This window comes from Plecotus auritus (genome assembly GCF_963455305.1).
Source record: "Plecotus auritus genome assembly, chromosome: 6".
Classification (NCBI taxonomy): domain Eukaryota; kingdom Metazoa; phylum Chordata; class Mammalia; order Chiroptera; family Vespertilionidae; genus Plecotus; species Plecotus auritus.
Genome location: NC_137773.1, coordinates 81,571,786 through 81,829,031, shown reverse-complemented (window position 1 = coordinate 81,829,031; position 257,246 = coordinate 81,571,786). Strand labels below are relative to the sequence as shown.

The following is a 257,246-nucleotide window of genomic DNA, read 5'->3' as shown; positions in this document are numbered from 1 at the left end:
CCATTCTAACACATAAGCAAAGAGAATATAAAAAACAATAAAACTACAGTTTTCTCCTGACATAGTTAAATATATCAATCACTTTATTATTTTCCAGCTGTATCTAGGAAGATACTTCCTATCCTAAAGGTTTATTAAAAAACTCTACTAAATATTCAAGCATCAGGGAATCCCTGTATTATAACTTCCTTAACACACACACAAAAGCCATTAAAAACCAAAATATTTGATGTGATTACCTTAAATTACTAATGAGCTGATATCAATGCAAATCATAATTAGGCAAGATGAATCTGTAGAGTGACAAATATTAAAATTTTAGTAATTTAGAAAGGTAATTTATTGCATTAACTAACGAATATAAAAACTATTTTTTCAATCTCATTAAATGCCAGGAAAACATTTGAGGAAATGTATTGCAGCATTATTCACAAGAGCCAAGAGTTGGAAACAACCTAAATGTATGTTGATAGATGAAAGGATAAGGAAATGTGATATGTATATATTATTCAGCCTTAAAAAGGAAGGGAATCCTGAAATTTGTTGCAATAGGCATGTACCTTGAGAATATTATGCTAAGTGAAATCTGCCAGCCACAAAAGGACAAATATTGCATGATTCTACTTAGATGAGGTGTCAAAGTAGTCAAACTCATAAAAACAAAGTAGAATGGTGGTTTCCAAGGGCTGGGGGCACAGGAGGTGGGGAGCTGTTCAATGTGTGTAGAGTTTTAGTCTTGCAGGATGCAGCATAGTTCTGAGAATCTGTTGCATAACAATGTGCATGTGTTGACAGTATTGTAATGCACACTTGGGAATTGTTGCCAGGGTGAATTTATATATATATATTTATTGATTTCAGAGAGGAAGGGAGAGGAAGAGAGAGGTAGAAACATCAATGATGAGAGGGAATCATTGATTGGCTGCCTCCCGCACATTGGACCGAGCCCACACCCAGGCATGTGCCCTTGACCAAAATCGAACCTGGGACCCTTCCATCCGCAGGCCAATGCTCTATCCACTAAGCCAAACCAGAGGGCGGCAGGGTGAATTTTGTGTGTTTTATTTTTCCACAGTAAAATAATAATAATAATAATAATAATTAAATAACGATATCCATTCCTAATATATAATTCACAGAATGAAAAGACATTTTTTTAATTTGGAAAATATTAGAAGGGCCTTAAAACCTGAATTAGTTTGCTAGGGCTGTTATAACAAAGGACCACAGGCTGGTGGCTTAAACAATAGAAACGGACAAATTCCTAGAAACATAACCTACTAAAACGAAATCATGAAGAAACTGGAAATCTGACTCCTATAACTAGCAATAGGATCGAATCAGCATGAAAAACTTTCCAACAAAGGAAAGGGCTGGACCACATGACTTCATTGTTGAATTCTATCAAATATATAAAAAATGGTGAGCACCAATCCTTCTCAAGTGTTTCCAAAAAGTGAAGAGGAAACACTTTCTAGTCTATGAAGCTAGTATTACCCTAATACCAAAGTCCAACAAAGACAATACAAGAAAAGAAAGCTATTAGACCAATATCCTTTATGAATATTCATTAATATTTATCATTCACAAAAAAGCTAGCAAACCAAATTCAGTAGCCTACTAAAATGATCACACACCATAACCAAATGGGATTGATTGTTGGAATCCAGGGATGGGCCAACATACGAAAATCAGTGTAACACACCACATTAACAAAATGATGGGGGTGGGGGAGAACACGCTCATCTCCATTGATACAGAAAAAGCATCTGAAGAAAATTCACCCTTTTATGATAAAAACACTCAACAAAGTAGGAATACAAGCAAATTTCCTCAACATAATAAAAACCATGTATGGAAACCCAACAGCTATGTTCACATTCAATGCCAAAAGTCTGAAAACTTTCCGCTTAAGGTCAGGAACAAGAGAAGGATGTCTGCTTTTGTCACTTGCAGTCAGCATAGTATTGGAAATCCTAGCCAAAACAATTAGGTAAAAAGAAGAAATAAAAAGGCATCTAAATTGGAAAGGAGGTCCTGGCCAGTGTGACTTAGTTGGTTGGGCGCCATCTTGTGCACCTAAAGGTTGACGGTTTGATTCTCAGTCAGGGCACATGCCCAGGTTGCGGGCTGGGTCCACGATAGGGAGCGTGCAGGAGGCAGCTGATTGATATTTCACTCACACATTGATGTTTCTCCCTCTCTCTTCATCTCTCTCTAAAAATAAATAAATAAATAAATAAACAAATAAATAAATAAATAAATTAGAAAGGAGGAAGTGCACTTATTTTTGTTCTCAGATGACATAATCTTATATGTAGAAACTCCTAAAGATTATACACACAAACAGATGTACACGCACAACACAGCTAACAAACGAATTGAACACAGTTGCAGGATATAAAATAAAAATGCAAAAACTGTGTTTCTATACACTAACAACAGATCAAAAAAGAAATTAAGGAAATAATTCCATTTACAGTAGCATAAAAAAGTATACAATTTTTAGGAGTAAACTTAACCACTGAGGCAAAAGAATTGTACACTGAAAACTACAAAATAATGTTGGAAGAAATTAAAGGAGACATAAATAAATGGAAAAACATTTCATGTCATAGTTTTGTAGACAATACTGTAATAATGAAAATACCACATACAGTGATCTACAGATTCAATGCATTATGTATTAAAATTCAGTAACCTTTTTACAGAAATAAAAAATTTATCCTAAAACTCATATTGAGTCTCAAGGCACTCCGCATACATAAAACAATCTTAAAAAAAGAAGACCAAAGTTGAAGATAACACACTTCTTAATTTCAAAACTTACTACAAAGTTACAATAATTAAAACAGTGTGGTACTACCTGAAACTAATATAAAATAATATTGAATATCAACTGCAATTGAAAAATAAAAAAATAAATTACATAATTCTTTTTAAATTTTTATCTTTTTTTGTTTTTGTTTTGTTAATCCTCACCTGAGGATATTTTTCCATTGATTTTTAGGGAGAGAGGAAGAGGCAGGGAAAAACAGAGAGATACATCGATGTGAGAGAAACACATTGATTGGTTGCCTACTGCATGAGCCCTGACTAGGGCCCACGGAGGTACGTGTGGCCCTGACCAGAATCGAATCTGGGACCCTTGGGTCCGCAGGCTGATGCTCTATCCACTGAGCCAAACCAGCTCGGACTAAAATTTATCTTTATTGTTGAAAGTATTACAGATATCCCCCCTTTCTTCCCCATTGACACCCTTCCATCCCGCTCCTGCCCCCTCCCCAGCCCTTCACAGCATTATGGGTTATGCATATATGCATGTAAGGTCTTTGGTTAATCTCTTCCTGCCCCACCCCTTCTCTCTGAAATACATCAGTCTGTTGCATGCTTCTGGGTCTATTTTGTTTGTCAGTTTATTTTGTTCCTTAGATTCCGTGGCCAGCTTCCTGTGTATGATTTTGAAGGCAGCAGTGACACTGAGCTTTGGCAGATTTGAATTTGCAGGAAGAGACCATAAACTTGAGCTGTAGTGCCACCTTCAGGAAAACAAAAGAGCAGCTGTCAGCACATTGCAGGATCCAGAGAAAGCATGCAAACTGAAGAATCCTACCAATAGAAGGAGCGCATAGTGTGGAGCTGAATATTCACAGAATACCTGAGAAAGGCTTAGCATCTCTAGCAAGGCTGACATTATTACTTCATATGTGATGACAGCAATGCAAAAATTTAAGAAACATAAAAATAAGCAAGGAAAAATGACACCACTAAAGCATCACAATAATATTAGGAACCAATGACAAAGACATGGAGATCTATAATTTACCTGACAAAGAATTAATGATAGCTTTTTAAAGAACATGCAATGAGATACAAAAAAAAAAAATACACAGAAAGACAATTCAGCAAAATCAGGAACACAATACACGAACAAATTGTGAAGTTTAACAAAGAGATGGATATCATAAAAAAACATATTCTGAAGCTTACGTATTCAATGAATAAAATATAAAATGCATGAAAGAGTATTGACAGCAGAATGGTTCAAGCAGAAGACAGAATCTGTGAGATACAAAAGGCAGGAACTTTGTATCTTTGTATATATTTTTAAAAAATATACTCTAATACTGTAATAAGGTGGTGTGTAAACTATTTAAACTGGAGTATAAATGACAAAAGACAAGAGTATCAAAGATAACTATAGTTACAATAATTTTTTAAATATATTTTTATTGATTTCAGAGAGGAAGGAAGAGGGAGAGAGAGATATAAACATCAAAGATGAGAGAGAATCATTGATCGGCTGCTTCCTGCATACCCCCCACTGGGGATCGAGCCTGCAACCGGGCATGTGCCCTTAACCGGAATCGAACCTGGGACCCCCAGTCTGCAGGCCGACGCTCTGTCCACCGAGCCAAACCGAGTAGGGCTATAGTTACAATAATTTGTTAATGAAAACACAATGTAAAAAGAGGTAAATTGTGTCATCAAAAATATAAACATGGGCATATAAAGAGTGCAGTTTTTAAAAGAAAAACAAAGGAAAGAAGTAATAAAAGTCAGAGTAGAAATAAACAAAATAGAGTCTGAAAAAACAATACAAAAGAACAATGAAGCAAGAGCTAGTTCTTTGAAAAGAAAGAGATTGATAAACCTTTAACTAAACTCATCAAGAAAAAAGAGAGAACCCAAATAAATATCAGAAATGAAAGAGAAGTAACAACTGACACCACAGAAATTCAAAGGGTAAAAAAGTCCAAACAACTAAATGCCAACAAATTGGACAACCTGGAAGAAATGGATAAATTTCTAAAAACATACAATCTCTTAAAACTGAATTAAAAAACAACAACAACAACAACAACAGAAAATCTAAACAGACCGATTACGACTAATGAAATTGAAGCAGTAGGCGTCACAGGTGAATTTTACCAAACATTCAAAGAACTAACACCTATCCTTCCCAAATTATTCCAAAAAATTCAAGAGGAGAAAAGACTCATTGGGGAAAGCTCATTTTACAAAGCCAACATTATCCTAATTTCAAAACTAGGTAAAAACACCACAAAGAAAGAAAATTATAGGCCAATATCCCTGATGAACATAGATGCTAAAATCCTCAACGAAATATTAGCAAACTAAATCCAGCAATACATTAAAAAGCTCACACACCATGATAAAGTGGGTTGGTACAACATCCACAAATCAATTAATGTGATACCCCACATAAACAAAATAAAGGATAAAAATTATACCATAATATGAATAGATGCTACAAAAGCATTTGACAAAACCCAGCACCTATTTATGATAAAAAGTCTCAGCAAAGTAGGAACAGAGAGAACATACCTCAACATAATAAAGGCCACATCTGACAAACTCACAACTAATTTCATACACAACAGGCAAAAACTAAGATCAGGGACAGGATAAGGTGCCTACTCTCACCACTCCTATTGAACATAGTACTGGATGTCTTAGCCAGAGAAATTAGGCAAGAGAAAGAAATAAATGGTGTCCAAATTTTAAAGAAAGAAGTAAAATCTCTTTTTGCAGATGATATGATTTTTATGTGAGGAAATTCTAGAGACTATAAAAAATGGTTAGAACTAATTAACCAATTCATTAAAGTTGCAGGATGAAAAATCAATATGCAAAAATTAGTTGCATTTCTATATATAACAATGAACAATCTGAAGAAGAAATAAAATAATCCTATTGACAGTAGTATCAAAAACAATAATTATAAAATAAATTGTACTAACAAATCCATAGAAAATTCATATATTGAAAGTTTTCTTATGAGTATTTTGTAGACACCAGCAGTTGCAGCTCCTGCCTGGCCAAGGAACGACCCTGGCCATAATAACTGGGCAAGTGTCAGCGATTCATATCGGAACCAGTAGAAACACTGCCTGCATGCCCTGTTCCCAGACATCAGCGGTACAACTGCAGATAGAGCAATGAAACAATGCACACAGGAGAAAACATGGAAACCACCCAAGAGCAGAGCTGAGAAACTGCACATCGTCAGAAATCCCTTAGTTCCCTCTTCCCTTGTTTCTCCTGTATAACCCAACCAGGATGCCTGAGATGCTGAGATGGTTCTGAAGGCATGAGCCAGCTATCTCCTCAGGTTATTGACTCCTGCATAAGCCTCTTCTCTTCTCAATCAGAACCTGTCTCACAAGTTTGGCTTTTGTGGCAGCAGGCAGCTGGACCTGCAAGCCCTTTTCCTGGTTTTAGTCTAGTTCCATTTTTTGGAGGAAAACCAAGATGGCGGCATAGGTAAGCACCTAAACTGCTGCCTCGCACAACAATTTCAAAACTACAACTAAAAGACAGAACGAACACCATCCAGAACCACAGGAAAGCTGGCTGAGTGAAAATTCTACAACTAGAAGGAAAGAGAAAAGCTCACAGAGAATTGGAGGTACGGCAAAGGGTCTTTGTGCGCGCAAAGAGGAAGGGCGGCTGAGAGCCTGGCTGACTTTCTCTGGCGGAAGGGGGAAGGAAGCCCCCGACCACACTGAACCCCAGTTCTGACTGCACTGAACCCCAGTTCCGGGCGAGCCCCTGGGGACCCACGCTCTTACGGGGGGGAGTCTGGACTCTCGGGCGGAGACTCGGGAGCCAGGGAAGGCAGAGGTCTGAAGGAGCACGCGTGCCAGTGCGCACAAAGGCTGCAGAGGTTGCCACAGGCTTTCCCTAGTGGGAGTCAGAGGCTCCTGAATGCACTGAGCCCCAGTTCTGACTGCACTGAACCCCAGTTCTGGGCGAGCCCCTGGGGACCCATGCTCTTGTGGGGGGAGTCTGGACTCTCGGGCGGAGACTCGGGAGCTGGGAAGGCGGAGGACTGAAAGCGTGCGCGCACGCCAGTGCGCACAAAGGCTGCGGAGGTTGCCACAGGCTTTCCCTAGTGGAAGGGAGTCGGAGGTTCCTGACTCCACTGAACCCCGGTTCCAGGCGAGCCCCTGGGGACCCACGCTCTTGTGGGGGGAGTCTGGACTCTCGGGCAGAGACTCAGGAGCCAGGGAGGGTGGAGGTCTGAAGGTGCGCACGTGCGCGCAAGGGTAAGGCTGACAGGAAGCCAAGACTGAGACTCCACCCCATCCAAGCTGAGCACAGAGGCTATTGCAATTTGGCAAGTCTAATCCTATAAGGCTGTCTCCAGCACCGAACTTCTCCCAGCATAGACACAGCTGATCCTTACAGCCAACTGGCCTGGAGGTCAATTCTTCCCAGTGATACCAACAACAATCAAGACTTAATTACAACAAGGCTGTACACACAGTCCACAAAGGGGTGCACCAAGAGTGTCCACCTCAGGTTAACTGGAGAGGCAGACCCACTGGGCCATATTGGAAACCTAGCACACAAATCTACCTTACCAACTCAGGGAAGCAGTGAAAATGCGGCGTCAAAGAATCAGATCACAAACGAAAGAAATGGAGGAAAACAAACGACTGGATATATAATTCAAAACCACGGTTATAAGGCTTTTTAAGAATATCCTAGAAAAGGCCGATAAATATAATGAGACCCTCGAAGATATGAAAAAGGACCAACTAGAAATTAAACATACACTGACTGAAATAAAAAATATTATACAGAGACCCAAAAACAGACAAGAGGAACACAAAAATCAAGTCAAAGAATTGAAACACAAAGAAGCAAAAAACACTCAACCGAAAAAGCAAAAAGCAAAAAAAAAAAAATCCAAAAAGTTGAAGATAGTGTAAGAAGACTCTGGGACAACTTCAAGCATACCAACATCAGAATTATGGGGGTGCCAGAAGAAGAGAGAGAGCAAGATACTGAAAACCTATTTGAAGAAATAATGACTGAAAACTTCCCCCACCTGGTGAAAGAAATAGACTTACAAGTCCAGGAAGCGCATAGAACCCCAAACAAAAGGAATCCAAAGAGGACCACACCAAGACACATTATAATTAAAATGCCAAGAGCAAAAGACAAAGAGAGAATATTAAAAGCAGCAAGAGAAAAACAGTTAGTTACCTACAAGGGAGCACCCATACGATTGTCAGCTGATTTCTCAACAGAAACTATGCAGGCCAGACGGGAGTGGCAAGAAATTTTCAATGTGATGAATAGCAAGAACCTACAACCAAGATTACTCTACCCAGCAAAGCTATCATTCAGAATTGAAGGGCAGATAAAGAGCTTCACAGATAAGAAAAAGCTAAAGGAGTTCATCACCACCAAACCAGTATTATATGAAATGCTGAAAGGTATTCTTAAAGAAGAGGAAGAAGAAAAAAGTAAAGAGAAAAATTATGAACAACAAATACATATCTATCAACAAGTGAACCTAAAAATCAAGTGAATTAAAAACCTGAGGAACAGAATAATCTGGTGAATATAATAGAATCAGGGGCATAGAAAGGGAGTGGACTGATAATTCTCAGGGGGAAAGGGGTGTGGGGGGGTTCATGAAGAGACTGGACAAAAATCATACACCTATGGATGAGGACAGTGCGGGGGAGGTAAGGGCAGAAGGTGGGGTGGGAACTGGGTGGAGGGGAGCTATGGGGGGAAAAAGGAGAAATAATTGTAATAATCTGAATAAAGATTTATTTATTTAGTTCAATTTTTTGGCACGTATCTGTCCAATATTCCCAACACCATTTATTGAGTAGACTATCTTTACCCCATTGTATGTTTGGCCTCCTTTGTCAAACATTATTTGATCATCTAGGCATGGGTTGATTTCTGGGCTCTCTATTCTGTTCCATTGAGCTATACTAGGATGTCTGTTTTTATGCCAGTACCCTGCTGTTTTGAATACTATGGCTTGGTAGTATATTTTGATATCAGGTAGTGTGATTCCTCCAACTCTGTTCTTTTTTTCTTTAGATTGCTGTCGCTATTTGAAGTCTTTTATGGTTCCATATACATTTTTGGAATATTTGTTCTAGTTCTGTGAAATATGCCATTGGTATCATGATAGGAATTGCATTGAATCTATAGATTGCTTTGGGTAGTATGAGCATATTAATTATGTTAATTCCTCCTATCCATGAATACAGTATATGCTTCCACTTATTTGTATCTTCTTCAATTTCTTTCTTGTGTCTTTATGATTTCCTGAGCACAGGTCTTTTACATCATTGATTAAATTTATTATCTAGGTATTTTATTCTTTTCGAAGCAATTGTGAATGGGATTGTTTTCTTGGTTTACCTTTCTGATAGTTCATTACTGGTGTATAAAAATGTGACTGATTCCTGGATATTTATTTTGTATCTCAATCCTTCATTGAATTCACTTATCAGTTTTAGTAGTTTTTTGGTGGAATCTTTAGGGTTCTCTATATACATTATCATGTCATCTGCAAATAATGACAGTTTTACTTTTTCATTTCCAATTTGGGTGCCTTTTATTTCTTTTTGTTGTCTGTTGCTGTGGCTAGAACTTCCAGTAGTATGTTGAATCAGAGTGGTGAAAGCAACCATCCCTGTCTTGGTCCCCATCTTAAGGGAAATACTTTTAGTTTATTCCAGTTAAGTATGACGTTGGCTGTGGGTTTGTCATATAAGACTTTCATAATGTACAGATATAGTCCCTCTATTCTCACTTTGTTGAGAGGTTTTATAATAAACTAGAGGCCCAGTGCATGAAATTCGTGCACGAGTAGGGTCCCTAGCTGCTGGCTGGGGCCTCCCTTCCCCCGGCTGCCTGCTGCCGACGGCTGGGGTGGGGCCACCCAGGTGGAGGGGCTGCAGGCGGTTGGCCAGCCAGCCCTGCCCCCTGGTCAAACTCCTGGTCAAGGAGACAATTTGCATATTAGGCTTTTATTATATAGAATGGGTGCTGGATTTTATCAAATGCTTGTTCTGCATCTATTGATATGATCATGTGGTTTTCATCCTTCAATTTCTTTGTTTTGTTAATCATCACCTGAGGACTCTTTTCCATTGGTTTTTAGAGAGAGTGGGAGTGGAAGGGAGGGGGAGAGACAGAAAACATCAATATGAGAGAAACACATCAATTGGTTGCCTTCTGCATGTGCCCTGACCAGGGCCAGGAATCAACCTGCAACCAAGGTATGTGACCTTGACCCTAATTGAACCTGGGACCCTTCAATCATCAGGCTGATGTTCTATCCATTGAGCAAAATTGGTTAGAGTTCTTTCATTTTGTTTATGTGGTGTATCATGTTTATTGATTTGGTGAATATTGTATCAACCTTGCATCCCTTGAATAAATTTCTCTTGATCATGCTGTATGATCTTTTTAATGTATTGCTGGATCAGGTTTGCTAATATTCTGTTGAGGATTTTAGCATCTATGTTCATCAGGGATATTGGCCTATAATTTTCTTTCTTTGTAGTGTCTTTATCTGGTTTTGGAATTAGGATAATGCTGGCCTTGTAAAATGAACTTGGGAGTTTCCCCTCCTCTTGAATTTTTTGGAATAGTTTGAAAGGATAGATATTAGTTCTTTGAATGTTTGGTAAAATTCACCTGTGAAGCCATTAAGTCCAGGACTTTTGATTGTTCGGAGTTTTTTTGATCACTGCTTCAATTTCACTGGTTGTGATCTGTCTATGCAGATTCTCTGATTCTTCCTGATTCAGTTTTGGAAAATTGTATGTTTCTAGGAATGTATCCATTTCATTCAGACTACTCTATCCATTTCATCAGATTATCCAATTTGTTGGCATATAATATTCAATATATTGATCTTAAAACATTGAACAAAGGCAATAAAATGGAGAATAAATGGTAAGTAGAGGCAAAAGTGCTTTAATCCTTGTCACTTTCACGAGAATGTGGCCATAATTTAATGCTAAGTTACAAATGACATCACTATTGCTATTGCCTATGTCTTGGTGTTGGATACATTTCCCCACTGAAACTATAATTAGTGTTTATAAATAATAATTACAGTCAGAAGTATCCACGGATAGATAACTTAATTAAAATATTTCTTAGGAGCCCATAAATAACAATTAACATTTATGAAGCCTTCATTATGCACTAAGCCTTTGCTGAGCCCGTGCCACAGAAGAGAACTCAACACCTGTTGGGGAGACCTACATAAACATATTAAATTATAATTGAACCCATTCTTTTAAAAATATTTTTATTGATTGCAGAGAGGAAGAGAGAGGGAGAGAGAGATAGAAACATCAACGATGAGTTGATCGGCTGCCTCCTGCACATCCCACACTGGGGATCAAGCCCACAACCCCAGGCATGTGCCCTTGACCGGAATCGAACCTGGGACCCTTCAATCCGCAGGCCGAAGCTCTATCCGCTGAGCAAAACCAGCTAGGGCTAACCCATTCTGAATAGCATATTCATCAATATCTTAGGAACAAAATGAGAATAGGTTCCCTAAATGTTAATGAATATTCTACTAAAATGGGTTCAATTGCCATATGACATTTTGGAAATAAAACAGGACTTTGCATAAATTTTATTTTTTTTATTTTTATTTTTTTATTTAATTTTTTTATTTTAATAAATCTTTATTCAGATTATTACAATTGTTTCTCCTTTTTCCCCCCGTAGCTCCCCTCCACCCAGTTCCCACCCCACCTTCTGCCCTTACCTCCCCCCCCACTGTCCTCATCCATAGGTGTATGATTTTTGTCCAGTCTCTTCATGAACCCCCTATACCCCTTTCCCCTGAGAATTATCAGTCCACTCCCTTTCTATGCCCCTGATTCTATTATATTCACCAGATTATTCTGTTCCTCAGGTTTTTAATTCACTTGATTTTTAGGTTCACTTGTTGATAGATATGTATTTGTTGTTCATAATTTTTCTCTTTACTTTTTTCTTCTTCCTCTTCTTTAAGAATACCTTTCAGCATTTCATATAATACTGGTTTGGTGGTGATGAACTCCTTTAGCTTTTTCTTATCTGTGAAGCTCTTTATCTGCCCTTCAATTCTGAATGATAGCTTTGCTGGGTAGAGTAATCTTGGTTGTAGGTTCTTGCTATTCATCACATTGAAAATTTCTTGCCACTCCCGTCTGGCCTGCATAGTTTCTGTTGAGAAATCAGCTGACAGTCGTATGGGTGCTCCCTTGTAGGTAACTAACTGTTTTTCTCTTGCTGCTTTTAATATTCTCTCTTTGTCTTTTGCTCTTGGCATTTTAATTATGATGTGTCTTGGTGTGGTCCTCTTTGGATTCCTTTTGTTTGGGGTTCTGTGTGCTTCCTAGACTTGTAAGTCTATTTCTTTCACCAGGTGGGGGAAGTTTTCAGTCATTATTTCTTCAAATAGGTTTTCAGTATCTTGCTCTCTCTCTTCTTCTGGCACCCCCATAATTCTGATGTTGGTACGCTTGAAGTTTTCCCAGAGTCTTCTTACACTATCTTCAACTTTTTGGATTTTTTTTTTTGCTTTTTGCTTTTTCGGTTGAGTGTTTTTTGCTTCTTTGTATTTCAATTCTTTGACTTGATTCTTGTGTTCCTCTTGTCTGTTTTTGGGTCTCTGTATGATATTTTTTATTTCAGTCAGTGTATGTTTAATTTCTAGTTGGTCCTTTTTCATATCTTCGAGGGTCTCGTTATATTTATCTGCCTTTTCTAGGATATTCTTAAAAAGCCTTATAACCGTGGTTTTGAATTCTATATCCAGTCGTTTGTTTTCCTCCATTTCTTTCGTTTGTGATCTGTTTCTTTGACGCCGCATTTTCATTGCTTCCCTGAGTTGGTAGGGTAAATTTGTGTGCTAGGTTTCCTATATGGCCCAGTGGGTCGGCCTCCCCAGTTAACCTGAGGTGGACACTCTTGGTGCACCCCTTTGTGGACTGTGTGTACAGCCTTGTAGTTAAGTCTTGATTGTTGTTGGTATCACTGGGAGGAATTGACCTCCAGGCCAGTTGGCTGTAAGTATCAGCTGCGTCTATGCTGGGAGAAGTTCGGTGCTGGAGACAGCCTTATAGGATTAGACTTGCCAAATTGCAATAGCCTCTGTGCTCGGCTTGGATGGGGTGGGGTCTCAGGGTGGAGCAGACAGTCTTGGCTTCCCGGCAGCCTTGCCCTTGTGCGCACGCGCAGACCTCTGCCTTCCCCGGCTCCCAAGTCTCCGCCCGAGAGTCCAGACTCCCCCCACAACAGCGTGGGTCCCCAGGGGCTCGCCTGGAACCGGGGTTCAGTGCAGTCAGAACTGGGGCCCAGTGTGGTCAGGAGCCTCCGACTCCCTTCCACTAGGGAAAGCCTGTGGCAACCTCTGCAGCCTTTGTGCGCACTGGCACGAGCGCGCCTTCAGACTTCTGCCTTCCCCAGCTCCTGAGTCTCCGCCCGAGAGTCCAGACTCCCCCCATAAGAGCGTGGGTCCCCAGGGGCTCGCCCGGAACTGGGGTTCAGTGCAGTCAGAACTGGGGTTCAGTGTGGTCGGGGGCTTCCTTCCCCCTTCCGCCAGAGAAAGTCAGCCAGGCTCTCAGCCGCCCTTCCTCTTTGCGCGCACAAAGACCCTTTGCCGTACCTCCAATTCTCTGTGAGCTTTTCTCTTTCCTTCTAGTTGTAGAATTTTCACTCAGCCAGCTTTCCTGTGGTTCTGGATGGTGTCCATTCTGTCTTTTGGTTGTAGTTTTGAAATTGTTGTGCGAGGCAGCAGTTTAGGTGCTTACCTATGCCGCCATCTTGGTTTCTCCTGCATAGATTTTAATATACTGGTCTGTATTGTAAATCTCTGAGAGTAGCATGCTGTCTTTCCCAAACCTGTTAGACCAGGATATCTTTCTTCATGGAGTATTTTAATTAAAAACACACTGAGAAATTCTGGCGATGGGGAGAAAGCATATATGGAAAATGTCTAAACTCCAGTGTGGAATAAGCTAAACATGTTAAAAGAGTACATTCTGTCATCTTGGCAGTCCGAGTACAGCCCATAAACCATGGAAGAACACAGGAAGCATAGCGAACGCAGTTTACACCATCTCAGGGAATTTTCAGACTTTGCTGTGCCAGCCATTATCACCAAAGGAAGCCATCCGATGGTTTATAGGCATTGGCTCTTACAAAAGCATAAACATCCCCAATCACTATAACAACCCTCTCCCTAATCACTAATTGTGGGAGCTCTGGCTTAGCAACCTCTGTTTTTGCAGAACTATTGCTCAAGCCCCCAGAGTGAAAACATCAAGAGCCAAGAGCACCACCTGGTGGCTAATCCTCTGTCCAGCATGCTCCAGGCGGGTCTGAGATGCAGCTCCAGGAGGGTTTGAGATGCAACGCCAGGCAATTAGAATGGCAAGACCTGCCCAGTGCAAGCATCCTGCTGATTTCTGGAAAGAAAAGCATCCTGATCACACACAGTTTGCACAGTAATAAACTCCCATTCATTTTTTAAAATATATATATTTTTATTGATTGCAGAGAGAAGGGGAGAGGGAGAGAGAGATAGAGACATCCATGATGAGAATCATGGATCGGCTGCCTCCTGCAGGCCCCCTACTGGGGATCAAGCCTGAAACCCTTGCATGTGCTCTTGACTGGAATCAAACCCGGGACCCTTCAGTCCACAGGCTGACACTCTATCCACTGAGCCAAACCAGCTAGCACATAAACTCCCATTCTTACCTAAATGGGAAAAAGTCCCAGACCCAGTGGGACTTAGTGATGAATTCTATGTTGAATTCTCAAAACATCATAGGAAGACTAGACAGAAAAGTAGAAACTAGAATGTGGAAATCGAATCACATTTGGTCTTTAAATAAATGTATAGGAAGCAAGTCTCCCCAGACTCTTTTCTGAGTCTGCATTCAATACTGTCAATGAGAAATGAGTAAATAAGTAAATAAATGTCCTCTGTAAAATGAATGTGTAGCCAAAAAAATAAAATAAAATAAAATAAAATGAATGTGTAGCCTGGCCGGTATGGCTCAGTGATTGAGCATCGACCTATGAGCCATGAGGTCACGGTTCGATTCCTGGTCAGGGTACATGCCCAGGTTGTGGGCTCAATCCCCAGTAGGGGGCATGTAGGAGGCAGCCGATCAATGATTCTCTCTCATCATTGATGTTTCTATCTCTCTCTCCCTCTCCCTTCTTCTCTGAAGTAAATAAAAATTTATTCAAAAAATAAATAAAACTGCCAATAAGAAAACAATGCACGCATGCTGTATTTCCTTCCCATGAGAAAGGTATTAACCAGTGTGCCTCATTTTAAGGTTCCCAGAAGCATCTCCTCGGGAATTCAAAGTGTAACTTAGGAGAGTGATGTCGGCACCGTGGCAGAGTGGCAGAGTGTAACTTAGTTCACCTCTTGAAGGCTGCACAACATGCCCGAGTTCTCTCAGCTTGTGAAAGACATAGCCAGAATGTTCTTGGTGTTGTGGAATATACAGCTTCTGTAGTCAAGCTGATTAGAATCCAAATCCCGGTTCTGCCACTGAGAAGAAACCTGGGCGCTACCCTCAGTCTCTGAGACCCTCAGCTCCTCTGTAAAAGGGGTGCATGATGCCGACCTCAGGGTTACAATGATGAGCAAACCAAGTCAGTTAATGCGGGCAAAGCGCCAGCCACATTATCGGCACATTGCAGGCGCTTCATGTCTTTTCTCTTCTCCTGAAATAGTTTTAAGATTATGAAATGCCCCTTGGGTATTACTAAAGAAAAGAAATCTGAAATTAATCAGTATCAGATATAATATTTCTAGAAAATCAATCAAAAGGATATTTAACATCTAGTACCATTGACCTGCAGAGAGGCCTCAAAAATAGACAAAGGAATAAAGTGTGAGGATGTCGTTACAAATAAATTTAGAGACAGTTTCCTCTTTCCCTAGGCAGTAAATGTCCCATGGTCTTAATTAAACTTCAAAATCCATCTTGATTCTTCCTCCCATTCCTTCAAAATCTTTTCTGATGCAAGTCTTCAGGCTTTCTTCTCTCCCGTAATTACCAGAATGCACACATATACATTCTCTCTGTCTCTCTGTTCCTCTCTCTCTCTCTCCCTTCCCACTTCCCTCCTTTCCTTCCCCCAACCCCCCTCTTGCCCCCCAAATTGTTTGAGTCCTTTGGGAAAAAATTACAATGACACCGTATTTCTATAGGGAGTCCCTTCACAATTTTGTTGGCCAAAGAGTAATGTTCTGAATTTGGCCAGACAATGGTCGGTCATTGTCTGGCTGACCATGGGTAGACTTCTAATCTTTGCAGATCATTGGGTGGTTCTTAATTGCCTGTAGATTAAGTCCAAATTCCTTAGTTTGATCATTGAAGCCCTTTCCAATGGCCCAATCATTCCAGGCTCCTCTTCTGCCACTCCCATTCACATTGTGTTCTGGTTACTCTGGATAACAGACTGTTCCCTAAACACACTAGCCTTCCAGAGAACACTGCCTAGAGTTGTACACACCATTGCCTTTGCCCATGTCCCGTGATCCTTGGAATGCCCTCTCCCCACACCCCTGCCATACCTGGCAATAGCCTCCTTATGTTGAGGATTCATAAATGTCACTCTCACTCAGCCTGGGCTAATGACTCCCTCTTCCATGCCCCCAGCAAATAACAAGAATGGAACCTATCACCTGTTGTTTAATTGGTGAGTGTGATTCATCCCACATAGAACCCAAGTTTCATGGTCCTTTTATCTAGATCCATTGTTCCAGTGCCTTTGGTGCATTATTTTAATTTCGGGATATGGGTAGGACAAACATTTTATATAAATTTTACTGTTGAAAACAGAAATTAAATCCAATATGATTAGATTCCATTGTGACTGATAGACAAAAAAAAAAAAAAAAATTCTCAAAAACAGGATTTATTTCTCTTTTAAGCACCTGAAGTATGTTTGGTGCCCATAGTGTGAAGGATGCAGGCTTCTGCCATTCTGTTATGCCCCAGGCATATTTCTTTTCTTATCTGCAGGATCAAAATTGGTTGCCACACCTCCATCCATCACACCCACATTCAATCCAGCAAGAGATAGGAAAGGGAAGAAAAAGGGCACATTCCTTTCAGTTCAAAACACTTCCCAGAAGCCATTATGTATGTACTCTTTCCATGTCCTGGCCAGAAATTAGTAAACTGACAACACCTAGCAATAGGGGAGGTTGGGAAGTGCAGTGTCTTCATCTAAAGTTTCACGATGCAAACAAAGCAGGTACTCATGAAACAGACTCCCTGCAGCTGCGATGACATGATAATTTCAACTTGTGCTCAAGGCAGATTAATTAATGCAACACACTCAGCATTAATTATCGTGATTCAAGCATATATTTTCGTATGCATTATAGCTAGGACTTAGGTTTAACTCAAGCATGTGTTAGTATGTTATTGCGATCACTGCCTCTGAGATTGCCTCTACTTTTAGCAGGATTGCTCTGCCCAGCTTGGGTGATTAGACACAGAGCCCCATTACTCTTCAATGGTGTTACTGAAAAGCAGTTCCTAAGCAAGTTATGTGACTTAAGTGTCGTCAAGAAATGATCTCAGTTATATTATTTAAAGAAGTCACATCTTGAGAAGAGGCGGTTAGGCTTTTTGTCGCAAGCCACGGTGGGTGCTGGGTGGGGAGGGCGGGGACGGGGCGGCAGCTCCTGGGCATCCTTTGCACCCGGCCACCCCGTCCCTCTTCCCCGAGGGCTTTTGCAGATGACGCAGGGCAGGCCGCTTCACACGGGGTGGCAAGGGCCCAATAAAGGGCTGCTGAAGCGGAGCGGGATGGTCCCAGCGCGGCGGAGCTGGCCGTGAGCGCGCCCCGGGCAGCGTCTGGAGCAACTTCCAGGTCTTACTCCGGGAGTCGGCGCGCGGCTTCCCCACCCAGCGCGGGGCCGCGTGAAGACCATGGATAAGCAGCGGCTGTTGGACGCCAGGTCCGGAGCGCGGTCTTACATGGGATCTCTGTGGCAGAATGGAGCTAGCTGGATTTCTGTGTCGCGACCTGAGCTGGACTGGCCATCCATTGAGAACAATCACTACTGCCACTCTCAGAAGGGTCCTGGCAGTCACTGTGACCCCAAGAAGGAGCAGGCCCGGTGCCAGCTCTATGTGGCCTCTGCCATCTGCGTGGTGTTCATGATTGGGGAAGTCGTTGGTGGGTACCTAGCACATAGCTTGGCAATCATGACTGATGCAGCCCATCTGCTCACTGACTCTGCCAGCATGCTCATCAGCCTCTTCTCTCTCTGGATGTCCTCCCGGCCAGCCACCAAGACCATGAACTTCGGCTGGCAGCGAGCTGAGATCCTGGGAGCCCTGCTCTCTGTGCTGTCCATCTGGGTGGTGACTGGGGTGCTGTTGTACCTGGCGACTGAGCGGCTAATCTCTGGGAACTATGAGATCGAAGGGAAGACTATGCTGATAACAGCGGGCTGCACCGTGGCTGTGAACATCATAATGGGATTGACTCTTCACCAGTCTAGCCACGGACACAGCCACGGCCAAGGTCAAGGGCACAGCCAAGACACCATCCAGCAGCAGGAGAACCCCAGTGTCCGAGCTGCCTTTATCCATGTGATCGGAGACTTGCTGCAGAGTTTGGGCGTCCTGGTGGCAGCCTATATTTTATACTTCAAGCCAGAGTACAAGTACGTAGACCCCATCTGCACCTTCATCTTCTCCATCCTGGTCCTGGGGACAACCTTGACCATCCTGAGAGACGTGGTCCTGGTGCTAATGGAAGGTACCCCCAAGGGCGTGGACTTCACAGCTGTTCGGGACCTGCTGCTGTCGGTGGAGGGGGTAGAAGCCTTGCACAGCCTGCATATCTGGGCACTGACTGTGACCCAGCCTGTGCTGTCTGTCCACATCGCCATTGCTCAGAACACAGATGCCCAGGCTGTGCTGAAGGCAGCCAGTGCCCGCCTACAGGGGAAGTTCAACTTCTACACCATGACCATCCAGATCGAGGACTACTCTGAGGACATGAAGGACTGTCAGGCGTGCCAGGGCCCCTTGGACTGACTGCCTGGCCAGGCACCAACTGGAGCATGGACAGGACCTGCAGATGGTGGGGCCCCGTGCCCCCCAGGCCCAGCCAGGACTCTGTTTACCCTGGCTGTGTCATAAACCAGATCCCTCTTCTGACTTTAGGTTTATGTTCAGGGTGGAGGAGCCTTGCCCACTCCAGGAATGGGGTGCTGCCTCCCCAGGATGCAACCCCAGGATGGGGACTCGGCAGGTATAATCCCACTCCTCCTGCTCCTGGGTCAGTTCCTGGTGGGGCTGGGTTTTGGCCGACTCCTCCGCCAGTGCTGTCTTACCACCAGCCTCAGGGAAAGGCAGTGAGGGATGCTGGAGGGGGCCCTGGCCACAGCATCCCCTGCTTCTTGCCTCCTTTCCCATCTTCTTGGCTTTAGAAATCTGTAAAGAAATATTGGGACTGAGCCCCCTCCCTCTGCCTCTAACACGATCTGATTTAAGGAGGCCACAGAGGTTAGGGAGTTGTGAGACAAACTAGTAAGCCAGGACAAGTGGAATAGGGAAACCGAGACAGATAAATAGATGGCCAAGCAGGTTCCAGCCAGCCATCTAGTAAATCACAAAATCCCACCTCCCCTAGCCAAGGACACTTAAGAGTAAGTGGTTTGCTCTTCTCCCCAACCAGAGGATAAGTAAGTAGCTAAAATCTCAGGAAGACAGATAACAAAACCAATGACTGCCATTTATACCAACCACATCAAAGAACAGATGAAGTTAGGGGAATAAATCTCATTTTGGTGCATCAGCATAAAGCTGATTGATATTCTATTGAGAGCCTCCCCTAAACTCCCTCAAGAGGACTTTGGAGCCTTTCCCTTCTCCCTCGCCCCCACCCCCACCCCACCCCATGCATTACCTCTGCCTTTTTCCTAAGCTCCAAGGGCCCTTCTGTAAGTTTCTAAATAAACTTTCTCTTAAAATTTGACAAAAAAATAAAATAAATAAATAAAGAAGTCACATCTTAAATTTAATGACCCACACTGAATCCTTCCCTAGGGAAATGTCCCCTCCTTCCATATTCTCATCTGCACTGCCATCTTCCCACCTGTTCATCCAGGAACCTGGACATCTCTGTATTTAGTCACCAAATTCTGTTGATTCTTCCTGTTTCAGTTCTTCCCTCTACCCCCTCCTCCTGGCCTTGGGTATTCCCCTGGAAAGATAGATTCTCTGATGGGGTAAATTTGTGGGACTAGACCAGGGGTGGGCAAACTTTTTGACTCGAGGGCCACAGTGGGTTCTTAAACTGGACCGGAGGGCCGGAACAAAAGCATGGATGGAGTGTTTGTGTGAACTAATATAAATTCAAAGTAAAGGAGCGGAGGGGAGAGCAAGAGAACCCTCCGCTCTTTCGGCTCCGCGGGCAGGATAGAACAGCCGAACGGGCCGGATTCGGCCCGCGGGCCGTAGTTTGCCCACGGCTGGACTAGACCCTTGAGGGCATTCGTATCTCCTTTTACTCAGACGCAGACAGTTCTTGGTGACATTGCCACAGCTTCTCACTTTCTTAAGCACAGCGGCTTCCTGAAGCCCTTGGGGCTGTAGCTCTGGTCTCCAAGTTCATTCTAGGGCATTGACTTTCAAGGGGTTTTGATTGCAACCCCCCTGTAAGAAATACATTTTATGCTGTGACCTAGAACATAAAGACACAAATATAAAATGGAAACATAATTTCCACAAAACAATACTTTCCCTGTTACCTGGAATCACTTTGATATTTTGTTTTCTACTCTATTCCACTTTAAAAAAAATTAAAGTTGGGTGGCACCCACTAAGTTGATTTCACAATGCAATGAGTCACAACTCATAGTTTGAGGAACCTTTTCCTAGGACTCACATCCTAGTTTGGAAGTGTCAAGACCCAGCACAGTGCAGTGACTAAGAACTCACACTCTGGGACACACTGCCAGAATTAAAGTTCTTGTTCTAAGTGTGGCCTTGAGCAAGTTACCTAACCTTTCTATACCTCCATTTCCTTGTCTTCAAAATGGGAGAATAACAGAACCTATGTTGTAGGTATGTTGTGAAGATTGAGACATCCTATATAATAAAAGCCTAATATGCAAATCAACCAAACAGCAGAACGACCTGTCCCTATGACACACACTGACCACCAGGGGGCAGATACTCAATGCAGGAGCTGCCTCCTGGTGGGCAGTGTGCTCCCAAAGGGGGAGCGCCACTCAGCCAGAAGCTGGGCTCATGGCTGGCCAGCACAGCAGCAGTGGCGGGAGCCTCTCCTGCCTATGCTGCAGGTGGGTGGTAAGGAGTGAGGGATCCAGGACTGCAAGAGAGATGTCCGACTGCCAGCTTTGGCCAGGGAATGGGCCTAAGCCGGCAGGCAGACATCATCCAAGGGGTCCCGGACTGCAGGGAACCCCCACACAGTGCACAAAATTTCGTGCACTAGGTCTCTAGTATATATATATCTATCCTATATAATAAAAGGCTAATATGCAAATCAACCAAACAGTGGAACGATGGGTTTCTATGACATGCACTCACCACCAGGGGGCAGACGCTCAATGCAGGAGCTGCCCCTGGTGGTCAGTGTGCTCTCACAGGGGGAGCGCTGCTCAGCCAGAAGTTGGGCTCACAGCTGGCAAGTGCAGCGATGGTGGCAGGAGCCTCTCCTGCCTCTACAGCAGCACTAAGGATGTCTGACTGCTGGCTTGGGAGTGGGCCTAAGCCATCAGTCGGACATCCCCTGAGGGCTCCTGGACTGTGAGAGGGTGCAGGCTGGGCTGAGGGTTCCCCCCAAGTGCACAAATTTCATGCACTAGGCCTCTAGTGTGCATATATACACACACACACACACTGAGTGGTCAGATTATTATGATCTCTGAACTCATAATAATCTGGCCACTCAGTGTATATCCTATATAATAAAAGGCTAATATACAAATTGTCCCCTCAACCAGGAGTTCGACCAGCAGGCAGGCCGGCCAACTGCCAATGTCCCCCCCACTGGCCAGGCTGGCTGGACCCCACCCACGCACGAATTCATGTACTGGGCCTCTAATATATATTTACACTGAATGGCCAGATTATTATGTGTTCAGAGGTCATAATAATCTGGCCACTCAGTGTATGTATATATATATATATATGTGTGTGTGTGTATGTATATATATATATATATATATATATATATATATATATATATATATATGTAATTTACAGACAATTGCCAGGCATCTAGTAAGTACTTCCTAAGTGTCATCTGCCATTATTATTATTACATTACCATCATCATTTTCAAAATCATCTTTGATCTCTCTTGTTATCCCATTCTATAATGAAGCTAAGTTGCAGTACCACTGGTGGGGGCACAAAAAGTACCAAACAGTTTATTTACAAAGCTGTACAAAACTACACAGTGTGCGGGGCAAGGTGGGGAGATGCCCTGGGACCCTATCCCACAGGCTGCACCCCGGCTCTTTTTTGCAGGAGAGAAGAGGAGGGAACGCCTTTACCCACCACGGCTGGTGTTCTGACTGCTGGGTCTGCAATGAGTCTCTCTGCTTTTCACTAACAAACATTTTATTTCCTCACTTGCTTTTTGTGATCACCTAGAATCCCACACCCCCTAAGTGAGGAGGACTTAGTGTGCATCTTGGAGACCATATTAGAATGTCAGTCCATAGAAAGGAAGATTGGATCTCTTTTCTCATCAATTCTGTGCACCACATCCAATAAGGGACCCACCCACAAAAAGGAGGAGGAGGAGGGAGAGAGGGTAAGGAGGAAGAGAAGCAACAAACTTTTCAGTTATGCCAAAGGCTGGCATGTTTCCACCCACCTCAGCATCTCAGATGCTCTGATGGTCAAACTGAGGGACCAAAGGGGCGTCTGCCACCTGGAGGGTGGGAATCAAATTCAAGAACTTTCTATCAATCACCCAGAGGACTGATTCAAGAAATAAAGAACGGGAGACTTGGAATAAATGTTTCATTGGTCATGATAATCAAAAGATGATGGTTAACACACACACACTCAGACCTTATCCCACTTGTTGCAGGGCTGAAGCAACACCTCCGGGGCCCCCCACCCGCTCGCTGGGCACCGTGGCCACACCCTGCAGCCGCTGCCCCACTCAGGACTCTGCCCTTCCCTCAGACTTCTCTGTTTTCAATTTCTCAACATGGTGCCTGGACGCTCACGGTTAAGAAAAGCCAAGGACTTGACCTGAGTCTGCGGTGGGCAGGGTTGCAATGTCCATGAATCCTTCTCCATCTCCCTTTCCCACCTCTCTCCTCTCCCCTCTCCCACCCCATCATTGTTCCCCAGAAACAAATAGGATGGCTTCACTGGTCAATTCTTTACATGTACAAACACCAAAAGCAGAGGGAACACCCCTGGCCGCCCCCCCTCCCCCCAAACCCCAGTGCTGCGAGAGCAGCCAGCGGCGGGCGAGGCTGTCTCGGGAACGCGGAGCTGCTGGAGCTGTCCGGCTGTTCTGGAAACTTCTTTGGCCTCTGGGCTTTACCTGGAGGCCTCTTCCTTCAGCTCCTTGTTTTTCCGCACCTCTTCTGCGTGCTTGTCCTGGGAGGGAAGGGAAAGGAAAGGGCAGGTTACACGCAAGGGGAGAAAGGGAGGGACAAGAGAACCCAAAGAATGGCCACCACGGGAAGTGAAGAGCAGGGTCTCAAGGAGTCCTGAGAAGGGACAGAAGGTGGCAGGTGAGACTGGCAGGAGGCAGGTGAGTGAGTCTGCTGGTGTGGCCCCAGGTAGTTCACTGACTGGGGCCAACCTCCCTGAGGACCCACCTCACGATGACCCCAGTGCCCACCAGCCTCTTCCTCCCTCATCTGGCCATCCTGGGGTTTGCACTGGGGATGCTACTTGACTTAATAGAAGCAGCCGCCCAGTGTAGCTGCTAAAGGAATGGGCAGAGCAGACGGGCCTCATTGCAGGTGTCCCCTACACGCACCTTGACTGCCACTTTTATTTCTTGTCTGTCTCCTTATGAGAGTTGTCTAACCCCATGGGTGAAAGAGGAGGGCTCTTCAAGTATAAATGGACTGAAGAATTCTTGGAAGTGCTGTCCAACTCCAGAAGGTGAGCTTTCTTACAGGTGTATTACAAGAGCCCTCTTTTGTTTCACAGCATGATGAAGCCACAAGATGGGCTCTGACTTCAGAGGCCTGTGAGCTGTGTGACCGTGACCAACTCACTTCACTGGGCAGGCCTCAGTTCTCTGGTCTTTAAAGAGAGGGACACACACGGGAAGCTCCTTTACTGCTAGAATTCTGCAATTTTAGTGTTTACCTATAGGGCTTACCATTACAAATCATTCATTGTGCACAGATCCAGGTCCTCTACTGGGGGACTTCCTTGTGGGCAGGGGGCATGCCTTGTTGGTTTTTGTATTTTCCATCCCTCCTGTGGCACCTTGCTCATGGGAGGTGCTCAATAAATATTGCCACTGCCAGACCCTGGCATCCATCCAGATATAATCACATCCAGATATCAAGAATCAGCCTAGAACACGCACACTGAGATTCCTAGGATATATCTTAAACTACCAATCTGTCCCTGCAGAGGCCTTAGAATTTTCCATGATCCTGGGGAAAGTATTGGGAGTGGTGCGTCTAAGGCAGTGGTTCTCAACCTTGCTATGTGTACCAGCATGACCTAGAAAGAATGTTGAACTGCAGGTCCTCAGGCACCATCCCTAGAGAACCAGCATGAGTAGATCTGAGATATGATCCACGTACCTGTAGTGTTAAACTTGACACCAGGTGAGTCTGGTGCAGGTGGTCAATGACCCCACACAAATACTGACAGAGACATTGTTGAAGGTGCCCCTGGCCTGAGCCAGGGCAGAAACCACACACCCATCTCTTTCCTTCATTAGTGGACCAGGTTGAATAGAGGTCAAGATCCCAGAGAAGTGAGGCCCACTCGAATGTCTGCTCCAACATCTTGCTTCTTTGAGTCTTACCTGACCTCCAAAGCTATTACCCCAGAGTCTGGGTCTTCCCAATCTCTCAAAATCTACCTCCATGTCCAGGTGAGCTCCCTGGGAAGAACCCTAGGTTTCTGGACTCCATTTCCTTGGCCTCCAGTGACCCCCTGTCTCTGACAAAAGGCCAGCAGGACAACTGGGTGCTGGTTTCCCTGAAATAAGCATTGAAGGAGCCACCTGGATGCAAAGCCAAAGAACTGGGTTCCAGTCCCAGCCTAGTGGTTGTGTGCCACTGGGCAAGTCATTTGACCTTCTCTGACACGGTTTCCTCATTGGCAAAACAAGGATAACATCTGTCCTGCTTACCTCATGGATTGGTTGTGAAAATAGGGGTATGATGAAATAAGAAGTGTTGGGCAGTCTTTCAAATACCATGTCGTGCTCTAAGCCTCCATCATTTCTTCTGGGTTTGGTCCGAGAGCCATGCCTCATCCTATCCCAGTCCCAGGTTTTTTTTTTTTCCTGCAAGAGTTTGCTCCTAACCATCCTTCAACAACTGAGGAAGTTTGAAATTAGACAAGATCACTTCCCTCCTATCTAGTACTTGATGGAGGCCTTGCTGCCCCCAGAAGTATAAGAGCAGATGGGCTGCCACATGCTGGCCAACTGCAGGGCCTATGGAACATTCAGATCCCCTGTAAAGAAACTAGAACTTTCTAGTAGCTGTTGTGAGGGACCTGAGACTCTAGGTGGATAGGCAGGAAGGAGTGGGGACCACGCTGCTCACCATGGGACGAGGCCACCGATCGGGTCCCGGGAGTCACCGCGCAGCAGGCGGCTCCTGGAAATAAAACACAGAGCTGGAGCTCTCCCAGGAGCTGCAGGAGAAACTGGGGCAGCCTTGAGACTCAGGAAACGAGGCCAACGTGTTCTTAGCAGAACGGGCTGTTATGCTGCTGACACGGAGACCAACCTCAGCTTCTCACGTTTCTCATATTTAGGTGACACCATTTGGTTTATTGACAAAAGCCAGCATATTGGAAAGACTCATGACTCCCTCAGTCCATATCAATAGAGTTGGAAAGAATCATATTTCCTGCTTAATGGGCAGCTCAGGTCATCATGCCCCTGGCTTAGAGCCAAGAGCTCAAGTCAGCATATTTCATTGAGTTGAATTGGTCCATTCAAGGATAAAGCCAGGAGTGTACAGCTGCTTGTTTATTCCTCCTCCCTTGGGTTCTCTAGGTGATAAGAGCTTGAATCTCCCAGAGACAATGAGAAATTTCAACTGTGTAGCTGTGCAGCACATCCTCCAAGGAATTCCAAAGCTCCATTTATGTTTCTTGCCTATAACTTCCCAAACCATCCCTTGGAACTCGTTAAGGACCCAGCCTAGCAGAAATATCCTCATTCCTGCCTGAGGCTGCCTGCTCCCTGAAGTGACAAATAGGTCTATGCTACTTGCCATGGAAGGAAGAGCGTGTCCTAGGAGTCTCCTCTCTGATTCAAGATCACTTACCTTCTCTTGCAGCCGTTCCAACATGGCAGCAAGGTGGGCCTCTCGGTTCTCCTTATTGGATTCCATCTTCTGGGCCAGTTTTTCTTTAGCCATCTTGATGAAGTTATTGTTTTCCTCAATGGCTTTTTGGATCACCTCCCGCTCATGTTCCCGTTTCTCCGCAAGGTGCTTCAGGAGCTCAGCTTCCTGGTACTAGGGATGCACAGAGGGAGAAAGAGACTCTTGAAGGTGAGCACACAGGGTAAATTTTTATCATCTGACTTAAAAGCTCCACACCCAGAACACATGCCTCCCTGAACCTGGTCCCCAGCCTACTTCCTAGATTCTCCACCATACCCCCAATTCTCTTTTCCTCATGACCATCATTCAGTCGTTCATTCATTCATACATTCACAAATACTAAATGACCATATACTACTAGAGGCCTGGTGCACAAAATTCGTGCACTGGGGGGGGGTTGTCCCTCAGCCCAGCCTGCACCCTCTCCAATCTGGAACCCCTCGGGGGATGTCCAACTGCTGGTTTAGGCTACAATCTCAGGTAACCCAAACACCCCCATCTCTCATTTTCAGACCAAACCTATCCTTTCTTTTTAACCCCCAGGAAATTAAGAGGTGACTTGTGCTCTGACCACCCCCAATCAGGATGTGTGCATTCAGTGCTCCCTGCCAGCATCCAGGGACACCTGTGGGATTGGGCCTAAACCGGCAGTCAGATATGCCTCTCACAATCTGGGACTGCTGGCTCCCAACCGCTCGCCTGCCTGCCTGCCTGATTGCCCCTAACCGCTTCTGCCTGCCAGCCTGATCACTCCCTAACCACTCCCCTGCCAGCCTGATTGACACCTAACTGCTCCCTGCCAGCCCGATTGCCCCCCACTGCCCTCCCCTGCCAGCCCGGTTGCCCCCAACTGCCCTCCCCTGCTGGCCTGATTGCCCACAACTGCCCTCCCCTGCCGGCCATCTTGTGACCACATGGGGGTGGCCATCTTGTGCAAGGGCATGATGGTCAATTTGCATATTACCTCTTTATTATATAGGATATGCCAGGCACTCGTCTAACAACTTGGGAAAGAACAAAGTCTAATAGAGATAACATACATAAATAACTCAAACCAAACTAGCATGTGACATATGCCTTAAGAGGCAGAGAGGAAGTGCTATAGGAATCCAAGGGAGGAAAATATTATTTTCTGTTTGCAAGATGAAGAAAAACGTATACAAAAATTGGCATCAGAGGTGGGCCATAAGAATCAATAGGAAACAGCAGACCCACCAAGGAGCCTTCTTCTCCCTCCCCAGTTAAGGAGCCCCCTTTTTACTTGTCTAGTCTTTTCCTAAATCCTTATTGTTTGTCAGTGTCTTACTCTTGTTGCTATGCATATAAGGCCACCGCTTGGAGGTAGGTAATGCAGTGCCTTAGCCCCCTAACCAAATTGTAAGCTCCTAGAGACCAGGGATGTTTACTTCTTTGTTTCTCTCCATGATGCCCCATTTTCTGCCCTGGGGATGGGAAGTGCTGCCTAAATATTTGTAGGTGGATGGTGACCTGACCCCAGCTCAGAGCCACCACCTGTTTTCTCCAGCTCCTTCCCCCTCCTGCTGAGATGGCGGGAAGAAAGGATAGCACTTACTTTCCTTCGCTCTTCAGCCGCTTCTAGTTTCTTCTGTATCTCTTCCAGCGATGGGTCTCTCCGCCTGGGTAGGGAGGCATTGAACTCGGGCACCCCATCAAAGGAGGGCGGCTTCAGGATGACTTCAAAGGACTGGCCTGAGGTGCATTTGTTCAGCTCAATGACTTCCATGTCAGAGATTACACACCAGTTCAGGTCCACCGTGTCAGCTGCAGAGAGAAAAAAAAGGGGCTGCTCATCCCCTGAAGACTGCATGGGTACCCATAAAGCATACACACATCCGTGGGAGACCTGGGTGCCCAAGACAAACCAATGGCCAAAGTTCTGGGTCTGTCCTCAACGTAGCACCTAAGTTCCATGGGCTCTGAGGGGGCTGAAGGAGTGGGTAGCCACAATGAGGGCTCAGGCTCCAAGTTTAAGGCCCCAAGATACGTGATTTCTGATATTGGCTGTAGCAACTGCTTTTGCTTCTGCCACAAGGCTCCTCCCATAGTTGAGCTCTTGCTCAGATTGTCATCTATGGTGGCCAACCGTGTGCACTTACCCACCACCCACCACCCATCCACTCCTTCACTCCTTCTCCCACTACCAGTCTGATGGCTCAGCCTGTTGATGCCTCTCCCCCTCTCCCTCCTACCCTGCTCTCTTCTTTCTCTCCAGTCAGCACTGTCTTTCCGCTGGCTTTGATCTTTTCTCCTACACTGTCTCCCACACCAGCCTAAACAATGGAAAAAAACAATCTCAGGTAACCCAAACACCCCCATCTATCATTTTCAGACCGAACCCATCCCTTCTTTTTAACCCCCAGGAAATTAAGAGGTGACTTGTGCTCTGACAACCCCCAATCAGGATGTGGCCATTCAGTGCTCCCTGCCAGCATCCAGGGACACCTGTTCTGGGACCTGTCAGCATGGCTATCACAGAGCCTCCTTGGGCAAAAGTCCTCTTCCCACCTCTGGGCTCTCTCCCGGAATTCTCTACCCTTCCCAGAGGAAGCTTGGTAACTATGGAATCTAAGGATGTGCACCTGTCTCGCCTCCTCTTCCAGGCTAGGTGTTCCCCAAGAGCATAATCTCTGCTTCACCCCTGCACCCTCCACAGCATCATTTGTTAAGCGAATGAACAAAAGCTGAGATCAAGAGCACTCTGCACAGGGTCTGAGTCAGACCTTCGCCTGCTGCCTACTCCCCAGACCCAGCCCCCACGCCTGCCTTTACATGGTGCTTAGACCCTCGGAGTCCGCTGTGGTGATTTTATTGGTTCTGGGAAAGCAATGGTGACGTGGGGAGGAGGAGAGGTTCAGGAAACTGGGGTGGGGGTGCTGTACTTATGGCTATGAGCCACAGGAACCCTCCCCCCATTCCTTTCCTAACCGTGGCCCTCACTTACCTTCGTATTTGTAGGATGACTTGTTCAGGGGATCGGCCAGGAAACAGGAGCAGAATAGGGACACCAGCGGGAGCTCCTTCATCTTCTCCTTGTAGGCTGTGGGAACACCGGCAGGTGAAGACGGTCGCCCTCCCCTTGTCTCAGAGCCAGCATCTGTGGGAGTCTGGATGCCCCAGCAGCCGGGGGTACCAGGCTCTGCAGAGGCACCCAGACCCATCCCTTGGCTGGGGACCCAGCCCCCTTTGCCCCAAGCGGCCCTGCTTAGGACTCCTGTGTGTGATTTGGACCCAGTTCTGTCCACCTACTAGAACAGGAGCCTTCCAGAGCACGCGGATGACACCATCTTTCCCCTAGCTAGCACATCGTCCCCCTTCCCAGTGCCGAATGGAAAGTGCTCTCAGGGAAAGATCCCACGCACCAGCCCCACCCAGCCAGGCATCCTGGACCAAGCTCTCTAGTTCCCCACAGCTGCCCAGGATTCTCCATTTCTTATGCTCCAGGCAGTGTTTTCCTGGAAACACTGGAGCTAAAGAAGTAGGGAAAAAAGCTCACCCCCACCCCTCTGCTCTTGCCTCACTGGGTGGCAAGGCCAGGCTGTGGGCGCCTTCCCTGGCCTTCCCAGTACAGAGGGGCTGATGTCCATGAGAGCTCAAGTGGTACCCCTACCACTGTCTAGTCTTTCCGTGTCTGGGAGGTTTTGAAAACCAGGAGGTCACAAGTCATAGCCCACCCCCACCCCACCCCCACCCCTGGCATGTGTTCCTGGCATGGCCCCCAACCCCACCGCCTTGTTTTAAGCTCAGGTACGTGCCGGCTTTCTCGGCTCTCAGCTAATGCCCAGCGCGGTGCCTGGGCATGCTCCTCCTCATTTCCATTTACAAATTGAAAACATAATTGACTTAAAAAATAATATACATGGCCCTAGATGGTTTGGCTCAGTGGATAGAACATCGGCCTGCGGACCGAAGGGTCCCAAGGTTGATTCCAGTCAAGAGCACAATCCCCAGTAGGGCGTGCAGGAGGCAGCCAATCAATGATTTTCTCTCATCATTGATGTTTCTATCTCTCTCTCCTTCTCCCTTCCTCTCTGAAATCAATGAAAATATATTAAAAAATAATACATGTGCATGGCAATTCCTTTTTAAGGCACACACAGAGAAGAGCAAAAGGAAAAAGAGCTCAGCTGTGATCCCACCCACCATCTAGTTAGAACCTCTTGCAACCCTGGGTATAATTCTTTTCTCTTTTCCTGTGCATATGTAGGTACATATATGCGTGCACAGAATTAACCTGTGCTGGTGCCCCATCACTTAAATAGGTTTGTACCTACCAGCGAGGGTCATGTTTTCTGGGATGGGAGAGCTGAATCCACTGAGAGTCACAGAGTAGGTCTGTCACCAGCTCAGGATGCTGTTACAAACCTGAGGAAAAGAGAATATTTTACCACTGACAGGTTATTTGCACAAGGAAGCAGGGAGGGAACCCCAGGAGGTGCCTCATCGGCTCCCACCTCCAGGCTCTCTCCACACACCAACCTTTCCCATACACCAGCCACCGCTCCTGCACAACCCCAATCAAGTTCAGTTTCGAGGCACCTGTGATGATTTCGGAATTGGTTTCCCAGTCTCAAGCCTCCTGAGTATGCAGACATGTGTTCCCAAAACTGTATGGATCAAAGGTTGGTTGTCTGTCTCCCTGCGCAGCTCTCTGGCCTGGCCCAAAGCAAGGGTTAGGGTGAGAGACAAATCCTAAATCAGAATTACCTTGGAGATGTTGGCAAAATAATGGTGGTGCTTCCCTATGACCCATTCTCATATAGGTGAGAAGGAGTTGGACAGAAGATGTCAAAATACCTCTCCAGGTGCCTTCTCACTCCCTCCCCCCAGGAACCACTGTCCTAAGCACTCCTCACCTCCACTTAAGACAACCCCAGACTATGAGAAGAACAAACATTATTAAGGAATAATGACATCAAAATGTAGTGCAGAGCCCTAAGGTTTGGCTCAGTGGTCAGAGCATCAGCCTGTGGACCGAAGGGTGTTTGGTTCGATTCCTGGTCGAGGGCATGTACCTCGGTTGTAGGCTCAATCCTGGGCCCTGGTCAGGGTGTGTGCGGGAGGCAATCAATTAATTGATCTCTCGCTCACATTGATGTTTGTCTCTCCCTCCCCCTCCCTCCCTTTCTTTCTTTCTTTTTAAAAATATTTTTATTGATTTCAGAGAGGAAGGGAGAGGGAGAGAGAGAAACATCAATGATGAGAGAGAATCATTGATTGACTGCCTCCTGCACGCCCCCCACTGGGGATCAAGCCCGAAACCCTGGCATGTGCCCTAACCAGGAATCAAACCATGATATCATGGTTTGTAGGTCAACACTCAACTACTGAGTCATGCCGGCCGGGCCGCCCTCCCTTTCACTCTCTCTAAATATCAATGGAAAAAATGTCCTCCGGTGAGGATTTAAAAAAATAAAAGTAGTACAGAGATAGTAAGCGGTGTGCAGGACTACTGTGGGAGTACAGAGACGAGACTGTATACTCCGCACCAGGCCTGGAGAGCCAGATAAGGTTCTCTGGTGTTAGCAGCACACAACAGAGTCTTAAGTGGTAAGTCAGAATTGGCCAGGTAATGGCAGGGGGGCATTCTGCCAACGAACGGCATATAAAGGGTGGAGGTAAGAAAACTTGGTCTCAAGTGATCTCAAGCTGGCTGATGCTGGACCAGGAAGTGTGAAGGAGGAAGAGGTGGAGAAACAGGAGAGGTGGGGAGGGAGCAGACTGGGGAGTGTCTGGGGACAGTAGGTGACAGGGCTCCACTGAAGGCTACTGTTGGGTGGAGTGAGAAATAGGCAACAGTGAGTGGCCATCATGGGGACCACTCGTTCCTTGGCTACGGTGATGGTTAACTTTTGTGTCAACTTGACTGGGCTAACGGATGCCCACAGAGCTGGTAAACATTTTTTCTGGACATGGCTGTGAGGATGTCTCTGAAAGAAATTAGCATTTGAATCAATAGACTGAGTAAAGATAGCTCTCATCAATGAAGGTGGGCCTCATGCAACCCATTGAGGGCCAGATAGAACATAAAGGTGGAGAAAGGGCGAATTTGCTCTCTGCTTGAGTTGGGACTTCCATGTTCTCCTGCCCTCGGACTTGGGAGCTCCTGGTTCTCAGGTCTTCTGACTGGCCTGAATCACACCAGCAGCTTTCCTGGGCCTCCAGCTTATAGACGGCTGATTGTGGGCCTTCTTGGCCTCTGTAATTGCATGAGCCAATCTTTCTTAATAAATCTCTTTCTATGTATCTATATATACCTTATTGGTTCCGTTTCTCTGGAGAACCCTGACTGATGCAGACACCCTCAGTGGTCACTGTGCCAGCAGAGGGTGGCAGGAGCCAACAGCTTCCCTGCCAGCATCCTCACAAGACAAAGGACCCTGAGACTCACTTAGAACCGCTTTCCTTCCTTAATGAAGTGTTTTCCCTCTGGGGGCCAGGGTCTGTACTGGCTGGAGATGGGCAAGGAAGCCACGGGAAGCATTGGGCTCAGCTCCAGTTTTAGGGCTCAACCAGTGAGGAGTCAAACACAGACTTCAGCTCTCTTACTAGCTGTCACCAGTCAAGTCACATGTCTAACTTTGCTTTCCCCATCTTAATGCTGCAGAGTTTTACAAATTAGATGAGAAAAGCATAAGTACAGCATCCAGCAAAACTGAGGTGCTTCATAAATGTTAGTTTCCATTCCTTGGCCTTTTCATCAGAGTGGTTACCGGGTACCACACGCCGGCTTCAGAGTCATTGCCTCTGGTTCCCACTGGCCCTGCAAACACTGTCATCCCCATTTGCAGATGAGGAGATGGAGGCTCAGGGGGTTCATGTGGCTAGAAAGTAAAAGGATGGAGCTTTGAAGCCAGGTCAGTTGGCCTTGAAGTGCTCTATTCCTGCAGCGTCTCCTTATGCTTTAGAGTCAGAGGCCCTGCCACGCCCTTCCCGATGCAGCACAATGGGCCTCTCTCCTCAAGTCAAGCTGATCCTGACAGTACCAGTAAGCCTCTGAACAGGGAGCAGGCCTTCGAGCCTGGATGTGACATCCGGAGTCATGAGCCTCCATTCTACACCATCTCTGCTCATGACTCGGCTGATTGTGCAACTGGTAGAGCGAGTGAGCCCTTGCCAAGAGAGGGAGCGGCCTCCGACTTTACCCTGAGAAAGCAAGGAGACTGAGCTGAGTTTTTCCTAGAGGAGCAGGTGCCTGGAGTCAGGGACCATGCTCCTCAGTGTGAGCTGGGAATGATAATTAAGACCCCACATTTATGGAGCACTTCGCAGGTTACAGTTTCTGTCACCCACATTGTCCCAGTTGATCTTTGCATGAGGTTGGGCTAGGCCAGTGGTCGGCAAACTCATTAGTCAACAGAGCCAAATATCAACAGCACAACGATTGAAATTTCTTTTGAGAGCCGAAAACCGACTTCTGCGCATGGGCCACGAAGTTTCAATCACACTGTACGTGCGCGCCCACACGTAGTATTTTGTGGAAGAGCCACACTCAAGGGGCCAAAGAGCCGCATGTGGCTCGCGAGCCGCAGTTTGCCAACCACTGGGCTAGGCTGACAAGAGAGGCGTCATCAACTTCATTTTCAGATGAAGAATCTGGGGCTCAGAGAAGTTAAGACTTTTGGTGAAGGTCACACAGCCAGTTGGAGGTAGAGATGGTTCTATGATCCAGGTCGTCTGATTTGTCTATTCTTCCTTATGGGCAGTGGAAGGACTAGATGTTAACTGCTCATTCTTCCATGGTGCTGAGGACTCGGGAAAAGCCAGTCTGGCCTGAAGATATGATTTAATTAAAATCTGTAATAAGTGCTTCCTACACTTCTATGGAAGATACTGTGCTCAGAGTTTTAAGGCAGGAAGAACCAGGTAGAGAACACAGGTCCGCGGGGCAGAGAAGGAAGATCAGGGCAGGGCACAGGAATCACCCTAGATACAGATGGGCAGAGGTATGCGTGGCTAAGGGCTTTGTAGCTGAGAGCACTGAGTCTCACAGGGTTGGAATCTGCATAATTAAAAATATGTATTTATAGAGCATCTGCTATGTGATAAATGCTTTCACTTTAATTTTCATAATACCCTGTGACATAGGAATTGCTATCCCTGTCTTATAGATGTGGGAATTGAGGCTCAGAGAGGCTGTGACTTTCTAAGATCACTCAGTGTCCTGGGTTGAATGGTGTCCTCCAATAAGGTATATCCAAGTCCTAACCCCTGCACGTTATAAATGTGGCTTTATTTGGAAAGGGTCTTTACAGATTTAATTAAGTGAAGGATCTCAAGATGAGATCATTCTATATTAACTGGGTGGCACCTAAATCTGATGATGTGTCCTTAAAGAGACGTACAAAGGAGAGACACACCGAGAAGAAGAGCATGGAAAGGTGGAGGCAGAGGTTGGAGTGATGCTGCCATAAGCCAGGGAATGGCCCAAAGCCACAGAAGCCACTGGAGACTTTGGAGGGAGTATGTCCCTGCTGACAACTTGATTTTGGACTTCTGGACACCAGACCTATGAGAGAATGAATTTCCGTTGTTTGAAGCCACTGAGTTTGTGGTCATTTGTCCCAGTAGCCATAAGAAACTAATGTACCCAGTAAGTGACAGAGCCGGGGTTCAAAACCCATCATTCGTTTACCTTACCCCACTACCAGTGTTTTTACACAGTCTGATGTTTTCCTCAAGGTAATCTGTGTACATGTGCCTATGGGTACCCGGGGATCTTTTAAATCTTTGTGGCAATAGTTACATCATTTCTATTGCACTCAAGACCCAAAAGATGTTGCTGCCCATGAGATATTCTGAGAAAGGGCATACTAGTAAGGGGTCAGTGAGGAGGGCATGACTCTGCTGAAGGGCCCAGTGATGCAAAGGGGCCTAAGCCATTGGCTGGTGGCAGCCGCAGCAGGGAGCCTGACTTTACCCCTAATTAACCTGTGGGATCAGTGTTGGGTGGGGCTGGTCACACAGCCTCCCCAGCACTCAGCCTGGCTGTGAGAACTCCAGATCATCACATGGGTTGGACCCAGATTGAAGGCACACCACTCGGAAGATCTAGTGATGTTAAACTAGGGCCCGAAGGCCCTTAAGAACAGTTCTTAGGCCTCCCATCTTAGACACTAACTGCCCAGGCCATTCTTTTGGGAAGGTCCAATCAACCCTAAGGCCCACAACCAGCCTTAGTCCTAGAGGACAGGGCCCTACAAGCTTCTCACAGTGCGGTGGGATCTGTTAAGTGGCTTGGTGGTTTGGGTCATGTTGTCATGCCTGCAGCACCTGCAATGGCGTGGGGCCAGCAGTTCTGTCCTGGCACTGTCAGAGAGGGGGCAATAAGGGTGTTATTGCCCAAGGTCAGAGAGAATGCCAGGAATTCCAGGAGGCAGGACAGAGATTGAGATCATGGAGACCAGAGCAGGCATGTGGCCATGAGGTCAGGCCTATCAGTGGGAGATTCTAGGAGGACATCATACATCAGAGCATCATAAGACAAAATCCCAGCTGAAGCAAACCTCTAGCCCTTTTCTGTTAAGGCAGAGGCCAATCCCAGGCCTTGGGTAGCCCCTAAGAAAGACCAGCAAACAGAAGGCATTCAGTGGTGGCAAAGATCAAAGGGGCCCTTTTGATCAAAGATCAAAGGTTGATGTGTCACAAAAAACTCAGGTGTAACTACAGAACCAGAGGTAGAGCTCCCAGTGCTCGCTCCCACGTACTCCTGATGGACGCAGACAAGAGGGCAGGGCCACCCTGGGCAGCCCAGTGCCTGTGCTGTCAGTTATGATCCAGCATTGCAGGTGGTGAGAGTGACTCAAGCTTCGGATGCTAAAGGTGAGAGTGTGATAGGCTTATTATGCAATTTAGTTTCTGCAATGCCTCTAATCTTGGAATGGCTTTGGAACTTGACTGTGTGATGGCTGTGCAATGGAGCTTCTTGGAGGTTAGAGGGCGCCCTCTGGGCTGCATGCAGGGGGCATTGGGACCGATTGCTGGAATAGGAAGGGGACGATCAGAGACCTCCAGACTGGGGAAAGAGTTTGTGTTTTATCTTCAGTTCAGTCGGAAGCCACTGACATCTTTTGAATAAGGGGAGAGGAAATGGTGATGCTGATAATAGTAGCAATAATAATGGCTACCATTTCTTGAGCACCTGATTTGTACCAGAAAAATCACAGACATTATCTCAGTTTATTCTCTGAGGTTCTTTTATAATGAGGAGATGGAAGCCCAGCAGAGTCAAGTTAATTGCATCACGTCCTACAGGGAGTAAGGGGCAGAGCTGGGATTTTCATTCTAAAGCCTGGCTCTACCTTTAGGTTATACTACTAGTGCAAAAAGATTCAACTAGCTCTGGCCAGTGTGGCTCAGTTGGTTGCGATCATGCACCAAAAGTTTGCTGGTTTGATTCCCAGTCAGGGCACATGCCCGGGTTGAGGGGTCAATCCCCGGTAGGGGGCATGCAGGAGGCTGTCGGTCAATGTCTCACTCTCAAATCCCCCCCTCTCTCCCTCTCTTTCTCTCTGCCCCCATTCTCCTCTCTCTAAAATAAAAAAGGTTCATCTGGCAGCATGATCTTGGGGGAAGATGCAGAGGGGAAGGCTAGAAGCTGAGACTCGGCAGAAAGTGTTGAGGACCTGCCTAGAACGAGTTAACCCCTGGACTGTTGGCAACCCACCCAGCACTGTCTTACTGTTTGCAAACCGATCCATACATTTCCCCCAGCTCCAGCATTTAAGAATCTGTATATGGAAAAGCAAGTAATCACATATTTTCTTCCTGGTGAGCTAAACCACTAGCATAATTAATTAGTGATAGCCCCACCAGGCCGTGAGCCAGGACCATCTGGAGATAAGATGCAGGCTGAGTAAGTTTTTATTTTTTGTCCTCACCTGAGGAGATGTTTATTGATGTTGAGAGAGAGAGGAAGGTAGAGAGAGAGAGAGAGAGAGAGAGAGAGAGAGAGAGAGAGAAACATAGATCAATTGCTCATAGTAATTTAAAAAAAAATAATAGTAAGTTTTGATTAGAGGTGAGGGCGGCTGAAATTGAAGGTCTAGAATCAGGCTGCTGACTGATGAGGGATCTCATGGATTCCCCAGTTTCCCCTAGAACAGTGGTTGGCAAACTGCGGCTCGCGAGCTACATGTGGCTCTTTGGCCCCTTGAGCGTGGCTCTTCCACAAAATACCATGGCCTGGGTGAGTCTATTTTGAAGAAGTGGCATTAGAAGAAGTTTAAGTTTAAAAATTTGGCTCTCAAAAGAAATTTCAATTGTTGTACTGTTGATATTTGGCTCTGTTGACTAATGAATTTGCCGACCACTGCCCTAGAACATCCAAATGTCAGAGATGGAAAGACCCAGCCATTACCTGCCAGTGGTTTTCATCAGGGGCAGCTTCACTCCCAGGAAATATGTGGGACTTTTTGTTGGTCACTAGATGGGAGTGGAGGTGGGATGGGGGTGGTACTTGGGGGTATTTAGCGGGCAGGGGCCAGGTAGGTAAAGTATCCTGCATTGCACGCAACAATCCCACACAACCAAAAATAGTCCCTTCTGAAGTGCCAATACGCTTCCCCCAGGAACCAAAGATGCTGAGATCACACTGATTTGGATCAGTTGGTGGCAGAGATAAGATCGGAGTCCAAGCCTCTGGATTCCAGTGCCAGCACACTCCCCCTCACACTGATCCCTTCTCTCTCCCCGAGACCAGGATGTGCGTGAACAGACCACATGGGGGCCACTAGAGCAGCATACCAAGATGGGAATGCATAAGGGACACCACAGCAGGCGGACTTATTCACATGACCAGAAACAGTGACCCACACTCCCAGGCTTTCTGTAATGCAGTCAATGACCAGGCGCTGACAGAGAAAAGCAACCAATTCTCAGATGCCAGATGGCCATTGATGGGGTGCACACCTGACCTCCTAAGGTGCCTCTGACTGCCCACACGGCCAGAGTGAGCAAGCATGTTATTTGTCACGGCAAGAAATGCCTGGAGAGGGCCCGCAGGATGTGTCAGTTCCCCTGAGGGCTATTTTTGAGGGAGAAGAACCTAATGCAAAGCTAAATGGTTTGAGTCGAGTGGCTCCTGGCAAGCGTGTTCAGAGGCTGTATGGGAACTCTGCACAGTCAAGGCATGGAAGCAATGAGTTCCGACCCGGGCTCTCTGGTCACAAGCAGTACAGGAAGGTGGCTCTTAGGTCCGGGCCAGTTATCAGTCTTTTTAAAAGTCCTGCTGCAGTTATGTATTTACCTGAAATAAGCTACCCAAATGTCATGGAGTCATATCATTTCTGTACAGTAACCCTGGTTATTGCATGCTCATCAGAGAGTCGGATGGGCAGGCATATTTTATTTTGGTTAAAAAATAATAATTTTTTCATGAATGTGGTTTTCATTCTTTCCACAATTACTATTGAATATTTAATTCTGTGCCAGGCACTCAGCTAGGTCCTCAAATAACCACAGGGTGTTTGCTTGTTTTTTGATGATAAAAAGTGAAACAGGTCCCCTGGTTGGGAATTTGGAGCCTCTGGGACTTTCACAGATGCTCTGCGGGCCTCGGGCATGCTCTGGCAGTCACACAGAACATGCTGTGAAGGGACAGGAGTAGGTATCAGCGCACAGGCCAAGGTGGGCTAGCGAGACATGCGGAGGGAAACCGGGCAAAGCAGAATAGCGTGCGATTGACTGGCTTTGGGGGTCTGGCGTTTGTCTAATCACCCCTTCCGGTTGGCTTCAAGAGGAAGAGAGAGTGGGAACCGTAGTTAAGATCAACTTCCAGCCAGTGGCCAACAGACTCAGAAAGGCAGCTTCAGTCGTGCTTCTAGGAAACAAGGAGGTGTCACCTATTGGCAAACACAGAGCTCTGGGGGTTGTGTTTTTACACTGGGAGGCAAGCCAGACAAGGCAAATGAAGCCTGGATCACCGACAGCCCCAAGCAGCCCAAGTGATGGCACTTGCTGGGCGATTTCTATTTTGAGTCAATATATACAGAAGGACCAATATAGTGGAAGCAAAGTTCAGGGGCACAGACCTCCATTCAGTGTCACTGGACGGAGTGCAAGGCTTTGTGACCCAGGACCGTGTGAGGTCCTGGGGTCAAAGCACTTGGAGCAATCAGCATATGGAACAAGCTTGTTTAATCTTATTGTAGTCACAACATTAGGAGTATTCTGTAGCATTTTACAGTTTACCAGGCACTTTCATAGGCATATGTATGCATATATACATTTTATATGTAATGTTTTAATTACAAACATATTGACATCATATTTCAGAACAGCTATGTGACAGAGAAAGAACAATCCCTGTCATCTTGCTACTTTTTGCTATTGGCATTTCCTTGTAGTTTTTTTTTCTTGTGCCTATTATCTGTAATCTGGGCATGTATATTTTATCATCTCATTCTCCCCAAATCCTATGAAATAGGTACTATTATACCCACTCTATGGATAGCCAGTTCAGGTAGGTGACTTGATTTGCCCAGAAGTCATAGAAGTAAAAAATAATGAAGATGGGATTTGAACCCAAGCCTTCTTATACCAAAGGCCATGTGGTTTCCGGTAGAGTCCCATGGTACTCCCTCAAATCCAAGGCCAACCATAAATGGAAGCAAGACAGATGGCTGCCTAGAGCGTGTGGTTGAAGGGTGCACAGAGGCGCAGTTGCCCCAAATCTGCCTCTCAACTGTGGGGGACCTAGGTGCTTACAACCTTCATTCCCCAACCTTTTTCAGATGAAGAGACAGAGGGTCCAAGAGAACCAGTGCCTTCCCCAAGATTAAGTAGCAGTGACAGAGGCCGTGTTCAGGCCTGCATTTAGCTACGCTAAAGGGAGACTCTTATCTTTTGCAGTAATACTCTCGCTTTCTTTGTTCTTTCATGCTTCTCCAATGCTTTGTAAGTTTTACATCTTGTGTTCATCTTGAAGTTAATATCATTTATACCTACATGTCACTACTTTGAGAATAAAACAGTACCTAAAGGTTTTCTTGGTGTGAGATGGTTTTGTCCGAGTGGCCTGGATTTTCAGTTATGAATTACCGCTATTGATTTATTTATTGAGAACCAACTATAAGCACTATGTGAGATACTAGGAAGGAATACAATGATGAATTGAACAGACGTATATCCTAGCCTCCCGATATTTGAAAGTTGCATTCAGCTTTATAAACATACTATAAGCCTGGTGCACGAATTTGTGCACCAGTGGGGTCCCTTGGCCTGGCCAGCGATCAGGGTGATCGAGGCCATTTCACCCAGTCCCGGGCTGGCCAGCTGGGGAGGGACTGAGGGAGGGCTCCAGGGCGTGTCCGGCCTGTATCACCCAGTCCACATTGGCTGTACCCTAGCAGCAAGCTAACCTACCAGTGGAAGCGTCTGCCCCCTGGTGGTCAGTGCACGTCATAGCAACTGGTCGACTGAGTGGTTGACCAATGGGTTGGATATGTAGCATATTAGGCTTTTATATATATAGATTGATTACAATTAGACAATGACTCTAATTCTAATATTTTCTTTCTTCATGACCATTATCAATATTCTTTTTGTACTAGAATTCTGTAATTTGATAAAAAATTTTTGCTAAAAAATTAGCAAGACTACTTCTGCAGTAATTTTTTTCTAGGAAGGACTCATGGAATACTTGCCGAGTCCTTACATACCTGGTTTGATGGTAGGAGCAGAAGACAGACAGACCTGTCCCAATATCAATAGTTAAATTGTGTTCGCACTGTCAGCAGACAGAGCCTCTCACCTGTTTCTACATATGCTGGTCCTCCCTTAACTGCTGGGAGAAGCTCCAAGACCCCAGTTAATGCTTGAAACTGTGGATAGCACTAACACTATGTACACTCTGTTTTTTCCATATACATGCATACCTTTCACTTTACGGAAGTGCTCTCAACCGTGGGGAACTTTACTGCTTCTTTTGACATATCTTCACTGGCAGCATCGCTACCCTTGCACTTTGGGGCCATTACTAAGTAAAGTAAGGGTTACTTGAACACAAGCACCGTGATACCATGACAGTCGACCTGATAACTGAGACAGCTACTAAGTGACTAATGGGTGGGGCACAAACAGCATGGAAACTCTGGACAAAGGGATGATCCACATTCCAGGCAGGACGGAGTGGGACAGAGTGAGATTTCATCATGCTACTCAGAATGGCACGCAAAGTAAAACTAATGAATTGCTTATTTCTGGAATTTTCCATTTAATATTTTCAAATGACTGTTGACCAAGCATAACTAAAACTGTGGAAAGCGAAACAGCAGATAAGGTGGGGGGTGGGGGGGAAGCACTACTGTACTCACTTTGAACCTTGCTTCCTACCTGGTCTGGATTTCTGGGCACTGACACCCAAATGACCCACTGGAATTCTGCACTCTGCCCCCCCTCCCCCACTGGACCTTTTACTCTAGTGTCTGAGCTCAAATCTTTTTTCTGATTCACACTCCCTGGTTTGTTCTCTGAACTCCCGGGTTGCCTGGGCCCTGTCACATGTTAGGCCAACCAGCCCAGACTCTGCCCCTTCTGATCTGTTCTGTCCTCCTGTCTCCCACCACCCACCTCTGACAGCAGGACCCTGAGGGGGTGGACACATGGCTGTCCGGTTTTTTATTTTTATTGATTTCAGAAAGGAAGGGAGAAGGAGAGAGAGATAGAAACATCAATGATGAGAGAGAATCATTGACTGGCTGCCTCCTGCATGCCCTGCACTGGGGATTGAGCCCACAACCCAGGCATGTGCCCTTGGCTGGAATCAAATCTGGGACCCTTCAGTCCATAGGCCGATGCTGTTTCCACTGAGCCAAACTGGCTAGGGCTGGCTGCCAGTTTTAATTGATGAAAAAAGCCAGTGAGCTTTGATGGGGGAGGTTGAGAGGGGTCTATGGGGCGGGGTTAATATACCCACATCTATCTTTCTAGTGGGATTAAAAATGCAAATAATAATAATAATAATAATAAATAAATAAACAACCCAAAACCCCAAAATTCTTCTTTAAACAGCAGAAGAAAAATTTTTGGTCTTTATTCCTCCCCAAAGAAAAGCAGAAAAAGTAACCTTTCCCAGACTATCACATCTCTAAATATAGCAAATTCTCACTTTATGAGCACACTGAATTGTACATGATGAATGTTTATTTCCCAAGCTGAGAGAGAGAGAGAGAGAGAGAGAGAGAGAGAGAGAGAGAGATAGTTTGGTTCTTATAAAAATTATAAAATAAAAATTACATTTTGCATATTTTATAATTTCGATCCCCCTGCAAAAAAAAGTCTCATTTCTAACCATCCGTGACTTCAAAATGTCTGGGAATCCTATGCCTCCAAATGGGAATCTCCAGGTAAGTTGATAATAATATAAAATATCTAGGGAGAACATCTTAGGGGTTCAGGAAAAATGTAAACCTTTCTTTGGTTATGAACTTTATTTTTTAAAATATCCAATTATTTAAAATCAAGAACATAAAAGATCTGAATTTTACTCTTCTTTCTATATTGTTACTATCCTCTCTCTCTCTCCCTCCCTCCCTTCCTTCCCTGTGTCCCTTGTTCCGTTCCACTGCCTTTCTCTCTGGATCTCAGTTCATCAATCTTTGTTGCTCTATTTTATTTATTTATTTTTCAAAAATATATTTTATTGATTTTTTACAGAGAGGAGGGAAGAAGGATAGAGAGTTAGAAACATCAATCAGCTGCCTCCTGCACACTCCCTACTGGGGATGTGCCCACAACCAAGGTACATGCCCTTGACCAGAATCGAACCTGGGACTCTTCAGTCTGCAGACCAACGCTCTATCCACTGAGCCAAACCGGTTTGGGCTATTGCTCTATTTTAAATCTTATCAGTCATCCCATCTCTGTCCCATAGGGTGAACGTGGTTCAAATGACCTTGTTGAATGAAAGAAGGCAGCCAATCCCACTTGGCTCTTGGATTTCTTTTCTTTAAAGTTAATATATTTTTATTGATTTCAGAGAGGAAGGGAGAGGGAAAGAGAGATAGAAACATCAACAATGAGAGAGAATCATCGATTGACTGCCTCCTGTACACTCCCTACTGAGGATCGAGCCCAAAACCTGGGCATGTGCCCTGACCGGGAATGGAACTGTGACCTCCTGGTACATAGGTCGACACTCAACCACTGAGCCACACTGACTGGGCTCTTGGATTTCTTTTATGAAACCAAATGAAATCTAGATATTAAGCAAAAATGGAAGACACTTCCATTACTCCAACGCCAATAGTATGTCTCCTCAACAGTTTGCTCAGGACACAAGATTTCTCTTTCTTTGATGGGTCCTTAGAAAAAAAATATCTCCCTAAAGAGATGGAATTTTTTCCAGTTAAAAAATACTCGGATTTAGTTGGACCTTTGGGCACTTATCACCAGTTACCTGGTAATAAGGGCACATGAATAAGACAGTTCTCCTTGCAAGGAATTCAGTCTGCAACATGCATGGACCTTGAGGACATTATGCTAAGCAAAATAAGCCAGTCACGAAAAGACAGATATTGTGTGATCCCACTTACATGACAAAATATAGAATGACAGTTGCCATGGATGGGGTTGGGGAGAGGAATAGGCAGTTATTGTTTAATGGGGACAAAGTTTTAGTTTGAAGAGATGAAAAAATTCTGAAGATGATTGGTGATGATGGCTGCACAACAATGTGAAGGTACTTAATGCTACTGAACTGTACACTTACAAATGATTAAAATGGTAAATTTCATATTATGTGTATTTTACCATGCTTAAAAATTAAAAAAGAAGTTTATGGTCTAGTAAGAGTTATCAATAGGTTTACAATCATATAGTTAGAAAAAGAAATTAGAGGTCTCTCAGCCCAATGTTTCTCAAACCTTTTTCTTACTGGAATCCATAATAAAGAATTGCATTTATATCATGATCCAGTATATATATGTCATGCTACTGATATATACATGTATATCTACCTAATAAAAGTGTAACATGCTAATTGACCGTATATTCGTGACACCCACCAGCCAATCAGGAGTGAGTATGAAAATTAACCCAACAAAGATGGAAGGTTAATTTGCATACGCAGGCGCTGAGCGGCTGGGGGCAGGGCAGGACGCTTGCGTCGTTGCCATGGCGACGACACAGGCTTTCCGCACCACCCCAGCCACTCCGGGCCTCTGGGAGGTGTGGGAAGGCGGAAAGGTGGCTCCGGGCGGGAGCGGAAAGGTGGCTCCGGCCAGAGCCAAGTTGGTGCTGGCAGACAGGGGAAGGAAGGCCCATATGTATACATGTATATATATGTATATATCAGTGCATATATATATATATATATATATATATATATAATCACTGATACATACACATACGTTTAGACAGACATACACATAGATGTATACATAACTGAAATACAAGCATAAGTATATAATTTATATTTATATTTATAAATATATATATAACTGAAAATATATTACTAGCAAATGGTACAGGAAACATTATTTACTGTACTATAGAGAATGTGTTCTGATTTGTTTTTACACAATTTTATCCCATTTTATTAAAAAAGTCAGTTATAATCCACAAATTGATTTCACAATCCAATAATGGGTCTCAATCTACAGTTTGAAAACATTAATCTAGACCAGTCTCCAACACAACGCAGAAATCTCTATAGCCACCCTGCTGGGTGGAAATCCAATTTCTGCTTGAGTGCTTTTCGTGTTGGGGAACTCACTCCCTACCATGCTCTATGGTGGGTCCATCTAGCGATGAAAGATTCTCACCCACTGCCAACCTGTCCCAGAAAGGCTGGGACCCACTGACAGTTGTGCAGGCGCTGGAGATGATGAGTGGGCTTCCAGGAGAGGTGAAGGGATAGTTCCAGAAAGCAAGGTGAGGGCTTGGGGGCAGCTGAGGAGAGGGGAGTTGGCTGGCCCAGAGTATAGGGCAGGCTCTCTGAGAGATTCAGCTGCATTGATCAGATCTCTCGCCTCTGGCTCCTCACTGCTCCGGCACTGTGATTATTTCCTCATCTGACAGATGATCTCACACCCTGACTCCCTGCCTGTGGGAGGGGTTTCCTCCCCCTCGAGGGGCCCCTCCTCAGTAGACACAGGTTCTCCTACCTTCCCTCTCAATCTCCCACCCTCCTGCAGGACTCCCACAGCCACCGCTGGCCAGCCTCCTGCTATACCCTTGGTCTTGAAACACAGGGTATCCCTGCCCCAATGTGCAGACATGGGCTGCCTGAGCCCCCACCAGGAGTTGTGGAGACCTGGTCTTTTTCAGGACAATGGGACTCCTCCACACAGGACTGTGTCTTCCCGGGAGGAATAAAACAAAAACAGCACCACCGCGTGGGGATAGCTGGCCACTGGACATCAACTCCCTGGGTCCTGCATGAGAAGAGGACCGTGCCTAAGCCACAGGCGAGGGTGGTGGGCTGAAGGAGGCGTGGACTGGCTGGGCCACAGGCAAGGAGCAGGGCGTGGCAGTTGTGGTCTCACAGTTTGCAGCTTTACAGCCAGCCACCCTCCCCAGGTAGGATCAGGTTGACCTCAGGGTGGGGCGGGGCAGGGAAGAGGAGGTGATCTCATTGCATCCTTAGAACCAAGAGAAAAAAGTAACTTGGTGCCTACAGCGGGTAAAGAACGGATGATACAAAGGGAAAGGAAGAGGAGAAACGCTGGGGCTGAGAAAAGAAATGTAGGACACAGAGCAGCCTCTAGCTTGAAAGGGTCTGGGGTCAGAGCCAGCTCCAGGGAAGCCAGACTCTGAGCAAGACCTCTCTCCCCAGCCCCAAAACATTTTTTATGCAGGAAAAAAAACTCACCATGGACATCTGACCCAGGCCATTCCCGCCCATCCTCTCTCTCCTGAGCTCTGGAATGGGAGGACCGCCGGCAGCCCACCCTCTCCCCTCTGCGGAGACCATTCTTTTCTCCTCGCCCAATTTCCTCCGGGATTTGACAAAGTTTTATTGATTGCGTGAAACCAAAAGGCAACACAATGGGTGCCATACCCCTTGCTGCTTCTCCTCTTTGAAGCTGCTGGTTTCCTTTTTCTTTTATCTGAAGAGCCTCGCATAATTTGCATTTCATTTCTACTTACCTGCAGTCCAGTTAGAAGCGAGCTGCTCCCTTCCTCACTCCCTCAATTAGTGGTACCCTGGGCTTCTCTCCACATCAGCACCACTGCTCGGCTCTCGCTATGACATCACCTCCGAGCTCTCTGATTGGCCAACAGTGGGTTGCTTGGCAATTGGACAGTTTCCTCCGGCGGCGGCGGAGCAGGGATTGCCTGAGTGAGTAACTCTTAGCAGGCCAGAGAGTGGAAGATGATGTCAGACAAATAGCCTGCTTGCCATGCCGCCTGTAGAGCGGGGGAACCAGAGGGTGAGGGTGGGGATGAAGAAAGAAAGAGGGAGTGGTACGGGAAGGTGGGGGCGAAGGCACAGCTTGCAAGCTGAGCGGTCCAGCGAGCGACAGCACCTGGAGAGGGGGGACTGATGAATGGTTTCCAGAATCGTTAGCTCTTTCAGATCTGGGGGTGGGAGAATATGGAATCTAGAGAAGTCAGAAAGCACAGATGACTCCTAAAAATAGCTTCCCCGAGGGCTTGGTGCCGGTTTCCATCTTGGTCAGAAGGCCTGGTGGGTTTGAACAGTGACTCAGAAGGCAAGGAGGGGCTGCTGGTGCCTCATACCATGGGGGTGGAAGGTGCGGTACAGGGGTCCCGGGAGAGCAGGGCTTCCCTCTCCCCACCTCGCTGTGCTGTTGGCTGCTCCTGTGCTGTGGCTGTTTGACTAGAGCGGGTGGGTCCTCACTGCCCAGCCAGCCCACGTGGGCCTTCCATGGGGTCCTCCTGATCTTCCTGGTTGGGACTGAAGCTGAGATCATCATTGTCCAGGGGACTCCTAAATGAGGCGGAACCCTGAGGGGAGGCAATGGGTCATCCAACGAGCTGCTTTAGGCCCTTCAGGGAATGGGGGCAGGGAGCCCCAGGTGTAACCTTCTCAACCTGCTCACCCTGAGCCAGGCAGCTGCAGGGGCCGGGTGAGGAGGCTGAGCGGGAGACAGCTGTGGAGCAAGCCCCCTGCTCCAGAATGCTTCTCCTTGTCACAGCTCCCTGGGCGTGTCATCCATCCCGCACTCCCACGGCAGCTAGGGCTGCTCCACCACCCAGCTTTGCCTCACCCCCTTTTGGCTGGGGGCGGGGACACACTTTTTATTGTAGTAATATATATACAACATAACATTTATTATTTTAACCATTTTAAGTGTGCAGTTCAGGGGCATTAAGTACATTCACACTGCGGTGCTACCATCACCACCGTCTATCTTAGAACTTTATCTTTCCAAATTGGAACTCTGTACCCATTAAACAGTGACTCCACATTGGCCCTTTTCACACCCCCCAAACTCTAATCTACCTTTTGTCTCAATAAATTTGCCTATTCTAGCACATTCATTACCTCATGTATTACCTCATGTGAGTGAAATCATACAAGTTTCATCCTTTAGTTTCTGGCTTATCTCATTTAGCATCATGTCTTCAAGGTTCATCCAACACTGAAGCCTGTGTCAGAATGTCATGGCCTCGCCCTCTTCAAGGACGGTTAGTTCAACCACAATTAATTTCATGGACCCCCACGCTCTACCACCATGCCCCTGCGGCCTGAGAATATGCAGAATGACAAAAGGTTACCTTGCTTTTATATTATGTTTTTAAACTACAAGAGCACCAGTGAGCATCTGCAAACTGCAGTCCATGCATGTATGAGAGTGCTGTGTGGTCACTCTGCAGGCAGCTGGGGAAGCAGTAGGTTCTCAGGCCCTGGCACTGACCCTGGCCTGCACCCCACAGCTGAGACCCACTGGTTGGGGTCTCACTGCCCAGTGCCCTGTGTAGCTCATCAGGTGGGGAGAGCACCCTGGCCAGAATAACCAATGACCCCAAAGTCTTGGGAGGCTTCAGAGCTCACCCACGCGGGGGCTTTTGCGTCATCCCCATCAGTGCTGGAAGGCCAGCAGCAGGAAACCCGTTCTTCGGTTTGAACAACACTCTTATCATGGCTGCCTCATGCCACGAACCCAGGGCCCTGGGCTGGCCCATGTCAGAGGGGATCAGGCGTGCCTCTGAATATCAGAGTGGTTTCTCAACATGGAGAGACCATAGAGGCCACACTGTACACCAGGCTGCAATGGGAATCCAGGCAAACTTGAACCTTGCAGCTGCCCTTGCAGTCAGGGGAGCCTCTCTCCCCTCCCCCGACTCTCTTTCCTCTTCCCTCCCAGCCTGGAAGTCTGGAATTCCACAAATCTGCAGGCTCTGGAAAGGGAGGAGGTGGGGGAGGAGACAGTGAGTTGCCATGGTGATGGCGGCCAATGAGAGATCCTGTGCTACTAGGCGAGGGGAGCACTCTGTCTGCATCCCGCGTCCCCCCACCCCCAACTGACTGATAGGAGGGTGTGGCTGGACAGGGTGGGGGAATGGACAGGGGAGAACATCATACCTGAGGGCAGAGACCAAGGTGGGGGCCTAAGGGTAGTGAGGAGGGCTGCCCCATTTCTAGAATTAGCTAGCTACCATCTGAGTACTAAGCTATGATGGGAGGTGGATGGATATTTGCCCCCCACAGTGTTTGCTCCCACCAGCCTGCTCAGAACTTTTCATCTTCCCAAACTAAAACTCTGTACCCATGAAACAACAGCACCCTTTTCCCTCTTCCCTGGTAATATATACAGTAATCGGCAAAGCTCACAACAGCCCTGCGAGAAAGGGCTTCCCCTGCCACCCCAGACAGAAAGGAAAGGTCCATTGCAAACAGCCTGGCTGTGGAGTAGTGAGGCTAGATTTGAACTATTGTGGGGGAGGGGAAATAGTAATGGGAAGAAGGTGGAGAGGTAGAGCCACAGCCACTGGACCCTCCTAAATGCAGTGGCTTAACATTAGTCAAAGGGACCTGGGGCCCCCAATGCACAGACCTGTGACTTTGCTCTGTTGACGCCACCTTTCACGGCGCGGGTTGCACTGTGGCAATGACACTGGGGTGGGGCAGGTGTGGTCATTCCCTGAATGCCCGTGTGCTGCCTGGCTGCACCGTGGGCTCGCCATCATTTACCTCTTCCAAGGGTGAAACATGACTAACGTGTGGGAATGGGGACTCCGCATCCTCTTGTCAATTGCCAAGTGGAAAGAAGCAGCAGCAAACAATCAGTGGATGATTGATTATCCAGAAGGCAGGCATTGACTTGACTCACAATAACTCACATGTACAGCCCCCAGGCCACAGGGGACAGTGCCCAGTCCCCCAAGGGACCTGCCCGTCACAGAGGTAGTTCTGCTGTAGGGCCAACTGCACAGTCACCTTGGGGACCCTCAGGAAATACCATCCTAGCCTCACACAGGAATTCAGAATATTTGAACACTGTGTGTGTATCAGCTTCATTCACACTGGTGTGGTTTATGAACACTACATAATGTAAATGGGCATTTATTTTCTGCTTTCATTTTAGGAGGAGAAGGAAGCTAGGAGGATTTTTTCCCCTGTAGAATGTGTTGAACTGAACATTGTCAGGGGTTTACTTAAAACAAATAAAAACGTTTGCACTATGAAATGTTTTTTTAAACTGTGAACGCTGTTTCACTTGAAGAGTGATTTTTGCACTCTTGTGACATCAGTGGCTTAGACATTTTTCAATCAACACAAAATCAGTTGGAATTTAGGCAATGGATTGCTGGAGCCATTTGTTTATGCTAATTATTTATAAACTGCATTGTAATGGCAGTTAATAATTAGAATAATACGATATAATGTTTATAAAAACAACATATATAAAGTGAGCTAAATCCTGTGAGTCACTTACATGCCTGATGCAAAGTATGTGCTCAATAAATGTTAGCTATTATTATGATTGTCAGTAAAGACAAAAGTAGAATACCCATGAGTTTGCAAGGAACAGAAGCCCATTTCAAACTTGTTAACAAAACAAGATAATTTATATTAAAACTTGACAGTAAAAACACACGCACCCCCAATTAGAAAATGGGCAAAGACATGAATGGACACATCAATGAGGATATACAGACAACAAATATACACATGAAAAAAAAAAGTTCAATAAATTGCAATTTAAAAATGCAATTTATGATGACAATGAGCCCTGGTCGGTGTGGCTCAGTTGGCTGCAGGTTCGATTCCCGGTCAGGGCACATACCCAGGATTTGGGTTCAATCTCCAGTTGGGGTGCATGCTGGAGGCAACCGATTGATGTTTCTCTCTCACATTGATATTTCTCTCTCATGCTTCCTCTCTCCCTCCCTCTCTCTCTAAAATCAATAAAAACATATCCTTGAGTGAGGGTTAAAAATAAAAGAATATTCTCAAAATGACAAAATTATAGAGACGGAAATAGATTAGAAGTTGCCATGGCTTAGGAGTGGTGAAAGGAGGGGTGACTAAACAGGGAAAGCAGTAAGAAGACCTTTATGGCATACATTGTACCGATGTCCATTTCCTGGTTTGATATTACACTATAGTTATGGAAGTTGTAACCATGTGAGAAATAGTGCAGGGTACATGGGAGCCTTCTGCAACTTCCTCTGTAGCTATAATTATTTTAAAATTAAAGGTATTTCTTTTTTTTTGGAGCTAGAGGAAGTGTCAGAGATATTTCATGGAATATAAAGCAAAAAGTGCAACCCTTCCTCCTGAGAAGCAAGAACCGGGAAGGCACTCATGAATCAGCTCCCTCACCCAACCTCAGCCTCTTTGCAAAGCTGCTTCCTTCCTCTCTGTTTGTAGACAGCATCCCTGCTGTAGACACCATCCCTGCTGTGGGCACCATCCCTGCTGTAGGCACCATTCCTGCTGCGGGCATCACCCCTGCTGCAGGCACCATCCCTACTGTAGGCACCATCCCTGCTGTGGACACCATCTCTGCTGTGGGCACCATCCCTGCTGTGGGCACCATCCCTGCTATAGACGCCATTCATGCTGTGGGCAGCATCCCTGCTGTGAGCACCATCCCTGCTGTGGGCACCATCCCTGCTATAGACACCATTCCTGCTGTGGGCAGCATCCCTGCTGTGAGCACCATCCCTGCTGTGGGCACCATCCCCGCTGTAGGCACCATCCCCGCTGTAGACACCATCCCCGCTGTGAGCACCATCCCCGCTGTAGACACCATCCCCGCTGTAGACACCATCCCCGCTGTGGGTACCATCCCTGCTGTGGGCACCATTCCCGCTGTGGGTACCATCCCTGCTGTGGGTACCATCCCTGCTGTGGGCACCATTCCCGCTGTGGGCACCATCCCCGCTGTGGGTACCATCCCTGCTGTGGGTACCATCCCCGCTGTGGGCACCATTCCCGCTGTGGGCGCCATCCCCGCTGTGGGTACAATCCCTGCTGTAGGTACCATCCCCGCTGTAGACACCATCCCCGCTGTAGACACCATCCCCGCTGTGGGTACCATCCCTGCTGTGGGCACCATTCCCGCTGTGGGCACCATCCCCGCTGTGGGTACCATCCCTGCTGTGGGTACCATCCCCGCTGTGGGCACCATTCCCGCTGTGGGCGCCATCCCCGCTGTGGGTACAATCCCTGCTGTAGGTACCATCCCCGCTGTAGGCACCATCCCCGCTGTGGGCACCATCCCCGCTGTGGGTACCATCCCTGCTGTGGGCACCATTCCTGCTGTGGGCACCATCCCTGCTGTGGGCACCATCCCTGCTATAGACACCATTCCTGCTGTGGGCACCATCCCTGCTGTGAGCACCATCCCTGCTATAGACACCATTCCCGCTGTAGACACCATCCCCGCTGTGGGCACCATCCCTGCTGTAGGCACCATCCCTGCTGTGGGCACCATCCCTGCTGTGGGTACCATCCCTGCTGTGGGCACCATCTCTGCTGTGGGCACCATCCCTGCTGTGGGCACCATCCCTGCTATAGACACTATTCCTGCTGTGGGCAGCATCCCTGCTGTGAGCACCATCCCTGCTGTGGGCACCATCCCTGCTATAGACACCATTCCTGCTGTAGACACCATCCCCGCTGTGGGCACCATCCCTGCTGTAGACACCATCCCCGCTGTGAGCACCATCCCCGCTGTAGACACCATCCCCGCTGTAGGCACCATCCCCACTGTGGGTACCATCCCTGCTGTGGGCACCATCCCTGCTGTGGGCACCATCCCTGCTGTGGACACCATCCCTGCTGTGAGCACCATTCCTGCTGTAGACACCATCCCTGCTGTGGGCACCATCCCTGCTGTGGGCACCATCCCCGCTGTAGGCACCATCCCTGCTGTGGGCACCATCCCTGCTGTGGGCACCATCCCCGCTGTAGGCACCATCCCCGCTGTGGGCTCCATCCCTGCTGTGGGTACCATCCCTGCTGTGGGCACCATCCCTGCTATGGGCACCATCCCTGCTATGGGCACCATCCCTACTGTAGGCACCATCCCCGCTGTGGGCACCATTCCCGCTGTGGGCACCATCCCCGCTGTGGGTACCATCCCTGCTGTAGTTACCATCCCCGCTGTAGGCACCATCCCCGCTGTGGGCACCATCCCCGCTGTGGGCACCATCCCCGCTGTGGGCACCATCCCTGCTGTGGGCATCATCCCTGCTGTGGGCACCATCCCTGCTGTGGGTACCATCCCTGCTGTGGGCATCATCCCTGCTATGGGCACCATCCCTACTGTAGGCACCATCCCTGCTGTAGGCACCATCTCTGGTCCTCCATGCACATAGCTGCCTCACAGCCATGAAAAACTCCTTGCTCATATGGCAGTAGTGCTGAAATCCTTTGTAGTTGAGCCACACACAGAAATCCATTCGTTCTCTTTTTGATTCAGTTCAAAATTCTCAGGAAAATAAAATCAACCAGCCCTATGCCTCGTCCCATGACAGTGGGGTCACACAGCACAGATGTGTCTGCCAACACAAACATCTTCACCATCCCCCATCGAGGCCCTGACCCCAGGCCATGTCCCTTTCTCTTCCAAGTCAGTCTCCAGCTGGTTTAGTCTATGGAGGAGTGATAAAATCTGTCACCTGTATCCCACCTGACAAAGAACACGAGGACAGAGAATGGACAATAAGCTCCCATAAAAATGAAGAAGGAAGGGACCTCCAAGACTGTAGCCCCGGGTTAGTGTCTGGGTATCTGACAAAGCTCGTGGCAGCTGCCTGGCGACTCCTGCTGGCCTCTGGAGGAGTCCTTGGTTAGCCAGTCCAGCCACTCCAGGATCTGCTCCTGGGGACATGGTCCTTGTGTGGGGTCCTCCTGGGCCACCCCTGGGAGGAGATTGGAGATGAATTGGCTGTGGAGTTAGCAGCCTCTGAGCTTGGGCCTGTGCTCGCCTGAGGGACTGGGAAGCTCCTAATGTGGATCTGTGTCACTTTAAAAACGCTGTTCTCCAGGCTTGAAGTTTTCCTGGCAGCATAAAGCCTGTAAAACCTTCATTAGCAGTCCTTTGACTTAATTTAGGACAGTGGTCAGCAAACTCATTAGTCAACAGAGCCAAATATCAACAGTACGATTGAAATTTCTTTTGAGAGCCAAATTTTTTAAACTTAAACTTCTTCTAATACCACTTCTTCAAAATAGACTTGCCCAGGCCGTGGTATTTTGTGGAAGAGCCACACTCAAGGGGCCAAAGAGCCGCATGTGGCTCGCGAGCCACGGTTTGCCGACCACAGATTTAGGAGATTCGATGTGCTGGAAGCCATTTCTAGACAGTTTGCTAAACTGCCCAGCCAGAGGCAAGCTGAATCTAAGGGGCTTCCATTTCTTAGGACGCCTGCTATATTTTTTGCTTAAAGGGTTTCACTTTAGGATGTAGAGGGGAGGGGACAGAGTCTGCCTCACCTCATTAGCCCAGTGGGGCATCCTAAGCCTGGTCCTCAAGTGTGCTGTGCAGTGGAGGCACTGCCACCTTTGTCCAGCAAGAGGACGCGGCAGACGGACTTGGCGAAAGTGTTGAAGGATCAGGGTTCCCCAACGCCCCCAGTGTGTCCCAACAGACCTCGTTGCAATGGCCAGGGCCTGACTGTTTCGTTGTTGGTGACCACATTAGTTCTCAGTGTCGGTGGCTGCACAGCGTTAGGTGCGGCAGCTCAGGAAGTCCCATGGTGGATTTTGAGAATGAATTCATAGTGTTCTCACCTCCTATACTATCAGCATAAAGAACGCCAGGGGCAGGGTTGCATAACTGACCTGTTTTCCGTTACCGACTCTAAGTCAGGCAGCGTCGGACTGCACATGTCTCCCGTGCACCTTACTGAAGTCCCAGGGAGGAGCTGGCACAGCCGGACATCCTCGAGGTGGCCTTTCAAGCCCCCTAAAGCCTCAGAATCAGCACAAAATTGTCCCAAGTTCCCAAAACAACTGACACTAATTTCACCAGCTGCTTCAGTCCGTGTTCCACAAACATTCCTCCCCATGCGGGAGAGGTGGGATCCTTGTTCCCAAGCCCGGAAATGAGCCAGTTATGTGATTGGGTGCAGCTTCATTTCCTGGTCCCAGGTTGCATCTTATTCAGAGTGTTTTGGCTGTTAATGAACAGGAAACTATTCCAAATTACCGTAAGCAAAACCAGGAAACCAACAGAATCTGGGAAAACTGCCCCCCCCCGCCACACACACACACACACTCACCCCTCACCCTGCCAGTCTTCCTCTCTTCCTCTCTCCTCCCTGTACGTGGATGTGCCTCCCGCTGCAACACCATGTGGTCACTCATGTCCACATCTGCATCTGTCCACAAGGCCATATCCGTCCAGCTCATGACAGAGACTCTGCTCTCTGAGCATTGGCCATCCCACCTTCCTTGGGGTGAAAAAGAGACAAACCAACCCTCCTTTAATCCCAATTTCAAATGTCCAAGCAAGAGAACCCATCTGGCCCAATTTCAGTGAGGCGTGCGTGTCTGATGGCAAGGATTTTGGTGGGGTGTGGGTGGGGGAGGGTTCCACAGTGCGAATCTGCATGGAGTAGGGGATACTGTTCTCAGAGTGGGCATTGGGAAGTGCTGAGCAGACATCCCACACGGGTACGCCATCAGGGTTAGTGACTAATAATAAAACAGCAACATTGTGCTCCTTGCCTTTGAACAAAAGGCAATTGCCAACAGCAGAACAATTGAATCAGGTTAGGAAAAAAGAGAGAAGCTGGCAACAGGAAGGGGGTTTGCCGTGTGCATATCCTGGCCTCTAGCACTACAGCTGTTCCTTCCCCGGTGCAAAATTCCCAGGGGCTGAAACCCCTAGAAGGGGAACTCACAAAGGATGCTGTAAACATGGGATGTTTGAAGGGCTGGGTGCTGGGAGATGAGGGAGCCGCCTGCCCCCTCGGCTAAGGTCACCGCTGGCCAGTCACTGAGTTCTGTCTGCTGTGTGCTGCGTGTGGCTTTGTGTGTGGACAGTGCTGGAACCAGGGAGCTGGGATCACCTCTGGGTCCTCCTGGCATGTTTCCTCCTTGACCCGCTCAGGAGCACAGAGAGAAAAGTGGAAAAAGAGCTGATTTGCTCTCACCTGCAGAATTTAGGTTTAAAGGGACAGTAGAGACTGGAAGGACTGTAAAGGTAGCTTTAAAAGAAGGGCAGAATAGGAAGAAACACATACAATCCTACCACAATGACAAAAAGCCACGGTTACTTTCATGTACCACGTAGGTTAGGATCTGCCTCGTTCTGCTCAACGGCTTCACAACCATGTTAGATCAATGAATAGGCCAAATTCAAGCCAAGAAATCTCGAAGATGTATTCGTCCGTGAAAAATCAATTTGTATCCCAAGATTAAAGGAAACTAGAAATACCCATAAGCATAACATCAATAACACTTTCAAATTCTAGCAAAATAAATAAGACATCAGAGGAAAATGGAAACATAAACTGAAGGAGGGGTGAGGAGGGAGGAGGCAGAGATTTTGAACTAATTGAAATATATAGTAAAAAAATTATTTACAGTATGTTTACTTTCCAGAGAGAATGAATATTGGTTTGCTTGTTAGAAGGAAACAGCTCACACTTTAAATGGATTTTCTTTAAAAAATTTTTAAAAAATTTATTGGTATGTGTGTGTGTGTGTGTGTGTGTGTGTGTGTGTGTGTGAGAGAGAGAGAGAGAGAGAGAGAGGTAGAGAGAGAGAGAGAGAGAGAGAGAGAGAGAGAGAGAGACATTTGTTGTTCTACTTATTTATGCATTCACTGGTTGATTTTTGTACGTGCCCTGACCAGAGATCTAACCTGAAACCGTGGCATTTCAGGAGGACGCTCTAACCAATGACAGAGTGGCCAACGTTAAATGCATTTTCTTATTTTCTAGGAAAATAAAAAACTGTTTTTTTCTTATCTAGAGAGATTTTTCCTGAGTAAGCTTGGGTTGTCATGCATGATTCCATTTACATGAAGCTCTGGGGAAAGACAGATCACATCTGCAGGGATAGGAAGCATGTCAGGGCTGCCTTGGCTGGTGCAGTGAGGACCACAGGGACCTCTGAGGTGATGGAAATGTTCCATATCTTGGTTGCAACAGTGGTGGCATGGGCTTATATGTTTGTCAAAACTCATTGAACTTAACATGAGTTTATTGTTGGTAAACTGTATCTCAATAAAGTTAATTTAAAAAAACAGCTATGGTGTGGGAATGGCAGAAAAAAATATAAAAGAATAGCATCTTCCCCCAAAGCTGGGGCCTTGCCCTCCTGGAATCAAAAAAAGCACCTCTCTCTCCAATGAGGGGACAGGGTTTCCCTAGGAAGGCAGGGGCGGGAAGAGCATGTCAGGCCGAGATCAGCTGTGTAAGGCTCTGAGTTTACTGAGTGGCGTATTCAGTGAACTATAAAATAGTAAAATCATCATGAAGTTAAAGAAGCAAGACCCGTGAGAGGCAACAAATTGTTCCTGGATGAAAATCCTGGCAAAGCCCATGATTTCCTGCTTACACTCTTAATTCCCAAAGCAGCCTCATCAGGAATTAGTACATCCCATCAAAATGTCCAACTTTGTTAGAACTTACCATTTTCTCCCCACCTCTCACTAGGGGTGTTTGGGGCTAGGGTCAGCTCCTTCCCCACCCCTCTGCCTTACTTTCTTCCCCTCCTGCCGCAATGGGGATGAAGGGGTGGGGGCGGGGAGTGGGGAAAGTAGGATCTTCTGAGGCTGCCTCGGTCCTGATGGTGAATTGCTGCCCTCGGGGCCGCAGGTGTTCAGAGCTGACTTTCCCGTGCAGCACTTTGGAGGGTTCCTTAGAGAGCCAGTCATGCCCCATTTCTGGCTCCTCTTATTTGCAGGCCCTTGTGGTGGGTGGGTGGGTGCCTTTCTAACGGATTGCTTTGGCTCTAGCCCTCTCTGGGCAGGAGTGGAGGGTACATGCCAGCTTATTTTTGTTGGGGTCCCTCTCCCTTCCAGGTGGCTCCTTTGGACAGAAGTTAAGACAACTCCAGGCAGGTCATCACGAGGTCATCTGATCCTCAGGAGATTCACACATCCCCTTTGTTCCAACAAAGTCTGTGGCTCAGGCTGTCTTGCGGCAGCAGCCTCTCTCTATTCTGTTATCAGAACAGGTGATCCTCCCAGCGTGATTCTTCAAGCACTAATAAGACCAGCCCACTGTGACTTCCAAGATTCACGTAGGAGGTATTCCAGGTTGTCCTGGTGAAGTTCCTTTCCTTAGTGCTGCGGTAAGTGAAAGGCATGCTCTTGATTCCCCTGTGGTCGTAGAAGTGCATGTGGGGAGCTGGGGAATTGGGGGGGAAGGTGGGACCCACAGCACCCTAATAATGCTCCTCAGAGAAATACCCCCTCTAATCCCAGCCCTGTTCATGGTGTTCAACTTCTCTTATAGGTTGGGAAAGAGGGAGGTGAGCTTGTAACAGTGGGGGATTGTAACCCACCCCATCATTCTTTTGATATTGTTTCTGTAAATGCTGACTCTGGCTAATATGTAGCTTGTAGATAAACAGCATCCTATATAATAAAAGGCTAATATGCAAATTGTCCCCTCAGGAATTCGACCAACCGGGAGTTGACTGCTCGCTATGACATGCGCTGACCACCAGGGGGCAGAGCGGAATGAAGGAAAGCCCCAGCCAGTGGCCGAAAGGCCCCCATTGGCCCCGATCACTGGCCAGGCCTAGGGACCCTATCCATGAACAAATTTCATGCACCAGGCCTCTAGTGTTTGTATAAGATTCCTAGGAATTAACTTCAGAAGATGCAGACTCTGACCTTCAGTCATCACAGTTCCAGGAGATTTGCTAACCTTCAACTGTATAACCAGGAAAACCATATCAGATGATAAAAACCAGGATGATGCACACCAGACTATCACTTGACCAGTTTTGAGATCCTTATCAGAATGGACTGTGCTGGTCTGCATGTAGAGAACTTTTCAACCCCTACCTTGATCTCTCTGTTCTGCTTTCCCTCTCCCTCCTTATAAAATCCTCTGCCTGCTCTGAGATGTTCAGATGGGCTTTGTAGCAAGAGTCTCCTATCTTCTTAGGTGGCCGACACTTGAATAAACCTCTTTCCTTTTTCACCAGTACCTATCTCAGGAGTTTGGCTTTTGTGGTGACAGGCAGCTGAACCTTGGTTTCAGTTACAAGCTGACGTTTGCAGAAACCTATATGTTAGGAATGACTATTGCCATTTTGCACATGAAGAAACTGAGTCTCAGGGAGGTTAACTGACTTGGCCAAAGTCACAGTTCTACCTACGGGAGTTCAATGATAAATCCAGCTTTTCTGGTTCTATGCTGTGCTGGACCCAGAATGAAATACTCTATGTATGTTGATATTATGGAAACAAAACTCATGAATTCAAAAGCCTTTGAGGAGTTCACAATCCTGACAGTGCAGGTGTGACCCCACTCTCCTTCCAGCCCCAACCTTCTCCTGTTCATCCTTCCTTTCTCCTATGGGACACCCCCTGCCTTTCCATCTCACTTCTCCTCTCTGGCCTCAGATTGTTGACACTAAATGCTCACAATATATTTTAATTACCTATCTCTCCCTTGGACTATGAGTTTCTTGAGAGCAAGGACTTAGCCTGTTACCTTTCGCAAGAATCTTAGCATCAGGCTGAGTCTCAAAAATTGTGGAATTAAGGCAGGTATGAAAAAGCCATGAACAGGAGACATATGTAAAACTTTAGACAATAAAAAAATCCTATATAATAAAGAGGTAATATGCAAATAGACCATCATTCCAACACACAAGATGGCTGCCCCCATGTGGTCAAAGATGGCCACCACGAGATGGCCAGCAGGGGAGGGCAGTTGGGAGGGACCAGGCCTGCAAGAAAGGGCAGATGGGGGCGATCAGGCCAGAAGGGGAGGGCAGTTGGGAGGGACCAGGCCTGCAAGGGAGGGCAGTTAGGGTGACCAGGCCTGCAGGAGAGGGCAGTTAGGGGCAATCTGGCTGGCAGGGGAGCAGTTAGGCATCAATCAGGCTGGTAGGGGAGTGATTAGGGGGTGATCAGGCTGGCAGGCAGAAGCGGTTAGGGGCAATCAGGCAGGCAGGCAGGCAAGTGGTTGGGAGCCAGCAGTCCTGGATTGTGAGAGGGATGTCCGACTGCCCCCGAGGGGTCCCAGATTGGAGAAGGTGCAGGCTGGACTGAGGGACATACCCCCCCCCCCCCCCCAATGCACAAATTTCGTGCACTGGGCCTCCAGTAAATAAATTAAAAAATAAGAAAGAAAGAAAGAGCCATGAACAAATAAATGACAGGGAATGAATTGGCCTTGCAAACCCCAATCTGCTCAAGAATTTGGACACAAAACTTCATGCCAGGCCGCCCTAGGTGTTCTCTGGGATGAAGAAAGGAAGAGAGAATTTAAGCTCCCAGCCTGTAAGATGAGCATTGAGCTGGGTCATATCCAAGGGCCTTTCCTGGGGCATCGCTGTGACTCTTAAGAGAGTCCAGAGAGAAGAAAAGGAAGACAGTTCATGGCCTCTGGTCCCTTCTTTCCTTGGGCTGGGTGTGCATTTCAACAGAAATATATGTGCAGGTGTTGGGGATTAGTTCAGCAGACTGTGAGCCCAGAGGGTACCAGAAACACCCCAAGAAGTAGGAAACAAAGAAGAGAACTTTTGGGGACAGAGGCAGCAAATGGATTCATTCCAAGGCAATAGAAACACTGTTATTACTTCACTGGTTGGGTTTCAAGTTTTGAACACCTATCCCCCAGATGGGCTGTTAGAACTTAATCTATTATAATTTAAGGTCTGCCTTCATGGACTCTGAGGAAGGCTATACAGGAAAAGGGTGCATTCCAACGGGCCAAAAGGAAAGAGTACCCATCTCAGAGGTCTTGTGTTGCTTCACCCTTTCCCTAACAGAGCTGATCTAGAAATGGAAAAAATGGAAGCCACTGTCAGCCTCATGCTTGAGGTTCAGAAAGCAACACAAGCCATCTCTGGCCCCTATCTCCACCTGCAGCTCAGCTCACCAGCCTTGTGAGAATGATCTCTGCCTGGGGAGAGGCTTACAGGTAACAGGCACAGTGAATACTGTTCCTGGGGGAAGGGGACTCAGATCACATTGAGTATGACATCATCCTGGTCCCTGAGGTTCTGAGGACTCTAATGATGCCTTCAGCTCCCCAGGGACGAGCAGGGACTGAGCAGGCCCTGCAAGGACCACAAGTGGCTGCAGTTCTTTAAGTAATGAGCATCATAGCTGTGAAATTCAGGACAAATATTGGCACCTTTTCCTCATACAGAGAATTGCAGGGAGCGGCGATAGGGTCAAGCCTCGGACTGACCTGTGGCAGAGCCACATACAAGTCCCAGCTTGGAGGGCAGAGCCCTCCTAGCACAATTAAGCTTGACCTTATAGTCCTCCCTTGTTCCTAGGTAGCTAATGGGCTGTGGGAGGTGCAGCAAGTGCTGCCAAAACAAGGCTTGAGTAATGAAATAGATTTGAAACTCCCAAGAACATTGTAAACATCTTGCCCTTGTTTTGCTTGGTGTGATCTGACTATAAAATAAAGCTTCGGCTTACAGGCTGTCACTGTTTCCTCATCCAGGCACAGTGATCCTACCTGGCCCCAACTGTATTCTCTTGTCTGTCTTCTTGAATCCTTCACCTCCCCTCCTCAGGTTCACCCCTGGCCGTGCTGGACGCGGTTCAGAGAATAACGTCACTGGGCTGGGAGCTGGGGAAGATAAAAGAAGGGGAACCTGTTCCTAATTATACCTTGATCCTCCTTTGAAACCTTCAATGGCTCCCTAGCACCTACAGGACACTGTCCAAGCCTCTCTGTGTGTCCCGGAGGCCTCCACTCCTGTGCCCCACCCCTGCCACACACACACAGACCCACCCTACACACTGAACTCCTTTTTGAGCTGCAACCAAATATAGTTGGCTCCTCAAAGAATCCGCCCCATTTCCAACTATCCACCTTTGAATACACTGTCCTTCCTCATGGCTGGGCTGACATCTCACCACCTCTGTCTGACGAGCTCCTACTCATTTTTTAAGTTCCAGCATACGTGTCACCTCCTCTGGGGGGCTTTCCCTGACTCAGGAGACAGTTGTTCTTATCCTGTGTTTCCCAAAGCACATGGTAAAGAGAATGTTTAAGAACAGCTTAATAAGAGAGCTGAACATGAATCTAACATTTTTAAAGGGAAAGTGGAATTCTTAAATCATAGGAAGGATAGAGTGAAAGTTTAGATGCTGAAGTACAAAGTGGAAAAGATTTTCAACAAGGGAGGGTTTTGCTGTAGTTCTCATTCTACATCATTGCTCAGCCACTCAGTTGCTTTGCAGATTTTTATTATAAGGCTTAGAGTTTTGTTTTCTAATTTTTAAAGCAATCCATGTTCATTGTAGCAAGTTTTAAAAATGTGGATTTACGCCCTCACTGGTTTGGCTCAGTGGATAGAGTGTCCACCTGTGGCCTGAAGGGTCCCAGGTTCGATTCTGGTCAGTCAAGGGCACATGCCTGGGTTTCAGGCTTGATCCCCAGTGTGGGGCCTGCAGAAGACAGCTGATCAATGATTCTCTCTCATCATTGGTGTTTCTATCTCTCTCCCCCTCTTCCCCGCTCTCTAAAATCAATAAAAATATATTCTTAAAAAAGTGGATTTACTGCCCTGACCGGTTTGGCTCAGTGGATAGAGAGTCGGCCTGTGGACTCAAGGGTCCCAGGTTTGATTCCGGTCAAGGGCATGTACCTTGGTTGCGGGCACATCCCCAGTAGGGGGTGTGCAGGAGGCAGCTGATTGATGTTTCTCTCTCATCAGTGTTTCTAACTCTCCCTCTCCCTTCCTCTCTGTAAAAAAAATCAATAAAAAATATTTTTAAAGAAGTGGATTTACAAAATTAGAAGATTGAGTTGTTCATAATTCCAGCTTCCAGGTACCTTCATACAAGCAGAGAGCAGTACACCACGCTGGAGAGAGGTGAGCAGCCACACCAGCCCCAGCACGTTCCTGATGGGGGCAAACCCACAAAATGCAGAGGAGCCACCAAGAACAGAACCAAAACTCCCAGTGTGCCTAACCAGGGCGCTCCGCTCTCTCTCTCCTAATCATCTCACCCCAGGCTTTTGGTTCTCTGAACTGGGAAATAATATCTATAGTGAATAAAAATGTTTATTTTCTCTCTTCATTTTGTCCTGGGATCTAGGCATAAAACTATACCAGAACCTATCTTTGCTTCTTCATATATTCTGAATTCAAATCCTTTGTTAGATTTATGTATTGCAAATATTTTCACTTCATCTGTGGCTTGGATCATTAGTTCCTTGATTTCTTTTGATGAACAGACTACATTCTTAGTTTGAATGTAGTCAAGTTCATCGATCTCTTCATTATAGTTAGGTTATATTGTGTGTTTTATTTTGCTAACCAAGGTCATGAAAATATTTACATATTTTATGTTTTAGAAGGATTATTTGCCTTTCACATTTGGATCTACAATCTACTCAATACACATACTATTTTTGTAAACCATGTGGAATTTTTTTTTTTACAAACTCAAAAATCTTAATTTATTGTAGACTCTTTTCACATTTGTGTTGTAATTCCAGTGTTCTGAACATTAATCAATATACATTTGTTTTTTTAAAAAACCCTCCAGTGTCTAATCTTTGCCATAAAGTCTTAAGTTACAAAAACAGGTTTCCATTTTTCCTGTCTTCATAAAACTGACTTTTTTTTGGGGGGGGGGGTGTAACAGTTCTGATCAAATTAAAAACTACTCCTCAGGGGCACAACCAGTTGCAGGAGAGGAAGCAGAAACAGGGAAATGGAGGTTCAGAGACTCCAACATGCGAAAACCCTTTCCGGCCGCAGTGAGTGCAGGTCCCATCGCTCTGCATCCTCAGGCTCTGCATCCTCAGGCTCTGCATCCTCAGGCCGCGCACTTCAGGCACATTCACAGTTCATTCTGCACGAGGCCTCTGGGTCCCATTTCATGTCTGAACCCTGTGCTCCCAGCCCCGCGCCCAGTCCGCGCTTCTTCACGCCATCAGTCAGCAGCAACGCTACATCCTCACCAGAAACCCCTGCGCTGGCCTTGATTTTCATCACAATCTGGTTTCTCCTGCTTGGGAGCAGCTGTGCTGATCATTTATTTGGGCACTTGATTTGGAGAACAAAGAAAACCCCGAAATAAAACGTGTCTGAAGAATTCCGGGGCGGGGGGGGGGGGCGGGGGAGGGAAGGCGGGCCTCAGTCCACAGCGCGGGACCACACTGTGCCGACCGCCCACAATGGGGCACCACAGCCGGGCCTTGGTGTGAGCTCCTCCAAAACACCGAAAGGGTGGCTGTGCTTCGTCCCTTCACACAATTGGCCATTTGAAGCAAAACGAAGTAATCGGTTAGATTGGGGCGGGGCGGGGTGGGGGTGGGGGGCTGGCCTCCCGGAGATCCCCGGAGGCTAAGAGCTAGACAACTGTCAGGAAGGAATGAGTGACATCGGGGAGGCTGCAGTCCTCTGAGTCTCAGTCGGGACGTGTGAACACAGAAATGCCACGGTGACCAGGAGCAGGTGGGCGACAGAACCCCCTGCCTGCAGAGCCAGGCCCCTTGGAGGGGGCCAGGGAGGCCCTGCAGGGCTAGAGTGGGGTCCCCCCCCAGGGCACAGCCAGGGAAGGCCCAGTGTGGCAGCCTGGGGGAGGGGGGTGACACCTGCATTCCACACTGACCTCCGAAGGCTCCTGGAGGCCAGCCCAGTCCCAGACCCAGGACCCGCTTCTCCAACGCAGGCGCAGGGCCATGTGGAGTTTTAACTGGGATTGTGTTGCAGCTATAGACCAATTAGGAAGAACATTTTAGCCATATTGAAAATTACAAACCATGAACATGGCATATCTCTCATGTTTTAAGCCTTCTTTAAATTTTTCAAAAATGTTTGATAATTTTCTGTGTAGAATCCTGTAAATATTGTTATATTTATTCCTAAATATTTAATATTATTGAAAAATGTTTTATTGAAAAGATCTTTTGTCGATTTTTATATTCTAGTTTCTTGCTAGACTTATTTATTAATAACTATTTATATGTAGATTGTTTTGATTTAGTTACACACATAATCATAACATCTGCAAATAATACTTTTATTTTTTCCTTTTCAATTATTATACCTTTTATTTATTTACTAGAGGCCCAATGCACGAAGATTCGTGTAAGAATGGGCCTTCCTTCCCCTGGCTGCCAGCACCACCTTTGCTCTGGCCGGAGCCGCCTTTCTGCCTTCCCACACTGCCCAGAGGCCCCGAGCCGCTGGGGTGGTGCAGAACGCCTGCGTCATCGCCATGGTGATGACACAAGCATCCCGCCCCACCCCCAGCCGCTCAGCACCTGCTTATGCAAATTAACCTGCCATCTTTGTTGGACCCACTCCTGATTGGCTGGTGGGCGTCCTGAAGGTACTGTCAATTAGCATCTTACTCTTTTATTAGTGTAGATTTTGCCTTAATTCATTGGCTAAGGCTTCCAAAGAGATGGTAAATAAAAGTGATGATTGAGAACATACTTGTCTCACACCTGATTTCAAGAAAAAAACCTTTCAACATTTCATCATTATATATATACTACACGGGGTGTGTGTGTGTGTGTGTGTGTGTGTGTGTGTCCCTCAGCCCAGCCTGCACCATCTCCAATCTGGGACCCCTTGAGGGATGTCCAACTGCCCATTTAGGCCCAATCCTACCAGGATTGGGCCTAAACAGGCAGTCGGACATCCCTCTCACAATCCAGGACTGCTGGCTCCCAACTGCTCGCCTGCCTGCCTTCCTGATTGCCCCTAACCGCTTCTGCCTGCCAGCCTGATCACCCCCTAACCACTCCCCTGCCAGCCTGATTGATGCCTAACTGCTCCCCTGCCAGCCTCTTTGACCCTAACTGCCCTCCCCTGCAGGCCTGGTCACCCCTAACTGCCCTCCCCTGCAGGCCTGGTCACCCCCAACTGCACTCCCCTGCAGGCCTGGTCACCCCCAACTTCCCTCCTCTGCCAGCCTGGTCACCCCTAACTGCCCTCCCCTGCAGGCTTGATTGCCCACAACTGCCCTTCCTTGCAAGCCTGGTCCCTCCCAACTGCCCTCCCCTGCAGGCCATCTTGTGGCAGCCATCTTTGACCACATGGGGGCAGTCATCTTGTGTGTTGGAGTGATGGTCAATCTGCATATTACTCTTTTATTAGATAGGATATGTGTGTGTGTGTGTGTGTGTATTTCTTTCTCTAACTTTTTTGTACATACCCATTTATCAGATTCAGAAAGTTTTCTTCTATTCCTAGCTTCCAAAGAATTTTTTAATGAATGGCTGTTAAATTTGATCAGATGATTATTCTGCATCTACTGAGATAATCATATACTTTCTTTTCTTTTAATGTGAAGAAATAGTTGATGGATTTTGAACGTTAAAAGCAAAGCCTGAAATAAATTCTTGAAATAAAACAATTATATAGCATTTTAAAATACTTTAAGATTTGGTTCACTATTTGTTTAGGACTTATTTTTTTCAGGATCTTTGGTTTTGAATAAAATTGGTCTATAGTTATCATTCTTATAATATTTCTCTCAGGTTTTTATTTGTAATGCTAATTTCATAAAATAGGAAGTGTTAGTTATGTTTTCTCATAAAACTAAAGATAATAACTATTAAGCCACAAATAATGTAAGTACTTACCAAATTTCTAGAGGAAAAAATTCAAGAAAATACACTTTACAGAGCAAAATGTGTGTGTGTGTGGTGGGGAGGAGGAATGAAACAAAGAAGTATAAAACACATAAAACAGAGTGACAGCCCAGCCGGTGTGGCTCAGTGGTTGAGTGTCAGCTCATGAACCAGGTTTGATTCCCAGTCAGGGCACATGCCCGGGTTGTGGGCTCAATCCCCAGTAGGGGGTGTGCAGGAGGTAATCAATTATATTTCTCTCTCATCAATGTTTCTATCTCTCTATCCCTCTCCCTTCCTCTCTCTAAATCAACAAAAATATATTAAAAACAGAGTGACAGTAAAAGTAAGTTTTACATTTTTCTATGAAAAACATTGTCTGAAAAATATCATCTATTTTACTACAGGCATTAAAAAAATGACACAGAAAGTTAAAACTAAAAGGATGGACCAATATATAGTAGACAAATGGACACAAAAATAATGAGAGCAGCAATATTATGTCAGATAAAATAAAATTCAAGGGGCAACACAGAATGTATTTGTCATCTATTGTTGTAAAAACATTACTTCAAAACTTAAAATGGCAAACATTTACTATCTGACAGTTTCTGATGGTCAGTACTCAGCAGTGGCTCTGGGTTTCTCACAGGGCTGTGGTCATCTGAAGGTTTGACTGGGGCTGGAGGATCTGCTTCCAAAAATGTTATTGAGACACAGCAAAGTTAGTGACTCAAGAGGGAAAGAGCAGCTGCAATGGAAGCTGCAGTCCCTTTACGTGACTTACTAGAAAGTTTCACACCATCACTTCTGCTTCATTCTATTCCTCAGAATTGAGTTGCTGAGTCCAATCCGCACTTAGGGAGAGAGGAATTAGATCCCTCTCTTTAAAGGAGGAGCAACAGAGAATTTGTGAACATGTTTTTAAACCACTACATGAAGCACAGACCACCTTAAAAAATAGTCATATACAAAACCCCAAAGGAAGCATCAACAACACAAACAGCAGAAGTTATACAAGTTTCATTCTTTGACTTCAATAAATAAAAACAGCTTAAAGTTTATGTTACAAGGATAAACAACAGACCAGAAATAAAAACCTTCCAGATTATCAGAAGCAACACATGCATACTCATGAACAGATACATAGTAAAGTAGTTAAAATTCAGAAGAAATAAAAACAGAACTCATAAAATTGAAGACATAATTAAGTCTAAGCATATTTGTCATGATAATTACTACAAGTGCACTAAGCTTCCTTAATTAAAAAAAACAGTTCACAAATTTGATAGTTATGTGTAAGGATAGTTATTGCAGCATTATTTATAATCCTATCTAATGAAGAGGTAATATGCAAATTGACCCTCATGCCCTCGCACAAGATGGCTGCCCCCATGTAGTCAAAGATGGCCACCACAAGATGGCCGGCAGGGGAGAGTAGTTGTGGGTGATCAGGCCAGCAGGGGAGGGCAGTTAGGGGCGACCAGGCTGGCAGGGGAGGGCAGTTAGGGGCGACCAGGCTGGCAGGGGAGGGCAGTTGGGGACGACCGGGCTGGCAGGGGAGGGCAGTTGGGGGCAATTGAGCCGGCATGGGAGCAGTTAGGCGTCAATCAGGCTGGCAGGGGAGTGGATAGGGGGTGATCAGGCAGGCAGGCAGGCAGGCGAGTGGTTGGGAGCCAGCAGTCCCAGATTGTCAGAGGGATGTCCAACTGCTGGTTTAGGCCCGATCCCCCAAGGGGTCCCAGATTGGAGAGGGTGCAGGTTGGGCTGAGGGACACCGGGCCTCTAGTAGTAAATATTAGAAATAACCTTAATTTTTCTCACAAATGAGGTGGCTAAGTAAATTATAAGTTCCATACAATGGGACAATACACAGCTCTTAAAATGAATGAGGTAACTGTGTATGTATTAAATAAGACAGTCTTCAAAATGTATCATTTTTAAAAAGCAAGGTAAAATATTTATAGTCTGTGATTATTTTGTGGTTTTAAAAAGAGAAAGAATGTGCTTATCTTCAGTATATCTCTGGAAAGATCCATAACAAACCAGTAAGAGTGGTTCCTTATGGGAAGAGAAGGTAGATGATTGGGGCAGAGAGGAGAGAGAAACTAACCTTGTACTGTCTTCCTTTTAAACTTTGTATTTGTACCCAAGCGTATATTACTAATTTAAACATTTTAGTAAAAATTTTAAATAAAGTTTTAATTAAAACTTTAATTATTTTAACTAAGAATAATTAAAAATTAACAATTTAATAAAGAAAAGACTAATTGAATTGACTAGTAATTATGTAAGATATTTTATTTTTTATTTATTTAGTTTTTGTTAATCCTCACCCAAGGATATTTTTCCATTAATTTTTTTTTTTTTGACAGAGAGGGAGGGAGGGAGGATGAGAGAGAGAGAAACATTGATGTGTCTTGGTTGCCTCCCACATGTGCCCTGACCAGGGCTGGAAATGGTACCTGGGTTGCAGGTTCATGCCCTGGACCAGGAATAGAACCTGGGACCCTTGGGTGCACGGGTGATGCTCTAACTACTAAGAACATGGGCCAGGGCATATGTAAGATATTTTAAAAGTGGTCAAAGGCCCTCACTGGTTTGGCTCAGTGGATGGAGCGTCGGCCTGCGGACTGAAAGGTCCCAGGTTCGATTCCGGTCAAGGGCATGTGCCTTGGTTGCAGGCACATCCCCAGTTGGAGGGTGTGCAGGAGGCAGCTGATCAGTGTTTCTCATCGATGTTTCTAACTCTCTATCCCTCTCTCCTCCTCTCTGTAAAAATTCAATAAAATATATTTTAAAAAAGTCAAAGAATTACTTCCAATAATGGTTCTGGTTCTTTAAAGCTCCCAGGAACATACTACATAAGCTATTCCACACAGAAACAGTAGGAAAGCTGTGCAGGTGCAGCACAAAAATAATGGCGCACTGAAAGAAACACCTGACAAAACTGTATGATTAAAAAACCTTGTCTGTTCGCTATGTATTTGTGAAAAAAGATTCAGGAAAATGCTGTCAGGCTGAAATTAAAGATCTTGCTAATGGATTAGAAAACAATAAACTTCTTGGTATAAAAATGGGCAGAGAAGACAGATAATTCATAAAAGATATATGAGGCACTGCATACATAAAATCGTGGTCAACATCACTAGTAATGAGGAAATGGGGGGGGGAAGATTAATGAGCTATCATTTTGTACTAGATTATCAAAGATGTAAAAGATGAAAAACACCCAAGTTTGCTTAGGCTGTGAAGAGCTGGACACTCTCATGGACTGTCTACAATGTTTCTGGGCAGCAATCTGGCAACATGTATTTTAATCTTTGCCACAAGAATTTTGCTTCTAAGAATTTATCCTAAGGAATGAATTGGTCAAGAGTCCTACAATACAATGTATGCTCAATAGTGTTCATTGCAGCAGTGACCTGGGCACTTTGAAAATAAATTATAATATATTTATATAATACCATTCCTTATAGCTAGTAAAAATGATAGTATAGGTGTATATCCTGGGAAATGATGCACTTATGAAGTGGCCATTTAGTTGAAAACTTTTGCAGTCTAATACTATGCATTTGAAGGTTAATTATTTATTTAGTCACAAATTCACAATAAGTGAATTTTTAAAAAGGCTGCAAAAATATAGTGAGTTAATTTCCATTAAAATCTCATACTTTTTAGTTTAAAAATATAGAAAGAAACTGCATGTTTCTATATTTTTAAACTAAAAAGTATGAAAAGCTTAATAGTATTAAGTTTGGGTGGTGTGATTCTTTTTACAATTTTCTGAATGAATATGCATTACTCTTATACCATAAAAATTCTATCTGTACCTATTATACAAAACCTGGCACTGTTTTCTCTAATTCAGTTTATTTCCATCGCCCCCTCCTCACTTCCTACCCTGGAAAATAGAGTAAAAAAAGATGAGGGGCACTTTTTTGCTAGTTCCTAAGGCTCAGAAAGAGTTAACTCCTAATTAACTCCTAATCTGGGAGGAGCAACTGACTTCAGATTGGATGATGGTGACATCATGCCAGTAAGCAGGGGCCAATAGTAGCAAACCTGCTTAGAAAGTTTCCTTAAGACCCGGATGCCTTAATGAGGCATCTGGACCAGCTCCCTAGACACCTCTACCTGCAGATCTGGACCTCGTCCCTGTCCTCCAGGCACGCGCCACCCTGGGGGCTTCTCCAAGCGGGTTCTGGCTCCCTCTCCCAGCCCCTCTGTCCCAGAGCTTCACCACTTTCTTTTCGGACACTCTGCCGCTAGCATCCTGCTGAAAAAACTCAAGGATTCACAATGAGTCAATGCAAATGTTTCCGTTTGTCCCCATGTCGTCACCCATCCTCTCCCTGGGGACCCAGCCCAGCGGTGACTCCCTCTCTCCCAGGTCTCTGTCCAGGCTTCCCCCTCCTAATCTCACAGTTCTGAAAACAGAAGCCTGCAGCAAAGGCACCAGTAACCGCTTAATAGCCACATCCAACACTCCTTCTCTTAATGTTACCTTTTTAAGTATAATGCTTGCTTTCTTTAGAAAACAAAAGAGGAGGAGGAGGAAAAAAACAGAAGTCACAGTGTAACCACCTCATCCAAAGATAGCCATGGTTAACAATACTGGGTATTTGTTTCTAAAATACAGTAGATTTATAAAATTGGAATTGCTCTGATTATACTTTGTTTCCTTAATTTGGCTTTTGTCAAGCATTTCATGTCTTTAAATATTCTTTTTTTAAAATATATTTTATTGATATTTTACAGAGAGGAAGGGAGAGGGATAGAGAGCTAGAAACATCAATGAGAGAGAAACATCGATCAGCTGCCTCCTGCACACCCCATACTGGGGATGTGCCCGCAACCAAGGTACATGCCCTTGACCGGAATCGAACCTGGGACCCTTCAGTCTGCAGGCCGATGCTCTATCCACTGAGCCAAACCGGTTTTGGCTAAATATTCTTTATTTATTTAGTGGCTTCATAGTATGACTGCATATGGAATAATGTATTTACTGTTCCCCTTCTCTTATATATTAGATTATTTCCAACTATTACCTCTTCTAAATAATTCTGTGATGAACATAAATTGCCCCATATATCTAAATATTTCCTCAAGTTGCAATCTGAGGAATATGATCATTTCCCCCCCCGCCCCCACACACATGCAAAGAAATTTTTGGTTTAACCCTCTTTGTTATCCCAAATGAAATTAAAATCACTTTGTCTAATTTCAAAACCAAACAGCGAGGAATTTTGATTTATGACTGCTTATTCTAGTCAATTTCTTTAATATATATATATTAAAGAAATATATATTATATATATACATGTATATATGTATATATATACACATATATGTGTATATATATACATATATACATATATATATATATATATATATATATATATATATATATATATATTATTGACTTCAGAGAGGGAGAGAAAGAACGAGAGAGAAATAGAAAAATCAATGATGAGAGAGAATCATTGATTGGCTGCCACTGGGGATCGAGCCTGCAACCCAGGCATGTGCCCTGATCAGGAATCGAACCATGACTTCCTGGTTCATAGGTTAACACTCAGCCACTGAGCCACACCGGCTGGGCGCAGATGGCCTTTTTTTTTTTTTAAAATATATTTTATTGATATTTTTACAGAGAGGAAGGGAGAGGGATAGAGAGCTAGAAACATCGATGAGAGAGAAACATCGATCAGCTGCCTCCTGCACACCCCCCACTGGGGATGTGCCCGCAACCAAGGTACATGCCCTTGACCGGAATCGAACCCGGGACCCTTCAGTCCGCAGGCCGACGCTCTATCCACTGAGCCAAACCGGTTTTGGCCAGATGGCCTTTTAAAGGGATACATGTTCCCACTGGGTCTTTGGATGATTCTTCTCCTTTGTTCTGTGGTATTTTGTCATGCCCAATGTTGTTTTTTTAACCAATGGGCTCATCCTTAAAGGAAGTGATACCTAACTAGACACATGGATTCCATCAGCCCCACACAATGTCCAATGAGGTGATGATGTGTACAACTGAGGGCAGTTCTTCAGGTGCCCAGGTGCCATCACCTCCCAGCTTTTCTCAAAAAAAAAAAAAAAAAAAAAAAAAAAAAGAGGCAAGGTCTGCGAGGGTGTTAAAGTCCAGCTCCCTGGCTTTATAATTAGAGGGCATTCCTCCTAATTTCTGCCAACAGGTTGGTCACCCATCACTTTTCATTGATGTGAGTTTTTATCTTTTCTTGTCTTCACTGATATTGGGAGAAGCTGTGCCAGGGGTTGCAATTAAATCGGAGCAGGTGAATTATTTTCCACCTTCATTTGATCAGACTTTCTGGGTCTTTTGACAATGTTGTTCATTCACTTCTACCTTCAACATGGTGTGTTTTTTTCTTTTTTTCTTTCCCACCACCTTCTCTGGTTCTGCTTCTGCTTCTCTATTCACTTCTTGAGTCTTTAACCCAGAGATCTCGGCCCACCTCTAAATGTAGCAGTGCTGCCCAAGACCTGTCCCGCTCCTTGTATTCTACACCAGCGCTCGACAACCTTTCGGACCTCACGGACCACCGTTTGGCGACCGCTGTTCTAGACAACCGCTGTTCTAGACAATGGCCATGTGAGAGCACAGACTCCAGTAGCTTCAACAAGACAGCCCCGCCAACTCCTCACTCTGTATCTCCCATCCAGATCCTGAGCTACAGAGCTGTATCTAATGCTCTTCTCTTTCACCACAATGTTCCGCCACGGAACACTACACCCGCCTGCTTCCTCCAGTCTCGTCTAACACCACGAAAGCCAGAAACCTGGTCACCATGACTCTCCTGACTTCCTTCACCGGGTCCAGTCCTCACAACACTTCCTGGCCATCTTACCTCCAGTATTTCTAGTTCCCATTTCTTTTTACCCACACTCCCCTTCCCATACAAGCTGAACTGCCACAATTATGTCACATTTATTGCTATAAAACCTAGATGTTTTGGGATTTCGGATGTCACTCCAGACCTGGGATTGAGGTCTGGCTCTGCTATGGATTACTCATGTGACCTTGGACTTGTCTCCCAGACTCTTGAGCCTATCTCACATAGTCATTAGGTGGCAGAGGAGATTAAAATGCGAGGGCACATGTGGAATGCTTTGTAAGTAAACAAGGAAATTTCACAGGGTGGTAGAGTTCATCAAGGACCGCTCTAGCCCATAGCTGACATAAAGGGGAAGGCAAGAACCTGAGCATTTGTTGAGCCCCAAGTGTGTGCCGTGCCCTGTGGGGAACGCTGTTCATCCACCGCCTTCCTTGGTCCTCAGGGCTCCATGTTGCCACCTCTCCAAAGAAAGAGGGTTGGATCCCAGACTGTCCCTGGAGGAGGGCTGAAGTGGAGCCTGACTAACCAGACCCTCCAACTCGTTTCCATGTGCTGGTATGTTCCTCCTGGGTCCACATTGTTCCCAGATTGTCTGTTCTTTGAAATACATTATGCAAATCTAAGCTAGCCCAGTATCCATAGAAACCGAAACCTCCCATCTTCCTCAGCCTGTTTGTTCCCTAGCAAAAGAAACCCACCCGAGTGACACCCACCACCAATGACAAAGAGCATCCAGAGCAGGAGGGCTTCCTTCCGCCCAAAGGCATCAGGCTGTAAGGGTCATTGAATCTTACTAGTATCTTGCCTGGTCCTCCAATCGTCGCTGGGGAAAGGAATGGGAGGCACAGGTCAGTGTAAGCCGCTGCATTTTATTTTTGAAACCTTGAAGGGAGATGCTACAACCTCCACCACAAACAGTCATCGTTTGGCCCGATCCAAATAGCTCTGCTGCCGCTGAGATCATATTCATGGTAGATGTGAGTCAGTACCTGACATCCACAGTCTGGCACATACAAGCACATGAGCCATCGCTGGGACACAACAATACAATTTTATTGTGCACGGCTGATTACTAATTTAACGAACGATTTCCCGAGACCTGCTCCTCTCTAGAAGAACCTTTTCTATACTCCAGACGTTAAGACTCCGTAGGCTTCTTTCTCTCTCAAAACTGGAGGCAAAGCTCCTGGTACCACACCCAGTCTATTGAATATAGGTCGGCGGCAGTCCCGGCTGCATGCAAGAAGCTAGGCTTTTGCTAATGACAAAATTCACAGGACTTTAGAATTGGAAAAGACCTTGAAAACAATATGCAAGAGGCCTAGTTTCCCTGCTTACAGAAGTTTATCTAAAGCAGTGGTTCTCAACCTTTCTAATGCCGCGACCCTTTAATACAGTTCCTCATGTTGTGGTGACCCCCAACCATAAAATTATTTTCGTTGCTACTTCATAACTGTAATTTTGCTACTGTTATGAATTGTAATGTAAATATCTGTGTTTTCCGATGGTCTTAGGCGACGCTGCTAGCGGTTCTCAACCTGTGGGTCGCTGTAGAGCCTAAGACCATCGGAAAACACAGATATTTACATTACAATTCATAACAGTAGCAAAATTACAGTTATGAAGTAGCAACGAAAGTAATTTTATGGTTGGGGGTCACCACAACATGAGGAACTGTATTAAAGGGTCGCGGCATTAGAAAGGTTGAGAACCACTGAAAAGTCTCACAGCTCTTTAGTAGCAGGGCCAGGTCACACAATACAGTAGTAGACTCACAACTGCCAAGTATGAACCAGACCCTATTCTAAGTGTTTCACACATTTGCCCATTTAATCTCATAACCACTGTATGAGGTAGGCTGTCCCCATGAATCTTAAGGTATCATATTATCTCCATCTTTCACGTGATGAAACTAAGGCACTGAGAGGGTAAGTAACTCTCCCAAGGTCACACAGTAGTTGAATGAGTGAACCCAGCTTGTCCAATCCCATATCCCAACCTCCTAACCACTAGCTTATTTATGTCACTCCATATGTTTGTGAGAACTGAGCTTTTTAAAATGTATATTGAGGTCTCAGGTTTAAGGTTTACCTTCTAATGTCAGGAGCAACTAGGTTCCACTTAGTTTTTCCCCATTTTAAAAACCTAGGGTGTGCCCGGCTGGCACGGCTGAGGTTGAGCGTCAACCTATGAACCAGGAGGTCACGGTTTGATTCCCAGTCAGGGCACATGCCTGGGTTGCAGGCTTGGTCATTAGGGTGGAGCATGCAGGAGGCAGCCAATCAGTGATTCTCTCTCATCATTGATGTTTCTCTCTCTCTCCATTTCCCTTCTCTCTGAAATCAATAAAAATATATTAAAAAAAAAAACCACACCCTAAGGTGAAATAGTTAAACAAGAACAAAAAGCTCAATCCACCAGTTGAACTCACTATATGAAAATACCCATGATGGCCCTAACCGGTTTGGCTCAGTGGATAGAGTGTCGGCCTGCGGACTCAAGGGTCCCAGGTTCGATTCCAGTCAAGGGCATGTACCTTGGTTGCAGGCACATTCCCAGTAGGGAGTGTGCAGGAGGCAGCTGATCGATGTTTCTAACTCTCTATCCCTCTCCCTTCCTCTCTGTAAAAAATCAATAAAATATATTTTAAAAAAAATACCCATGATGAAATTATTTTAATATCCCTTATTTTTCTCTTCTTGCTGGGTTGCTTACTAGTGGAGATACAGATCCAGAGTACCTGCTTTTAAATTACAGTGTTTTGGGAGAACCAGATATACTCATAAACAGAATATTTCCGTGCATAGAATATATCTGGAAAGATTTCTTAAATGGTGGTATGATTGTCCACAAGGAGGGGAGCTGAGTGGGAAAAAGTGGGAGACTGTTCTAGTACTTTCTGTACTTTCGGAATTTACACCATGTAAATGAATGATCTAATCCAACAGTACACAAAAATTAGAGATAAGACCCCACTTGTCTTTTTAAAAAATCTTCACCCAAGGATGTGCTTTTATTGCTTTTAGAGAGGAAGGGAAAGGGAAAGAGACAGAAACATCGATGTGTGAGAGAGAAACATCAATCATTTGCCTCCTGTACATGCCCAGAACAGGGATGGAACCCACAACCTGGGTATGTTCCCTGACTGGGAATCAAACCTGTGACCCTTCAATGCCCAGGACGATGCTCCAACCAACTGAGCCACACTGGCCAGGGCCCGCTTGTCTTTTTGTGTGTGTTGAGTGTCTGTATGCATAACTCTGAATCCTGTTTTTCTTGGTTATTACAACATAACCATTTCCCAAGTTATTGAAATTTTTCATAATCGTAAGTTTTATGTACACATCCTTGTTAAAAATCTCAAGAAATTGGGGCACTCCTAATACAGGTAACTTACATGTCTCAATTTCCTTTGGGGTTCTTATGAATGTGAATCACAACATCAACATTCAGAACCTCCCACTTTCCGAAGAATTAGCCAACACGTAAATAGTCTATACTATTTAAGAGAGCACACATGGCATTTGTACCAAAAACATTGCCTGACTTAATCCTCACAACAGCCTGAGGTGAAATCGTAATCCTCATTTTAGATGGGAGCAGAGGTTCAAAAGGTACAGGCAGCTCATGATAGTTGGTATCTGGAACCAGGAAACAGAGTTTTAGGTTCTGGGCCATGTTCTCCTTACTGAAGATGCTGCCGGTTCTGTGGGATTTTCAGGGACAGCCTCCCTGACCTCGGCTACACAATTCAGTAAGCATTTGCTTCGCCCGGCAGCGTATCTGGAACCGGCTGGAGATGAAGAGGGTGTGCTTCCTGCACTCGTTTCCATGGGGCAGCTCTGCCACCCAAGCACCCTTTCAGCAGAACGGACAACGCACAGTGGCAGCCCAGGCAGGTCTCAGAAGGCACCACTTCAAGGACAACTGAAGGCCAATTTGGGAAGGCACAGGCCCTGTCGGCAGAACTACAAGGCAGCTCCCAGGGATGTCCATGTGCCTGGGGCTCTGGGAGGCTGGGCGAGTCTGTGCAGAGAATGGTGCCAAAGGTGGGTGGGAGCTGCAGAGGAGGGCTCTGAATGTCACTTTAAGGGTAAATTCCAGGATGGCAGTCACTCCGTGCTGAAGATCCTGGTACTGCCACTTCGCAAACTACAGGCGTCATGAGAGATTCCCAGTATTCTCAACAACAGATTCTTGAGAGAAATTTCATCCACCACACACAGGAGGAAGCAAGGAAGACGCCCGCAGTACACTTAATTCTGACCCAAAACATAGCTGGTGGCCAATGTGGGCATGATGGGAAGTTGGGGGGGTGGGGTGGGGGGTCGGGGGTCAATGAGGGAAACGTACTTGATCTCCTTTGCCCGCTTCCAATGGCTGCCATTGTGAAGTGCTCACGTGGGACAGCACCATGCAGGCAGCTGCACCAGACCTTTACAAGGTGGGGGTTGCCCCGCTTTTACAGATGGGGACATGAACTCAGGAAAGTAAAGCATGTGCCCAAGGAGACACAGCACGGAAGTGGTGGAGCCAATATAACGAGAACAGAGGAACCGATGTCAGGACGTTCCAACTCAACAGCCAGCTGTATGCAGGAAGCCAGGTGGCTGGGTCTGAAGGGTCAGGAGAAGCCGGGCGGGAAGGGGGCGTGTGTGTGATGGAAGGCAGGGAAGTGTGGGTCCAAAGGCAGAGCTGGAGAAAGATGGCTGCAAACACTGCCCCGGAGAACTAACTGTACCTGGGCAGGGAGGAGTGGGGGTCCCTCAGATGACAGGTGAGACTGCGTCTTCAGTCAGAATGCAGTGATGAGCAGGAGAGTGAACCAGAGCGTGGAAGATGAGGATGGGAGAGGGTTCAAGGGAAGATAAATGGATAACTAAAATGTAGTCTATGCATACGACAGAATAGTATCCAATAATAAAAAGGAATAAAGTTGAATACATGCTACAACATGGAAGAACTTTTGCTTACAAGAACACTAAAAGGAAAATGTCAAAACAAGAGGGTTTTAGCTCAAATATTTTTATTTTCATAAAAGGGACCTAGGCTATCCAAATTAAGCTGTAAAAACACACAACTTTTCCAACATGTAAGATGGAAATAAAAACCATTTTTAAAAGTTTACTATAACTAACAAAATTTCCGGTCAAGATAATTACATGGAAATTATATTAGAAGGGCTCGATAAATACTTTGTTGTAGAGTGCGCACTGGCCTCCCGTGTTTAGTATCAAAGTGCTTTGAGCTTTTCCAAGTCTGAGTCCTCTGCAGGGGCTGCTCATGAGTGTGTCAGCATCCCCACTCCCAACCTGCTTGCCTTTACTCCGCGGTTTTTCCTACCACGTCCTTCCCGTGGCCGCTGCCAAAGTACACACTACATTTATAACCAGTTTATAGTTTTGAGTCATCATGTCTGTATAAAATATCCGTTTCTGTGAGCCGGGGCACAGGCAGGAGAAAGAATGTCAATCCTCGGTCAGGAACGTGCTCCCCCAGTAAGAACATCGCTACTATAAAATTTTTTTTTCCTTTTACAATGCTGTCCCCAGGACATGGTGATTTGACCATTAAAATTACCTGTAGGCATGCATGAGGAAAAAAAGATGGAGGTACATAACTGGCAGGCATGGCAGAGGGCGAAGAAATTGGGTTAAAAACACAAAAGGCAGCAGAATAAGAACGAGCATCTCCCTCCCTTCTCACTCCCTGTGCACCCCGACTGCACCCTCTTTCCTCCCCTTCTCCTACCTTTGTAACAGTGACGAGGGGTTTCTTCCACAGCGACTACGGAAGCACATCATCCTCCAGTCCTGCTGCCTCATTTACAGATGGGGAAACCCAGGACCAGAGAGGGAACAGGCCTAAACCATGGTTCTAAAATTGTTTTTTAAGTGCTCTGGAACCCTCTGTTCAGAGGAAATCGTCCAAGAAATATAAAGAGTTAAATCCGAGTTGATCTGATGGGCATCCTCGCCTTGGGCCTTGAGGACCCCCAGGGAGGCTCTGTGAGGCAGTGTTAAAATATTGGTTTAAGGTGACAGGTAAGCCGAGTCCTGGTCCTGCCCCAAAGCCATGGTCCTGTATTAACTATATGTATATAGTTAATATATAGTTATATAATATATATATATATATATATATATATATATATATATATATATATATAGTTAATACAGGACCAATGCACGAAATACATATTAAGAGGTCCAATGCACGAAATCCGTGCAAGAGTAGGCCTTCCTTCCCCCCGCTGTGGGCACTGGCTTCCTTCTGGCACCAGGGACCCGGGCTTCCCTTGCAGCCCGTTTCGTCTGGTCTAATTAGCATATTACACTTTTATTATTATAGATTCTTGATACTCTAAAATCTGGAGTTCACTGACTATGGGAACTGCCCCTCCCAGGGCTAAACTAACCAATCCTAAACTGTCCACCCTGTACCTGCCTCATCCGTTCTTTCCTGTGAAAACACTTCAGTCTCCCGCCTATGCATCCCCCTCACTCCCTCTGCCTCCTAGGGAGACCTGGTGCTTCCCTCTGTGTCCCCCACCCCACAGCACGGCCCCTCCTCTTAGGAACTATAAGTAACAAACTCTTCTCAATGGCAGTTAACTCTTGGTCTGTTGGCCTCATCATACCTGAATAATAAAAACTACATTAAAACATTTTAAAAACAGGTCTTACTCTAGAGGCAAACTTTGTCCCCAGAAATCCTGGAGTTAGAAGGAAGGAAATTCACATCCCGAAGATGCCAGGACTCTGGGGAGAGCCTAGCTAGTAAGCTATCTCCTGGATGACGTTCAACTGTAGGTACAGAAAAGACCAAAAATGAAGAGGGGGGCTTGGGGCCTGGAGCCACGGAAAAGGATTAGACAGTGAGTAGCAAGATCCTGGCAAGAAAGCAGGACCTAGAGGTGTCCAGGTGCGTGTGGGCTTGAGAAAGAGGGACAGAAAGAAAGCAGGACCATGGCATAACACCTGGGCAGCATCTGGCAGGCTCCCCGCTGGCCTCAGGTATCCAGCTCCTTCTTGACAGTGATGCGCAGGGGACAGATGCGCAGAGGCTCGGGGGGCCCGTTCCCCCGTGTGCCCCCCAGGTAGAAGTAGGGCCGCACCTCCCCAAAGCGGGCATGGAAGGTGTAGAGGTGGCATTGGCGCTCGGCATCGTAGAAGGACAGCTCGCCCTCCTCACATTCCAGCTCCACACGCAGGCGGCGTGGGATGGAGGGGACCAGTGGTGACGTGGCCGGGTCTGAGGTCACGCAGTGGTCGCCCTCCACTCCCTGCGTGCGGCACAGGTACCAGAAACCAGAGCGAGTGTCCTGGTAGCAGCTGTGGGAGTAGCCCTCGGGGCCAGTTTCTAGGCACATGCGCACCACACCCACCCGCCAGCTGGGCAGCCCCCCCAGGTCCACCTCCCAGGCGTGGGAGCCGTGGGAGAAGGAGCGGGAGCCCAGCAGGCAGGGCGCTGAGGAGAAGCGCTCCGGGTTCTCCACCTGCACTCGGTAGCCATGGTTGGTGACACTGGTGAGGTCCTCAGACACAGCCAGCCAGCCAGCCGCGGTGTTGGGATCAAAGCTGAAGGGCACTGAGAGCAGAGGGAAAGAGTGGGGTAAATCAGCGAACCTCACATCCTGCCCTTCTAGCCCCCCCAGACTGACCAATGGTGTCCCACCTGGCCCCAGTGCAGGGAGGGAGCTGCCCTGGGCTGAGGGACAGGGTTATGAGTTGAAACGCGCCCCACCAAAAAAGGTATGTGGAAGTCCTAACCCCTAGTACCTCAGAAGGTGACCTTATCTGTTTCAGATGTAATTAGACTGGAATATAGTGGGGCCTTAATACAATGACTGTTGTCCTTACAAAAAGAGAAGCAACACAGTGAGGGGAGAAGGTCATGTGACCACAAAGGTAGAGATAAAAGTGCTGCGGCCCTGACCCCGGATTGCCTGCAAACACCAGAAGTTAAGAAGAGACAAAGAATGATTTCCCCCCACAGGGTTGGGAGGGTGCATGGCCCTGCTGACACCTGGATTTTGGACTTCTTAGCCTCTGGCAGTGTGAGAATGAATTTCTGTCTTTTTAAGGCATCCAGTTTGCAGTCTGTGATTATGTCAGCCATAGGAAGCAATACAGGCATGATCCTGATGCTCACACAACTCCCATGCCGCCTTAGAAAAGCATGGGACAGCCCCTGGGTCACTGACATTTCTCCCTATAAAAGTCAGTCAGTTTGGGCGGCTACAACAAAAGCACCATAGACTGGGTGGCTCAAACAGCAGAACTTTATTTCTCATAGTTCTAGAGGCTGCAAGTCCGAGATCAGGGTGCTCCTATGGCCAAGTTATGGTGAGGGCCCTCTTTTTGGTTTACAGATGGCCACTTTCCTGCTGTGTTCTCACAAGATGGAATGAGAGAGAGGAAGTCAGCACTCTCATGTCTCTTCTTATGAGGGCACGGATCCCACCATAGGGTACCTCCCTCATGACCTCATCTGATCCTAATCACCCCCCAAAGGCCCTGCTTCCAAACACCATCCCATCGAAGGCTAGGGCTTCAACGTATGATTCGGGTGGGGGAGGAGGGCATATAACCATTCAGCCACAGCCCATGATCTAGTGATCGTGTGGGCTGGAATCACCTTGAAAGAGGCAATGACGAACTGAGGAAGGTTTTGCATACACAATCCAGTTCTGAATAGAGGGAAGTCAGTTTCTTTTTCTCAAGAGGTGGCCAAGTGTCAGGACCCAAAGAGGAAGGTGTCCCGCTAAGAGGCGTTTGAGCAGTGGGGCAACGAGCGGAGGAGGAGCAGGGTGCTGGGCCCTGTCTGAATGAGGCTGTAGAAAGTGAGTTTAGCGAGCTCTGTGCCTTGCATGAAGTGCCTCCCATGCCTGTACCACCTGCCCGCGCCCCCACTCACCAGTTTCAACAGACATGACCATCTTCTTCCAGACACGGTACTGCAGGGAGTCTAGGTACTTGCAAACGTTGATCAGCATGCCAGGCTGCACAGGCTCTGGCTCCATGGTGCAGAAGAGGCTGGGGAAGGAGAATTGGGTCTGGTGGGCAAGGCCGGGGTCATGCATCATGGGCCTAACTGGGTCAGCTGGATTTAACAAACAACAGGACTTCTTCCCTTGTCACAGGCCTAAATTCCCTGCCACCTCACCCAGGACAAACCCAAACTGGGCTCTGATGAGAGATGAGCCAGGAGCCATCTGGGCAGCTCATACCGCTGCAAGATTCAGTATTAGGGCTCATCCTGTTCCAGCTGAGATAAATATAGAGAGGAGGTACTCAGACATGGTTGCCTTCCTTGTGGGCAGAAATTACACTCCCACATCTGTTCAAAGGATGTCTGAGTCAAAAGGGATCATAAAGGCCCTCTAGTCCAACAGTATGAAGGTGTCACTGACCTTTGCTTAAACACCTACTAGTGACAGGGAACTCACTACTGCCCAAAGCACTCTCTTCCATCTTTGTACAGCTCTGTCTGAGACACAGTTCTTCTTTACTCATCCCTGTGTTCAACCACCAACATAAACCAGTATATGTCCAGAGGCTCTCGGAGGGAGGGTGCTGACCAAGAAACAAGCTTAAATGTTGGGACGACCTACAGAGAACTATGAGCCACGCTCAGGATGGCACTCTCTCTCCCTACCCAGTGGATAACAACACTACACCAGTGGGATGCCTTGAAAGAGGGCTCTGTATACCTGGCCAGTCCCCATCATGCCCTCCGTATTACACCTAGTTGGCTTTATTACATGCCTGGCCCTGGAGCCACTGGAGTTTGCACCCCAGGTATTTCTGCCTGCTCTTTCCCTCCTTTCCATCAACCTTGGCAACTTACCGGCGTTTTCGGCTCTTGTGTTTCTGAAAGAGAAAAAAATCAGACACAAACATAGACACAGAGAAAACATGTAAGTTTCTGACCTCAAAAGGAGCCATACATCCAATGTTCATGGATCAGAAGACTTAATAGCGTTAAGATGGCCATGATCCCCAAACTGATCTAAAGATTCAATGCAATTTCTAACAAAATTTCAGAAACTGATAAGCTGTTCTAAAATTCATATGAAAATTCAAGGGACCCAAAATAGCCAAAACAATCTTGGAAAAGAACAAAGCTGGTGGCTCACACTTCCCTACGAAAAACTTAATAAAAGCAACAGTAAACAAGTTAGTGTGGTACTAACATAAGGACAGACATATGGACCAGTGGACATTGAAAGTCTACAAATAAACCGTCACATTTACCGGCAATTGGTTATCTACAGGGTGCCAAGAACATTCAATGGGGAAAGAATGGTCTAAACAAATGGTGCTGGGACAATTGGATATCCACATGCAAAAGAATGAAGTTGGATTCCCTTACACCATATTAAAAAATTAACTCAAAATGGGTCAAAGACTTAAATGTAGAGATAAAACTAGAAAAATCATGACTTGGCTTAGGCCAGTGGTCGGCAAACTCATTAGTCAACAGAGCCAAATATCAACAGTACAACGATTGAAGTTTCTTTTGAGAGCCAAATTTTTTAAACTTAAACTTCTTCTAACGCCACTTCTTCAAAATAGATTCGCCCAGGCCATGGTATTTTGTGGAAGAGCCACACTCAAGGGGCCAAAGAGCCGCATGTGGCTCGCGAGCCGCAGTTTGCCGACCACGGGCTTAGGCTATGGTTTCTTAGATATGACACCAAAAGCACAAAGCAGCAGCAAAAGAAAACAGTTAAGCAGCACTTCATCAAAATGAAAAGTCTTTGTCCTTCAAAGGATGTCATCAAGAAAGTGAAAAAATAACTCACAGACTGGAAGAAATATTTATAAATTATAGAGCTGATAAAGGTCTAGTAGCCATAATATATAAAAAAATCTTACGATTCAACAACAAAAAGACAAACAGCCCAATTTTTAAAATGGCTAAAGGACTTGAATGTACATTTCTCCAAAGAAGATACATACAAATGGCCAACAACTACATGAAAAGATGCTCAATGTCACTTTCCATCAGGGAAATGCAAATCAAAACTGTACGGGAGCCCCAGCTGGTGTAGCTCAGTTGGTTGAACGTTGCCCCATGCACCCAAAGGTCGCTGGTTTGATTCCCAGTCAGGGCACAGTAGGGGTTATCCAAGAGGCAGCCGATCTCACATGGATGTTTCTTTCTCTCTCTCTCTCTCTCCCCTACCCCCTCTCTCTTTTACCAATAAAAACATATTGGGCTACCCGGGGCTGCTGGTCTCAGGCTCCCACTGGTTCTTGAACATCTGGTCCCTGTCACTGAGATGATGAGCTCCTCACCATGAGAAAAGAAATATCATCTTCCTTCATCTCCATCTGCAGCCGCTCAATCTCATGGGCTAGAGTCTCTGTGTCTTTCTTGAGCTGCTTCATCTTCTCCTCCACCAAATGCTGCTTCTGCCTCGCCTCCTCGGCCATGACATCCAGGATGGCCTGCTCCTCCCCTCTTAAGAACTCTCGAAGCTTTTCAAACTCCTGCCGGATTCTCCTTTCCAGCCAGGTAGCCTCCACCTGCAGCAGAGAGCGGGAAGGAGGCACAGAGGATCAGACTGTGGTGGGAACCTAAGTTGTCAGCTAGCCCAGTGACTCAGATTTTTAGCAAAGGAACTTGACTTTCAAAAGAAACCATATGCAGAACCGAAACGGATAAAATATAGATGAAGGTTTCTTAGCACAAATTTACAAGTTTAAATTTGAAAGAAGTCAAACAGCATAATGAAGTTGTTTTTGATTATTTTTTAAAAGCTGAAATTGCTGCTTATATATGACAACTGTGGTCTTGTAACTTCCTCAATATCCAATATTCTGTATCTTGTTTAAGCTGCTCAATAGCAAAATAAATCCTGAGTCACAGAAAAGAATTGATGCAAATAGCAACTATTTAAAAAAATTAATTGCCTTCCAATCTTAGGATTTCAAATTTGTTCGATCACAAAAAAGCAGCAGGAAATATTTATTTAAAAATGGAATCATTGCCCTGGCTGGGTAATTCAGTTGGTTAGAGCATCATCAGATATGCCAAGGTTGCAGGGTCAATCACCAGTCAGGGCACATAAAAGAATCAACCAATGAATGCATAAATAAGTGGAACAATAAATCAATGTTTCTCTCTCTCTCCCTCTTAAATCAACAAACAAACAAAAACTGGAATCTATATTATAAAAGGCCTATGGCCGTAACGCTGTAACGCCCAACGACCAGACGGGGAACCACGGGAACCGGGTGGGTGGCAGCGGTGACCACAGTGAAGCAGCCCAGGTCCCGGGAGCCTGGCAGCAGCCAGAGCAAAGCAGCCTGGGTCCTGGGTGCCTGGCAGAGCGTGTGTGGGTGGGCGGGGCTACACGATTTTGCACGCTGGGCTTCTAGTCATTAATAATATGCATACTTAATCATAACTACAAAAAGCTTTAAAAAAGTAATAAAGGTAAATACTAAAAAAGGTAAATACATATTTATTAAAATACACAAATTGTATATTTCATGAATACTACCAGAAAAACACCTCAAAATGTGTGCTCTAGCAATGGAAGGTCAGTAATCCACATCTTCGGATTGAAAATTCAATATATGTTTATGGCTCTGACAATCTGATGACAAAATGATTCACTAAAAAAATGAAAATGAGCAAAAACAGTGAAAATGATTTGTTGAAAAAGAAAAGATAATAGGAAAAATATTTTCCCATATATAAATCTTCTATAATAATAAAAGGTAATATGCTAATTAGACCAGATGTCTTCCGGATGTCATTCTGGATGTCCTTCCTGATGAAGCCGGGGCCGGAGGGAAGCCGGCTCGGGTCCTAGGTGCCTGCGGGCGGCCCGAGGGAAGCCAGCCTGGGTCCTGGGTGCTGGAGGGAAGCTGGTGCCGACAGCTGGGGGAAGAAAAGCCTACTCTTTTTTTAAATTTAATAAATCTTTATTGTTCAGATTATTACAATTGTTCCTCTTTTTTCCCCCCATAGCTCCCCTCCACCCGGTTCCCACCCCACCCTCTGCCCTTACCTCCCCCCCAATGTCTTCATCCATAGGTGTACAATTTTTGTCCAGTTTCTTCCCGCACCCCCCACACCCCTTTCCCCCGAGAATTGTCAGTCCACTCCCTTTCTATGCCTGATTCTATTATATTCACCAGTTTATTCTATTCATCAGATTTTTTATTCACTTGATTTTTAGATTCACTTGTTGATAGACATGTATTTGTTGTTCATAATTTTTATCTTTACTTTTTCTTCTTCTTCCTCTTCTTAAAGAATACCTTTCAGCATTTCATATAATACTGGTTTGGTGGTGATGAACTCCTTTAGCTTTTTCTTATCTGTGAAGCTCTTTATCTGCCCTTCAATTCTGAATGATAGCTTTGCTGGGTAGAGTAATCTTGGTTGTAGGTTCTTGCTATTCATCACTTTGAATATTTCTTGCCACTCCCGTCTGGCCTGCATAGTTTCTGTTGAGAAATCAGCTGACAGTCGTATGGGTGCTCCCTTGTAGGTAACTAACTGTTTTTCTCTTGCTGCTTTTAATATTCTCTCTTTGTCTTCTGCTCTTGGCATTTTAATTATGATGTGTCTTGGTGTGGTCCTCTTTGGATTCCTTTTGTTTGGGGTTCTGTGTGCTTCCTGGACTTGTAAGTCTATTTCTTTCACCAGGTGGGGGAAGTTTTCTGTCATTATTTCTTCAAATAGGTTTTCGGTATCTTGCTGTCTCTCTTCTTCTGGCACCCCCATAATTCTGATGTTGGTACGCTTGAGGTTGTCCCAGAGGCTCCTTACACTACCTTCAAATTTTTGGATTCTTATTTCTTTTTGTTTTTTCGGTTGAGTGTTTTTTGCTTCTTTGTATTTCAGATCTTTGATTTGATTCTTGTGGTCCTCTAGTCTGCTGTTAGGTCTCTGTATAATATTTTTTATTTCAGTCAGTGTATGCTTAATTTCTAGTTGGTCCTTTTTCATATCCTTGAGGGTCTCGCTAAATTTATCGGCCTTTTCTAGGAAATTCTTGAAAAACCTTATAAGCGTGGTTTTGAACTCTATATCCAGTCATTTGCTTTCCTTCATTTCTTTCATTTGTGACCTGTTTCTTTGTCTCTGCATTTTCGTTGATTCCCTGAGTTGGTAGAGTAGCTTTGTGTGGTAGGTGTCCTATAGGGCCCAGTGGCTCAGACTCCCCCCATTACCTGAGGTGGACACTCTTGGTGCACCCCTTTGTGGACTGTGTGCACAGCCTTGTTGTAGTTAAGTCTTGATTGTTGTTGGTATCACTGGGAGGAATTGACCTCCAGGCCAACTGGCTGTGAGGATCAGCTGTGTCTACGCTGGGATAACTTCTGTACTGGAGACACTCTTATGAGACAAGACTTGCAAAATTGCAAAAGCCTCTGTGCTCAGCTTGGACGGGGTGGAGTCTCAAGGCGGAGCAGACAGCCTTGGCTTCCCGTCAGCCCTGCCCTATGAGGCCCCTGGGTCTCAGTGTCCCTCGGTAATCACTGCAAGCACCTCTGAGAGAAAGCCGCCCTCGAGTTTCGCCTGCTGCTAGACAGTCCAGTTTCTCCCCAAATGAGTCTGGGTTCCCAGAAACTCGCCCGGAACTGGAGTTCAGCGCAGTCAGGAGTTTCCATCTCCCTCCCGCTTTAGAAAGCCAGCCATGCACTCAGCTGCCTGTGCACTCAGCAGTCCTCTCTGAGTGCACTCACACCTCTGGACCTCTGCCTTTCGCAGCTCCCCTGAGTTTCAGTGTGCTTTCTCTTTTCCTGACAGTCTAGTTTCTCCCCGAATGAGTCTGGGTTCCCAGAAACTCACTTGAAACTGGAGTTCAGCGCAGTCGGGAGCTTCCATCTCCCTCCTGCTTTAGAAAGCCAGCTGCACACTCAGCCGCGCGTGCATTTAGCAGTCAGTCCTCTCTGCATGCGCATGCCTCTGGACCTCTGAGGAAGGCCTACTCTTGCACGAATTTTCATGCGTCGGGCCTCTAGTGTATATGTGTGTGTGTGTGTATATATATATATATATATATATATATATATATATATATATATGAACATATTATTCTTAATATACAAAGTGCTCTTATGTGTCCACAAGGAGAAAAGATAAATATTCCAAGAAATACAAATGGCTATTATACTTGTGATAGGATGTACAAACTTACTAATAATCCAAGAAATGCAAAGGAAGAGAGATAGCACTGTTGAAATATTGAGCTAAAAAGTCTGACAATGTATAGTGGAAGGGAGAGTGAAATCTGGGATGATTCTTATCACACAGGAAGATAAAAAACAGAGCAGGCAGGAAAAAAACAGCCAGAAGACTTAGCTCATTTAAGGAACAGGAAGAAGGCCAATGTTCCTGGAACAGAGAGCACAGGCCAGCCTGAGAGGAGATGAAGTTGATGAGCAGGAAGGTGTTGGATGAGGGCCTTGGTGAGGAGTCTGGATTGTATTGTGGGTCATGGAAGCCATTGGACAATTACAAAGAGAGGATCGATATGATCGATGCATTTTCTAAAAGAGCAGTCTACTCTGCAGAGAGTGGATTGCAGAAGAAGAGTGGAAGGAAGTGCCCTAGCTGGTTTACTCTGTGGTTAGAACCTCGGCTCACAGACTGAAGGGACTTGGGTTCAATTCTGGTCAAGGGCACATACCTCAGATGCAGGCTCGATCCCTGGCCCTGGGTGGGGCATGTGCGGGAGGCAACCAATCGATCAATGATTCTCTCTCTGTTTCTCCCCCTCCCTTCCACTCTCTCTGAAAATCAGTGGAAAAAAATATACTCAGGTGAGGATTAACAGCAACAATAACAACAACATAAAAGAGTGAAGGAAGCATGGGGCTCAGGTAGGAAGGCAAGTGAGAAAAGACGGTGACCTGGACTGGGATGGTGGCAGTGGATAGAGTGCAGGATGGATGTGATCGTGATGTATTTTGGAGATAGAGGGGACAGAACTGTTGATGGAGTGGACATAGAGAGTGAGCAGGAAAGAGTAATCACTAATGAGCCCAGGTCATCACTGGCTTGAGTACTCAGGTAGATGGAGAAGTGTGCCACATGCTTAAGTTAGTCTGAAACCATAGTGCAGGTGGTTTTTAAGCCACTCCTGTGGCTACTGGCATGGCATGCACAGAAATTTAAAGAGGGCCTGGCAGTACAGCCATGATCATTGTCTGAGAGCATGGCTGTGCTAGACATCAGGGCTGGGGAAGGCCGACTCTGTGTCAACAGCCATGACCAGGGCCAGCCCACCCTCACCTACCCCCAAGATGGCCGTAGGTGGCCCCACTGTCCCATGTAGCCGGAGCACTCACTTACCTGATTGTGCTTGGCAATGGCCTCATAAGAGCGCCGCATGGCCCAGAAGGCCTTGGCTTTCTCCCGCAGCGAATGCTCCATGTTCCTGCACTTGGCCTGATGGGAGGAATGAGAGAGAGGCAAGGAGGTAGGTTAGGGGTGGAGGCCAGATTGGGAGGACGACACATTTACAACTGGAGTTCCACTGCCACAAGGGTACAGCTCAACCATATTTACTGAACCTACTCCATCCACACACTGTAGAGAACAGCAGGAAGTACAGCCCCGACCTTGAACCATGTTTACAGCATAAAGGGCCCTCAGATATCCTCTAACTCTACTGTTGCTTTATTCCTGCTACAGGTACAGAGACAGGACTGAGAAAATCAAGGGACCTATTCCCCCTCAAGCTGGTCACAGTACAGAGAGGGGATGCAACCTGCTTAGGCCTAAAGCTGGTCCAGGCTCGGCCATGAATCTGGAGCTGTGTGTTTAACTGTAAAGACAATGTGCCCACAGCCTCACTTTGTGACTTTCTAAACTGGACTGGCCTGCAGTCACTAGTCAGCAGGTCCGATTACAGGGTTCATCCAGTTATTCCCACAGGTTCTTATCTAAACTGTCTCCTACATCCCAACTTTATTCCAATATTCTAATTGTGCTTTGACCATGTGAAATACTTTAATTAGCAGACTCAAATATCTTTTTGTTTAATAGTTTTTGTTTTTTAAACTTTAACCACTACTCTGATCTCCTTGGACTCCTTGAAGCACTGGGACTAGTTTTAGGTTGAATTCTCACCCTTTGTATCCAGAGCCTAGCATTTTCTCTCTCTGTTTTTTTCTCTCTACATTCTAAGAAAGCTTTTCAAGTTTTTTTTGGTTTTATTTTGAATCCCTCACCCAAGGATATGTTTCCACAGATATGTTCCTTGCTGTTCCCAGAGAGAGAGGGAGGGAGGTGGGAAGGGAGATAAACATCGATATGAGAAACACCGATCGGTTGCCTCCCATACGCACCCCGACTGGGGATTGAACATGCAACCTTTTGGTGTATAGGATCACGTTCCAACCAACTGAGCCACCTGGCCAGGGCTCAAGTTTTTTCTTTGAAAATAATAATAAAAAATAACAATTCTAATAACATTAATTATAAATGACTACCATTTATTGAACATTTACTATTTGCCAGGGACTATGCTAATTACTTTACAAATTATGTCACTTAATCATCATATTCCTTATTAGGTAAGTATTATTATTAGCCCCATTTTAAAGATGAAAACAAGTGAAGCACAGAAAGGGAAAGTGATTAGCCCAAGGGCACACGGCTAGTATATGGCAGAATAAGAATGTAAACCTAGCCAGTGGTGGTAGGCAGCCCCTAAGATGGCCCCAGTGGTCCCTCATTCCTGTGAGATGCTTGTTGTTTTAAGCTATCAAATTTGGGGGTGATATGTTATACACCGATAGATAATAGAGAGTTGTCTTCAAAAGCCTCATCCCCACCTGGACCTGATTTGGATGATGAGATTCTGGATTTTGAGCTGATACTATAATGAGGTGAGATGTATGGGGATCTTAAGAGGGGGTGAGTGTATTCTGTATGTGGGAGGGATATGAATCAGTGGGGGGCCAGAGGACAGAATGAAGGAGGCAGCCTATAAAATGGCCCCAATGATCCCCACCTCTGGGTTTTCATGCCCTGATAAAACCCCTCCCCTGTGGTCTAGAGCTAGTGATTTGCTTCTAACCAATCAAATACGGCAAAAGTGATGGGATGTCACTTCTGAGAGGAGATGACAAAAAGGCTGTGTACACCTTCTCTCCCTCTCTTACTTGATCTGGCCTATGGAGCAACCCGGGGGCAAGGAACTGAGGTGGTCTCCAACCAACACCCCTTGAGGACCTGAAACCTGCCAGCAACCACCCAGCAAGCCTAAATGGGGGTCTCGGCCTACTTGAGCCTTCCGCTGAGACCGTAGCCTCTGCAACACCTTGATAGCAGCAGCATGAGACCCTGAGGCAGAGGCACTCAGCTAAGTCATGCTCACGTTTCTGATGCACAGAAACCATGAGATAATATTTTTTTGTTTTGTTTTAAGCCGCTATGTTTTGCAGTAATTTGTTACACAGCAACAGGTAACTACTTGCCTATCTGTCCTACTCCACAGCCCATTCTTTTAACTGCTATGCTACAGAAAACAAAATAATGACTGATTTCATTTTCTGCAGGTTTTGTTTTCTTTTCTACTCATTCTGGACATTTTTATGTTCTTCTTGGGATATTTAATAGATTTTTAAAGTACTGCTTTTTTTGTAGTATATCACCACTTAATGTCATTTGACACACTAAGGTGGTGTGTGTCCTCAATAGCAAAATAACATTAGTATGAGTGTCCCACTGAAATATCATCCTGTTTTATTTTATTATATTGTTACAAAATCATGCAATAAAGCCCAAGAGGACAATTCTATGATTGTCCAAATAAGTATGAATGATAGAAGTGAAGCAACTGCCCACACACATTACCTAGTGTTGTGCTGGCCCCCAAACACAGCTCGACCCTCTGGCCTTCAACCTTGACAGTTAGGGAGTTGTAGGACAATGAAGACAGATAAGAGGGGATGATGGTCCCTTGTCCTTCCCACACTTTTCAATCACCTGGAGATTTCTGGTTTAATGCAGTTGGTGAGATCAACCAAAAATGTTATTATTATCAGCAAGCAGTTATTATTGAGCCTGTTACATTCCTACAAGGTAGGCCCTGTATTCCTATTATGCAGAGAAAATAAGGCCCAGGGAGCCAAGTAATGTATCAAAATTACACAGATTGTAGCAGAAACAGTAATTGTACTCAGAACTGTCCAATTCTACAGGCCATATTCTTAACCACAACACTAATACCCTATTTCAGTATTGTTTCCCTCTTTTCAAACGTTATAACTTATGATTCCTGATTTACTTTATTGGCTAGGATCTCCATTACAAAATTGAATAGAATTGGTCAAAATGGGCATTCCTGTCTTTTTTTTGTAAAATCTCAATAAGAAAGCTTTCAATGTTCCACCATTAAATATGGTATTTATTATATACTTTTTGTTAGATACCCTTAATCAGCAGATTTCAATAGCATATTTAATACCCCAAGGATTATATAAAATTGTTTTACCCAAAATATCTGTTAACTCAGATGCTATAACCGAAAGTGGGACTGGTGAAGGTGCAGATAAGAGAAAGAATAACCATGATTTCCCAAGATTGTCACAGGACCCTTGCAAGTACTTATCAAAGTGCTAGGGCTATGTCTGAAGCTAGGGCTGTCAGGCCCAACTCAAGTTTTCTGTCCTCTGAGGTCCTATATACGCTTCTGACTTATCCCTACCTGTTTCACTCAACTATCACGTCGTAGCCTTGAAAACAACTCAGGCCTCTTCATTTCCTCCAGGAAGCCAGCTTGATCTCTCAGGACAGTTCAGATGTATCTCCGTGGGCTCTCACAGCTCCCAGATACACCTCTATCATCCCACTCACTACTCTGGATAATCACCTCTCTCTCTTGCAGGCTTCCTGGGGGCAAGTCCTAACACCATGTCCTCTCAACCTACCAGAGTGGCGCTCAATAAAGGTTTGCAGGAGTGAAGTCTTGCTCTGCAGGGGTAGAGCCTGTTTTGCCTACTGCATATCCCCAGGTCTTAGCACAAAGCAGATGCTCAACTAACTACTTGCCTAGTCAATCGGTGCACTGAACACCCATGTTCTCTCCACTATGACACATCACCTCCTGGACTGGAAGTTAGAAAAACTGACTTGCACCCTTGTTTTTGTCACTAATCACTGGTGAGAACTTCTCTCTCTGTGGCTGTTAGGCTCTGCAGCTTCAAGATGAAGGCATGAAAGTTTCTATGGTCTCTCAAATTTTCCCATGAAAATGATGAGTGCAGTTTCCTCTGTTTATGTTTACTGGTCCAGCACCAGGATTTCCAACCACCTGTCTCTAGTTCATGTCTTTTTTCCTATCTATTTCAAACATTTGATTTCAGGCAGATTGATGTAGTAGCTAAGAGCTCTGGCATGGCACCTGGCCACCCAGGTTCAAATCCCAGCTCCTCCACTTATTAGTGAGTGATCTTGAGCAGGTTTCTTAACTTCTCTGCGTCTCTGGCATCAAAGAATACTACCTAGCTCATAGAATGGCTGTAAGGATCCAACAAGTCAGTCCACACAAGTGCTTACAAGAGTGCCCCAGGCATGTCGTGGCTCTTATTGCTATTAAGTGCCACTTATTGCTAGGTAACTTACCTCTCTTACTGGTTATTTTCCAGGTTTCTTCATTTCTTAATTGAGATATAATTAACATATAAAATTACATTAGTTTCAGTTATACAACATAATGATTTGATTTTGAATATATTACAAAACGATCTCCACAATAAATCTAGTTAACATCCATCACCACACATAGTTATAAAATTTTCTTGTGATGAAAACTTTTAAGATTTACTCTCTTAGCAACTTCCAAATATGCAGTACAGTATTATTAATAATTGTTACCATGATGTACATTACATTCTATAACTTATTTATTTTAGAACTGGAAGTTTGTACCTTCGGGCCACCTTCACCCATTTCGCTTATCCCCCTCCAGGCTTCTTATCCTAAATGGGTAATACAAATGCATCTGAGACAACAGATCCCTTTCTTATCCAACTCCAACCTAGTCTCCCCATTCTTCCTCTCCCATGGTATTCAGCCCTAAGAAGCAGGTGTCTACTATGCACCTAGTGCTGGGGGCCCTCTACCTAGGGAGCCTTCATGAGCAGTGTTCAGTAAGACCCCATTCTGTCCGTGGGCACATGCCTCACCAGTAGGAAATGAACATCCTGCAGTGTCACTTGGGTCTGGTAGGGACTGGCCCATGAGGGTTGGAGAGGATGTAAGATGGAGGTGAATACCAGTAGTTAGTAAACAAGGGGAAAGAACTGGAAGGGTAAGACTTAAGAAGTGCTTGGCCTGGCCTGTGTGCTCAGTGGTTGAGCGTTGACCCATGAACTAAGAGGTCACAGCATTGATTCCCAGTCAGGGCACATACCCAGGTTTCAGGCTCAATCCCAGACAGGGGCATACAGGAGGTAGCCAATTGATGGTTCTCTCTCATCTATCTATCCCCCTCTCTTTAAAATCAATAAAAACATATTTTTTAAAATCTTAAAAAAAAAAAAAAAGAAGTGCCTGGAATACTCCCAGGTCAGATTGATTCTAAGAAGGCAACCCTGGAAGGGAAAGGGGCCGGGGGAGAAAAAGGCTGGAGGGTAAAGGATGGCCATCAGGTCAGTCCCATGGGATGGATATGAAAGGGGTCTTGACAAGGCAGTTCAGAGGCCTGGGACTTGGTGCAGGCTCAGGGCAGGTTTGCTTTGGAGATGCAAATCAGAGTGAAGGCTAGACTGGGGAGTCAGGAAGCCTGAGTTGTAATCCTAGGTGTTCTACATTCAATCCCTGTGACTGGCATGAGTCACTGTATTTCTTCAAGTTTCTGTTTTCTCATTAGTCAAATGTAATCATCTCCTTACAGCCCCTGTGGCTCTGAGTCTAAGTATTTGGGGGGATTTGCAAGTTTTCCATGAGTGTTTTAAATTAGTGTTTCACTTAGTGACAACCTAAAAAAAACCCCAAGATAAGCCTATTGTGAATAATTTCATAAACTGTGCTGACGCACACTTTCAGTTCCTATTAACTTCAGTGCCAGTATTTGTATTTTCTTAACAACTTCCTCGACACCAGGCTATACTCTTACAATGTCTTGGTTTAATAAAGAACAGAATTCACTTTACAGGTGAAGGATATGTTAGACCCAAACAAGGACAGTTATATCCCAGGAAAGTTTCATTCTGCAAACAGGGAAGTTTTGGTTGGTGAATCAAGTCATCATTTTGAACAGGGAAAAGGGGCTTTACAGCCACCCAGAAACAGCATTTTAGTTCCAACAAAATAAAACCCTGTAATTAATATTTTAATTAGGATTGTATTGACTTTAGTTTTATTTGTATTTAATCTATAAATTTCTTTTGGTTTTATTATTTCTATGTGATATAAGCAAGAGGAATTCACACTAGTTTTGTGCTTGTATGTAAGGAATGATAATTTAAGACATACTGTTGGAATATTTGTTCCTTTAAGAAGAACGTGTATAGCCCTAGCTGGTTTGGCTCAGTGGATAAAGCGTCAGTCTGCGGACTGAAGGGTCCCAGGTTCGATTCTGGTCAAGGGCACATGCCTGGTTTCGGGCTTGATCCCCAGTAGGGGGTGTGCAGGAGGCAGGCAATCAATGATTCTCTCTCATCATTGATGTTTGTATCTCTCTCTGGTTCCCTCTCCCTTCCTCTCTAATCAATAAAAATATATTTAAAAAAAAAGAAGGTGTACAAATACTAGAGGATTTCGTAAGGTCCTCTCAAGATCCAACACACACTTCAAAGCTCTGGTTTAAACAATGTCACATTCTGAAAGCTCATCAGTCCTTTCCTCAGAAACTTTTCCCCATGCCCATCAGATAAGAGCAGGACTCCTTGTAACAACGGCCCACACATCCTATTGTCCTGCACAGGAATGTCACAGTCTGATACTATACTTGATCTTAGCCAAAAGGCCTAAAAGAAGCGATAGGAATGTCACAGTCTGAAACCATGTAACTGTTAGCGTGATTATTCAGTCATGCTTATCAGACTCCAAGAAGACAGGGGTTAGGACTGCCTGCCCTGTCTTCTAGTGGACATACTGTGCCTGGACATAGTAGGCACTCAATCAGCCCACTGAGACTCTAAATTCCCACACACACAGTCAACTGCCTTCACAGGTCCTGGAACAGAGGACCAGAGGGGAAAGTTTTACCTTGAGACCAGAGAAGCTTCTCTGAAAGCCCATGACCAGAGTAAGGACTGAACAAAGCCCAGGAGAACTCCATAGTATCCGCTCTGTGACTTTGGACAGGCTACTTAACTTGTCTGAGACTCAGTGTCTCTGTCTCTAAAATGAGATAGTACCTACCTGTAGCAAGCTGAAGAATCGTTTCCCCAGAGTTGCCAATTTAATCCCGGAACCTGTTGAGTATGTTACCTTATATGGCAAAAAGGACTTTATAGATGTGATTAAATTACAGATTTTAAGATGGGGTGATTATCCTGGACTATCTGCGTGGGCCCCATATAATTACAAGGGTCCTTATAAGATGGAGGTAGCAGAGTTAGTTAGGAAGGTAATGGGACAAGAATCAGGAGTTGGAATGATGTGCTTTAAAGATGGAGGAGGGGCCTCTAAAAGCTGGACAAGGCAAGGAAATAAATCCTCTCCTTGCCTCCACAAGGCATGTAGTCCTGCCAACACCTTGACTTTAGCACTTCTGACCTCCAGACTTCTAAGATAATAAGTCTGTGCTGTGTTAAACACAATGTTTGTGGCAATTTATTACAGCAGCAACAGGATATTTATACACAACCTCATAGGGTAATGTGAGGATTAAAATTGTTGACAGGTAAACACTTAAGAGCACCTGGCACACAGTAAGTGCTCAAAATGTTGGCTGATATGATTTTTGCTGAATTCTTCATATGGGTGTCAAAATGATCTTTCTAAAGCACACATTTCATCACAAAATCTCTAAGTAAAAGCTTTCAGGTGCCCATAACACACAATGGAAAGACCCCCTCAGTCCCAGACCTCTCCAGCCTTCCCATACTGCTCCCTGACAACCACCATCCACCCACTTCAATCATCCAGAACTACAATTTGTCTATTTACTGTCTGTCTTCCCCCACTGCAAACAGACTCCATGGGGTAAGATCTCTGCCTTAGTCAACTCTGCAGCATCAACACCCGGAAGAGGCCCTGGAGCACTATAGGCCCTTGGTACACAGTTGTCTAAGACACAAATGAGCTCCACCTTGCATAAGGCTGAGCACACTTAGCTTGCACACTCCTCAGATCTTTCAGGACTAGACTCCCTACCCCCTCAGACAATGCCCTGGAGCCCATGGATCTGACAGCATCCTTCCTCTGCTTAAAACCCTCAGACTGCTTCCTATAGTCTTTAGGATAAATGCCAAGGCTCAGGGCCTCCTGGTTCCTTCTGTATCTCCATCCTCATTCTAATTACTCTATAATGCTTTCAGTCTTGGAAAGGAAGGCCTCCCTGCTCTGGACCCTTACACATTGCTGCTGCCCCTCCCTCACCCTCTTCACCTGGCTAACACTTCCTTATTCCTCTGGTCTCTGCTTGAAGCTCCTAGAAGATACAAATTATTTATCTTGTGTCCTGTATTGTCCCCAGGGTCTAGCAATACAAGGCATATGCTGAATAAATAGAAAGTTGTCATTAGATCATATATACTTCCTGGTGTCTGGCTCACTGATCTTGAATCTGGCTTAGTCCAGACCTGGGGGTTTTACCTTGGTACTCTTTGCCTTGACCCCTGACCCTCTTCCTGATCTGTACCTCTGCCAGCCCCACAGTGATTACTCATGACTTGATCCTCTACCTTCACCCCAGCCCCAGATTGCTCAGCACTTACTTTAGCTGTCCCAAATCAGGACCTGGCACCTATGCCCGTGGAAATGGGAAAAAGCACGGTTGTTAAACAAATAAGGTAGCAGCCAGCCACATTAGTGTTCAATGAATACTGATGACATTCCCCTTCACTTGAACTTTGTCAAAATGTGTATGAAACTTTACATATTTCAATGTTTAATAATCAACTTTTGATATTTCTTAAGGAAGTCATTAAAACCAACTAATTAAAAGTGTCTGCAAACCAGGCAGTAGGGGGTTCTTGCAGCACCTCCTTTTCAATACATTCAGCTTCCCACCACCTAACTGGTGTTCTCTCCATAACCCATGTATTATAGGTGACGAAATAAATTAGCGTTTCACACCGTGAACAATTTTTTAAATAAAACAATAAACAAGAATACAACATAAAATGCCAGCGTACAATGATCATTTTCACAGAACTTTTGTTTCAACTGATACATACGTGAGTATTCTGGGTCATAATGGAGAAACTATTTCTCCCTGTGGGCTAAGGTAAAAAAAAAATTTGAAAACTCCTGAGTTGGCTAATCCTTGTTTCTGATCATTTTTCCTTTCGACACCAAAATATTCCCCATGTTAATTTTGCCCTGTAAGTTGCTCCTGTATTTATAGCCACTGGCACTCTAGGCATTGGGATGCTGATCCAGAATAAGCCAGCTGGCCAGGGCCAGAGGCCTCCCTACAGCTACACAATAGATGGGCCAGCTGGGGAAGCAGGTGACCAATATTGAGGATCTCAAAGCTCCATATCCATGGCCAGGCCTTGGGCTCCTGCACCGCTAACCTGGAATATTTGTTCCTTTAAGGTTTCCTGAGCTTTATCCACATCTGTGCTTCTCAAAGAGGCATGGACCACACCCCGCTGGCAGAAAGGGTGCAGAGCCTAATATGTGGGTTGGGGCTGTCTTGAGAACTTCGTGTAAGCCCAGTCCACACACTTCCTGTTTGCCTCTCTTCTCCCATCTCAGGCCCCCTTGGACCGGCTTTGATGAGGGGCGGGGCGGGGCAGGGCGGGCGGGTGGGAAAGGCAGCCTGCCCTGCCGGTGTGGCTCAGTGGTTGAGCCCAGACCTAGGAACCAGGAGGTCACCGTTAGATCCCCCCTCAGGGCACAGGCCCGGGTTGTGGGCTTGATCCCCAGTAGGGGGCTTGCAGGTGGCAGCCTATCCACGATTTTCATCATTGATGTTTCTGGCTCTCCCTCACCCTTCCTCTCAGAAATCAATAAAAAAATATTTTTTAAAAATGGCGCCTCTATAGGTTACCAGAGTCATCCAGGAGTGGGTCCTGAGGCGACACCAGCAAGCTGGCTGCAGGATGAGGGGCGGGCTGGACACACTCAGCTCTGGCAGGCTGTGGTGGCGGGAGCAGCGGGGTCAGGGGTGCTGGGTTCCAGCCCTGACTGAGCCACCTCCCTCACACAGCCGCGCTTACCCGAAAGTCGTGGGCAGTGTCCTTCACTGCCTGCACGCGGTGTCCCAGGTGCCGGGGGTCGGCCTGGCACGAGCAGCACAGCAGCTCCTTGTCCTCAATGCAGAAGAGGCTGAGCTGGCCGCGGTGCGCGCGGCAGAAGCGCGGGGAGCGGTGGCCTGCATAGCGCCCGCCCTCGGAATCCTCGCGCAGCAGTTTCTCCACCAGGTTGTTGAGGGTGTGGTTGGTGCGCAGGTCGGCGGGCGCCACCCGGTCCTTGCACACTGGGCAGGTGGGCGTCGTCTGCACCTCCCAGCAGCGGGTCACGCACTCGCGGCAGAAGTTGTGGCCGCAGCGCAGCGTCACGGCATCCCGGAAGGGGTCGTAGCAGACGGCGCAAAGCAGCTCCTCCTTGATGGAGCGGGAAAGCGTGGGGGATAGCGAGGCTTCTGACTCCATGGCACCCACAGCACCTCGGGTGCCCGCAGCTTCCGCTGCCGCTCCTCAGCCCCTTCGCTGCTCCGGGGACTTCTGGTGAGCTCGGCCCAGCCCTTTCCCTCCAAGCGCTGAATGACAGCAGCGCAGGCCAATCATGAGGGACATGCTAGAGGCTCCGCCCCACTTCCGGTCAGGGCGGAAAACCATGGAGGAGTACGGTGGGGCTGATCTGCTCCAATGACGCTGCCAGTACCCCGTGAGGTACCTGGATTTAGCGAGGAGTAAACTCCCCAGCGGTGCTGTAGGTATGCCATGTCACTGGAAACCTACTTCCGATTTGAAATGGGAAATGAAGTCTATAAACCCCTTCCTTAACCAATCCCCAAAGGTCAGTCAGGCCCCTGAGGCCCGTGAGGTAGGAAAAGCCAGAGCTCCCCACTTCCTGGTTTTGAGGTAGTCTTTTTTTTTTCCCCCAGTTAATCTAAGTCCTCACACGAGTATATTTTACCCCATTGATTTAAAAAAAAAATGTTTTTATTGATTTCAGAGAGAGGAAGGGAGGGAGAGATAGAAACATCAATGATGAGAGTCTTTGATCGGCTGCCTCCCGCACGCCCCCTACTGGGGATCGAGCCCCAAACTGGCCATGTGCCCAGACCCGGAATCCAGCTGTGATCTCCTGGTTCAGGGTTCCACGCTCAATCACTGAGCTAGGAGGCCAGGCTTTTTTTTTTTTTTTTTTAAAGAGACTGTGGAAGGGAGGGGGTGAGACAAGAGAGAAACATCCATGTGTCTGTGATTGGTTGCTTCCTGCACACACCTGACCAGGGCCTGGGCATTGAGCCTGCAACCCAGGTACTTGCCCATGATGGGAATTGAACCCTTCAATTGGCAGGCAGACACTGAACCAAACCGGCTAGGTGAGTCTGGTCTTCACAGCTTGGCTAGTGTTTTCACTATTGAGGATTTATAGATCTGTGCCCACTCTTGCATTAGTTGTTTACTTAATATTACCCCCCCTGGGTAAAATCTCTCTTCTCTCCTTGAGATGTTAGGGTTAAAGTGAAATAAGTATGGAAAGTGCTCATGACATTAGGCAGGCACCCTTTAAACAAAGAGTAGGGACTTCTGCAAAGTTAGCTCTGGGAACTAGAATCCAGCCTGGTATAGCAGGCCTGAATCTCTCCACCTCCCTATTCCTGCCTCAGTTGGATCACTTCACAGCCTTCAGACACACGCGGACGAAAAGGGCCACATGCTAACCTGACTAACTCAGGGAAGGCCTGCGTGGCAGCCTTGCAAACTCAGAGACCTAAAGTAACCACAAAGGATGGTCTTGAAATTTAAAAGCAGTTTAGCCCTAACTGGTTTGGCTCAGTGGATAGAGCGTTGGCCTGAGGAATGAAGGGTCCCCGGGTTCGAAACCAGTCAAGGGCATGTACCTTGATTTCAGGCTTGATCCCCAGTAGGGGGTGTGCAGAAGGCAGCTGATCGGTGTTTCTCTGTCATCAATGTTTCTATCCCTCTCACTTCCGCTCTGTAAAAAAATCAGTAATTATATATATATGTATATTTTTTAAAAGAATCCTCCCCTTAAAAAAAAAAAAAAGCAGTTTATAGTGGGTAGGCTGGTATCTTCCCTGACAAAGATCAACTTTGATCTTAACTGAGCCTATTATCTTTTTACATCTATGATAACATACCTTTGGAATGTCAGGGTAACTAGTAGCTTCCATATTTCAGGACCCCTCAGGGCACAACCAATGTGCCAGGGGAGAGACCACAAATTCCCACATTGTTATTGTTCAAGTGTTAATTGTTGACTGTTAACTATCCTGTACCCACCTATGTAAAAGAAGCATGTGTCTACCATTTTACTTTTTATCCAATTCCAGAGGTTTCCCCACTTTGCTTCCTCCCACCTCCCTAATCTATCACCAATGGATTTCATGTAAACCCACCTATGTCTCTTTCTTTGAAGGTAATTTATAAAACTAGGTGAAAAACCTCCATTCTCTGGAGCATTATCTCAATATGTTGAGGGTCTGCTTCCTGGCAGCTGTTGACAGTTTGGCTCAAATAAACTCACAAAAATTCTTTACAGGTTAGAACGTTTCTTACTTTAACACATAGGATTCCTTTCCCTTGACACACCCATTCCTGGTTTCTGTTGGAAGACAGTTCCTACATACCTTTTTTTATTTTTATTGATTTCAGAGAGGAAGGGAGAGGGAGAGAGAGAAACAATGATGAGGGAGAATCATTGATTGGCTGCCTCCTGCACACCCTACAATGGGGATTGAGCCCGAAACCCGGGTAAGTTATAGTTCCTGGTTCAAATGCTAACCTTAATAGCAATCTCCAAAAAGGCTACAAGTTGAGGCTAACAACTCCCTGGAAAAACTTGACTTTTCTTTCATTGTGTTCTCTTATCTCTGTGTCCCAGTTGCTCTGTGAATTTGTCTGTTTTGCTATCTATGTGTTTCATTCTGTTCTTAAAGGATTTTCTTTGTTTGTCTTGTTGTTTTTCCCCCTTAAACTTTGAGTGGGTAAAGAGTAGAAATTAATTGTATCTTTTTTAAAAAAGTAGAATACAAAGGTTAATGTCAAACCAATAACATTCCCTTTCTAGGAATCCGGAAAGGACTTGGTTCTAGTCCAAGCTCTACCACTAGCTAGGGAAGCGATTTGCAACCCTTTTCATCTCATGGCACACATAAACTAATGACTAAAATTCTGTGGCACACCAGAAAATATATCATTTTTGCTGATCTGATACATAAATAGGTATAATTTTGATTTGTTCACACCGAACAGCAATTATTGTGTTGGCTGCTATAATTTTTTAATTTGATAGTCTAAGGGAAAAGAAGTCAGTGCCCTTGACTAAACAGGCAAATATTGCGTGTTTTAAAAATTCTTGCAGCATACCAGTGTGCCTCTTGCAGCATACCAATATTGAAAATTGCTGAGCTAGGGGCATGACCTGAGCATAGTATTTCACTTTTCTGACTTCCTTCAACTATAAAAGAAAAGGCTGAACTAAATGCTCCCAACTCAGACACTCCGAACTTTTTTTTACCCTCTGCATAATTTCAGTAAAGGGGCGACTAAGGCGTACCCAGAGCCTGGGAAGGAGAAATGTTGGTGACTATAACCAATTCGTCACCAACTTCTGTTTCTTCCTTCAGTAGAATGGATCTTCATCAGAGGACCCCAAAGTTCAGCTAAACTGTTGCAAAAGTCTAGTGGCAGTTTTCACTGTCTCTAATTTGCCCCACCTCATACCCCAGGCATCTTTGCTGGGCACTACCACATTTCCAACCTCCCTGTCATCATCATGTAAATTTATGTAAGGAATGACAATTATTTTTTAAATGTTGTGCCAGAAAAAAAAAATTCCTAAGTGCAGAGTCCCCCCACCCCCTTAAAGCAGTTGACTGCAAAGTGACTGCAAATAAAGGCGGAGATTGTTAGATTAGATAAAAGCCAGCCACAACTGTATGCGGTATAAAAGGAACCCACTTTAAATATAAGCACACGAGTTAAAAATAAAAGAGAGATAAGGATATACCATGCTAATAGGAATCAAAAAAAAACTGGGGTGGATGTGTTAATAACAGAGAAAGCCAACTTCATATCAAATAATCTTGTAGAGATAAGGAGGATGGCTGCTGGATGCAACTGTTGCAGAGCTGGCAGTAGCAAGAACCATTTCTAGAAATAGGCAACCACAGTGCAGACATAATTGAGTTTGTTTAGTAAGTGACTGAGGAAATCACTGGTGCTTGATGTGGGACACAGAGATGGCTTGTGCCTTCTCTGAGGCCTAAATGATGGAAATAGGAGGGTGGGGGCTCTGAGTTGGTTTGAATATTGCAGGGAGAACTTCCATAAGAAGTAGTGCTAATGCAAGAGACCAGGGAAACATGTGGGTAGTAAATAGCCCGTTGCTGGGTCGGATTTGGCAGCAGACTTACACTGAGTGGCCAGATTATTATGATCTCTGAATGCATAATAATCTGGCCACTCAGTATATATTCAGTGTGTGTGTGTGTGTGTGTGTGTGTGTGTGTGTGTGTATATATATATATATATATATATATATATATATATATATATGTATTAGAGGCCCCGTGCATGAATTTGTGCATGGGTGGGGTCTGGCCAGGGGGAGGGGACATGGGCAGTTGGCCGGCCTGCCTGCTGATTGAACTCCTGGTCGAGGGGACAATTTGCATATTAGCCTTTTATTATATAGGATATACACTGAGTGGCCAGATTATTATGCGTTCAGAGATCATAATAATCTGGCCACTCAGTGTATTTGATCCATGTACTTACCCCCACTGTGTATCACTTATGATCTTCTAAGCTGCAACTTTTTTTTTTTTTGATATGGCACAGTATACCACAAATTTAATGATCGAATGGTGAAAAATGTGCACTAAGGGCTGATGCCTGGAATAGGGGTGCGCTCACAACCTGAGGGCATAAACACAGGTACCAGGAGACAAATGTCTCTCCTGTGAGTCAGCCTGCCTGGATGATCCTGGGCCTCCTCCGGGAGGTGGATTATCAATATTGATAGCACGAGGCCACAGGACCCTGTGATGGTTGTGATTCAAATACAGTACTTGACTTCTCCGTCAAGATGATTCAGTTGAGTATGTGTGGAGGACGGATCCTGGTGCCAGAGGAGGCCCCTAAGCTGCAACTTTTAAAATGCAATTCAAAATGATTAACCAATAATGGGATGAATTGTCTCCCATAACAGAAAGTCCAACCCAATGACATTGAGACCCCAGATTCTTTCCATCCTTCTGATCTGCCTATGGCTGCCTTTTGGTTGGAAAATTATTGCAGCAATTCTAGGCATCTTAACCTGACATGAACCAATGTGAAGAAATGGAACAGGGCTGTTTCTCCCTAGTATGTCTCATTTCAGAGCCAAGAAACCTTTTTTGAAAACCTCCAGAAGACTTCCCCTCACACCTTATTGGTCAGAACTGGGTCACATGCCCACCTCTAAGTTCAGCCCTGGCAAAAGGAATGAGACCACTATGATTGACTTGAGCCAATTAGGATTTACCCAAGTCACGTGGGGCGGGGGGATGGTAACTGAGATACACTTGGGACTTGGCTATTAGGAAAGGGTGCAATCCCATTAGGTAGGCAACTACAGCTTGAGGACAGTTGCTAACATTTGCAAATTGGGAGATTTCACATAAAAAGTCTGATTTCCACCTTTGCTTTTTTTCCTTAAAAGTTTTCAATTGTGCTAAAATAAATAGATTATAAAATTTACTATTCTGAACATTTTTAAGTGTATAGTTCAGTAGTGTTAACTATATTCCCATTGTTGTGCAACCAATCCTTCGAACTTTTCATCTTGCAAAACCGAAACTCTACCCATTACACAAATCCCTTCTCCCTCCTTCCCCCATCTCCTGGCAACCATCAGTCTACTTTTTGTTTCTATGAGTCTGACCACTTTATATACTTCACATAAGTGGAATCTTACAGTATTTGCCTTTTTATGACTGGCTTATTTCACTTAACAGAATGTCTTCAAAGTTTATCCATGTAGTAGTATGTGTTAGAATTTCCTTCCCTCCTCACCGCCCCCCCCCCGACTTTTTAAAAAATCCTTACTCGAGAAGTGAGGACATTTTTTCCATTGATTTTTAGAGTGAGTGGAAGGGAATGGGGGGAGAGAGAGAAAAACACTAATGTGAGAGAGACACATCCATTGGTTGCCTCCCACACTCACCCAATCTGGGTCAGAGATTGAACCCAAGACCCTCCTAGTGTGCAGGCTGATACTCTAACCACTGAGCAATGCTGGCCAGGGCTTTCCTTCCCCTTTTAAAGCAGAATAATAAACATTTGTATGTATATACCACATTTTTGTTTATCCATTCATCTGTCAATGGGCTGCTCTCACCTCTTGGCTCTAGTGAATAACGATGCTATGAACATGGGTATACAACAATCTCTTGGAGAGCCTATTTTCAATTCTTTTGCATATATACCCAGAAGTGAACTCTTTGGTTCATATGGCAATTCTATTTTTACTTTTTTGAGGAACTACCATACTATTTTGTAGAGTAGTTGCACCATTTTACATTCCCACCCACAATGCGCAAGGGTTACAGTTTCTTCACACTGTGACCAGCACTTGTTATTCCCTACTAGTATTTCTTTTTATAGTAGTGAACTCATATGGTACTTGTCTTTCTCAGGCTGGCTTATTTCACTTAGCATAATACTCTCCAGGTCCATCCATGCTGTCGCAAAGGGTAAGATTTCCTGCCTTTTTTTTTTTTTTTTTTTTTACAGCTGAGTACTATTCCATTGTGTAAATGTACCGCACCTTTTTTGTCCACTCTACTGATGGACACTTGGGATGCTTCCAAAATCGTGGCTATTGTAAATAATGCTACAGTGAACTTGGGGTGCATATATTCTTTCGAATTAGTGTTTCAGGTTTCTTTAGATAAATTTCCAGAAGTGGAATCGCAGGGTCATATGGCATTTGCATTTTTAAGTTTTTGAGGTAACTCCATATTGCTTTTCACAGTGGCTGCACTAATTTGCATTCCCACCAACAATGCATGAGGGTTCCCCTTTCTCCACATCCTTGTCAACATTTGTTGTTCGTTGATTTATTGGTGATAGCCATTCGTGACAGGTGTAAGAGGATATCTCATTGTGGTTTTAATTTGCATTTCTCTGATGATTAGTGACATTGAGCATCTTTTCACATATCTATTGGCCATCTGTATGTCCTCTTTGGAGAAGTGTCTATTTAGGCCCTTTGCCCATTTTTTAAAAATTGGATAGGTTTCTAAATTTTTTTAAAAAACTTTTGAGAGAGAGAGAGAGAGAGAGAGAGAGAGATCTATTTGTTCTTCCACTTATTTATGCCTTCATTGGTTGGTTTCTGGCATGTGCCCTGACTGGGAATCACATCTGCAACCTCGGTGTATTGGGATGAAGCTCTAACCAAGCAAGCTACCCAGGCAGGGCTGTTTTCCAGAGTTGCATTGTGTAAGTTCTTTATAAATTTTGGATATTAACCCCCATCAGAAATCATTGGCAAATATGTTCTTCCATTCACTGGGTTGTCTTTTCATTTTGTTGATGTTTCCTTTGTTGTGCAAGAACTTTTTAGTTTGATGTAGTCCCATATGTTAATTTTTTCTTTTGTTTCCCTTGTCCCAGGAGATGTATCAGAAAAAAATATTGCTATAAGAAATGTCATGTTTTTACTGCCTTTGTTTTCTTCTTGAATTTTATGGTTTTGATAAACATATATAAGACTTTATTCCATTTTGAGTTTATTCTTGCGTATGGTGTAAGAAGGTAGTGTAGTTTCATTTTTTGGCGGGTATCCATCCAGTTTTCCCAACACTACTTATTGAATAGACTATCTTTACCTCATTGTATGTTTTTGCCTCCTTTGTCAAATATTAATTGACTATAAAGACATGGGTTGATTTCTTATCTCTCTATTCTGTTCCACTGATCTATATATTTGTTTTTATGCTGGTACCATGCTGTTTTGATTACTATGATATCAGGTTGGGTGATTCCTACAACTTTGTTGTTCTTTCTCAAAATTGCTATGGCGATTTGGGGTCTTTTGTGGTTCCATATACATTTTTGGAATATTTCTTCTAGTTCTGTGAAATACGCCACTAGTTTCTTGATAGGAATTGCATTGAACCTATAGATTGCTTTGGGTAGTATGGACATTTTATTGATGTTAATTCTTCCTATCACCAAACATGGTATATGCTTCCACTTATTTGTGTCTTCTTTTTTTTTCTTTTAATATATTTTTAATGATTTCAGGGAGGAAGGGAGAGGGAGAGAGAGAAACATCAATGATGAGAGAGAATCATCAACTGGCTGCCTTCTGCACACCCCACACTGGAGATTGAGCCTGAAACCCAGGTATGTGCTCTGACTGGGAATCGAACCATGACCTTCTGGTTCATAGGTTGATGCTCAGCCACTGAGCCACACCAGCTGGGCTGTGTCTTCTTAAATTTCTTTCTTCAGTGTCTTATAATTTACTGAGTGCAGGTTTTTACAACCTTGGTTGAACTTATTCCTAGGTATTTTATTCTCTTTGAAGCAATTGTAAATGGGATTGTTTTCTTAGTTTTCCTTTCTGATAGTTCATTATTGGTGTATAAAAATGTAACTGATTTTTAGATATTTATTTTGTATCCTACTACGTTAGTGAATTCATTTATCAGTTCTAGTAGTTTTTTGGTGGAACATTTAGGGTTCTCTATATAAAGTATCATTTGATCTGCAAATAATGACAGTTTTACTTCTTCCTTTCCAATTTGGATGACTTTTATTACTTCTTGTCATTTGATTGCTGTGGCTAGGACTTCCAGTAGTATGTTGAATAAGAGTGGTAAAAGCGGACTTCCCTGTCTTGTTCCACAACTTAAGGGAAACACTTATAGTTTATGTCCATTGAGTATGATATTGGCTCTGGATTTGTCACATATGCCTTTATTACATTGAGGTATATCCCCTCTATTCCCACTTTGCTGAGAGTTTTTGGTCATAAATGGGTGCTGGTTTTATCAAAATGCTTTTTGCATCTATTGATATGATTTATGTGGTTTTTAAAAAACTCTCACCTGACCCCTTGTTTGGATGTCCCCAGTGAAGATTACATACTGCTTTGATTCACTGCGAAGGAGTTAGAAGGGTGAAATACTCTGGTACAGACAGGTAACTTAGCAACTCGAAAAAAATGAAATCTAAGTTGATTTCCCATGTTTCTGAAATTTATCTATAAGCACCCATTTCTTTTATGGCAAACATTTGAATAAACTTTTCTGAAAGATAGTGTATGTTTTTTTTTCTCTAAAATATAAGATGAAGAACATAATTTAAACTTTTCATGATGTTCTAAATCTATAATAATAAAAGCATAATATCCTAATTAGACCAACTGTCCCAAAGCTGGGGCTGGGAGGGTCCCAGTGCCTGCTGGTGGCTGGAGGGAAGCCCACGTCCCAGGTGCCAGAGGGAAAGCCGGTGCCAGCAGCTGGGGGAAGGAAGGCCTACTGTTGCATGAATTTTGTGCATCAGGCCTCTAGTAGACAATAATTACTGAGCTGCTCTGAGTAATATAGGGTTACCTTCAGAAGGTAATGAAGTGTGGAGGGTTGTTTGTCTCCTCTAATTTGAGGGTTCTTGCATTAGCTAGGCATTTTTTTGTTTCTTACTTTTTAAGAGGTTCTTCTTGCTACTGATAATAAATCTGCCTGTGGCATTCTGCTCTCACTTCCTAGTTGATGCTTCTAGCATAGTGTGATCTGGGAGCAGATTGCCACATTCAGGAGGATTGCAGAGATCAACAATGGCAAGAAAAAGTCCATGCAGTTACTCCATTGCTTTAGAGCTTAGCTGTAGGCTGTGGTGAGCTCACTCAGAGGTGAAAGTAAGGGATTGAGAGCCAAGAAGGCCATAGTCACAAAAGTCATAGAGCTGACTCGGAGTGCCCAGGGCTGTGGAAACTGCCTGGCTTCAGTGGCACCAAGGCTCTGCCTGTTGTTCCTTAATGGAAAAATAAAAACATTCATCTGCCTTCTCCATCTGCCCTTTCTCTTGAGTACCCAACTTAATTTCTCAAAGGACTTGATACAGTTTTATTTTTCCCAAGAAAATTCTCTTTGGATTATGTCCAGGAATTATTTTTTTCTCTCTGTGGAAAGATTTTGTTTCTTGTAACTTTTTTCACTATGAACATTTTCAAGGACAATATGAGAGAGGACAGGATAATTAACTGCCATATACCTATCATTTAGCTTACATTAGTTATCAACTTTGCTATTTTTATTTCAGTTTTCCCCTCCACATGGGTGGGGGTCATGGAGTATTTTAAAACAATGATTATATTTATTTCAGGGACACATTTTTTTTACAATAAAATGACAATAAGGATATCACCTTCCATTTATCATCAGTCATGAGCCATAGCACTAGCATGGGAATTAATAAGTATTATTTTTAGTCCTCCCAATAACCCTGTAAGGTAAATTATTCCCATCTTCTATACTAATAAAAGGGTAATTGCTAATTAAACTGGGAGACCTTCCGGATGTCCTTCTGGACAAAGCCATGGTGGCGGGGCTGAGGCAGAGGTGGTTAGGGGCGATCAGGCCAGGAGGGGAGGGCAGTTGGGGGTGATCAGGCCGGCGGGGGGGGGGGGGGCGGGGAAGTTGGGGGTGATCAGGCCAGCAGGGAGGAGCAGTTGAGGGCGAGCAGGCTGGCAGGGGTGAGCAGGCCGGCGGGGGAGGGGGGGCAGTTGGGGGCGAGCAAGCTGGCAAGGGGGGGCAGTTGGGGGCGAGCTGGCTGGCAGGGAGGCTAGTTGGGGGCAATCAGGCTGGCAGGGGGGCAGTTGGGGGTGATCAGCCAGCAAGGTGGGGCAGTTGGGGATGAGAAGGCCAGCGGGGGTTTGGGGCATTTGGGGGTGAGCAGGTGGCAGGCAGAGTGGTTATGGGCGATCAGGCAGGCAGGCAGGTGAGCGGTTAGGAGCCAGCGGTCCTGGATTGCAAGAGGGATGTCTGACTGTCGGTTTAGGCCCGATCCCTGTGGCTAAACCGGCAGTTGGACATCCCCCAAGGGGTCCCAAATTGGAGAGGTTGCAGGCCAGCTGAGAGACACCTCCCTGGCACAAATTTTGTGCACCAGTCCACTAGTTTTATAAATAAAGAAATTGAGGTTCTGCCTTAATTTGTATACAAAAGAAAACAGGCTAAATGGTGATACTTTAGTTAGAATGCAGTCTAGGCTATGGTAACAGAAAAGCCCAAAATGCAATAACCTGAATAATTTAAGTGGTTTTCTCTCTCATATAAAAGTTCAGCTAGGTCTAGGCTATTTCTAGGACTAGCATGGCAGCTTGATGGCAATAGAAACCCAGGCTTTATCTCTCGTGGTGTTCAGCTATTCTTAGCACCACAGATCAAGAGGGCTGCTCCGGTAGAATGGAAAAGGAAATAGTGAAGGGCATGCCCATTCCCCTGAAGGGCCACATCCTGAAGTTGCACAGGTAACTTCTCACCAACCACTGCCCAGAACTTAATCACATGGTTACACCTGTAAGGGACACTAGGAAATGTAGTCTTTATTTTGGGTAGCCATGACCAACTAAAAATCAGGTATCCTATCTAATAAAAGAGCAATATGCAAATTGACCGTACCTCCGCTACACCCACAAGCCACACCCACCAGCCATGCCCACCAGCCAATCAGGAGGGAATATGCAAATAAACCCAACCAAGATGGCTGCAGCCACAGAGAGCAGGAAGGAGGCTTGGGTTTCCCTGGCAATGGAGGAAGCCAAGCTTTCTGCCTGCCCTTGCCGGTCCAGGCCTCCACTCAATGCTACAAAGTTTCAATTATAGAAGATAAATAAATCCAAACAGAAATGGCAGCAGCCACGGAGCTGGAGAGAGCAGGAGGCTAGGGTTGCCCGCGGCGATGGAGGAAGCCAAGCTTCTGCAGCCCTGGCCTGCTTTGGCCTCCGCTTAAGGCTACAAAGTTTCAATTATAGAAGATGCATAAATCCCAACAGAAATGGCTGCTGCCATGGAGCGAGCAGAAGGCTTGGCTCCACTCAGGCTACAAAGTTTCAATTGTAGAAGATAAATAAATCCCAGATCCCAGGGCCTCTGCTTGGGTCGCCGGGGGACGTGGCCGGCCTGCAAACCACCACAGGCCCCTCGCCCAGGCCGCCCCACACCCCAAGGGAACCCCCACCCTGATCCGGGACACCCTTCAGGGCAAACCAGCTGGCCCCCACCCATGCACCAGGCCTCTATCCTATCTAATAAAAGAGTAATATGCAGATTGACCATCACTCCAACACACAAGATGGCTGCCCCCATGTGGTCAAAGATCCTGCTCCCATGTGGACACAAGATGGCCACCACAAGATGGCCAGCAGGGGAGGGCAGTTGGGAGGAACCAGGCCTACAAGGGAGGGCAGTTGGGGGCGATCAAGCCTGCTGGGGAGGGCAGTTAGGGGTGACCCGGCCAACAGAGGAGGGAAGTTAGGGGTGACTGGGTCTGCAGGGAAGGGCAATTGGGGGGTACCAGGCCTGCAGGGGAGGGCAGTTGGGGGGTACCAGGCCTGCAGGGGAAGGCAGTTAGGGGCAAACAGGCTGGCAGGGGAGTGGTTAGGGGGTGATCAGGCTGGCAGGCAGAAGCGGTTAGGGGCAATCAGGAAGGCAAGCAGGCGAGCAGTTGGGAGCCAGCAGTCCTGGATTGTGAGAGGGATGTCCGAGATTGGAGAGGGTGCAGGCTGGGCTGAGGGACACCTCCCTCCCTCCCCCCCATGCACAAATTTTGTGCACCGGGCCTCTAGTTCTATTATAAGGGGGAAAAGGGGACAACCAGGAGTGCTTTCATGGATGGAAGAAAGGGTTCTTTTGAAGTCAAGGGCATGGTTTTGAGTTCTTCAGTTCTTTTGGCTTCAAATGTGTCCATTTAGTAAATCTAGAGACACCTGATTAAATTATAGATAGATGTTCTTTGGTGATGAAGGACTTCGGTTATTTAGCCCTGTGCCCATGAGGTTTTTGTTGTTGTTATTATTGTTCCTTTTTTTGGTTTATAACACTTATAACCATACTGTTCTTTTAAAATGAAACTTTATTTTAATAGTAAATTTACATTATGTGATTTAATCCCATTGTCCAGAATGGAAAGGCCCCAATTACTAGTATATACCATAACTGCTCTGCCAATGATGGTTTGGGATTCAGCTCTACTCTTTAACACTTGGGTGGCTGTAGACAAATTGCCTTCTTCAAACCTCCTTTTATTTTCTACAAAACAGGAAAACTATCAACCTCAGTTGTTATGAAGATTAACTAGATGATGGATGAAAGTTCAAGGTATACAGCGAACACCTGACAAATTGTATCTATGTAACAGATATAAGTGTAGTATCTCCACATAGATAATCCTACCCTATTTAATCCCTGTCATTTCTAAAATTAATAATTACAGCATTGGAAGACCTGGGGTAGAGGGATAGGGGCTGGGCAGATGGAGGGGGCGGGAATGGGGACATTTGTAACATTGTCAACAATAAATATATATATATTTAAAAATAACCATGATAATAAAAAATAATTACAGCTTTTTCATACCTATCACTTAATTTGGGCATCATAGTACCTTGTGTAATACATAGAGCACTAATACTTATGCTTCTTTTCTCCTAGATTAGGAGATACAAACTCAGAGAGAGATGAATTTGCTTGCCCAAGGTCACATTTCTCTCTTAACTGGATCATTCCCACGTGGATTTAAACCCATTCCCCTGGCTACCAGGTTAAACAAATGACAAAACAGCCCTCTTTCAACCCCCAACTCCCTCCACCCCACCCACCCCCTCTTCCAGCCAAGCTTTTCGAAAGTTATTGGCACACTCTGCCTCCGTGTCTTCACTTCCAATTTACTCATCAACCCACCCCATTTGACTTTTTGCCTCTTCACTAGATTTGCTTCTAGCAAGAGCCTGACCTTAAGGTCCCTACTCCCTCTTATGCCCGCCCCAGACAATCTCATCCATACCTGTGGTTTCAGATGCCAGAAGTTCATCAGACCACTTTTCTGAGCTCTAGTCCAACTACTCTTGGCGTGAGAGTAGAGGACAGGTTACAAGAGTTTGGTGTAAGACACAGAGACCATGAACCAGAAAGGCAATAGGACTAGAAAGAGAATGGTGAGTAGGAAAGGTGTTGGAGATGGAATGGCTATGGAGTAATGAAGGAGAAGGTAAAGTCAAAGGTGACTGTAAGATTTTAGCATTCGGTTCCTGGGATAATGTTGTTGACACACATGGGGCATACTGGAAGGGGATATATTTGGGAAGCAATATCATGCACAGTTAAATACCCGAATCTAGGGTAAGTATGGAACATCTAAATGGAAAAGTCAGTCTTTTCTCCTTACAGGTTTCTCCTCTTGCTGAACCAGCCTCACATTCTACTCTCCTCCCCCTTCCAACTATGGCCTTCACAGTAGCACTGTCTCTGCTTGAGACAATACAGAAGTAGACAGAAGGGAAATAGTTTTGCTTCTCCACTGGGGCAGGTCACTATCCCAATCCACAATGAGCCATCGATAGAAAATTTTTAGAGCATCTACATAGAATCCCAGGCTCCTGAAAGCATTTCTGACAGTTTTTATTTTTAAAACCCTCACCCCAGAAAAGAGAGAGAGAGAGAGAGAGAGAGAGAGAGAGAGAGAGAGAGAGAGAGAAGAAACATCTATCAATCTGCAACTCAGATATGTGTCCTGACCAGGAATTGAACCAGCAACTTTCAGTGTATAGGACGACACTCAACTGACTGAGCCACTCCAGCCAGGTTGTTTTTAAAGGCAGGTAACAAGCAAACATATGTGATACGAATACTTTAGCTTCTATATGGGACAAAACATAAGGAGACCTGAAGGCGGAATTGGCTATCTTCGGGAGTTTCTCAAGGTGACTTTCACAGATAAAACCTATGATTGTGTGATTCTAGGAGCTGGGTTTTGGAGCTTAAAAAAAGTCTTTGAAGATTTCCACAACCTCTGACAATTTTGAATACCTGAAAACGTTTCTTTCAGGGCCCAATGAGGTTGTAGTTCATAGATTTGGCCACACAGGGGCAGCATACACACACGTGCGCACACACACACCCCCTTTCTCAAACCCACCAGGTTCCTTGTGCATTCCGTTCCCACTGTCACCACCCTAGCACAGACCCTGAGCAATTCACGCAGGTGTCTAACCTTCACACCTCTATACCTTTATCACCTCACTTTCTGAAGCCATCTGACAATTTCCTTCCAGTGTGGTCAGTTAGCCACCTGCTTCTCCCACACTTTTCCTGCTCACCCCAGTTTACTGTCTGACTTGCCTTGTCTCCCCAAGCCCTAGCCAAGATCTCCCTGGACACCCACTTGGCTGTATCTGTATTTTATTTTTATTTTTTGTTTCTGTATTTTAAAAGCTACAGGTATTCTGATCATATTTTGAGAAACACTGACTTTCTGGCTTTGTGGCCATGGATGTGTTAACTAACTCTCCATTTTTGCAGAAAATGGGGAGAATTAAATAAATCATGTAAACTGAGAGTTTCTTTAGCACAGTGGTTGGCAATGACATGCTCACAAATGCTGCATTTCCTGTTTTGGTCCTGGGGTGGCTGCTCCACTGAGTTTGGAGATGGAGGTCAGGAAGTGTCATGGTGGCTGTGTACGCTGGACTGTCACACGTGTCTGCCATCTTTAGAGCCGACTTTGTGAAGAGCATCCTCCAGAATGTGCGAGATCCCAATCCTTCACAGGACGCAGAATGAACAAGTTTGGGGTGGGGACCCTGGAGAGGAACTTTAAGGAAGCGGGGGGCGCTAAGCACACACCAACTTTTGACCTTATGCTAAGTCCAGTTCACCTCTTTCTACTCAGGAGAAAGCCTGGCATCTTTGTAGTGATGGGGGAAAGGGTTTTAAGTGCCCTGGAGTGACTGCCTTAAATCTCACTGCCCTGATAGCCTGAGTAAAAGGGGAGGCAACTATTTGGGCAATGAAATGGGACAATGTGGAGATGGATGGGCAGGGCGGGACAAGGCTGCTTAGCTTCCAGGACTATTCTTGTGCCACCCCTTGGTCCCGCCCTGTCACAACACAGGCACCTGCCAAAGCCCCCGGTGATAGTCACCAGATTTCTGGTGCCCTGAAAAGGGGCTGGGCGCTCCAGGACGTGGAGAAATGGGGGAAGGACACCGGTACTGAGAGTTTGGGAGGCAGGTACGGTTTCCAGCTTTGAACTATCTCTGGATGGAAACAGCAACTTCTAAATGTGGCTTCCAAAAGTCTGCACGTGGAGTGGAAGAAGGGGCGGGGGGTGGTAGGAATTGGGGGGCAAATGCTCCCAGCGGGGACCTAACAGCAGAAAACCCCATCTGAGGTCCAGGGTTGGCAGTGACGCCCCCCCCACCCCCACCCCCGAGTGAGCACGTGCGGCTAGGGGATCGCAGGCGGCATCTACTTCAGAGTTTATGGTAAGAGGCAGGAGCAGGCACACAGCGCCACAGACAACACACCCCACCCTTTAAGGAAGTGGGGAGGAGAACAGCAGGGGTGTGGTTAACTAGGAGGAGGAGAGGGGAAAACACAAACCTGTCAGCCCTCTTACTCAGCGGAGGCCTCCGGAGTGGCGGCGAGTCCCCTACCTGCCACAGCCGGACTCACCTGTACCTGCTCGGCCCCCGCCGCACCTGGCCGAGCTGAGAGCCGCGCCGCCACCCGCCACCCGGAATCGTCGCTTCCGTCAGCGTGAGTCCCCTCCCGCGATCCGGGCTGAGCACCAGCCAGAAGTTGGCGGCTGGACGAGGTAGAAGGGATGGAGGGGGTGCTTCGGAGATTGTGGGAACCTGAACCGGACCGAGTTCCTGGTGAAGCAGCCTGGGACCCAGCAGGCGGAGCCGGGGTGCAGTGTCCTCCGGGCTCGCTAGCCTTCCGCAGGGCGGGAGGGAGTCTACGTGTGCAGTTAATCTGAGACTAAAGGGTGTTTCTCCCTCTTTGTCCTCTTAACTACTCAATCAGGGCAGGCGGGGGCCATGCCGAGGGGGCACAGAGGGGCCACCTGCCTCTAAAGGTCAGATCAGAGAGCAACAAGCAGGGCTTTTCAGAATCCCGCCTCTAAGCTGCTCCCTGTGCCCTGCGCTCACCCCTCGCCCCCTGCCCTTCACACCCCCACCCCGGTCAGGCTCCCAGGCACCCCCATTGTGCCTGCATCCACTTCTTGACCCCCTGAGAGACCATCTTCTGAACAAGCCCTGACTGGAAGCAAGCAGGGGTCTGCGAGGGGGAAGAGGCAGAGCTGTAGTGTGTGTGTGTGTGTGTGTGTGTGTGTGAGAGTGTGTGTGTGAGTGTGTGTGAGTGTGTGAGAGTGTGTGTGTGAGTGTGTGAGAGTGTGTGTGTGAGTGTGTGAGAGTGTGTGTGTGAGTGTGTGTGTGTGTGTGTGTGAGAGTGTGTGTGTGAGTGTGTGTGTGTGTGTGAGAGTGTGTGTGTGAGTGTGTGTGTGAGAATGTGTGTGTGTGTGTGTGTGTGTGTGCCGCGCTAGAGACTAAAGTTAACATCAACCGCCACACTGGTTCCTTGTGAAACTACCTTCCGAATGGTGCTGAAGGGTTAAATTCTGTGCTGCCTTCCCCTGTCAGGCTGTGCGTGGGCAAAGCCTTGGGTGGGTGAACAGGGAACATATGGGTGATGTTCTGAGCCCACCGAGCCCCACCACCTGCCCTAACCCTCAGCCATCTGACACTGGCATCTCCCCACACCCCAAACTTGAAGCTCAATCCACTTAGACTCCTTTCAAGGGTCGGGAGAAGGAGAGCAGGAGTGTGGACACTGAGGGGGCATTCGCAGGAGGGTTGTAATTCAGAGGAGGAAGAGCTTGCCCCTGAGCTGCTGTGGGACATGAGCCGACTGGGGTGGTTGGTACGGCATGATCAGCTGGGGTCAGGAGGAGGCCTCTCCGTGGCATGGCCGTGGCTACTCTCTCCTCACCTTAGTCCAGGCCAAGGAATTCGGTCGTGGACTTCAGCCCAGCCTTTCACAACTCCTTCAGGGGCAGGGAGAAGAGGAGGCAGAGATGGAAAAGTCAGTCAAAATGGAAGGGAGGAAGGAAATAGTCAAATACAAGAGACTCGGCTCCAGCAGGATATTCTGCATTCATTCATTCATTCATTCATTCATTTGATAAGCATTTACTGACTTCCTACCTGAGACTAGGTTGGATGTGGGGAGACAAAAGTACATATGACCCAGCCCCTGCTCCCCAGAGCAGTGTGGGGAATGGTGGGGGCCTGGATGGGATGGGGCAGGGTGCTAACTAACTCAGTGCTGGAGGGTTATGGAAGGAGGTGGTAAGGGGTGCTCCCCAGGAAGGCTTCCTGGCAGAAGTGACACTAAGTGTAGACCTCAAGGATCAATAGGAATTAGCCAGGGAGAGGAAGAGAGGGAAGAACAGGCACAGAGCACAGCAAGTGCTAAGGCCGTAGGCCAGAAGCAGCATGACGCATCCAAGGAAACTGAAAGTAGCTCAGAGTGTTCAGCGTGTGGAGAGTGCAGGGGCGAGGTGAAGCAGGAGAGGTAAGTGGAGACAGTTCCACAAAGGCTGCTCAGGCTGCCATGGCAACTCCTAGTGTTGGAGCAACACTAGGGACCTGAAGCCAGGCATGAGACTTCTCAGCATGCCTTCCGGGTGGGGTTGCCAGATTTAGCAAATAAAAATACAGGACACTCAGATTTGCATTTCAGATAAGCAACGGATATTATTCAACTATAAGTATGTCCCATGAAATATTTGGGATGTACTTATATTTAGAGATCATTGATTGTTTATCTGAAACTCAAGGTGAACTGGGTGACTGGTATTTTATTGGGCAGCTCTTCTCTAGGAGAAAGCTGAGGGTGCTACTATGTTGGGAAGTGAAGGGTGAGAATTGCCCAGGGGCCAGGGAACAGTCTCAGGACAGACTTACCTTGTAACCAGTCCTCCTGGATTCCAGTCTGGGGCTTCTCCACTGACTGACAATGTTATTTCTTAAAAATAAACAAAAAATAGTATTAATTCCTTGGTCAGTTTGTTCATCTCCACAGCTGAAGGGTGATGGTACCTCAGAAAGACATTGGGCTTTGGATTGGACCTGGGCTCAAAACCCAGCCTGGCCACTTGCCTGCTGTGAGGCCTCATAGAACCATTTAGCTTCTCTGAGCCCAGAATCTCTTTTCTGAAATGAGCACAAAAATATCTATCTGTTTGTCCGGGTTGTTGGGAGGACCCATATATAGATTGCCTAGTAAGTGCAGAAGAAAAAGTGGTAGATATTAATTTCTGTAACACCTTCTCAAGGTCACCAAAGGGACATCCTCAAAGTGTGTGGGGCTTATTTATTTCCATTTATATTTATCAAGCACTCAGAGGTCCCCAGGGGAATACGTGGTGGGGGTCCTGATTCTAGTGAGAGAGTGGGTTAGCTCCTGTGTGGACAGGGAGAGCCTGAATCACTTTTTCAGCCCTGCTATCCCTTCCCACAAGACCTGCTCCACAGGGAGGAGATATCCAGCCCTCCGGTTGAAGGGCAGTGAGGGGGGGTGGGGGGAGAGGGAGCAGCTCAAACTAGAATTAACTGAAGGGAAATGTGAATGAATGAATTGAAAGAGAGAACCGACATAAAACACCTAGGACAGTGCCTGACATGGACAAATGAGTCATAAAATTTGGCTGTCATAATTTTCACTTTTATAATGAGTACCTTATTAGAAAAATAGAGCTCAGGGGTAGATGAAGTTAGAGTCCTTTTGTGAACCACTTTTTGACATTTGTAAAAGCAAATTGGGGGCCTCCTAAAAGAGAACCCAGAAGGAGTTAAGAATTTGTTAAGAGCCCTAGCTGGTTTTGCTCAGTGGATAGAGCGTCAGCCTGTGGACTGAAGGGTCTCAGGTTCGATTCCGGTCAAGGACATATGCTCAGAAGTCAGCTGATCAATGATTCTCTCTCATCATTGATGTTTCTATCTCTCTCTCCCTCTCCCTTCCTCTCTGAAATCAATTAAAAAAACATATATATAAAGAATTTGGTAAGAGAAAAAGGAAATGGAAAGTGTGTTTCCCTTGTGGGAACCACTGAGTTAAAAATGGTCCCTCTTTCTACTAGTAATTCTCTCCACCCTCAGCCCAGTGATAAGCATTTTGTCTTTAGAGCAGCATTTGCCAAACAGTATTCAGAGAAGCTCTATGCCATGAGATTGTTATAGATGTTCCATGGGTGAAACATTCCCAGTGAGCCCTCTTGGTGATTTATCATCCATATTTGCACCATCAAGATTATGATAAGTCCTGCAGAAAAGATGCCTATATCACAGGGCTTGCTAGCATTCCTTAAATTAGACTATACAACCCTTGCAGGGGCATGGCAGGAGGGGACACCTGTTATGTCATTAAGGTCAGTATCATTCCACATCTAGTGACTGTTGATGTGGGTCCAGTTCTGGGACAAAGCAGGCCTTTCAGGGGACATGATTCATCCCAAAACTCTACCCAGGATGGACCTAGACTCAGCAGTGTCCAATTTACAGAAGATGTTCAGAGATGGAGCACTTGAGTGCCACTGTCCCAGCCTCATACATACTCCACAAACATCAACACCTACCCCTGTCAGCCTTAATCTTCCTCCTGCAGCTTATGTCCTCTCCCATTGTTCAGAAGACCCTGGGAAAAGCATGTCTCTTAGCCTGTAGTCCTCCACGGTGATGACAGCAGCTCCATGTGCCCCGAATACTGCTAAACAAGCACAGTTGATGGGGAGGCAGGGAGGAGAAAGGGCATATGTGGGTGGACCCCAAGTCACAGGTCTCCAAGCCCCTAGTTCCTCCTGCCCAGGAGTTATGGGCTCCAGAAGAATGGAGCGCTGAGGTGGTCACACAGGTGTGGCTGGAGCATAGATAACCAACTGCTGGCATGCTCAGGGCTGGGGTATGGTAATTAAGAGAAGTTGTTGGCTTGGTGATCAAGAGTCTCTTAGACTCTGCTTCAGGGCTACAGTAAAGGGGGAGGAGCAAGGAGAGTGGCCACCGTCTCTATAACAGGAACTTGGCTGGTGGTCTGGTGGTCAAGTGCCTACACTGGGTCAGTCCTCTGGGTTCCAGCTCCAGACTCATTGCATCTGAGCCCGACTTCCTCATCTGTGAGACAGAGATGCTAACAGGGCTTTGCATGAGGATGGAGTGGGATAGTCAAGTTCAAAATGTGAACAGCCACAAAAGCATGGGCAGGATCTAACGGAACTGACAGTAGCCACTGTCCTGAGTGGGATCAGTGAAAACCCCTGGGGACATCTTGGGCTGGAGGAGCCAGGAAGTCAGAGGCTGGTGTGGCAGACATGGGCCAACTCCTACAGACCATGTCAGTATTGTAACATTCTAGCTGGTCATATGCAGCAGCTTAAAAATAGCCTTGACTGTACATAAAACATTCAGTCCATATATATATATATATATATATATATATATATATATATATATATATAATTGATGTTTCTGTCTCTCTATCCCTCTCCCTTCCTTTCTCTCTCTCTCAAAAAAAAAAAATCCATACACAAATACATAATATTGTTTGTGTATGAATTTTTTTTTTTGAGAGAGAGAGAGAGAAAGGAAGGGTGAGGGATAGAGAGACAGAAACATCAATGAGAGAGAAACATCAATTGGCTGCCTCCTGTGCGCTCCCTACTGGGGATCCAGCCACAACCTGGGCGTGTGCTATGGCCGGGAATCGAACAGGTGAGCTCTTGGTCCATGGGTTGAGGCTCAATCGCTGAGCTACACCAGCCGGGCTACATTTTTATATTCATGGTCAATCTGAGCTGATGGGGAAACACCTTTTTTTTTTTCTTTTTCTTTCCTGAGGAAAAAGGCCATCTTCTGCGGGGCAGGCTTCTCATGAGTGTGTCTCATGGACACGCATCACATAGACAGCAGTATTTGTTTCTTGCCCCCTCCCCACCCCCAGCTCCCTGTGTTTGGTGAACAGCCAGGCCTAATTAACTCTTTAACCAGCAAAGAGACTTCTCAACTGCCCATCAGACCCGGGAGTCCGCATGGTCATTGAAGGTGTTGAGAGAGCTGAGCGGCAGGAGAAAATGCTGACAGGTAGGAGAAGGTGGTGGCTCCACTTTCTGGGGTTCCCAGCAGCACTCTGAGCTGAGCTGTGCAAGGGGGTGGCGGCGGGGGAGGGGCAGCCTTTTGAGTCACTGCTGTTTCCCAAGGTATGATTATTACTCACGATGGCAGTTTGATTAAGACAGCAGCCTGGAGACTGCATATTCACATGCACCTTTCACCTAGACACACGTTGGAGAGAGGATTGCAGGAGTTGTCTCCAAGGCCCCCTCAGGCCTGCTGTGGGCCGACTGTAGGAACCCTTGCTCCTGGTTTTCGGGGTCTCCCCCAGCTCTTACTTTCCCCAGCACTCAGGCTCCTGCTGCTCTTATAAGGCAGCCAGTCAGCATGGCTAGAACTAAGGCCAACAACTGCCAATACCCACGGGAGGGTGATCCTTCCCCTTTTTCATCTTGGCTGCAGTTCACTAACATTTTCCTCCTCTCCAGTCCCCTGCTTCCCTTTTATGTTCCGAAATCCACCTACACAGAATCTGACAACTTCACTCACTAGAGAGGGGGACACGGAGGAGGGAACCTTGCCCAGCGTTTAGAACTCGGGGCTGGCTTTAACTCTTGTCTCATGGACTGGCCTCCCTTTCAATCCAGGCAATTCTCCCAACAACTCGGAGGGCACCAAGACCACAGCCCCTCCCCCCTTTCTTGTGCCCCTTGTCTCTCGGAGGGTCTCCCACCTGACTCTTAGACTCTGAGACTTAGTTCTAACCAGCTGATGCGATCCCACCTGGGTCCTGGAGGATCCTCCAAGACCTGCTGGGAATTCTGCCCTGAGTTTGGGCTTTCCTCTTCTGGGGGTTTCCCTTTCCCAACTGATCCGAGCTGGTCTTTAAATTAGTGCAGTTTGCCCTCCCCCCCCCCCCCCCCCCCCCAAGCGCAAGCATGTCTCTTTGTTCCCCAGGAGCATTTGGAGTGAGAGCCTGGCTCCTCTCCCTTTGGCTCAGGTTTACACTCTCCCTACCTTCAGTTCCTGCTCCAGGCAGGTTATAGGTGATCTGATCCTCACCAGCTTTGAAGTGCTCCTACCAGCATCCAGTTACGTTCCCCACCCCAGCTTGAGGCAGGCAGGGTCCCTCACTCAGCAGTTTGTCCTCCTGGGTAAGCTATCTAGAGCCAGAAGCCATGGCTCTATTTCAGATTCGTCACTTGCTGGCTGTGTACCTTCGGGTGAGTTTCTTCACTCTTCCAAGCCTCATTTTTCTCATTTGAAAATGAAGAAATGGTACTGCGTCCCTCAAAGGGGCATTGGAAATATTTGACTTGTGTGAAAATGCCCTGTAAAATAGCTCCAGGCACTCTCCCTGGAAAGAGAAAGAGTTTGTGGTCAGAAAAAGGTGGGTTTGAGTCTCGACTCTTGTCACTTTCTACCTGTGTGACATTGCAAGTCATGTAATCCCTCTGAGCCTTAATTTTCTCATTTGTAACTTGTTCTAGGCATTTGTTTAATATTTCTTCACCTCTTCACCCCTTCTCACCCTCAGGGCATATTTTTATTTCCCTGTTTGAAGGACTGTATCTGTCCTCAACTAGTTTACAGTCTGGTAGGGGAGGTACTACATAAAGGTAAATAACTCTTAGACATGACGGGGCCTTATGGTGCCATAGAAGAGGTACAGATAAAGTGCTATGAGGTCAGAAGATGGAGTGCTTATTTCTGTCTGGGGAGTCTAGGAATGCTTCCTGGAGGAAGTGGCATTTGGAAAAGCTCTGAAAGGATGGATAGGATATGGCTGTAGAAGCTTGGGATGGTGGTTGTGATCAAAGAAGAATGTAAATAAAAGCAGGTGAGTGGGAAGGCATGGTTCCAATGACTCATTCTGGGTGGAGCCAAAGGTATCAAAGGGCAATAAAGATAAGGTACAAGGGCAGAAAGTAAGATAAAGGTTGAACATGGCAGCTAAAGATTTTGGACATTATTCTGAAGGCTGTGGGGAGCTGCTGGGTTTCATTCTGAAGGCTGTTGAGCTTTGTCTTGGGTGAAGGGACCATGACCAGGTTTGGGCAGCAGCGTGTAAAGTAGATGGGAGAGAAGAGAGCTTGCCGGAGGAGCAGCTAGGAGAGTATTGTGAATAGTTTAGGTCTTCGGAGTCTGCATACATTGTGTAATTCAGGATGATTTGGGGGTCCTGGAGAGGATCTACTAGTCACTTGGAGCTTCTACATCCTCTGAGTTGAAATCAGTCTTTAGATAAATATAAAAGATGTAGGGTTTATGAAGTATCATACACTTAGGTTATATATGTACTTTGCCTTTCTCCTTAATTCTTTCCTTCTTTTGTGTTCTTTAAAATCTTTTTTTGTTAATCATCACCTAAGGATATTGTTTTCTATTGCTTTCTTAGAGAGAGTGGAAGAAGGGAGGGAAGAGGAGAGAGAGAGAGAGAGAGAGAGAGAGAGAGGGAGAGAGAGAGAGAAACATTAATGTGAGAGACACACCAATTGGTTGCCTCCCCGTCCCCACCCCCACCCCCACCAGGTCGAGGATTGAACCTGCAACCCTTCAGTGTGCAGACTGATGCTTTAATGACTGAGTCACACCAGCCAGGGCTGCTTTTGTGTTCTTGCTTAGCAGATTAAGTCCTTTCCCTCGGACCTCATCTTGGCTAGCTAGGCAGGCACTAAATGTCAGCCTGTCTAGAAGGCTAATGGCAGCATCTGTGTGGCAGCCTCCTTTAGAATCAAAGAGGAACATGCGTTTAGATCTTGCCCCCACCCACCCTCATCAGTTAAGAGGACTCCTGGGCGCCAATTCCAGCTTTACCCTCTTCCCTTGCTTCAACCCTCCACTTGTAAGTCTGTAAGACATTGGTACGCAAGTTACGCATCTGAACACAACATACTGGAAACTAAATTCATAATTTGCTCACATTAAACCATCTCTTCCTTCTGGCATCCTTCCGTCTGTTCATGCTATTGTCATTCTCTTAGGTACTCAGTTAAAACACCTTGGAGTTATCTTCCCTTTCTCCTCTACTTTCCTCCACTCAAATCCCTCCCCCTCACTAATGAGTCCTACATTCTTTCTCTGTGCCTCTAATTCCTTCTCTATTCCCTGCCTGCCCTGCTCCAGCTGAGCCTACTACCGACTATCACCCCACATTACATGAGCCTCTCCCCTACCTAGCTCTAGCTCCCAGAAGGCCTCTAGGCAAATCCAGATCCCTTAAATTCACTTCTCAGTGCCCTCCATAATCTGACCTTTGTCTGCCCTGCACACCCAGTTTCCCCATACTCTCCTCATCGGCTCATGGTCCCCATCAACCCTTTGCTCAAGTCCTGCATCCTTCCTGGAATGCCCACCTCGTCCACCTTCCTCAGTCTGACTCCCTCTGGCTCAGTTCCTGCCCTGGGAAACCTGTGCTCTCTCCTGCAGCCTCTGGGATTGGCCTTTGGGATGTGACATTCCTACGGGGCAGGGAGATGCTTTCCCCTTGATTTTCCTTCCAAACTCCCTCAAAGAATAGGAGTTCCATTTCCCTCCTGCATTCCTGGCTCCCCCGAGCCAGCTGTGATCTTCCTCATTCCCTGTGCCGGGTGGCACAACAGCCAGTAGTTGCAACAGCACCAGGACCACATTCTCCCTAGAGGTCAGGATGCACTCCTTGCCTCTCCGGAATGTGGAGGTTTCCTGGAGCCCAGAGAGAGGGAGTCAGCGTTTAGAGCTAGAACTCGATAATCCCTCTACTAAACTCCTTCCGTGTCTCTCTAATCCATCAGATCCTTGCCTTTCCATTTCCCTCATCCTCCAGTTTATTGAGCCTGTCTAGATCAGGCTAAATGATAGAACAAAGACAGGGAGTAGGAAAAGAGGCAGGATGCCTTTGTAGAGGGTGGAGTCGCTTGAGGAATACCAGAGAGAGATTTTCAAGACAGAAGTTAGTAGTTTTAGTAACATGGACGCCCACCTATCTGTGCACAGGCACAGGGCTGGCCATGGTAATTGCACTTGGAGCTTTCTGGGTCTTGCATTCCCAAGATCTGGAAATACTTAGTCCATGTTGGCTCCTTTATCTCCAGAGGATAGCCCTCTGTTACCCCCAGAGTGCTTCTGAGCCTGTTCCCTCTTTGTTCACCTCTGTGTCGAAAAATCCTTCCTGCACCTGTGAACACTTAGCTGCCCACCTGTGTTCACTCCCAGAGAGAGGTGTGAAGGACAGAGAGGGCGCTGCCCTGGGACAGGGAGTCCTGGGGGAGCCCTGGGTCTGGTCCCTGGTGGCTCTGCCACTGCCCCTCCACATGACCTTGAGTGAGTCACCTGGGTAAGCCTGTTCCAGCCTCAGGGTTTGCATTTGTGCATATAGCAAGGGGAATGGGCAGGGACTTGTTAACGAGTGGAGAGGTTTTTTCAAAATGGATCTTAGGAGAGAGCCCAGTAAATAAACGAGGTTACAGAAGGCCCTTCAGGGTTGGTGCGGGGAGGTCTGCCACACCCTTGACCCCTTCTGCAGTGGTCTCTGAGCCAGATCATCTTGGATCTTTCCCAGGTCTCCAGTTCCTGAGGTTCTCGTTGCTTATATGTGATAGGGGCTGGGGAATGGGTCCAGATTCAAGTGAGTTCAGCAAAGAATCATCTCAGGGGGAGGAATCCAACCTGGCCCATGGTGGGTGACTGTGTTGGGGGAGGGGTGTTGGGTATATGCTGGTCCTGGGAGAAGGTGCACTGTCTTCACCTCTGAGCAAATAAAATGCACGTGTTTATGGGAGGAATGCCCAGAGCTTTCATCTGAGCTTCAAGCCACTTATGGCCTCCCAAATATTAAGAACCCCCCACAAGGTTTTGTAAGCACTTTTACAAACGTTTCATAGTAGTCACCTCAAACTTGAGTTCCATTTTAATTCAGATGAACTAGGCTGCAAGCTCCGTTGAGGTCAGAACGTGCCTGAACTTATGTGTGCCTTCCAATTAGCAGGGATGTTAAAAATAATGAATATGTAAATATTTGAGGGTATATTTAATATATCATCATGGTGACATGTTTTAAATCACATACTATATAAAATAATACATTAAACTAAAAATATGCCCCCCCCCTCAACGCTCCCTGTTTATAAAACATTGAAACACTTCACTTACATCTTTGACATCAGTGTCCTTCTCATCAGAGTACCACTCTTTGAATCAACTGTCTGTGTTCTGACCTATATCATTGTCCCTACAGTCAAAGGAGAGTTGGCTATTTCCTATTAGGCCAGAAGGTGTTTATTTATTTATTTATTTATTTATTTACTTACTTACTTATTTAAGTGTAGTTAGTATACAATCTTATATCAGTTATGTAAATTTCAGCTGTACATTCGGCATTTTTATACCTTACAATGTGATCACCCCACTCATTTTATTTTATTAATAACAGTCTTTTTGAGTTATAACTCACATACCATAAAAATTATCCTTTAAAAATGTACAGTTTGGTCTGACCAGCGTGGCTCAGTGCTTAAGCTTCAATCTATGAACCAGGAGGTCATGGTTCAAATCCTGGGCAGGGCACATGCCTGGGTTGTGGGCTCAATTTCTAGTAGGGAGCGTGCAGGAGACAGCCAATCAATGATTCTCTCTAACCATTAATGTTTCTATCCCTCTCTCGTCCTCTCTCTGAAATCAATGAAAACATAAAAAAATGTACAGTTTGGTGAATTCACAGAGTTGTGCAACAATCACTGCTGCGTCATTGCAGAACATTTTCATCACCCCCAAAAGAAACCTGTACCCTTAGCAGTCACTCCTTATTCTCCCCTCCCTCCCCACAGTTCCTGGCAATCACTAATCTACTTTAAATAGGATTTGCCTATTCTGGACATTTCATATTAATGGAATTGTGCAACATTGTAACCTTTTATGACTAGCTTCTTTCCCTTAGCATAATGTTTTCAAGGTTCATTCATGTAGCATGAATCAGTTTTTCATTCCTTTCTGTCAAATAATATTCCATTATATGGATACTAGTGGCTTGGTGCATGAAATTTGTGCATTCATCGTGGCGGGGGGGGGGGGTCCCCAGCCTGGCCTGTGCCCTATCATAGTGTGGGAGCCTCATGATCCATTGCCCCAAAGTGGTAAGGCTCACCCACCCATCTGGGGCTCCTAAATAGATTGCCCAAAAGAGGTAGGCTGGAGCCGGGAGAGGCCTGCGGACCCCCGGCACAGGCATGCGGAGAGGCCTCTCTGCCACGGCCCTGCCCCCGTCCCTGGTGCTGCACGTCCCCACCCACCCATGCCTGCTGTGCACACAGCCTGCTGATCTGTCGTTACTGTGACAGCATCCCAACCAATTTGCATATTACCCTATTATTAGTATAGATACCACATTTTGTTTATCCATTTATTTGTTGATGAAGATTTGCGTGTTTTCACTTTTTGATCATTATAAACAATGTTGCTGTGAACATTCGTGAACAAGTTTTGGTGTGGACATATGTTTTCATTTCTTTTAGTTACATACCCAGGAATGGAATTGCTTGGCCATGTGACAAATCTATGTTTAACATTTTGAGTAATGGCTGAACTGCTTTCCACAGCAGTGGCACCATCTTACATTCCCATTAGCAATGCATGATGGTTCCAATTTCTCCCTATCTTCACCAATACTTTGTTATTGTCTGCAATTTTGATTATAGCTATTCTAGTGGATTTGGAGTGGTATCTTGTTGTGGTTTTAACTTGCATTTCCCTTATGACTAATGATGGAGCATCTTTTCATGTACTTATTGGCCATTTGTATGTCTTTTTTGGAGAAATGTCTAATCAAATTGTACAGAAGGTATTTCTTTTAGATATCCACAATATATCACTTAGTATATTGCTTTTAAAAATGATCTTTTAAATGTCTTCTCACAACAAAATTCAGGGCTTGTAATTGTGAAGCTATACCCCCAAGAAAAGTTACTAAATCTACATTATAGCATCATGCTTGAAAAAACCCCAATAATTCTATCCAGTGACCTCCATAAACATCCAAGACTTGCATTGACGGAAGTGGTGTCAGGCTAATATTTTCCCCAAACAATATATTTTTGTTCAAAACAGGGTAATTGAAAAAGAATGACATAATATGAAAGATTCTGTCAGGGCTAGAATATAAACTTCCTCTTTTTTGACAGATAATTTGGGGAGGGGGAGAGCTTTACTGACACTTAAAGATGTATAATATTTAAAAACGAGTGGGTGGATGAACAGATAGACACATGACTTTAGGAACGAATGAATGGACAAAAGAAGGAATGCAAACTACTAAGCCAGTCAACCAAACAGCTACACCAATCTAATTCTCTTTATTCGCTCTGAATTCCTACCCGGAAAACCAGCACTGGTCTATATTTCATATTATACAGGATCATATAGAAAATTGTTTAAAAAGCAGATCTGCAGTTATACGTTGGAAACAGGACAACATATTTTCTGTTGTCTGGAATATCTTTATCATCTTCCTTTAAAATGGGACAACCTGAGTCTGCTCAGTTTCCTGGAGGTGATTGAGAAACCCAAAGACCAAGTATAGGATTTGATTCAGGGTGATGGTTGCTGGAGAGGGACCTTTGCGTGTGTGAGATGATACAGGATTCTCTTAGGGTTTGCCTTGTTCTGGCCCTGAGTCCACTGCTGCCTTTCCACCAGCGTGAGGACAGGGATGCTGGTGCCTCATGCACGGCCTGGTGCTCGGCGCCTTCCCCTTCTCCCCTCTGCGGTGAGACAGCCACATCCATCTTGCAAACCACACTCACTAGTGATTTGCCAGCAAATTCCACACAGAGACGGCCCCTCCCAGTCTTCCCCTCTGGTCTTCTCTTAAGAAGACACATGTGAACTGGAGAATAGGGTTCTGGATATTGGGGTAGAGTGAGGAAAGGAAAGAGAAAGAATGGCAGGCAGAGGAACAAAAATGGAAGCTGTGGCCAGACCCATGAAGTGACAGAGACATGGTGAAGGCTGTAGAGGTGGCTTTTAAGGCACAGCCCCTGGAGAGGGAACAGTGACAGACGATGCTGCCCTTTAGAAAGACCTTCATGGCAGCCCTAGGACAGGCTCCTGTGACATTTACTCTAGAGTGTGTGTGGCTGGGGTTGAGGGGAGGGAGGAAGGAACAGAGGAGGGACATGTGGACAAGGCCTGACTCCCTCTGTCACCCATGGTGGTCGGTAAAGAAAGTTAGGGCTTCAGGTCTGTGTGTATCAGGCAAGTGTATGGTCCCTTCCATAGCATTTTAGTCCATTTCTAAATGGGATCCCAGTGACTGCTGTCTTTCCTTCTGTGCCATGGCCGCACGGAGTCTAAACTGTCCCCCAGGTGGGTGTTTCCCTTGGTTTTTAAACCTCTGAGAGGAAGGACAGCTTACAGTCTTCTTCCTCGAAGTCCTGCTCCTTATTCTGAGGATATGGGATCAGTGGCTCTGATGTGGTGAACCCAGCTCTGCCTTATGTAGCACCTACTACGGGCCAGGTGCTGTGCTAGGCTCTGGGGTACAAATGTGAACAAGAGACCATCCCTGAGGTGACAGAGCAGGCCGAGCAGTCACAATAAAACCAGATGTGTTGCAAGAGGATGGTCAAATGCCCGAGGCACGGAGGCCAGAGCTACCAACCTTACCAAGGGGCGGCCAAAAAGGCTTCACCAATGAGGTGATTCTAGGAAGGGTTTTGAAGAACGGATGGGCGTGCGCCAGGCTGAGAAAGGGTGGGAGATGCTCTTCCAGGCGGAGAGCGTAGCCTATTGAAAGGTAAGAAGGCACCGAAGAGGAGAGCCTGTTTGGGAAGCTGTGAACAGCTCAGGACGGCTGAACCCGGCAGGACCGAGGTATCGCCCTTTGTCATGGTCTCTTGGCATTGGGCGTTATTCTCTAACAACAGGAAGCTATAGGATACATAAGATGAGCATACGTATAGGAGATATTGCTACAGGACTTTTTAAGCAGGGAAGAGAGTCAGATTTTTGTTATGGAAAAGAGGACTCTGGACCTGGGTCAGAGCAGCTCTTGTGCCAAACACAGATCAGGCTTTGGATCAGAGACCCCCAGACAGGTATTTCTGGGGCTTGGGCAAAGGCCTCCAGCAGGGCCATGCCTATGGGCTGGAACGTGGGTGTCTCGGCGATCCACACTGCTGGCTGGCAAAAAGGTGGTGGCAAGGGCTGACCTGGAGGAAGAGCCCACTTCCTGCTGTCTGTCCCTGCACATCTGTGTGCAGAGGGTAATGGCACAGAGAGACCAGAGGGGGCTTGTCCCGATGAGCAAGAACCGACCTGCCTCCAGCGGGGAAGTGCAGAGGGTGAGATGGTGCTTCGGGTACAGGAATCAGGAATCCATGAAGAAGACACCCACCTGGAAAGCAAGGGGCCAGACAGGCATCTATTTTCGCCCCCACAGTAGGAATAGGGTATCCGGGCCTGGAAGACTCTGGTGGAGGCAAAGGGACCGGACATGGGATGGAAGCTCACATTCCACCTTCCCGGTACCCCTCCTCCCAGACCTCTTGGCCGCACCAGCCGTTTCTGCCAGGCACATGTTATCTTGAGATAAAATTATTTTTCACAAGTACGTGCCTTGCTGAACAGGATGGTGGAAGGCGGGGGCCTTGTCTCGTGCCCCTTTGCCTCCCAATCATTTTCTCGCAAAAGTCAGGATGTGAACTTTGCACTCAGCCAACATTCGATCAGAGCTGGGGTTTCAGGGAAAGGATCTGAGGAAAAAGTACTAATTTAGACATGGTCTCTGACACCTGTGGAAATGAGGCGCACCAGAAGGGTTTACATGAAAACAAGATACACAACATTTGATCTGCTGCTGAAAGAGACCCATGGGCAGAGGCCTTCCTGATCCCAGGGGGGGCACACACTTTGGAGAACATTCTGAGTGGAAGCAGCCTGGACCCTCCATGTAGTTCCTCGAAGGCCAGGGCCATCAGCACACAGATTACCGGCTCTGGCTCCAAAGTTACTGCTGCGCCCCTCCAGGGAGCAGCCTGAGAGTCTGCATTTCGGACGGTTTTGCAGGTGATGTGGATTCTGCTGGCACAGGAGCCACATTTGAGAACCACTGCTGCAGAGCTGGTTCTGTTATTGGGGCGCGTCTGCAGTCAGACCCAGGCAGCCACGTTGTCCTTTTTTGGTTTTGCTTTGTTTTGTTCCTAACCTTCCACACATGGCTTTGGTGCCCACCCTGGTTGAAACATCTACCATGTCTCCATGGGCTCTGCCATGACCCCACCTTTCATCTGCCCAAGGCCCCCCGAGGGCCTGGCGGACTTTCCCATGGTCTTCCCTCCATCAGGACTGCCTCTCCCCGGCTTCCTACCTCCCTACCTCTCAGACCCCTCTAGGCTGAACCCTAATGCCAGCTCCGCCTGCCCTTCCCTCAGCACCCTCAGTCTGCTTCCACCTCCCATCCTGTCCGCTCCTTCAACCCTCTTCCTGACTCTGGCAGGACTTCCCTTCTACCTTATTTTACTGTTGGTTATGGTGCCCTCTGTCTTAGCACTGCCACCATAACAAAATACCATGGAGCGTGCGGAAGAAACAGCAGACTTATTTTCTCGCAGTTCTGGAAGCTGGAAGTCTGAGATCAGGGTCAGCATGTCAGTTTCTGGTGAGGGCTGTCTGCATGGCTTGTGGACCTTGGCCTCGTCTGCATGCCGTGTCCTCTAATGGCCTTTCCTTGGGGTGTGTGCACAAGACAGAGGAGGGGAGGGGGATGCTCTTGTCATTCTTCCTTTTCTTATAAGGACACTAAATCTATCAGATCAGGGTCCCCCCTGATGACCTCATTTAACCTTAATTGCTTCCATAAAGGCCCCATCTCTAGATATAGTCACAGTGGTTAGGGCTTTAACATTCGGATTTTGGAGGGAAACCAACATTCAGTCCATAACATTGTCTTTTCCAGTTAGACTATCCACTTGCAAGTCCCAGTCATGGTGCCTGTGTCTGCCCTCAATGGCTATGGTGGGAGGTGTTCCATCACTATCTACCTAATCACCGTGAAGGTTTGAAAAACAAACCAAAACAAGCCAAGACCTATTTGTTTACTTTGGCCCTTACTGGCCCCTAGTCCTTGAAATGTGCCCACAAAGGCCAAGGAGGTGGAGAATAGAAGGTGTTGGCTGAACCCCGTCCATGAGATGGCGTGGCTGGGTGCCAGAGTTGTCAGTGGGTTCATCAGCCTTGGAAATAATGTGGTTTCTAATCTGTAATCACTCAGGGAACTTCCACCCCCAGAGCCAAATTAAGAATGTTTTCCTCAGGCAAAAAAACCTGTGCTGCCTTTGGCATCCATGTCCGCCTCAGGAATCTCATTACGTGATGGATCCTTCTCTTTTTTTGCTCATTCCCGCACTTCCTCCAGATCTGCACCTTCCGGTTCTCAGATGACAAATAGCCAAGCCCTCCTTCTGCCCTCTTCAACACTTGAGTAACTTCCAAACATGGTTCTTCTCCCCAAGACTTGTCTTTTAGTTCTTGCTGTTTTACCTCATTCCTTTCAAATGAAGCCGCTGGTGTCCCCTGGCCTGAGGACCCACACGCATCACAGAAGCCCGAGTGACCCAGATACATTTCTGGGGACTACTGCCCTTTGCTGTCTATTTACAACTGCTTAATGCCAAGGTCACAGGGTGGGGTGTGGGGGGGTGGGGGCGGGGGAGGACCCACAGAATGTGCTTATCTTCTCCATCAACCTCTACCTTATTCATGAAACTTGTCCCCTGACTTTGGGGCATTTTCCTATTTTTTTCTTTTCTTCCATGTTCCTCTGAGTCTCCTGGTTAAAGAAAGAAAAAGAGAAACATGCCCTAAGTTTGGAAAAAGGATTCCTAGACTCAGTTCTTGAGCCCATCTTTCACTTTTTAGGAAAATGGCAAGCCTGTAAGCTCATTTCTTTGTGTACCATCGCCCTACTCCATCCCTTCCCCTCTCCCAGCCCTTCCCCTCTCAGCACAAGCTTGGACCTGCTATTATTGCTCCTTTAAATATGGAGCAATCCAGTCTCCCAGTGGAGGCAAGGGAACATCCGCCTTCACACAAACAACTCACGAAGCATCAGCAGGCAATGCTCATAATGGTTAGGAGCAAGCCCTCAGACTCAAGGTGTGGCTCCTTATTTCCTGGAGATGTGGCCTCAAGCACATTCTTAACCCCTACAGTCCTTGGCTTCCCTGCGTGCCTAATGGTGATAACGGTGGCGCTTTCCTTAAAGAGATAGTGCAAAGATTAAAAATTGATAACATATTTATGTGTATAAAGCACTTAGCATTGGTGTGTTGCACATCAGTACTCAATACATTTAACAATTATTTTTATCAATGGCGCACACTATTAGAACACAGAAATATGTGTGTAACTGAAATGCCCCCTGAGCCCCTGACCCCTTGTCTATCACACTTGGCAGACACTCCAGCTCCATAGACTATGGCAACCCAAGGTCCTGCCCCAGGATCTCTGTCAGTTCTAGACACTTCCTTGTGCTTCCGGCCACCTCTATGCTGTCAGATCTTGTTCAGTCTTATCACCCCAGGGCATTAGAGCTCAGCCCATTCACCATTTACCCCAAGAAGCCCAAACACAGAACGTTTGATTTTGTGGTTTTACTGAAGAATTGGAGGGAGGAGGAAGAGGGTTATGGAGAGGGTCAGGTCCTGCAGCATTTGCCTCTTTTTCTGCTCTCCTTCCCCTCCTCCTTTCTTTCCTTTTCCAGAGCAAATGACACCAGCCCAGGCTCCCTGAGCCTCATTTAACTGCATGGATTTGGTGGAGAATTACCTTAGTCTGTTTGGGCTGCTGTAACAAAATACCATGGACTGGGTGGCTTATAAACAACATTCATTTCTCACAGTTCTGTAGGCTGGAAGTTCAAGATCAAGTCCCTGATAGATTCATTGTCTGGTGGGGACCTGCTTCCTGGTTCATAGACAGCTTTTCCCTGTGTCCTCACATGGTGGAAGGGGCCAGGGGTCTCTTTGGGGTCTCTTTTATAAGGATACAAATCCTATCATTTGGGAGGAATACAACTATTCAATAAATAGCAGGGATATTTCTAAACAGGGATATTTCTAAACAAATACAGTTTTCTTCCTGGAGGAATTCTGTTACCCTCTCCTAAGGGAACAGAAACCTCATCACCTTTACTCATGTTTAAACAAAAATGCTACATCCTCAGGGCAGGACTGCCCATGGTGACATCCGCGTGAGCCTGAGTGGTGAGTGGCATGGTGGCGGTGGGAGCTGCTGCTCTGCCTGAGGGCTTTAGGGGCTTGGAGAAGGGTCTGTGGGAACAGACGCCCATTCCGGAGCCAAGGCAAACTGAGCCAGGGCTGGGTTTCACTGCTTGCGAAGGGAAGCGGTCGCTTTCCCCAGACTGCAGATCTGACTTTCTGGCAATGGGACTTTGTGACCTATCAACAATTTTGAGAAGTAGACAAATTACACATGGTTGATTCAGGCATGCAAAATAAACAAAACCTGTGACAGGGTTGACACACGGGAAGATGAGTCAGGTAATGTACATACCTCAACCATGAAGGAGACCAGGAGCTCATCGCTCTGGAGGTCACCGGCAGGGCTCTGGGCTGTCCTGGGAACTGTGAGAAGCAGGAGAGGCTCAGACCTCTGGCTGCAAAGTGACTGGCCTTTTGACACGCGGTCCCAAAGGTGTGCACACTCCTCATTCCCCAAAGTGGTATTCATGTCTCATATCTTTGCCAGAAGAGCTGTTTCTTCTACCCAAATGCTCCGCATTGCCTAATACTTCCTCTTTCCTTTTATTCACCCTTGGAAATCCTCCTCAGCTTTTTCTGCACCACCTCTGTGGGGCCTTCCTGATCTCCTCTTACCTGTAGTCAGAATAGCTGGCCCTGTTCTCACTGCGCTCCCCCCACATGGCCTTGGTGACAATGGGCACTTCCTCCTTCGGACTCTCAGTGAGTCCTGTAAGACCATCTTGCCTAATTTTTTTTGGTTAATTCTCACCACCTGAGGACTTTTTTCCCCACTGCTCTTTAGAGAGAGTGGAGGAAGGAAGTGTGAGAGAGAGATAGACAGATAGACATTGATTGTTTGCCTCTGGCATGCACCCTGACTGGGGGCCGGGGATGAAACCTGCAACTCAGGTACAAACCCTTGACTGAGAATCAAACCCAGGACCCTTCGGTGCACAGGCCGATCTTCTAACCACTGAGCAACACTGGCTAGGGCCATCTTACCCATTTTTAAATCCACTCTCAGCCCTATCTGGTGGCTTAGGCAGTGTCTGGCCTACAGTAAATCTCCACATATCTTTAAAAACCCATTCACTGTGATTGTGAAGCTATGGAGAACCTCATTCAGCTACCAGTCTGGTCACTTATGACCATGGTGTTTATTACAGGCATTTTGCCCTCTTGGAGTTTCCATTTCCCATTTATGGTTGAGGAAGAAAGAGCTCAAGAAAGGGATTCTGTGAATTCTAATTTTTACTCTGTTCTCATAGAACTACTTGCTTTCTGCTTGCATGTTGCTGTGAGTAACGGGGAAAGTGATGGAGAGTGTTCTTTGATCACAGAAAAGTGGAGAATCTTAATGGACCAGAAATGCCCCCATTGAACAAGAATCATTTGGGGGAAGGAGTGGTAGACTGCAAAGTCACTAGTCTAATCATCTCTTGGAGAAAGGTCTTTTCCTTGAGTACCTGTGGAGAATGTCTCTCCAGACAACTCATCATTGTTGGAAGATTCTTATTGCTAGAAGGTTCTTACTTTCACAGAACTGAACTCTGTAAAACACACCTGCTGGGGCTGCCCCCAGCCACAGCCCAGAATAATGACTATTTCTCAATATGACAGCACTCAAAGATAGGGACCACCTACCCATTATTCCCTGACCCAGACTTAACATGCAGAGTTGTCTCCCACCCCTTCCTTGCATGACATGGTTTTCAGATGCCTGCCTTGCTGGCTCTCCAATTCTGCATAAAGGATTTTGTCACTATCTTAAAATGTCACGACCAGCAGTCCACATAACTCCATAAGAAACAAGACCTCTTAGCTGATGGTTCCCAGACTTTGTCACCGTGGGCTCCTATCTTCTCCCTCTCCAAATGCGCCATTTGTTTGGAAATTTTCTGTTCATTAAACTTACTGAGTAAAAGTCCATCTGCAACTCCTTTTATGTTTGAATTCCTCAGCCTGGCTTTCATGGTCCCAGGACTCCTCTGCAGTTCGCGTCTGGTCTGCTCTCCCAGCCTTACTTCTTCTGACTACTAATCATTCTTGCATTAGCCAGCCCAGGCTGCATGACGAATACCATCGGCTGGGTGGCTTAAACAAAAGACATCTATTTCCTCACAATTCTGGAGGCTGGGAGGCCAAGATTAAAGTGTCAACAAAGTTGGTTTCTTCTGAGGCCTCTCTCCTTGGTTTGTAGACGCCTGTCTTCTTCCTGTGCTCTCACAGGACCTTCCCTCTGTTTATGTCCTTGTCCTAATTTTCTCATCTTATAGGGACATCAGTCATATTGGATTAGGGCCCAGCCCAATGGCCTTATTTTACCTTCATTAACTCACTAATGTCCCTATCTCCAAACAGTCACATTCTACGGTACTGGGGGTCAAGACTTCCACACAGGAGTTTGGGGAGGCACGATTCTGCTCATAACATCCTACCTTACCTTTGTCCAGTTAAGCTGGTTTTACCTTGTCTTCTTAGAACATATCCTTTATTTTTACTTCTGATGCCTTTGTTCCTCTGCCTTTTGCCCTGCCTCCCCTACTTCTCCTTCTAGGCCAGTCTTCCAAGAAGCTCACATGACAACTGGTTGTCCAGTCTATTTAGACTCACAAAGATGGAGAGTTCCCTTCCTCCTGAACCAGCCCATTCTGCTGCTTCCACAGCATCCCACTCCAGCAACCTGGACCTAGAAAGACCTCAAGTTTCACATGCCAAAGGTGCTTTTCCTTCTACTCTGAGATACTATTCTTGGGGGGCAGTTTACATAGAATGTGGTCCTCTTTCTATGCTGTGAACACTCAAACATTTCTTAATTGGTTCCCCACAATTCAGAAGCATTGCCATCCATGTTCCCTCTGCAAGACAGGGCTCTCCTAAACTTCACCTGCCAAGATCCCTCAGTCAAAGCAAAATCAACAGAGCCCACTTTTCTTTCCATTCCGCCCTGCAGTTCCTCCCCAGCATGCACACACTCCAACACACACACACCTCCCAGCGCCTCAGCCTTGTAAATCATCTTAATGCAGTTGCTTAGCAACCAGTAAGGGAAGTGTGATAGCACCTCCTAGCACTGTCCCTGGAACACAGCAGACAATACAAACAGTTCCCTGGCTCCTCTCTGCAACCAGAGGAAGGTAACTGTCAGAGGTGGCCAGCATTATGCTCCAGAGATATTGGCTCATCCTCCATGGGCCCAAATTGGTTGTTGCTTTGCTTTTACTTGGCATTGGGTAATGTCTTTGTGGGGGCGGCTGGGTAGGTGGTTCTTGAAGGGCCGGATCTCTCTGCTTGCACTTGTTCTCAGGATGCCTGTGATGCAAAAGGGCCGCTTGCAGAATCCTCTCTGCTCCCACGCAGCCCTGCCCTGCACCAAGCCAACATCCCCCCAGCCCCACCCCCAGCCACCCCGTTTCCTGCAGTCTTTTCCATTTGGAGGTTGTTCCGCAATGATCTGGCACTGCCCTGCCCCACTCCTTATTGCAGCCCTCTGTGCTTCCAGTCCCTGATTCCTCTGCCTTTCAGATGCTTCTCCATGCTGCTGGACAGCCACTAGCTGCTCAGATCATCCATGTCTCTCCCCTGTCTCTGTCCCTTACATTCCTTACATCCCAGTCTCAGACCCCTGGGCCGAATGCCACACACGTGGCATCTGAAGCCCACCTCCTGTTCTCTGTTGGTGTCCTGATTAGAAACTGGATCGTTGTGACTTGGAATTCCCGGGTGTGTCTAGCATGCAACAGTAGAGAAGGCGAGAGAGTCTGGAGTCTGAAAACATATATTTTAATTCCAGATGCTCTTTTTTGTTGTCTTGACGATGTGACTAAGGTCAAGTTTCTCTAACTTCTCTAAGTCTTTGTTTTACAAGGGGATTGGACTATTGACTCACTAGGCTATTATGACAAACATATAAACTAACAAATAGAAGGGACCCAACAAAATACACAGCATACAGTTGGAAAACTCCAGTCCCGTTTTCTTCTTCCATCTCTACCTCTTTATTCTTCCTTTGGCACCTGCTCTTCCTCAAGCAAAAACTAGACTTCCGGTTGGATTCTCGGAGGCAGTGCATGTCATGACTGGGCAGGGAGGCAGAGGGGGAGCTTGAGGTCTACCACTCAGTACCTCTGACCTTGGGTCCTGCACGCACCAGCCCTGAGGTTCCTTTTGTGCACCTGTGAAGTGAAGCTAAGAACACCTGACTTGTCTAATGCACAGAGTTGCTGTCAAGCTCAAAGGAGATAATAATGTGTGTCAATATCCTTTACACACATCAAGGTGTTTTACAAATTTAGAGATACAAGTTTTCTTGGACAAACTGGGCCCCATTCCCTCCACCTTGTAAAATGAAGGTATTAGATTCCAGCATGTCTCAAGCCCCCTCAAGTTCTAACGTAGCACACTGAGAGATGACAGTTGCCCTCCGAAGGCCTCAATGGACAGACGGAGACCTTCTTCACACACGGTGTTTGTCTGTGAGAATAATTTGCATCAATATTTCCACTGTCTAATCCCTGGGGTCCCATGACCAAGATGGCTGGTTAGCACCTCATCAAAACCTTACCCAGAACTATTTTAGAGGCTCCTTCTAGTTCTGGCTTAGGAATGCATAGAGCTCAGTCCTTTCAATAAGGAAAACAAATGAGTTAGAACATGCCCTCAGGGTGGTAGAGGTACCAGGGAAGCAGTCACTGGTGTAGGTGTGTGAAGTTCATGTCACGAGTACTTCCTTGGTGGTTATGTGTTTAGTAGTGGCCTGAAAAAGAGCTGAATTTGCAAATGGAGGATACTTGAGACAAGAGATATCAAAGTATGTGATATCAGTAATTTACATAAAAACAGTGACCAACAAATAGAATTTGGATGTTATTGAAATCTTGAAGATTGGGAGTCTGGCCAAGGACGAACAAACATTCCAAGACATTTGCATTCTCTTTGGTGAGATTTCCCCCCAGGCAATTATAGAGTCTCTTTTTATAAAGAGGATCCCAACAGGAAAGATGGGTGCTGCCAGCAGCTCGCAAAGCTCTGGCTTGGCTTAGAAGGAGGGTGCAACTTCACTCAGGGACTTTACTGCCAACTTCCCTCTAATCCCACGGCTTCAGGGGAAAGATGAATAGAGCCTTCTGTTAAAAAGTTGGGAGCTCCTGCTTTATACTAAAGTTGCGAAAGGTCAGGAACAAGTGTCAATGGTTAACCACAGAACCACTGAAAATACAGTTATTTGGTGGGGGAGCAGTGGGAGGCAGATGTGATTTACATTGGACCCATGGAATAATTATAAAATCAGAGAATGTTAAATGTTGGCAATCACCCAGTACAACCCTTTTACTAACAAATAAGAAAATAGTCTCCAACATGTTAACAGTGGTCAGTTGGGGATTGCGGAAATGTGGGTAATTGTTAGTTTCTAGGTTGTTTCTTTTACGTTTCAAATACAAATACAAAAACAAAACCAAAAAGAACAAAACAAAAAGAAAAACAGGAAAATGACTTGCCTAAGGTCCTGTAGCAACCTGGAGGCAGAGCTTGCCTCGCCCCCAAATCTGTTGACTTTCATTCCTCTGCTTGTCTCAAGGGTGTGGGCGGAGGGGTAGAGGGTCTATCTGAGACTAGAACTGGGCTTATAATTTCCAGGATAATTTGATAAACATTTTCCTCTGAATAAAACATAGGCTTTTTCTACGGGGAAATGTTAAAAATTAAATGTCCGTTGAAAGCAAATCTCTCAACACACACCTGGTTCGACAGGGTTAAAACAGCCCGAAGATAGATGATGGGAAAATGGAACCTGTGTCTGGTTTTCTTAACCCACATCCCACGTAGCCCATCACTTTAGGGAAGAGGAACACAGCTAATGGGGTGGTAAGAGCACTGTGAATGCCATCCCCCGCACAGGCTCCTGGCTACAGCTTTTGTTCCATGGTCTCTTCAGTAAATATGACTCAGTCTGCTGTTTGGGCTCCACTTCCCCTACGCTCTGCAGTGCCCGTCATGCCTGACTCAGGGGGCGCGCTCAGGGGCCTCGCAGGTCCCTCTGCCTCTCATCTCCCCAGCTGAGCAAGCTCCCTTCTGCTCATCTGAGCACCGAGATCCTCCACCCTTCCCAGCTTTCAAAACATCAATTAATGCGGATGGTGTCTCCCCACCTCCCCATTAAAAAAAAAAAGTGCTGTACACTTACCTTGACAAACTGCCAAGTGCTTTTTTCACCCACCTACTCATCTATAAAATTTGTAGTCTCCAGCATATGGGTGATACCCAAAAGGCCAAGTAAAGGTCAAAATGTGTTCCTGTGAGCAATGAAAACAAAAGACAGGAAAACCTCCCAATCACCTCTCCTCTGGTAAATGCTTGTTAGAGCAAGAACATTATATTCTTAATGTGCATGGAGGCTGGTCATCTGGGCCAGCCCACACTTGTGAACTTGTTTTGGCTGGAAGAGTCAAGATAGGAGCTTCAGTTTATTTGGAGGCACTTTATTTTGAACTCAAGGCAACAGTAAAGTGTCCCATTTTTCTAACAAAATAACCAACAGCATTAAATAAGAAGCATGGGGTCTCCTTCCCCTAAACTACCGAAGCCACAGTCACCTCAAGGAGATAGATGAAGGCATGGGGCTGCTGATCCAGGCTCAGGAGTAAAGGGGATTTAATGCCAAAACTATTTCAGTAGCACCCACCATGCAAGAGGCCCAGAGATCTATCACACAAATTTGCCATGAGCTATGCATCAGTGGGGCTGTTACTGTTGGAGGCTGCATCCTGTCAGATGCGCAAGATAAAGGCAGTGGGGCTACCACATCAAGTCAGTGAGTCACCTTTAGTTTGGGGGATGCCATGCCCTGCCTAAGAAGGTAGTGTTGTTTGCCAGGACATTTGGGCTAGGAAGGGCCCATCTTGGCCTAATTGTACATGTTAACTTTTGAGTATGAGGAAGCAAAGTCCCTAATGCATTTGTTCACATTTGAATTTTCTCTCTCTCTCTCTCTCTCTCTCTCTCTCTCTCTCTCTCTCTCTCTCTCTCTCTCTCTCATTCTCTCTGTCTCTCTCATACACATACACACACACTCTCTTTGGTCACCACAATACATCCCCATTCTACCTGTAATGGTAGATCAGACTAAGACCAGTCCTGAAACCAATGAGACACTTCAGTGGTTGGGTTGTTCTAAGGGGATGCTGCTTTCAGGGTGTGATTTCCCATGGTCTAGCTGCTTGAGGAGGAATAGCCTGGGAGTGCCAGCCCATTTAGCCCTGTCAGTCACTGAGACCTGACCAAGGGCTTTGGAAGTCATTTCCCAAGAGCAGGAGAAACGCAGCGCCAGTAGACACAAGCCAACCACTGAGGATGAAGTGAGAAAAGGAAGGCGCCACACCCCTGTCCATGTCCTGGTCAGTACTCTTATAGTTGCAGATGACAGGCACCCCAGAAAGGGGATATGATGGCTACAAACCCAAACTAGGGGAAGATTTGGGAAGCAGCTGAACTCAGGGATGACTGCCTTTAGGACCTCAGACAGGACCAGGTGTCTCTGTGTCTACCTCTCTGCCTCTCTCTGCATGTCGGCTTCTTTCAGGACAACTTCTGTAAAAGGCAGGGGATAAAGCTGCTAATGGCATCCAAGCTCTCATTCTTAGCCTTCTCAACCACAAGGCAAAGCTTCTTTCCCTAAGCTGAAGTTTTAAAAATGCCAAAGAAGAACTCTGATTGGTTTAGCTAAGATCATGTGTCCAGTTCTGGACCAGTGACCCAGCCAGGACGGTGGGGAGCCATGTTTGCCCCAGTTTGAGTAATGCATCACCTCCCATGGTCCAGACCACGAGGAGGAGGTAGCAGAGGTGGTCTCACAATGGCAGCTTCCACTAGAACTAGCCAGTTGCCATGGGAGGAGGAAAACTTCTCGGCAAAGACTGAGAGTGAAATTTCTCTGAAGGGGGAGGAGATATTGCAAGCACACAAGACAACTGTGGTCCCCTGCAATAAATGTGTAAGCTTTGATCATGTAGCAGTTTGTGATCTGTGGCTAGCAGGTAGGTATATCTGTTGAGAGGGCTGTTAAATGTGAGAAATGAAGAGAAATGGTGATATCTAAAGTGCTTGGGAATTGGCAATGTATAATTATGTTACCGCTAAGAACTATATAAAACTTTGCAGAAATAACAGGTAGCAAGGTCATGAATCATACATCAATAAATCATTTGTATATTGCTAGGTTGTTTGACAATCTTATATAATAGAAGTCTAATATGCAAATCGACCGCAGGGCGGAAGGACTGGTCGCTATGATGTGCACTGACCACCAGGGGCCAGATGATCAATGCAGCGGCAGTGGCGGGAGCCTCTCCTGCCTCCACGGTAGCGTTAAGCCTTCAGTCAGACATCGTCTGAGGGCTCCCAGACTGCAAAGGGTGCAGGCTGGGCTGAGGCCCCCCTCCCCCATCCCCCAGTGCACGATTTTCGTGACCCGGGCCCCTAGTAGTTATTATAGAAAAGAGATAACTGAGCTTGAGTTCCTGGTTATGTTGACCTGCTTATAAGATTGAAAAGACCAAGCCACATGTTTACAGGGTGTTCTGTCTTTCCTGAGCTTGAACGCTATGTCAATATTAGTGACAGTCTTTCCACAGAATTATCCCTGATTTGTAATTGTACTGCATCTGTCTGGAATTGGAAAACAACCTTGCTCTTCCATCTTGAGTGAATGGTGTTTTTTTTTGTTTTGTTTTGTTTTTAATCTTCACCCAAGGATATTTTTTCCATTGATTTCTAGAGAGTGGTACGTTGGGAGGAGAGATAGAAGGGAGGGAGGCAGGTGGGGGGGGGGGGGAGAGAGAGAAACATTTATGTGAGAGAGACACATCCATTGGTTGGCTCCCACATGCACTTCTACTAGGTCTGGGAAACCTGTAACCAAGGCACGTGCCCTTGCCCAGGAATCGAACCCGAGACCCTATAATCTCTGGGTCCATGCTCTAATCATGTATTTTTTATTCTGCCTTTTAACTCTTCAGACTATACTTTGCCCTTTTTCAAAGGGAGTCTTAATGTTTTAATACTAGTGAATACCTAGTAATGGCCTTCCGAAGATGTCCACATCCTAATCCAACAACCTATGAATATGTTAATTTACATTGCAAAAGAGACTTTGCAGGTGCGATTAGATTAAGAATCTTGAGATGGGGAGATTATCCTGGATTATGGGGATGGACCTAATGTTATCACAAGAGTCCTTATAAGCGTGAGATAGGAGGATCAGTGAAGGTGAGGACAGAAGGAAATGTAACAACAGAAGCAGAAGTTAGAGAGTTGAAGATGCTACTCTGCTGTCTTTGAAGATGGAAGAAGGGACCATGAGCCAAGGCGTGTACAGTTTCTAGAAGCTGAAAAAAACAACAACAAATAAAAGGATTCTCCCTTAGAAACTCCAGAAAGAAGATGACCCTGAAGGCACCTTAATTTTGGGACTTCTGACCTCTCAAACAGTAAGGCAAGCTTGTGTCATTTTAAGCCATGAAGTTTGTGGTAATTTGGTACAGCAACAGCATAAAACTAATATAATTACTTTTCTGGAAAGCAACTTGGCAACATGTACTAAGAGATACAAGAGTTTATGCTTCTGACTCAGTCATTCTACTTCTAGGACTCTCCCAATGAAACAATCAGATATACAGAGATGTACTTATCTATTCAGATGTTCATTACACTATTATCTATAATAGCAAAGCCTTGGAACCACCCGAGGTCTCTACTGGTGGTCTTATCTTTACTTCAGTCACAACATTGTTCAAGTAAGAAAACATGGCCCACTGGAAGAGGAACATCTCCCTTTAAGATGTTGCTTCTAGAATGTGTTTAATCACAGGTGGAGATCGCCTGTGTTAGAAAATGTTGTCAATCTACTTCTTCAACAAAAAATGTTGAGCATGCTGGGACCTGAGGCGAGGATATAGAGACCAAGAACACATGGGATTATGGGAGCTGCAGGAGCCTGGCCAGAGAGATGGTTATCAACACAAAGACTTCAGAAAAGGTGATGTTCCACTTAAAACTTGAAGGATCATCAGGAATGAGCCGCCACTGAAAAGCCAGTGCATAGAGTGCAGTCATTTCCCCGTGCTGTGCATGCACAGTCCTGAAAGTGGAGATAGATGCTGGCTGCTCACCAGGAATTCAGAAGGCTCTGCAGCCTGAAGCAGGACTAGCAGCCCTCTTGTTAAAGAGCTACAGAAAACAAACAAACCAACAAACTGGAAACAACCTAGGCATCCTTCAGTGGGTGACAGGTGTAGCCATGCCGTAAAATACTGCGCAGCAATGAAAAGGAATGGACTATTGATACATGCAATAACCTGGATAGATCTCGAGGGCATTATGTGTTATGAAAACGAGTCAGTCTCAGAAGGTTTCATACTGGATGATTCCATTCTTAAAGGGACAAAACTATAGAGTAGAGAACAAATTAGTATAGCCATGATGGGAATACGTTCTGAGAAATGCGTTGTCAGGTGATTTCGTCATTGTGTAAACACCTTAGAGTGCACTTACCCAAACCTAGATGGTAAAACCTACTGCACACCCAGGGTGTACGGGATAGCCTATTGCTCCTGGGCTACAAGCCTGTGCAGCATGATACTGTACAAAACATTAAATTAAATCAAGCACGAGATAAAATGATGCAACCAAGAGACACGGTAAACATGAGATGTCTGAGGCTGCTGCAGGCGATATGCAGCATAGTTTTTATAAATAGAAAGTACACTCTGAAATAATGGAAATAGCATAGTAAACATATAAGCCTGTAATATAGTCATTAATTATCATTATTATGTACTGTACATAATTGTATGTGCTACACTTTTATATGACTGGCAGACTAGTAGGTTTGTTTGCACCAGTGCCACCACAAACATGAGGAAAGCATTGCACTACTAAGTTTTTTAGCTCATCATAATCTTATGGGATCACTGTCATATATGTGGTCTGTCATTGACTAAAATATTGTTATGTGGCGCATGACTATAGTTGCAGAAATGAGGAGGCAGGTATGACTATAAGGAGATAGAACAGCTCTGTATCTTGTCTGTAGAGTACTTACACAATCATATACATGGGACAAGATTGCATAGAACCCACACCCTCCCCCCCCCCCCACCTCCCACATATCCATGTAAAAAAAATGCTGAAAATGGAATTAGGTTTCTTGTCTCACCACAGCATTATGGCAATGTCAGTTTCCTGGTTTTGCTCTTACACTACAAGATGTCACCGTTAGGGGAAGATGGGTCAGGGTACACGAGGCTTTCTGTGCTATTTTTGCAACTTCCTGTGAGTCTATAATTATTTCAAAATAAATTTAAAAAAAATAGCCACAGACTAAAATTCCTCTGCCTGATGACACTTCTGTCCCCAGGAATTTTTCATCACTCTAATAGTTCTAGGTCCATTTCAGTGGACCACGGTTCCCCCATCACTCCTTAGATGTCTGCTCATGGTCACATAGGACAGGGAGGTGATACCAGCAATTGATTTCCACCTAAATCTCCTGTGCCTGCCCTCTTCCTTAACAACTGTCAGGAGCATTGTTTCCCAACCACCCGCCTGGAAGGAGATCGGCTGTGTTTGTGAGTCACCCTGGACATGCTGTAAGAGCCTGGCTTTCTTCTCTCTCCTTCCCTAACTCTAGAAGAGGAAGCAGAAATGGCATGTACACAGAGAGGGAGGAGACAGATAGCTAAGAGTGAGAGCTATAGCGAGTAGGTGCTCTGGCACAATGGAAAAGGAATCGATGTACTCTCTGAATTCATTCATTTATTCAAGCAGGTGTCTTTGTTCAGGCTGCTACAGCAGAAATACCACAGACTGGGTGTCTTAAACAACAGTCCTGAACCCTGGGAAGTCCAAGATCAAGGCACTGGCAGGTTGGGTGTCTGATGAGGACCCGCTTTCTGGTTCACAGACAGTTTTTTTCTGTGTCCTCACTTGTTGGTGAAAGGGCATTAACCCCAGTCATGAGGGCTCCACCCTCCTGACTTAATCACCTGCCAAAGACTTTGCCTCCTAAAACCATCATCTTTGAGTTAAGACTTCACATATGAATTTTGGGGGGTTACACACATTCAGTCGAGAGCAGCAAGTGTTATCAAGTCCTCCTCAGTGCGCGGCATGGTGTTACACACTGGGTGCCAATGGTTCCTGGCCTCCTGGAGGTTATGGCAGATGGTCTGAATTTAAGCTCTCTTGCTCACCAGTCTTGTGACCTCTGAAAAGTCACTTCATGTCTTTGAATTTTGGTTTCTTCTCTGTAAATTTGGGTTATTAACCCAACCTTTTTGGATTTCTGTGGGGTTGCATATGCGTTGAGCACAGTGTCTTAAACTGCACAGGTGTTCAGTCTTTCACATTAGTTCTCACTGTCCTCCCTCTCCGCTCACCTTCTATGAAGATCACTTATAACGGGTGGAATCTGGATGCCACTGGGGCAGCCCCGGGCTGTAGACAAAGCTCAGTGTTGTAGGATCAGTTAAATTAAATGCAGGGGCATCCCCACAGTTCTGTAGAGCACAGGCCAAATGAAGTTGGGTCAGAAAAAATTCTTTTTGTATTTCTGTTCATTTTTCCTTTCTATTTTTAATTCTCTGTGTTTGGTGTGTTTATTATTGTATCTTCTTGGAGAAATTTGCCTTGTTAAAATCTCTGTCCCTCAATCACATTTTAAACTCCTTTTCTGCAAATCTAGCTCATTTGTTAGTTTATGTATCTGTATCAACTGTCTTTCATTTAGTAATTGTCTGGTTTATACTTATTTGTTTCTACCCCCTATTTTCAACTTCCTATGTCTTAATGTTTTAGATTTGTTTCTTGTAAACTACAAATCGTTGAATTTTTTTAAAAAAATTGAATCTAAAGGTCTTTGTCCTTTAACTGGCAATTTAAGCTTTAAAATATTTATTAAGATGTCATATAGTTAGTACATTTCTGCAATATCATTTTATATTTTCCACACTTACCTCGTCTTTCTCCCACCTCATTGCCTTTCATTGTGTTGGTTGTGTTTCTTTTATTTCTTCCTTATTCACCCTCTTGATTTAGAACTTACATATTACAATTCTATTATTTTTCTTAAAAAAATGTATTTTTGTTGATTTCAGAGAGAGGGAGAGGGGGAGAGAGACAGAAACATCAATGATGAGAGAGAATCATCAATTGGCTGCCTCCTGCACACCCCATACTGGGCATTGATCGCACAACCTGGGCATGTGCCCTGACCTGGAATCCAACCGTGACCTCCTGATTCATAGGTTGATGCTCAACCACTGAGACACGTCTGCCAGGCACAGTTCTATTATTTTAATGGTTCTGCTCATTTTTAACACATTGTTTGAAAATCTCAATTTAGTCAATATCTTCTTCCTCCTTCCCAAAGTGGAAGGACTTTATGACACTTTGACTCAAATCTTTCTCCCTCCATCTCCTAAGGGATTGCCAACTCCCATGTCAGTGTTACCAACTTTTCAATACTTCCTTCCCCAGTTTGGCTCTTAGAATTATCTTTGACTTCTCATACCTCTCCCCACCCTAGTTGAAATATATTTATATTTGATTAAATTAAATGTAATTTGAATATATTTACATTTGATTAACTAAATGTGTCAAAGATATTTTTATTTTATTAAACTAAATATATTTCAGATATACATTACATAGCCCTGAATCATTCTATAAACTCCAGTTCTTGATTTTCTAATCTATGAGTGGCATCAACATTGGAGCTTTCTCCAATGTCGATTGTTTGTGTGGTTTGTAACTTTGAATTATGTGTGTGTATCTGTGACGGGTGGGGGTTTCCATGGATTTGATTATGAAAACATCCTCAAGTTTTGCTTTTCCTCTGCCCAAATCACTTGTCACCATTTCTGGATTTGTTTTTATTTAACTACTCGACTAAAATTTCCACCGCACATATGTAGAATGGCCCAGGCTTTGTTTTAAATTTCTTTTCTTTTCTTTTCTTTTTTAACTGGGCCATAGGCAGAGGTCAAGCTTCCTTACCTTGGTGGCCTGGTGAGCAGTGTGCTATCTATTCTCTGTGCTCAGCCCCTGACTCACAAGGGTCTGAAGCCGATGACACCACCTGCATAAATACAGTATAACCAGCTCCCACACCTCATAGCTTTGGCTCCACTCACCGCTCTGAATGTGAGTCCCTTCTATTTCTGATACCTGAAAAATTTCCCTTTTTTCTTGGGTGTGGCTGATATTTTTGGGATTCGGTTTATCCGGCTTTGCTACGCAGGCATGGAATGGGCCTGATCTACCTTAGGTCAGTCTCTCACAATGACTGTCACATTCTTACACAGGTGGAAGCTCACTTTCATTCTTTCAGTCAGCAAATGTCCCAGAACTTAACACCCAAGGAGGGAGACAGACTTGAATGAAGGACTGTAAGGAGTAAATGTGAATGTGTAACTCAGGCAAAGCCAGCTAACGAAAGGCACCCACTCTAGGGCATGGATGCTCTAAGAGGGGCCTGACTCGGCCAGTGGTCAGGAAAGGAGAAGCCCAGATGTCACAGAGGCCAGAGGATAGCCTCCGGGGGCTGTAACTGCAAGGGTGGGGCTGTCACCAGGGCCCTCCTTCTCCTCTCCCTCCCCTTCATTGTGCAAGGTCTGTCTGACTTGGCTGCTAACTTTCTCCCCAGTGAGGTAGTAGGAGCCCAGGGCGATTAAACACAACGGGGGTGGGGGTGCTGACAGGGGCAGGACTTCCCCTGGCACGATGCCCTAAAATGTTGTGAACTACCCCCAAATAATGCCATTTATGCTGTAAACCAAAAAGAAAAAAGGGATGTGAAAAACTTGTCTACAGAACATTGCACCTGGTGTATTTTGACTAGTGGGATGGAGAAGAAAAGTCAGAACTGTATTTCCTTTGCCCTCTGGGCCTAGAGTTGGGGATTTATTCTCCCTCCAGATGACAACCAGGAAAAAGGACGCTCTATTATTCTCTAACTAAAACATTTTGGTCATTCAAATAGCCAATGGGGTGATGAAGGGGAGGGTGTGGAAGAGTCGGTTTCTTAAAGGAAAGAGCCCTGGACTGGAAGAGCCATAGCCCAACTCTCCTTCTAGCTTCCTGCTGGGACATGGGTCAGGGGCTCATGGGAGCCAGGCCCCTTCTATGAAAAATGTGGAAGTTACGTTAAGGGAGCTGGAGGGACTCTTCTATCTCTGGTGTCCAACATAGTCTCCAGGGGAGATGGGGTGCTGCTGAGGCCCCAGCTGCCCTGCCTTCCCGGGGTTCCCAATGAGCAACCGTCTCCCGGGCCTATTGATTCTCCAGGCTTTGGAGCAGCCTCCCTCCCCACTTCCTGTCACTGATAACCTGGATGATCCAACATGTTCCCTCAGGAATGTTTCTCATCCTCAAATCCATCTGTGCAGTCAGCTCTGCCCAGTTGTACCAAGAGAATTCAATCTCTGCGTCATGAAGCGAGGAGCTGAGTGTGCGCCCACTTGGTGTTTATTAACCTGCCTGGGTCGGGTGGTGGGAAGGGAAGGCCCTGGTCTCCCTCTGGAACTTCCTTTTATGGGCACAGATTGCTGACCGGTCCCTGGCAGGCCTGTTCTAAACCAGGTCTGGCCGGAGCCTCCTGCCATTTGCTGACCCAGTTTGTAACCCCAGAAGCAGGGCCCGCAGAGTTGAAAAGTTTGTGCCGGTGGCACTGCCAGGAGCCTGCACTGCCCAGGCCTGGTCCTTCCCTCCGCCCCTTTCCCCACGTCCTCTGGGACAACCTGTTCTCTTCTCTGCACTTCCTGGGCGTGTCTCACCTCCCTCTCAGCTTGGCACGTATGTGTCATTTCCTTCTGCTGCGGAGACCCAGACTCTCAGTGTCCCTGCCCAGAACAGGTCCCTGCCCAGAACAGGTCCCTGCCGAGGCTGGGCCCCTGCCCAGGCCGGGTCTAGGCTGATGGAAAGGGATGAAAGGGCTGGCCCCTCGAGGCCACAGCATACTAAATCCTGATAAGGGTTTATTGTTTGGGTGAACTGATCACCTGCAGGAGGCTTTCTGTGTTTTCACTGAGAGATGTTTGGGAAAAGCAGGGGCCTGGGACAGTCTGTTTCATCTTGTTTTCTGCCACCTGCACCCCTGTTCCCAACCCCACTGCTGTCCCCAGAACTGCTTCCCTTTCCCCTCACCTGGCCCCTCCCTACTTCTTTGGGACCCTTTGGCTTTGCAGGAAGCCCCTGGGGAGCATCCTGACCCTCCCTGGGGAGGCTAGCAGGGTGATGCAGAGCCTGTGACTGCTCAGGAGGGACCCAGCCTCACAGGTCCATCTCTGGCGGAACTGGTGAGTGCTTCTCTATCAGACCAGGAGGAGGGTGAGTCAGCGTGCAAGAACGGAGCCATTCCCATGTGAAATGTAAAACCTCTGTGTGGAAATGAGCTTGACTGAGTAAGTGTTGGCATTGTCAGAACTGCTCTGCCAGCGTTGTCTCACTTCTTTGTGTCAAGAGAGACCCGCTGTACCCACGTGGCCAGAGTTGGCTGGGAATTCTTGTGACATTGGTTCCTGAGTCAGGTCTTCCAAGGCAGCAGCCACTCCTGCTCCCCTTAGGGTAGAAAATGGGGAAAAGTGCAGCTATCCCACTGGGCCTGGGACAATCCCCCTGCTGGGGTAGGGACCAGGAGAAAGGCCAGCGCATTCTATCGGCCATGGGACTTGTGTGGTCTTGGACCCAGCTCTGAGGGCCTCATCTTGCTCTAGTGGGAAGGAGTTTTCTGGGAGTATCTGTCTGGGGAGGCGAAGGATCTGAAGATCGCGAGACTGTTTGAAGGACTTGAAGCAGTTTAGACGGGAGAAGCCTGGAGGAGCAGGTGAGCTGTTTTCTAATACTGAAAGGAGGTTAGGGGAAGTGAAATGAGTTCTCTGTGTATGTCCAGAAGGCAGACCGGGGAGTTTACAGAAAAGTGTAATTGGGCTAAATATAGAAGAAGGCCTTCTTATCGTTAGAGGGCTGAGCAATGGAACAGCTGCTAGAATTTTGAGGTAGTGAGTTTCTTATCACTAGAAGAAATCCAGCAGCAGGTAGCCAGGAGGGAACTCCTGCACCAGCCTGAAGTTTGGACTGCATGATCTCTGACAGCTCTTTCCACTATAAGCCTCTGTGTCTCTGATTCAGGTCTAGCCCTGCCCTTTCCTCCAACTCTACAAGGTTCTTGGAACCCATCTCTACCTTTCTCATCACAGGCCTCCTTCCTTGAGCAAGATGGAGATGCTGGTCTGGCCTGTGCCTGTGCCTGGGGTGGGCTGTGTGCTGACTCTTAGCAGAAACCCCAGAAATGTCTGCCACGTGCAGAGCTGGTATAGTCACTAAGCATTTCTGTTGCCTGTTTCTGTGAATTCTTGCTGGTCATCTCACCCACCCCGAGTCCTGTGGGCCAAGATTATTCTGCCTTGTGCTGCCGATGAGGAAGTAAGGAAATACTCCGGCCACTGCAGGGCTAAGATTAGACCTGGACTCTCCCCTCCTGTTCCCGATGCTGTTTGTGGAGTGCCTGTGTGCATGTCCTCGCATCCTGCGTACAGCTTCGAGTTGAATCCTTGTGGCAGCTCTGAAATAGCTGCATTATTGTCCCATTGCACAGAGGAGGAAACCAAGGCTCAGAATAGTTGGAACTGTGTCCGGGACACAACTAGTAAGGGACAGAGCTATGCTGTTAGCTCCTTCACCAGGAGCTGTGAGGGACAACCATGGGTGTGCAAGGAGGGGGCCCCATGCAGCTGCAGAACATGTACCCCAGGGGACTGGCTGGGACCATTCAATTCCTTACTCCTAGATGAATGATGGCCTGCTTCGTATATTCCCGTTCCTGTGCTAAATGCAACTGGGGGAAAATGTATAAGTTACTATTCCCAGCTTATGAGAATTTTGTGGTCCAGAGCAGTGAGCCTAACATTTGCAATAAGCCTGATGTGCCTGATACAGAGCAAGAGCTCATCTGATTGAAGGATGGGAAGGAAAGCTTTGACAGAGATGAAACTGGAAGTGGGCTTTGCTAAAAGTAGCCATAGATAGGCAGACACAGAGGGGTACGGGGATGGGAGACATTGTGTTCAGTGTTACAGGGACCAAACAGAATCGGGCCCCTGAATTCTTGAGCTATTATCACAAAAGCATGATTGCCCCGCCCATTTTTTCTACCCACCTATGGATGGCTCCAGTCCCAGACAGAACTTTCCAGCCCAACCTTCTCAACCTCTGGCTTGGTGAATAGCCCGACCGTGGTCCCACGTTCTGTAGAAGGTTGTAGGTGACTTGGGCTCCTCCTCCAATTGGCTACCAATTCCTGTGGGTTCCAGAAATCTTCCTTTATCCATGCCTTATTGTTGCCCTCCATCCTGGGTGAGACTGTAATTCTTGCCTAAATCAATGCGTCAGCCACCAGATTGCTGCCCCAGGGTTTTCCCTTGCACATCTGTCTTACCCATGGCGCTTTGATTGAATGCTTGTCGAGCCTTCACTTTTCTGCTGTCTTGCCCACATTTATTCTAAGTTTTGCTGACAACCTTCCACGCCCACCTCCTTTGTTTACAAACTTACCCATCTATGAAGGCCCAGCTTGGAGGCTGCCCTTCCCAATCAGGTGAAGTTAACCACTTTCTCTTTGGTTGCCTACCACCCCCCCCCCCCTCGCCGCCTGGTATAATTTGATTTGTGCCTCTCTGGTAGCACTTACCACACTTTGCCATAGAATTAATCTGTGGACACCTCTGTCTGCCCAGCTTGGTTATAAGTTACTGCATCACAGTTTGCTTCCTTTGTATTCTCTCTCCTGTCCGCCCACTTGGTGGGGACGCAGCGATGTTGTGGAGTTGATGGTCATCACAGCCCCAGGCTGAGGGAGGGCAGAGCAGACCCCGGGAAAGCGGCTGCACAAGCACAAAACTTAACCTTGGCACATGCAGCACATGCTTTCTATGGGAAAAGGAACGATTTAGCAGGAACAGGGACCTGCCAAAGTCCTGTGTGTGTCTTGGAGACATGGTGTGGTGTCCTGGTTAAGGAAGGAGAAGACAGATCTGCCATTTCCTAGCTCCATGACACGGGGAAAGTTTCTTTAACGGCCCATTGCTTCCATTTCCCCAATGTAGCATGGCGGCAGAATAATAGCACCAACCTCTTTGCTTGGTTTTGAGAACTACGTTAATGCAGGTTTTCCCTGCTTATCCGAAAGTAAAGCATTCCTATTGAAACCCTTTGTAAACAGAAATGGTGTAAATGAAGAAACAATTGCCATTAATTTATATGAAAAAAATTTTGAGCATTCCCAGACCCCCCAAAATAACCTACCAATTCATACCGAATAACACATAAAAGGGAAAATAACATTCACCTATATTAAAGGCAGGAATGATGGGATAAATACGCAGCCCTGTATAAAGTGGGGCGGGGCGTCTCTGGATGTTTGGGGTGCTTGCTGCCTCCATAATGGCTCACTGCAAAACCAATACTGAACGCTATTTTTGCAAAAGTGAGCATCCTCTTGGGATTTCTCCCGGTTAGTGAAAACAGGTACTAATGTAGGTCTTTCATAAAAGGGACGTGGCATAAGACAGACTTTTGAAAAGTGGGCATATCTGTATTTCTATCTGGCACATAAAAATACCCAGTAAATGCTTATTATTTTGAAGTTATTGTTACTCATAATCTGTGCTCCGCCTAGAAGGCAAGAGCACACATCTGAAAACTAGGGAGGCGGGAGATGCCCCTAGTGACGGGACTATGGGCTAATGGCTGGACATTTACCTTCCTGTCAAAGGCCACAGGAGGGGCCCTTGGAAGGTCCAGATGTGAGATAAGGCTATGAGGGACTGCAGACTTAGTCCTGAGAAGAGGATTTCAAACAACACCAGTTATACCTTATTGTTTTCTAGTGTTTCCCATTGACACTGCCACAGATATATGAGGCCTCTGGCTGTCAACACTGGCAACACCCCCTCTCCCCCCATCTATTCTTGACTCTCAAGTTCCAAGGAAGCTTCTCAGCTTCCATTTCAAATAGGACAGTGACCCACCTGATATTCCACTTCCTGCGATTGACAGGAAATGTGAAACCCAGAGAAGCAAATCCTGGCTAGGAACTTGAGTCTTAGGGTGACATTCTACAAAATCTCCCATCCCTCCGTCTGGCCACCGCCTGCTATGGTCTGAATGTGTCTCCCCACAAATGCAAATGTTGAAACTTAACCCCCAAGGTGATAGTATTAGGAGGTGGGGCCTTTGGGAGGTGATTAGGTCGTGAGGGTGGAGACCTCAGGAATGGGATCCGAGTCCTTAAAGAAGAGACCCCAGGGAGCCCCCTCTCCCTTTCCACCAGGTGAGGACACACTGAGGAATTTCGCACCAGAACGGGGCCTCCCCTGACCATGTTGGTGATCTCCGTGATCACCCTGCTCTCTAACTTGCAGACTCCAGAGCTGTGAGAAATACATTTCTGTTATTGATAAGCCCCTCAGTCTGTGGTATTTCGTTATAGCCCCCAAAGGGACTGAGACACCATTCCAGGTGTTCTGCTGGTGCGGGTCACCTTCCCCCAGGGGAGGCTGTCTACTTCTTTCAAGGCTTGGGACTAATTTCCACCTGTCCTCCTTCCCAGCTCCATCGGTTTTATGCTGACCTAGTCAGTTCCATATGTAAACCGCACGGTCTCTCCAGGTAACATCCAGCTTCTAGATGTGTGCGCCCAGGGTCTAGTGGTGGTAGGCCAGCCTTAGCCTAGTTAAGTTGAGGAAGTCTTTCAGCTGGCCAGGTCAGGGTCTGCCAAAAACCCTGCAGAGTCCATTCGAGGCCAGGATCAGAGCAGGCATCTGGGCGGGGAGACTTCTAACCTGCATTTCCCCCTCACTATCTAAACTCCCACTCTTGGGGAGGAAGTTCCTGAGCAGGGTTCCTGTGCAAGGTCCCCTTTGCAATATGCAAATTGCTTGTGACCAAGCCTGTATCCCCGAGGGAGGCAAGAAGTCCCCTTTGAAACTTCTGAGCACATAGCACAGAGGCTGGGAGAGGATCCTGCCAGGTCAGGGGCTTTGGCTCAAGTTTGTCTGGGGTGTGTGTGTGTGTGTGTGTGTGTGTGTGTGTGGGTCTGTGTGTGCGGAAAGGAGGGGGTGCTGCAGGGTTGCAATAGTCTTGGATAAAGTCTTCCTTGCTCATTTAACTCCATCTCGTGCATTTTTTCTTTGTGCCTGCGTGTATACACACAAACTCATAATACAGCATGCTTCACCCCTCTTGGGTTGTCTCATTCTCTCTCCTGCACTCAGAAAAGCTTGTGGGGAAGGATATTCAGGTATAGGAAGAAGAAAGCCATTTGTCACGCCTGGCCATGGGATCCCCTGTCAGGGAAGAGCTGATCACTCACTAGGGCCTGCGAGTGACCGCTTGGGCCATGCTCTACTCTGTAGATGGTCAGCTCTGGCCCTGGAGACTCTGGGAAGAAGCACTGCTGCCTTGGGCTGGAGGAAGAAGGGGCCAGCAGGGTGGGAGTGGCTCCGTTCCAGGCTCTTCTCTGCTCCTGTCCCTTGAAAAGGGCTGTTCTAACCTTGGTTTCCACAGATTTCTCTGTCATTAGAGGCGTTTCTCAGCATATCTATTTTGGAGCTGCAGCTGGTTGCTTCTCAGAATAAACAGAGCTGTGATATTGGGATAAAAGCAGAAAGGCATAGCATCTCCTCTTAATGCCTTCCCTCTCCCCAATGTTTTCCAATCTCTACTTCCCTCTTCTTAAAGGTCTCTGTGCCCTCAGACCCCTTCCACCTCACTCCCTGCCCTGGAGCTCTCCTTCTACCCCTCTTACAATCGCACGCTCCCCTCCCGGGCTTGTATGAGCCCTGTGATGGCCAGGCTCTTGCTAGGCATGGGGACACCAGGGCCTGCAAAGAACTCAGTGTCAAATTACACAGGAGTTCATATATTCACGATGTAAGCTAAGGAATGTGAGCTGGTCCAGCCCTTCATGCTTAGATGGAGCAACTGAGGTCCCCACTGGGGATATGCGGTGCTCCCGGGGGCTAAGGTAGGAGCTGTGACACCTTAACGGTGAAGTTTTCCTCATACCTTTCTATGTCATTATCAGAATGTCTGTGTTGTTCTGAAATCATTGAAGTGGGAGCTTGCCCCTGCAGGGACAGGAAGAAAAATCAGACTGTTGTTTGGGACACAGCCGATGTGGGGTACCTGGTGTATTTATGGACTGAAATGGCTTCCATGAGGGACGAAGGCAATCAGGGACACTTTCTGGTTCCCTAGAGGTTGGAGGATCTAGTCAGTAAGGAGAGAATGAAGAGACTTGTATACTAGTATGTGGCCACATTTAAGACCTAGTTACTCATCATCCCTTGTTGTGTCTTCTACCTGAAGTGCATCTGACAGCGCATCAGTAGTTGTGCAGCCTCTTTCTGGTCTGTTGGGACCCCTTCCCTTACTACCTTTGTCCTTTCCCATCTCCTGGCTCTTTCCAGTGCTGGCTGCAGCCTTTCTCTTATGAGCTCTACCTAACACTCTCCACCAGGCCTGCATCTGCAGGCTGCTGTGCGGCTTGACCCACATGGGGTTACAGAGGCAGAGGGAAGGAAGTGGTCGTTTCTAGAAATTGTGTGCATTTCCTCAAAACCTTCTTCCTACCCAGGGCCAAAATGATCAGCCTCACCTCAACGGCTCTATGGTCTGGTCTCAGCCTGGGCATCGGACCAGCCAGTCTCCTCTGCTACCGGAAGCAGTTCTGAGAAAAGGGGACAAGCCAAGGCCACTGCCGTGGGTTTCCTTTCTTGCTTTAGTTTTATTTTTAAGGATGAAACGGTGATTAGACTCTGAAATTAGTCTTTAGAAACCTCAGTGGGCTGCCACCCAGTAGCAGAGCTGTTGCTGTAGGGGTGGGCGGGTGGCACTGAGCTGTGAAGGACCTACACTCTGAGCACCTGCATGGCTGAGAGTTGAAGGTGTGAATGTCAAGGTCAGCCATTGGAGACAGCCTGGCTCTTCCATGCACCCTGGGAGAGGACAGAGGATCAGGAATGTGGCTTTTGAATTCAAGGGAGCTTGGGGTTGTGTCTCAGTTCCACCATTTCTTAGCCCTGTGACCTTGGGCAGGTTATTGAAATGTCTCTGAGAGTCAATTTCCTCATTTGTAATATGGGAATATTAACAGTATCCATTTTGAATTAACAGTATCTATTTCTTAATTCAACACATAATGTATTGAGCGTTTCCTCCTAGCCAAACCGTAGTCCAGGCACGAGCACACAGTGGTGGGAAGGACTTACATGGCACCTGTCTTGGTGATACTTGTATGTTCTGATAAAGGAGAGAACCAGAAAAGGTGTTTCTACTCTATAAAATGTTTAGCTTCTTCTTCAGGTTTACAGTTCTCCTTTGGTTAAGGAGAGCATATTAATCAAGGTTTTCTAAAGAAACAGAACCAATAGGATATGTATGCATATGCCATATAGATGGCACATATATCCTAAATATATGATACATATATATGATACATTTATGTGTGTATATGTATAAGGGAATTTATTATAAGGAATTGGCTCACATGTTTATGGAGGCTCACAGTTCCCAAGATCTGCAGTAGGCAAGCTGGAGACCCAGAAGAGGCAAGGGCATAGCTCTAGTATGAAGGCTGGCAGGTTTGAGACTTGAGTTTGAATTTGAAAGGCAGGAAAAAGTCAATGTCCTACTTCAAAGACCATCGGTCAGGAAGGATTCTTCCTTATTCCAGAGAAGGTCCGCCTTTTTGTTCTATTAGGTTTTCACCTGATTGGATGAGGCCCATCCACATTGGGAAGGGCAATCTGCTTTACTCAGTCTACTGATTCAAATGTTAAGCTCACCCCAAAACACCCTTACAGAGACACCCAGAATAATCTCTGACCTAATATCTGGGCACCCCTGGCCTAGTCAGGTTGACATATAAAATTAACTAGCACAGGGTATCATGGTTGGAGGATGCTGTAGCTGAGAAAGCCCTTGGGGTGACCACCCTGTCCTGATGAGGAGGATTACAATGGCCGAGGCCAGGACAGGATGCAAAGTAGTTGTCCTGGGGCTCAGTCCAACCCAAAGATTTGTTTTTGTTAGTTTACACTATGCTTTGTAAGTTTGTGCCAACACTTAAAAATTAAAGAGTTCAGCCCAGCTGGTGTGGCTCAGTGGTTGAGCATTAACCTATGAACCAGGAGGTCCTGGTTCAATTCCCGGTCAGGGCACATGCCTAGGTTGCAGGCTCAATCCCCAGTGTGGGGCATGCAGGAGGCAGCCGATAGATGATTCTCTCTCATCATTGATGTTTCTCTCTCTCTCTCTCTCTCTCTCTCTCTCTCTCTCTCTCTCTTCATTTCTCTCTGAAATCATTGAAATTATATTGTTTTAAAAAATTAAAGAGTTCACATTAAATCTGAATTCCAGCTTCTCATGGAAAACTAGAAGTGGTCATGTGGAGGATAGGTATCTGAGCTGGGGCTTCTCCCCAGCCCAGATACTGATTCTCCTGTTGGCTTAGCCATCAGCACCCATGCCTGACCCTCTGCACTCATATTTGTTACTACTCCCCCGCTTTATGAGAAAAGACATCCTGACCTGAACATCAGGCCCCTCACTGTCCCTGTGGCTAGCACTTGGACAACATGCTGTGTTATCTCCTTGTCAGAGCAGAGGAAGGGCAGCATGAGGCTGTGTTCAAAGCACACACCTATGATCTTGCCCTTGGTACCCTCTTAAACTTCTTTGACAAGTGGCTACTAAAGTGTCCTCAGGACTTAGACCTTCCAGCGCTCTATGGGAGGGGCCTTGGGTGGAGGTGAAAAGCTCTGTCCCCTCCAACTAAGGCACAGCCAAGCCATCCAGGGACTTGGTCTTGGTTGAGTGGCTGGGGGAGGACCAGCAGCTTCTTCCTGCTTATAGTTTTCTGTAAGTTTGTGCCAACATTTGAAAACTAGAGATTTCAGTTCTAGCTGGTTTGGCTCAGTGGATAGAGCGTTGGCCTGCGGATTGAAGGGTCCTGGGTTTGATTCCGGTCAAGGGCACATGCCTGGGTTGTGGGCTCGATCCTCAGTAGGGGGTGTGCAGGAGGCAGCCGTTCAATGATTCTCTCTCATTTTTAATGTTTCTATCTCTCTCTGTCTCCCTTCCTCTCTGAAATCAATACAAATTTATATTAAAACATTAGAGATTTCACATTCAAAATCTCATGAAATCCTAGAAGTGACTGCATGGAGACCAGGCATCTTTCCAGGTCAGAGTGTCTTTTCTTCTCCTTCAAGCTTGACCCTCAGACATGGGTCTTCAGATGAAAACGTCTAGAGCCACAGACTCATGAAAAACATGACTCTTGACTTATGAAGTGCAATGAAGGAACTGGGGGTGCTTAGACAGGAGAAGAAATGAATCTTGGGGTACCAAGAGCTGCTTTTAAATAGCTGAAGGGATGTCATATTGAAGTGGGATTGAACCAATTCTGAATGTCCCCAGAGGGCAGGAGTCCAACCAGGGACCGACAGCTGTGAGAAGGCAGGTCTGTGGTGAGCATAATGCAGACTTTCCTAGCAGTGACAGTGTCTTCGAAGTAGAGGACTGGCACATGAGGCAGTAAGGCCCCATGGCTGAGGGGACAGAGGGGCTAGAGAGGGAATTTGATTATTAGACTAAAGGTAGACTGGATCAGGAGTTCCAAACCTGTTACATGTGTGGTACACAGTGAAAATATAGGTGGACTGGAGGGGTTGCACACAGGCCCAGCGGTTCGGGCCATGGCAGGTCTGTTCGAGGGGACCTAGAATTTATTTTAAGCAGCTATGGTAAGTCATGCAGACGTGGAGATGACTGTCATAAAGGAAGTAGTTTATACTCACAGGTTCCTAGAAACAGGAGGCATGGGACACTATGCAGGGCCACGTGGGGAAGCACCAGGTAAGTCAGGAAGCAGAGGGGGTGAGGGAGAAATGTGGGTAAGAGTCCTTAACATGGTTTTCTTGGGAAGGAACAGGTGAGACAGGGTAAACAGGCTTCAGTTAAGATAGGCTAGTTTGGATCATTTCAATAGGGGGGGTCGGCGGGGAAGGGCAGCACAGAGCCTGTTCCTAGTTGTCTGGTATCTAGTGGCCCTGGGGTGACCAGGGCAGGAGAATGGTGGTCTGGAATGTGAAGTAGATAAAGGAGGAGATGGTGGTGTGAGTGGTGATGTGAGCTCTGGGTTGGCTGATGTGCATATGAAAGGCACCCTCTCAACAACTGGGTGCTAACTGGGAGCAATAGTCCAGAGTCAGCAAGGCCCAGAGGTCAAAGCAGCAAACACAGAAACTAGGAAACATGGTTATTACAAGACCTGACCACATACCCGATGGCTTCTCCACATTTGCCAGGAGGAGAGCACAGGACAGGGTGCTGTCTGCTATCTTTCTGTGCCTGAGCTGCTGTGATCAGATAGCGCATTCAAGCCTGAGGTGACTGAGGGTCCAGACTTCCTTCCTCTTTCTACAGAGAGGATGGTGGGACCAGAGAGGTAAACCGACTTGGTCAAAAGCTCAGGGTAAGTTGCAGAGCAGGGCCTGGAACCCAGTGCTCTCTTGGTCATGCATGTAGTTGGAAGGGACTGGAGGCAGCAGGCATGGGGTCTTCATCCATTAGAGTTTATAATAGGATTACACGACCTAGGAGGCCTCTACCTGCAGCCTCCAGGGTTCCCAGGGCAGTAGGCAGGGGGTCAAAAGTGCAGACCCTGCCTGGACATCTCTCCTGATTCCCCCTACCCTGCCCTGGACAAACCAGAAAAACTTAGAACCCAGGCCTTAGAGCTGGATGCAGCCAGGACAAGAAGACCTTATGCAGGTCCCAGCTTTGCCCTGTACCAAGGGTCTGGCTTATTTCCCTTCCCGGGATCAGCCTTACCCACTGTGACCCAGTCATTCCCAACCTGCTGTGTATCACCTTTCCTGTCAAAATAAATATTTCTGTCCCCTTTGCCCCACCTGCTCGTTCTAATCAAGAATCTCAGGGTAGGCCACGTGTATTTGTAACAATCTTACCCTGAAGTGTACTCACCAGACTGTAAACCACCAGACTGTAGGATCTCAGGGACTCACTCCAATGCTAAATCCTTTGGGCTGGTCCATGTGGATAATTCATTAACACCTCACTGCAGAGGTAGTGTGGGGAGGGGCTAGGGAGCCAAAATGATTTCTTAAGGTCACAGCCACTAGATAGGGAAAGGGTGGAAACCAGAGAACCCAGATCTCCTGCCTGTGACAGTCTGCTTGAGCTACGGAAACAAAATGCCACAGCCTGGGAGCCTTAAACAGCAGACATTTATTTCTCACAGTTCGGGAGGCTGGAAGTCGAAGATCAAGGCGTCAGGAGGGTTGGTTTCTTCTGAGGCCTCTTTTTGCTCACAGATGGCTGCCTTCTTGCTGTGTCCTCACATGATCTTTTCTCTTCATGCAGCTGGTATCTCTCTGTGTGTCCAAATTTCCTCTTCTTCTAAGGACACCAGTCAGATTGGCTTAGGGTCCACCCAAACGGCCTCATTTTACATTAATCACCACTTTAAAGGCCCCATCTCCATTGCCCTGACTGGTTTGGCTCAGTGGATAGAGCGTCGGCCTGCGGACTGAAAGGTCCCAGGTTCGATTCCAGTCGAGGGCATGTACCTTGGTTGCGGGCACATCCCCAGTAGGAGGTGTGCAGGAGGCAGCTGATCAATGTTTCTCTCTCATCGATGTTTCTGACTCTCTATCCCTCTCCCTTCCTCTCTGTAAAAAATCAATAAAATATATTTAAAAAAAAAAAAAAAAAAAAAAAGGCCCCATCTCCAAATGCAGTCTAATTCTGAGGTCCCGGGGAAAGGGCTTCAACATAGGAAGCCTCTAACCCTACCTCTTGGGCTGTGTCCTTCCCTCTGCTCTGCATGCGTCTCCCATGGTGGCCTCTCTATCCCCAGTTATGCACTGAGCCCTGCTCCCCGCTGTTGTGAGCCCAGCTGTGTATATACTGAGTGTACTGTGCCATCCACGTCTGGTTCAGTATTCTGTTCATATGACCTGTTTGTTCCCAAAAGGGCCGTGGGCCGCAGCAAGAAAGCAGGGAAGCCTATGTTCTGGACTCTTTATTCCACTCACCTGGCCCACAGCCATGTTCAATTAGGCGCTTGACAAATGATGGCGATGTGATGGCGATGTTGACAGCCCAGAATAGAACCCGCGAGTGGGAGGTTAATCTGCACAGCCAGTGCTGTGGGGACCAAGGTGGGTGTGGTTGCCACCTCAGCTCAAGGCTGAGCAGGGACCAGAGTTCGGACTGAACACTGAGCAGGAGCCACAGCTGTGCCTGCAAGGCAGTGGGAGAAGGTCCGGGAGTGTGTGACCTTCAATGCCCATGAAGCTCTAAAATCCTAAGACTCTAAGTCTAGACCCAGAGAGCTGGGAGTTTCAGGGCAGGCTCCAGGCAGGAAAGTCGTGACTGCCCTCCCAGTGCCACTGCTGGGAGGCTGCGTGGCCTTTGGTGTCAGCATAGCTTGTCTAAAATAATTTCTGTGGGCTTCTCCAAGTTGACATTAAAATGTGTATGAGTGGCTGGTGGTCCTGGTATGGGATGTTCGGTGCCTTTCGGGGCCAGTGTCCTCTCCCTTATAGAGGGGCCAGCACCACCTCCAGAGAGCAGAGGAAGGAGAAGGGCCAGCTTTGTGAATTTGTCACTTGTGACTGCATGTGTAATGGTAAAGTGTATCTGCTTTAGAGTGCCATGAAAATGCAGACTCTCTCTCAGGGAAGGCGGGCACATTGGCTCAGGCTGGAAGAAGCCTCTCCCAATAGGCTAGTCCACAGGGGGGAGGGGGAGGAAAAGACCAGGGAGGTGTTGGATGCAGGCATAGAAGGTTCTAGAAGACAGAGGCTTTCTCCTCTGTTTGACTCTATGGCTGGCTGGCATCATAGTTAGTCCATAGGGATGGCCTGGACCCCAGCAAGTACCAGGGGATTTACGCTGGGGGAGACGGGCCTCCTGACAAGGACCCAAGTCCTTAGTTCTGTGGTTGGGCACCATCGCAGGTCCTGCTCGGCTCCCCACAATGAAGATTTCCACCTTGATATCTCTGACCTCAGTTTTTTCATCTGTAAAACAAAGGAGGTAAAAACAGATCATTTCTAAGTCCCTTCAGCCCTGGTTCTCACCACCTGTGACTTTATATCTTAGTAGTTATGTTGTCTCTCTTATCAGTACCCTATATCCTTTTTCTTTCCTTCCTAACTACTTCTCCAACTCTCACTTTTCCCCACCTCAGAACCCTCATGTCTCCCTCAAGAACCCAGGGTATCTCCTGGTGGCTACTGATTTTAGCTCCCAGAATTTTAAATCCAAGAGGGCACTTTGGGGAGAATTTAATTTGGTCCAGTGGCTTTAACTTGAAATTGAGAGCCACTGAAAGGTATTTTTTTGTGTGTGTGGGGGGAGTTTTGCAAACCTTAGAAGCATTTTCAGCCAAACACTGAAGAATTAAGCACCTCAGGATCCAGGCTATCACCTTTAAATTTGAGATATTCATGCTTAAGACTTAGTTAGAAACATGTTCTTCTCACGTAATTCCCTCATGTTTTAGATAAGAAAACAGAGGTCTGGACAGGTGAGGTGACTTGGCCAAGTTATCTAAGTGTCTTTCTGGCTTTGAAGTTGGATGTGATTCAAAAGAATTTAAGTGCTCTAGCTGTTGTTTGTGTACATGAGGTAACCAGAACATTCTCAGTCCACAAAAGGAGAGGAGTCATAGCTAGAACTGGTTTCTTTGGGGGCTCTGGAAGACCTGGACATGGACATACCCCCCACACTGCCTTCTCACTCATTTCTGCTGGGCCTCCTGGCTCACCCCACTGTGCAGGGGGCGCCCAGCAGCACAGGTCGCCTTAGCCTCTGCACTGTCGCCGGGCCCTTTCTGGGCTCTGCTATGCTGTCTCTCCCACCCGCCTGTCTGCGGTGAAGCTGTGGAGAAGTGGGTTGCTCTTAGTTCTTTTCAGACTTCCTGTGTCTTCAGAAACCTCAATGAAAGAAGAGGTAGAGGAAAGAGGGGCCAAAGACCGTTGGGTTAAACATAGACTTATATCCGACATGGGGGGAGCTGGCGTCCTGATTTTTATAGACTAAAGCCCAGGACTCTGATTTGCCCCTCTCTTCCCTACTTGGCTGCTGGGGGCTGGAAGTAGGTAGTGGGGTCCTGGCTTCTCAGTCTTGGGTCAAACGTATCTATAGAGGTGGCCAAAGTGACTCTTGAGAAGTATTTATCATTGAAACCAAACCCATCAAAAGGAAAACTTAACCTCTCTACTATAATTGTCTGAATTTTGTGTCTCCTTTTTTGCATACAACCCAGTTGTAACCATGGGAGCATATTTGTGTAGCAAATATGCATATAATCCTTGGAGTTTTCATAATACTTTAATTGCATGTGCTTAAGTAGTCTCCTTGTCGATTACCTTTTAAAAAATAATTGTTTACTTATTTTTACTGATTTTGGAGAAGAAGGGAGAGGGAGAGATAGAAACATCAATGATGAGAGAGAATCATTGATCGGCTGCTTCCTGCACGCCCCCCTACTGTGGATTGAGCCCACAACCCAGAGGTGTGCCCTGATCTGGAATCAAACCGTGACCTCCTGAGCCATGCTGGCCGGGCTCAATTACCTTTAGGACAAACAGGAATTAATTTATGATGGTAGTTCTGTATCTGGGTGAGAAAGACAGAATTACGCATCTTTCTTTACTTCTTTCTTTACTTTCTTTCCTCCCTCACTCCCTTCTTTCTTTTTTCCTTCCCACCCTCCTTCCCTCCCTCCCTCCCTTCTTTCCTTCCTTCATTTTCTTTCTTTCTTTGCATGACACATTGCTGAGCTATCTGCCCATAAACTCCTATTGTCAGGGTCTCCTACTCAAGTTGTGACTCCCCGGGGACCCTAAGGGTCAGCTCTGCCCTGGCCACCTGGCTCTGAGTTTGTATGCCTGATGTTGGGGCCATGAGATCTTTCTCTTCCAAAGCTCTTTTCAAAGAATAACTAATTTTGCCACCTTTCAGGCTCAGGAAATTTGGGGTTGGGTTTTCCCTTTGTATTTTATTCTGTTTTTCTAACCAGGGAAGAAAAAAAAAATCCTATAGCAGCTTCATTCGTGGTTGGGAAGATTGTGAGAAGAGCTATGAGCTGGGGAATTCCTTGCCACTGTACGTAGGGTTACCCTACCTTGGAGCTGTAAACAACCAGAGTTCCCCCCCAATTTTCCGATTTTCTGAGCTGTGAGTAACTGAAACCACCTGTTTCTTTTCTTTCTATTTCCCCATAATGGGCTTGGGTAACAACAAAAAATTAAAACAGAAACCACTACTGTGCTCTGAAATCAGAGCCTTGGAAATACCCAGGAAGGTCCTGCATTTAAAACTGAAAACTCACTGAGAGGGGTCACTACACCCAGTATTTGCTGATCACCACTGAGGGGGCGGGGGGAGTAACGGGGGGGCTGGGAGGGGGGAACCTAGTTCCAGCCGAGAGTCCTCACATTACAGTCTCTCTAAAACTCAGTGCTCACCAGTGAGACCAGGGCTAACCCAGCTGTTCTCCCCTCGCCCTGGGTGTGTATCAGAAATACCTGGGATGGTATTTAAAAATACGGATGGCTGGGCCCCAGCCCCAGAGGTCTCCCTTCACTAGTGTGGGACTACAGCTTGAGATCTGTCCATATACATATGTATATATTGTTAAAGAAAAATCACTCAGACACTTGTTAAAAACAGTACAGCAGACTTCATGCAGGGGACTACTACAGTGGGCTTGCAGGACAGGAAAGAATTGAGATAAAACAAGGGAAAGTGGGGATTTATAGCCCAGGAGCAGGGTGGGTGAGTGGATGAAGAATACTAAGACGGTTGGGTAATCTTTTCTAAATTGACCTAACCAGATTCTTGCTGAAGGCAGGCAACAGTGATCAAATATCCCCCAGGGGCTGGGGCTGGTATGTGTGTGGGTGAGACATTTGATCAGATAGAAGTGTACTTCGCTATGGCAAGTGGGAGAATTCTGGCCAAACCCACTGAGCAGGATTCTTGCTAAAGGCCAGAGACAGAGCTGAGGTTTGGGTCTAGTCGAGCAGAGGATTCAGAGAAGTCTGATTGCAGTTTGGTCGAGGAGAGACTCTGTCAATATCTATGTAGACACATGGCGGCTGCCAGGGTGAAGAAGTCATGGGACCGAGTGCTGTTTGGGGTGATGCTTCAGGTCCAACAGTCCACTCTTCTCTCCATGAGCATCCAGAGCCCAGGGGACATTACCCTGGGGTGTCTATGGGCCAAGGCCTCTTTTCACGGGTAGTCCCGGACCCTATAATTATACAGTGTACAGCACTCAAGACCACACCCGGAGCCCCCTCACACTTTGCTGGAATCACGGGTCTGCTCTTTACTTGCTGTGTGACCTGTGGGAAGTCTCTTTGCTCGGCCTGGTTGCCTCAGGGTGATAACAGTTCCTACCTGCAGATTTGTTATTAGGATCGAATGGGCTCATCGTGCATGTGAAGGGCTGGCCCAGGGCTGGTCTAGGGAAGTGCTATGTGTTAAGCTGCTGTGAGCCCTTTGCCAGGCACACAGGAGGGGAGGGAGGAAGGAGGAGGACATGTGCTCAGAGATGGTGGGGGAATCAAGTGACAGTGGGGCAAAGCCCCCCTTCTACCCCGACCAGAGGCGTTGCCAGTCACTCTGTTTTCTTGGAAGATGGCCCAGAGTTGAGGATAACTTTCTGTAGTTCCAGGGTTCTCTTGGCAGATTTTATTTCAATATCATTCTATCCTTTTCACTTTAATCCTGATTTTGGGTAGGATTCAGAAATCTAGATTTCAGGATCATATCTTCTCTCTAGTCTAGCTTTGGGGTAAGAGGACTGGCTAGTCTCTGGGCTACATGGAGAATCCAGAAAGTAAGACTGTGTCTGAGGAAAAGCTAGAGGCAGATGACAGAAAGAGGGCTCACATCTATCCTTGTGAAAGCCACTTATTTAAAAAAAAATTATATATATATATATATATATATATATATATATATATATATTTAACCAATAAAACAGTAAGAGAACTTAAGATTTTTAACTGTATGTAATTCTAAATATAGATGTATTTTTATGTACCTGTAGTTATAATCAGTATGTTAACTCCCTATCCTGTCATTGAGCATTTTTATATAAATATTTTCATGTATTACCACTGCTCATATTGTTATCATAGAGTTTATTATTATTGATATTGCTAGAATGGCTCCTGAGCATTTTGTTCTGATTTCACTATCTCACTATTTATTAGAAATAATACAGCTATGCCCTGGCCAATGTTGCTAAGTGGTTAGAGCATTAGCCTGCACATTGAAGGGTCGAGGGTTCAATTCTTGGTCAAGGGCATGCACCTGGGATACAGGTTCAGTCCTTGGCCCCAGCAGGAGCATGTGAGGGAAGCAACCAATCAATGTGTCTCTCTCACATCGATGTTTCTCTCTCTCTCTGTCTCTCTCTATCTCCTCCCTTCCCACTCTTCTTTCTACTCTCTCTCTCTAAAAAAAAAAAAAAAAAAAAAGGTCAATGGAAAAAAGATCCTCAGGTGAGGATTAACAACAATTACAAAAATAGTACTGCTAGGAACATCTCTGTTCAAATGATCCATGCCCATCCCTTTAGATATGTGGGGGGCATTTCCCAAAGCTGGGTGACCAGATCAACACATGTGAGTTGTTGTATACTTAACTGGCTTGCTCTTCAGAAAGCCAGTTCTGAGTCAAGTGGCCGTTGTGCCACTTCAAGCCAATAAACATAAGATCTGCTTGTTTTCCTCTCAGTAACTTGGCTTGTTGAATAGTCATGTACTAGTGCCTCAAAGTTGTTTTCCTTAGCATTTTTAACTGCTGAGGATTTTTCCATCTATTTTTAATTTTTCCAAGTCTTTTCACACACAGGTGGTATCCTGTTTGTTTGATGGGGCATCTAAATTGCTGTTTTATCCAATTCGCATGAAAATGAAAGCTGAGTGCTGCAGTGTACAGATGGGGGACATCATCATGTTTAATGGTTTTGATATCTGTTTACACAAAGCAGATTTGTAGTGTATCCTGCATTTGCAGAGAGTAGCAGATTGGGGCTTGGCAGGTGGAGAAGCTTGTTCAGAGGCTGGGTTAGTTGTTTTCCGGGTGGGAATAGATGAGGGGACGACACCTGTACCGTTAGACGTGGGTTTGTACTTTTTGGTTGAAAAAAAACAAACACCACACTACTTGAGCTTATTTTTTATTGTCATTTGTTTCTGTGTATTAAATGTATCATAAAATATAACTTAAAAAATTCTATGTCGTGTCCTAGTCGGTTTGGTTCAGTGGGTAGACTCTATCTGGGTGGGCAAACTTTTTGACTCGAGGGCCACAATGGGTTCTTAAACTAGACCGGAGGGCCGGAACAAAAGCATGGATGGAGTGTTTGTGTGAACTAATATAAATTCAAAGTAAAGGAGCGGAGGGGAGAGCAAGAGAACCCTCCGCTCTTTCGGCTCCCCGGGCTGGGTAGAACAGCCAAACGGGCCGGACCCGGCCCCCGGGCTGTTGTTTGCCCACGGCTGGATAGAGTGTCAGCCTGTGGACTGAAGGGTCCCAGGTTCGATCCCGGCCAAGGGCACATGCCCGGGTTGCAGGCTCAATCCCCTATAGGGGACATGCAGGAGGCAGTCAATCAATGACTCCCTCTCATCATTGATGCTTCTATCTCTCTCCCTCTTTCTTCTTCTCTGAAATAAATAAAATACATTACAAAAAAATCATGCAGATCAATTAAAAAAATTCTATGTTGCCGTCATTGTTATACGTATTAATATATCAAAAAGCTGGTATTCCTTTTAGGGCTGCATGGCTAAAAACTGATGCGCTTATATGTTAGTTTCTGTTTGAGCAGCATTCCTGGGGCCACATCAGGAAAGCAGGGTTCTGAGCGATGCTGTTTGGCTCAGGAATAGCCTTGATGTGTGGACACAAATCCCAGACACAAAGGTGTAAACAAGGCAGGATTACTGATGGCACCTGGGCTGTAGGTTGTGTCGGGCTCAGATGGGAAATCTGAGTCCTGGTCCTGCCTCCACCACTTAACTAAGGTGACCCTAGGCAAGCTGCTCAGTCACTTTTCCTCATTCTCCCAATGGCAGTGGCTTCTGCCTTGGAAGACACCAGCAAGATTGCCAGAGGGCCAGCACTCGGGCAAGTGACAGTGTGTGGTCTGCAAACACAGAGACCCTCTTCCCTCCTATCTGTTGCACTTTTTTTTTTTTTTTAACTTTGACGTGGATGAAGAAGTTGGGTCTATCTTTTGCATGGCAGCCCTACCACTGTTTAAAACCAGCAATCCTGTCATCACTTCCCTTTCCCTTTAGTTTTTAGGATCTGCATCATGTGACAAAGTCTCCAGCCACAGAGGGCTCGGAATGTCCTCACCCTAGAACACAGTCTCTCCAACTGCGGGGCCCTGGACGGGCAGTGCGCAGCTGTGGTCATGTCCATGCAGAGCCTTGGGGGAAATCACCGCCCTTATTTTAAAGACATGCTGGTAACCCCAACACTGCATGGACTTCTTTGGCAACCACATCACAGTGACTAACCGTGAGTTCACAGCTTAAGCCCCATTTTTTAAATCCATGTCATTGCTAAACCACATCTTCCTTGTCCCAGACTGGGGAAGATTTTTTTTTTTAATCTACATGAGGAACTTCACATTTATCCCATTTTGTAAACTGCATTTTGTAACACTGGGCCTGTCTTGCCAGCCTGTGTAGATTTAGGGAATTGTTTGTGGTCTGCCTGGGAGTCACCATCTCTCCTACTCCTGTGCTCAACTTGGTGCTTCAAGTCCTGTAACACAAGCTCCTTAATGCCAAGTTGAAAGGTGTGAACAAGGCCAATTAAAACAGCACTCAGTCCTCAGCTTACTACGCACACTTGGTCAGCAGTGGTGGAGAGGAGTCATTTGCCCAGTTAAGAATACCGCTCTTCGTCATCTGGCCTCCTCATTAACCGCTTGGGAAAATGGGGAAGAACTCTGTCAAATACCCAACTGAAGTGTTGACTCATCATGGTATCAAATTTCCCTGCTCAACAGCCAACACTGCAATGCACTCAGGGAGGGTATGAGATTCAGTGGAGTTGAAGGCTGGGAGAGAAGGAAACGTTTGAGACCATGACTTGAAGTGGAGAGGCTGGAGAAGAATTTAGTTTGGGGTTAGAGATGACAAAGAGTGTGTTTTTTAAAATTACAACTTTTAGGAGATTGGGTAGTAACAGAAGATCCTTGGAGGGAAGAACACATCTTAAATTCTGTGCTTCCATGCACCTTGTATCTTGCTGTTTGGAAGTGTGGGGGTGATGCCACTGCAGGGACCAGGTGACATCAGGGCTAGAGGCAGGTTTGAGGCAGGCGATTCTGAAATCTGGCCTCCGGGGTCTCTCACTGTTCAGGCAGTGGTGTGCACAGCTCTCACATACTGGCAGCACCCGTTTCTCCCCAGGTCTCTTTCAGTGAGTTCAACTCGAAATTAGCGATAATGGAAGCATTTACATCAGAGAAATTGGCAAAAGCTACAACTCAAGTCACAATTCCCCTGGATTGTCAGTTGTGAAACATACCATGGCCTTACTCAAATTGCTCCTGCTGCCTCCTAGCTCATGCCTGTGCTTTCGCCTGTGGCCAGAATTATATATATATTTTTTAAAGGAAAATCTACTTCTCCACAAGGTAAAGTTTAAACTCTTTAGCATGTTGCCATCCTCTCATCTCATTTCCCAACAGCCCCTTATCACCCTCCTGGGCAGTCCTACATCAGGTCATTTGGTTTGTGCACCTTGCTGTGTCACCTTGTGCTCTTCTGGCACTGAGCTTAGACCCCTATCAGCCCATATCATGCTCTGGCTGTTTTATTTTCACCTTTTTCCTCTTCACTAGACTATGAGTCTCTGGTAGACAGGGACCCTCTTCTGTTTATCTTTGTATGTTCAGAGGCTGGCATGCCTTTCCTTCCACCGCCCCCGCTTTGGCCATAGAAGGCAGGGGCAGGGGTGGTATGGAGGAAAGGAGGAAGGTGGAAAGAGGGGAAGGGGAGAAGAAGAAAAGCAAGAACAGAAAGAAGGAAGGAGAGAAGGAGGGAAGGGGGAGGGAGAGAAGAGAGGGGGAATGACTGAGGAAGGGAGAAAGAAGAAAGGAGGGAGAAAAACCAGGCCAGTCAAAATCACTCATGAACTGGCAAATAAGGAGTAAGGTGAGTGGTTTTTTGAAGGGTTGGAGAAGCAGTGGAGGCCACAGGTCACATAGGAAGTAAGAAAATTCTACTCAGCAGCAGGGATCACAGTCCTTGAACTAGTGAGGTGCCATTAACAAGGAAAAACAAGTAATGCATCCCTGTGTCTCCCCTCCTGCCCCCTGAAAGCCAGCCCCAGGTCAGCCGGCCTCCGGTATGGCAGGTACTGGCAAGAGAATGATCCTGAGTGGGTAATGTGTGCGGAGGTGGCGGGCTGGAAGTGTGTGAGTCTCAATAAATGTTTTTGAATGACATTGAATTATAGCTGACAATAATCACAACCTTTGTGGTTCCTTCCTCTGCGAGGTAATGGGGAGGGATGCTTGGAGAGGAGGAGAAGGGATTAGCCAAGTGATGGCTTGTGTAGCCCTGGAACAGGCATGATGCTGACCCCTGGGAACTGGGGGCTGAAAGGGCTCGAGCTAGGGAGGGGGCACTGCAAGGAGCTAGGAGGGCCCAGCTGTAAGGTCACTGCCAAGTTGTTAAGTGCCTGGTCTCAGCAGGCCTTTGCAGAGGAAAGGCATGTATGTGTTCCCCATTTTGTTGATGTGGAAATGGCAAGAGGAAGTGACTCAGAGACGGAGTGGAAATAAAGTGTCTTGTGACATTCTGGCTTCTGTGAGACCTAAAGGGCTGGTGTTTTGAAGTTGCTGTGAGGTTTCCTTCTACACTTCTGTGGTGTTCTCAGGACCGACGATGGCACTATGTGTGGGCAAAGAGTAGGAGGTAGGGGTGATTTTTTCAGGTGGGCAGGTGGATGGAGGAAGGCGGATGTTGATGGAATGCAGTGTCAGCGCACTGGGGACGAAAGGGGCTGCCACAGCCACCTGTCCTGCACTTAACAGGCCAGCTCAATTTTTTATAAGTGGGGACTAGTATTGGGTTTCTGATTCTTTTTTTTTTTTTTTTTTTGCCAAGTCACAGGTATTTTAAAAATACATGTGCCAGGGAGTTGACATCAGTAATCTCTAATTCTCCAGAAAATTCTGTAGGATGGGTATTATTAGCCTCATTCCTCAAGAGAAGAAACTGAGGCCTTGCAAGGTGACCTTGTCCAGGTCACATAACTAACTGATAAATGGCAGAACTTACAATCCTGGAGATAATGCATTTTAGCCTGCCAGTGTCTCCTCTCATGTCTGCTTCCCTAAAAGGCCAAGCTTCACTGTCAATTTCCAAAGACTCTTGTCATTTCATAATTGAATGAGCATTGGAAACCCCAAACAAGGTGGAAAGACATCTCTATATATAAAAGGCTAATATGCAAAGTGTCCCCTCGGGAGTTTGACCGGAGACCGGGAGTTCGATTGCTCGCTATGACGTGTGCTGACCACCAGGGGGCAGCGCGGAATTAAGGAAGGCCCCGGCCAGCAGCCGGAAGGCCCCGATTGGCCCTGATTGCTGGCCAGGCCTAGGGACCCTACCCGTACACAAATTTCATTCTTGTATTAGAATAAAAGACTTCTCTTCAAATGGAATACATTGAACTTTATGATGAATTTTCTACAGTGTCCTTATCTTTTCCATTTTTCTACGGACATGGAAAATATTAAAAGCAATTATCATCTACCTACTACTGCTGTTTGGGAACTCCGACCCATCAGAAACAATTAGTGGCAGAGCTGGGCACTAACTCCAAAGCATGGTGGCAGGAGAGCCATGACACCAGCCCTCTGGTCTTTGGCAATTGACATTGAAGCTTGGCCTCTTGGGAAACCAGATGTGAGAGCAGATGCTGAGAGTCCCAAGGGTAAAATGCATTGTCCAGATTTAAGGGGGCATGAAAAGGGGACAGTTAGTTAGAAAGGTGTCATGATGTCATGGGTGGCATGATGTCATCTGACACATCAAACCTGGGTTTAAAACTCGTGTCCTCAGGGCTGCAGCGCCACACCAGTCTGGGACATTACTCATGAAGGACTTCAGAGTTAGGCAACTTAGTCGCCTTAAGTCTCTGCCACTTACTAGTGGTGTGATTTGGACAGTCACCTTGAGGGGCCTCAGTTTTCTCTCTTAAGGTCTGAGGCTAACATTACTAACCCTAAGGAACTTTTCTAGAGACTGGAGATGACTTACTACACTCCCTGGCACACAGAATGTGTTCAGTAAGGTGTAACATGACCCTACAATGTCTTCAAGTGCAAGGTTGTACTTTTCTGGGATACTGACCCCTGTAACCCTGACATCTTCCCATGCCGGGAACACAGCCCTGGGTACAGCAACAAACCAGAGAGTCTGAAAGGACTTAAATTCTGCTCCAGTCCCCCCTCATTCAGACAGGTGAATGTCTTGCCATTCAGGAAGAGTGTCATTTATTTTCTTCCTGAGGACTTCAGAGATTTTACAACTTTTCTTAGTACCTTTGCGGGTTTGGGCCAAGGCGTTCTTATAGCCAATCAAAACTTTTCCTGTTTTAATTTGAGCCCATTTCCTTGTGTTTGTTATTCTTTGACTTTGACTTAGGCAGATCTGGTGGTTGGGAGGTGAGCTGGAGCACACGATGGCTCAGAGCCAGGGTTTTCTTTCGCTGGTGTGGCGGGACATTCTCTCCCATGCTGCTCACAGGGTCTGGGGCCGGCCAGGATGCAGGGAGCAGGGTTACCAGGCTGCGGGTCCAGGTCTGGGCTGGGAGAGGGGCAGGGCTTTTGGGTCACAAGTTGAGAGTCAGAGGATTTTGTGATCACACAACTAAGGCCTAGCTTGGGAAGGGGTAATGCTCTCTAAGCCAAGAAGGGATTTGTCATGGCCTGGGGATATTTAGTGCCGGGATGATCAATTTCTTCTTGCTAGAGTTTGTGCCAACATCAGTAGTATCAAGAGATACTACTTTCTTCAAAGACAGATAGGTAAGAGGGGAAACTTTGAACTTGGATTTTAATCTGCTTTGGGATCCAAGTTTGCTATTCAAGAAGTGTGATTCCTGGGCCAGATGGGTTAAACTTTCTGGAGTATTTTTTTTCATCTGTAAGTGGGCATAATCCTCCCTGCCCATCTCCCAGGGTTGTTGTGCAAAGCACTTACGTTTCTTTTAAAGTTTTAAAATTGTAGTTATTTTGAAATAAATAGGTTATTACTGCACAGGACTAAAGGCAGACCGGAGCCCGCATTGGGCTGAAGGTACAGGTAGATCCTGGGTGACTGAAATGACTTGGCTTAAATATTTAAACTGGAGCCATGCTGACCACTGTGAATGATGGCTCCTGAACCAAGGATCAGGGGAAACTGATGGGGATGAGAGACCAGTGTCCTGCAGGCATGTTGATGATGGCCAACATAGCAGGCTGCGCTTGGCCAGATACACAATATGAGCACCCAGCTGGTGTGGCTCAGTTGTTGAGCATCGACCTGTGAACCAAGAGGTCATCAGATTGATTCCTGGTGAGGGCATATGCTTAGGTTGCAGGCTTGATCCCTTCCTCTCTCTCTCTCAAATAAATAAAACACACATACTATACACACACACACACACACACACACACACACACACACACACACACACACACACAATATGGGCATTTCTCTTTGGTCAGGACTGGGGTGGGGGTTGACTCCTGCATGGGCTAGACACTGCCCAGTCAGGCTGGGCAGGGGGTCAACTATTAGGCTGTGGTTTCTCAGCTTTAATTTTTTCTTAATAAGCTTTTTGAAAGAATACTTTCAGGGTCACAGCAAAATTGAAAGGAAGGTAAAGAGATTTCCTACATAGCCCTTGCCCCCATACCCGCACAGCCTCCCCAACTTTTGTCGTCCTCCACCAGAGTGGTACATTTGTTACAATATGAACCTACCTATATTGACACAACATAGTCACCCAAAGTCCATAGTTTACATTAGGATTGTACTCTTGATGCTGTATATTCTGAGTTGGGCGAATGTGTAATGACATGTATCCATCATTCTAGTATTATACAGAGTATTTTCATTGCCTAGAAAATTCTGTGCTTTCCCTATTCATCCCTCCTTCCCCCAAACCCTGGAAACCACTGATGTTTTTATTGTCTCTGTAGATTTGCCTTTTCCAGAAAGTCATATAGTTAGAATCACAGAGTATGTCGCCTTTGCAGATTGGCTTCTTTTACTTAGTAATATACATTTACTGTTCTTCATGCCTTTTTATGGCTTAATAGAGCATATTTTAAAGCACTGAATAATATTCCATTGTCTGGTTGTACCACAGTTTATTAATCCCTTCACCTATAGAAGGACATCTTGGTTGCTTCTAAGTTTTTGGCAATTATTATGAATAAAGCTGTCATAAACATCCATGTGCAGGTTTTTGTGTGGACATAAGTTTTCAGCTCCTTTGGGTAAATACCAAGGAGCATGATTGCTGGGTGTTATGGTAAGAGTATACTTAGTTTTTGTAAGAAAGCGTGCAGTTAGCTTCCAGAGTTTGCACCAGTAATGCATGAGAGTTCCTGTTGCTTCACATCCTTGTTACATGTTTACATCATCTTGGTTCCTCAAGTTTATAAGGGCCACATTTCATTGTACTGTTGGCTGTAGCTGCACAGGGTTAAAAGCGCTGGGGTGGGGGGGGGTCTAACCCCTGTCTACCCCCTCTCCACCCAAGACTTTGCCCTGGCCTCTGTGCCAGGCCCCGGTTTCTAATCCCCTACTCTGTCCCTGCTCCTGTGCTCTGCCTCTCAGAGAGGGCTCATCTCCTTCACTCTTCTCTTCAGAAAACGATGCACATAATGTGCGCAAACGGGGTTTCTTAGATCGCACCGGCCAGATCTCATTAATTTTACTGACATCTTATTTCTACTCAACTGTGCTCTCTCGTACTCTTCTCTGGTGTTTCAGCAAATCCCTGGAGGGTCTCTCATCGGCTCACTGGCACTAGCACCAGTTGGTTGAAAATGCTGCCTGGGCCAGGGGGACATGTCCTGAAAGGCACTTCCTCCATCCTCTTCATGGTGGATGCCCAGAAGCCGAGTGGTATAACATGCAGACATGCATATACTGTTCTCTCCAGCTCAAAGTACATGTCCCACCAGCCAACATGACAGCACTGATTATGCCCCTGGTTTCAACATGACCTTTGGGATGCAGGCCCTCTGGCTCCCAGGAGTAGGATCTAGTCCCTGGGGACAGAGACACCATACGCCACTCCATTTTCTTCCTGCCCCAGATACCTGCTTCACAAAACTGCTTCATGAAGCCCCGGCCTGAAAATTAATGTAAAACAAACAGAAGCCAGGGGTCTTGGGGCCCCTGGCTCAGTAGACACAGCAGATCCTGAATCTCTGTGGGCTATGTACTTACCTGTGTGTATATTGTGCCTGTTTACCTCTCTGTCTGGAGTGTATGCTCTTTAGGGGCAACACAAGTTTGAGTCAATTTCACATCCTGTGGCAGATCTGTCATGGTTCCCGCTGATAGCCCCTGGGGCCTCATCATTGCTGTATTCTCCTGCTTACTTCTCCACACCAGTGTCTGCATCTTTGTGCCTGAGGACTTCGCCTGTCTCCTGAGGCCACTGTCCTTGTGCAGAACTGGCTGAAACGCTGGGAATGGTGACTGTAAGAAGTGGTGTGTGTATATTCTTTCAAAGGAGTGTTTTCAGTGTCTTCGGATAAATTCCCAGAAGTGGAATCACTGGGTCATAAAGCAGTTCCATTTTTAATTTTTTGAGGTAACTCCATACTGCTTTCCACAGTGGACGCACCAATTTGCATTCCCACCAACAGTACACGAGGGTTCCCTTTTCTCCACATCCTCACCCACACTTGTTGTTTGTTGATTTGTTGATGACAGCCATTCTGACACCCCTATGCTCATTGCAGCATTATTTACAATAGTCAAGATTTGAAAGCATCCCAAGTGCCCATCAGTAGATGAGTGGATAGAAAAGCTATGATACATTTATACAATGCAATACTACTCGGCCGTAAAAAAGAAGGAAATCTTACCTTTTGTGACAGCATGGATGGACCTGGAGATCATTATGCTAAGTGAAATAAGCCAGTCAGAGAAAGACAAGTACCATATTATTTCACTCATATGTGGAATCTAATGAACAAAATACACAAACAAACAAAATGGAAACAGACTCATAGAGAACAGATTGACAGCTGTCAGAGGGGAGGGGGGTTGGGGACTGGGTGAGAAGGGTGAAAGGATTAAGCAAAAACAACTACAACCCCCCTCCCCAAAACCCCCTTACAACTCATAGACACAGACAACAGCATAGTGATTACCAGAGAGAAAGGGGGTGTGGGGAAGTTGAAGAGGGTATAGCGGGGATAACTGGTGATAGAAGATGACTTGACTTGTGATGGTGAATACACAATACCATGTACAGATGATGTATTATAGAATTGCACACCTGAAACCCATTTCATCTTATTAATCAATATCAACCCAATAAATTTTAAAAAAAGGGAAAAAAATGGTGTGTAAATGCCCAGATCCCTCCCTTCCTGGCAGGAGAGGCTAACTCTGTGCATTTACTCTGCAGTTGCCCAAGTGATGGTAACTCAATTGATAACCCTCCCTTGGCTGTCTTCCCCTCCCTGTCACACACTCGCCACTCCTCCAGTGGGTTTCCGCTCAAGGCACTTCCTCTGGAGTCCTTACTGAGGGTCTGGGGAAACTTAGGCACATGCCACTTACCCAGCAGAGCATTGGCTCACAGGATATGCTTAGAAGATAATGGTTGAAAATGCATGGATACTTCTTGCATATTCATATTAGTCTCCAAAATAAAACAGACTGAAGATTCTTTTCTCCATCTGTCTTGTCTCAAATTCTGGTTGCCCTGTTGACTCAGGTTGGCGCTCTGCCCAGGGTCTGCCTGCCCCCATGGAAGGGACACACCCTGCTCCTTCCCTCGCCCTCACTGCATCTCTTTCTGTCTCCTAATACACAGTGGGTTTTTCAGAAGAATGACTCTCTGAAGCGAATGATGGTGTGTGTGCATCTTCCTTGCTAGTGCCCAGTACAGTGTGAATGAATGAACACAGATTTTACTTCCGCTTCCAATATATTTGATTCCGCATTTGTATTTTTTAAAAATAAGATCATATAGGTTTCAAGTAACCTTTTCAAATGTACTCATCTCTTTAAAAAAATATTTTTAGTGATTTCAGAGAGGGAGAGAGAGATATAAACATCAATGATAAGAGAGAATCATTGATCAGCTGCCTCCTGCACTCCCCTCACTGGGGACCGAGCCTGCAACCAGGGCATGTGCCCTGACTGGGAATGGAATCATGACCTCCTGGTTCATAGAGCCACAACCACTGAGCAACACTGGCCAGACACGCATTTGTATTTTAACATTGCCAATTCCCAACTTCTTCTGGTCTAGGAATGTCCCCCTAAGTGTCCCTCCCCACTCTCCCCCCAGTCTTTTGTTAGAAGGGAGATATCTTTCTGTAAGTATGGGTTCAGAAAGAGACCAAAGCTTAGTTTAGAATAGTGGTTCCAAACCCAGGCTGAATGTTAGAAAAATCCTTGGAAACTTAAAAATACCAATTCCAGGCCTCCCCATACACCAGCTTAGTGGCAATCTCTGAGCATAGGGCCTGGCTTGAGGCTTTCTTACAACCTTTGCGGGGGATCCTAATGCAGAGCCAAGGTTGATACCACCGATCTGCAGCTGGAACTTCCATTGTTTCCTTTGGGCACTTCTGCTTTGGACCAGTGGGGGGTAAACCCAACAGTGATGTGCTGGCTCAAAAGGACCCATTTTGCTGAGATTCGGGGCGAAATAAAGATCCCAAGGATTCTTATCGTCTATATAAATGTCAACCCCACTGTCCTCCAGGGGCCCAGCCCGGCTCCCTCCCAGATTGGACAGCTGGAGTGCTGTTGCTCTTAAGTTCTCCTGCCTGCAGTGAACAATGGGCTGTATGTGAGTTCCTGTGGGGCTGAGGCCTCCTGCCCAGAAAGTTCGGGCTGGTGGTGGCTTCGGATGGAGGCAGACAAAGCCATCAGCTGATAGCCTGGCCACCCACCTGGGTCCTTTCCTGCCTTCTCCGTTCCAGTGCCCTCCAGGCCACCCATTCTCCAATTCTGTTTCTTCTCATTTTTCTCCCCGAGTCGCTGCTTCTCTCCTGCTATTTTCCACTGTCCTCTCTGCTTTTTCTGCTCACTGTGCCTTGGAACCATGCGGTGGCCGCCTCCTCTCACAGCTTCGTTTGCAAAGTGTGGGCCCCTTGTCTAGGATCCAGTGTGGGAAGAGAAAAGGAGTGGAGAGAGGGGGCTTCTAGAAGAGAGTGTACACAGCCCGGGAGTTCCAGGTCTGGGTTTTAAATGGTACCCGGATGTTTATGCAAACGGATGCTTTGTGTTTCAGCTTCCCCCAGTGCCTTTAAGGGAGGTTTCTGGGACTGGGAGAAGGTGTTGTTTGCGTGGGTCTCAGCTCCTTGGGTGCTGTCCCTGGGGGGTGAGGCATGTTTCAGGGCTGTCTCTCTGCTGTCTCCACAGAATTGCGATGTGCTGGTCCTAGCTGCTGTCTGAGAGGATGTCTGGGGTGTCCCAGCCCCTGAGCCGAGTAAAGGTGGGCACGCTATGTCGGCCGGAAGGCCCCCCAGAGCCCATGGTGGTGGTGCCAGTAGATGTGGAAAAGGAAGATGTGCGGATCCTCAAGGTCTGCTTCTATAGCAACAGCTTCAACTCTGGGAAGAACTTCAAACTGGTTAAATGCACTGTGCAGACCGAGATCCGGGTGAGTGTGGCAGGCGGTGCCTGCTCCATCCGTTTGTCTGTCTCTCCCTGTCCTTCAGAGCAGCTGAGTGGCCCTCTTTCAGCCTAGCAGGCTCCCCAGTTGCCACCCTGGGCTGGGGGCACCAAGGGAGAAGTTCTCAGCCTGCAGAGCCAGGCCTCCTCTTAAGGGGTCTGCAACCTACCTCACTAGTAGCCTGGGGGACAGGTTTTATAGCTTTCGTTAGAACCCCAGATCATTTGCTTGGTCTTTGATTCAACTCATTACATATATATGACATTTGAGTTTCTGCAAGAGATATAAGAGCTCCCACCCTCCAAGAGTTTACACTCTGATGGAGTTGGAATTAGAGAGATACACAAGTGATGGAATTGAAAATAGAACAAAAATAGTACAAGACGTGTGCTGGGTGCTCAGATACAGGAGCTGGTGGGGGCATTTATAGGATGATAATGAATTAGAGATGCCCTAGAACAGGTAAATGGTTGGCAGACCCTTTCTGAGGCAATACTTCAATTGATCAGCTCATTCTCATCCCGGGCCACGGAATCTGTTTTGCAAGTCCAGGTGCCCACCGTCATCAGGACACCTGGGCACCAGGAAACCAGTTCAGCTCAACCACACGTATAAGAACTTGTCATCAGAAGCAGAGTTACAATACAGTGATTGATTTAAATGCCTACATTTATTGGACAATTACCATGTACAGCCTGGATCAACTCCTCTACAAACATTATCTCACTGAATCTTCCCAATGACCCCATGAGGTAGATACCATGAGGACATCCCTTTTTCTGCCCAGAATATTCCTGTCTGACAATGCAAAAGAAAGCCAAATCGGTTCTCCAAAGGTTGCTGGGTGGGATGCTTCCTTGAACAAAGGAAGCAGGGGACTTTTGGGAAAACTAACCAGGTCTGAGAAAGCCGGATGAATCCTCTCATTACCAATCCTTCCCCTGTCCTAAAAGTCAGCATCCCCCAAACTCAGTGAGTGTCTCTTTGGATTGGTGCTGGCAGCACAGAACCTCTGCACATCTGTCTGCTCGGCTGCCTTCCATCTATTACAGCACATGCTGTGCTTCAACACACCAGAGCAGAATGTAATTGATTAGGTCACTGCCTTGGCCAGTTATCACAATTGATTATGGTTTGGTTACTCTCTCTGTTTCCTGTAACTGATTGGATTAGGGCCTTATTTGCTCATCTCATGGTTCCGGATATATAGGTACAACTGTGTCCTTCGAGTAAGCCCTGGACACCTTCTCCCAGAAGGGTGTTTTCATATCTCCTTAACTCTCTCCTTCTTGAGCCTTCCTTTGAGTGTATCGTCTTTACAGATAGATAGCTGATGCCACCCACTGTGGGTTCTACTGATGTAATTTTCAGAAGTCAACCTGACCTCCAAATTTCGGGGCACTTTCCTGACTTTCTACTGAAAACCAGAGAACGTCTGGATGGTCCAGACCAGAATGTATTCTGTGGAGTTGGTGCAAAGGGACCTGAAGGATAGGCAGATTTGAAGCCAGCTCTGAAGAGAGCAGAGGGCTTTCCACGAGGCAGGGACAGCAAGAACAAAGGCAGGGAGGCTGCTAAACAGTGAGTAGTTCTGTTGGACTGGAGCATGGCTTATATTTAGAAAAGTGTAAAAAGTCAAGATCAGAAATGAAATGTTGATGGCAGATAAGAAAGGGCCTGGAATATCAGGCTGAGGAATGTGGACTTGTTCAGGCACTAGGAAGAAACACAGTTTTTAAGCAGGGGAGAGGCTTTCCTGGAGCTGCCTGATGTCTTGCTGGGCAATGAGACCCAAGTTTAAGAAGAATGGCTAGCACCCGAGGAACTATCAAGAGGGTTATGAGAAAAGAGATGGAAAACAAAGAAAGATGTGGGCCTTCTAGGAATTTATGTCCAAGCCTTCTTGTTTTTCCTGTTTCCAATCCTGCAGGCAAAATATCACCTGTTTATTACAAGTAGCCATGGCTTTAAAGCCACCTAGACCTTGAGCCAAATACTGCTTTCTATTTATTGTTTATATGGCCTTAGACCCAACACTTAGCCAATCTGGCTTCAGTTTCCTCATTGGGGATTGTGCCCACCGGTAGCCTTGTTGTAAGGATTAGAGATGATAAGTGAGAAGCGCCTACATATAGTAGGAGCTCAATCATTGGAAGCTATTGATTGTGTGGGTATTAGGTCGTTACCCTGTTCAGCAATCTCTAAGAGTTTCTTCTGGTGTTTATTCACTTACCTATCATATTTCAAATAGAGAAGTAAGATGATCAGATTTGTGTTTTGAATAGTCCGTAGTATCCTGAAAGATACTAGGAAGTGTGTCCTGGAAAAGGAGTTTTATGGTCAAAGAATTTTGAGAGATGCTTGATTAAACAATTTTGAACGGATTTCTTTGCAACAAGACTTATCAGAACATTAAATATGCTGATATGCATGGTGGATCACTAAGAAAGGACCACAGAGGGGCTGTTTTCTTAAGCCATTTCTTAATTGCCTAAGAACCCCTTCTTTTAAAAGTTGGGCCACTAGTTCTCTGGAAAAATCATTTAGGAATCTCTTTTCCCTAAACTTTGATAGCAGTACAAAAAAGGCAGGAGAGAGGGAAGGGAATTGGGTTAGGAAGCTGTGGCCACAGTGCTGGTGGGAAATGATGAGGGCTTGAACTAAGGGAGTGGTATTGGGAACAGAGAAGTCAATCTAAGGAAGCAGAATCAACAGAATTTGATGATTAACTAGATGTAGGGAGGGAGATAAAGGTAGGAAACTGGATGACTCAAGCTTTTGCCTGGGCAACTGAATGGGTGATGGTACCTTCATTGAGCTAATAGAGAAAGGGTGTTCCAAGATTTCAGCTTTAACATGTGTTGTGTTTATTAAAAACTCCTTCATGGAGGAAAGTGGACTTGGAGCTCAGGAGGGAGAAAGGACCTACAGTTGAAGATTCAAGAGTCATTAAGCAACGGATACCATGTGAATGGATAGAATCACCCACAGAGAATAAGTAGAGCAAGAGAAAAAGAGTTTTAATTAGGAAACCTTAGGAAATCATTTCTTAGAGGCTGGTAGAGAAGGAGGAGCAGGTGAAGGAAAAAGATAAATCATCCAGAGGAAGATAAAAATAAACAAAAGAACAGGCAGGGGAGACAAAGGTAGAAGAAAATTTGAGGAAAGAGTGGTTAGTAGTATCAGACACTCAGAAAGGTCAAATCAGATAAGGCTAAAAATAGGTTTATTTGATTCAGTAATGAGTGCAATAATGACTTTTTGCTAGACATCTTCAGTGGAGAGATGGGGGCAGAAGGCATTGTGCAGTCAGAGAGACAATGAGTATAAGCAACATTGCAGAGTTTTACCAGCAGAAGGTCCTGAAGTGGTAAGGCACAGGGCATGTCTGAGGCTAAAGAATGGCCAAGATTGGCTATTTAAACCACATTCACGATTTTGGATTTTGTAGGAAGTCACTGATATCGTTTAAGCATATGAATGATGCCAGATTGCATTTTTAAAAGATCACTTGGGTCACATAGTGGCAAATAGATTGGAAGAAGGCAAGAATGGATGTGGGGAGATGTTAGGTGGTATTGCAGTAATTCAGATGATGGTATCTTAGATTGGGATATAGCCATGGTGATGATAATGTTTATGATAATGATGTTTGTGATGGTGTTGATGGTGATGGTGGTGGTGGTAGTGACAATGATGAGATGTGGTGATGAGGATTGATGATGAGGTGGTGGTAGTGATGATGATGATGATGGTGGTGATGGTAATGCTGCTGCCAAAGGTCAAGGTGGTGGTGGTGATGATAGCAGCTAACACTTTTGAAGCACAGCTTATGCATTATCCTATTGACTTCTCAAAAAACCCCCTATGAAGCACATATTGTTATTATTATCTCCATTTTGTACGCAAGGAAATAAGGTCCAGAGGAGTTAAGCAAATTGCTAGTTAAGTGGTAGGACTTGTTTTCAAAGCCAGCCAACCCACCTCCAGAGTCTGCACTCTTAACCACCATGGTGTATGGAGAGAAGTAATTGTAATGCAGCTAATTCAGGAGAATGGAAATGAAAGGTTTTGCTGATGGACAAGAGATACAGGAATGAAGAAGAAGGAGGTGTCAAGACTGGAAGCCCTGGTACAGGTGGACAGGGCCCCACTTCCTAAAATGAAGAACACTCGAGGAGAAACTAATTGGGGAGTGAGGAGTTCATAAGGTCAGTTTTGGACCGGTCAGTGCAATTGAGATGCTCTAACGTTTTCATGTGAAAATGTTGAGTAGACTCTTTGATACATGATTCTTGAGGAAAGAACTGGGCCAGAGATAGACATTTGAGTGTTGTCAGCCTCTGCAGAGTGGTTGAAGCCATGGCTGTGGGTGAGATCATTTATGAATGAGTCCCGAATAATATCATCATTCATTTCACAAGTATTTGTTGAGTGCCCCGTGTACTGGCACCATGCTTGTTATGACATACCCCAAAACACAGATGCACTCCCTGCTTTCATGGAGCGTCCCAGGCCAAAGGTGAGCCTGACAGTGACTCACACTAATGAATGAACCTTTACAACAAGTGGAGGCAAGTACTCTGACAGGAAGAAAGAGGTTCTGTGAGAGGCGAGAGTACAGAAGAGCTCGGCCCAAATGTGGAGGGACAGCTTTGCTATTCAAGGGCTAACTGTGGACGCTGCATCCAGGCCTATCGGTCCATACCCAGCTTCCCTGCCTGAGGCTCCCCTCCTAGGGTGGCCCCTCCCACCCCTGCTTCCGGCCCTCTTCTTGTGCTTTCTTTCCCTAGCTGGGTTTTGTTCTTTGATTGAGCTTTCTACTTTCAGCTACATATCTTCTTTCACCATTCTCCCCCTGCTCAAAATGCTGCCAGCCCTTTTAAGCACGTGTCCTTCCATATGAACACTCTTGAAGTTCCGGCACCCCCATCTCGCTGTGTCCGATGAAATAGAAGCAATCAAGAACCACCTTGGCATGGTCCATTCGTAGCACATTTCCAAATCATAGTTACTCCATGCATACTTGCTAAATTCATGTGTTTCTTTTTATCCTCCATTTTTTTCTATGCAAATATAATAGCCTCATGATGCTTTCTCTGTGCTGTTAAAAGCTGGGTGAATAAGTGCTGGCCCTTGTTCTTAGGCCAGGTGTTGAAGAGAATTGAGCAATGTGCTAAATTTTGCTCTTCTTGATTTTTCATTTCCCCTTTGTTTGATATTCATTGGAAATTGTGTTAGTTTGGGGAGCTCAGCATCTCTGTAGCAAGTGGAGGCTTCTATCACTATATATTTCTCTCACATGCTAATTTGCTTGTCTGGGAAAAGGGTTAAGATAACACTTTGTAAACAACCAGCAGAGTGCCACCCAGACGTGCCCACACAGGGCGTCTCCCTGACTCTTATAGCCTCTCTTTCATGTTGTCTCTCTCTCCACCCCCCTGTCTCTACCCACACTCTTTTCCTTTCTCTTTCCTCTTCACTTACTCTCTTCTAGGGTGTGTTGGGTAGATTGACCATGTGTCCTGGTTTGTCTCAGACAGTCCTAGTTTACACACACTGTCCAGGGATGACTGTTAACAGTGCCCCTGCCAATCGCAAGAGCACCATGATTCTGGGGATAAATTATATGGTCACCTACTTATAAGTGCCGCATTTGCTCCTCTCTCTGCCTCACATTGACTTGCTGGATCATGGTGGTTTCTCTCTCTGGCTAACCTCAGCTGACCCACTCTCTGCACGGGCCCATCTCTGTTCATCATCAGATCATCTGTGTCGCACAAGGAGGATCTTAAACAGAAAAGCAGGCACTTGTCTGTGATATGGTGTGGTTCCCAGGGTGCAGGCAGGACCCCCACATCAAAGACACTGTTCCTCAGCCAGCCTTTATCATGCTGGAAAGCCACATTCACCCTCATTTTGTCTTGAAGCATCACCTCACTTAGAATCTATTTACATTCCTGGGAGGGGATGACTGAGACATCCCGTGCCCTTCCCGCCAGGTCCAGTTATGTCCCTTCCCCTCAAAACAAGGCTCCCAGGCTGCAGGGGTGTCTGGCACGTGTCACTTGCCTGATGTGTAAGGAGGGCAGAGTCCAGTCCCAAATGTAGCCTGTTCTGCACACACTTGTACTCACTGCCCTCCCTAGTAAATTCAGGTCACACAACACATTCCAGATCATTCCCAGAGAAGCACATTTCAGATATTGTGGCCCATTCTGCTCTATACTCATTAGAAAATCATCCCATTTAGTTTATTGTCTAAATCTATCACTTAACCGGACACGGGGTGTGATGGACTGGATGTTTGTGTCTCCCACCCCCAATTCCTATGTGGAAGTCCCAATGTGATAGTATTAGGAGGTGGGGCCTGTGGGAGGTGATTAGGTTTGAATGAAGTCCTGAGGGCTCCCATGATGGGATTAGTGTCCCTGAAAGAAGGTGAAGAGATGAGAGTTCTCTTCCTGCCATGTGAGGACACAGCAAGAAGGCTGCCGTCTGCAAATGAGAAGAGGGCCCTCACCAAAAACCAAATCTGCCAGCACCTTGAGGTGGGACCTCACAGCCTCTAGAACGATGAGAAATAAATACTTGTCATTTAGGCCACCCAGTCTCTGGTATTGTGTTACAGCAGCTGGAGCTAAGACACCCGGCCAACCGCTCCATGTGGTCAGAAGAGCAGCCTCCAGCCCACAGTGCATCCGCTCAGGTTCTGTGTTTCCAGAACAAACCTGCTGCCCTCCTTCAGATGCCACTAGGAGGAAGACCACTAGGTTGAGGTGCCAGAGGGGAGGAAGGCATGATTCCCTGTCCTGGGAAGTTATTGTTTCTAAAAGAAAGGTTACCCTAAAGAGAATAAATGAAGCCAGCCCAGGCCAGCCCCCCGTATGTGAGAATAGTCTCTGAAAACCTGAGAAGAAAGGGTTCAGCCAGGAAACCACAAACTGATACCACAGAGACACTCACAGTGATACAAGAAGAGGTGCATTCACCAGGACCATCTCCTTGCTGCGCCCCCTCCCCGTTTCCTGTGTGTGCTCACCAGGCCAGCGCCCTTACCCACAGACGTCTGCAGCTGGGGGCGCGAGGCACACACGCAGAGTTCCGGGCCTCTCTTTGTCTGCGTGACCGCATTCATTACATCGACAAATTAGCAGTCAGGTGCCCGTGCTTACATTTCTATTTTTAATCTGGCAGTTGCCTTGCTGAATGTCCTGGTTAGATAGAGTCTTTTATCACATCAACATGAATGCTTTCAGAGTGGGATTAGTGATGCTAACTTTTATTATTTTGTTCATCCATCACTTTTTTAAAAATTATCCCTTTGGTGTGTTGCGAACTCAGAACTTGTATAGCTATTGCACTTGGTTCCTAGGGCTGAGGTAACAAATTACCGACAAACGGGTGGCCTAAAACAGCTGGAATACTTCCTCTCACAGTTCTGGAGGCTGGAAGCCCAATCTTGAGAGGTCGGCAGGACTGTGCCACCTCCAAAGGCGCCATAGGAGGAATCCCCTCTGCCTCCTCCAGCTTCTGGTGGCTCCTGCTTCCTTGGTTTATGGCTGCCTGTGTCTTCACATTCCCTTCTCCTCGTCTCTCTGTGTGTCTTTCATAAGGACACGTCATTGGATTTAGAAGCCACACAGACAGTCCAGAATGATCTCATCTTGAGATCTTTAACTTAATTACATTTGCAAAGACTCTTTTTCCTAATGAGGTCACATCACAGGTTCCATGGGTTAAGGCAGGGGTGGGAACGTCTGGCCTGTGGGCTGTATAAGGCCTGCAAAATAATTTGGTCTGGTCCTGTCAAGGTATTAGGGATGAATTAATTAAATGTTTGACTAAATATAGCAGGCTAATTTTTAAGTTGATAATTTTGTATGACCCGTGAATGATGTCGTAAATATCCAAATGGCCCTTGGTAGAAAAACGTTCCTACCCCTGGGTTAGGCCATGGGCATATCTCTTAGGTTTCACCATTCAGCCCACCTCAGCCATCAGGATCACAGTGTGTGTTGCTGGTACCCCCACTCAGCTATAGACAGACCTGTGTATACAGTATGCAGGTGAGCAAGCAATTTGCACACCTCTGTGCACCCACACTGAAGCTCAAGACTATACCGGGAAATGACCACAGAGCACAGGCTGATGAAAGTCTCTTTTCCCCACTGCTGCTCGGGATTCTCAGTTGCCAGGCCATTCTCACCATCTCTGTTCTCTCAGTGAATTGTGTCTCGGGGTACAGACCTCAGAGTCATTCTTGGATTCTTTTTCTCTCACATTCTGTATTCAATCCATCAGGAAATCCTGTCAACCCTGCCATCAAAACATACCTGGATTCGGACCACTTCCTCTCACCATCTCCACGGCCTCTACCCTGGTCCAGGCCATTAGCATCTCTTACCTATTGCCTCCTAACTGCTTCTCCCCTTATCCCCCTGTGGTACATTCTACAGGTAGCAGCCATGGGGATTTTCAAAAAACAGGTCAGCTAGAGGGATATACTAGTATTGAGGTATAGCTTAGATCACATCACTGCTTTACTTTAAACTCTCCAGTGGTCCTGTCTCACTCAAAATAAAATTCAAAGTCCTTACTTTGGTCTACAACAGAGGTCAGCAAGCAATGGCCTGCAGGCCAAATATGGCCCACCACCTGTTGTTGTAAATAAAGTCTTATTGGAACACAGCCATACTCACTTGTTTACATATTGTCTAGGCCTGCTGTTGAGCTACAATAGCAGACTTGGGTAGTTGTGACACAAGGCATACGGCCCACAAGGCCTAAAGTATTTCTACCTGGCCCTTTACAGAAAACAAGCCTGGCCTAGCTTTCTCCCCTCACTTCCTTTCATGCCCTCTCCTCCCCAGCCACACTTGCCTCTTCACAACTGCTTAAATGCACCAAGCACACATTGGGGCCTCCCAAACACCTACCTTGGGGCTTCTATGCTCTCTGATCCCTTTGCCTGGATGTCTCTTTCCCTACAAGGCCATTTCTCTCTTCCTTACTTCCTCTGGGGATCTATACAAATGCCACTTTCTCAGAGAGGTCTTTTCTGGACACCTCATGTAAAATAGCAGCCCCTTGTCTTTCTGGTGCCTTGACCTTCTTTGTGTGTCTTCTTAGCATTTATCTGAACCTGAGATATTATTATGCTTTTTTTTTTTTTTTTTTTTTTACTGTTTAACCCATCCCCTGTTAAAAAATAAGCAGTATAAGAGAAGGACTTTGCTTTTGTTTCCCCAATCTGTGGAATTCATTAATGGGTAATTATTTAATAATGCATGAATGAATCGATGGGTGGATTCTAGTTATAAAGCCGATAGAGGCTGGCTAGAATTCCATATCTCAAGTCCAAATTCCAGCGGAGGAGAAAGAGTTTCTGAATGACCTGATGTATTCTGGGGGTGGTAGCTTGGGTCTGTGGCAGCAAACGCCCAAGAGGTGCTGTGAATAGGGCAGGCAGGTGGGTTTCTATAACCACTACATCAGGGTTCCCAGATGAGGCAGATGATCTGAGTCACAGAAGAGTTTTTAAAATACCAGGTTGCCAAGTCCCATCCCAAAGTCACTGAATCAGAATCTCAGGGGTGCTGGAACCCATTGCTGCCCCACCTCTGCCTGCAGGACACCCAGCTGGCTCACACTCTCTGGGAAAGGATTATCAGCAATCCTGGAATGGTGGAGCGCTCCAGAGTATAAGGTCATTGTTTTAGAGTCTGAGAACTCACAAGGTAGTGAGTCTGAAAGGATCTATGAAAGGGTGACAGAAGAGGGCTGGATGGGCCGAAGGGAAGGGAAAGCCTGTAGATGGGCATTGCGTGGTTGGAGGTGGTGCCACAGCACTCCATCTTCATCATTCTAGCACTTGTCTGTCTCGAAGCAGAAGTGGCCTCCTGGCGTGGGGCTATGTCTTATTCGCCACTGTATCCCCAGTGCCTACATAGAGCCTATCTCAGGAGATACGCAGGAGATATTTGTAGAATGAATGAATGAACTGATGCCTAGAGAGTACTCAAATGAGACCAGTAATCTCCTACATCACTTGATATAAAGACCAAGTAGGAAGTTAACTAGAGGGAAGATTAGCAATCATAGGTGATAAAGTATAGGAGGGTTAATAGAATTTCGGCTGGTTTAAAATAGAATTCCTTATATGTCCTTGAGTAAGTCACCTGACCTCCTTAGGTCTCAGTTTCTTTGTTTAAAAACAGTCAATTTAAGTGATCTCTAAATTTACTTAAGGCTTTAAAATTCCAGTCTAAGTTTTATGAGCTTAATAAACGTTTGAACATATGAGTATCTATATAGTTGTAGATTTTATTTTGTAATTAATATTATTATTTTTGTTAATCCTCACCCGAGGATATTTTTTTCCCATTGATCTTTAGAGAGAGTGGAAGGAAGGAGGGGGAGAGAGAAACATTGATGTGAGAGAGACACATCTATTGGTTGCCTCCCACATGTGCCATGCCCAGTGCTGGGGACTGAACCTGCAACCCAGGTTTGTGCCCTTCGCCTGAAATTGAACCCATGACCCTTCGGTGTATGGGCTGACACTCTAACCACTGACCAACACCAGCCAGGGCTAGATTTTATTTTTGTGGCTATGCCAGTAAGGTCTGCTTTTACATCTGATCTTCTAGTCTCTAGAAGGCAAAATATCTGTTCAACTTAGCTTTCATCAAGACCTGGGTGAATTTTGGCTATTCTTTTGCTCTCTAGCCTTGTGACATTTACTGTCTAGTCAGCATTTTTATTTTAGAGAATTTATTCACCTCTTAGAAACTGAGCTTATCAGTAGGATGTGAGGTCCCCACTTGCTAGCACATGAGCCAAGCACGTAGGCATAAGCTATGGCATTTGTCTCAAGTTGGAAGATGATGTCTGCTCCTATTATTTCACTATGAATTTTTCATGCCTAATCTGTGAAACCAAGCTTATCATAGCTAAACTTACACATTTATTTTTGAAGATATTTTCTACAATTATAACGTGAATATATGCACAGTATACTACAGACCAATATTGCTCATGAACATATGTGCAAAAATCCTTAACAAAATATGAGCAAATCAAATCCAACAATATATAAAGTGAATACATGTTCATTCAATAATAATAATAATAATACATTTTCTTTAGCACTACTGTAGGCAGAGCCCTATGCTAAGTTCCTTACTGGTATCATCTCATTTAATCATCAAAGAACCCTATGAAAGAGGAATATTTTTACATTTTACAAATGACCAATCAGAGAAGTTAACTTGCCCAAAGTCACAAAGTACATCAGAGACAAAATAGTTTCTGACTCTGAGGCCATTCTCTTAACTACTACATTATATATAAAAGTTCAAACACAGGAAACCTGGAAGAATAAAAATCTACATGTACATAATTGCACTAACCCAAGACAACACTGTTCACATTTTGATATATTTCATTCTGGAATAGTTTGTTTCTGCTTCTATCACTGCCATACTTTGTATATGATTTCATATACTATAGATCCTGTTTATTATAATACAAACAAGAAGTCCAAGAGTTGAGTGATGCATGGAAATCACCTTAGAAGGTGGAGGGGGGCCAGTGTCACATGCTTATAATTTAACTAGAGGCCTGGTGCACGAAATTTGTGCACTCGGGAGGGGCGGGGGAAGGGTGTCCCTCTGCCTAGCTGTACCCTCTCCAATCTGGGACCCCTCAGGAGATGTCTGACTGCTGGTTTAGAATTTAGGCCCACAGGAATCGGGCCTAAACCGCAAGTTGGACATCCCTCTCACAATCTGGGACTGCTGGCTTCTAACCATTCGCCTGCCTGCCTGCCTGATTGCCCCTACCTGCTTCTGCCTGCAGCTTTATCACACCCTAACTAGTCCCCTGCCAGCCTGATCGACACCTAACTGCTCCCCTGCTGGCCCTGTTGCCCCCAACTGCCCTCCCTTGCTGGCCCAGTCACCCCAACTGCCCTCTCCTGCTGGCCTGGTTGCTCCTAACTGCCCTCCCCTGCTGGCCTGGTCGCCCTCAACTGCCCTCCCCTACTGGCCTGATCACCCACAACTGCCCCCCCTGCCAGTCATCTTGTGGCGGTCATCTTGTGACCACATGGGGGCGGCCATCTTGTGCGAGGGCATGACAGTCAATTTGTGTATTACCTCTTTATTATATAGGACTAGAGGCCTGGTGCACGAAATTCGTGCACGGGGGGGGGGGGGTGTCCCTCAGCCCAGCCTGCACCCTCTCCAATCTGGGACCCCTCGAGGGATGTCCGACTGCCCGTTTAGGCCCGGTGGGATCGGGCCTAAACGGGCAGTCGGACATCCCTCTCACAATCCAGGACTGCTGGCTCCCAACTGCTTGCCTGCCTGCCTTCCTGATTGCCCCTAACCGCTTCTGCCTGACAGCCTGATCACCCCCTAACCACTCCCCTGACAGCCTGATTGATGCCTAACTGCTCCCCTGACAGCCTGTTTTCCCCTAACTGCTCTCCCCTGCAGGCCTGGTCCCCCCCAACTGCTTTCCCCTGCAGGCCTGGGTCCCTCCCAACTGCCTTTTCCTGAAGGCCTGGTCGCCCCCAACTTCCCTCCTCTGCCGGCTTGGTCACCCCTAACTGCCCTCCCCTGCAGGCTTGATCGCCCCCAACTGCCCTCCCTTGCAGGCCTGGCCCCTCCCAACTGCCCTCCCCTGCTGGCCATCTTGTGGTGGCCATCTGATGTCCACATGGGGGCAGGATCTTTGACCACATGGGGGCAGCCATCTTGTGTGTTGGAGTGATGGTCAATCTGCATATTACTCTTTTATTAGATAGGATAGAGGCCTGGTGCATGGGTGGGAGCCAGCTGGTTTGCCCTGAAGGGTGTCCCAGATCAGGGTGGGGGTTCCCTTGGGGCATGAGGCGGCCTGGGTGAGGGGCCTGTGGTGGTTTGCAGGCCGGCCACGCCCCCTGGTGACCAAGCAGAGGCCCTGGTATCTGGGGTTTATTTATCTTCTACAATTGAAACTTTGTAGCCTGGAGCAGAGCCAAGCCTTCTGCTTGCTCTGTGGAGGCAGCCATTTTTTGGGGGATTTATGTATCTTCTATAATTGAAACTTTGTAGCCTTAAGCGAGGCCTGGGCCAGCCAGGGTGTGCGGAAATCTTGGCTTCCTTCATCACTGGGGGCAACCCTAGCCTCCTGCTCTTTCCAGCTCCATGGCTGCCGCCATTTCTGTTTGGGTTTATGTATCTTCTATCATTGAAACTTTGTAGCCTTGAGTGGAGGCCTAGGCCGGCAAGGGCAGGCGGAAAGCTTGGCTTCCTTCATCGCCGGGGAAACGCAAGCCTCCCTCCTGCTCTCTGTGGCCGTAGCCATCTTGGTTGGGTTTATTTGCATATTCGCTCCTGATTGGCTTTGTGGGCGTGGCTTGTGGGTGTAGCAGAGTGATGGTTAATTTGCATATTACTCTTTTATTAGATAGGATATCTGCTCTTTTTATTTATACCACATGTTATCTAATCCCACCCATACTCCCATAACTGAAAGGGTGTTTCCTCCATTTTACAGATGGGGAAAAGGAGGTCAGGTGCCAGGTCCTGTAGACTTGAAAGCCTGTGGTGGTGTCTATCACCATACTCCTGATCTCTTGAATATTTTCGATGGTAGGTCACTATCCTTCAGAACCTCAGCTTGTTATGCAGGGAGCTGGCCATTATTCATTTCCTCAAATAGTCGAGGGCCTTCCCTGTGCCAGGCCTGGGCGTGGAGTTGGGCATGATATCGTATATAAGGCTTGGCTTCTGACCTTGATTTGAAAGGTTAGGAAGACAAATATGGCCAATAGTCTTAGTTCTAGTTGGTAAATGTCTATATTAGTTTCTTAGGGCGTCATAACAAAGTGCCACAAATGAGGTAACTTGAAACAACAGAAGTTGGGCTGGGCTGCTCTGAAGCTGGAGACTAGAAGTCCAAGATCAAGGGTTTCAATGCTCCCTCTGAAAACCTTAAGAGAAGGATACTTCCTTACTTCTCACAAGCTGCCGGTGGCCTGCTGGCAATCTTCAGCATTCCTTGGTTTGTAGACACAGTACTCAAATCCTCCATCTTCCCCTGACATTCTCCCTCTGTGCCTGTCTCCCTCTATGTTCAATTGTCCCCTTTTTATAAGGACTTCAGTCATATTGGATTGGAACTACCCCAATGACCTCATTGTAATTTGATTAGTCTGTAAAGATCATATTTACAAATATGGTCACATTGTAAGACCCTGGCTATTAGGGCTTCAACATGTCTTTTTTTTTGAGGGACACAGTTTAATGATATTTTACTAGCCTGGCTGGTGTGGCTCATTGGTTGAGCATCGACCCAGGAACCAAGAGGTCATGGTCCTATTCCGTGTCAGAGCACATGCTCAGGTTGCAGGCTCGATCCCTGATGTGGGGCATGAAGAAGGCAGCCAATCAATGATGTTTCTCTCTCATAGATGTTTCTATCTCTCTATCCCTCTCCCTTTCTCTCTAAAAATCAATTTAAAAAATGGTATCTTACTAGATGTGTGTGCAAAGGTCTTTGGGTATTCTGAGGAGGAAACAAACCCTTTAAGGTGAGTCAGGGAGGGCTTCCCAGAGGACCTCACAGTGCTGACTGGGTTTTAAAAGATAACTGGAAGCTCACCTGGACAAGAGGACAGGAGGGAGTGGGGAGCCAGGGGTCCTCCAGACCTGAAGAGCACGCTGTGCTTGGACAAGAAAGAGAGGAATTCTGGGAGGCTGGAACTTAGAGCACAGTGTGGATGGGAGTGGGAGTTGAAACTGGAAAGAGCACATGGAGGAAAGTTCCAAAGGGTCTTTTATGCCCCATGCTAAAGAGTTTGGATCTTATGCTAGCATGGAAAAAATGAGGAACCAATGAGGATTTTCGACAAAAAGTCACCTGTTCTAAAATGCCCTCAATCTCAACGTGACACCTTTTAAAATAGAATTCAGGCAAGACTTTTTGAAATGAAAGCTTTGATTTATTAAATTTTTAAATTCAATCATTTCTAAAAAGAGGAGCATTTTGACTTTATAGAGAAAAAGTAAGGAGTTAAATTAAGCCTGAAAGCAATTTGAAGGCCTGTGCCTCATATCATGTCCCAGGGAAGCAGAGCTGTTTGCATGTATGAAGCGTGTTATGAATACTCTGGTGAAACTCACCTGGGGGAGTGAGGGATGCAGGATGGGCAGAGGGAGAAGTTGGGCTGTGATGCTCTGAAGCTGGGATGGCCAGCTGAGCCGTCCTAAACTGGGAGGAAAGGACAGGGCCTTTACACCCCTGCATTGGTGACCAGGCACTGGATGCAGGCTGCCCCCAGGGAGAGGTGTGACATTAGTAAAGGTGAGGCCAATTCTAATGGAAGGTGGGAGGCAGGGGGGGTCTCAGTTATGATGTTTCTAAAAACTCAGCTACTAATATGAAATATATTTTATAAGCTCAAGAATAAAAAAAAATTAGGTACTTTATTTTATTGATTTTTTAGAGAAAGAGAGAGAGGAAGGGAGAGGGACAGAGAGGTAGAAACATCGATGAGAGAGAAACATCATTGATCAGCTATCTCCTGCACACCCTGCACTGGGGATTGAACCCACAACCCGAGCATGTGCCTTGACTTGGAATTGAACCATGACCTCTTGGTTCATGAGTTGACACTCAACCACTGAGCCACATAGGCTGGGTGGTATTTTGTTTAAATAAAAAGGTGGACCTAAGAAAATCATGAGACTGTAGTGATTACTAAAGAAGTTATAAAATGTGGCTGAGGTATAAGGATAGACTGTTAGATCAAAGGAACAGAAAAAGAGGTGAGAAACATCCCCACACATATAGTCACCTAATGTTAGACATCCTTGTAAAAACAAATTAATTTTAAACCATTCCTCATGCTATATACAAAAATTAATTTCCAACGGGGGAAAAATGTGGCTGAGTACCAATAAAGGAAGAGAAAGTGGATTGAGTAACTAATTGCTTGGGTGACATTTTTTGGGGGGATGGGGGAGAAATTACCATGGGCATGGGGTATGCTTACAGTCCTTCTTTGTTTCTGACCTATAAGAGGAAATGCCAGAGAAGAGGGAGAGAGGCAAAGGCAGTTTGGGGTCTTCACACTACTTGATAAAGACAATAAATCAATGTTAACCAAGCAGGAAGGAAAGCCATAGAAATCCCACTGTGCAATAAAGCACCAGACGCTGTGAGCCACAGGCAAACTGAGGGCCTGCTTTTCAGTAGCTCTCTTATGAGCAGAAGTAAAGGTTTTCCTGTAGCAAAAAAGAATCCTGGTCTTATCTAAATGGCAACTGATAAAATTAAGACAGCTTTTTCTTTTTCCCTATCATGTTGCATATGGCAATTTAGTAGGTAGGTAGACATCTTACACTGTTGTTTTTTAAAAGTGATTTATTAATCCTATGTAATAAAAGTGTAATATGCAAATCGACTGAATGGCAGAACTACGGGTTGGTTGGGGGGGGTTGGCGGCAAGCAGGTGGCATCAGGCTAGCCAAGGCATGTGCGAGTGGGCAGAGGGAGGGGACAGTGATGGGGGGGGTAGCAGTGGAGGGGTGATGGTGGGGGCAGGGCCGGCTGCTCACTGGTGCCGATACCGTCCCCTAGTCAGCCCACCTGGTTGCTTCCCACAGAGGGAGGCCTGCGGCAGCAGCAGCAGGGCAAGTGGGCCTAAGCAGTCAGTTGGATATCCCCTGAGGCCTCCCAGACTGCAAGAGGGTGCAGGCCAGGCTGAGGGACCACCCCCCCCAGTGCACAAATTTTCGTGCACCAGGCCTCTAGTAGAGAAAGAAATATTGACTCATTAACGGCAATCTGAGCTGTGGGTAGAGGGCTGATTTTGGTGCTCCCACCATTTACTTGAGGAGCTGTGGGAATATTTGGGAAGTGGCAGTAAAGGGTGAGGGAAGAAGGGCTGATGCAAAAGTTTCCACAGTGAGATCATGTCAGACCCCAATTTTTTCTTCATTTAAACTGATTCCCTCCCTGGCCAGTTGTTGAGTGTTGTCTCATGCACTGAAGGGTCGCTGGTTCCATTCCAGGTGGGTTTGATCTTTGGTCAGGGTGCTTAGGGTAGGCAACCAATTTCTGTTTCTCACATCAATGTTTCTCTCTCATCCTCTTCCTTCCTCTCTCACTAAAATCAATTAAAAATATTTTAAAAAATGGATTCCCTACCTCACTCTGCGACATCCTCAATTTAAGCTACTTTCTTCCGCCTAACCACTAAACAGAAGCTCCTTGAGGGTAGGGCTCTGTGTGGGCACTGGGCTCCTAACAATGCTTTGCAGAGTGAGTATGTCATAGATCGTCACGGATGGTTTGAATGAAGGAATCATTCTGCAGCGTCACAAGGCAAGGGTAGAGACAGCAGGAAGGGGACTGTGGCTCAGGGAGTTTGTCATCCTGTTAGAAGAAAGTGTCAGAACTGGGGTTAGACAGGATTTGTGTGACTCCTAAGTAAGTTCTCTTTCTGCCACCTGTGATGGTTAACCTGGTTGCTGTCCAGGTGCACCTGAAGGATTGGTGCACTTCACAATGCAATTCTGGAGCTAGCACAGACTTCACAGGTTGAGGGCACAGTCCCCTAGAAGACACCCCTGTCCGACCCCAGTCTCAGATCCCACGGTTCCCAGGCTGCCCACATTTCTGACAAATTTGACACAAACTTAAGGGTTCCAGCTAGCCCCTCGAGTCCAAGAATATACAGTGCATTTAGTTGTCCAATCTCTTTGGTCTTCCCCAATCTGAAAGAGTTCCCAAGTCTGAAAGAGTACAGGCCTTTAATTCTATTTATCTCTGAGAAGACCCCCTCATCCTGGGTGTCATGACTAGACTCAGACATGAACTTTTGCCAGAAATATCTCAGAAATGGTTAAGTGTTCCTGGTGGATCAGGGGGAGAGACACTGTTTACCTGTCTACTGATGATGATGTTAACACTGATTACCTTTTGTGTCAGCCAGGTTTTCCTTGGTATATGATTAGTTTCTGAAGGAAGATATGCTAAGATCATGTCAATATCCTATTTATCATCAGACCTCAACCCTCCAATGGTATCATCCATTGATGAATCATGCCCAAACCAACCAACACTATTTATTGCCAAATGGTGATTTTCTATTTCCATTCCTTCTACATATACTAGTTGGCATTCTACTGTAAGGAAAACATTTCTTATCTATCTATCTATCTATCTATCTATCTATCTATCTATCTATCTCAGATTCCATTTTATTCAGTGGGGTGTAATCTATTCCTTCCTATCTTGTATATTTTAAAGCTTAGGTTGTCCCAGATTTGACCGGTGCCAGCCCCTTTAGGCTAATTCTGTTTGCTTGTTATATAGCCCCAACATTCTCTAAACTCTTCCCTTTCTTCCCAGCACAAAAAGATATTCCAGGTACTTTATTTGCCCTAGCCCTGGAATCAGCCATTTTTTCCTGGATCTTTTTAGTGGAGAAGGATATTTGGAAACTAAGACTCAGTGTTTGCTATGCAAATGACAATCAGGACATCATTGATCCTAGGTTCTTTCAAAAGTAAATCACTCATGTTTCTCTCTCTCTCTCTCTCTCTCTCTCTCTCTCTCTCTCTCTCTTTCTCTCGCCTTTCCCTCTCCATATTTCAAGTACTTTCTCCAACAGAAAGAAACCCATCTTCCATTATCCTCAATATATTTACTCCTTTGCTTAATCCTCCTGTATGTAACCAATCACCTAACCACCCTAGCCATCTCCACCCAGCCCCACCTCCTCCTTTGCTGATTCTGGCTTTGCAGCCACTACCAACCCCTCAGCCTCACTGCTTTGACCTGTGGTCATTCCACCACCTCTAAGAGAAGGAAAAAGAAAAAGAGATAAAAAAGGTGAAGGAGAAGAAACCAGACTTTTCTTTTGTTTTCCCAATCTTTGTTTTTATAAAAGCATCAGAATCTACACTGGATTGCTATATTGAAATAATGCTAGCATTTTTCTTAGTATTTACCTCATGTCAGATTCTGTCCTAAGGACTTTTATCTAATTCAACCCTTATAAAACCATTCAAAATAGATGCTATTATTTTCTATGTGTTATAATGGTTGTATGTAGGCTTAGTGGCATACACATTACAAAGATATTCAACAGAGGGAGGTCATTGCTGGAGAGTTTATAAGTTGCCTTTGGGGGTCCTCTCTGCTCCACCAGGAGTAGGCTGGATTCTCCAGTTATGTATGGAACCACGTGAGGAACTTGAGTTAAACTGGAGCCAATGTGATTCAGAACTAGGCACGGCCTTGTAGATGGGCTTCCAGGCAGCCGCCTAATTGTCCTCCTCTTAATCCAGCTCTGGCTCTAGGCCAGGAAGCCATGGCATCAGGATGTCGGGCAGTCTGACTTCTGGTCAAGAAAGTAGGAATAAGGAGGGCACCTAGTTTCTTACCAACACTCCGTTTTCTGTGGTCATGCTTCTTCTGTGGGGACTGTGCCACTTAATCCCTTCATGTGAGTCCTGTCCTTCTCTCTTGCCCAGCCCCACCATCCCACAGAGCAGCTTGGTCTAGTTGAAATCCTCAGAGTCCAGTGGACCAGGGTTAAAAATCCCAGGTTAATTCCATGAGCTGTGTGGCCTCCTCAGTTTCCTCATCAGCCAAATGGGGGATGTAACACCTACTTTCCTGTATTGTATGGATTTAATGAAGCAATGTATGTAAAGTGCCTAGAAGTGCCTACTGCAGACCCTGAGTAATGCCGACTAAATTGGAAACCACTCAAAGTGTGCTTTTTACATGGTGGTTGCTCGGTAATTATTGTTTGGTTGGAATGAAATGCAGAAGCACAGAATTCGTGTTCCTTGCCTCGCTGCATTTTCTCCTTTGCTTCTGCTCTCTCCTCTTAGTTCCTCCATCTCTGCCTCATTTTGCCAGTTTGTTCATTCATCATATAGAGCCCACAGTGTACCAGGCCTTACACTAAGTGCTAGAGAATCACAGATGGATAAAACAGTAAGCCGGAATCTCACCCTAGAGAATTATACCTCCGGGGCTGCATGAGGACTGTGGGAGCCTAGAAGGAGGCACCTCTGAGTCATGCCCCTGTCTTCTCCTCCGCAGGAGGTCATTGCCTCCATCCTGCTGAGCGGGCGGATCGGGCCCAACATCCAGCTGGCTGAGTGCTATGGGCTGAGGCTGAAGCACATGAAGTCAGATGAGATCCACTGGCTGCACCCGCAGATGACAGTGGGTGAGGTGCAGGACAAGTATGAGTATCTACACGTGGAAGCCGAGTGGAGGTAGGAGAGGAGCCCTAGGCTCTCAAATGGGGGGAGATGAGTGTGGGGTGGGGAGGCCCTGGAGGTGCTTCCTTGGAGCACTTCCCAACCTCTGAGAGTCCTAGAGCATCTGAGTGACGTTTTAGGCTTAGTCCTCCTGCAGCATCGAATGCACGTACTTGCCAAAGCTTAGCATGGGCTCACAACACATCCCCATCCAAGGCAGGTACCTAGAAACATCCCCAGGCAGGATGCTGTTGGTGCTGTGGAGAAGGAGGAAGAGAGTTCTGGGAGAAGGGTGAGCCAGGCCAATGGCTGGTCCAAGGAAACTGGTGGCCATAAAGATGAAGTGTGGGGAGTCAGCACCTGTTGGCCACCCGTCTGTCCTCTGTGGTCCTCCACCCAACCAAAAGTCCTAAATGGGTGGCCAGGAAACACATGTGGTGGGTGAGGTATCTGCTTTAGCCAGCCCTACTCCTCCTTTAAATACAAGAGAGTCTTAATTTCCTGTCCCAGGTATGACCTTCAAATCCGCTACTTGCCAGAGGACTTCATGGAGAGCCTGAAGGAAGACAAGACCACGCTGCTTTATTTTTACCAACAGGTAAAAAATAACTCCTGTGCCCAGGGTCCTATTACACCTTAAATGCCAAGTATTAGCTAGGCTCTCCGAGGAGATGGAAGGACAAAGCCTTGGAGGTCCCAGTCCAGGAAATCTCTCTTGGGGACATTCCTTGGCCCCTGGTCAGCTGTCTAACTCAGCCTCTCTCACAGCTAATTAAGTGCCAGCTAACCCCACCCCAGACACTCACGGCTCCCCTTGGACTTTCCTAATGGCTATTTACTGCCCAGGAGACCTGGCTGGTGAAGCAGGCAGAGCAGGTCTGCCATCTGACAACCTGGCTCCTCGTCCAGCTCTGCCATTTTCTAAGCTGGTACCCTGAGGACTTCACTTGCATAAAGCTTCTATAAAATGGGGATGATGATGATGATAATAATAATAATAATACCTACTTTATAGGGTTATATTATTGAGGACCAAATGATATTATTAACCATGTGCTGGTAAACCAGCTCTCTGAAGGAAAACAAAACAAAACAAAACATAGAACTTGCCAATTTCCATGGTGTAAATAGACCTGTTTCAAACTGCCGATGTGATATCAGCTTGCAAAATTTCAAAATATTTAATAACTGGCTTTCAATAGTTGTTTGGAGCTGCTCCAACACACCAACTATAGTGCATGTAAAGTTCCTGGCACAGAGTGAATGCCAAGTAAATGTCAGTTGCCATCATTATATTCTGCCTGATCTTAGGTCCCTCCTTTATCTCTCTCCTGGTTTGCTGGAGACCATGCCAGACTTTCCTTGTACAGTGTATGATACCTGTCACTACTTACCAACAAGGCTTTGGATAAATTACTGACTCCTCCCCCAAATCCCAGTTTTCATATCTCCAAAATGAGGACTGGGGTAGGGGAATTAGAACTTCCTGCCTCGTGGAGCCAATGGGAACATGTCTAAAACACTTCAAAAACCCCGAAGACCTCAGCGTGTGGAGGCTTGGTCAGCACTGCTCAGGGTTCTGGAGGGAGGCAGGGGCAGAGGAACCCTCCCCCTTCTACTCTTAACCTCCTGGTATACATTTGTGCATGGCGGGCATGTGAGAGAGACAGGCAGGATTGTGTTCAAGGCATCCTGGGGCCTCTGGTTAGGGAAACAGGGAGTGAGGGTGGGAGTCTCAGCCTCGGCTTTTCTCCCGCCAGCTCCGGAATGACTACATGCAACGCTACGCCAGCAAGGTCAGCGAGGGCATGGCCCTGCAGCTGGGCTGTCTGGAGCTCAGGTATGTGGCCTCTAGGCCTCTCCATGGAGGGAGCCCATGCCTCTCCTTCTGTGCTGGGCTCCTGGCCAGTTGACTTTCCTCCAGGGTGGGAAGTAAGAGTGGATATGTGAGAACCCAGAGGGGGCAGTGGTGGCGACAAAGGGTCAGGCCCTGAGGTGCTTTCCTGCCCGCTGGTCCTCTCTGGCTGGAGTCCCCACCTTCCTTTGGCTGCCGCTGCTTTTGCCTCCAGGGTGCCTGCTTCTTCCATCTCTCTGTCATTCAAGTGATTCAGTAATGTTTCTTTGAGCCTTAGGTGAGATTCTGGGAGATATTCAAGGACTGGGGGAGGGGAATTCTGTGTTCACCCACTATGTCCCCACCTCGTGTAGGTACTAATAAATATGTATGAAATGAGTGAATTATCCAAGAGGTCCTCAAATTTACAGTGTTTTGGAGGTGACAGGTGTTTCTACAATTGATCATAATACAAGGCAGGATGAAATATGTGCCAAACAGATGTGCCTATAGGAGCCATGAATCCTGCCGTAGGACATCAGGAAGAGGGGATTTGAACTGCTCCAGGAAGGAGGAGAGAGATTTCCATCAGTAGATAAGGGGGAGTTTTGAGTAGGGGAGTATGCATTCCGGGCTAAGGGACTAATGAAAGGAAAGAACAGATTGGAGGATAATGGGAGATGAGTTGTGAGAGGTAAGTTGGGGCTGATGGTGGACGACTTTGAATGACACTCTAAGAAATAGGCCTTACTCTTGGCTGCTCTCATTAGCTGAGTAAAAGTTATGGACCTGTGCCTGCCCATAAGCACTCTGTCCACCTGGTGTGTTAGCCAGTTGAAATGGCAGACCTGGGTTGGGGAGAACCAGCCAGGCACTAGAGGGCCCTCCTAGCAGGTGCATTCTCATTCAGTGATGGCAGTTGGGGCAGGTTGGGAATAATTGGGTGCATCCTCATTCAGTGATGGCAGTTGGGGCAGGTTGGGAATAATTGGGTGCATCCTCATTCAGTGATGGCAGTTGGGGCAGGTTGGGAATAATTGGGTGCTCACTGGCAGCAGCTGAGATGGGGTTCAACCCAGAATATTGTGAAGCTCAAACTCTGGAAAAAGCAGTACATCTGATTAGCAGTGGTGACTGGTTCCCCCCGACATCCCTGTGATTTTCAACTGTCCAAATGTTAGAGACACACAGAATATGAGTGATTGGGTTCCTTTGTCAAAAATAACACAATAACTGATCTTCAGGGCACGAGAGAAGGGCAATCAATGATATAGGGAGTGAGTTGGATTTCAAGAGATTGGGATGACCTCGGTAAAAAGCTGAGTTACCTTTTTCCTAATTAAACATTTTTCCATTTGCCACCTCCTTAATCATTCTAAAATTGCTATTACTTTCATGTTTTAATTCCTCAGTGTTCATTTCAAAATTTGTTTACCCTTGCATTTAGCCAACCCCAACTTTTGTTTTACTAAGGCTTATTTAAATATTCTAGTCCTCAAAATTATTTTATCCATCCCCAATATCAATGCTCATTCATTCACTCATTCATTCATTCAACAACTATTATAAGCCAGGAGTGACATTAAGAGACCACTGTGTCTGGGACTTGGAAGCAGCTCTCACCCCCTCTGTCTGGCATACTCTTCTCATGCCTTTGTTCAGCCCGGTAAACTGTTCTTTATTCTGGAAGCTTTAGAAAACTTACCAAGCCAGTGTTGCCTGCTTACCCACTGCATTCATAGAAAAACTCAGAGCACACCTGTGAAGTGTCGCTAATATGGTGGCCATAGTCTCTTCCTGCAAAGCCAGCTCATGTGTTTTAATTGGGGGTGTCTTCTATGATTTCATGATTTAGATGTTCTTCCCAATTCCATGATTTGGGAATATTTTCCTAGATTTTCTTGTAGTTTTAAAATGATTTTATTGTTACATCTATCCCTTTAATCCATCTAGAATAAATGTTTAAATAAAGTTGAGATGAGGATATAATTACTATTTTCCAATCATAGTGAATTGTCTAAATTCATATCTTTTGAATGTTAAGTTACTTGCCTCTCTCTCTGCTTATAGTACCAGCACAAACTGTTCTCAGATGTGTATAAAGACAGCTGGCTCAAGGAACACTGAGTCACTCTACTGTGGGATTAAAAGTGTGACAATGTCTGCAACAGTCAAAATTGCTAGACATGGTGATCCAGGCAGAGAATGAAGGAGACTCAAGTGGGGACATTGGCTATTTGGTCTCTACTTAAACAATTGCTAAACTAAATAATACATTAAAATCTCCATCAAGACGTACACTTAATGGGAAAGAATATATATTAAAAAATGAATACATGTATTTTCTAGGAATGAGGTGTGTGCATTTTCCTTTTCTTCATGGTTTTCTAAGTACCAAATTTTCCACTCTCCTAATCTTCTCCCTCCCAATGGTTCTCCCATGTGGCAGGGGAAGGGGACTGGGCAACCAGGCTCTGGTGGCTTTGTTCTCTAGCCATCAGCTTCTCCATGATGTCTCTCTTTCTCCAGGCGGTTCTTCAAGGACATGCCGCACAATGCACTTGACAAAAAGTCCAACTTCGAGCTCCTGGAGTAAGTCCTGAGACTGGCCCCTGCCTCTCCTCCCTTCTTGCTGCCCTACTTTCCCTACTCACCCCTATTTCACTCATCCCCAGACCAGAGCCAGGCAGGACCCATCTCCCCAATCCTCGAGTCCTCTCATCTCTCCCAATTGGCCAGAATCCTGGGTTGAGGGAGAGGGGGTGTCACATGATGCTTTTCTTCTTCTTTTAGGAAGGAAGTAGGGCTCGACCTGTTTTTCCCAAAGCAGATGCAGGAGAGCTTAAAGGTAAGTGGGCAAGGAGCCCAGAAAGATCCCCGTTGTGCTGGTCCCCAGGACTAGAGCTAAAGGTATTGGGCCGGGATACTTGGGGATACAGCCAGGATGTCTGTGCCACCATGGGCCATTTGGACATAGGGCCACAAAATGCGTCCAGTGGGCCCTGTCCATGGCTAGGGCTCAGGAATCCTGGCTCTAATTCCATATCAGAGGCCAGTTAGCTGTGTAGCCTGATCACTGGGGCACTGCCTCCCCTGCCTCCCACCCAGGGCTACGGTGAGCCTCCCTTGAGACAACAGGTGTGTGCTCTGGGTAAGAGATGGCCACTGCTCTCCTAGCAGAGGTGTGGGGACCGTCCGACAGCAGCAGGCAGGCGCCCAGTGAGGTCCCTAGGGAAGGAATCGGAGCCTGCTCACCCCTGCCGTCTCCCCCAGCCCAAGCAGTTCCGGAAGATGATCCAGCAGACATTCCAGCAGTATGCCTCGCTCAGGGAGGAGGAGTGCGTCATGAAGTTCTTCAACACCCTGGCCGGCTTTGCCCACATTGACCAGGAGACCTATCGCTGTGAACTCATTGTAATTCTCTCCTCCACCTGAATTCCAGGCCTCTCAGGAAAGGGAGCCAGGAGGCCATCAAGGGGGGCTGGGAAGGGGCTGTGCTTGCTTGTACTGACCTGCCCTAAAATGCAACTACCGTGAATCTACTTGCATCATGAAAGAAAGGGAAATCTTGGCTCCCGCTCTGGGAGGTGGGCAGGGTTTTGGGAGGAGGATAATCTGTATTGGGGTGGGGAGGGATTAGAGTGGAGGGCCCAGGAGATAGTAGTCTGAGTCCAGTTTAGTGGGCCTTTTCAAATTTCTGAAATAGGAGCAGGGCAGGGCTTGAGCAGCAATTCCCTCTCCTTTTATTCCAGCAAGGATGGAACATCACTGTGGACCTGGTCATCGGCCCTAAAGGCATCCGCCAGATGACAAGTCAAGATGCAAAGGTAGAGAGAGTCTGGGAGCACACCCCACCCAGCCCCAGGCTGTGCTGTCTGCCCTGTCTGCTGCCTCCTACCCTGGCCTGCCCCATCCATTCTTCCTGCCCCATTGCTGAGAGCAGAGGTCCTTGGTATGAGCAGCGGCAGGGAGAGTGTTTGGCATAACAGCATAGGGCTGACAGTTCTTTTTCCTCCTGATTGTCTCCTGCATAGAAGCTGGGAGAGCAGGAAGGCTTGGGGGTGCAGAGCAGAGGGAAGGACATTATTGCTGCTTTTCTGGCTCAGATACAAGCATTGTTCTTTCAATGGCAAGGTGGGGCCATCACTCGCTTGGGAGTCAGAAGACCTGGGTCCAGTCCTGGCTCTACCACCAACTTGGCATATGGCCGTGGGCAAGTCCTGGCTCTCTCCAGACCCATGTTCTCCTCTGCAAACCATGGGGCTTAGACTAGATGATCCTTCCAGTCTTAATAGTCTTTGATTCTCTCTTCATCTTCCTGAGATACTCCCAGCTCCCACTTTTCCTTGTGCCCCTTCCCCCCCATGCTGACCAATTTCCAGGGCCTGATCCCAGGAGTGAGATGGTCTAAAGCCCCCGCCGCCATCCTTTCCCACAGCCCACCTGCCTAGCTGAGTTCAAGCAGATCAAGTCCATCAGGTGCCTCCTGCTGGAGGAGGGCCAGGCAATATTGCAGTTGGACATCGAAGGCGCCCCCCAGGTGAGCATCTCTGGGAACCTGGAAGCTCTGAAACAAGGGGGTACAACTGTGAGTTGGGTGTTCTTGTGCAGGTGCTCAGAAAGCCAGGGATTCTCTGGCTCCTGAGATCTTGTTAAGAAAACTGCTCCTAGTTCTTGGACAAGGTACCAGGATGCTGACACATTAGAAGGAAGATATCTCAGGAAACAAAGCTGTTTGCAATAGTCTCAAGATAAAGCTGAGTTTTTTGGGGTGTGAGGGGGAGTAAAAGTGACCAGAAATCAAGGTACTAATCAGAGGCCTAACTTTGAACAAGTGAACAATGATGCAGAATCAAGACCTCAAGGACCCAGGGTTTTTGTGGGTGGGAGAATCAGAGAGACCTTAGACCGAAAACAGATTTCTATCTCTTCTCTCATTCATCTATCCCCTGCCCCACTCCCCCGACTCTTCCCCTTTCTGTTTCTGCTCTTGCATATTTTGTACCTACCAGGTACAAGGCATTGTGAGACCAAAATAAGGCAGACCTGGAACGGGCCTTCCTAGAGTTTAAGGCAATCAGTTGGGAGGGATGACAAGAGCGCCCCCTGGTGGCTATAAGGAATGCAAGCCAAGCCCCAGGAGAGGCACGGATGGGGTCCGGCTGGGGATGGATGGCAGGAGTATGCAGTTTCTTCTCTTTTCCTGTGAGGTAGACTCCAGCCAAGGCTGTGGGGTCTCATGCTTAGCTGGTCTCTTCTCTGCAGTCCTTGTCCATCAAAACCTCCTCTCTGGCAGAAGCCGAGAACATGGCTGACCTCATAGACGGTTACTGCCGGCTGCAGGGGGAGCACAAAGCCTCTCTCATCATTCATCCCAAGAAAGGTGCGTTTCCACTTAGAGGCAAACTGGCCCAGTAGGCATATGACCACACAGCTGAGCCAGGCTGCCTCTCCCCGAACCCCACCCCATCCCCTCCCCGCTTTGCCCCACCCCCCCCCTCCAGGCAGGGGAAGCTAAGCCATTGACTAATCTGTGACTGAAGTGGCTTGAATAGTGTGTGGCCGTGCTCACCTAGCCCCGCAGGACGTTACCTGCTGTCCCATTCTGGGTCCCAAGCTACAGACCCTGGCCCACGGGACAGTGGCGGCCTGGAGGCCAGCTTTGGGAGGAAAGGCCTTGGTAGCCCCAGGAAGATCGCGGCTGTTGCTAGAACCTGGCTGGTCCCTCTTGCGTCTCTGCTTTGAAATGGGATCAGGAAGCAGGGGTCTGGGCTGGGCCTTGTGGATGGTAGGAGGAGAAAACCTAATAATTTCAACAAAGAGAATTCCGATTCAGGCCAAAGGCTACCCATCTTCCACTCAGACTTTCAGAGAGCGCAGAATGGCGGGGAGGGTCTCCCTCGTGTGGGCTCACAGGAGCAGTGAGGTCAGCCGTCCACCCAGGACCCTGTGTCCCCGGCTCCAGCTCCTTTTCTTCCTTCCCTCTTCCCAGATGGTGAGAAGCGGACCAGCCTGCCCCAGATCCCCGAGCTGTGAGTACAAGCAGGTGGCAGGGAACAGGCCCTGCACTCAGCCTGACTTCCCAGGAGAAGGCAGAACAGCCCGAGGTGTCTGGGCCCCAGTGGAGAACCCTGGAACCCCAGCATTTCACAGTGGCGATTTTTTTTCTTGCCAGTAAATTTCTCCCAGTAAATTCTTGCAGGGATATTTCTATGTTCTAATGCCACCTGGCATCTCATCCTAGGGGCTATTGCTGCTGTCCCTTCCCTCCTGCCCCCTGGCAGCCTGGGCCACGCTCCCAGGTTATTGCCGTCAGGACAGGCTGGTTCCCCTGGCAGGCAGCGGGCACAGTGCAGCGGGCCCTCCAGGCAGAAGGTGGGAGAGGGTGGGCCACCTAGGGGACCGCTGCCAGGCTCTGAGCTCACTTGGCTCCTGCCCTCTCATCTCCTCCTACAGAAGCCTGGAGGCGCAGCGGCCCCGCCTCTCCGAAAGCTGCAGCATAGGTAAGCCTGCCTGTGTGCTGTCATTCCTGCACCCAGAGCCTCTCTTCTGCCTGCTCTTGTGACATTCTCAAGGATTCCCTCAAACTTACAGAAAAATGAACTTCCCCTATGATGTCTTAAAATATCATCAATCACACTAGCTAACATGTTTTGAATAGGTAGCATGTGGCACCATGTCTGTCTGGGTCAGCTCAGGCTGCCATAACAGAACACTACAGGCTGGGGTGCTTAATCAACGGACATGTATTTCTCACAGTCCTGAAGGTGGAAGTCCACAGTGCCGGCAGGGTCAGGCCCTGTGAACACGCCCTTCCTGGTTTGCAGACAGCCGCCTTCTCTCTGTGTCCTCACATGGAGGAGAGATGGAGAGCTCGGGTCTCTTCCTCTTCTCATTAGGGCACTATTCCCATCATTGGATATGGCTCCACCCTCATGACCTCATCTAAACCGAATCACCCAAAGGCCCCACCTTCAAATACCATCACACTGCGGGGGTCAGGGCTTCAACATACGAGGTTGGGGGAGCGATGGTCACAAACATTCAATCCATAACAGTGTTAAATACACAGCAGGTATTCTTTCATTTGATCTTTAGGACATTCCCCAGAAAGAGTCAGTTTACACAAAAGAAAACTGAGATTAAGGGAGGCTAACCAACTAGTTCTGAATAATGCAACGGGGCAGTAGCAAGCAGGGACTCTAACCGTGCCACCAGAGCCTGGTTCTCGCCTGGCTCCTCCCCTCACCCCTCCCACCGACAGCACCCTTGGTTCCCGTGGCCTGACGTGGGAGCCACACACCTGGTTCCTGGTGGTGCCCTGGGAGGGCATCTTGCCCACGGGATGTTCTTTTCCTGTCCTTGCAGAATCAGACATTTATGCCGAGATTCCCGACGAGACTTTGCGAAGGACAGGAGGTAGGTCCTTGACCCCACCACCTTGGCCATAGCCAGGGCCCTGTGAAGTGACATTATGGGGATGGGGACACATGTGACACCACAGGGGGACTTAATTCTTCCTTCCTTCCTTCCTTCCTCCCTCCCTCCCTCCCTCCCTTCCTTCCTTCCTTCCTTCCTTCCTTCTTCCCTCCCTCCCTCCCTCCCTCCCTCCCTCCCTCCCTCCCTCCCTCCCTTCCTTCCTCCCTCCCTCCCTCCCTCCCTCCCTCCCTTCCTTCCTTCCTTCCTTCCTTCCTTCCTTCCTTCCTTCCTTCCTTCCTTCCTTCCTTCCTCCTCTCCCATGTTTGATTCAGACAGGGACAACCTGAGCGAGGCACCTTTGATTTAAAAACCAAGATCATTCTCTTATCCCCACACTATTGCCCTTCATGTGCCTGTGGAGAGCCTAAGAGTGTGGACATTGGACCAGCTTTCAAAGGGAATAGGGCGATGGCTCTTCCCCGGGTCTGAAACAATAGAACGGACTAGAGCCCCTTGCCCAACCCAGCCCAGCCCAGACCCTGGTTCTTGGCTGAGGTGTTGCCGGGCGTCTGGTTACACCTGAGCAGGGCCTGGCACTCAGGTTCCCGGGTGTCAGTGGTTTCTGAATTCTGGGACTCTGCTTTCTCCACGTGTGCAGGCCCACAGTATGGCATCGCCCGGGAAGATGTGGTTCTGAACCGTATCCTCGGGGAAGGCTTTTTTGGGGAGGTCTACGAAGGTGCCTACACAAATCACGTGAGTCCCGACACTCCCCTTCCACGTTCTGTAGGATGAGGAGGGTGAATCGTCCGGGGCTGGAGGCGGCGGTCACAATGTGTGGGTCCTCACGCACTTGACATTTGCAGTATTTATGAAATACCCAGGGAGTGAGGGAAACAAGAGTCATTGCCAAGCAGGAGAGCGATGCCAGGGATCAAAATAGAGGCAGCACCAGGAGAGGGCCCACTGGCTCCGGGTGGGAGAAGACAAACCCTGGAGGCATGACAACATGCAGAACTGAGAGAAGGAAGGCGGATCTGAGGCAGCAGTCGGTGGGGAGGCCACTGACGGGGCGGGACAAGGTTGGTGGTTGTGTTTGGGCCTGGGGAAAAGGCAGAGCTGAAGGCAAGGGGCAGGAAAAATGTGAAAACTAACAATAAAGAGAGAAAGAGACCTGGACGCCATGTCTGATGATGGCCTTACAGGTGCTCCACACATGCCTGCCAACCTCAGGCAGATCTCTGGCCCCTTGGCCTCAGTTTCATCTGCACAGCCAGGGACTTGAGCTACCTGATCTTGAAAGTCCTTTCCAGTCCTAACATGTCCTGGTCAAGAAGAAAGAGAGGAGGGAGGAGAGGACGGGCAGAGAAGAGAGGAGAAGGGGTGAGAAGAGAAAGAAGGGGGGAGAAGGCGCTATGCAGAGACCCAGAGGCCAGACGTCCCCTGCCATCCCTTGGCTGGGAAGACAATGGTGACACCGGGAAGGGACACTTTCCTTGGGGCACGTGGCTGGACCAAGGGGCCCTGAGCTCACTCTCACTGCAGAAAGGGGAGAAAATCAATGTTGCCGTGAAGACCTGCAAGAAAGACTGCACTCTGGACAACAAGGAGAAGTTCATGAGTGAGGCAGGTAGGTGTCCCCCAAGGAGGAACACAACCCCCATGGGCTGGAGAAGACCCCGAGGCAACACAGACCTCCAAGACGAAGAGGGGCCTAGAATTCAGGGAGGGCTGGACCACACAGGAGGAGGGCTGTCCCTCCCCGTCTCTCCCAGCTGGGACAGAAAGCACAGTTCTCCCACCGAACCTTAGATCCCTCCGACCCACCCCTCTCACCCCGATTGCAGTGATCATGAAGAACCTGGACCACCCACACATTGTGAAGCTGATAGGCATCATCGAAGAGGAGCCCACCTGGATCGTAATGGAATTGTATTCCCACGGGGAGGTGAGCTGCAAGTGGCTGTGGGGGGACCTTGTGATGATGGCTGTGCCACAGCTGAGCAGGGCGGCGTGCGTTTAGGAGGGCCCCTTGACTCCCAGCTGCCTGCCTTCTGTTGTTCAGCTGAAACAACCCAGGGACCCTTTGTAGAAGAGATTCCTGGACCCTCTTGCCAGCCCGGGTTTGCCCTCCCCTCTCCCCACCCCTGCCTGCGGTGGGGCTCCCTGACTTATGCTGAGGCCATGCCCAGGTCTTGATGGCACCTTCCTCCTTCCGACAGCTGGGCCACTACCTGGAGCGAAACAAGAGCTCCCTGAAGGTACTCACTCTTGTCCTGTACTCGCTGCAGATTTGCAAGGCCATGGCCTACCTGGAGAGCATCAACTGTGTCCACAGGTGCGGCTGGGGGGAAGCCGGGCCCCTCGATCTGATCCTGGGGTTTGGGGTAAAGCAGGTCTTGGTGTCACACAGACCAGAGTGGAAACCCCAGCTTCGGTCCCGTCTAATGGGACAACTTGAGCACCTGCTGTGAACCTGTTTCCTCATCTGAGAAGTGGAAACGGGCATGTGTACCTCACAGGATGTCCTTCAGGGTGAATCTGAAGCCCTAGGTGTCTGATTGTAACTCAGTGCATTCAGCCTGCTTCCCTGTGGGTTCCGGGAAATCGCTTCTTGCTTGCTCTTCTCCCTCAGGCCCATTCGGTGGCACAGGACTCTGCCAGGAGGTACTGAGCTAGGGCAGCGCTGCGAAGATCATGGGGTCTGAGCGTTTCCAGCCAGAGTGGCTGATGATGCCTGGCACCCCTAGTCTGCCACATCCAGTCCTCTCTCTGAATGTTAAGCCGGCCCTTCTCCTTCTGACTCCCTGAAAGGAGGTCCCTACCACCTTTCCTGATCCCCTCGAGGAAACAGAAGGGGTGCTCTCAGAGCACAAAATATACAGGTGAATTCTTCCACCCAGCACCACCAATGTCAGCGATGTGGCCTTGGGAGTGATATTAGGCAAAGCAATGCTGGGGGATATACACATTCAGTCATTCATTCACTCATCCAGTCATTCAACAAATATTGTGGAATCCTCACCCTGTGCTTCCAGGTGCTGTCCTAGGCCCTGGGATAAAATCATAATCAAAACAGCCTGGTTGGCATGGCTCAGTGGTTGAGTGTTGACCAGTGAACCAGGAGGTCACGGTTCAATTCTCAGTCAGGACACACGCCTGGGTTGCCAGCTCCACCCCCAGTGTGGAGCGTGCACAAGGCAGCCAATCAATGATTCTCTTTCATCATTGATGTTTCTCTCTCTCCTTCTCCCTTCCTCTCTGAAATCAATAAAAATATATTACAAAAAAACAAACAGACAAAAATCCCTTTCTCGTGGAGCTTACCTCCCAGCATGAGGGTAAAACGTGAGACAGGAACAGTCGTGGGGTGAAGATGGAGGGAGAACAGATTTGTTTCCTTTGTGTGACACCTCTTCAGTGATAGAGACCAATGGCAGGCAGAGAGCCTGCCTGTGAGAAGCAAGCAGACAGGCCAGTCTGGGGTTCGAAGTGATGCAGGGAGGTGAGAGCCCCGCTCTGGAGTGAGGCTGACCCCTTTCCTACTGGTTACCTGCTGGGCAGTTCCTCCCGCTCTCTGTGCCCAGCCGCGGGCTCTGAGGGTCTCTATACCACGGCTCGGTGCATTCGGCGCCGCCGGGCTGTCCTGGCTCTCCGAGCTCTGAGGAAGTTAGTCACGAGCTGCTGCTGCTCTGAGCCATAGCGAAAGCCCACACAGTCCTGCAGCCCGCAGATGGAGGAGAGCACCACTGTGGCCAGGAAAGCTGTCGGGGCTCCTTCTTGGAGAATCAGCGGGGTGACAGCGTCGCTGGCAGAGGGGACAATAGAGTCACCAGGGCAGGAGAACATAGGGAGCAAGTCCTGGGAACCTGAAACAGGCTTCACGTTGGAGACACGTGAGAAAGGAGGATGGGAGTTGAAGCTCAGTGGTGAGATGAAAGGGGTGGCAGAGGGCCTGGTGCGTGACGGGGGCTGGAAGGCCACCCCAGCTCCCACCTGGGCTGGGTTCCAACAAGGTGCATCAGGGAAGGGCTGACGACACAAGCTGCCTGACTGTGCTCCCTGGCCAGCACTCTCCTTTGTCTCTCTGTTCATCTGTGTCTGTCTGTCTGTCTGTCTGGGGCATTCTGAACCACCTTGTCTTCATATCCTTCTTCCAGGGACATCGCCGTCCGGAACATCCTGGTGGCCTCTGCGGAGTGTGTGAAGCTGGGGGACTTCGGCCTGTCGCGGTATATCGAGGAAGAGGACTACTACAAAGGTGAGGGCGGCCCTGCCTCTGCTTTGCCCTGGAGGGGTTGCTGAAGCCACAGCCCCAGAAAACATGGCAATGGTCCAGGGTCTGTAGTCCTTGGGTCTCCAGAGAATAGGCTATATTTTTGGATAATTCTGGATTGTTCTTCCATAAATATCTCCTGAAACCTCCACGCCCACCCCCAGCCTCTGTGACTCGGCTACCCATCAAGTGGATGTCGCCCGAATCCATTAACTTCCGCCGCTTCACCACGGCCAGTGACGTCTGGATGTTTGGTGAGTGGAGTTTCGGGAGGATGTGGAAAGGGTTTTGATTCTCACCTCCGTGACCAGGCTAAGAAGCGGTGCAGAGAGCAGGGGCTGGGCCCCCGCGGCTGGGCTGCAGGTTCTGTTGGACTGCAGCCACTGGGAAGCGTGAGAAATGAGAGGCCAGTGATGGGTTGGGGTGATATGGCGGAGGGCCGGCTGGGGCAGTGTTGGCTAATCTTCCTGGAGGAGGTTCCTGAGCTGACGTGTCCTGCACCAACCAGCCCCAGGGACTAGTGTGGGGACACCATGGCGGGATCCTCAAAGGCAAACTCTGAGGTTTATTCTGAGAAGGAGGTGCAGGGAGAGGCGAGGAAAAAGCCGGTGACAGACAGCCCCTTGCAGAGCACACAGCCTCGTAGATGACCCCTCTTGGTTCCCCACGATCTCATTATTATTCTTCCTGGTTTCCGCAGAAGGTAGCTGATGCCTGGGCAGGTCAGGGCCTTCCCCTCGATCACATAGGCAGCAAGTTTTGGCTTCAACCCCCCCAGCTTTGTGGTGGAGTCTTCACTCCTTCCTGAGAGAAGGCACCAGTGGTCCCATAACCTGCCTTGGGCTGCCCGCCCCTACCCCACAGAACCCCTGTAACTGCATGTGGAGGGGACATAGAGAGCGGACCTTAGTTCACTTACAGATGCAGGTGGCTGGTCCCTCGGCGACCACCATGGTGAATAAAACTCCAGGGATGCTCAAGGGGGAGGCGAGGGAACACGGGAGCTCCTCCCCGCAGGGACCCAGAGCAAATTTCCTGGAGGGGCTGGACTGGCCTCTCCATAGGTGAGGCCTCCCTCCCACCTTCCCCATGGGCCCTGACCCCTGTCCTCCTGCTCACAGCCGTGTGCATGTGGGAGATCCTGAGCTTTGGCAAGCAGCCCTTCTTCTGGCTGGAGAACAAGGATGTCATCGGGGTGCTGGAGAAGGGCGACCGGCTGCCCAAGCCCGACCTCTGCCCACCTGTTCTCTACACCCTTATGACCCGCTGCTGGGACTACGACCCCAGTGAGCGGCCACGCTTCAACGAGCTTGTGTGCAGCCTCAGGTGAGCATGGAGCAGGGGTGGGGGGGGGGGGCTGTGGGCACGGGGCCCCGAGGGAGCCGGGGTTCCCTGCAGCAGCACTTAGAGGTTTATAATGTATTTCCCTAAGCAGGAAGTGTCCTTTGTTCCCACCCTGTGCATGAGAGGACCAGGTTCAGAGCTGGGGACTCTCCCAGGGCAGGGACAGGAGGGGCTGGGACTTGCTCTGGGGCCTCCCCTCTGGCCTCCCCAGAGCCACCCAGGAGAAGCTCAGAACCTTTGTTCCTCCCAGATTGCAGGGAAGAGAGTCAGTGTGTGTGTGTGTGTGTGTGTGTGTGTGTGTGTGTGTGTGTGTTTAAAGTATGTTTTTATTGATTTTTTTAGAGAGAGAGGAAGGGAGAGGGATAGAGAGATGGAAACATCAATGAGAAACATCCATCAGCTGCCTCCTGCACGCCCCCTCCTGGGGATTGAGCCCGCAGCCCAGACTTGTGCTCTGCCTGGGAATTGAACCAGGGACCTCTTGGTTCATGGGTTGACGCTCAACCACTGACCCACACTGGCCAGGCAAGAGAGTCAGTTTTGACTATGAAGACAGTGACCCAGGGGCCACCTCTCCCTTCTGAATGGAGCATCAGTGGCCTAAGGGTCTGATCCTTTTCAGATGTCCTAAAGCCATCATTCCCCCGGTTCTGGGGGGTCCCTGGTGAAGGGTGTTACTGGCGTCCATTTTAGAAGGTCCCCTGTTTCCTTAGTGGCCGGCCTGACATCCTCCTCCTCAGCTGATCTGACTTTTGGCATCTTTCAAGGCAGACTTTCCCTGTAAAGGGCCAGATAGTTAATATTTTGGGCTTTGTAGGCCGTGCTGTCTCTGCTGGGACTGCTCAGCTCTGCCCTCACAGCTTAAAGCAGCCATGGGCAGTATGTAATGAATGCGTGTAGCTGGGTTTCAATGAGACTTTATGTGTGGACGCTGACATGTGAGTTTCATATAATTTTCCAGTGACATGAAATATTTTTTCTTTTTTCAATCATTAAAACACTTATAAACCACTCTTAGTTTGGGGCCGCACGAAAATAGGTGGTGGCCAGACTGGCCCGCGGGTGGTGTCTGCTGACACCTGCTTTAGGGAATCTAGTGCTTAGTTGATGTGAATAGTGCAACTTCAAATCCTATCGTTAAGATGCTGCCTTATTTTTAGGGCAAGAATAGCCCCTGGAAACTGCCTTTGGGAAGCACCCTGGTGGGACACTGGGAAGGCCCAGGCCAGGGCACTGGGAATGACACTTCGTTTGTAGGGGCAGGGGCAGCAACCAATGTGCAAGACCCCAGCTTAAAAGGCCGTTCTGATCCTGCCTGCCCCTCTATTGATGCTCCCCATTAATTCTAGGCTTGTCTCTTGGCCCCTGATAAGAGAGATTTGGGAAACCGAAGGATTCCAGGAGAAAAGTATTTGAAAGATGTAACTTGAGAAAGCAGATGCTCTGGGGTGATGAGTTGGTGGGGGGCTCTTAATTCATTGTGGGGCTTGTGAACCAGGGGGAGCTGTGACAGGTTGCCTCTCCCTGGGCCCAGAAGCACACCCCTCAGAGCACTGGGCCAGCCCCCCATCATGGATGGAGTGAGGAGATGACTTTTCCGGTGTGGTCTGAAGGATACCCAAAGACCCCAATGACCCCAGGATACTCCCCCAAGCCCCAGCCTGGCAGTCTGCCATTAGAGTTAAGAAAGGATTTAATGAGTGTTTCCTAATCTTCTGGGGTAAGAATGACCCTTTTGATATCAAACTTTGAGAATTCCTCCATATAATGTCAGTTACACTTTCGACTGTGAAAACAACCTGTTGATTGACAAAATGCAGTGAACTGTATGATTAATTTCATATTACACACAACATGACACATATAAATCTGAAAATACAATATCAACTATTGTCTAGTCAGTAGTACTGCTAAAATGATTTAAAAAGACAATTTAGGTGACACACATTTACAGTTTACTTAATACTCCATGAAGCAAGCAATCTCCATTCCCAAGGGTCAGAGAATTGCAAAATGGGGCAGAAAACAGGAAACTTTAACAGGATAAGGAATAAGGAGCAAGGAAGAGAAAAGCAGAAAATGAACAGGGAACAAGGGAGGAAGTATAGAGCCCAGAGCTGTCTCAGTATGTGGGGATTGGCTGACTAGATATGCTGCATTTCTGATCTCGCAGAGCACTTAGAGGGGTACAAAAGCTATCTGAGTTGTGGTTTGCTGGGGTGGCACCCCAGAACGACTCCATCTCGGGCCTAGACACTTATTTCAATCATATGTAATACTTGGTCTGCAGACAATGTGTGTGAGGTACACACGTGAGCATGTGGATTCATGGACCCTTGCAACTATTTTAGAATCCTCTTGGGTCTGTGATTCCCAGGTTGGAAACCACTGGATGGGGTGAGAAAGGCAAGAGGCATGCATGTAGCTAAGATGGAAGTGATCCACAGCCCTTTCCCATCAGCACACACCAGGAATGTGCTGATGGAATGTTTCATGGAAAAGGGGACATGTGGAACCCAGGCCTTGGTCCTGACCTTGGCTGGGATATCAGAAATCTACATAGGGGATCAGTGCCCATAGTAGGCACGGGAGGGCAAGAGGCCCGGGGGGCGGGCTGGAGATACACTTCCACTGTCCCATTGGGCTGGGACTGTTTCTCCAAGGACCTTTCCCCACCGCGGATCTGTCCCTGTAACCCTCCCAGCCTCAGTGTGGAAGCAAGCTCAGGATCCATATTCCAGCCTGTCTCGGAGGGGCCTCCCCAGCCCACGCTGCAGAGGAGTTGGAGACGGGACCTGGTGGTCATCCTCCAGGCCCTCCAGGCTTTGGTGGGGTGCAGAGAGGAGCCCCGGGAGCACCTTTGACCTTGTTTCTCTCTCCTATCTGACCTGACCCCTTGGCAGTGATGTTTATCAGATGGAGAAGGACCTTGCTATAGAGCAGGAGAGGAACGCTCGCTACCGACCTCCCAAAATCTTGGAGCCCATAGTCTTCCAGGAACCCCCACCCAAGGTAAGCCAAGGCCTGGTCTCCTCGGGCCCCTGAATCACAGCAGGGCTGGGTCCTCATCTGGCCACTCCTGGCCTGACTATATCACTCCTCTCTCACAGCACAGAGAGGGTGTGCCCCTGTAATTCTCCCAGCCGCTCAACCCAACCGTCCCTCAGCACCGAACTCGGCCCCTACCCCATCGGTGCCCTGGCAGGTGGGATCTGAGATAGCAAGTTAGCCAAGCCTGCAGAAAATACTTCCCTTGAGAGGCTTGAGCACTTTTATTTCTAGCATTTTTTAGGGACAAGTTAGATCCCCGTGAGGGCACACGGATGAGGCGTGTCCCTGAATCCCTTAGGTGCAGCCTTCATGACCATACCCTCCATGACATCTGTGGGCGCAGGAGCCAGTGCCCTGCTGCCACACCCTTAGGTGAAGGGCGGTGCCTGTATTCGGCAGCTCGGGTTGCCGTAACAGAATTCCATAGGCCAGGTGGCTTAAACAACAGGCATTTATGGAGGCTGGGAAGTCCAAGATCCAGGTGCCCGCAGATCCAGTGTCTGTTGAAGATTCTTCCTGACTTGCAGACAGCCAACTTCTCGCTGTGTCCTCACAGGGCAGACAGAGCAAGAGCTCTGGTGTCTCTTCTTAGTAGTATAAGGACACGAATCCCACCCTAGGGCCCTACCTCATGACCTCATCTAACCCTTACTTCCCAAATGCCCTGTCTTCAAGTACTATCACACTGTGGCGGGAGGCGGGGAGGGCAGGGCTGCAACATAGGGATTTGGTGGGGACACCAATGTCAGTCCATAGCAGAGCCCTTTGCCTGGTGTGCCTTTCCCCTTCCCTGAGTCAGGGCTCAGCTCAGTTTCTATCTCCTCCATGAAGCTGCTGTGAGTGCCTGAGCCCCCCGTGGCCTCCTACCTCTGATGTCTGTGGCTCTCCACTGCTGTTCGGGAGGTGCTCCCACATCCAGAGAAGCTAAACGCATCTGAGACCAGTAACCCCTCCAGTTAGTGATGGCCCCCAGGAGGACAGAGAGGCTGGCCTCTCTGTCCCTGCCCATCACTCAGCATGCAATGGGCGCTCCATCAGTGAGAACTTTGTCCCTCAGCCTTTTCATTCTGAACAAGCCCACCCTGTCTCCGACTGATGCTCCCCTTAGTGCTCACCCAGGGAGAGACGGGGACTGACTTCTCTCTGCATTCTCTCTCCAGCCCAGCCGGCCCAAGTACAGACCCCCTCCACAGACCAACCTGCTGGCACCCAACCTGCAATTCCAGGTAAACATGATCAGAGGGCTGGGAAAGCTCGGGCCATGTCTGGTCTTGGTCCTTCCTGAAAGTCTGTTCACGTGCTTTTGAGGAGCAGTAACCAACTGCTCAGGAAATGGAGAAAGCCAGCTTCGGTACCAGAAAAGAATAGCACTCAGAGATCAAAGGAACCAGAATGCAGTTCCACCAGGCTGTCCTCAGCCTAGACGTGCCTGAAGCCCAGGGCACCTGTCACAGTGTTTGCTGCTGCTGTGTGTCCTGCCTCCAGCTACTCTTCATGCCCAAAGCCTCCCTGCCCTCCTACCCTGAGCAGAGCCTTCTGAGAAGGAGTCTCAGGCAGCTGGGGACCACTGATGTTCCCCCGAAAATAGAGTTGCTCCCTGGGGCTCCCCACAGAGGTCCTGGCCAGAACCAAGGCAGCCATTGAAGAGAGAGAAGGGCTCCTTCCTTGCTTCCCTCCCACTTTTGTCATTACCAACCACGGAAGCTTCCCAGGCTGCAGGTCCCGTCTCAGTGTCTCCGTCCTGTGTCTCTCTCTCTCGCATCTCGGTCACAGGAGCCCGGCCTCCTCTCTTTTCTTCTCTCACATCCCTCAGCTCAGAGTCACTGCCTAGTGCCAGAGCAAGCCCAACCGAGAGCCAACATAAATCCTGTTCACTTTAAGAAAAATCTCGATGCAAAAGATAGAAGCAATGTCGCTAAAAAGAAAGTTACCTGTTGTAATGTTTAAAGTAGTGACTAAATACACATCCGTGGGCTAATTCTGTCTGTCAGTGTGTAACATGACTATGAAAATAACGCTTCTCTCAAGAGCCCTGAAGGAGGAGACATGTACTCCGCCGGTCAGTAGCATGCGTGGACCCATGGCGTGCAGAGCCTGACGGGAGGGCTGTGAAATGAATGGGAGGTCGCCATGCCAGTGCTGCCTCCTAGTCAAGAGCTGTGTCTGTCGCTCCGCCGTGTCTTCCAAACGGGGCCGAGGAATCGCCCATGTCACACTTTTTATTAGGTCCCGGAGAGCAGGTCCTGACTCTCCCCTGGTGCTCATGCATCGTTTCTTTGTGCTGAGTGTGTAGCCGCTAATTGTCTACCTTCTTGCCTTGTCCTTGTGCCTGTGCTTCTCTGCTTCTCCTGAATAGGTCCCCGAGGGTCTGTGTGCCAGCTCACCTACGCTCACCAGCCCTATGGAGTACCCATCTCCCGTAAACTCGCTGCACACCCCGCCTCTCCACCGGCACAATGTCTTCAAGCGCCACAGCATGCGGGTAAGAGGGCTCTGCATGCTGGGTCCCAGCCCGGACGGAGGAGGCTGATGGAGGGGAGGTGCCTGGGACACCGGGAACCCCATAACCTCAGCTTAGGAGGTGCCCTCTTTGCTTCCATGCACCGGTCAAGCCACCAAAGGAGGGGCTCGGTGACTCTCTCTCTCCTTTGCAAACACATCAGAGGCTGGGGGCCAGGCCAGGCTCTGCCCCTGAGGACACCCGCTGGACCTGGACCTGCCCCGTCCATACTGTGGGGCTGTGGCAAATGATGCAGAAGCTCCCCCTCTTCTGAGCCCTGTGTAGTGAGGAGTCTTGTGGGTAGAGGACAACCAAGCCCGTTGGTGCCAAAGAATAAAAGATCCTGGGGTTCTGTTCTGCTCTGCCCTTCCTGCCTGGTGCCCTTGGTTGTCAGTCTCTCTTCAGGCAAAGGAAAGGCTTCCTTGTGGCTTCCATTCCTGCTGCTTTTGCAAAAGTCGCTGGTGTTTGGGAAGGGGCTTGGGGGCTGGTGAGGGGCTACGACCCCCGCTCCAGTCACCTCTTTGTTGTAACTGCCAAGATGAGGCCCTGAGTACTTCATGGGTTAGTACCTGGTTGTCAAGGCTTGCCCAAAAATAAATAAATAAAGGCACCTTGGCTTGCCCACTTGTCACTCATCACCACCCATTTCTCCTTCAACACGAATAGCCCCTGTGGTTGCCATACACATTTAATATAGTTTACTAAACTGGGTCCTGCTCTGTGACCAAACAGACCGAAGCCCTTATTATTTTAGCTCTAACTCTGTTTCTATATGCGTGACATTTCACGTTCAGTGTACGTGACTCTAAAATTTTTTTTAAGAAAAACTACATGATTGTTCCAATCGATTTAGAAAATGTAGGAAAGTACATATGTCGATATATTCGGTGCCATTATTTTTACTTGGGTAAATTTTTTTATGAGTAATATAACTTAGAACGCTAGGCATCAAGATCTATTGTGGAATACATTTCCCCATTTATAATTTAAACAATTTATATCTTAGCACATATTTAACGATAATAAAACTGCATTCTGAAGTGTGCTCTATAATTTAAGCAGTGTTCAGTTCCTCCACCCTCCTGCCCTGGAATCTTTATTCGTAATTAATTGAGTTTTAGTGAGTTCTGCTTTACAATGTGACCTTTTAGAAAGAAGCTGTTCTGCATGCGTGCGGGGCGGCATTGCCTTTGTCTAACCCCTGCTTCCCCAGGAGGGCTTTGTTCACTTCCATAAAGACAGGCTGTGCAGCAGGAAAAAAAAAAGACCTTTTGTGTCAGGGGTTTAGAAGGACTCTCCATAAGGAAAGTCTGCCTAAAAGAACATAATGAACATCTCTTAAAATAAACCAAAAGAGGTTAAAAATATGAACTCCATTTTATGGGTTATATCGGAAACATGGATAAAGCCTCATCCAGGTGGATTGCTGAAAAGGTATAATCGGCTCCCCGCAAAGCATTTGAAAGCATTTAACAAAAATCAGAGATGGTTTTCGCATAAAAAACAATTTTTCTACGATTGCCTGACTTATCTAGGAATCTGTGGAATGCCACACCAGAATGGCAGCAATCTCTCAATTGAAGTTTAAAATAATAGTAAAATTCAATAAACCATACCTTTTGCAGGAATGCTTTGCAGGGAGCTGCCCTAGGTGCTGAAGGGAGACCCAGGTGGTTCTGCCTTCAGTGAGCTGACAGTTGGCCTGAAGAAACAGGCCACGTGCACACCTACCTGTAATGCCAGCCAGAAAGCTGTCAGTGGCACACAGAGACACAGCAAAAGGCGCAGTGGGAGTTCAGAGAGGAGAACTTCTCTTTGAAGCTTCTCTGTGTTGCTGGGCCTGGAAGGATGGGTAAGATTTGGACAGGAAGAAACTGGGATGAGGGGGCATGAAAGAGGCAGAGGTATCAGTAGGAGCCAAGATTGAGTGATGGGAAACCATAGGGGAAGTGCAGGAGCTGTTTGGCTAGAATAGAGGAAGAATGCATGTAGGGGTAGAAATAAGGGTGGGGGTGGCCAAATTCTGGGATGTTCACAGCTTGTGGAAACATTTTAAAACACCACAAGGACCTGATCCCTCTTAAACAATGTAAGTATTTAGTGCCTGAAAAGAATATCTGAGGTACATTTCAGACAAGTAAGCCCTAAAGAGATTCATTTTTTTAAAATATATTTTATTGATATTTTACAGACAGGAAGGGAGAGGATAGAGAGTTAGAAACATCGATGAGAGAGAAACATCGATCAGCTGCCTCCTGCACGGCCCCTATGGGGAATGTGCCCGCAACCAAGGTACGTGCCCTTGACCGGAATCGAACCTGGGACCTTTCAGTCCGCAGGCCGACGCTCTATCCACTGAGACAAACCGATCAGGGCAAGAGATTCAATTTTTAAAAAAATCTCATTTTCTCCTTGAATTTGATTATGAAATCGGAAGACATAGGACCAAATCTTGGAATGTATCTTAAAATGTCTTGTAAGACACTAACCAGGCCTGGGGCATGCTGGCCATTAGAGTGGCAGGCGCTTTCTTTTAGCACTTACAGATTGCATGGTGTTTACTTGACTCTGGTAACTCCTCCTACCAGGATTATCTCTAGGGACAAATTAGATCCTCAGTCCTCACATTTTTCTTATGCCTGGGGATCCCTAACTATATTCAAAATGTTTGATACATGTCTCCTTGCTTGTCACTCTTTGTCAGTAGCCTGGGTAACCATACATTGTGTTTGCAGGTGTTAACATTTAACTGGGAATATTCATAACCTTAAAATTCTCTCATTTGGAGCAGTGTCCTCTGAGAAATAAACCTTACTTATTTTTATTAATTCTATGATTATAAAATGCTCCTGTGTTCTGAAATTTGCTTTCTTAAAGTCTAACTCAGTAGCTCGCTATAGGGTGGAGTTGTGGCTAGGCTTCCTACAATGTACTGGAAATCCTCCCCTAGTAAAGAACTATCTGGCCCCAAATGTCAGTAGTGCTGAAGTTGGGAAAAATGGTCTAGCTATTGTTTACTAGCATTATACCATGGCTGCTCTCCCAGCCCGCCACATAGTAGTTTCTTAATAAATAGTTGTTAAATAGAAAAATGAACAGAGAATATTTTACCAAGAAATCAAAGTTGTGGGAAGAAATATTGTTAGAAATTGAGAGCAGTAATTGGAGCCGAATGAGCACGAGGGAAAAAACGTTCCAATATAACTAACTGTCTTATTATATTCAAGTGTGTTTTAGAGAGTTCAGTGAGGAAAGCATTTTTAGAGATTTGTCAGAGATTCTGGCTTGGTAAAGTAGAGAGTGATTTTTAGCATCTTATGCAAGTGACTTGTATGTAAACGGGCCACTTGAAAGGAAAGGAGCTGAGGGGCCTGCTGGCCTGAATGTCCCAGGGAGCTCCCGCCCCTGGCAAAGGCCCCCCTGGGCTTGATGCAATCCAGCAAATGCAGTAACACTCAGGAAGCCAGGTGCGAGGTGTGCAGCAGAAAACAAGTAGCACCAAAATACTTGGAAGGGGCTGAGCAGATAATTATATAAATGAACCCTGGGGAAGACTGAGAGTAAAGCAACTGAAAAGAAAACGTGCCACACCTTCTTTTTGGGAAAATAGGTAAAACTATGAATAGGTCCAAAGTCTCCCAAATGAGTTAAAACAAGGGTTGGATCAATAAAGCTAGGAGATATGTATTGCATATCTCTACACTTACGTTTCTTTAAATTTTGTTCTTCATCTCTTAGCTTATGCATTTCTTTAACCTTTGGTTAAACAATCCAAACTATTATCTTGATAAAAAGTGTGTTTTAACAAAAAGACTCGATCAATGGGCGCATGGTCAGGAGCGCCTTCACTCAGGCCCCGCCCCAAGGCGGGACTAAAGGCAGCCCACTGCTCCTGGGAGCTTCCAGACCTGCCGCAGGGGTGCCTGGGTGGAAAGAAGTGCCCAGGGCTTTCCAGGGGGCTGGCTTTCACTTATAAATTTGTTAAGTGACAGCGACCTGTGAAAAATAACTGCTGAGAAGAATAACATGAGGGCAGTAATTTGAAAATAGAATTGTCTTCACAGATCATGTAATCATTTGAATACAATGCATGTTAATGCGTGTTCCGGGTTTGGCATTCCGTTGCAACACAGGCATGTGCCTGGGGCTGACTGTGACCCAATAATAACTGTCTGCATATATGGCTGTGAATTTAAAAGCAACGTTACAAAAAAAAAAAAAGAGGCAGTGGTGAGGCCAAGTCTTGTGGCTGCACAAGGTTCATCAGAGGACTGTCCCTCCCCTAAGTCTGGGTACTAGACTCATGGTGTCCTCTCCTCTCCCCCCGCTGTCCTCCCAGGAGGAGGACTTCATCCGACCCAGCAGCCGAGAAGAGGCCCAGCAGCTGTGGGAAGCTGAGAGGGCCAAGATGCGGCAGGTCCTGGACAAGCAGCAGAAGCAGATGGTGGAAGATTACCAGTGGCTGCGGCGGGAGGAGAAATCCTTGGTGAGCAGCTTCCGGCCGTGGGTGGGGCGGGAGGCATTCTCAGCAGTGATAACAGTTCTGGCCTGGGAGAGATGTCCACGCCATCGTGTCCTTTTGTGTCTCCTCTGCCTCCCCAGCTGACCCGAGTGAGTGCTCCCCCTGCATCGCCGGGGTTTCTAGCTCTGGAATTCTAAGTGCTTTGCTTTGGTTTCCTCCTCTGCAGGACCCCATGGTTCACATGAACGACAAGTCCCCGTTGGTAAGTCACCGGGAGAGGTCTCTGCCTTAGAGTGAAGGCCTGGGAGGTGCTCATGGGCAGCAGCACCCCAGCTCCAGGCCTGGGGCCTGCTCGTCGCTTCCTTTCTGCCTCTCACCTTGGGAGCGAGTCTTTTCTCTCCTCTGACCTCAACAAGGACCCCTTCCTGAACTCGCACTTGATCTGCATCCACAGTCCCCCCAGCCTCTTGGGAAGGAGGGACACACCTCCAGGTCACTTTTGGTCAGGAGCCCCCCAGAGCCTCCCCCCTCCCATGGCTGTGATCTCTAAACCTCTAAATACACTGTTGAGGGGGGTGGGGAACAGGTCAAGGCTGGAAGTGGGTGGTCCCCAGAGCCACGTTAGTGATCTGTTCTGTTCGCTTTCCTTCCTTCCAGACCCCGGAGAAGGAGGCCGGCTACAGTGAGTATTGGCGCCCTTCCTCTTGGTGGGAGTTCCCACCTGACATCTTGTGTTGAGCCGCCGTCCTTGCCCGTTGCCACTGTGGAGAGCAGCAGAGTGTACTTGCAGTTTTAAGAAATGTCTGCCTTGTTTTCACTCAGAGTGTCAGAGAGGCTGGGTCTCAGAGTTGATATCCACCCTCCCATTCCATCTGTCACCCTATGTCCCCCCTGCCCAGTGGCTCTCTCTCTGACCCGGGGTCCTTAGTCCTCTTTCCAGTTTATCTCCTTCTCACATTTATTTGGAGGAGGTGATGGGTCTCTCTTCCTACCCCTCAGTCATTCTGTAGGGGGCTCCTCATGTAGGAAAATAAGGTAGTTCCACTGGCCTCTCTCTGATGATGCTCATCTTCCCTGGGCCTGAGGGATGAAAGGGAGAACAACGGTGGCTGAGCCCTAGGGTCTCCCCAAAGGCCTCTGCTGAAGTGGGGGCGGGGGGAGGAGCCAGCAGCATGACAGGCTCATCTTCATCATCCTAGACGGGTGGGGCTGATGATGGTGAGGATGACAGTGGCAGTTATGACGATGACAACAGTCACAGAGAACTAAATACAATCCAAACACAGACCCAGGTAGCTTACAGATGTCAACTTGTTCCATCTCACAGCAACGCTGAGATAACGACAAGTTATTATTATGCCCCTTTTACAAAGGTCACGAAACCACGGCCCAGGAAGGTTAAGTAACTTACCCAAAGTCACACACCTGCTGATTAGCACAGCTCAGAGGTGAGCCCAGGCAGTCTGGCTCCAAGAACTCTTCTGAGCAACATCCCTATTTGACAGATGAAAATTAAGGCCCAGGGAGTGTAAGTGAGCCGCCCCGGGTCACACAGCCAGGCCTCGTGACTTCCACTCCGGGGCTGGCTCTCCCAGCAGCTCCGCCGGGGCTCTGTGTCTTTGCTTCTCACCATGGGGCGTGAATAGTGTGGCTCTTCTGCTATCTCACTTCCTGGACTCCACAAATGCTCACAGCAGACCACTGGGGAATTCTCACACACCTACCCCGTTAGCTGCTGCGGCACCAGGCTGGGGACTCCGCAGCCACCTGCTGCATTCACAGAGCAAAGCTTGTTCCTCGCGATTGTCGAGGCCAGAGTGTGGCCTCTCAGGGCTGCTGCACAGGCTCGCAGGGGCTGGCACACCCTCGCAGTCATTCCATCTCTGTTGTGACTTGTTTTTTTCTCTCTATAAGTGGACAACTGTACTTGTCCCTGACTACAGGAGGGCCAACCTCTGGAACTAGAGTTTCATTCCTTCAGATCTGCTGGTGGTAGAGGAGAGGGGAATGGCTTGGCTCTCAGCAGGGGCAAAGGGAGGGGCCAGGGTGCTGAGAACTCTCCCTCCTTTTGCAGCAGAGTTCACGGGCCCCCCACAGAAGCCGCCGAGGCTGGGTGCACAGGTATGTGTTGGCTCTTTCAAGGCTCCCCAAGACTTAAGACTGCCAAGATTTCAGAGGCCCCCAGAAATAATCTAGTCCAGTGTCCTCTTGATATAGCTGAGGCCCAGAGAGGGCAAGTGCCTTGCCTAAGGCCACACAGCTAACCCATGAAAAAGCAAGGGGAAGACCAGTCTCTTGTCTCCCATGTCTCCTTTCCAACCTGAAGGACAGCTCCTGGGTCCTGCCCTGGGAGCAGGAGGTGGGGCCCCTGTCTCTGTGGAGCATGCCCCCTTGGCGTTCAGCACCCACATGGTTCCTGCAGCAGCCTGGGCTGGGCGCTGGCTTCCCTCGCTCGGGAGCAGTGGTTCTCAGCCGTGGCTGTCCCTTAGAGTCACCGAGGGGCTTTTGAACCCCCGGCCCCGGCCTCCATGCCAGGTGATGGCTCAGTGGCCTGGTGTGAAGCTGGCCACTAGGATTCTGTAAGGCTCCTGGCCGAATCTAATGTGAGAACCACTGCCTGGAAGCAGAAGGGAGGAGGGGTGCACCCCCAGGACAGGGCACTGCTATTTTGGGGAAGAGTCTTTTCAAACTGGGCCGGTGGCTGAGTTGGCACCTTGAGTGCCCGCCCAAGAAAGAATGGTAGCATCCCCCTGACTCGAGACACCGCACCCCCCCCCCCCCCCGCCGCCAGTCCATCCAGCCCACAGCCAACCTGGATCGGACCGACGACATGGTGTACCGCAATGTCATGGACCTGGTGCAGGCTGTGCTGGACCTCAAGAATGAGCTCGGCCAGCTGCCCCCCGAGGCCTACGTGGTGGTGGTGAAGGTGAGCGCCAGGGGCAGAACTGGGACCGGGCGGTGGAGGCTGCTCATCCCAGCCCTGGGAGGAGGGGCGAGGGCAAAGCTCCCTGGTCTGCCCCGCAGGTGTCTTGACCCGGGAAGAACCCCCTTAGCTCAAGGTGGTCAAAGCCCATTTAGTCCTGGGAAGCCTCAGAAGGCAGCTGCCGATCAGGAGTGCTCTCCCAAGGGGAACATGGCTTCCTCAACAAGCAGAAGGTGACCGGCGCCCTGCCCTTTCTCTCCCAGAACGTGGGCCTGACCCTGCGGAAGCTGATAGGGAGTGTGGACAGTATCCTGCCTTCCTTGCCGGCATCGTCACGGACGGAGGTGAGCGTCCTTGTCTTGGACAGAGCCTCCGGCTCCCCTTCGCCTCCACCTGCCCCAGCTGTAGTTCACCCTGGAGGCTCACAGGCCACCTGGGCAGCCTCATTTCTGCCTGCCGAGCCCGCAGCAGGGGCTCTGACAGCGCATCTGAGCTTGTTCCACGGGGGCGCTGAGTGGGCACCCGGGGCCCTGGCCGGCTTCCTAGGGCCGGTTTCCCAGTTTAGGTCTCAGGTAGCTGCAGTGACATCTTAAAGTGTGAGGACAGACGAAGGGGGATGCACCTTCCCTTTTGCCCCTCCTGTGATCCTTGATCTAGTCTCCTCCCTACTAGAGTGACAGCGAGTGTGTTATGGAAATAGCAGTTAAGGCTGCTTTTGTTGGCCATTGAATCTAATTTTCTTTACTTAAGTGAGAAACAATCACCGAAAACTAACATAGGAGGCTTGGTGCTCTGCATTGAGATGGCGCCTGTGTAGGCAGAATAATGGCTCCTCAAATCGCTCCCTGTCCTAGTCCCCCGAACCCGGGACTCTGTTACCTTCCTTGGCAAAGGGGACTTTGCAGTTAAGGATGTTGAGATGGGGAGATTGCACTGATTACAATGTAGTCACAGGGTCCTTTTACGAGGGAGGCGGATGCAGAGTTCTTGTGAGAGTCTGAGAAGGAGGGGTGATGACAGAAGCAGAGGTGGAAATGATTTCAAATTTGGCTGGAAGGATGCACAGGCCAAGCTGAGTAGACAGGGACAGAGTCTCCCCGGAGCCTGCTGGAGCGGGGCCCAGCCGTCACCTCAGCTTTACCCCCATAGGACCTGGTCCAGACTTCCGACCTCTAGCACTGTGGGAGGATGCTCTGTGTTGCTTTAAGCCACTAGGTTGGCGGTACCCCATCACCGCAACGATAGGAAGCTCAGTCCGTGCTCTGACATTTGTCTGTCTGGAAACCAGATGTAGACCCTGAGGAAGCCCACGACCCCTGCACAGGTGACCACCGGAGCCCCCAGTCTGTGCTGCTCAAGACAGCACGGTGTGGGGGAGGGGGGTTCCCGGCCTCCCTCTGGATGGCAACAGCAGCCCACAGAGGAGCCCGGACTGGGCTGTGCTGTCTGACATGAGAGCGCCTTGCCCTGGGCACGAGGACCCAATCACTTATTTCACCCGATAAACACCCTTGAGTGCTGAGCTTGTGCTCAGAACTGTGCTAAGCACCGGGCACGTGTCAGTAAACAAAACCCCACAACTCTGTCCACAGTCCCAGAGCTCTTGATTTGATGATAGGCAGCTCACAAATGGATAAATGCACTTGACCTCAACCATCCGCTTGAACATTGGGCCAGCACAAGAAGACACTGCGATAAGAGGAGGGCCTGTGGGGTTGGATCCGACGGGGCTGGCATGGGGTGGGCTGGGGTCTAGGGTGTCTACAATGTCAGTCCTTGGTGACTGGGCTCCGACCCGTACAGGGCCTTGTTCGGCCCCGGCCTGGGTCTGACTTGTCCCCAGAGAACTTCTGACTGCTTCCGCTGACACCAAGGTGCACTCGTGGCTTAGGCTCCCAACCTCTCCTGTGCACTCCTCCCACAGATTGAAGGGACCCAGAAACTGCTCAACAAGGACCTGGCAGAGCTCATCAATAAGATGCGACTGGCCCAGCAAAACGCCGTGACCTCCCTGAGCGAGGAGTGCAAGCGGCAGATGCTCACAGCCTCCCACACCCTGGCCGTGGACGCCAAGAACCTGCTCGATGCCGTGGACCAGGCCAAGGTTCTGGCCAACCTGGCTCACCCGCCTGCAGAGTGATGGATGGTGGGCCACCCGCCTGCGTCTTCGCCCCGCCTGTCGTGTACCTTCCTTGCCCCCAGCCCTGCCCCACCTTCGGCCATGTGGGTCTTCTCAGGGGGAAGGCCAAGAGGAGTCCTTCCCTTGCCACTTTGCACGACCCCCTCTCCCCACCCGACACCCAGACTGTGCTGCTCAGGCTGCAGCTGGACAGAGGGGACTCAGGGCCATAGAAGCCAGGGGGTGACTACGAGGGCTCAGAGGGAGCACAGCTGCCACTGGCCACGCCCTTCTCCTACCTGCCGGGCCTGCTGGGGTCCCACTGATGCCCCTAGTGGCCATGATGGCTTTATGCATGGACATAGCAGGCCATTTGGAAACTGAGCTATTCCTCTTCCTCTTCTGCCCACGGAAGTCTCTGATGCAGAGGGGCCCTGAGGGGCCTTCTTTTGCCTAGTGGCTGCTTGGTGAGATGAGGGATGGACCTGGCTTTCTTGTACAGTGTATATTGGAATTTATTTAATGTGAGTCTGGTCTGGACTGACAGCCATGCACCCCCGGAGGGGGGACCTGGGACACAGTCCAGCAACAAGCTAGTGGGAGGCTGGGCACAGGACGCTGTGTGGCCAACACGCCAAGTGTTGAGGAGAAGGGGAGTGGAGGCCAAACAGGACTTGGACCACAATCCACTTTCTTCCTCACACCCACTTTTCTCCTTCTTTCCTTATTTTGCCTCCTCCTCCTTCCTTCCTCTTTTCTTATTCCTCCCTTTCTTTCCCCTTCCTCACCGGCTTCCTCCCTCCTCTCTCGTGTTTGTGCAGAACACCCTTTACGTTCTTTCTATTTGACTTGTGGATGAATTAAATTGTACTATTTGCTTTGTGGTTTGGTTGCTTTGTTTGACCTGCTGTCAGTGGGGAAACACTGACCTCAAACCACAGCCCTCCCTTGAACAAATGGATTGTGCTCAGCTGGGCAGAGATCAAGGGCTGGTGCCTGGGCTCAACCGAGGGGCATCTGGTGACACCCAGGCAGTGGGGTCAGACATGAGCCCCAGCCCCTGTGCCCCTGCACCTGACCAAAGGGACATTTTCCAGGGGGGGGCCAGGGCAGCCCCCACGCAGGCACGTGAGGAATGCCAGTGGAATGGCACTCTCGCAGCGGGCATGCCCACAACCAGGGCTCTGGGGGAGGTTCTGGGGATGCTGACAAGGGGTCCCACAGCACAATGAACAGTGGCTTTCATTTCGTTTGATTGCTTTATTCACATGCAAGATGGATGGGAGACAGACTAATGTGGGGGAACATCTCGGCAGCAGGAGATCCAGGCTGGGGGAGCCAGGAGGGAGGGGAGGCCGGGGTTGTGTGCACTGAGGCAGGGAGGGGTCAGAAATCAGAATGGGCCACTGAGTGGGGGGGTCTTGGGAGAGAACTGAGGAGCAGACGCTGGGGCTGAGGTGTCTTGGGTTTCCACTTGGTCTGTCAGGGAGAGGCAAGTGGGGACTTTGGAAGAAGAGGACCCCAAAGGCCGAAGGGAAATTGGAGGCTCGCTCTGCTTGGCTTTCTGCCTGGGGTCCCCACACCGACCCAAGAACCCAGTGCCCACATCTTTTGGCTGCTGGGGAAGTGGGTCTAGATGGGGCAGGGGTGGGGCTTGATCACCACAGCCAGGGCCATGGACTGCTGGATTCCAAGGTTCAAGAACAGACTGCTCAGGGCTGTTCAGAGCTGGTCAGACACGCCATGGGGCTTTGGGAAGGACAGGGAGGGCCTGCTGGGCAGGGAAGGGGTCCTGGGTCCCACGTGTTTGCATTTACACAGCAGTCTCGGGTTCGAAGTAATCCCCTCACTGCCCTCAGCCCCTCCTGAGTACTGACCAGCCACCACTTGCCCTGTGGAAGGGGGGAGGGAGCAAGCTGTGGGCTTGATGTGGCTCAAAAGTGGCTCGGGATGGCCTGTGGTTTGTCCACACGAGTTGAAAGGCAGATGGTGCCCCTGTAGACATGGACCCTCAACCTCTTGGGGCAGCTGGTGCTGAGCCGTTTTTCAGGGGATGGGGTGGAGGGCAAGGCTAAAGGGGAGGGCATGTCTCAGGACTCACCGGAGCTGGGTGGGCTGGCCCAGTACCGGCATCCAATCATGCACCCTCCTCCCTCTGCCTGCATTTCCCCTCCACTGCCCTCCCCTCCTCCCCTTCCGGAAATCCTTCGCTGCTGTACTGTCAGATCTGCAGTCTCAGACTCTGAACCCCTTTGTCTACCTGGTTCAGACACCCCAACCCACCTTCCCAACCGCCAGCCACTGTTCCCCACACTAGAACCACCTCAGCCCGGCCGTCCCCACACTTCAGGCTCATTCCAGAATCCACAACGCTGCTCACAGCCGTGTGCCCCCTGTGGCGCCTTCTCCCCTCTTCCCAATGACGCCTCCTTTGAGGTCTGTGATCTGTTCCTCTTCACCTGGCCCCACCCCACCCCTGCCATCTGCTCCCCCGCTCGGCCCTCCTGACACTCAGTGTCTGTAGAGCTCCTTCAGGGGACACTCACGAGCTTCACATTGTCAGCACCGCAGCATCACCTTCTGCAGAGCAGCTGCCTCCTTTCTTGCTCCTCAGCATCCAAACAGGGCTCCGGGCCCAGGACCTTCTCAGCACAGAGTGCACTTCTGCCAAGTGAGGGGGGCCAGGAAGTCTTCGATGGCTGGGACGCCACGGAGAGGCACCTGCAGTCACGTGGTGTGGACCCCAAAGGTGGACTCTAGAGGCAGCAGCAAATACGGTCAGCGGAAGCCAGGGATGTGAAATCAGATCATTCCAGCCAGGAGCGGGGGAAGAAAGAGTCCCACGGTCCCCAGGATGCAGACGATGATGAACAGCCAGAGGAAGATCCTGTCAATGACCATGGCCACGTACTTCCAGTCTTCTTTGACCTGCAGGGGGAGGGCACTCAGAGACAGGCCCCAGCCTTGGAAAGGGGCGGGTCCCACGCAGGCCCAGCTCCTGTGAAAATGGCACCGGGGCAAGGGGTGCCTCACTGAGATCTTGAGAAGCTAAAATGGGGGCGAGTGTGGAGTAGCGTTGTCTCAAGACTCAAACAATATTTTCCTAAGTGATTCCCACCCTGTCCTGCCCTTGACATAGGCCAGAGCTTTCCCAAGGCTTTCAAGTTCCAGGTGAGAGAGGCTGGAGGGGACAAGCAGGTTGTGGGACCACCCAGGGCCTACAGTGGTTGAAACACACCACCCAGTACTTACAAATGGGAAAGACTTCGCTGCCCTACATTGCTCCTGCGGCCCCCACTCACCCACCTACCCTAAAAGGTGAAGAGGGGTAGGGGAGGGAAGGTACCCAGGGAAAGTTGGGCGAGTTAGGGGGGTGGGGGGCTTTGTGGATTTTGGGCTCACAGTGCAGGTGAGTGGGTCTGAACTCCTAGCTGCTCCCAGATTAGATCATGATGAATGTTTCTTATCAACACAAGGCCACCCAGTAATAGCCTCCCGGCCTTTCACCCTTCCCTGGGTTATTAAGAAGAATTCTGTGGTCCTGGGGAGTGGCCGGCTCATCTAATAATGCCGGACATGGCAAAGGCCAGGGAGTGGAGCCCACCTGGTGAACAGTGAAGCTCAAAAAATGCCCAGGGCCCCGCAAACGAGGAGGAGGGAGACATCAGGACAAAGGAGGAAGGCAGTAGCCTGATGTATGGTCTCTCCGGATGATACTCCCTCCCCCCGCCCCCACGGGGTAATGGTGAGAAATGGCGGAGTGGTGTGAGAAGCTCTGCACCTGTGATCCCTGCCTCCATCTTGCTGTCTCCCCGCCAGGCTTAGCTGGTCTGCCACCTGCCAATTCATGTCTTAAGAGCTGCCAACTAGACATGCTCCATCACTATTTATTTCAGACTCCCAAGGCCATGACTGAGGGAGATGGATCCTCTCACGAAGGAGACTGGTTTGGCCCACCCAACACCCTGGGGTAAGGTGATGCCCTTCTAGGCTGATAGGGTCACCCAGGGGAGGGGCCCAGCCCCAACTCACTGAAGAGTCAGCATCCTCAGACCGCAGGTGTTCAGCAATATAGTGCACACCTTCCAGTGCCTTCTGCATGCGAAGTGACAGCAGGAGCCCACCCTTCTGCAATGGGGCCTTCGCCTTGGGACCGGAGACCCTTTGGTGCAGACCACCATGGCTGTAGAGGACATCCATGGAGGAGGATGACACCCATCTGTCTTCCTCCTCCTCCTCCTCCTCCTCCTCCTCCTCCTCCTCCTCCTCCTCCTCCTCTTCTTCCTCCTCCTTCTCCTGTGCATCCACGTTGGTCTCCAGCCAGTAATAAGAGGGGTCGAGCTTCAGATCTGGGGAGCCATGGAGCTCCAAGGGTGGCAGAGGCCGTTTCATCAGTAGCCACCGGGACACACGGCTCAGAAAGGCCCCCCGCACCCAGTGGGGCATATTGTGGGTGCGGGGGGAGCGGTGGTGGACATTGAGGACGAAGACCGTGATGACAATGGACAGGGTGACGAAGATCATGGTAAAGAGCAGGTATTCGCCGATGAGTGGGATGACCAGGGAGGTGGAGGGGATGATCTCGGTGATGAGCAGGAGGAAGACCGTGAGCGAGAGCAGCACGGAAATGCACAGGGTGATCTTCTCCCCGCAGTCGGAGGGCAGGTAGAAGACGAGCACGGTCAAGAAGGAGATGAGCAGGCAGGGGATGATGAGGTTGATGGTGTAGAAGAGGGGCAGGCGCCGGATGACAAAGTAGTAGGTGACGTCGGGGTAGATCTCAGCGCAGCAGTCGTACTTCTTGGTGTTGTAGGTGCCCGTGGCGTTGACGATGGCCCACTCGCCACTCTCCCAGTAGTCCTTCAGGTCCACCGTCTGCTCCATCGGCTGCAGGTCGATCTTGGCCTTGTCATACGACCAGGAGCCGAACTTCATCTTGCAGTTCTGCTGGTCGAAGGGGAAGAAGGTGACGTCGATGCTGCAGGAGCTCTTGTAGATGGCCGGGGGCACCCAGTGCACGGTGCCCGTGGAAAAGAGGTGGGCCTTGGTCATGTGGTTCACTACAAACGCCCCATCTGCACTGAGGAGAAGAGAGGAGTTGGAGGGCCTGGCACACCCCACCTGCCCAAACCAGGCTGCAGCAGCGGGACCCTGACCACAAAGCCAGACTTGGCCAAGTTATTGGGTTTTAAGCCAGTGTGTGAGACTCCCCAAGCACACTGCTATTTATATATTTATATCTACTGGAGTTCTTTTCAAGCACCATTTTTCTTTTTTTACATTACAAAGCAGAAATATTGAAGAATATAAAAATATTCCAAGAATGTCAAAAACAGCCACTATTAACATTCTGATGTTATATCCTATATAATAAAGAGCTAATATGCTAATTAGACCGAACAGCAGAATGACTGTCCAGATGAAGCGGAGCTGTGAGAGCCAGCCGAGGCTGCGAGGGGCTGCGAGGGCCCACTCTTGCACGAATTTTGTGCATCGGGCCTCTATTATACACATATGTACATATATATGATACATATTTTTTGATTGCCCTATAGATCATATACATATTATATGTTTATGGGGTAGTGTAGCTTGATTTTTCTGTTTGTATTCATTTACTAGTTTAAAGTAATTATTTATGAGTGCATTTTCTCCCCCCAGCAAATGGTAAGGCCCTCCACTGGGGGTCACATCTTGTCCACCTGGGATCCTTAGTACCTTGCTGAGAAGAGACCCAACATCTTTGCTAGTAAAGGAAGGTAATTCCTTAATGCCATCCATTTACCGTGCATTTCTGAGCCAGTCTCATCCACTGGGCCTACACGGAAGCTGTGGGGGACACAGTGTGAGACTCAGCCTGCCCTGAAGGAAGCAGGAGGAAATGGGACACAGCCCCAAACACCCACCACCCAAGGGAAGCAGTCTGACAGCAGCGCTCTGAGGGCTGTCTGAGCTCTCCTCAAGAACTGTGTGGGAAACTCGCTTTTGGCTGGAGTGAGCACTTCTGGCTGGAGCAAGCAGGGTCACCATGAAAGTTGCCACTTGAGTGAGGCCTTGACTGATGATAGAACTTGGTGGGGAGATGAGGTGGAGAAGGTCCCAGCAGAGCATCCTCCGGAACAAGGAACAGGAGGCGAAGCACAAAATTCACGGGGTGTGCCTGGATTAAAGGGGCAGGGCCTGCTGCATCATGGAGCTAGGCATCTAAGGGCCCACAGGGGCTCTGGGCACACTGGAATTGAGTGCCTGAACCCCTGATTCCCTCTAGGAGGTGGCGCAGTGTTCTGCTCCCTAGTCCTATATAATAAAAGCGTAGTATGCAAATTGTCCCCTGGACCCAGAGTTTGACCAGGGGGCGGGGCCAGCTGGGGGAAGGGAGGGAGTACCCTGCCGGCAGCCAGCAGCTGCTAGGGACCCTACCAATGCATGAATTTTGTGCACTGGGCCTTTAATCTTTAATAATTCTCAAGGTCAATCCTAAAGGCAGGAGAATCAGAAGATGCAGGAAGAGACTTCTTTCCCATGGAGTCATTCCAAGCTAGAAATTAGAAAACCGGAACCTTTTAAAGAAAATGCTGGCCCAGCCAGTGGCATGGCTCAGTGGCTGAATGTTGCCTATGAACCAGAAGGTCACAGTTTGATTCCCTGTCAGGGCACATACTGGGGTTGCAGGCTTGAGCCAATAGTGTGGGGCATGCAGGAGACAGCTGATCAATTATTCTCTCTCATCATTGATATTTCTATCTCTCTCTCCCTTCCTCTCTGAAATAAATAAAAAATATATTTTTAAAGAAAACGCTGGAAACTTTGAAAGAGTATCACGGATCAGGCAAAAGTTAAAAAAAATTTTTAAAGGCATTGTGTCATCACACATAATCACCACTAGATGGCCACATGCCCCCAGTTTTGGGGAAGAAGAGTGCGATTTCTTTGATTTTTCCTGTAACCCTGGAATGGGGTGTTGGGGTGGAGGAGATCCTTCTTCAAATATAAGAATTTGGTTTGTACTTTTGTCCTATCGTGAGATTCACCTGTTATATTCCAGTAACACTGGCCAAAGCCTGATTGGCAATCCTAAAACCCCAGGGCATCTGTGATGCTAAGGACTTTGCTTCTGACTTGTGCCAGAAGCACAGGAAGCTGAAAGTAGGTGGGTCTTGGGTACTGGCTTCAGGACACAGAGATATGGGGTGAGGTGTCCGTGATTCTGGTGGCAGCAGCAGGCCCTGGGCACCTGCAGTGTTGACTCCCAGTAGCCCATGTTGACTGTTCACAGAAATGGCTCCACTGAGAGGGAACCCTTGTGGTTGCCCTCTGACCCAGCTGGAGGCACCAAAACTCCAAAAGTGTATCTTTTCCCTTTGTCTTATTGTTTTTAAAAAAAATGGCGTTTCCAAATTTGGCTCCAATGAATGGGGAAATGCCTGGCTGAATTGGTTTCATGGCTGCACAACTTCTAACATTGAGATGCTACTTAGGGCACTGACATTTCCCGAAGGACTGGGAGGGTCAATGACATGCAGTTTTATCCAGAATTATCTGACCACAGGACCATTTTTTCATGTCTGTTCATAGCTCCAAGATTTCCTGAGAGCCCCACTTTAGACAACATCCCATTTCAGGTGAACATAATGCCAAATACCTTTTAATTTTAAACTCTAGCCTTCTAAATGAAGAACTACCTGCGACCAAACGCCATTTGTCCTTCCTCTCCTCTGTTGCCGGGCTCTCTAGAGACCATCCTGCCTTGTATTGGCTTCTAGTCATTATGCTCAAAGTCTGGTCCTTTTTGGTCTTGAATACCAGGCAACTATAAGTGATACGATTTTTGAAAATACCCATGCCAAGTGAGCTTGCTGCCTTCGAGGGCGGTACCCCAGCCGCTGCTTACCTGTTCTAGCAAAGTCCAGCCTAAAGTCCAGCCTTAGGCATTGTTTTCACAGCCCGTACCAACCACGCTTTTCAAATAATAGCGTTGGAAAATCTGTATCCCACTCGCACAGCACCAAGCACTGATACATAGTAGGTGCTCAATACATTCGGGTGTATGGGTAAGAGAGCAATACAAAAGAAAGAAAGGCATCAAGAGAAAAGGTCGGAGTAGGAGGTAGTAATAGCAAAACAGGACTTCCGAGAGGACATATAGGTGAGACACAAGGGGGCGCGCTTCCCAAGTCCAACCCAGAAACTCCTCGCAGGGGGCCTCCCAGGGGCCCTCCCAAGACCCCAGCGACTTCCTACTTGTTGTAGAGGACAATGTCGGGGATCCAGATCATCTCCGAAGGGACTCGGAGGGATGTGATGTTGCCGAACTCGGCCGGGTTCCAGCGCAGCTTGTGGTCGCTCCACTCCTGTGCGTGGGGAGGGGAGTCAGGGCGCCTGGTGCTGGCAGGGAGGAGGTCTCAGGGCAAACGCGGGGCAGCCCCGGACGCCCCAGCCGCCGGATTCAGGAGCACCAGAGCTCGTCACCCAGCCCCACGGAGCAGGAAGTGCTCGGGGCTGGGAATCAGGAGTCTGGTCGAACATGGCCAATCTCTTGCTTTGTCCCAGCTCTCAAGTTCAGAGTCCCAGGGCACACTTAGTCCCTAAGTCACCCTAGTCCGGCCTCTAGGCGTCTTCATTCCGCTATTCCCTAGTGGGACGACTTAGCGGAGGGGGTGGGGAGGGCCTCACTCATTTGCAGTAACATTTTTTAAAGCATCACAATTTACAGTTTTTTGCAACAGGGCAGGGAATGCCAAAAGGTGGAAGTATTTCTCCATTTCACAGATAAGGAAACTGAGGAGCAGAGAGGTAAAAACATGCCATAATATACAGCTTAGAAAGGGGAGTCAACTGGTGATTTTCAAACTGTGCGCCAGAGCGCCCCCTAGGAGTCCCAGCAGGGCTTACAACAGACTGTCCAAGTGAATCTGTTTTTTCCCCAAAACCAGGTTAGTATTATTCACTCTCTGAAGTTTCCTCTATGGCACTGTCACAAATGGTAATTACATGCAGATGTGCGTGTTTATTGATTTAATGCCCCTGTAAGGTCCATGAAGCCTAGGACAACATCTGCATTGCTAACACCTGGCCCCTGGTAGATGCTCAATAAATGAATATCCCAGCAATGAAAAAACTCCCAAATTGTAGGGTCCTATTTCTGGGAGGGTTTCCCATGTCCCTTCTGGACCTAAAAGGAACAACCACTCCCAACAGAGAATGACTGGCATTGACACACAAGCCTGTCCTTTGCTTCATGGGGGCTTATAATCCTAAAATATAAAAGCCAGGGTCTGCCCTGGCCGGTTTGGCTCAGTGGATAGAGCATCGGCCTGCGGACTGAAGGGTCCCAGGTTCGATTCCGGTCAAGGGCATGTACCTTGGTTGCGGGCACATCCCCAGTGGGGGGTGCGCAGGAGGCAGCTGATCGATGTTTCTCTCTCATCGATGTTTCTAACTCTCTCTCTCTCTCCTTTCCTCTCTGTAAAAAATATCAATAAAATATATTAAAAAAAAAAAAAAAAGCCAGGGTCTGTCACAACCGAAACAACCGTACGGATGACCGAACAGCAGGTTGTGTGGGGGAACCAGGCCAGCAGGGGAGGCAGTTGGGGGTGACTAGACTGGGGGGGGGCAGTTAGGGGTGATCAGGCTGGCAGGGGGGGCAGTTAAGGGCAATCAGGAAGGCAGGCAGGTAAGCAGTTAGGAGCCAGCGGTCCCTGATTGTGAGAGGAATCCTGGATTGGAGAGGGTGCAGGCTGGACTGAGGGGGGACCCCCCCCCCCCCGCCGTGCACAAATTTTGTACACCGGGCCTCTAGTATTTAAAATAATAACCACTACCATCTATAAAGTCAACTTTGTTGGCAGCACTGGGGCTTGAACCCTGCCTCCTGGTCCATGGGCTGTTTTGCTTTTGTGCATTTGCACTACAACAGCGCCGCGTTGAAAAAGGCCCCATGCATGATGCCGTTTCCCTTCTAGGAATAGTCGTGTAACATTTACACAAATGCATGAACCTGGGGAGGGATCCAGGGATGAGAGGAAGCTGGCCCGTCAGAGAAAAGCACTGCCCCTGCTCCTGCCTTCACCGGGAGGGGCCCTCACCTGCTTTAGCCAGACGTTGGTGGTCATCATTTGGTTCTTCTCATCCTGGCCGGGAGGCAGCGGGAGAGAGGAGAAGAGAAGTTAGAGTGGCAGAACCAGCCCCAGAAGACAGGGGGACCTGGGGTGGGCTGACTCAAGCCCCGCCCTCTCCAGAAGGCTGTCTTACACGATACAGCAAGCCCAGCCTGGCCAGCACCCCTCCTGACACTGTAGCCCTTACTCAGATTCTTCAGGATCACACAGGCCACTTGGGTCCTCTGGGCGTGTGTCCAGTGAACGAGCAAAGCATCTAGAAAACCCGCTGCTAGCTCAGTGTCCTCCCAGGAGGGGCCCCAGGGCTGGGAGGAAGGGACGCTCTGATTGAGGTGGGCTGGGGGTGCATAGGGACAGGCGCTGGAGCTGAGGAGGGAGGGAGGACCCCAGGAAAGGGGCCTGTGATCTGGGGGGCTGGTCCCTAGGGCTCAAAGGTGGGTGGGACAGGCATACCACATCGATGAGCTGGGCTATGGACAGCCCGAAACGCACAATGACCACGTCCGAGGTGTGGGGCACTGGCCGTGCCCAGCGGTTGTAAGCCCTAAAGAGGTGTTTGAAGAGGCGATCCTCGGCTTGGGTGTGGGGGGCTCGCGGCGCCGACACTGTGGGACAGGAAGGAGGAGTGGGGTCTCCAGGAGTCCATGGTGATGGGTGCCTAACTCCCTCTCCCATCAAATCAGAGCCACTCAACCTCACTCAGCCTCAGTTTCCTCATCTGTAAAGTGGGGACGCTCTCCAGAACCTATCTCACAATACTATTGAGGATTAAATAGGATAATGTATATGCAAACTTAACAACCAGCACATGGTTGGAACTCAAGAAATGTCAGTTGCTCTTTGACTATTCTCTACGAAGGCATGGAAATAGTGTTGAGGAGGGGCAGCCAGACCTAGAGATGAGATTCAGCCCAGAACTGAGGAGCTAGGGAAAAGTGTCCCTAAATTGTCTGATGGGACTCTCCGTGTCTGTTCTGCGAACAGCTTCACCTCTTAGGGTTCTGCTGCCTGAGCGGGTGGAGGCTAAAATCCAGAGAAGCACATCAATAGCAGCAGTCGCCACGCATTGAGCGTGACTGTATTCCAGGTGCCGGTCACAACCTCTCATCGCCTAGGATCCTTACAATCCACCTGGGAGGTTCACAGCACGATCGGCACTTGCAGATGAGGGACACTGGAGCCAGGGAGGTTCGGGTGCCGCAGCTGCCAGTGTCTGACCTGTGTGCGCCCTGCCCCTCACTGTGGACCGAGCTGCTTGAAGTCCCCTGCAGATTTGCCATGAGCCCACCCACAGGACTTTCCTCCACGGCATGTGAGCTCGCAGGTGTGACACGATGTCCTCGTGATGACACTCACTCACCTGCTGGGGTCAGAAGGAGCCACCACAGGCCAAGCTTGGCCATGGGTGGGAGTGCAGGATGGGAGGGGCCCATGGCTTCAGAGGAGAGGTCTGGCTGCCCCTGGACATCAGGAGGAGGGCAGGCCAGGGCTTTGCTGTGGGTGGAACCTCGGCTGCTTCCCCAGCAGGGCCTCAAGTTGCTGACATGGCAGAGCTCCCGCTGGATTCCACGCAGCTCCCTCTCACCACCAAACCTGAGCAAGCCCAAGAGAGGGTCTTAGGGACACGCATCCTTGATACAGATGCGCCTTTGCTCCTCCCACTCCACGCAGATGTGAAAGGTGAGGACCAGGCCTCCCAGGAGGGGAGGGCTCTTGGGCTCTCCTTGGTTTGAGGACCCGCACCTTTCATGTTCTCAGGGTCAACCAGCTCTTCTGCCCTAAGATAAGCCTGGACTTGCTGGACAGAGGAGACCACAAGATGACACCAAAGTCCCCATTTTTCTGTTCTCAGTGTTGCATGTGTAAAATGAGGATAAACAGCCCAGGCAGTGTACCTCAGTGGTTGAGTGTCGACCTTGAACCAGGAGGTCAAGGTTCGGTTCCCGGTCAGAGCACATGCCCAGGCTTGCAGGCTCGATCTCCAATGGGGCTGTGCAAGGATGCAGCCAATCAATGATTCTCTCTTATCATTAATGTTTCTATCTCTCTCCCTCTCCCTTCTTTTCTGAAATCAATAAAAATATATTTAAAAAATAAAATAAAATGAGGATAAACATACTGAGAAAGGGAGGCCAAAAGAACAATTCCGGTGCTATTTATGCTAGCCAAGGGGTGCAAGTACCCAAATGCCAATCAGCTGAGGGCTGGATCGACAAAACATGGTACATCCATAAGATGGACTACTATGCAGTCATAAACAAGGATGAGTTGCTGACATATGCTACAGCATGAATGAACCTTGAAAACATTATGCAAAGTGAAAGACACCAGACCCAAAAAACTGTATATTCTATGATACATGTATGTGAAATATCCAGAATAATAAATCTATGGGGACAGAAAGCAGATTAGTGATTGCCAGGTTTGGGGGAAAGGGAGAAAACGGAGTGATTGCAAATGGTGCAGATTTCTTTTGGGGAGATGAAAATGTTCTGCAATTACATAGAGATGATGAATGCACAACTCTATGAATATACTAAAATTCACCACATTGTACACTTTAAACATATGCATGTTATGGTATGTGAATTATATCTCAAAGAAGCTGTTATTTTAAAAAAAATGCTTCAACATCTTCTGGAATGATAAGAAATAGCCAACTCTGTTTAGACTGTGGAGATGATACTATAAACCAGATTGCAGGCAGCTGGTTCAAACAGTGCTTCTGGTTATGCACAGGACACTGATGTCAAAGATGTGAGTGAAGTGTGGAGAGCTGTGGGAAAGCCCTATTTTTAAGGGAATGTATTATTTTATACAGTATGTGAATGATAACATGTGTCACTGGAAAAGATATGAATATTACCCTAAAAAGTTTACATATTCAAGTTAGTGTTTTAAAAAATCAAAACTGTCCTCATTGGGAGACTGGGTTGTCTTACGTTCAGGCATATCTTGTTCATATCAATGTGTTAGGCTCTGGCCAGGTCCTCAGCATATAATCTGACTCTCGATACAAATAGTGGGCACCAGGGTTTCCTTTTAGGATAATGAGAATGTTCTGGAACTAGATAGGGGTGACAACTTGCACAAATTGTGAATGTACCAAATGTCACTAATGGTAAATTTTATATTATGTATATTTTACTGCAATCTAAAAAGAAAAAAAGGATATGGCTGGAAGTGCTTTAACAGTGTCACCACCGAGTTCATGTGGGGATCAGAATTATTATTAATGGGGTCATAAAACCCGTTCCATCTGGCTCACTCTCATGCCCCCAGGTCATTCAGTCCCAACTCTTGGAGTAGGGGTTCCATCACTGGTGCTTCATTACTCCTCAACCTGTCACCCCACTCTCCCGCCCTCCCTGCAGGAGAGGAGTTTGTAAGTGTGGCTTTGAGTCTTGGCCCCACCACCTGCAGAGCAGCCTTGTGCAGGGCACTCGACCCACTGGCATTTTGTCTTATCTAGAAGAGAAGGATGGCACACTCCTCTGCCCCCGAGGATGTATCTCATCCCTTCCGAACTTACCTGGGGACATCAGTGACTACCTGACTACCTGACCTCTACTAGCACCACCATCTAGAAGTTTTGTTTGCTGTCAAAATAAAGAGGAGTTTTAAAATTCAGTCGTTTAGCGCTACAGTCACACATGCACGAAGAGTCCCTGCTTTGTTTTCGGTTCGTTGTAAGAAAACAGGGCTGGGCAAGCACAAGGAGGGAAGATTCTAGGGTGCCCTTGGCTGACAACTACTAGAAGATCTTCCTAAGAACTGTTTGCATTTGTGCAACTTTAAGGTTTGCAAGGCACTTTTGTGCCCTTTCCTAGGCATCACATCACCCAGAGGAGGGCACGGGGAAGATACATTATTATCCCTTTTATATAAATTTAAAAAACATTGATGTTCAGAAATAGTGACTGATTTGCTTAAACTATAATGCAGTAAAGCACTACCCAGTGGCACCAACCAGGAGGGCAATTTTGTGAGCATCTGGGCCAGCACTTGCATGTTTGCTACAGGTCTAGCACTAGGACTGTCATTGCTAAGACACTATCAGAACAGAAGTCTGCAGTGGGCAGGTGGTGAGAAGGGAAAGGTACCCCACTCCAAAGCCAGACTCACCCAGATCCAAGGTTGTAGGCTATTCTTCTGTGTGCAAATTCACTCGCTCCTCTTTCCAATCAAATGCACTAAATAAAATATTTTCCCCCCTCCTTAGTGAGAATAGGAAGAAAAAGTAGAAATCCAGGCATGCTAAAATTGCATCATATCAAGATCCAAAGAGAGGTACCCAGGACCCTCTGGAAGAATGTCCAAATGAGATTCAATTGACTCTAGAAGACATATCCCTGCAAGATGTCTCAAATCCACATCCCTTGTAATTAACACACTATGATCATTTCATTAATTTGTCACTGGAAACCAAAGGAGAAATTGTTCCAGGTAATTGACTGTAATTAGAGTGACCTTCTACTTCCTATTAGAAAGATATCAAAGGAGAAAGAGCCCTAAACCCTTTGATCCTGGAAGTGGCTGGATTGGCAGGCTTATGGGAGAGGTGGCTGTGGGGTGATGTCCCTGTTTGTAAAGTGGGTCTGAGCGAATGGAGCACACAGAGAAATCAACACAAAAACATTGCATAAAGGGCTCAGGCACTAACACCCCACCCACCCAGTATGGGAGTCTCAATTCCCCGCAACCATCAATACCCCGAAGAAAGCCCCTTGGTTAAAGGAAATGATACTGTTTTTTTTTTCCAAATAATTTCACCAAAGGTGCTTGGGGGTGGGGATGGGGTAGGTGGGGGAGCATATTGGTAGTTTGTATAACTGCTCTGCCCCATAAACTGAGCAATCGCAGAAGCTTAACATCTCAAGGTTGGGTGAATCTTAAAGGTCATCTGGATCACCACACCAGCTGATCTAGGAATGCTCTCCAAATTCTAGCCTCAGAAAAAAAAACAAAAACCCAGCAATGAAGAACTTGCTACCTTCCAAGTCAGTGAATACCATTGATGTCTGTTACTCATTATTTAAAGGACATAGAGTAGTTACTGAATGAATCAATACATGACAAAGAAAGGAATAGGAGTAATAATGACATCGAATCAGATTTAATATAGTATATAGTAAAGCTATAACTCCTGAAGCTAGCTAGCTCCCCTTCCCAGTGGGAGGGGTTGACTGTCTCTCTGCTCTGAACAGCCCCGGCGGGGACAACCAGAAGACTACAATTTTCCTAGGAGCAGGTAACCTCCAGCATTCTGACATACCCCCTCCTAAGTACCCAGAAGCTGTTAATCTGGTAATATCCCTTTGACCTCATGCCCACAATGTCCCCACACCCACAATGTTCCCAACACAAGCCGTTGGGGCACCTTTCTTACCTGTGGCCACAGAAGAAGAACGGCCATTCAAAGAATGCAGAGAACCAGCCTGGCTTGGAGATCCTGGTCAGCTGACAAAAGTCCCCCAAAACAGAGAGGCAGGTGCAGAGCAGAGCTGGGTGCCTTCATTTCGTGGTCACTCAGGAGGCTGACGAGGACAACCTGACTCTGAGAGTCCGGCTGGCTTCCTGGGGAGGGCCAGACAAGTTCTGCAGACAGGTCGGTCTGCCTGGGGCTCCCAGCCCTGGCAGCCAGGGAAGCCTCAGGCAGGTGCTACTGAGGAGGGCATTGTGGAGAGCTCGACACAAAGGCTTCTGCAGGTAAGAGGCAAACCCGTCCACAGGAGGGACTGCTGGCTTGGCAAGCACACACACTCACGCTCTCATCCTTCTCTCTCTCTCTCTCTCTCCCTCCCTCCCTCCCTCCCTCTCTCTCTCTCTCTCCCTCTCTCTCTCTCTCTCTCTCTCTCTCTCTCTCTCTCTCTCTCTCTCTCTCTCTCTCTCTCTGTCTCTCTCTCTCACACACACACACACCCTCTCTGGAGGGGAGGAGGAGGAGCCTGTGACTATTCAGTCTGTGTCCAGAGGGGACAGACAACAGATTTGCTTTCCCTTGTCCAGTTACTAGGATGCTTTGCTCTTTGCTCTGAAGGACCCCATGCTCCTGGATCATTGCCTGGGCCCTGATCCACCCTCAGGTGGGGAATCTCCCGAGTCCTGGGTCTGTGGGTCAACAGAGAAGTATAGTTTTGAGTAAAAGAGGATGGAGTCACTGGACAGCCAGCCTACAGTTTTCTCCTTGCCCTTCTCCCCTGGAGCCCCCGTCTCCCCCAGGCAGCCTCCTGTGGGAACACCAGGTCACTCCTGCTACCACCCGGTTGGCCTGCCACCTCTCAGCCTCCTTGCTGGTGACCTTGCCTTCCATTTTTCAGAGAAGCAAGGTCATCCTCCTCCCAACCGCAAACAGACCTCTGGCATCCTTCCTTCCAGCATCAAACCAGGAGTTCTGTTCCTCCTCCCGTGCAGGCAAAGTTAGCACCTGTGGTCTTGATAGTGTCCCATCTATTAACTGTCCCCAAGTATTCTCAGGTCTTCACCTCCCCCTCCTGCTTGTTCCTTCCCCTCAGCCCATAAATAAGTTCATCCTCCATCCTGAAAACACTCTTTGACTTCTGCCTCCCCCTTAAGCTACTTGATATTTCATCCCTTATTTTGTTAAAGCAAAGGGCAGCCTCGGACATGACTGCCAGGGATTGGTTTCTGGCTCTGCTCCTTAAAAGCTCTGTGATTTGGGGCAGGTCTCTTAAGCTTTTGGTGCCTCATTTCCCTCATATGTAACAGGAGGATGTTTGTTATGAAGAGTCAATGAGTTAGTATGAATAAAAGGGTTGGAATAGTGGAATAACACTCTCTCTGTATACATTTACACATGTGTATGTGATTGCTAATATTATCTTTTGAGAAAATTAAAGTACTTAAAATACCAAAAAATGATAAAATACCCATATTCCCATTACCCATAATTAACAAATGTTAGTATTTTACCATATTTACTTTAATCTTGGTATATATCTACATATATTAAAGTTCAGCGACCGGAACGGCAGAATGACCAGAACAACAGGTGGCTATGACATGCACTGCGGCAGCCAACCAGCTTGATCCGGGTCCCGATCAGCCGCCCCCCCGCCCCACAGCCCAGCCCGATGAACTCCCATCAGGGCGGGCCAGCTGGACCCCATCCATGTACGAATTTGTGCACCAGGCCTCCAGTGTGTGTGTGTGTGTGTGTGTGTGTGTGTGTGTGTGTGTGTGTGTGTCCTAATATATAAAAAGCCAGGGGCTGTAATGACCAAAATGACTGGACGGATGACCGAACAGCAGGCTAGGCAGCTGAGGAAGCAGGAGGAACGGCCACCATGAGGGGACCCCCGCCTGGATCAGGGACGTGGCCAGCTTTCAAACCGCTGGCGGCCCCTAGCCCAGGCCTGCCAGCACCCCAGAGGGGACCCCTGCCGCGATTGGGGGCATGGCCGGCCTTCAAATCGCTGGCAGCCCCTAGGCCTCCTAGCCAATGATGCCTGAGTCTGTTCTGGACCTAGGGCTGCGCTCTCCCCGCGAGCAACTCAGAAGCCTCCAGTGTCTGCCAGTCTCCGGGAGGTGGGAGTGCATCCACCGTCCACTAAAAAAGTAGGATCATCGAACTGTTCACAGTCTCAGTGCAGGCACGGGTCAGGGCTGATGGGGTGGAGGCCAGACCAAAACAAAACAGCAGAAACACACCCTGCCCACCTCGGCAGGTGCAGCTGTAGTCCATGTGGCCTGGGCAGTGTAGAAAGTGCTACCTTCTCCCAGGTCCTGTGCTGGCACCACCGCCTCACTCACCCTCAAGCCCCCCTGAGTCCTGACAGCGAAGTGAGTAGGGCATCCTGCAGGAGTGGTGCCGTTCTGGGTGCTTTTGCCCAAAGACACCCTTTGGGATGAATTCAGAGCCACAGCTCACTTCCCACGAGACTGGAAGAACCATGTAAAAGGAATTCGACAAAAGCTTTCCACATCTCTATTTATTCTTTTGAATCCATAAAACGACCTTAAAAAAAGCATTCGGCCCACCTGAGAGAGAATGCACTTTCTGGCCAGAGCAGGCAAGATTCTTTTGCCCAACAGGTTAAAGGAAGCAGAGAGCTGGCACAGTGGGAATGGCCCTGGTGCCCTATGAGGAGACCACGGGAATGGGGTAGCAGAAATTCCACAAGCCTCTTGCCACCTTCTCCTTTGCAAACCACACCATCCAGATCCACCAGAACTGGAGGCAACTGGGAGTCGCAGCCGTGGTTTGGGACACGATAAGCAAATCCTGGGGGGCCTCTGAAAACACCTGCAATTGATTATAAGACTGGTCTTTATTTAAAAAGAAATAAAAGAACAGCTTTGTTGAGATATAATTCATATACTGTACATGTCACCTAAAGTGTACAAGAAACTGGTTTTTTAAAGTAAATTCAGTGTGGTACAACCATCACCATGCTCAATTTTTAAATATTTTCATGACCCCATTCCCTCCAAAAAAACTTCTACCCACTAGAATCACTTTCCTGACCATCTTCCCCAAAATAGATTGCATTTTAAGGGTGGGTAAAGGAAAGTTGAGGGAAGTTAAATACTGCACAAAGGATATTGTAAAATGACAAAGCCCAAAGTGAAGATCATGTATTTTCTTTTTTAAAAAATATTTTTTTATTGATTTCAGAGAGAAAAGGAGAGGGAGAGAGAGACAGAAACATCAATGATAAGAATCACTGATCAGCTGCCTCCCACAGGCCCCCTACTGGGGACCAAACCTGCAACCCAGGCATGTGCCCCTGACCAGAATCAAACCTGGGGCCCTTCAGTCCACTGCCGATGCTCTCTCCATTAAGCCAAACTGGCCAGGGCTATGTGTTTTCTTTAAGTTCTGCATGGTTGTAATGGTCCCCACATCTATACTAATAAAAGGGTAATATGCTAATTAGAGTGGATATCTTCCGGATGTCCTTCCAGACAAAGATGCAGCAGCTGCGAGGGTCGAGGCTCAGGCAGCTGTGGGTGGCTGAGAAGGGCTGAGGCTCAGGCTGGCAGTGGCACAGCAGTGGGGTAATGGGGGTGGTCCCTTCCCCTGATTTACCAGGGAGCCTCCCATAGAGGGAGGCCAAACTGGGGGTCGAGGCAGAGGCAGTTAGGGATGATCAAGCCGGCAGAGGGGCAAGGTAGGGGCGATCAGACTGGCAGTCAGAGGGGTTAGGGGCAATCAGGCAGGCAGGCAGGTGAGCGGTTAGCAGCCAGCGGTCCTGGATTGCAAGAGGGATGTTTGACTGCTGGTTTAGGCCCAATCTGTGGGGTCCCGGATTGGAGAGGGTGCAGGCCAGGCTGAGGAACCCCCCTCTGTGCACAAATTTTGTGCACCGGGCCTCTAGTACATATACATACATATACATACATATACATATACATACATATACATATATACATATATATATGTATGTATATGTATATATATGTATATATATGTATATACATGTATATATATGTGTATATATATATATATATATATGGTGTGTGTGTGTGTTTATTTAATATTATATAAGTATTTAATACATACATTCTCCAGAGATAAAGACAGGAAGACAGGAGAGGAAGGAAGAAAGGAATGAAATAAGGAAAAGAGAAAGACAGAAATGAGGAAAGAAAGAAAATAATCATAGACTGAATTAATCAGGGTTTTTTATTATAAGCAATAAAAGCCTAGTGATTTACTTTTAAGCAGCCAATGACTTTATCCAAGGATGATGGGTAGTTCACAGAAACACTTAGAAATCTGGAGAACCTGCTTGGGGCACAGGTGAGAGCAGGGAAATATCAGCCAGACTGAAGCCAAAATCACGACCACCACCTGCACGGTGGACCCTGCAGCCGCAGACCTGGATGCAAAGCCTTGTACTGTCGCTGGTGCTGCTGTCGCTGCTGTGCCTGGGAACCAGCCATTCCTGCTGCTGCTGCTACACTGCTGCCAGAATTAATCCTCCTCTGTCCCTCCTTCCTCATGTCACTAGCTCCCTGTACAAAGGCCAGGACAGACACATCTGATTAATCATGTGCCCATGAGTTAGATGGAAGGAAGGCTGAGGAAGCAGGATCTGGTGTTTTGAGCTTCTATGTGGAACCTTCATGGTGGGGACATCCCCAAGATATTTAAAAGAAGTTCAAATGCTGGGAAGCTCCTCCAAACCTAACTCTACGGTTCCTAACATCAAGGCATACCCAAGTCTTCATCGTTACACTTTGATAAAAATGATGACACTTTACTGTTCTAAAATCTGTATCCAGAATTGGTTTAATCAAGTATGGTAAGACATGCAGACGGCAGAATGATTGCCATGAAAAAATTATTGTCACAGGTCCCTAGAAGCAGGAGTCATGGTACACTATACAGGGTCACATGGGGAAGCACCAGGGCCAGCCAAGGGCAGAAAGGGCAAAGAAGAAAGCATGGCCCAGGGTATTTATCAGAGTTTCTGTAGGAAAGACATGGAGAAGAACAGGGTAAGCCGCTTAGGAGTGGATAGTTTGAATAATGTTGGCAAGCTGTGAGCATTAAGATGATCTCTAGTTGTCTGGTACCTGGTCCTGGGGTGATTTAGAGCAGAGCAAATATTGGTTTGGTGTGTGAGAGGGAGACAAAGGAGGTGGTTGGGGATGTTGATCAGGATTGGTTGGAGGATTTGTAACGTAATTTCTGTATGCCCATAAAAGCTGCATCACAGGGGAGACATAAACAACCCTGGCCATTCGCTTGGCTCTGTGAGTAATGGATGTCAAGCAGGCAAATACCGAGTCTAGGAAGACACAGTTAGAACACTAACACAAGGCAACCGTACCTCATAGAAATGAAAGTGCTCATCCTAACCCATAAGCCTCATCAGTGACTCCATCCAGCTTCATTCTAGCCTCTCTGGGCAATGCCCATTCTTGCTCCACTCCTGGCACATTGTCACCTTGAAAGTGTGTTTCCCATGGAGTAAATTGTGAAGTTTATCAAAAGCACACTGCCTGTAAAGGAATGGGGAGGGCAGAAAATAACACAAATTAACAAAGTAAAGAAAGAAATAGAGGCAGAAACAGCCCTCATTGTTGTAAAAGATCATTAAGTTAGAGTTAGTCTTTATAGCTTCTCCCTCCACCCATTCTCCAGAAGCGGCATCTATTCTACAAAAGACAAGTTGTTGCCCCCTCTATCATGGAAGGGGTTCAATGTAATCAGCTTTCCACCGGAGGAATAATTTGAGCCCCAGGCCTCAGGGACCTTATTTGGAGCTCAGGATTTGTCACTGCTGCTGGGGAGGTGGGCATTTGGTGGTGGCAGCCTAGGGATCACATTGGGATCAGCATCTGTCATTGGAGACACGGACTTCAGTTTACAACAATCCACTGACATTCTACAAAATCCTTCCATCTTAGGTAGAGTGGTGGTAACCAACATTGCCATCTCTGCCGCATTGTTTTGGTCTATGAGGTTGTTCTTAATCCTTGTGACTCTCCCAAAGACATGGTATTGATTTTATTTATTATTTTATCCCAAGACTGATGAAGATGTATCACGTACTGAAAAGTTTCCTTAACTCAAATCTCAGTCCAAACCACTTCCCATACCTCCCCACCCCCCATAAGTAATCAAGATGATAGTCTTCCCACACCGTTGTATTTTCCAAGGCCTTGGAGAAGGGAGTATCTCATGAGTTTTCTCATATGAGGAGGAAAGTAGCAGGTCATACATTTAAAACACCTTTATTTCCCCAAGTCTTCCATTTTGCTGTACTCATTGTCACTTTGCACAGACTACAAATGGAACAGACTGTTAGTTACCACCCTGTGATGATTCATTTTACGTGTCAACTTGACTGGTCTTAAGGATGCCCAGATAGCTGGGGAAAAAAACAACCTCACATTCTTTCTAGGTGTGTCTGTGGGAGTGTCTCTGGAAGAGGTTACCATTTGAATCAGTAGACTGAGTAAAGAAGAACTTCCTTGACAATGAGGTGGGCACCATCCAATTTTGGGAGGGCCTGAATAGAGCAAAATGGTGCAGGAAGGATGAATTCACTCCTTCTGCTTGGGCTGGAACCTCCATTTTCTCTCCGTTTGGACACCAGTGCTCCTGTTTCTCAGGCTTTTGGTCACAGACCGAGGCTTACAGCATTGGCTCCCACCCCAAATTCTCAGGCCTTGGGCTATGAGTGAGTCCTGGTTCTACTGTCTTTCCTGGTTCCCCAGCTTGCAGACAGCAGATCACGGGACTTCTCAACCTCCATAACCATGTGAGCCAATTCCTAAAATAAACCTCATCATACATATCTATCTCCTGGAGAATCCTGACCAATACAACCCCCACCCCCCACCAGCTGTTCAAACTTGTGGACTAAACCAAAATCTCTCAAAAACACATCCCCATCAGTCACCAGATCTTATTTCAACTTTCTGTCCTTGGTCTATACTTTAAGAATCCATTTCCATGCATGTTTACCAGATCGTGGACATAATGAGGAGTTTGGGGTGTGTTTGTGTCTCCTCCCAAGTTTGTCCCTGGAACCTGCTTTCTGGGACATGTGGGGACCTGACCCTGCAAGGAGGGGTAGTTATGATGGGAAATGAAGGAAGTTGGCTTACCTGGTATGTGATAAATCCTTCAGGTGAGAGTGTTTGCACATAGGGTAAAGTGAGGTCTTAAGGGTAGTTCCCTCCTGATGGAATTAATGTCCTTACAAGAAGAGTCACCAGAGAACTTGCTGTCTTGCCTGTTGGTTCACAAAGAGGTCATATGAGCCCACAGTGAAATGGTGGTTACATACATGCGAAGAGAAGAGACTTCAGAATGAAACCTTTCTGGCCAGCACCTTGATCTTGGACTTCCCAGACTCCAGAACTGTGAGAAATAAATGTAGTAAATGTAATAAATAAATGGCCCATCTGCAAATATCAGCCCAACTGGGATTAGGACTTCAACATAGAAAGGGGCGGGGGCGGGAGGGGAGGGACACAAACATTCAATCCATTACGGTTAGTATGGGAATGTCGATTCAGAAGAGATAACTGGTGATAGGGGAGGAGGGATTGTCCCTGCGCCTACAAGGGCACCTTTTGGTGTATAGAACGACGCTCCAACCAACTGAACCACCCGGCCAGACACACACACACACACACACACACACACACACACACACACACACACACACTTAAAGGGTCTGTGCGTGGCCCCAGGCTCTTCCTCAGGCCTCCCTTCTCTCCAGCGCTGCCCACATTGGTGAAACTCTGGCAAGTTCGCATTAAGTGGTCGGCATGTTCCCTTTTCAAGGAGTTACTGTGGGAGCGCGGGGGTATTTTTTACTTTAATTTTAGGCGACAGGTGTTACATCCAGAAGTGCAATTCTAGCCCCGGCTCCAGGTGCCTGGAAGCGGAGGAAACTGAGTCCGTGAGGGCGCGGGTACATCCTAGGAACCCTGGGAGACCGGGTCAAGGAGCGAGCCCGGAGCAATGGGACGGCCTCGCGAGGAGTTGACCAATCCCAGGGCAGGGGCGGGGCGGACACGGGCACCTGGGCGGGGCTGGGGCGGGGCGCAGGATGAGAGGGTCTGACCAATCCCAGGGCAGGGGCGGGGCTGGAGCAGGGGACAAGGCGGGACTGGATCTGGGAGTAACCCGCGGTCTGCAGATCCAGAAGCGCCCACACTTTGTGCGAAGCCTCTCAGCGCTGAGTGTCCCAGGGGAGGCTGAGGCTCGGGCCGCCATGGCGCTGCATGCGGTCGTGTTCGACTTGGACGGGGTCCTGGCGCTGCCTTCGGTCTCGAGCGCCCTCGCCCGCGCCGAGGAGGAGTTGGCATTGCCCAGGTAAGGGCACCCCACGCCCGGTGAGCGCTGGTGAGTCCCCGCCGTAGGGGGCGGGATTCCGGCCTAGAAGTTGCCTTTCGGGGTTTCCAGCCCTCAGTTCAGATCGCTGTAGTGTGAGAGCCCCGCGAAAGGAAGTTAAAACAATTACCAGGCTCTAAACCAGTATGTGTAAGTAGAGACAGTGTCTTTCCAAATGTTAAGCAATTAAACCTCTCCAAGGACTCCAGAATTGCCCTCTATAGGGAGAAAGCTTTTCCTGAAGCGAGAGGAATTTCTAGTATTCGCGGAGCTGCCTGCTGCCCGCCTGATTCTGTGTGATGGACTGGATCTTAGAAATTGAAAAACAAACAAAACAAAACAAAAAAATAACCCAAACTGCCCTGAGATTTTGAAAAGAAAAAGGTTCCGTGCCTTGCAGTTTTACTTATAATAGCAAACTAGAGAAACAGCTTCAAAGCCTAATCATTGGGAAATGGCAAACTAGTATGCAGCACCACTACCCTGTCTTTCAGAATAATATTTCAGTGACATTGAAAAATATGTGTTAGGTTTAATAAGTGAAAAGAACTGATTCACCAAAATGTCAAGCTACGGTAGTTATACAATGTAGTTTCAACTATGGAAAAAAAGCTACATGTAGAAAAATGTCTGGAAGACATATCCCCAAATATCTCTGGGATTATTAATCCCAGGTGGGATTATGAATGATTTCCTCATTTTTCTACTTTTTTGTATTTTCCAGTTTTCCTACTTATGAACATATGTTACTCCTACAGCCAGAGGAAAGGAAAGCATATTTATTTTAAAAGGCAAAAAAGAAAGAAAGGTCACCTTGGCAACACCCCAATTCTAAACTACTGGCAAGAATAAGGGGTAGGGTAGAAACTTTGAGAGTTCTGCTCCATCTATGGAATTCTTGATTCTTGTGATACCAAAGCCCAACAGGGCCTTTTAACCTGCTATCCTTATAAAGATTTCCAAAAGACTGGTGTCTGCAAGCACACCAAGCTAAATGATGTTGCAAAATCTAGAGCAACCCTCACTTTTGCAGATGTGGAAACAGGCTTGGCAAGGGGGTGAACGGCCCAGCGTCCTCAAACTACGGCCCACAGGCCACATTCGGCCCGCCGAGGACATTTATCCGGCCCGCTGGGTGCTGCTGCCTGTCCTGCTTAGCAGCCGACTCGTCCCGGGCCCGCAGTGCGCATAGGAATTTCTTCATAGTTGTTTTTTTTAAACTGTAGTCCGGCCCTCCAACGGTCTGAGGGACAGTGAACTGGCCCCCTGTTTAAAAAGTTTGAGGACCCCTGGTAGACATTGTCTATGGAACCAAGTTTTCTGCCTCTCGGTCTAGGATTCTTTCCTCTCTGGTTCATTGTGACTTACCAACCCCTTGGCCATTCTGGGAAAGATGTTAATCTGTAGAGGGTAAGGAAATGCATTAATAATGAGTATATCAATTATAAATTGATATCAATATATCAACATCAACAGTAAACCTATCAATAGTTCTTTGTTGTCAACAAAAGTAAGGTGGCTACAAAGTCCAAATCAGAATAAGCACATCCCAGGCAATTACTGTTTGAAGTACTGAAATGGAAAGCCACCCCTGATCCAGACTGGTCCATTCAGATAATTTGATAGAAGGAGAAGCTGAGGGCCAGTGAGCTTATTTCCTAAAAACCACAGTGTTTGTTTGTGTGGTGTATTTTTTTTTTTGTGTGTGTTTGTTTTTTACCTCTCACCTGAGGATATGTTTCTGTTGATTTTAGAGAGAGAGGAAGGGTGAGAGAGAGAGGAGAGAGAAACATCGATGCAAAAGAGAAACATCAATCAGTTGCCTCTGATGTACGTGCCCCGACCGGGGATTGGGTATGTGCCCTGACTGGAATCAGACCCATGACCCTTC

General features: G+C 47.4%; 6 protein-coding genes and 1 long non-coding RNA gene across 13 annotated transcripts in view; 3 read left to right on the top strand and 4 right to left on the bottom strand.

The window, feature by feature from the left end:
• Positions 1-17,756: 17,756 nt before the first annotated feature.
• On the top strand, positions 17,757-18,896 carry LOC308252429 (proton-coupled zinc antiporter SLC30A2-like; the record flags this gene model as incomplete). Its single annotated transcript, XM_080677066.1, has 2 exons — positions 17,757-18,020; positions 18,168-18,896. Exons 1-2 carry the CDS (start codon positions 17,778-17,780, stop codon positions 18,894-18,896), a joined length of 972 nt encoding a protein of 323 aa, XP_080533192.1. The 5' UTR covers positions 17,757-17,777.
• A 3,952-nt stretch (positions 18,897-22,848) lies between these two features.
• STMN4 (stathmin 4) lies at positions 22,849-46,635 on the bottom strand. 4 transcript variants are annotated; one of them, XM_080673348.1, is made up of 8 exons: positions 46,514-46,626; positions 30,697-30,787; positions 29,367-29,462; positions 28,615-28,695; positions 27,978-28,186; positions 26,345-26,536; positions 25,613-25,666; positions 22,849-23,459 (listed from the first exon to the last, which is right to left on the bottom strand). In XM_080673348.1, exons 2-7 carry the CDS (start codon positions 30,707-30,709, stop codon positions 25,646-25,648), a joined length of 612 nt encoding a protein of 203 aa, XP_080529474.1. In that variant the 5' UTR covers positions 30,710-30,787; positions 46,514-46,626; the 3' UTR covers positions 22,849-23,459; positions 25,613-25,645. The 4 variants fall into 4 exon arrangements, with proteins under 4 accessions (XP_080529474.1, XP_080529473.1, XP_080529476.1 ...); XM_080673347.1 differs by lacking the exon at positions 25,613-25,666; XM_080673350.1 differs by lacking the exon at positions 28,615-28,695.
• A 33,637-nt stretch (positions 46,636-80,272) lies between these two features.
• TRIM35 (tripartite motif containing 35) lies at positions 80,273-100,249 on the bottom strand. The gene is made up of 6 exons (XM_080676495.1): positions 99,738-100,249; positions 89,740-89,835; positions 84,717-84,947; positions 83,263-83,285; positions 82,330-82,448; positions 80,273-81,000 (listed from the first exon to the last, which is right to left on the bottom strand). Exons 1-6 carry the CDS (start codon positions 100,170-100,172, stop codon positions 80,423-80,425), a joined length of 1,482 nt encoding a protein of 493 aa, XP_080532621.1. The 5' UTR covers positions 100,173-100,249; the 3' UTR covers positions 80,273-80,422.
• A 107-nt stretch (positions 100,250-100,356) lies between these two features.
• Positions 100,357-232,287, top strand: PTK2B (protein tyrosine kinase 2 beta). 4 transcript variants are annotated; one of them, XM_080675098.1, is made up of 31 exons: positions 100,357-100,456; positions 180,944-181,184; positions 201,315-201,493; positions 201,989-202,076; positions 203,239-203,318; positions 205,842-205,904; positions 206,106-206,160; positions 206,586-206,726; positions 207,065-207,139; positions 207,751-207,852; positions 208,578-208,695; positions 209,305-209,344; positions 209,769-209,815; positions 210,681-210,731; positions 211,390-211,487; positions 212,277-212,361; positions 212,579-212,679; positions 212,954-213,069; positions 214,892-214,992; positions 215,172-215,261; positions 216,129-216,333; positions 219,255-219,363; positions 220,563-220,628; positions 221,759-221,884; positions 226,242-226,388; positions 226,591-226,626; positions 227,022-227,046; positions 228,439-228,485; positions 229,156-229,293; positions 229,554-229,634; positions 231,215-232,287. In XM_080675098.1, the coding sequence occupies exons 2-31, from the start codon at positions 180,981-180,983 to the stop codon at positions 231,428-231,430; spliced, it is 3,030 nt and encodes a 1,009-aa protein (XP_080531224.1). In that variant the 5' UTR covers positions 100,357-100,456; positions 180,944-180,980; the 3' UTR covers positions 231,431-232,287. The 4 variants fall into 4 exon arrangements, with proteins under 4 accessions (XP_080531224.1, XP_080531226.1, XP_080531227.1 ...); XM_080675100.1 differs by lacking the exon at positions 100,357-100,456 and adding an exon at positions 116,338-116,530; XM_080675101.1 differs by lacking the exon at positions 100,357-100,456 and adding an exon at positions 116,446-116,588.
• A 1,924-nt stretch (positions 232,288-234,211) lies between these two features.
• Positions 234,212-243,021, bottom strand: CHRNA2 (cholinergic receptor nicotinic alpha 2 subunit; the record flags this gene model as incomplete). The annotated part of the gene is made up of 6 exons (XM_080673479.1): positions 242,891-243,021; positions 241,984-242,135; positions 241,498-241,542; positions 239,651-239,760; positions 235,442-236,489; positions 234,212-234,337 (listed from the first exon to the last, which is right to left on the bottom strand). The coding sequence occupies exons 1-6, from the start codon at positions 242,961-242,963 to the stop codon at positions 234,212-234,214; spliced, it is 1,554 nt and encodes a 517-aa protein (XP_080529605.1). The 5' UTR covers positions 242,964-243,021.
• Positions 243,022-251,161: 8,140 nt separating this feature from the next.
• Positions 251,162-254,959, bottom strand: LOC308250795. Its single transcript, XR_013960870.1, has 4 exons — positions 254,837-254,959; positions 254,119-254,374; positions 252,333-252,504; positions 251,162-251,511 (listed from the first exon to the last, which is right to left on the bottom strand). It is a non-coding gene; the product is annotated as an uncharacterized lncRNA (long non-coding RNA).
• A 140-nt stretch (positions 254,960-255,099) lies between these two features.
• EPHX2 (epoxide hydrolase 2) overlaps positions 255,100-257,246 on the top strand; it is a 65,339-nt gene continuing 63,192 nt past the window's right edge. Inside the window, exon 1 of the mRNA XM_080675795.1 lies at positions 255,100-255,337. Within this exon, the coding sequence (XP_080531921.1) occupies positions 255,237-255,337 (101 nt within the window). The 5' untranslated portion in view covers positions 255,100-255,236. The remainder of the gene's footprint in view (positions 255,338-257,246) is intronic.

Coding starts and splice junctions, on each gene's coding strand:
- STMN4 (XM_080673347.1), bottom strand. Junction 28,696..29,366: donor GTCATCCTACAAATACGAAG/GTAAGTGAGGGC, acceptor TCCATTGTTTAG/GCTGGTGTGGGAGACAGTGT. Junction 26,537..27,977: donor CGGCTGAAGAGCGAAGGAAA/GTAAGTGCTATC, acceptor GTGCATCCCTAG/TACCAGGAAGCTGAGCTCCT.
- PTK2B (XM_080675098.1), top strand. CDS start 180,981: ATGTCTGGGGTGTCCCAGCCCCTGAGCCGAGTAAAGGTGGGCACGCTA. Junction 181,185..201,314: donor CTGTGCAGACCGAGATCCGG/GTGAGTGTGGCA, acceptor TCTCCTCCGCAG/GAGGTCATTGCCTCCATCCT. Junction 203,319..205,841: donor CTGGGCTGTCTGGAGCTCAG/GTATGTGGCCTC, acceptor CTCTTTCTCCAG/GCGGTTCTTCAAGGACATGC.
- TRIM35 (XM_080676495.1), bottom strand. CDS start 100,172: ATGGAGTCAGAAGCCTCGCTATCCCCCACGCTTTCCCGCTCCATCAAG. Junction 84,948..89,739: donor CCATTGCCAAGCACAATCAG/GTAAGTGAGTGC, acceptor TCTCTGCTGCAG/GTGGAGGCTACCTGGCTGGA. Junction 81,001..82,329: donor GGTCATGTCTGTTGAAACTG/GTGAGTGGGGGC, acceptor CTCTGCTCTCAG/TGCCCTTCAGCTTTGATCCC.